At 40.9% G+C, this 243,793-nt stretch overlaps 2 protein-coding genes and 1 pseudogene across 13 annotated transcripts; 2 read left to right on the top strand and 1 right to left on the bottom strand.

Moving 5' to 3' along the window:
* Positions 1 to 740: 740 nt before the first annotated feature.
* Mllt10 (MLLT10 histone lysine methyltransferase DOT1L cofactor) lies at positions 741 to 173,623 on the bottom strand. Of its 12 annotated transcripts, none has more exons than XM_059263626.1 (23): positions 173,480 to 173,622; positions 172,767 to 172,926; positions 168,106 to 168,185; positions 138,384 to 138,438; positions 129,564 to 129,673; positions 116,545 to 116,648; positions 114,479 to 114,572; positions 112,095 to 112,190; positions 77,645 to 77,740; positions 64,652 to 64,907; positions 61,339 to 61,908; positions 54,446 to 54,490; positions 53,575 to 53,607; positions 32,242 to 32,420; positions 19,149 to 19,266; positions 18,357 to 18,429; positions 15,650 to 15,804; positions 13,275 to 13,463; positions 12,819 to 12,907; positions 12,313 to 12,683; positions 11,573 to 11,669; positions 4,615 to 4,812; positions 741 to 2,386 (listed from the first exon to the last, which is right to left on the bottom strand). In XM_059263626.1, exons 2-23 carry the CDS (start codon positions 172,924 to 172,926, stop codon positions 2,342 to 2,344), a joined length of 3,213 nt encoding a protein of 1,070 aa, XP_059119609.1. In that variant the 5' UTR covers positions 173,480 to 173,622; the 3' UTR covers positions 741 to 2,341. The 12 variants fall into 12 exon arrangements, with proteins under 12 accessions (XP_059119609.1, XP_059119611.1, XP_059119610.1 ...); XM_059263628.1 differs by lacking the exon at positions 173,480 to 173,622 and adding an exon at positions 173,233 to 173,341; XM_059263627.1 differs by lacking the exon at positions 173,480 to 173,622 and adding an exon at positions 173,089 to 173,178.
* LOC131910344 (elongin-C-like) lies at positions 81,055 to 90,830 on the top strand (annotated as a pseudogene).
* Positions 173,624 to 189,408: 15,785 nt separating the features above from the next.
* On the top strand, positions 189,409 to 192,709 carry Skida1 (SKI/DACH domain containing 1). The gene has a single exon (XM_059262454.1). It carries the CDS (start codon positions 189,818 to 189,820, stop codon positions 192,548 to 192,550), a length of 2,733 nt encoding a protein of 910 aa, XP_059118437.1. The 5' UTR covers positions 189,409 to 189,817; the 3' UTR covers positions 192,551 to 192,709.
* Positions 192,710 to 243,793: the final 51,084 nt, after the last annotated feature.

The raw sequence follows: 243,793 nt of genomic DNA, 5'->3' as shown, positions 1-243,793 counted from the left end.
GAGATGGAACTCACACAGGAGAGTACCTGCACCACATAAACCAGGTGGACTGTACATACCTGCAACCCCACCACCCAGGAAGCAAAAGCAAAAGGATCACAAGTTCAAGGCCACCCTTAGCTACATACTGAGTTGAGTTGACCAGGATACATGAGGCCCGTCTCAATTAAAATACAATAGTTAGGAACCTAGGAAAGGATTTTTCTGTTCATTCAACTCCAAATTACTGAGAAGAGATGACACACACCTCTATGTTCTGATGCATCCTTGACCCGAGAGTCATTAAACACACGTTGTGTTCTCTTTCAGAGAATGCCCTAGTTTACTCTGAACAAGAGAACTCGGTCTCCAGTCAAGTGTGCATGCTACTTTGTTTGTGTTAATGTACTATAATCAAACCTCTCCTCCGGAGCAGATTTCTCCTTCCTCTTACTATGGACACCCCTCCTGTCTCTCAGCGATCCCCTGCCATCTCTGGACACCCCTCCCCTCTCTCCTCAACGATCCCTGCCCATCTGGACACCCTCCCCTCTCTCAACGATCCCCTGCCATCTCTGGACACAGCTAATTTGCCCCATGATGTTCTGCACAGCCCACCCCCTGAGAAGTCAGACAACTCCAACACGGTACTGTACCGATGCTCCAACAAACACACCCACAGTACTGGAGCACTGCACACATAAGGAAGGGTCCATGGGTTTAGGACAGTCACCTCTCCAAAAAAAAGAAGGGCACGGAGCTATAAACATCGTTAAATTTTATTAACAAAAACTTTGTACATTTTAATACATATGGAATTTTACATCTAAGGAAAATAACAGCACATTCAAAATTTACCATTTATACAAATTGTTACAGAATAACCACCAGTGGGTTAAATAAGTAAAATAAACCACACTGATTCTTTTAAATTATCTACAAAAGGTTTGACTTTCTTTAAAATTCCCCTGAACATATAAAAATAAATTAATTTTACTTTTCAATTAAATCTACCAAGTAGAAATCTTACAAATCAAAATATCAATGTTATCTTATGAATTTTTCACATTACAAACAGATTCACAAACCTTATTTACAGAAGTGAGGTAAGAACTGTGCGGTGTCCCCAGGAGACATCCTGCAGAGCTAGCCTGTTCTTCCAGCTAAGCACAGTGGAGGTCGAACTGCAGCTGGGCCTTTTCCACAAGTCAGTCATGCATTTCAGAAACACATCAATGATTCTATCCCCCAACTGTTTACCAGTCTGCCATATTGTCACAATCAAGAGCATGACTACCCAAAGTCAAAAGGCTGTGGGACAGGTCTTAGGAACTGTGGTGGCCCGTTTGTTCCAACAGGCAGTTCTGAGAGGTTGAGTATATAGACTCTCCAAATCCACTTGTTTCCTTGTGAGTCATTAGGGGACAAATACCCAGGTAACAGTTTGCATGAGCTCCCGACAGTGGCAGAGAGTTTCAGCCAGGGCAGAGGGACGGGGAAGCTGCTGGCACAGGGGCCTACCCTGCAGTCTAGAGCCCTTCCTTCATCTGTGGAGGTCCCAACAGACACTTGATTAAGGCCAGACCCTACCAGCAGTTTCTACATCGGTGTCTCTTTCTGAACCAAATTATACACTGCCAGTTGATCTGGTTCTCCCAGCAGCCTAGAACTTGCTTAACTCAAGATCTCTTTTTAAGCAGGTTTTAACAATAAGAAAAAGCATTTTTTTTTGTTTTGTTTTTTGCAAGAGGAAATAACTGTCTGCAGAAGCTGGTGTTCCCATCCTAATTAGATCACCAAAGGGACAAATGTCATTAGAAAGGAATTTTTTTAAAACAACATTTGCAAAACCCCAGTTGAGGATCTGGATGGTCACAATATTTAATGACAGAACTCCAGGAGAAGAAATTGGACAGTTCTCAAAACTCTGCCCCAGAGAGCAAGCACACTCTATCCCAAACGAGATTCTTCATATTCTGACTTTTACAATAAAACCAAGTGGTTTGCAAAGGAAATAAGTCTTTAGTTTTACTATTTGTCTCCAATTTAAAACAAAACTAGCTGGGCACCCAGCATATTACATTTTTCTTGGGTTCATAAACTCTGCATGTGAATTATTTCATTGACAAAAAAGTTAGCTATTCATTTTTCTTCCAAAGTTCAAACACTCTGGTAGGGGATGGGGATATAGGAATTTCATTTCAGTGCAACAAAGCGACAAGAAAACTAACCAAAGCCTTACAAGAGCACACGTGGCATCCTTCCTGTGCACGCCCGCCACCTTCCTGCAGAGCTGGGCAGAGCGGGGCAGCAGCTGGTGGAGTGCGGGACAGCAGGAGAGGCAGGGGACGCTCTTCAAGTGTCAACTCTTCTCTTGAGCTCCAGGCCCCGTTTTATCACTAAGTCTCTGCGGTTCAAACAAAACAAATGGAAGCGTTCGATCAACTCTGGCCGAGCCTTGAGGTGATACCCTCTAACTGGGACTATGATGATAAAATGTGGCACATGTTCTCATTTACCCTGAAGTTGGCTACTTTTCAGCATAGTGAACTCGAATTTTCAGACTTTAAAAACACCACACCGGGCCTATGTAAAGGCATAAAGGTGGTGTGTCCGTCCTTCAACACAGTTCCCAAGGCTCCCATAGACACCTGTCCACAGGAGGAAAGAGGTGTGGCGTCTGTAAGGACTAAGAAAGCCATCGTTTTGACCCCACTGTGGCGTGTTTCCTAAGCGCTGACCTCTTCTACCTCTCGCCTGTAAGAAGTGGGGTCACGCCTACCACTTTAATGATGGGACAACAACTGTACTCCATGGACCCTGGGACCTGCAGGGACTCCATGACTTCCCTCAGAGCCCAGCTTTCCAGTTAACATTGTTGTTTGTTTTAAGATGGGGTCTCAGCCAGGAATGGTGGCTCACGTCTTTAATCTCAGTACTCAGAAGCCGAGGCAGGTGGATCTCTCTATGAGTTCGAGGCTAGCCTGGTCTACACAGTGAGTTCTAGAACATCCAGAACTGTATAGACACTGTATCTGAGATGGGGTGGGAAGAGGGAGAGACAGACCCAGACAGATGGACAGACAGACAGATGAGGACTCTCTATATGACTCAGGACTCAAACTGATGATCCTCCTGCTTCAGCCACCCAAGGAGCTTATAGGCATGTGCCAACACCCCCAGGAGGATGGTTATTCTCATCCCCCCACACACACACTGCCCGCGTGCGCACGCGCCCCCAAGATAGGGTTTCTCTGTGCAGCTTTTGGAGCCTGTCCTGGAACTCACTCTGTAGACCAGGCTGGCCTTGAACTCACAGAGATCTGCCTGCTTCTGCATCCCGACTGCTGGGATTAAAGGCGTGGGCCACCGCCGCCTGGCTATTCTGATTATTTACTGTGGCTCTTTCATTAAAAATATGTCCTATTGCATAACTTGGGAAAAACTAGCTTATAATTACTCTATTTTAAATATGGAAAATATCCATGAGCAAAAGCATAGAGAATGGTATCAAATGTCCATATAAACACAGTCACTGATGGGAAAGGAACAGGATCCATGGTGACAGTACCCACACTCAGGAAGCGGGCAGAGCAAGGGACAAACAGAAAGGACTCTCAACTAGCCCAGATTCTGAACCAGTAGTCATTACTAAATGAAAGGCAATGTTTCTAAAGGTGAAAATTAAACCCACGCCAACAGCAGTGCTCCTAGTTTCCAGTCCTGTGCCCGCCCACCCGACCCCCGGCCTCCAGGGTCTACTGCAGGGGCCTTCTGTCCTCAACTGGGGCTGGGGAGAATGAACGTCAGGCAACAGCCCTAACCCACAGCTCCTGTGTGCACGCTGTTCCTGAGCCACACCTACCTTCACTTTTACCCCAAAGGAGAGATGCTATGACTTATAAATTGTAAAAATCAATCCATTTAAATTTTACTTTCTATTAAAAGTGTGATGGCGACGAATTTTTTGAAGATTTAAACTTATGTGTCTGTGGGTTTATGTATGTGTGTGTGTGTGTGTGTGTGTGTGTGTGTGTGTGTGTGTGTGTGTATGTGTGTGTGTAGGTGCCCACAGAAGCCAGAAAAGGGCATGGAGCTCTGGGAGCTGGAGTTGAGTGGCTGTGGCTGTGGGTACTGGAGACTGAACGTGGGTGCTCTGGGTGCACTCTCAAGCACTCCGTCATCTCTCTGGCACAGCAATTTACTTTTTTAAGGAATCTTGTAGAAAGCTTGGAATATTGCCCTAATTTTATATATTTACCACATCAAATATGTAACTCCATTTTAAAAAGCATGTTGGAACAAAATAATAAAACATATATATAATTAAATGGAGAAAAATTCTATGATCAAATTATTTCTCTTTTTAAAAAGAAAGACTGTGTCTTGAACGGGCTGCCTCATCTTGCAGCTAAAACACCTCAGGAAACGCTGTATTACAAATGGCCTTCAACCTTATGTGCAAATCAAATTGGTATACTTAAGGGACATGTAAATTAAATTGGCTCAGACCCTCTGTTTACAATATCCAGCTGCTAAAACAACTGATTTCATGAAGGAAATACTGGCTAAAGAGCACCCATCTCTGCTCACTATGATCCTTGCCTCCCGAGGTGAATCACACAACATACTTACTGTGACTTTTTGACTTGTGTTGTCCCCGTGGATGGTGAGAAAGGGGTTGGTGGTGGCTGTGTGAAGTGGGGGAGCCTGAGTGCCTGCAAGGAGGTTGTTGATGGGGATCTGTGTGGGCCCCGGGAGCTGCAGCTGCTGGAGCTCCGGTGGGTGGTGCTGCTGCTGCATCAGCTGGTACAGGAAGGCCTGATGCTGTTCCTTCAGCAAACAGGGGAGAGAAGATGAGCTCTAGCTAGCAAACACAGCAGTCAGCAAAACATTCCTTTTCTATTTCTTTCTCTTACAGTATTAGTTAAAAGTAAATCACATTCACATTATTAAGAAAACAAGGGCTGGGTGTGATGGCACAGGCCTTTAATTCCAGCATTTCCCAAACCGAGGCAGGTGGATCTCTATTAATTTTCAGGCTAGCTTGGTCTACATAGTGCCATGCCAGCCAGAGCTATATGATGAGGCCTGTTTCGAATGGATAGACAGACAAGACAGACAGACAGACAGACAGACAGACCGACCACCCCATCTAGAAAAGCAACTGCACTAGGTAATAACCATCTATTGAAATCCCCGGGACCATCTGGGAATCGACCACTTTTAAAACACACCAAGCAAAGACAGAGGTGTGTTCAAATGAGGCTGTCCATCATGAACACAGAGAATGGGAAGAGCAGCAGTTTGGGCACTGGGCTGCTTCGGTTCTGGTTCATACACAAGCATGTTATCTGAAGAGAGACCCCCAACTCAGAAGATGCCTCCATCAGATTGGCCTGTAGGCAAGTCTATTGGGTATTTTCTTGTCTGGGGATTGATGTAGAAGGCTCCAGCCCACTGTAGACAATGCCACCTCCAGGCAGAGTGTATAAGAAAGTAGGCTGGACAAGCCATGAGTGTAGAAAGGAGGTTTCTCTGGTCCTGCCAGGCCCCCCGCATGGCCCACTTATAAAATAATCACTCAGAAGTGTATATTAATTATAACTCCTTGGCCATTAGCTCAAGATTATTACTGACTAGCTCTTACATTCAAATTAAGCCATAATTCTTATCTATGTTTAGCCACGTGGCTTGGTACCTTTTCTCAGTCTTGCCTTGACATCTTGCTTCCTCTGAGTCTGGCTGGCGACTCCTGACTCAGCCCTTCCTCTTCCCAGAATTCTCGTCTGTTCGCCCCACCTATACTTCCTGCCTGGCTACTGGCCAATCAGTGTTTTATAGTGTTTTATTTATCAACCAATCACAGCAACACATATTCACAGCATACAGAAAGACATCCCACAGCACTTCCACTATTCTGTCTAATCAAAATGGAAGGTTTTAACTTTAACATAGTAAAATTACATGTAACAAAACAGTTATCAAGAATTACAGTTATAATATGTAATCTATTTCTATTTGGCAAAATTAGTGAAAATATTCTATCTATCCTATATTTTTGAGTCTAAAGTTTCATATCTAATTTATCTTTTATCATAATCAAGGAAAATCTAGTCTTCAACTACATCAAAGACCCCAGAAGGATATAATATTACCTAAGTAAACAAGACATACATTGTAAGCAACTTCCAAAAATCTAGAATGACAGAGACAGCTGCCTGCCTGGACAGTCACTTAAAGTTCTTCTGCAACACTGGGGCATCCATCTTCAGCCCACAGGGCTAGAGTCTCTCAGTCATTTTCCTGTGTCCTGTAGAATGTCTGGCAGTCTCCTCTGCGAAGGAGGAACCTGAAGGACCATTTTGCCTTGTTTTGGCAAAATCAGTGGTCATTTTCCTAAGGGTCTTGTATGTCTAGTTTATATAACATTTTGTCAAGCAGTCCAGGCAAGAACAGTTTCTTGCCCAAATGGCCAGTTCTGCCAAGAAGAAGATAAACTCCACATGGAGTTTACTTTCACTGTGGCCAAAGTTAGCCACTGGGCAAGAAAGTACCCTCACGTCGACGGCTGACAGTGTGCTGTCCAAAATGGACAAGTAGGACATGGACACATGGACACACACACACACACACACAAAAAGGACTGCTGATCCTTGCCAAAAAAAGTGTGGTTGCAGCTTTGACAGGCGACCTCTGAGGCCAGGGCAATATGGAACTATCACTGAAGTGGCTTTACAATCCGGAAAAGGTACAGTGCCCCTTCCTTCGAAGGGAGCTTGGCAGCCAGTGGGCCAATGGCTTCTGGTGTGCAGTGGGACAATAGCTGGAGCTACTAGACTGACGGAGTCTGGCCTCTCAACGGTAGACTGGCATTTAATAAAGGAGATGGAAGCCGGGCGGTGGTGGCACACGCCTTTAATCCCAGCACTCGGGAGGCAGAGCCAGGCGGATCTCTGTGAGTTCAAGGCCAGCCTGGTCTCCAAAGCGAGTTCCAGGAAAGGCGCAAAGCTACACAGAGAAACCCTGTCTCGAAAAACCAAAAAAAATAAAAAAAATAAAAAAAATAAAAAATAAAAAAATAAAGGAGATGAAGCTACCCACAAGCTAAGAAGAATGGACAGTTGAATTAAAAAACCATCAGCAATTTCCAGAATTTAAAATCCTGAATCATGACAGGGCACTGGCGGAATTCAGATTTATCTGGTACATGGACTACTCTCACCGAATGTGAGGTCGAGCTGTAGGCCTTGTGTACATCCTGCTTCACAAATGAGTCTGTCAGATATGCTAAGTCTGTAGGCTGAAGATGATGCCCCAATGTTGCAGAGAAACCTCGGGTGACTGACTGTCCAGGCAGCTGGCTGTTTCTGTCATAACTCACATTTTTTTGTAAGTCACTTGTTTGCACTTCCTGTTTTACTAGGTAATATTTTTCCTTCTTGGGTCTCTGAGGGAGCTGAAGATTAAGACAGCTGTAGTTACAGTTTTCCATGTTAACAATTTCAGAAAAGAAACTCACTTAAAGAGGTGTAAAGTGTATAAACTTGAAAGACATCGTAAGATTGTTTTCTGTTGGTAATACAAGATAGGATAGAAAGTGTATTAGGTACATTTTGGACTCACCAAAATAGATAGATAATGGAATATTTTCGCTGAATTTGTCAAATGCAAATGGACTAGACATTGTTGATGTAGTTACTACTTGTATATATTGTATATAGTTATTGTACTTATTGTATATAGTTTTTCTTATATTAGTTATAATTTTTTTGCTGTGGAATGTTCTGTATGGCAAATGTGTTGCTAATTAGTCAATAAATAAAACACTGATTGGCCATTGGCTAGGCAGGAAGTATAGGCGGGGCAAGGAGGAGAATAAAGCTGGGAAGTGGAAGGCTGAGTCAGAGAGACACTGCCAGCCGCCGCGATGACAAACAGCATGTGAAGATGCCGGTAAGCCACTAGCCAAGTGGCAAGGTATAGATTTATAGAAATGGATTAATTTAAGCTGTAAGAACAGTTAGCAAGAAGCCTGCCATGGCCATACAGTTTGTAAGCAATATAAGTCTCTGTGTTTACTTGGTTGGGTCTGAGCGGCTGTGGGACTGGCGGGTGACAGAGATTTGTCCTGACTGTGGGCCAGGCAGGAAAACTCTACCTACACTTTTTTTTTACTTTTTTTATTAGACCAAAAAAAAAAAAAAAAAAAGGAAATGTGGTGAGGTATACTGTGTCTCCCAATAAAATTTACCTGAGGATCAGAGGAAAAACCCAGCCACTATATTAACATAGAAGTCAGGCAATGGTAGCACACGCCTTTAATCCTATCACTTGGAAGGCAGGGATCTGTCTGGATCTCTGTGAGTTCAAGGCCACACTGGGGAACAGAGCCAATCATGGTGACACATGCCTTTAATCCCAACACTAACCACAGAGGTCTGGAGGTCTGTACAGACAGACAGGAAGTGACAGAGCTGGGCAGGAAGAAAAAGTGATGTAGCTGGGCTGAGAGACTAAATGAGAAGAGAGAACAGAAAGACATATAGGCATGGAGATACAGGAAGCTCTCTTTGGAGACTGAGGTGTGGGTGAGGTGAGGTTAGCTTGTGACTTTTCCTATTTCCCTGATCTCTCAGGTTTTCACCCCTATATCTGGCTCCATGTTTTTTATTTAATAAGACCGTTGAGCAATTCGCCTACACATGAGGAGCAAGCCAGTAAGCAGAGTTCGTGCTGTGGTCTCCATAGATGATAGACCTGTCAGCTAAACTAAACCCTTTCCTCCTTAAGTGGCTTTGATCAGTCTTCTGTCACAGCATCAGAGGAACCAACAAAAACAGGTTAATCACACTATGATTAGCTACTTTAAAATTGCATCCATGAGTCAAACCCTGCCAGCAATTCTTCTCAAGCATTTCCAAAAGTTGCCATCCACTCCTAACAAGTATTTAGTTCTACAGTTCTGGATTTGTCTTTTCAAGAAGCATAAATTCCTTTCCATATAGATTTCCTGGGTGCTTACTGATAGGCACTGTATTAGCTGTCTGGGGCATATAGTGGTCAGAGTTCCTGCCTGCCTAGGGAATGAGAAACAATGCTACAGTGTGACTATTGCTAAGAGCAGACAAAGATTATGTGGATTCAGTAAGTAGTCAGGGCAGCTTTGTCAAGTTAACACAGGACATACTTGGAGCACACTGGCATTAGCCAAGTGGATGAGGAGGAAGGAGGGCATTTCTAGGATCTCAGTGAGAGCTTGTGCAGAGAGATTCTGGATCCACAAGAGTTCAAAGAGGCTGGCAGGCAGTGCTGGCTGGCGGTTAAGGAGGGGAAAAATGCAGGGCTCCCACCTAACCATGAGGGAAGCTGGGAAGTTAGGAGAAAGCTTTTGAGCAGAGGAAGGAGCTTTATTTTTTCCTTTCTTTTCTGGGGTGGGACAGATATGGTCTCATTATGCAGCCCTGTCCTGCCTGGAACTCATTATGTAGAGTGCCTACCTCCATCCCTGAATGCTGGGATTAAAGGTGTGTGCCACCACACCCAGTTAAATGAGAAGGGATTTCTTGATGAAGTCACTGTAATATGTTAAAAAAAAAATTACAACTTTTTACTTAAGCAACTTGCAAAAGGCTGGAGTTGGAGAAAGTGGGGTAGCTAAGCATGGCAGCAGCTCAGTCTGGGACATGTTTAAAACACCCTTCAGGCTGTGCAAGTGTGGCTATGGAGTAAGCAGGTGGACACAGAGTGAGATGCTCTGGACAGAGGTCTAAAGTACATGGACCAAACTGAAATATCTTAGAGTGAAGGACACTGCTGAACTCAACTTTTAGGTGAGAAGGTTCAAGAAAAGAGGAAGATCCAAAATGGAAAACAAAAAGGACAGCTAGGTAGGACCGTGATGTCACGCAGTTGGAGGGAATGACCACATGTCAGATGGGACTGAAGACACAGGAGAATGACCAGTGGACTGAGAAGACTGTCACTATCTGTGCAGAGACAATGGTGGTGGTGACAGTGGGCAGACAAGGGGGTGGTTTTCTGGCTTCAACTCCCAAGTGCTAGATTACAGACATGTACTACTCTACCCCATACACCAAACTATTAGAAGTATACTTCAGGCTACATTTTTAGGACATAGTTAAAGCTAAGTTTGCTGACACATGCCTGAAATCCCAGCACTTGAGGGGGCTAAGGCTGGAGGACCATGAATTCAAAGGCAGTCAGTGATACCTATCAACACTCTGTCTCCAAACAAAGGCAGAGTGTTTGCATGTAACTTGTGTACTCTCCCATATACTTTAAAATCATCGCTAGAACACCGAGAAAACAATGAAAATAATATATAAACAGTTACACAGTGCTGTTCAAGGAACTGTAGCAAAAAAAAGAATATGCAGGTGCAGTACAGATGCACATTTTTTAGTAGTTTTTATTTGCAGATAAAAGAATCAACAGATGGGAAACCCATGGGTCTGCAGGATGAACCGTATGTGATAAGGGAAGACTGTTTCCCTTCGGTTCCTCTACATGTCTGTAAAAGTCAACACTCAATTGTTCATTTCAGGGTTCCTCTTCTTCTTGTTATCCTCAAAAATCTATTACAGTTCTACAGTTATCTTACCAGAGATGGCACTCCATCAAGATACAACTGTCCTGCTAGTGATCCCTATTTCTACCACTGAGCCCATCTTTCTTCCCCCCGAAAACAAATTGTTTCCATACAGCAACTAATCTTTCTAAACAAACCCGTGATCACTATCATCATTGTTCAAGTTCAATATTCTCCAATGAATCCTTTAAGGAAAAAAAAAAAGAAAGAAAACGGGGGCTAGAGAGATGGCTCAGAGGTTAAGAGCACTGGCTGCTCTTCCAGGGGTCTGAGTTCAAGTCCCAGCACCCACATGGTGGCTCACAACCATCTGTAATGAGATCTGGTGCCCTCTTCTGGCCTGCAGGAATACACGCAGACAGAACATTGTATATGTAATAAATAAATGTTTTTTAAAAAAAAGAAAAAAAGAAAGAAAAGCAGGGCATGGACGAGGCAAGATCAGCACAACTGACTTGACTATCAGAGTTAGGTGACAGAATGGTCTTCCAAATGCCATCTCCCAAGAAGCTTGGACCAGCCCATCTAAAACTGGAACTGGTGATGGAAGCATCATGCTAATCCAGCAAGCCTATCATGTGTGAGGCTCTGGGTTCTACTCCCAATGCCACAAAAGAAGTAAACCACCCTCACCTTACTTCACCCCTGGGAACCTTTAATGCTCTCATCCTACTTCACCAGCCCTCTTGGAATTACCACCAATGAAAGAGTGAGTACTCACTACCTCCCCTCTCGGAGAAAACCAGCAGGAAAACACAGCTTGCATTCCAGTCCCCAGAGCCTAGTTACAAGGAGCCACAATACATGTTTTCACATTTGTAAGACAATCAGGAAAGGTGATGGTACAGGTATGTCAAAGGACAAGACAACATTATGGCTATGCATTCACAATGGAGGAGCCTACACCATAATCAACATCTATCATAGTCTCCAACAACAGACCCTGACCAAAAAAAAAAAAATACTGCGCAAAGAACTTACCGGTGTGAGCTGCTGGGAGTTTATCAGCTGCTGAAACTGCTGCTGCTGGATGAATATTTGTCTCTGCTGGTCTGACAGTAACCCTAGTCCCGAGGCACTGAAAAACATCGCAACCCTTACTTCTATGCCCCCTTCTCAGGTATGACGGGAAAGTGAGGATTTAACAAACGCAGTTTTACCTACAACACTTCATTATGTACAAACTATTCTCATGTATATTAACTATACAGGAACGCACTTTCAAGAAGTTATTTTAAATAGGCACAAACTGAAACACAATTTATGTGTTTATAGTAAAGTATATGTAATAATCATCTATCCCTTACTTTATCAAAATTTTTTTGATTAGAGAGTATCAAAATTGTGCTGCTAAATCTTGCAGAACCAGTATCAATCACATGACTGCCACAATAATATCTTTGCAGAGTAAGATACATGTGCACAGTAAGGACTCAAAAGTGACATTTAAAGACAGATATCACAGATCGGGACTGACATTTTCAACACGAATGTATTTAATATTATGTTACTGAAACTGATTTTTAGTTGAATTGTATCAACTTAATAAAAAAAATATGAGTAGCAAGCACTTACTCTAAATGAGTTTGGGTAGCCATTTTTCCTAGAGAACATCTACAAAATACATTAACAATCCTAATCGAGAACAAGGACAACACTGATGACATGTTGCATGAAAAAGAAAACGAATAATAAAAACTATACTGAAGTAAGCTTCTCACCTGTTAGTCAGTGCGGCAGCGGCGGCCGGCATCGGATGTGCTGCATTAGGCGGGACACTGGCGTGGGGAAGGGGGGCAGGGTTCTGGGATATTGTGACAGGGGTCTGAATTACACCATTTAAAGCGCCTACAATGCCATTAATTGCCAGTTGGTTACCTGGCAAAGCTCCAATTATTCCACCAACTGCAGACACGGCAGGAATGGTGGATGTTACAGTCTGCATCCCACTAGCTAGCGCCCCTACTGTCACACCATTGACCTGCTGAACCCCACTGACTCCAGAGCCTTGCTGAGCCGGACTCTGCCCAGCAGGTGGGGGGGTGGAAAGAGCAGAGGAACTGCTGGTGCTCTGTCCACTGGAAGTTAAGTCCTAAGGTAAGAAAGAATAACAACTTAGGTTGGAAGGAGCACAGCAAAACCGCTTCGAGTAATTTTAAATCATTGAATGTAATATGCTACTGTTCTCAAGTAGAATACACAAATGAACATAACCACAAAAAATTACCTGATTTAATACAGGAAGAGAATTGTCAGGTAAAAAGCTGTTTCCTATATGTGGGCTCTTACTGCTGTTCAATGAATCAGTAGTAGGAGCTAGAAATAGTAAAAGACAAAAAACATGCACCCTGTCAAATTAACTGTATTATATGTAAGATTAAAGGCTATTTTCAACGTTATGCTGAAGCCTACTCCTGTTATTCCTAAAACTGATTTAAATGGGAGGGGGGGGGTTTGTACTGAATATGAGACCATTACATTTAAATAAATTTTACCATTAAAGTATGAACTGAAGTGAAAACAGACTCAAGACAATTAACAAGGATTGTCTACGTCCCTCAGGAATAACCCACCGTTTGCTTCCTAGATCTTCACAGAAGCAGTAACCGGTTACTGTTTACTATGCAGATGGCATCAGGAGTCCAGTCTGCTTTCCTTCGAAACCAAGTACTTCCATACTCACCAGGGTGTGCAGAAAAGGTATGTGTGTGATGAGGTGGGCTAGGATTGGCTGCTATTGTTGGAAAAGGCACGGAAAGCTGTGCATTCAGTAACTGAAGACGTTCCTTTTTGGCAGTCAAGTTTTTAATTTGTTCTTCTAATCTTCGATTTTCAACTTGAAGTTGGTGCAATGACTTCAGCATTCCTAAAACTAGCAAATTATTTGTGTGAATTTTAGTAAAGACAACTCCACTCCCATGACTAAAACTTTTATGGTCATAGTGTCAACTGCTTTAGAAATAAAATAAAAATGTGGAAATTCTGTAAACTAATACTAAACGACTGAGATTTATTTCTAGATTTGAATGTAGATATATAAAAAACATCATGGTATATTTAGGAGTATATACACAAAGGAAGACTGTTCCTAGATGGACCCTATAAAGATTGGCTGCCAATGTTGTCCAAATAAACAAAACCCCAATCCAATCAGGTTCAAGTAGTTTTTATCCTCAGAGAGAAATGATGGCATTTTATTTTCCTCAAGAACCCAAAAACAGTAACAGAAGTAGCAGCAGCAACAACAAAAACCAAGCATGCCAGCAGACACCTGGCAGACAGCCTGCCGGCCCAGCTGCTCAGCCTGTCTCTCTGCAGGCTCCCCAGCAGGGAGCGCTGTATCTGCACCCTGCTACTCTCTTCAGGGAGAAATGCCTAGCCTCACCTGTTAACAAGCTTCCTGCCCTGCCCAATCACCTCAGATACTATCTACATTAATTCCTCCAAGACTGAAACTTCCAACTGACAGTCAAGAGCCAATGTTGCTGTTAGGCCACAGTGATGGACACTTTAAAAACTCCAGGGATGAAAAAGGTGTATTTGCTTAACATGACCTCAGGGCCTTGCAAAGAACTACAGCTCTAGCAGTACAAGACCTAATTTTATGCCCCTTCAGGCGCCCAGATGAGACAAAAGAACCTGCCCTCTAGCTAATGTGTAAAAGGTTCTCCCCCACATCAATTTCCTCACAATCAGCAGTTTTAGGTAGGGGCACCATTCATTAAAAATATCAATTTAAAGACTTGGTTCACCAGCAATTTTTTTTTTTTTTAAATTTTCCGGAGCTGAGGACCGAACCCAGGGCCTTGTGCTTGGTAGGCAAGCGCTCTACCACTGAGCTAAATCCCCAACCCCATCACCAGCAATTTTTTTAAAAGTCTTGTTTTCATAAAATAAAGCAGTGAAAGCTTCCATGCCAAAATGATAGAAACCAACCACCTCTCCCCTCACCTATTCCAACTTTGGGTTTGTTTGTTTGTTTGTTTTTTTGCATTTGCGCCCCCCCCCCCGTGGTTTTAATACATAGAACCAGAAGTACTAAATATGTACATACAACACATACCATATAATTTCATAAATATCAATAACATTCCAATTAAATATACAATTTACGAATTACTATTCCTTTTGGGTAGGGGCTCACTAAGTAGCCCTTGGCTGTCCTGGAACTCTCTCTGTAGACCAGAATGGCCTCAAACTCAGAGATCTGCCTGCTTCTGCCTCCCAAGTACTAGGATTAAAGGCGTGCGCCACCTGCTTCTACTTCCTGAGTGTCAGAATTAGAACCAGGTACCACCATGCCTGCCTACTTTCCATTCCTTTGAATTGTAAAATAGATACCTAGCTATACCTGACTAGATACATTTTTTCCTTTTTTATTTATTTGTATTTTATATACACCGGTGTTTTGCCTGAATGTATGTCTGTGTGATGGTGTCAGATCCCCTGGAACAGGAGTTACAGACAGCTGTGAGCTGCCATGTGAGTGCTGGGAATTGAACCTGGGTCCTCTGGAAGAGCGGCCATCACTCTTTAACTGCTGAGCCATCTCTCCAGCCCCTAGATACACTGTTTTAAAAGATCTCTGGGAGTAGGCATATTTTTTTTCAAATACTAGACTGAGAGGAGATACTGTGTATTTTCATAAGTTGACAAGAACAAAGTACAGTATGATAGAGTAGCAAAGCTGTATTTCAACCAATAACCAACTAACAAAAAGCATGTAAGGCATTTTTTTTCAATTTTTCATGTAATGCATCTTCATTAACAATTCTAGGATTACAGGTATAGTCTTACTCCCAATTCCAAAAATAAGAGATTAAAGAACTTAAAAATGAAACCAAACCAATCAAAACTTGCCTGAGATCCTATTGTTAGGAGTGAACACTATAGAGTCGGCTCCGTCAAAGCACAGTATCTCACTCTCTCTAATTATATAAAGTACATGCCATACTGGCATCATTATATTGGGTAAACAGTTTCTTCTGCATCCATTACTCTATCTGTTGTTCTACCCAATGCTGTTCCATTTTTAGACACAAGAAAATGAATACTTACTGTCACTAGGAGTGCCCTGTTCTAATAAAAATTGCTGTCCTTCACTCCACTGCCTCTCCAAAAGCTGTTCAATACTTGCTGCTACTGGAGGCAGATTCTCCAGACTGCTATTGCTTGGTTGATCATAGCGAATCTGCAAGTTGCTCACAGGTGATCTGTCAAAAATATTAATTTTCAAATTAAAAAAAAAAGAAGGGAATGCTTCTAAGTAGCTGTGCATCGGTCTCTTGCATCATCCTGTACAAATTGTTTGTTACCAAGTGGTCTATGGCAGAGGTATCAGGTCTCATAAAACCATAATTGAGTTATTATCATTCTTCCTCCCTAAATTATAAAATAACTGAACATAGCATATAATTTTTTTAAAAACCACTAGAAAATAAATTACTAATAATCTGTGAAATAGGCTGTAAACAAATAATATGGCCTTCTTTATAAGATACAGGGGAGACAGACATTAGGAGAACTTGTAAAATACTCAGAAAGAGGATGGGGCTGCAGAGACAAGCGCAGGGGTTGAGAGCACTTGCTGCTTTTGCAGAAGGCCCCAGGTTTAGTGCCCACAACATGTATGATGGCTCACAGTGTCTGCAACTCTAGTTCCTGAGGATCCGATGCACTTTTCTGGCCTCCTTGGGCACTAGGTTTTCATGTGGTACACATACATACATTACAAGCAGGCAAAGCATAAATACACATTAAAATAAAACAGCCAGAAAAGTTCTACCACTGTGTCTTAATATAAATGCTATCAGAAGTGTAACACTATGGGGGACATTTGAATTTACAACCAATAAAATCCTAAAGTTCAGTGAGTGAAAAGAAAAACATTCAGTCCAAACAATCATATATGTAAAATGCAGATTATACAAGTATTTTTAAAATGTCTTAGGTTAGTTCTTCAAAGAGATCTTAGTCCTTCCAAAATGTTTCTTGAATGAAAATGAACATATAATGTTCTCATGTCCAGTTTTGGTTTTACATTAATATATGGGGCCATCTTTGGTCTCTGGTCTCCATTCTACTTTAATGTGTCAGTAAAGAGTATTAGTTTCTTTCCTAAGTATTTTCTACAAAATGATCTTACAGGCTCCATGTCCAAATAAGGAGAAAGGCGGTCTGGGGATCTCGGAGGGGTGGGGGCAAATTCTGAATGCTTGCACTGTCAATTCCCAAGGGCTGCAGTGGCCTGTTCACAGACGCAATGCACTACTGTTCTTGTCTTGGCCATAAGCTTGTTAGACAGCAATTTCTTAAAATAAGGATTTTAAGCAGTGAGGTGTCCTATTCTACATATGAGCATCATAAGCTGGCCATCGCTTTCCAAATACGTTATGCAAAGGTTAAATTGGACCACTCCAGGCTGATGTTTAAAGAGTAATGTAGTATTTTAAATGCACACTAAAAATAATTTAGTGCCATTCATTGTGCTATGGCCTGTTTAAAAAAAAATAAAATAAAAATTTCACTAAGCAAAATTGCACTAACAGATTTTGAATACATTTTAGATAACTTGTGTGATGTTTTAAGTTTTAAAAGGGACAAGGACACCCTTCCTGTACTAAATAAGCAAAATTCCATTAACAGTCTCATTTGAAAAGAAAAATTTAAACAGTATAGAAATACAATATAAAATCACAGACCAGTGGTTTAACTTTCTCATTCTGTAGTTCAGATTCATAGTTTCCAAATGAGGAATATTTCCTCCAGAATTTAATACGGAAAAACAGCATGACTTTGACATAGTTGCACATTACAGGAATTATACGGGGAATATATACTTGATGGCCCATTAGGAAACACATGAGGTACCGGAGTAGTATCTACAAGGATGAAGGATGTTTTCCTCAACAAACACTCCCCAACTGGATACGCAACACAATTCTCCTACGTCGGGGTATGAAAGGGTCTCGTTTTCAGTGGAATCCATCACTCCCTTACATGAAAAGAACCCAGGACTGACTTTTCCTTCTGTGTTTATCCTCAACCAACTTAATGTGAGGCAGAGTTTATAAAAGTGGAGAACAGAGAAAAAAAAGAACTAGAGAAGGATGCAGAAGTCGAAAATGGAACAAGAAGATAGACATCACTAAATTCCACCCCCTTCTAAAAGCTGACAGCTACCCCACAACACGCCCCTCATTTAGAAGGGAAGTTCTACAGTTCTTCCATAATCCCACTCTGATAAATTACATAGTAGTGGATGGTTCTGGGATATCACCGAAAACCTAAGAAATTTTAATGCAGCACATAACAAACACATTGGCTTTACTCGGTTTCAACTATCTACAAGGAACCAGAGAGCTTGAAAAGCTTCATTTGTGGGGTATAACTGGAGACTTAGCCAAAGCTGAAACCCAACAGTGAGTCTTGAGTTTGTATCTTAAGGTATCAGTATTTTATGATAAAAAATAATCACCCAAGTCAATGCATTAATCATACCAGAAGCTAAATATACAAATGATAAATAGTTCAAACCGATTAGAAACATGAAAATGTGTTCCCTTTAGCTTAGAAATCTAACAATGTGTTTAAAATTAACATTTCAATTAATTTAGAATCATTTTTCTTGACTGTCTAGACAGGCTTCTTATCTACAGAATGCTTTTATAGCCTCAACAAATACACACTTCACTGCTCAAGATAACAAAGTTTCCAAATCTCAAAGTGTTCCTCTCCTAAGCTTTGCAGTATAAACAATGCGTACCTTGGTGAGAGGCTTCCTCGGGGTGAGCTTCCTTGACCAACTAGGCTTCGGCTATTGTCTCCGAGATCTTGATCTGCAATGTAAATATTTCAGAGCTGATAAAGTGGGTCTCTTACTAGATAAGAAGTTTCAAACTCTTGCTCTGAGTTTTCCTAAAATACACATCAAGCCCATGCCAGAATCTTTCCAGTTATGAAAGGGAAGACCTGGCATGTTGATGTTGAGAGCTGTTGAACTGTGGCATGTAAAATGTTGTCTGTACACGTTTTTGTGACGGCCATGCATTATGTTCTGTTCTTTCATTCCTTTCAATTTTACAGCACAGAAGCGTGGTTTGAATTTGTACTGCCCTCCCCTCAGCCACTTTTAATTTCTACGGTTAAAGTAATGAATCACAGCTGTAGACAGCTAATCTGTATGCTTATCACAGCAAATCCTTATGCTTTGTATTTTTTAACACCTAGTATCCCAGACAAGTCACAAAGTACATTTCTACAGCACCCTATACACCATGACTACAATTGTTAAGTGACTCTTCACATCAATAAAATATATGGAACATATAGCCAAACTGGGAAAACAAATATATATCTAGGTCTTTTTATTAAAATGAAAAAAAATTAACCTTGATAAATTGCGATTATTTTGGTTTTTAAAAACAGATAAATAAAACCACAATCCTCGATTAATCACATCCCTAGCTGGTTTCCTTCCTTCCTTCCTTCCTTCCTTTCTCTATTTTTGAAGAAAATGACCTAACACAGAGAAAGTTTCCACCAGGAGGGGCTTTACCTGTTTGGTTGCTGTCAGACTGAGCTATGAGAACTGCCATGGGTGGATTTGGATTTAATCTACTGCCATACATATGAGCTGGCGCCTGACTAAGAGAAGATCCAGAAAGGGTATTTGCCTAAATGAAAAGAAGCACAATAATTAATAAGTCAGATTGGAAATGCCTTAACGGTTTACCTCCTACAGTCGCAGCAGGATTCTCTATCTCAGAATGCAAGCAGAAATGCTGACCTTCTGCAAAGTAAATGCTTTAACATCTAATATGTCCATTTTTTAAAACAATGGTATTTTTAAGAGTAGATCTAGTCTACACTAAGCTTAGTAGTATGGGAACCATGTGGACTTAGAACTGATTCTTTAATCTCAAACCATTTAGAAAATCAGACAGGTATTCAACAGATGTTTAACCAATGCATCACAATCTGACTGCGGAGGTCAAAGACTCAACTTGTCCTTCCATGCTCAAAGCCATTACTGCTATTGCCTAACCCTGCCATGAGGACAACCTGCACAGTGTTTTGTTACTTCCTATTCGGATAGACTTGGAAGCCTGCTGCTTGTGGTGTTTTCTTTTGTTTTTATTTTAAAAGAAGGCAAACAGGCATCACAAGTATGTTTTCTATACAATGCAGAGCTCAACCAATCACAGCTTTGCCCTGACCCATCTAAGGCACTGCCTTTTTGGCAGGAAGCCAGTTTTACAAACTGAAGAACTCCTCCAGAGTCTGTGATTCATTCATGTTGCTAACCACAAGTATGAAGGCCTCTTACTGGGACCTGTGCCAAACAAGCCAGAATGAACCCTTAAACAGATGACGTTAAGGAGGCTGGCCAAAGTGTTGCATAATCCAATGTAATAAAAATGCCTTCTTTGATGTGTATAGGCTCCCACTTTCCAAGAATATCAGAACCTAAAAATGTGCCACTTTGGAAACAAATCTCTTGTACACAAAATACGGCAGCTAACAGAAACTTTTACTACCCTGAAATAATTTTCAGATTTAACAGAATCACAAAATTTAAAGTAAACTTACTCCTCTTTTTCTTGACTAAAATCAAAGCACAGCTATTTCAGAACAAACCTCTTGAAAATAATTTCAAAAAAGCTGGAGAATTTCTAACACAAGGAGAAAGGTGGCAGCAGAAAAAAGACACGGGGCCTTGTGACATGGCTACCACCTCAGTTATGACAAGAACATAGCTAGGAAAAAAAAAACAACAACTGTTTCTGGGCAACTCCTACCTCAAGCAACAGTATTATCACGGCACCTGACCAATTTATTAAGTACGAAGAATGTACTCTTATAATACATAGTAGTGGTGTTCATAATGTAGAACCCTTTGCTTTCCGTTGTTGCAAGGCTTTGTAGTTCACATTTAATGTGTAAATTCAATCTAACAACTTCTGTATTTATCCTCTCAAGAATATACATACAGATTAAGTTTATATATGAAGCCTTGTTTAATAATTGGGCAGACAAAATGGCTGACTGGGTAAAGACCTTTGCAATCAAGCTTGATGACTTGAGTCCCATTCCTGGTATTCACTCTTTGGAGAGAACTGCTTCCTCCTACAGGCTGCCCTCTACACACACACACACACACACACACAGACAGACACACACACACACACACACACACACACACACACACACACACACAAATAAATAATTTCAATTAATCCACAGTGAAAGATAAGCCAACTTCAACCTAAAGATCAACAATGGATACTTACTATGTATTTAGTAGTTTGGATACCTAAAACACAATTCATGACTTTTTTTGACAACTAAGAGATAGCTCAATGGATAAGGGGACAGGCCCCCAAGCCTGATGACCTGAGTGCCATTCCCATGACTCACATGGTAGAAGCAGAACTGACTATTCTAAGTTATCCTAACTTCTACATGTGTGCTATGGCATATGCACGGACAGGAATGGATAAATATTTTTTAGAAGTGACCTTTTGCCTCTATTTAGGAATCTTAGCTATTCATAAAATAATGAAGAACAAGAACAATGTAAACAAATCAACATTACTGGGCACCAGTAACAAGTCTCAGATACTGACACTTAAAAGTTCTTTTCACAGAACCTTTTTATTCTTGGGACACAAATTTTTAAATATCAACTAAGCATATAGAAAGTTAATTACAAAGAGGAAGAAAAAGTTTATTTTGAGGTTTGTTGACAGCAAGAGAGGAGAGACATCTGTGTGTAGCAGGGGACTGGGTGGGAGGACTGCTGGGTAAGGAGGACTGCTGGGTGGGAGGACTGCTGGGTGGGAGAACTGCTGGGTGAGGAGGACTGCTGGGTGAGGAGGACTGCTGGGTGAGGAGGACTGCTGGGTGGGAGGACTGCTGGGTGGGAGGACTGCTGGGTGAGGAGGACTGCTGGGTGAGGAGGACTGCTGGGTGAGGAGGACTGCTGGGTGAGGAGGACTGCTCGGTGGGAGGACTGCTGGGTGAGGAGGACTGCTGGGTGAGGAGGACTGCTGGGTGAGGAGGACTGCTGGGTGAGGAGGACTGCTGGGTGGGAGGACTGCTGGGTGGGAGGACTGCTGCCAGCAAGCGACACTCAGCCTGGGGGCTCTCTTTCCCTTTGCTGCCATCTGTTCTATAACTTACTAGCAGGAATACTTTCTCAGTTTTGAGTTTCCTCATAAATCAAGAGACCGAATTCTTTTACTAGCTCTCTTGAAAGGAAGGGCCCCTGCTGCCACAGGTTTCATACTTACTCTTGATAGCTTCAAATTTAAGAGGGTAGCATTTTCTTATCTCCCTCAGCCATCAAGCCCACCACACTGAAGATCACAGCAGAAAGCAGTTGAGTATAGTAACTGGTCCACCTGATAACCATGATCAATGAATAAATACAACTGTCTTTAGCTTGCTCTAAATCTAGTTTTTAAAGTTTTATTTAATTATTTGTATGAGTATGGGTATTTTGTCTGCATGTGTGTCTATGTACCACATGTGTGCTGTATCCACAGAGGCCAGAAGAGGGCATCATGTCCCCTGGAACTGGAAGCACAGACAGTTGTGAGCTGCCATGTGATTTCTGAGAATTGAGCCTGGGTCCTCTGGAAGAGAAACCAATACTCCTGACAGCTGAGGCACCTTGCCAGCTCCAGAAAAGCCTATTTAAAAGGTAAACTGGCAAAACTTAATAAAAATAAACTAGAGTTACTGTTCTACATGATCAATTTCTAAAATTATCTGAATGGTGGAAAAATAATTGATGGTGTTTTTCTTTTCTAAAAATTATTGTTGCATTTATGTAAACGAGAAATGGTCAGCCCAGGTATCATGCTCTACTCCTATACTTCCAACATTTAGGAAGCACAGGCAAGAGGACCACAAGCTTCAGGCTACCAAAAAGAAAGATCTTGTCTCAAAAAGGAAGAGAAATTGTAATTAATAATTTTGCATGACAGGAAGGTACTTTTGGTTCTGTACAGTAACACTTGTAAACCACTGCACACTGAGTTCTGCTAAGACACACATCAGCTTCAGGGAAAGAACGTGAGTCAAGACTATTTATTATTGAGCCCAAGGCCAGCCTGAGCAACAAACTGAGACCGTGTTCTCCCTCCAAAATTAGCTTTGTTGTCACCAACAAAAGTATCAAGATTCAATAGGACTAGAAAAAAGTCCATGTTAACCTACAAAAGTAACAGCAAAGGGCACTGAAAACTTTTGTACAAAAGAAATCTTGAACAAGGAGCAAAGGAGCTATTAACATACATACACTTCTCTAAAACATACTTCCAACACTGTTTTAAGAGAGCATGCTGAAAGCAAATTACATAACCAGACTACAACTCACAACTCCAGGGAGGCTACCTAGTAAAGAGGACCCTGAGAAAGACACAGGGATCGCCCAACGACAGAGAAATGGATGAGATCTACATGAGCAAACGGGGGGGGGGGGGGGGGGGGGGATGGGGGATGGGGGATGGGGGATGGGGGATGGGGGATGGGGGGGGATAATGGAGGGCAAGGATCAGGGGAAAGAGAGCTTAGGAGAGCAGGAGGTACCAGCTGGATCAGGAGCAGAGTGGGAGAACAGGGAGGGAGATACCATGATGAATGAAGACCCCAGGGGAATAGTAAGAAGCAGAGTGCTAGAGAGGTCCCCAGAAATCCACAAAGATACCTCCACTGCAGACTACTGGCAATGGTCGAGAGAGTGCCTGAGCTGACCTGCTCTGGTGATCAGATGGCCGAACACCCTGGCTGTCATGACAGAACTCTCATCCAATGACTGATGGGAGCAGATGCAGAGATCCACGGCCAAGCCCCAGGTGGAGCTCCAGGAGCCAAATCGGTGAGAGAGGAGGGATTGTATGAGCAAGAGATAGTGAGATCATGACTGGAAAAAGCACAGGGACAAATAGCCAAACTAGTGGAAATGCATGAACTGGGAACCAAAGGCTGAGGAGCCCCCATGGAACTGGACCAGGCCCCCTGGATAAGTGAGACAGTTGATTAGCCTGAACTGTTTGGGAGGCCCCCAGGCAGTGGAGCTGGGACCTGTCCTTGGTGCATGGGCTGGCTTTTTGGAGCCTGGGGCCTATGCTGGGACACTTTGCTCAGGCTTGGTGTAGGGAGGAGGGGACTGGACCTGCCTCAGCTGAGTCTACTAGGCTGGGCTGACTCCCCAGGGGAGACCTTGCCTTGAGGAGATAGGAATGGGGAGTGGATTGGGGGGGGAAGGCTGGGGGGTTGGAGGAGGGAGGATGGGGAAATCCATGGCTGATATGTAAAATTAAGTTAATTATAAAATAAATATACATATATACATACATATATATGTATGTGTATGTGTGTGTGTGTGTGTGTGTATGAGAGTATGCTGAAAGCAAATTACCAATGTACCACAGGTCTACTTCAGAAAGTATGGTATAAAGAAGAGGTTTTGTGGGGGTTTTTTTTGTTTTTGAAGTACCTATTGTATAGTACTATAGCACTTCATTTTCTGTCCAGAAAGTGACATCTTTTTTTTTTTTTTTTTTTTTTTTTGGAGACAGTGTTTCTCTGTGTAGCTTTGCACCTTTCCTGGAACTCACTCTGTAGCCCAGGCTGGCCTTGAACTCACAGAGATCTGCCTGCCTCTGCTCTCAAGTGCTGGGATTAGGAAAGTGACTTCTAAAGACTCTTGGAGCTGTTCACATAAGGAGAAGCTGAGTGAAGAGGACATTCACAATATATGTATGAACATTCTGCACTGCTCTTACAGTTTTTCTATGAATTTAGAAACAAAAAGGCCTCACCTTGAATATCAGACAGCTACGAACAGTGCAAGCATCAACCTCAGGCAGTGTGCGAACTCCAGACAATAACTCAGTAGTCCCTGAAGAGACTAGTCTATCCTATGAAAAATCTTCAGATTAAAGCTCTACCTCTGCTTTCATCTACCTATGAACAGACTTTTCCTATGGTAAGGTCTAGTTTATGACCACAGTCATGTCTATGACGAGCTCTTGCGAAGTGGGGACTAAACAATACCTACAGGCTTGGCTTGCTCTAAAGGAGTCACCTATATAGCAGGGGAAAGGTTAGGTCTAAGGCTGACCAGACAACTTAAACTTGCTGCCAAGCCTGGTGACCAGATGAGTTCAATCCTCAGGACTGACAGGGACGAAAGAGAACCAACAAGGAAGTTGGTTGTCCTTTAACCTCTATACATATGTTGTGGTGTGTGCACACAAGCACATGAGAACATGTGTGCACACTAATGTAATAAAAAGAAAGCTGGAAAGACATAGGTCTAATAAACTATGTAAGACTTAAAAGCTGCATTACTTTGAGGTATTATTTTCCTCTCAAAATGATAAATGAACAAGGAGAATTAGATCTAGAAAGGACATGGTGGTGTGAGCCTAAAATCCCAGGACTTGGGAGGTAGATGAGGGAGTACCAGTTCAGTCACCTTTGGCAGAAAAGTAAATACATAAGACTTTGCCTCAGAAAAATAAAAATTAGGGGGAAATGGAATAGTTTGAAATTTCCATTCCAAGAAAGTATGGTAGCAATGAATACATCACAGAGACGGAGGACTGAAACTTTATAGTTCGAGCATATAGGCCCACTTAGAACAGTGTTATAAAGCATACAATTAATCTGTTGTCAACATTGTAGTCAAAAATATTCAAACAAGCTCTGAAATATAATAGTAGCTATTTTCTCCAACATTCTAGCACTGAACATAACTTGAAAATGTATTCTTGTAGCCAGGTGGCGGCGGCACTTGCCTTTAATCCCAGCACTCTTGGGAGGCAGAGGTGGGCCGATCTCTGAGTTTGAAGACAACCTGATTACAGAACAGCCAGGGACACACAGAGAAACCTTGTCTGAAAAACCAAGCAAGCAACACCAAACAATAAAAATAAAAAAGAAAGAAAACCTTAACTTTCAATAGAACTGTCTTGGTGGACAATACCAGGAAAGAGCAAAAAGAAATGACTTTTAATAAGAAACATTGTAGATAAATTTACACTTTGGCTTCATTATAACGAACGTTCTTTAAAATTTTTAAATGTAAAAAAATTACACATAAGGAAGCAATTAATTTTACAAAAAACCAAGTAGTTTGGTTCTACATTGAAAAAGTCTTATTGGGCCATGGTGGCACACGCCTTCAATCCCAGCACTCGGGAGGCAGGGGCAGGCGGATCTCTGAGTTTGAAGCCAGCCTGGGCTACAGAGTGAGAGCCAGGATAGCCAGGGCAACACAGAGAAACCTGTCTCAAAAAACAAAATGAAACAAACAAAAATGTGTTCTTCCAAAAATTTTATCACGATTATTTACTTCGTTGGATGATGGGAGAGATTCCTCCATGGTTAAGAACACTAGCTGCTCTTCCTGAGGATCCAGGTACAATTCTCAACTCCCACATGGCAGGTCACTCACAACTCTCCGTAGCACCAGTCCCAAGGAATGCAACTCCCTCTTCTAGCAAGGACCAGGTACATATGTGGTGCAGACATACATTCAGGCAAAACACCAACACACATGAAAATAATTTAAAAAAACAAAAAACAAAAAAATCTACTTTTAAAAATTCCCAATTCATATAAACTTTTGTTTTTTAGTTTGTTTTGTGAGCTGGGAATGAAACATGGGGACTCACATATGCTAGGCAAGTAATCTACCACTAAGCTATACATCTCCAGACGCCTACTTCATATATACTTTTAAAGGAAAAACTTTTTTTTTTTTAAATCACCACTGTATCTGCTACTAGCTAAGTTGTAGGCAAGTCATTAAATTTCTCTATCCTCACTTTTCATTTATGAGAATGATGGTACAATGCCTCTCTTACAAAAATACCCTAAGAATGTAGCTAATATGCATAATGGGCTCATAAAAATGTCTGGAACTGGGTAGGTAAGCATCACATAGTTATTTGTTATTTTATTTTTGTGGAAGTCAAAATGATGTTTTCAGCATGTAAAGGTACCTGCTGCCAAGTGAGACAACCTGAAGGAAAAGAGAAAACACACTTCGGCGAGTTCTAGGCTGACCTACACATGTACACTGTCCATGTGTGTGGTGATTTTATGTTCCCCAATATATCGTGCACCCTAATAAATTTATCTGGAGTTAGAGAACAGAACAGCCACTAGACAGACATAGAGGCCAGAAAATGGTGGCACTCACACCTTTAATCCTAGCATTCTGGAGGGCAGAGATCCACCTGGATCTCTGTGAGTTCAAAGCCACACTGGAAAGAGCCAGGCATAGTGACTCACGCCTTTAATCCCAGGAAGTGATGGCAGGAAGCAGAAAGGTATTTAAGGCGTGAGGACCAGGAACTAGAGCCAGTTAAGCTTTTAGGCTTTTGAGCAGCACAGTTCAGCTGAGAGGCAGTCTGAGGAAACAGGATCAGCTGAGGAACTGACGAGTGAGGTGGCTGTGGCTTGTTCTGCTTCTCTGATCTTCCATCATTCACCCCAATAACTGGCCTCAGGTTTGATTTTATTAATAAGACCTTCTAACAATTCGTGTTACACATGTGCGCACCCCCCCACACACACAAAATAAACATACAATAAAAAACATTTAAGAACATACTGTTTGTAAACCATTACGGTTTTTGGTTTCCCATGAACTTGGATAGGACAAATTATCAATTATATACTGATACTAATTGTGGCAAATATCCACGAGTAAAAGCAGTTTTCAAAGAACCATTAGCTGGCATAAATGCTTCACTGTAAGTATTATTTCACCTGCAGATTCAAAAACAATATAGCCATACTTCTGAGCATAGTGGCCACACCTGTAATCTCAACCCTGGCAAGGCAGAGGAGTATCAAGACATGTTTCAGACCACTCTAGACTACATGGAAATTCTAAGCTAGCCAGGACTATATGGTAGGACTGTCTCAATAAACCAAAACACAACAAAACTACAAGATTACAAATACAATGTTAAGTATTAAAATGTTTTAATATATATAAAATTATAAGCACACGTTTGACCAGAAAGGTTTTCTGAAAGAAATAAGGATGAACATTAGACAAGGACAGAATCAAGTTTCATTTATTCTCCGCCATGATTCAAACTTTGTACTTTTCTGAGAACAAACTCCATTTCTGAGTCAGCTACCACCAGTGAGGCGCTAATGCCCAGCATGTGATGAGAAATGAAAACCCAGTGTGAACAACGTTCTGGTCCATGAGCAGGCAGACTGCCGAAGCTGTCAGGTTCAATTGCATCATTCCCCATTACTCAATGCCCCAAACTGCTCCCTAATTGTTAAGAGCTTAATGTATTCAAAAACCATTGCTTAGGCTGATGCTGAAATGTTCCACAACTGAGTCTCCAAAACGTAGTCGGGGGATTAAAGTGCAGTTAAACCATTACTGAACACTCTCAATGGGACAGAAAGACCTGGACGGAATAACCAATTCTAAATACATTTCTTAATTGGATAATATTTAATCAATGTTATCACTTATCTTTTAGGGAGAAAATAGTGGAATTTGAAAGGCAATATGAAAAGTTAATGGTACTCCTAAAATAACTAATTTATATCCTTTACTTACGATCCAATTAGAAAGAAACACATCACTAAGTATCACAACATTTTACCTTCCAATAACGGTCAGGATCTACAGTTACTACTGCTGATGTGTTCTAGACAGCCTACAGTGTAATGAGTTTTTATATCAATTACTTGTAAAAGAACAATTATGCAAAAAACAACTACAATTTCAAGGAGCTTAAAGAATATAAAATTAAGTTATGAAGCAGTTTTTTATGTTTTCTTTTTCCTCCACACAATTTTACAAATGTCCTTTTCTGATTAAAAGCCCAAATCAAACTATTCTTAGTCTTTAATTTCTATTAGCCTGCCCTGATTTTTTTTTTTGGGGGGGGGGGGATAACTTCCCTGAGTGATGCTTCATATAACATCAAAAATAACTCTGCTGATTTTACTTACACTGAGGGTCAGAAAGATTAAGAATGATCCCTGGACTTCTAGCTTCAACCTAGCCACTAAAAATTCTGATTTTATTAAATTATGTAGGGAAAAAATAAATGTAAATTACGTTGGCCAAACATTAATTAGATTCTATTCTGTACACACATTTTAAAATATCCGCCTGCTAAAGTGTGTGTATGTGTTGTGTGTTTTATCTCGTTTTCTTTTTGGTGATGCTAATGAGTGAACCCTGGCCTTTGCACATGCTAGGTTCTTAACAACCATGACAAGACATTTAGAATGACATTTTAAATACTGATAATTTCCACTACCCATCTTTTAACACTGCTTTGTTTTACACTGTGTGTAATTAAAATGCTAAGAAGTAAGCAACTACCTAAATACAATGGGTAGGATGTAAAAGATTAAGCTGAAATTAACATTGCCATGCAGAGAGAGGAAGAGATTCAGGAAACAATTTTAAAAGTTCTCTTAATTCCATCATAATATTTTTATATCTTTTCCTTACAGACTGCTTAGAAGCAGCTTTCACATTCAACACCATTACTTCATTGTCTCGGCAGCTAAACTGAGTAGATCTGCACTCAGTGCAACTGAGAGGTCAACGTGCCTCAGCTGCCTGGAGACTGATGGTTGCTACAGCAGCACCAGATAAACCAGACTAAATAAGCTTCAGCTTCAAGGCAGAATGCACTTACTGCTAGACAGAAACACACATGCAGCTGTCTCAGCATGCAGCATGTGAATCTCACTGGGACCATCATATAGGAGATCCATCTTATGGGAACATGGAAAGAGGATAAAAACTCAAGACAGTAATTGGCCTGAATCCCGGGTTATTTCCAACTATGATTTCTTTGTTCTGAGTCACGTGTCAAGTGAAATGTGTCCCTTGCACTACCAATTTCCCTTCCCTACCACTTCTCCCGTGGACCTCTCTCTAATGCCAAGTCCACTGACAGAATGAGTAAGAAATGAGATTTTGCTTATTTCAGTCTGGAATTAACCAGAATAATTAAAGCAGACTTCTATAACGACAGAAAAAAAATGCAAACTGGAAATGTTCAAGTGATACTTGATCCAAAAGTATAAAGCTATCAAGCACATGGTTATATTTAATTAAAAGAGATAAAACCATTTTATTAGAGTCATTCTTTCATCTACCCTCTCACCCTCTCTAATCAAGCCCTATCATTTCTATCACCTTACTTTTTCAGAGAAACAAGCTTAAAGACACTCCTTCTAAAGTAATCAAGTTACCCTTATTCACTAAATAATTAATTTTCATGTCCAAAGATGGCAAAACTAATCATATCACTGACTGAACTTGCTGTTCATTCTAATATTTGGCTTTATCAGAACCATGACTGCACAACACCAATCATGAACACATACATTACAATAATCCAATCTTGTATTCTAAAAAATACAGTGTACAGCTGGGAGGTGGTGGCGCACGCCTTTAATTCCAGCACTGGGAAGCAGAGGCAGGCAGATCTCTGTGAGTTCAAGGCCAGCCTGGTCTACACAGCGAGTTCCAGGATAGCAAGGACAACATAGAGAAACCCTGTCTTAAAAAAACCAAAGATAAATAAATAAATAAATAAATAAATAAATAAATAAATAAATAAATAAATAAAAATACGGTGTACAAAATACAAAAAAATGCATGTATATTTTAAAGTCTCATATAATATAAACTATGCACATATATAAAAGTTCAAATTTGTTGGGTTTTTTGTTTATTTTGTCCTTTTTTGTTTTTTTAAACTTGTGTGGAGAACCAAATCCAAGGCCTCCCGCAGGCTAGGCAAAGGCTCTACACACACAGTGATTAATAGATACCCACTAGACAAACTAGTTTAAAAATGACATCATAGCAAGTTTTCCTCAATTTTAAAAGATCTATTACTAGAGTTTTAGAAAAATGAAGTAAGATGATTACAGAATTCTAAATAAGCTGGATGTGGTGGCACAAACCTATAAAGCCTTGAAACTGTGCATATGGTCACAGCAGAATCAGTCTGAGAGTTTACAATCGTGGGGAGAGGGAGGAGAGGCCTGCACAGGACGGCTAGGCGGGGAAAGGCACTTTCCCTCCTATGATCCGAGCCCACCACCTAAGTTCGACCCCCAGAACCAACTCCACAAGTTGTCTCTGACCTAAACATGCACACTGGTCTGTACCTACATACATCAAACACAAATAAATAATTCAAATATATGTAGTTTAGGGCTTTCAAAATATTACCTTTAGAGGTGTCTGTTTATATAGCTCTTCAAAACATTTAATTATTTTTTTAATTAATAAGATTCAAGACTGGTTTTTCTTATCTGTCTCTTGTTTTTACAACATTCCTATTATCAGACCTAGTGGAGCTGACCAGTATCAGTAACTCAGCAATCTAGGGAAGGAAGACCACCAGGTTCAAGGCCTACTTAGCCCAAAGAATGAGTTCAAAGGCAACCTGAGCAACTCAATTGAGACTCCACCTCAAAATAATTTCTTTTTTTTTTTTTGAAAATCAAGGGCTTGGGCCAGGCAGTTGTGGTGATGGACACTTTATTCCCAGCACTCAGAGGCAAAGGCAGATGGATCTCTGTCTGAGGCCAGCCTGATCTACAGAGTGAGTTCCAGAGTAGCCAGGGCAACAAAGAGAAACTCCGTCTCAAAAAACAAAGGAAGGAAGGAAGGAAGGAAGGAAGGAAGGAAGGAAGGAAGGAAGGAAGGAAGGAAGGAAGAGAAAGAAAGAAAGAAGAAAGAAAGAAAAGGCAGAAAGGCAGAAGACTGGGTAAGACACAGCTCAGTGGGAGTGCAGGCAGTTGCCTGGTTTATGGAAGCCTCAGATTTAAAGACTGAAAAATTAAATAAAAATCCCACAGAGTAATAAGCTGCATATTAAGCTACAAATCTGAGTGTGGCAGAAAGGAGAGACAAATGGGAAAACACGTATTTGTGAACACTGATCTCCCAATAGAAAAAAAAAAAAAAAACAACCTTGATGTATATGAAGAGACCATATATATATTTTAAATAATGTACTGGGTGGGTTATTTTACATTTGAGGATTTTTGTTTTCTGAGACAGGGTTTCTCTGTGTAGTTTTGGTGCCTGTACTGGATCTCGCTCTGTAGACCAGGCTGGCCTCGAACTCACATCCACCTGGCTCTGCCTCCACATTTGAGGATTTTTTAAAGATTTTTTTTTTTAATTATATGTATGTTGATGGGTGTGTGCACATGAGTGTAGGTACCGATGGAGGCAAGAGGAGTTAGATCCCCTGGAGCTAGAGTTACAGGTGACACTGAGCCACCAGGTGTGGGTCCTGGCAATTGAACTCTGATTCCCTACAAGAGCAGCACACACTCTTAACCACTGAGCCATCTCTTGAGCCTGGATGCATTTATTCTTCAATATTCTCTGCAAGGTTAATTAAAATAATTTAAGCAAAAGGTTTTCAAATACTATTTGTGCAGCTTTAAATGTTCTTAAAAAAAAAAAAAAAAAAAAAAACAAAAAACAAAAATCCCACAAAAGCGCCAAATTGACTGATGTTTTTTTCTACATTTTCTGATTTTTGTTGGAGACAATGGCTCCCATTGCTGGCTAGGGCTGGCTCTGACCTATCACGTACCTGAGTTGTAGTGGCGGCAGGGGTTACAGATGACGTGGCTGAGGGGGAGAGGGCTCCCACCTGCTGCAAATGCCCAGATGACTGCTGAGGTATGTGAGAGCTAGAGACAGGGGTACTAGATCCGGAGCCAGACACCACGTTTGGAAAGGATACAGCTACATCACTGCTGTTATAAATACCTGCAACCAAAGAAATTTTATTGAAATATTTTACAATTTAGCAGTCAAATGGGTCAGACAAGATTTCGCCTTGATACCTCCTCTAATAATAAATTTAATTAGTTTTTAAAAACTGTACTAAAATAAGCTATCACTAACTTTTCATAAAATATTTACCTAAAAGAACCTAAGTCGCTTTTCACTTAGCAAGTATTTTTGTTAATTAAACAAACAACCAAAAAAGCTAAGCGTCGAAGGCATTTGTAAAAGCAACAGAAGGTTTCTAAACAGGAGAATGAAGCAGCTGAGAGCAGAGTTTTAAAAACCACTTGGTAAGTCTTTCAAAATGCTTAGGAACCCTAGAAATCATAACTGACAAGCTATGAATGGGAAGAAAGCTTGTGCTAGAAAGCTACGATGTACAAAATAAAGTAGAGCATGACTTGATTTGATTCCAATATTAAAATGCTGGTGGCTTTCACTCATCATAGCTGTGAGAACAGAGCTGACATCCGGAAATAACCAGGAATGGGCAAACAGGAGTTTCTGAGGGGCTGCACTAACTGAGTAAGACGAAGAAGAGAAGAGGGAGAATTCAAACAGCTTGAGATGGAAGATGAGGTAGGTAGTAGCCACCTTTCAATTCTGGAAACATGGGGGACAAGAAAATGACAGCACAATTGATGAAAACATTTCTTTCATTGTTCTATCTGGTAAAGCAACAAAGGAAGAAGGAAATCAGCAAGTAGATATTACTCATTTTAGAAGAGCTAGGAAGAGAAGCAGGAGAGAAGAAAACCTCAGCAGAAAATAGCAGTTGAAAACTGGGGAAAAACTGTGCCATCATCTGCCCCATTTACGCTGGGGAAAGGCTCAATGGGAAAAGCCCTTATGGTATGAGCAGAAGGTGAGTTCAGGTCACTAGTACCCATAGATATAAAGCTAGGTACGACAACATGTAACTCTAACTCCAGTGGGGCGGGGCGGGTAGGGTAGTGGGGTTGGAGGCTCACTGAAGCTTGCTAGCTAGCCAGCCTGAGCACAGCAGTGAGCTCTAGGTTCAATGGCAGACACTGTCTCAAGGGAGTAGGCTGAGAGTAATAGAGCAAATCGCACACCCAATGTCCTCCTCCAGCCGCTATGTATATGCACAGGAGAATTCATCTGCACACAGGAAAACAACACACACACACACACACACACACACACACACACACACACACACACGGGGGTATATATAGAGAAAAAGAAGCTAATACTCAACCATAAATGACTGCCCCACAGAAACACTTGACTAATTTCAGGAGACATTTTTGTCAATGTCCCAATTTGTCAAAACTTGGGAATGCTCCTGATACATACTGAGAGGTCAAGGATGCTGTTAACATCTATCTAATGCATGTGACGATCTTCTGAACAACAAATTACCTGGGTCCAGAGCATCAAGGAGAATGGAAGCAGAGAAACCTGCTACAAACCTGAGAGGAAAAAAGGTGGAAATGGAGGGAAAGAGAGAAGGGAGGACGGTAAGGATCGATCAAGAAAACCTGGCATTTACATTTAAAGAGAAGAGCGAGCAGGAAGGGAGGAAGGAAGCAAGCTGAGATGGCTCAGTTGGTAAAGAGCTCCTTATGCCAGCACCATGTCCTCAGCTTGATGGCTAGAATCTAGGTCAAAAAGAAGCCAGGCACCTGGAATCCCTGAGGTAGAGACAGGAGGATCAGCCAGTCTAGTCTTATTGGTGAGCATCAGGTTCAGCAAAATATAGTCTCAAAAATTAACGTTTGTGATAGAGGAAGACACTATGAGCTTCTGGCCTCTGCACGTATGTACACACATATGAATCTTACACCAAGACACACTTTCTCCTTCCCCATCCCCTCAGAAACTGTATCTCTAGAAGGCAATAATAATTAGTATATCAGCTTATCAACATGGTTTATGTGATTCTAAAAAACACATAAATTTCAATTTATGCTTATAGAAGCACCTATAACCTTCTTCAAACAAATAAAATAGGAGAAACAGAACACATTAAAAGGCTTTAAACCTAGAATTTAGGTCCCTATATAATTTTTGTCTCAACAGTCTCTACCGAAAAAATGATTTATTCATTCTGCAAATACATGACAACTCACTGTTTCCCAGACATTATTTTAAGACATAGGTAGAATTATTCAAGATACATGGTCTCTGCCTTCAAGAAACTTGGCAGAAAACAGAACTACAATAACCTATGAAAAATACTGGAGACCATCTTGAGATGGGGTGGAGTAAAGGCATCTAACCTTGTCCTCAATGACAAGAGTAAACTGAGCATCACTTCTAAGCTGGTTTCTAAAAGCACTAACAACAGAACGATGGTGTGTGAAATAAACATGTGCCAGAGAGCAAGGGGCAAGTGGGCACCATCTACAGATCTATGGAGTAAATAAAGCAAGAAAGCAGGGACCAAACCCACAACAATAAAAGTTCAATGTTCCAGCGCTGACACAGTGACAACTCACTAAAGGGTTTTAAGCAAACTGTTGTGGTCACTACCGGAGATCACTTAAAATATAAGTCACTGACAGCAGGCTGAGAAAAGCTGTCAAAGGATGTTACAATGTTACTGATGAACAAAAACAAGAACTCAATGAAGGCAACAGAAACACTACAAAGGCAAGATTGCATGGGGCTTGGTGACTAATTAGACCTGGAAAAAAAAAAATGAGCATAGTCCACAATAATTCTTAAGCACCAGCTAATGTGGTGGAAGAATTCATCACCTGCCTCTGACTCCTGAGTGCTGGGATTAAGCTGTACGCCACATCACCTGGCAACACAATGGAATTTTACACAGCCATAAAGAAAAGTGAAATCAAGAATATAGGGAAAATGATGTAAATCGTTATCATAATGTTAAAAGAAGTATGCTAGGGCTGGAGAGATAACTCAGCAGTTAAGAGCACTAGCTTCTCTTCCAGAGGTTCTGAGTTCAATTCCCAGCAACCACATGGTGGCTCACAATAATCTGTAATTAGATCTGGTGCCTTCTTCTGGCATGCAGACAGAACACTATAATATATAGTAAACAAATAAAATCTTTAAAAAAAATGAGATAGACTCTTAAATACTGCACATTTCTTCTTATGGGGAATTTAGATTTAAAGTTATGTGTGGAAAAAATAAAAATAAAGCAAGAAACATGCTTGATGATCCTAGTAGGTAGCAAAATCAAGATTAATAAAAACAATTTCCTAATACAAATCGGAGTATCAAGGTGATTATCATGCTTGGAGATTTCTGTGGCCATAAAATACCTGCATAATCTACAACATAATAGGATGATCATGAAGTCCCAGGGCTGCTCCCCCTCACTAGCAGAAAAGCCAGGTGCTTCTTATACAAGACTAACTTGATTAAAATCTTCAAAACCCATAAAAGTAGAATGAGAAAACTGACCCGACAAAGTTGTACTCTGACCTCCACATCTGTGCTGTTAATATATACATGTGTACATGTGTACGCACACAGCCCCTAAAGTACATTTTTAAAAACCATCATGGAGACAGATCTCAGGGCCATAAGCACAGTGACAGTATGTAATCTTGTGAATTTAAAAAACTTCTGTTGCTCCATGCTATGGTTCAAAGTTCTAAGTAGTGAATATTTAGAGGAGCACAAATTTCACTCAGAAAACTAAAATTTTAGGTTCTATTTAAAAACAGGTGCTGTAAGCCAGTTGGTGGTGGTGCATGCCTTTTGATTCTAGCACTCGGGAGGCAGAGGCAGAGGCAAAGGCAGAGGCAGGAGGATCTCAAAAATTCTCTCTCTCAGAAAAACAGTTTGGTCATGCTGGACAGAAAAGAAACAGCACTTGTGGGGCTGGAGAGTTGGCTCAACAGGTAAGTATTGTAGAATATTATTTTAAGATGTGTTACATTTGTTTATGCTGTGGAACATTTGTTTGATGATGCAAAGATGTGTTGCATTCTTTTATGTTGTGTTTGTTTAACTCTGAAGCTGTGTTGCTGTGCCTGTCTAAACACCTGATTGGTCTAATAAAGAGCTGAATGGCCAATAGCAAGGCAGGAAAAAGGCTAGGAGGGGCTGGCAGAGAGAACAAATAGGAGGAGAAATCTGGGAAGAAAAGATGTAGGAACAAGAGGGAAAAAAAGGAGGACATCAGGGGCCAGCAGCGCAACTACACAGCAAGCCACAGAGTAAGAAGAAAGGTATACAAAAATTGAGAAAGGTAAAAGCCCAGAGGCAAAAGCTAGATGAGATAATTTAAGTAAAGCTAGCTAGAAGTAAGGCAAGCTAAAGCCAGGCATTCCTAAGAAAGAATAAGCCTCCATGTGTGTTGATTTGAGAGCTGGGTGGAGGGCCCCCAAAAGAGCCAAAGAATAAAGAGTAAAACAACAACAACAACAACAACAACAACAACAGTTAAGAGCACTGGCTGCTCTCTCAGAGGTCCAGAGTTCAATTCCCAGAACCCACATGGTGGCTCACAGCTATCTATAATGTGATCTGGTGCTCTCTTCTGGCATGCAGGCAGAACACTGTAGACACAATAAATAAATAAATTTTTAAAATAATGAAAAGAAACAGCACTTCCAGTAAAATGAATATTTATATACAAAAGATAGACACATGACTGAGAAAGATGTGTATATGTGTGTGTGTTTGAGTGTACGCATGTGCACCACTCATGTGCAGAAGCCAATAGAGGTCAGAAGGGAGTGCCAGATTCCCTGGAACCTGAGTTATACATGGCTGTAAGCTATCATGTGAGTGCTAGGACCCAAACCTGGGTCCTCTGCAAAAGCAGTAAGTGCTTTTAACTGCAGAGACATTGCTCTAGCCCAAAAGGGACTTCTGAAAGTGGATTATTCCAATGGTTTACTCAACGAACATTAGCTTTCTATAACAGTATGTATAAAACATCAAAGAGAATTTTGCCTTAATATTCTCACAGTAAGCATTTAATCTAGCAGAGGTAGGCATGATAGTAGATGTCTATCGTCCCAGACTCAGGAAGCAGATAAAAGGATTGCAAATTCAAGGCCAGTCTGAACTGCAGAGTAAAATTATGCCGCCAAAAAAATGGATGGAGGTTGGGGATGAGAGGGGAAAAAAAGAAGGACTAGTATGCAGAAATGTCGGGGAATATTATTTTAAAGTGTGTTGCATTTTTTCCTACTGCTTTTGTTAATAATTCAAAGATGTGTTTCATTAAATAAAATTAACCTGGGAGCAGGAAGCTGAGTCAGTAAGTAGCTGACAGGAAGTGGTAGGGAAGAACCACGTACAACAAAGTTTTTTTTAAGTGGGGGCTGAGAAGGACACTGAGGTTTTTGGAAGACGCCAGCAAAGGGAGGAGGTTAGCTACTAGCCTTCAGCCTCTCTGAGCCAGCAGAATTCCACCTAAACCGTTGAATCTTGAGATTTAGATAAAGTTTCCCTTAGTAGCTCTGAAAGAGTTGGTGCCTGAGGGAACAAAAAGAACAGAATTTCTTGAGGCTGCGGCCTGTGAGGCAGGAAGTGCGCAGCCGAGTTGCAATCTCCAACTACGATAGCCGTTGCTTAAGAGGCAGTCACTGTAGATAATAAAAAACAGATGACAGGAATCTAAAGGAAGGTTTGGATGAAGAACTAATGAAATGCTTGGACTATTTTCTTCAAGGTATATTAAAAACATAAAATGCTGACCACCTAGACCTTTGTGTATATGGTATACCTATGTGTTTGTGAATGTTCATGATTTATAAATAGGTGTGGGGCGAACAAACGTTGATATTGGGTGTTTTCTTTTTCTTTTCTTTTGTTTTGAGACAGGGTTTCTTTGTGTAGCCCTGGCTATCCTGGAACTACCTCTGTAGACCAGGCTGGCCTCATACTCACAGAGATCTGCCTGCCTCTGCCTCCCTAATGCTGGGATTAAAAGTGTGTGCCACCACCGCCCTGCATATTGGGTGTTTTCTATACTGCTCCAACCCTCCCCCTTTTTTTGAGGCAAAGTCTCTCACTGAGCCTAGAGTTCACTGAATCAGCAAGACTAGCTGCAGCAATCTCCTCATATCCTAATCCTGTCTCAGCTTTCGGAGCACTGGGATTACAGGTGTCTGCCACCATGCCTTGCTCTTTAATCAGGTACCAGGGATCTGATTCAGGTCCAGCAAATACTTTACCAACAGCCCCAGCACTAATTGCTTAGAAGTTTTGAAAGTGAAAAGCATACCATACACAGAATATCCAACTTTTAAAACTAAAAGACAAAAGTTAGGAAGGAGCATGCTGAAATCAAAATAGTACAAGTTCTTTTTTAAGTACAGACTTTTGGTTGAGATAAAATTGAGTCCTGATGTTGCTGGCTATGTGATCATAATCAAAATTACTCAAGTTTTCTGGGTCACTATATTATTGTCCACAAAAAAGATAGCTACCTTAATTTGAAGGCTTTAGCAATGTCTACTCCATAGTTAGTAAGTTTCAATAATGGCTACAAAAGCTACAGCCATTTTAGTATTTTAAGTGCTAATTTAAATTTTCTAAGTTAAGTAGTATAATAATTTCCTCATTCACCAATGCCCCTAACAACAATATGAAAGCCAAAATGACTATCACCATATGCGGCAATCATCACTAAGTACAGTATAGAGAAGTAAAACTGTGGTGAATGAGGATCTTCAATCTTAAAAGTTCAACTGTTTTGATATTGCATTAGCATGTACTTACTTTATATAAATTATTCACTGAGTCTGCTTCAGGGCCCTTTGTGGCACTTAGGCTTTTCTTACAAAATACTGCAAATCAAATATTCCTTTCATGGCACAGAAGTTAAAGGAAGACCCCTGATTTCACTCACCACCCTGGCATGAACACTTAGGTAAGACTGCTTAAATTTTCTGTATCTACTTTCTTTAAAATAATAATAATAAAATAACTTAAAAATTAGAGGCTGGCTGGGCAGTGGTGGCACATGCCTTTAATCCCAGCATTCAGGAGGCAGAGGCAGGCAGATCTCTGTGAGTTCAAGGCCAGCCTGGGCTACAGAGTGAGTTCCAGGAAAGGCGCAAAGCTACACAGAGAAACCCTGTCTTGAAAAACAAACAAACAAAAAAAAAAAAAAAAAAAAAAAAAAGAGGCTGGAGAGATGGTTTCTTTAATTACGAAGCCACTCCTTAGCCCCACCACCACCATTTTCTATTTAACGTCATTCTATTTCCATCTTTTACAAGTTTTACAGTTTTTAATCCAAATCAATCGGACATTCCTTGAGTTCAATGGAAGTAAATCCTACAACATACAAGCTCTAGGGAACAGAAATGACAATGCAGAAAAATACAGTGGATGGCAGTGATGTATTGATTCACATTCTTTTATTCACCCATCCATTCCTCTGTCCCTTCATCCAGTTGACAAACAAGTACTTAGTAACTACTAAGAAACAGACAATGAGCTTGGAGCAGAAATAAAACTGAAAACAAGATAAAACTGTGCTCACCAGGAATATACAGTTCAATTACAAAGACAAGCTTACAAAAAGATATGAAAATGCATTCCAATATAAACTAGAATGGACAAGGAAAAGGAACTTTAATATGAGCAAAAGAATTAAGAGGCTGAAGATGTAACTCAGTGAGAGTGCTTGATTAGATGCATAAAGCCCTGGGTTTAATTCCCAGTACCACAAAGTACCAGGTGGCACATGCTTGTGATCTTAGGTCTCTGGAACTAGAGACAGGATGATCAGAAATTCAAGAACATTTTTAGAGTCAAGGACAGCCTAAGCAACATTAGACTTTGTCTTAAACAACAAAGAATAAAAAAAATTAAGACTCAATAAGATCTATCTGAAGAAACAGAATACAGTAAGCCAAGATGTAAAAAGTTTGATAGGCGTTACCCAGACAGAGACTGGAGAGGAACTCACAGGAGCCTGCAAACAGGAAAGAGGCACTTACAATGTGCAATTATCAGTGGAAGACACCAAGGCTCACATCATGATTCACCCTAACCCTATGTAACAAGTAGACTGAGAGGACAGACAGAAAAAGAAGAGTGGCAGTTACACAAATTCAATGAAAATTTATGCTTCTCTGGGCCAGTATGGAAAGGGGTAGATCTGAAGCACACCTATAGGTTAGAATCCACTAAAGTTGATGCTATATTAATTACATTTGCTAACTAGAGTAGAGAAAAATGTCAGAGGATTCTCACTTTTGATTAAAATTAAAAGTGCCATTTGTTAGGAGGTAAAAATTGGTACACAACAAATTGACATTCTGTTAAAAGCTGGCCTTTACTGCGTTGTGATGGCACTGTCTTTAGTCCCAGCACCCAGGAGGAAGAGGTAGGCCAATCTCTGTGAGTTCCAGGCCAGCCAGGTCTACAGAGATAGTTCCAGGACAACCAGGGCTACACTGAGAAACCCTGTCTTGAGAAAACAAAACAAACAAAAGCTGACCTTGTTGACAAAATACTTGTAGTTCCAGCTATTCAGGAGGCTGTAACAGGAAGGATCTGTTGAGTTCATGAGTTTAAGACCAGCCTGGGTGAAAGTGTGACTTCATCTCAGTCAGTCAATCAGTCACTCACTCACTCACTCACTCAAAGACAAACTAGAACAGCCAGCCTTGAGGATCATCAATATTTCAAGGATGATTTGTGAAAAGAAAATTAATAAAGGAAGCTGACACAAATGAGCTAAGAAAATCATGGCTGGGGCCACTGAGGCACCAAAACTACACAGAGAAATCCTATCTCAAAAAACAAACAAACAAACAAAACCCAAAAAGCAAACAAACAAGCAAAAAACCCTAAGATAGTACATACAAACAAACAAACAAACACCTCTTAATACCAAAGAAAAGCAATACTCCTAAGTGTTTGTTGCTTAAAGTCTATTCCCTTTGGCAACTAGTTTTCACTTTCTAGATTATGGAATATCCTCTACCACCACCACCACCCCAGCCCTCACTATGCAATTAAAGTATCCATTGTTCAGAAAAGTTACAGCTTATTTTCCTGAGTTTCTTTGGCCATTCTGATGAAAACCTAGCTATTTCACGGTCATTCCATTTTTACATGAAGATTTATTCTGGCTGGGGATATAGTTTAGTGGCAATATTTGCAAACCATGTAGAAGGCCTTGCATATGATTCCCAGCTTTTTTTTTTTTTTTTTTTTACATTACCTATAAAAGGCTGGTTATAAGAATGTGAAATACATTGAAAGGTTAAAAAAAAAATCACCCACAAACACTGGTATTTTGGTATATTTTCACACATTTTACTAAGTAGTTTACTGTTCAGTTTTGTTCTGCATATCAGCTTATAGGAGGAATATAGAATTCTTTGCATGTGTATTAGATTTGGGGAAGTGTATATATGTGTATGTGTGTGTGCTTGCTTGTGTCTGTGCATGTAGAAGTGAGAGGTCAACTTCTTCCATTGTTTGAGCTCACCCTTTCCTCTACACTGGCTGCCAAAAATATGTCGCTGTGACTGGTTTAATAAAGAAGCTGACTAGCCAATGGCTGGACCCAATAAGGTTGAGGGAGAGCCAAACAAAGAATGCTGGGAAGAACAAGGGCAGAGTTTGGAATCACAAGCAGACAGAGAGAGAAGCAAGATGGACATGCCAAACTGAGAAAAGGTACCAAGCCACGTGGCAAAATGTAGATAAAAATATGGGTTCATTGAAAATGAGTTAGCTAGCAAGTAGCCTGAGCTATTAGCCGAGCATTTATAATAAATATTAACCCTCTGTGTGGTTACTTGGGAGCAGCTTGCAGGACAGAAAGTCTGCCTACACACAGCTACTACACAAGCATAACATACACAGCATGGTTTTACTAGACACAGGGATAGTTCTCACCCAGGGTGGGATACAGTAAAAAGGCAGGACACTTCATTATGCCACACCCAAGATTATTTCTGGAATTATCTGTTGAATATTTTGAGACCATCGTTCATAGCAAACAACTAAAACTAGAGAAAACTTAAGATAGACACTATAGCTAAGAGAATATGACCACGTAAGCTTTACAATTTCATATAAAATCAGCTGGTTTGATAAAACAAATATACAAACAAGATGCTCAGAGATAAAACTAGGGAAAAACACCTCTTAATTTGAAGATATATACATACATACATATATATATATATATATATATATACATACACACACACACACATATATATTTCTTAAACCATGAGTAGCTTGATGAGACAATGTTTAAACAAAAACAAAAAACAAACCACTATAGCTATAGTGTGGACAAAGATCTAAAAGTAAAATTAAGGAGTACAATTAGATCATTAGGTAATATTTTATTCAGTGGCGACCATGGGAAAAACAAAGAGAGGTTCATGGAATTGAAGCACTGAACTAGGACAAAGAGAAGCCACAATAGTCAAGAGTGCAGCCAAGTTACGGTAAGCTGAGTGTCAAGGAAAGAAAAAGAAAAAGTAATAAATTATTTCCAACAATAATTCTTTACCAAAAACAAATTCGTTAAGAGACTCTAAGATGAAGAATAACAAATATTCACTGACTTGACAACATGAAAGTTATCCTAAGTGAAGTGGTAGCTGCAGAAGCCAGGATGATATGTTTAAAAAAGTAAAAATAAAAAAGAAGCAATGGAAGAATTTCTGTTTCTAGAAATAAGGTAAACTAGGTAACTAATAAACCATCCTAGTTAAAGTTAAAAATGAGTACCTGAGGGGATGAAAAGATGGCACAATTGTTAAGAGCACAAACTGCTTTTACAGAGGACCAGAATTTAATTGCCAGCATCCACATAAAGGAAGCTCATATTGCCTGAACTCTAGTTCCAGGGAATCTACTACTCTGGCTTGTCAGGTACCTGCACTCACATAAGCATACCCCTACACAAACTACACAAACAACCATACACATAATTTAAGGTAAAAATAAATATTAAATTTTTTAAAAAGAAAATCCATGCTCACAAGAAAGAAAATGACACCCATGGGGGTCAAGAATAAAAATAAACCTAAACAAAACAAAAACCCATAAAGCTTGCTGCCTGCCCTTGAGGACTTATCCTGTACCAGTAACTCATAAGCTTTGGTTTTAAAGCCAACAAGAAAAAGGTGAAACCTTGAGCCTCTAATGAATGGGAAATTGAAAAGGATGACAATGTTCATATGGCTGAGGCTTTCAAAGGGCCACACTATCAGTGGGAGGGCTATCACCCCTCAAAAACCAATGATCACAGCACAAAAATCCTGCCTTAACCAGACATGGTGGTGCACACCTTTTATCCCAGCACTCGAAGACATAGAGAGGTGGACCTCTGAGTTCAAGGCCAGCCTGGGCTACGGAGTGAATTCTAGGACAGCCAGGCCTATGAGAAAAACCTTGTCTTGGTGGTAGGATGTTGTGGGATATAATCTTTTGTACACTGTAAAGATGTGTCTCTGTCTAAGGCGCCTTCTGATTGGTTTAAAACTGAATGGCCAATAGCTATGCAGGACAGAATAGGTGGGACTTCTGGAGAAAGAGAGAAACTCAAGAGGAATCTAGGAGGGGGGATTTTGTCAGCAGACCCTGAGCAAGTCAGATGTGCCATACTGAGGAGAGGTAAAAATGCATCGTGGCAGAATGTAGATTAGTAGAAGTGAGTTAATCTGAGTTCTAAGAGCTAGCTGGGGCCAAGCCTAAGCTAAAGGCCAAGCTTTCATAATTAAGTCTCTGTCATTATTTGGGGCCTGGTGATCCGAAGATAGTTCAACAATGAATCTTGTGACAGTGGGGGAAGAAAATCCTGTCTAATTTGTTTTATAATGTAGAGTTGGTAAAAAGTCTTCCCTACAGCAAAACCTTACTGTCAAATAGCTTTGGGGCCTGAACTGACCAGGATGTGCACAAATCCCTTCTTAGGGATACAACCTTAACCCAACTACAATGAATTCACAATCCAAGATCACAAAATGTAAGGAAACAAAACCTAGGATGACACAGATAAGCAGACATAGAAATTCTGCGTGCCCTTCAAGAACCAGAGAAAACAAAAATAGCGAACAAAACTCATCTGATACGTATTGTGAATGACTAACAACCTATGAGGAGGTGGAGGCAGGATGATATAAAGTTCAAGGTCATCATCTTGAGCCACTCTATGCTGCATGAAACCCTATCTCAAAAACAAAATCAAACAGAAAAACCCTGAGGACCCTAGCCTGGTAATGTGGGACTGTTATTCCAGCTACTCAAGAGGCTAAGGCACCAGAAATTCAAAGTCAGCCTGGGCTATACAGTAAGTTCAAGGTCAGTCTGGGCAATTTAGTGACACCCTACAGTAGCAAAATAAAAGCAAAAAAAAAGAAAGATGGTAATAAACCAAGACACCAGACCAACTGCCTTCTATGCATATATAAAGCCCATGACTCAATTACTTCTACTGCAAAAAAGGGGAGGGAGATAAAGAAAAGACCAACTTTGGGGTTGAGAGAACACACTCCCAGAGAAAGAATTTTTTTTTTTTTTGAAAGAGAGAAAAATAAAGGAACAACACTTTCCATTAAAGTCAGGGTAGGGGTATAGGATGGGCATGAAATTACTGTAATGGGAAGAATTCTAAAGGATTCCTCTGTAACCCAGTTTTTTTATCTTCTGGTTATGTAAACTACTGTGAAGAAGCTTTGAAGACCGAACAAAATATACTGGTTAGTTGACCTTGAAATAGAATCTAATATAATTATATGAACCTTTAAGAAAACTAAAGAAAACAAGGATGTGCTGGCTAGTTTTATGTCAACTTGATATGAGTTATCTGAAAGGAAGGAACTTCAATTGAGAAAATGCCACCATACAATAGTGCTACAGGCAAGTGTTAGGGCATTTTCTTAATTAGTGACTGATGGGGGAAGGCCCAGCCTATTGGAGTGATTCCCTTCCCGGGTTGGTGGTCCTGGGTTATGTAAAAAAACACGCTGAGCAATAGATGGGGAGCAAACCAGTAAGCAGCACCCCTCCATGGCCTCTGCATCAGCTCTTGCCTCCAGGTTCCTGGTAGCACTGTTTGAGTTCCCATCCTGACTTCCTTCAGTAATGGACAATGATGTAGAAGTCTAAGCCAAATAAACTCTTTCCTCTTCATCTTGATTTTGTTCTTGATGTTTCATCACAACAACAATACAGAGATATTCTTCAGAAAGGAAAGTTAGAGAAAGTCTGAGAATTTAATTTACCTTTTCTCAGATCTCTGAAGCACTTGAGGATCATTATCTGTTAGGTATATCTACACTAGACAAATGTTTGTTTCCAGTTACTTGTTTTAGGTTTAACTTTGAGAACATATATATATATATATATATATATATATATATATATATATATATATATATATATATACACACACACACACACACACACACACACACACACACACACACACACACATATATATACATACATTCACACACACACACATCCTAAATCTGAACATATCAAAGAAGTTGATCCTTCATGAAGTGGCTGATGGTTAACTTGTATGTCTTATAAGATTAGGATTTTATAGCTTTATAGTTAAGGCCCTAGTTTTAAAACACGGAAAGATGCAAAACCAATTGGCCAAGGCTTGTGCTCTATTAACTTCAGTCCTATGACTGCAGGAAGAAACCAGAATGAGCCTAGATGTGGCTTTCTTTCTAGAATCTCCTGATGAACTAGTAAACAACTTGATTTCAGCCATGTGAAGGTCTAAACAGAAAACAAAAACAAAACAAAACAAAACAAAAATGAATTGAACCTGAACTTCTTTCAAATGAATAAGTAGAGGAAAAGAAAAGAAACAAAAGCTAATAAAGTGTGCTCTTTAAGCTGTTCAATGTGTACTGATCTGTAATGGCAGCAGGAATGAATGATACCTGCAGTACCATAAAGTAGGGGATGGATACATATTGGAGGGATGGACTCGAGAAAGAGAACATTCAAATCACAGGGACACAGAATGAGGTCAAAGGCAACACAGAAAATCTGTGAAATGACTCACAGCAAAACCCAACCATTGAAAAATTACAGTAAATCATGAATGCCAAGAGAAACTGAAAAAATAATAAGGAATGTTTTTTTACATCATCTCATGTCATATTCCAGAAATTACTCATCATAAAGAAAAAAAAGAAAAACTTTACATTAGCAAAATGCTGATTTTATACCATTTGATACTATGCAATGAAAGTATTGTCTCTATTATACTTCTCCTCAAAAAGAAAACAACTTGAATCTAACAAGGGGGGGGGAAGCCCTAAAATAAGGAGCCCACTTTGATGGCTATTCCTGGTTGTCAACTTGACTACATCTGGAATTAAATGACTCAAGCGACTGGGCACACCACACCTGTGAGGGATTTTTCTTAATTAAACCATTTGAGATAGGAGAACCACCCTAAACCCAGATCTTCTGAGGTAGGAAGATCCACTTTAAATCTGACACAATCTCCAGTGGCACCCATGTAAGGGACATGGAAGAAGGAAGCGCTTGCTCTCTGTCATTTATCCTCACTCTTCACTGGGATTAGAGCCTATTTCTCTGGGATTATGGTGTATACCGAGACATCTAGATTTGTGAATTGAACAATTACTGGATTCCCAGACTTCCCATTGGGAGATAGCCATTGCTGGCATAGTCAGACCATAACTAAACGATACTAATAAACCCCGGTTTTGTTAGATTCCTATCAGTTCTGTTTGTCTAGAGAACCCCAATTAATATATCTGTGTTCTTCCAAATTCCTAAGACAGACATCATAAAGACTGGATGGCAGTAAGAGCAGAGCTACAGCTTCCTGCTGCGGTAGCTAGGCTGTGCTTCCCTACAGAACACCCTTTGGGTAGGAATGCACATTCAGGGTAGATGGGGCACTATGCCTGCAATTTCTTCTAAAGAGCCTTATAAAAATAAAGTTCTCTTAATGCTTCCTCTAGGTTTGAGACTGTTTAGAAATTTAAAAAATACTTTTATATGTGGGAAAAGAACTACAGATTTAATAAAAAGAAAAAGAAAACCAAACTAGATCCATTTTAAAAAGATACTACAAAGAATGTCAAAAACTGAAAAATATGCCCATTGAAATTCTTTAATCCACCAGGTGAAACAATCCATTATACAAAGCTAAAGAGATGGTCACAGGAGGGGCATATAGAGTAAAAGGATACATGAAAAATGAGCGTACCTTAAATGTTAAAAAAAATCTATACGATAAAGTGGAAATTTTCAAGCAGCAGTATTAGAAATGTGATGGAAAGACTGTACCCAAGACTGAAGAAAGACGTGAATTCTCTCCTCCAGGAAGCAAAGCACAACTGATTCTCTATAATGGGACAACTACAGAAAACAGCCTGCCAGAAGACAATCTGTGACTTCAGCTTTAGCCAAATTGATTAGGGTATAGATTTCACAAATACAAAACTAGACGTTAATCTGAAAGTATGCAAAGAAATAAACGGCACTCACTACACAAGGAGAAAAAGGATGTTGTGAATATGATGACAATCCTCCAGTATGACTTACCTGCCTGTTATTAGACTAGCTAAGCAAGCATATTCCAAAATATTAACTTTGTTTTCCCAAGATGACCACCTCAGGGAAAAATAAGACAACACTTGGCATTCGTTATAGTTATGCTTTATCAAGTGACTAAATGGCGTTCTTCTCTACCTTTATTTCTGAGATACTGGCTCAAGTCACCCCTATATGAACTAACTACAATTCTTTTGTGCCCAAGTGTTATTTTTTTATGGGCTAACTACTGGTAAATTAATGCCTTCCTTCCCCTAGACACTGCTACTCAATTCACTAACAACTACAAATTTCTTCCCTTTTTGGGGAGTGGGGGTGGGAGTGGGAGAGTATGCTGACTTTCACATTCCTCTTTGGGTCCCTATAATATCTGACTATAACAAATTTCTGCTTGGTTTTTGCCTATTTTTTTCAATTCTTATATGCAATCATCAAGTCAACCCTAGTATATAACCAGTGTACTATGTTTTTCCTAACTCAAAAAAACAACAACTTTGGGCTTACTTACCTAAAAGCTAAGGCTATTATTTTTCTTAGGTTCTGAATCAAATATTACTTATCACTGTCACCTTGCACAGTCTAGGTGCTAGCTAGCTTGTCAACTTGACTACAGCTAGGGTCATCTGGGAAAAGAAAACTTTAACTAAGAAAATGCTCCTACAGGACTGGCCTTTGGGCAAGGCAATGGTGCATTCTCTTGATTGACGATTATAAGAAGGTCCAGCTCACTGCAGTGGTAGGACACTCTGGTGGGACAGACTACTTGTGCTAATCAGGCTCTAATGCATAGACCAAATACCTAACTCCTCTACACTCTTAAGTAACCAGGTCAAATACTACATTCTCAGCATATCTTTTTCCCTCAAAGGTAATTTTCCTTTACTCCTAACTCTTCTGTATTGCAGATCATAAAATTTTAATTGTATTTCTTGAAAATGTTAAGAAACATACTTACCTCTTGTTGAGTGTATTCCCCAAAGGCAGGGTCATTTATACTATGCATTTTCCCAAAGCAACTAACAATAATCTTCTATGTGGAAAGAACTTAATGTGTATTTATCAAATGAGGGAGGAAGAGCTAAGAGTCTTGAATAAGGTTCTGTATTTTTTAGATTCTTTAACTGACGATGTGTTGTCCATATGTGAAAACTAAATATTTTAGGTAGAGATTCCATTCTGTAAATCAGAACACTCACATTAATTCCCTACCAATCTAGAAAAATGTAAGCTAAAAATTTAATGGTTTAATACACCTTACAACACAAGAAATCCAGACCTTCCTTCTCTCAACACATATACAGAAGGCATCATAAAGAAGCAGCTAGGCAGTAGTGGCCTTTAATCTCAGCACTGGGGAGGCAGAAGCAGGTGGATCTCTGAGTTTGAGAGCAGCCTGGTCTATAAAGTGAGTTCCAGGACTTCCTGGGCTGCTACACAAAGAAACCCTGTCTTGAAATCCTCCTTCCCCCCAAGAAAGAAGGAAATAATAAATATTAGAGATACTGAAAACAGAAGCCAGATACATAGCCCCACAACTATGATTCCAGCATTTGGAGGGTAGAAGCTACAGACTACATGAGACCTTGTTGACCGACCAACAGACCGATAGACAGACAGACAGAAGTAGGTAGTTAGGTAAGTTAAAATGAGTAAGAGGGGGAGAAAAAATTCAAAGGGGGTTGTGTAGAAAGAAGAGTAATAGTATGTTTAGTGCTATCCTTATCAAAATAAAAGGCTATGAAAATACTATGAATAGTTATGTGCCAAATACTTAGTGTGGCTGAAATAAAATTGTCACAAAATACACAAGTAAAACTAACACAAGAAAGATGAATTCTGAGTGATCTAAAACAAAGAGATCAACTCAGTAACCACATTTCCTCAACCTGATAAAGGGTATCTTCTACAGAATATGGCTAACACTCATTCTAGCAATAAAAACTACAAGCTTCTCTGTAAAACACGCAATAGGACAAAGGTGCATGTGTGAGCCTGTCCATTCTATCTTACAGAGCTGGGAAGAGAAGGATTCTAGAGAGTGCCTAAATAACACTGACAAAATGTAACATTACTCAACTTAAAGATTAAAATATAGGTGAGCAAGAAAATGTATTCCTGGTACACACAACAGAGGAACTAGTGTATACTTATCAGAAGGCTGTAAGAAAGGAGTCTGCATAAGTGGATACTAGATATAATGCAAAGGATAACCAGACTACAACCCACAGCTGCAGAGAAGCTAGCTAACAAGGAGAAGCTGAAGAGGGGATGCATGGATCATCCTGGGAAAGGGAAATAGATGAGATCTCCATGAATAAACCCGGGGGGGCGGGGGGGGGGGGAGAGATGATGGATAGAGGGTAGGGGACAGAGGATGAGAACACAAGGGAACAGGATGGTCGAGCTGGAACAGGGACAGAGTGGGAGAGCAATGAAAGAGATATCTTGATAGAGGGAGACATCATGAGGATAGAGAGAAACCGGGTGCTAGGGAAGTTCTCAGGAATCCACAAGGATAACCCCACCTTAGACTACTAGCAATAGTGGAGAGGGTTCCTGAACTGGTCTACTCCAGTAATCAGATAGATGAATACCCTAACTGTCATCACAGAGCCTTCATCCAGTTACCGATGGAAGCAGATGCAGAGATCCACAGCCAAGCACCAGGCCGAGCTCTGGGAGTCCAATCAGAGAGAAGAGGGATTCTGTGAGTAAAGGGCATCAAGATCATGATGGAGAAACTTAAGAGACAACCAAACCAAACCAGTAAGAACTCATGAACTGTGGACCAACAGCTGTGGAGCCTCCATGGGACTGGACTAGGCCCTCTGCAGGGGTAACACAGTTGTGTAGCTTGGTCTGCTTAAGGGGCCCCCTGGCAGTGGGATCAGGATCCATCCCTGAAGCTTGAGTGGGCTTTTTGGAGCCCACTACCTTATGGTGGGACACCTAGCACAGCCTTGATGCTGGGGGAGGAGCTTAACTTGCCTCAACTGAGTATGTCAGGCTCTACTGACTCCCCATAGGAGGCCTTGCCTTGGAGGAGATGGGAATGGAGAGTGGGTTGGGAGGGGGGGAAGATCAGGGGATGGGAGGAGGGAGGGGAGGGAGATCTGTGGTTGATGTATGTAAAACAAATAGAAAATTTCTTAATAAAAACATTAAAATAAAAAAAGAGCCGGGCGGTGGTGGTGCACGCCTTTAATCCCAGCACTCGGGAGGCAGAGCCAGGCGGATCTCTGTGAGTTCGAGGCCAGCCTGGGCTACCAAGTGAGTTCCAGGAGAGGCGCAAAGCTACACAGAAAAACCCTGTCTCGAAAAACCAAAAAAAAAAAAAAAAAAAAAAACCAAAAAAAAAAAAAAAAGGAGTCTGAAAGTTTACATCGAAAACAAATACACACAGGTGCACATACCTACAATATATGTGTGCACACATTCACAAAAACACAAACAGAAACATACACACACACACACACACACACACAACCACCTTGGGAGCCAGGAAAGTGACTCAGTGGATAGAGGCATTTGGAGAACAAACCTAATAACCCAAATTTATCTCTAGAGCCTACATAAAGGTGGCTAGAAGGAAGCAACTCCACAAAGTTGACCTCTGATCTCTAATCCAGTGCCTCCCCATCATGTCTACACACACATACATACACACACACACACACACACACACACACACTTTAAAATAAAAAGAAAACAAAACTGGTATATGTCTGAGGGAGTATGTTTAACCTGACTTTCACATTAAACAATTAAAAAAAAAAAAAAAAAAAAAAAAAAAAAACCCAAAGCTTCAAGTTTCTCCATTGGTAGGCACGTTTTTGTTTTTTTTTTTTTTTTTTTTTTTTTTTTTTTTTTTTTTTTTTTTTTTTATCTGTAAGGTTTAAAGTATATTTTTAGGAGAGAGAAAAAAATCTATACTTGGAAAAAAGGAAAAACCATCGGAATAAATATCATTAGCAATCCTTCATTTGCCTTCACAACCAAGGGGGGGGGGTCCATTCACTTCTTTTCTGGGTAATACAGGATACAGAATTCTCTCTCAACCTCAATTTGCTAAAACCCAAAATTTTAAAGAAAGTTCACATTTATGATATTAACCTGATGACATTTATTTATCTGCAGAGGAACAAAACAGTTTTCCCATCAAATTAACACAGCTCAGTGTTTCCTCAGTGCACAGTGGCATGAAAGGTTTCTGTGACAGTTCATCAAAATTACTCCCTGTGATGTCTATTTTACTTAAGTATGCCTATGCTTAAAGTTTTCATATTCCAGCAATTAATGAACATATGTGAATAAAACTGTGTAAACTGAAAAAGCTGCTAAGGTTCTTCAGTTTTTATACACCCCAATCCCCCAAAAGACCTGTCAAATGTTTAACTGTTTAACTTATTCTCAAGAAAAGCTTCCCACTCTTTTTTCTATCATTACTATTTCTGTGTAAGTACAAGCTATGTAGGAAAGCTGAAGTTAACTAGAAGCTGGTGCAATTCCACAGCAGAACACTTCTCTGTCATACACAAGGCCTTGGGTTCAATCCCTAGCATTGTACAAACAAAAACAAAACCCTGTAAATAAATGCTTTTGTTCATAAGCAACACTTCTGGTCCCCACACAGACCACCTCTACCCTCAAAGCAATGAGGCTCGCTATGTTTGCTCATTAGGTTACTTGTCTCTTGTTTACTGTCTTCTGTGAACATCTGACATTATAACCTATACATCATGCCAATCAGTTACAGAAACAAATTCAAAGTTAAAGAAAATGTACTAGAAAATTGCTTGAAATCACAGTCTCAAGTAAATTAGCTCAATTAATAACTGAAAAAGAAAATCAATAAAGATGACATCATAGTGGAAAGAGACATTTTCAGGCCAACCAGATGGCTCAGCAGGTAAAAACCACTCACCACCAAACCTGACAAGCAGATTCAATCCAGGGAACTTGTGGTACAAGAAGAAAATGGACTCTTCAGAATATACACACATACACACACACAAATACATAAATATAATTTAAAAACTTTTGACAACAAAGGATTACAGAAAGTTCTTAGGGAAACTGAAGAAATCTCACACATTCTCTAATAATGACCATCATAATTATATTGTTAAAGTGAAAAGTGATAGCATTTGCCTTATATGCTGACTTAGAATCCAAAGCAGAAGATGCAACCCCATTGTGAAAATGGTACACAATTAGACACAATTTAAAATATTACCTTCTATTTATTCACTACATGAAATATAAGAGATTAAAGATCTGAAAAGAACAAAAATCACATTCCACATTGTAGTTAAAAGCAAAAACTTCCTGTTGCATATACTAACTACTAGTGCATTGGTAAGACAGATCTCAGAAGGTGACTATTTGCAAACATAGAAGACTTTGAGAAACTTAGAAGAGACAATGAAAGCCAGACTGATGAACTGCAATAACCTATCTACCCTCCTTCTGTGAGCAGTCTATGAAGCTTTTACTAATGTGCCCAACAATTAACTGACTCACCAGAACACTAGATTTCACAGACCATTCTAACTTTCAATTGAGCTTCTTGACAGAAAGCAACTTTTGTGATAAATGAACCTCCAGAGAAGATTCTAATAAAACTTACCATTGTGTATTGCATTCAGCAACTCTGAGAAAGCTTTTAAGTAAGGAAAAAAGGACGTCAGGTTAAGATCATTCTCAAACACACAAAAGAAATACATAGGCATAGACTCAATCAGTTTAACAAAATCTCAGTGTTTTTTTTTTTTTTTTGGCTGAATTATTAAAACTGAAAGCTTTATTCTTTTTTCCATAGCATAACTCCCTAAGTAGTATATTCCATTTACTATCATATTGCCTAGTAAACTGAGATAATATGTTAGGTGTACTGTCACAAGGGTGACACTTTCTTTAGTATATTTTTGAGAATTCCTTTAAAAAAGACATCTACATAGTATCTCCATTCATTTACATTGTATTTTGCCAAACATGAGGATTACAGGACGTAATAATCAGCCTTAAAGCACAATCAACAAATTATAAAACAAAATTTCATTACATCTTCTAACCCTACCAAATGTTTATTTTCACTTTTTAAACTTCAGTATAAGTTTCAACACATACAGAAGTCCAAACATAAAGCTACCTAATGCTAATATACAAATACTAAAAACATATTAACATTAAGGCTAATGGCACCCAAATACTGAAAATAACATGTCACCAAGGGCAGAGGTCACACTTCTGCAACCTAAGTACTATAGTAAAAGACCAATAATAATTAAAGTTTGCAATATTTGACTATAATACAGATCCTGAACACAAGACAAAGTACACAAAGGCATCTTCTTAAGAGAAAAAAAAATCTACACAATAAAAACCTAATGCATTTTGGAAAATGAAATTTAGACCTTCAAAGGTGGTATAATGTATTATAAAAGGCACCGAACTAAAAGTCAGAAAGCCCAGATTACTAACCCAGTTGGACAACTTACTAGTTGTTGGACAAGCTCCATCATGCCGATACTGCATGGAAATTTCTGTGGATAAGGGGAAAGGGGAATTAGCAAAGAAACTGCTAGTGACTTAAGGACAGAAAAAGAAACAGGCCAGAAAACTGGGGGAAATTCATGACAAAGTCCATCTGAGAAGACAAAACAGACCTGCAAGAACAAAATTATAAGGTAGTATTTGGTATATTAGGGGTAGGAAAATTAAACCTAATTCTCACAAATATCAACGGGCTAGTCCAAGAATACACATGTAATATGTACAAAGAGTAAGAAAAAGACATAAGGCTTACATACCAATGTTCATAACAAGTATCTAAGAAGGAATGGCTTTGTCATGCCCAGCTTGACATAAACGCCTGTCCGTGGAGTTGTCTTAAATAATGTGGGAAGACCCAGCTCCCTTTGAATAGCACAATTTCCTAGACAAGGAGTCCTGAAATGTGTGTGAGGTGGAGAAACCAACGAAACACAAGCACCAAGTATTCATTCAATTCTCTCTGCTCTGACTGGTGACCAAAAGTTCCATCTTAACTTCCCCACAGAGCCAAATCTGTAACATGGAACTGTAAGCTGAAATAAGTGCCTCTGCTTTTTGTTAGACATGATATAAAGAACTATTTAGCAAGAAATCTTTAATCACTGGGAATCTTTTATTTTGGTAGAAACTAAAAGTGAGGGGCGGACCTTCACTCCTGAGTGTCTGCTCATTTCAAGAACTTGACTCTATGACTTTATTACCCCAAAATGTCTTCCTACAATCTGCTTTTTAGCATTTATCACCACTACAGAATTCCAGTGCTGAAACAATTCCAAATCTGTTTTACAAATGCTATGTCAGTATTATAGTAATAATTTGATTTGAAGCTTCTGATTTTAAAGCCAGGGAGCTATACATTTAGAAAAGGACACAACATGCTCTAGCAAACAATGCTAAACTATCAACCTTTAGGTGTGGATGCACCATGCCATGCATATGTGAGGAGGTAGGACAATTTTGTGGAGTTCTCGTCACCCACCTTTACTTGAGTGCCAGGATCAAACATAGGTTACCAGGCATGCATGGCAAGTGTCTTTACCTGCTAAGTGATCTCGTCTGTCTTCTTTTTCTTTTTAATTCATGTGTGTGTATGATGTGTATAGGCACACATGTGAAGGTCAGGGAATAACCTTCCTTCATGTTTCAGGGTCTTCAATTTTCCACTACTTTGTACTCAACAGGCTATCTGGCCCGAGAATTTCTGGGGATTCCTAGTTTTCCTCTCACCCTGCCAAAGGTGGACTGGAATTAGAGATGCATGCGTCTTTACTTGGCATTATAGTTATCTGAACTCTGTTCCTTATGGTTGCCAAGTAAATACTTGATCCACTGAGCAGATCTTCTATACAGCATGATAAATACAAGTCCATATGTGGTGAAGATACAGAAGAAAAGTACAAGTTTTGAATGTTCTAAGTACTAATATTCAATGTTTCAAAAGATCAGGTACCAGAGCTGGAGAGATGGCTCAGTGTTCTTACAGAGAGCACCTGAATTCAGTTCCAAACACTAACATGGCAGCTCACAACTGTGTGTAACTGCAGTTCCAGGGCATCTAATGCTCTCTGTGGGCACAGGTATGCATGTGGTATACACATACATACATACATACATACACACACAAACATACAGAAAAAAACACTGACACATGTAAAATGCAAAAGCTGGGGGGTGGGGAACACAGCTACCTAAGTGCTCATAACCTAAAAGTTTATTTACAGAAAATAATGAATCGGAATCTTAGCATTCAGATGGACGTGGTAGCACATCCCAGCATTCAAGCAGCTGAGACAGGAGGATCTCAAATTCCAAGAGAGTCTTGGCTAAGACAAATAAAATAACAATACTAACAACAACAATTCTCCTGCCTGGATTGAACCAGAGTACCTGCAGTGTTCTTTAGAAACTCAAACATAAGGCAGTACTGTTACTATAGGCTGAATAAGGCAATTCTTTTCTCTAATCAAGAATGTCCTATTTCTTCACCCTGGCCCTTGCCCTCGCCCTCAATAAGCCCACCCACCCCCAATCTACTCAACCATTATTACCTCCAACTGGTACACAAACACAGGCTGCTTCTTTCTATTAGGGTTTATCCCTTAAATATGTATTTACTTCCTTTTCTACAAATATTATTGGGACTACTTTTTCTTCTTACTCCAAAGTAAAACTTCATCTCTCTCTAGTCTTTTCCAACTTGATACAAAACTTTACAATGAAATGGTTTGTATTACAGCCTAACTGTAAGCATTTTAAGGGCATATACATTTACACAGGATACTATCACCCCCATAAAATAAACTCAGTGCTTACTACTGTGTTAACTCCCCATTTAAAAGGTAATGTTTCATGTTAGGTTAAAAGCACTGTGCTGGGCAGTAAAGATATATGTGACAGGACATGGCAAACAGCCCCTAACCTTACTGAGCTAGTGCTGACAGTTGATCATGTCTAACCAGTGCTTCCACAGATCACATTCACCATTAGTAATTATCAACCTGTCATTTAAAACAAACAAAAACAACTTTTGACACTGAGTCTCAAATGTATAGCCTTTAGCTGACCTGGAACTTCTTGTGCAGACAAGGCTGGCCTTGAACACAGAGATCCTCCACCTGCCTCTACCTCCCTAGTCCTGGAATTTGGGTCATGTGCCACCATACCTGGATTCTTCTTACTTCATTACTTGTTGGAGGGGCAGAAGGATGACCATTTTTTGTTTTTGTTTTTTTCTTTGGGGGGCGGGGGGTTGAGACAGGGTTTCTCTTTGTAGCCCTGGCTGTCCTGGAACTCCCTCTGTAGACCAGGCTGGCCTCAAACTCAGAGATTCACCTGCCTCTGCCCCAAGTGCTGGGATTAAAGGTATTCATACTACCAAACAGCGATGACTTTTACAGTTAATAAATGATTTCTGAATTTAAAACTTAGCCCAGAGAAAACATTAATTTTTATAACAGAAGGATGGTATTATTATTGAAAGTTATATTATTTAAATCTGCTCATGCATTCCACTGTGTAAGAATGACTGACATTATACTATCTGCAGAATTTTATAACAACATTGTTCTCAAATCAGGAATTCAGTTTCAGCACTTAAAGCTATGATATCTGTATGTGTTGATTTCTTGTCCTAGACAATAAGCAATCATATTTAATGCATCTCAAGTGCCTAACACAATGTGAGATACACACACCAAGCACTCAGCAGCAGTTGTCAATTCCTAACAGTACTGTTAGAAAGGTGTAATCCTAATCGCACACAGCAGTTAGCCAAGCTTCATCAGTAAGAAAGCACTCTGATCTAGTTACAAAACTTTTATTAGAAATGCATAATAAAATGGCCAGGCGGTGGTGGTGGACACCTTTAGTCCCAGCATTTGGGAGGCAGGGGCAGGCAGATCCCTGTGAGTTCCAGGACAGGCTCCAAAGCTACATAGAGAAACCCTGTCTCAAAAACCAAAGAAATGTGTAACATTAATTAACTCAGCATTAAGTAAAATAGTTTTATTTTATAATTTAAGTTATTTTAATACTTATTTAGTTGTTTTAACACAACTTAAGATTTATTTGCATTATTAAAATTTATTTATTTATTTGAAATTATACTATCTTCTAACGGGAATTCCTTCTAGATAAATACATTTATATAATAGTGAGGAAGAAGAAATATAAATTAAGCTTTTTACTGCAACTAATGTATCACAAATTCTGCTCAATGAAAGGAACTGTACTTTTCATGACTAAAATCTCCCTAAATCTGTAAGAGATTTAAAAAAAAATCATTTGAGAGCAGTAAATTAGTTATTTTTTAATTCCATTAATCTAAAGACATTAATCTAATATTTCAAAGAACCATTCAAATGTAACTTTGAAATTCAAACATTTTCCGGCTATGTTTTAAAATTACAGGACTCAGTGAAGACCACCACAAAAACAAATTTAAGGTTTATGTTCTCAGTAAGATACTCATTTAATTATTATAAGTTTTGCTAAAAATAGTATGAACCAAATTTTTATGAATAAATTTATTTAAATTTGTTTTTTGTAGCAAAAGGTTAAGGCTGACTGTTAGGTCCTTATGGTCTCAAGGGAAAGATAGATTAAAAAATATTTATTCAAATGTGCAATATATTTAAATCTTTTTAATGAACTTTGTTCCCACTGTAACTTATTTTTTCCGACTTCCTGAAACAATGGTTCTGAACCAGAGGCAATTTTGGCCTCCTGGGACATTTAACAATGTCTGGAGACATTTTCATTATGAAGGGAGTGCTAACAACAACTACTGAGAAGGGGCTAGGGATTCCAGTCAACATCCTAGAAAAGAGTGAACACAAACAATATCCCACCCAACATGTCATTAACACCAAGACTGAGTCCACAACCTCCCAACAGTGTGAGCAAAGTATCATTTCTACAGATTCCACTAAATTGGGGGCTGTTTGCAAACCACAACAGGTACCAAAGTGGATCTATTAGAAACAAACAACCAACGCCAGGCTGGAGGGGGCAACGTTACCCTCAATACCTCAGTTTTACCAGCTCTGCAACAGGAACATCAATAGCCCTTTACAAAACTACTGCTAACTGAGATCTAAATAACAATGCACTTAGTGAGACCTAACAGAACAGATTACACAGTTAATGTTTTCATATAGGATTATGTACATATGCTTCTTTGTTGGAACAGTCAGTGCTTTTTCTGCTTATTGAAGTTAATACATAAACCATTCAAAAATTCTTCTATTTTGTATTTATAAAATATACAATATGAAAACATAATGAACTTTTTTTCACCTAATTGTCTTTATTTTATACACCATTTCTTCCTTCTCTCATTATGAGCTAATAAAACTGATATTATCCATAATAGTGTATCTTAGCTGAAATCTCCTTTCAATCATCAGAAATCCAAAGCTAGCAGAGGGGTGAAGTTTACAGTCAAGATTTATTGAAAGCCATTTATCTCATATTCAAGGGGGAAAAAATAGACAAATGAAACTTGAAACTGTTAAGGGTTGGTGCTGAAGAGATGGTTTGGTAGTTCAATAGCATTTGTTGTTTTTCCAGAGAACCTGGGTTCAATTCCCAACAACTATGCCAGACAGCTCATAATAGCCTGTTTAACCTCAACTCCAAGAGATACAGTGCCCTCATCTGTTCTGACCTCCATAGGTGCCCACACATGTGCCATCAAATAAATAGACATAAATGAAAATAGTAATAAATGTTAAAAAAAAAAAAAAAAAACCTGAGGCAGGATATAGTGGTGCACACCTTTAGTCCCAGCACAGATAGGGCAGAGGCAAGCAAATATCTGTGAGTTTCAACATTCTGAGTACTAAGACAGTCAGAGCTACATAGTTAGACCCTGCAAAAGACTCAGGTATAGTTTCCAGTACCCACACAGCAACTTGCAATCATCTGTAATTCCAGTTCCAGGGGATCCTACGCATACTTTTGGACTCAGAGAGCACCAGGCACTAACATGTTACCCAGACACACAAACACTCATAACAGAAATCATTAAAATGAATAAAGCATGCACTTCTAGTACTTTTTCAAGACTTAAAATTACTTGTAACACAAATTACAGGTTACACAGAAGTATACCAGTGACATGAGTACTACAAATAAATTCATTTGTACTGTCATAAAATGATGACAGAAGAGGCATGGTGGCACACGCACACTTGTACTCTCAGCACCAAGACGACACAGACAACTGACTCATGGCCAATTTCAGGCTTGTCTGTGCTAGACAGTCACTTCTAGACAAGACTGGGACAGTATTTCAAAGTTAAAAATAAAAGCAAACCCTGGGATCACTTTCAAATCTATGCAATCAACTCTAATTCCAGATAAAAATAATGGCAAAAATCACTATATGCATTTAAAACAAATTTTAAAACAATTCAGATATCATTTGACATGAAAAGCACCTGACAAATTCTAACTTTAAGTTATTTATCACTGATTTTTAAAAAGTCCCAGAGTAATTCACATTATTTGTGTGCAATTACAGAGAAAGTGAAAATTAAAAATGAAGTTTAGCAAAAGAGCTCAAAATAAGAAGACACCAAAAGCCAGTAGAGAAGTGTTCACATCTTAGGCGTGAACTCTGGTTTAGTGTTAAACATAATATGCAGGGGGAGCAAAATCACAACTGGGAAATAAATATAGATGACTAATAAGCTGTTTAATTTTCATTTAACTAAATAACACATGAAATTAATGACAAATACTTTTTCCAGGATTGTAAGATACTGTTCTCATTAGGAAATGAAGAAACTAGTGAGACGGCTCAGGAGGTTAAAAAAAAAAGTTTGCCACCCAAGACAGTTGACCTGAGACCCACACCGTGGAAGGAAGGAAGGAAGGAAGGAAGGAAGGAGGGAGGGAGGGAGGGAGGGAGGGAGGGAGGGAGGAAGGAAGGAAGGAAGGAAGGAAGGAAGGAAGGAAGGAAGGAAGGAAGGAGAGAATCAACTGCTGCAAGCTGTGCTCTGACCTCCATCCACATGCTGTGGTCATGTCATCGCCTCCTGAAAAAACTGGCCAGCCGTGCTAACAGACAACTGCCATTCTAGCACTTGGAAGGCTGATCCATGGTCAAAAGTCTGAGGCCAGCTTTTACAGAGTGATTCAGGACAGTTTATGCTATTTAAGCAGCCCCAGCCTTCAAAAAAATAAAATAAATTTTAAAAAAAATTAAGAAATGCCATTTTAATTAAATGTAGCCTGGCAATTCAAAGTATACCATAGCAACTGTTCATAACTTTTTGACTAGGGAAAGAAAGGGTAGTGGGGGGTGGAGGGAGAACAAGGCACAAATCCCTACCTGAACCCACTGGAGAGGAGCCAACACTAAGACTCTGCAAACTTCCATTCCTGAGCAGTGTAGGAGATTTCTGAAGACTAGAGCTTGTTACACTTCCTGCAGCTGATGCTACAGATGATGTTGGTGAAGCTGAAGAAACTGAGAGGTGAGAAACATTCTCTTGATTTTTGTTTCCTTTGGGTCGGCCAGGCCCATGTTTACTTTGTTTATTTCCTTTTCGTTTCTTTTCCTTTACAGCTTCTTCTTCTATACCAGAAGTCTGAGCCCGCTTATATCCTGCTGTAGGGAGGCTGGAACTCCCCAAATCTCCAGGTGAATTTTCAAAGCTTTTAGGCTGTGAAATGACAGTGGAGGTCACAGGGTGACCAACTAAAGAACTAAAACTATTTACTCCCCCTTCCTGGCTTCCCGACTCTCCTTTATGTACATCTTTGGTTGATGATGACTGCTGGGAGTGAGTATAACTGTCATTGCGCAGATCTGAGTCTGTAAAGCTTAAGAAGTCCTGGGGGGACTGCACTGAACTTCCAGAAGACGATTTTACACTGCCTGGAGTTCCTGAGAAACTGCCTGCAGCAAAACACAAACAAAAAAACCAAAGTGGAGGAGGAAGAAAACTTGGACACAAAATTCCTCTAAGCATCATGCAAAATACGATTATCAAAAAGTAAATTATAAAAATTAGGTCATCACTATGAAACTAAGCATGATACAATAAAGGTTACTATTGAAATCAACTTTATCTCTAAATTATCTTTCAAACACTTGTCAAGGTAGTAAGTATCACACACTCACTCTTGAATTGTACTGTATTACTAAGACACAAGCTATGCCTTATTTAATGTAACTTTTTTTTTCGGTTTTTAGTTTTTTCATGACAGGGTTTCTCTGTGAAACAGTCCTGGCTGTCCTGGAACTCATTCTGCAGACCAAGCTGACCTCAAACTCAAGAGCTCCACCTGTCTCTACCTCCCAAGTACTGGGATTAAAGGCATGCGCCACAACTGCCCATTAGGAACGGTCTTTTGTTCATAATGGAAAACCAGCCATGAATACTGTCTTACTGATTTTAAAAAAGAAATTATCATGTGGAGAGATTGCTCAGTGGTTAAGAGCACTTGTTCCTCTTGCACAGTACCCAAGTTTGGCTCCCAGCACCCACATGGTGGCTTACAACCACCTCTAACTCCAGTTTCAGGGGATCTTACGCCCCCTTGTGACTTCTTCAGGCACACACACGGTATACAGACACACACAGACAAAACATTCATACACATAAAGTAAATCAATCAAAAATAATGAAAAATCATGCAGGAAGAGGTAGCTCTTCTATGTCTCTTTTCCAACTGCTTATTCTCTCCTCACTCTAGTCAAAAACCACTTAGCAGCCCCTGTCATGATGCAGTGAAAGAACCTCAAAAGCCCTTGTTCGCCTGGTAAGGAAACTGCCCTAGGAGGAAAGTTTCCATCATCCCTATTCACAAAACTCTTTCCTTGTTTGCCAAATGACATAGGCAACTACACAGACTCAGCTCTGACCTCGACTGTTTCATAATGAAACTAAATTATAGGGTTGGACAGCACAGAGAATACCCTGGTCTCAACAACCTCCCCTCAATATTTAAAAAAAAATCAAATACTTTTAACTATTTGGTATATTTAAATTTTCTAAAATTTACAAGGTATAGTTAATTTTTTAAAAAAAAAGGCCATCTTAAGTACCTTATCTTCCTATTGTAACATTTTATTGATTACCTCAGTTACATAATTGTAATGTATTTTCTATCTTCAATATTACAAAGTTCCAAAAGTATAGGACCTACCTCTTCAAAATGGATTAGCACTTCATATAAATAAAAACTTAAGAAAAAAGCAGGCCTGGTGACCCACACCTATAATTCCTGCACTTGGAAGACTGAAGTAGAAAGATCAGAACCACATAGGTTATTAAAGGCCAGGCTGGGCTACATCTCAAAAACTCAGACTTAAATAAAAAAATTTTAACAAGATTAATTGAATTCTACTAATACAACATTCATTCAAATTGTGAATGAAGTTACATTTAAGGTTAATTAAGGTTTGGCTAATTTTCAAAGTGGTATAAAAGTAACAGTGTAGGGCTAGAGAGATGGCTCAATGGTTAAGAAGACTGACTGCTCTTCCAGAGGACTCGGGTTCAACTCCCAGCACCCACATGGCAGCTCACAACTGTAACTCCAGTTCCAGGGCACCCGACACCCATGGCAAAACACTAATGCACATAAAATAAAGATGAATAATTAAAAATAAATTAAAAAGTAACAGTGTAATTTTTATTTAAATAAAAGTGACTTTGGCATTTTGTTTTATCTATGCTTAATGAACTTTTTGTTCAAAAAGGGCCATATGCACGTACATATACTATATATCTGTAGCTCTAAATTATTACTAGTATGAAATATATTAATATGTTTTAAATGAAAAGTCAAAAGATTAGCAATCTACTATTTGAATATTACTGCAAGATTTTGGATTGAAGTGGAACCAATGCTTCAATAAAGGTAAGCAGCAGTCTTCACTCACTTCTGGGGACAACAGAAACAAGTCAACAGCTACTTAACTATTGTGTTTTTCAATGTATCTGTGTTCACATTTAAAATTACATAGAAAGCAATCACTTAAGTGTACACATTTTAAAATTTAGCAGTGTTCCTATTTTCCATAAACTGGGTTGTCATAAAACTACACATGCCCAGTTAATACTGAACTTCAGTCTAACACCAAACAGTATTTGGGAAACACACTAAAACACTACTTGCTGTTTATGGAATCCTGTTAATATAGCAGCCTGAGCATAGAACATAAGCTGTTGGGTAAAAGCCTACTTTTAACTTCAAGCTTTGTAATAAATGCACTGCTTATAATATCACTAAGACCTACTTGGATTCCATAAAACTTGCTTACTTCTCATTTATCTACTAAAACATAAAATGTTATTAGGGAAAGTAAATAAAAACAGATTATAGAAAGAGACTTCCTATCTTTGAAATCAAACTACATCTGTCTTTCTTCTCAATCTTAATCTCTGTTCTACAGCCATTTAAACATTAACATTACTGTTTTAAAAACATAAATGATTAGATATAAGAGAGCAAAAGTTCTAGAAGCATTTTAAAATGAAACGCTACTTTTAGAAGTAATCCTACACTACCAACTCATTACATAATATCTAGAATCATCCTTAGTTTTAAGTTAAAAAAAAAGGAATTCTTTCACAAAACATTAACAATCACTGACTACTATCAAATTAAGTATTTTAACGAAAATATAATACCTTGTGGAAAGGGGCTAGATGCTGACACAGTTGTTCCTGGATTTCTTCCACCACCAGGCTTCCTTCCCCTTTGACCTGAGCTGTGAGCTGAAGATTTCTTCCCTTTTCCCTCTGATGCTCTAGCCTCTGAAACATCTTTTCCACTAGAGGTATGTGCAGAGACTTCCTGGAAATTTGCATTTGTAAATCTTGCTGCAGTATCTTCCAAGCGCTTCAATGATCCAGATATAGAGTTGTTGCTAGTGCTTGTATAAGTCTAACATTTTGATTAAAAAAAAAAAAAGAAAGAAAGAAAGCAAAAGGAAAAAAGAACTAATTATATTTAGCTAAAAAATAAACAACCAGTATGAATAAGCACTTAACTCATGCAAACATTTCCACTCTAAAAAAGTCAGGCAATCTACCAAAGAAAATCATACAAAACCAATTAACATAAAATCTACTTTACCTTTTTTGCTGCTGTTTTACCATCTTCAGGATCAACCCCAGGGCCTTTCTTTCACCTGTTAGGCTTCCAGCACTGGCTTCCTATATACCCCACCCTATCACTACTTTAACAAAGTATCTATAATTGATAAGATGACTGACTGAAGGTCAGACTACAGCAAGTAACAATTGATCTTATTAATACACTCTAAAAAAAATACACAAAAATATCAAAGGTCTTCATTTCTCAAGCATTATTTTCACCAAGAACAAAGTATTGCTTAGCCATAAAAATTACAAGCTTTAGTGTTCAAAACAACAGTCAACAATTAAAGAGAACAAAAGTACATCATCAATCCAATAGAGGACTACACTCATTAGACTACGAGGCTCTCTCCTAGGATGTAGCAAGAATACTTCACAAGGAAAGCTCTTATTCAAAGAAAAAAGCTCCAGTCTTTGAAACACAAATCATTTCTCTGCAATTGAAAGAAACTTATCAGATGTGCATATGACTAGAAAAAAATAAAGATTGCTTAGACAACTAGTTTCTGGGTTTGGTAATCAGTTTAAACACAATGTATGGCCAAATAATGGCAAATTAAGTGAGTGTGGATGTATATTAAACCAGATGTACACTAATTAACAAGTTTCATGGCATCCCTCAGGAGCAAGAAACTTTATGTCACTATTATATTCTCAGGCGTTTAAATTCACTCACTACCTTGAACATAACTAGTAATAAGTTTTGAATAAATCTTTCTGATATACCGGATATCAAATTTAATGTGAAAATGAAAATATTTGAAGATACACAAGTATTCATTTCTATGTAACACTTAGCATGAGAATAAACTTGAAATTGAAAAATAATGAAAATCAATTTTCAAAAGGACTAAAAAAAATGTTTTTAAAAAAATCAAATCTTTTGTGTGGACTAAAGGGTAAATTGTGTAACTCACCACTGGGCCACCACTGCTTCCACGACAAGATTCTTCATCTTTTGTTACTGTTTTTGGTTTGTTTGTTTTTTTTGGGGGGGGGGGGTTCTTTGTTTCATTTTGGCTTTGGTTGTTCTTTTAAAATTGGTTTTGTTTATGGGGGAGACTGCAAGGGCAGTGGGCATATTCAAGGGAACAGGGAAATAAGTAGGATCAGAACCCATGATGTGAAATCCACAAACAATCAATAAAAAGAAAAAAAAAGTCAAATCTTCCCTGCTACACTTTTGCTAACACCCTCAAACCTTATCATCTCTCTGCCAATACAAATTTTCAACAATAAGTCCAGTATTATCTCATAAAAGCAAAACAGTCAATGTTCTAACCAACTACAATCCACAAACTACATCAAAGAAAGGCCTCAAAGTCTGGCAGCAAAAAACAAAAACAATAACAAAACCTTTTAATAAACTAATGAATCTTCATGGTTTACTTTAGAAACATGACCCTCTTCCATGCTGGGCAGTCAATTTGGAAACTACCCCACCTCACTTTTCAATATTTAGTGATCCTGAGGTTCTTCACTCCTCACATAATCCTTGTATGACCCAGTGAAGCTTAAAAGTCATCTAGGAAAACAGTGGTACTCTTCACTCATGTGCCTGTTCAAGCATTATATAAAGGATGAAGAGAAACTGTACTCTACGTGGAAATGGAGTACTCATTTCCACAGACAATTTAAAAACCGCTGGTCAATTTGCCCATTTATTTAACAGAATGTCCTTGTTTTTACTATAAAGTCTAAGCCTTTCCACAGAGCGGGAAGGGGGCAATTAGAGAGCAATGAGTAAACAAAATCCAGTGACAAAAATCACATTGAATAAGGTAATTGAATATTTTACTTTAAATTTTTTCTATACTTTCTAAGTTTTCAAAAGACATCAGACTTATGGGAAAAAATATTAGCTGATGACCTTACTTTTAAAATACTATACATAATGAACTGTCCCTACCTCAAAAGCTACACAGGTTTCATTCAAAGGGACCTTGACCTAACCCCCATATTTTAATGGTATCTCAAAAGTGTGTTCAATCATGTGCTGCTGAGGCAATACCTCCCTCTGAGAAGGATCCCAGGATATAAAAATATCTGCTTTTCATGCCAAAGTGATAGAAAGCTGGCTAGTATATACGTGACTAGAGGCAACATAGTCTTTTTTGTTTTTAAGTGTATATGAGTGCTTTGCCTGCATGTATGTATGTGGTACACCAAGTGCATGCTTGAGTTCAAACAAAGGGTCAGATACCCCTGGAAATGGATCTGAGCCATCATGTGAGTGGCTGAGAACTAACCCAGGGCCACCATGTGAGTGCTGAGAATTGAAGCCAGGTCCTCTACAAACACAACTTGTACTCTTTTACTCACTGAACCCTGTCTCCAGCACCCCCAATCTTTTTTTTTAATTAACATATATTAATGTATTTTTTAAAGCTTCATTTTTATACTATTTATATGGGTATTTCATCTATTTAACATGAACATGCAGTGCCTGCAGAGGTCAGTAGAGGGTGTCAGATCTTCTAGAACTAGAGTTACAGATGGCTATTAGCCACCGTATTTGGTACTAGGAACCAAACCTGCGTCCTCTGAAAGAGCTGCCAGTGCTCTTAACTACTGAGCCATCTCCCGGCCCCATAATACAATCTTTCTATCCTTTCCACTGGAAATAAAACTGGCTATTTGGTTGTAATGAAAATCCCTTAATTAATGCATACAAACATCGGGCTATTGCGATTTATAGGCAATTTAATGAGTAATTAATAATATGCATCCAGCTACAGTCACTAGGCTGCGATAAGATATAACACTAATATACCTACTAAGTTGCTATAACTAGGTACAAAAGCTATTTCCTACTTCAAACAAAAGTCTTAAATTTATAATGAAAGAATGTCTGTACTAGGGAATAAAAAATTACAGTTATGGCTTTATTTAAAACCTATATCTGTGTCCTACTGTTGTACAAGGCTCTATCGTTATACTGGTGAGAAGGCAAAGTAAGAACAATCAAGGGCTATTCCTTCAATCATGAGCAGGTGTAAAATATTGGACAAAAGTCTAACAAGAGTCACAGACTTTTCCCTAGATAAATTAGAGAACCCAGTATAGAGACTATCCTGATTCAGGACACAGGAATGGAGACTTGAGCTTGAACCTTGGAAGCCAGTGGAAAGACAAAGAACCTACTCCCAAAGTTTTCCTCTGACTTCAAGGCCAGACTGCTCTACATAGTGAGTTCCAGGACAGTCAGGGCTATGTAGAGAACATGTCTCACAATCCTACCCCCAAAAAAGTTGTTCTCTGACCTCTACAAACAGCATAATGCATGCACGCACACAAGCACACACACAAATTCTGAGAAAAGAAAATAGCAGAAAAGCTACAAAGTAGGAATGGACTCATATATGTTATGTAACTATTTCTGGCAAAGTGCCATTTTGTGCTATTGTTTTTATAAATATGGCCTTCACCAACCTGTCCATGTTTCTGGCCTGTACACCTTTGTGCCTACTTCTGTGCAGACTGTGCCTGCCTATGCCCACCTATGTCCAGCCCAGAGTCACCTGTCAAGAGTCTCACTTCCTGAAATTATGGGGGTTTTTTTTGTTTTTGTTTTTTTGTTGTTGTTGTTTTGTTTTGTTTTTATTGGTCACCTAAATTGAATTTATTTATATTTTTCAGAAAACAGAATTCTTTAGTGCCCTCTGGTAAGTGCTAATAAAAAACTGTTTTATAGTGTTTTCGTACAATGTTAAGTAGTATATCTAATTGTAAGACAATTCCTGTTTCTATATTTCCTAGGACTTTTAAAGAAAATCAAAGAACTTTCATGTTTTTTTAAGAGATTTTTCTATGTTTTACATATCAATCATGAATTCCCCTGTCCTCCCTCCTCCCAGCCCCCAGTTTTCGTGCCCCCAAACCACCCCCCATTCCTACCTCCTCCAAGGCAAGGTCTCCCTTGGGGAGTCAGCAGAGCCTAGTACATTCAGTTGAGGCAGGTCCAGTCCCCTCCCTGCACCAAGGCTGAGCAAAGTGTCTCAGCATAGGCCCTAGGTTCCAAAAAGCTGGCTCATGCACTAAGGACACCATGGGAATAGGAAGAAACAGAGTGCTAGAGAGGTCCCCAGGAATCCACAAAGATACCTCCACTATAGACTACTGGCAATGGTCAAGAGGGTGCCTGAGCTGACCTACTCTGGTGATCAGATGGCCAAACACTTTAACTGTCATGATAGAACCCTCATCCAGTGACTAATGGAAGCAGATACAGAGATCCATGGCCAAGTCCCAGGAATCCAATCGATGAGAGAAAGGAGGGATTATATGAGCAAGAGATATCAAGACCATGATTGGAAAAAGTACAGAGACAACTAGCCAAACTAGTGGAAACACATGAACTGAAATTATGTTTTACCTGCATGGGGTTCCTCCCACTACCTCCAAACCCTCAGCTATTCATAACTATCCCTCAACAATAACTAGATGAACAAACAAACAGTCAAAAAACCAAGTAAGGTTAAGGATATATACAAAACAATACAGAAGTATCAACAAATTAAAGGAAGTGACATAAAGATAGTAATTTAGAAACAAAAAAAACTAAGTGATACAATTCTAATTAATATATAGGGTAGAGAAGAAATCAAACGAAAAAACAAGGTTTTCCTTAACAATTCATAAAAGAGCAAAGGTAGCATCCAAGTTAGAAGAAAAGTTAACAGAGGTAAGTTTCTTTCAGTCACTGTCTATGACAGCAGGAATCCTAGTTTGTAGTCCAACAGAAGGAGCTTTAACGTCTTCACTCTGAATCAAATCACCAGAAAAGTGCAGTCACAAACAAGCTGTTCCCCAACATACTAGAGAAACAAATAGGACAGAGAAACACAACTTACCTTAACACGAACTTATGCCAGATTAAACAACCTAAACTACAACTGTGGAACTGCTAGCAGGTCAGTGTAGACCAGGCCAACGGAGAAACTCCAGGAGTACCCTCGCACTTGTGAACCTTACCTCTAGAAACTCTAGCAAGGGCTCACAGAGAATTTAGGAGAAAAGTCCCCAGTGCTTCACCAAAACAACAAAAAAAAAAAAAAAAAAAAAATGGAGAGTATATAGAACATCTGCTCTATTTTTGTGTGTTGCTTTGTTCAATGTCATTGATTTTGTGGGAGGAGGCGGTGTGCTGCAGTGCACATGCATGTGTAGAGGTAAATCTGTCAGACCTAGTTTTTTCCTTCCACCATGGGGAGCCTGGGAATCAACTCAGGTTGTCAGGCTTGGCAGCAATCCCAGAACCAGTCCAAAGCATTCTGTTTTCAACAAGTCCTATCCTTAGGAAGAACTAGCTAACCTATAGCCTAATGTGCTGGAGTTTTATCAGTGCTGGGTACACCCCATTTTCCCCCTCAAGGGAGGTGGAAAGATGGTTAAAACTGAGAAACATTTGTGAAATTCAGTTAAGGGTCAGAAAAACACTTAAGGGCTAAGACTTAATACAAATACAGAAAACCTTCTCTACCTATAAGTCACACTAGTATATTACTGGAGGTTTATCTATTTACTTTGGTTCCTTTAACTGGGACACTGTATTTACTGCAGCAAGTAAAGAATACTAAAAGATTTTTTTTTAAAAAATCCTTTAAGAAACAAAAAACCATCAAAAATAGCATCAGATACAACAAGAATATCAAAATTATTGGACCAGTAATTGAAAGTATCTGTATGTGTTTGATATATTTAATAAAAGGTATGGTAACCCATACCTGATTTCAGCATTCTGGAGACTGATGCAAGAGTATTAGTAACTGGATGGCCCAGCCTCCAGTCAGCACCAGGGTATGCAAAAAATCCACGAATTCCTCCAGGACTAGACTTTTTCTCTCTAAGGGGAAAATAAGGAAATACACACTTTCTGATGGCAACTTTCTCCTTTACTTCATCTTAAAAAAGTTCCTCTCTGAAAATCTCTCGCTCTCTCTCCTGCCTACCTACTCATCTTCTCTCATCTCCCTCTGCACATCCCCACACACTCACACACTCCCTCTGCTCCCCTTCTCTCTCCCATAGACAAACTCTACACAATTATATGTTACATTTCAGGGTCTGACCCATTCTCATAACACATGATAAGTCAAACCGTTTCTCTCAGGCTAGGAAGGTTTTGCTGACCAGCCACTGAGTACCCTACCGGTAGCTCTGAGTTGGTCAGGTTTCCCAGAAAGAAAAAGACACTGAAATTCAGGACTTAACAATAACAGTTAGTTGGCTGAACCCTGAGTCCTGTAACATAAACCGAGGCTGGGAGTATGTGCAAAATTCAATTACTACAGAGGTTTATGTCCACTAAAGTTGCTTCAGCAAAAAAAGCACCTGGGAACTTGTTCTTGTGTATTTGTCTCCAGAGGCAGCCAGTCTGTTTTGAATGTGTTCTGAAGTCTAGCAAAATGTGTAAAAGGCTGTCTTTGTGACTGAGAATACTGTTACTTTCCTGTGTCAGTTATGAAAAGTATTCTAGTATTTCTAGTCATCAGAATTATACAGCTTAAACAAAAATCATCTCTTTCACCATCCACAGCTGTAGGTGTGCCCAGAAGATGGAATATTATCTCAAGGAAAACACACAAGCAATGGGGAGACTATCCATAGCTGTTATTAGGGAAGAAATGTAGGAACAACTGGTCAGTGACTGCACAGCCTTGTCAAGTGGGGCTCCCCATCACAGACTTATTTATTCATTGGTGGGCCGACTTGTTAAATACTAGTTGTCACCTCCTATATACTCCCATGGCCCTAGGCACATGAGGATAGTGAACTGGAGTCCACCTAGAGCTGCAAAGCAGACAGTGTCTCAACAGTGCCTCCCTACACACAAACGAAAGAAGAGAAAGGGAGGGAGGGAGGGAGGGAGGGAGGGAGGGAGGGAGGGAGGGAGGGAGGGAAAAGGAAGGAAGGAAGGAAGGAAGGAAGGAAGGAAGGAAGGAAGGAAGGAAGGAAGGAAAGGGGTCAGGGAGACAGAATACACAAAAATCACAAAAGGCTGTAAACATAGATGAAAAAAACAAAATCAACAAATAGAAAATAACAACAATTATGGTCCCTACTAACCCAAGTATATAAATTAAGTATCCTAAACATGATTTAATCACAGAAGGATTGTCAAAGTAGATCAAAATTCAAAAACCAGTTATGTGGGGCCTACAAGAAACCTACTTTCCATGGTTACTCTCAACTGTCAAATTGATGAGATCTAGAATCACCTGGTATATTCGAGGGAGGTTATCTTGGTCAGGTTAATTGGGGTTGGAAGGCTTCATAATTGCAGGCAGCCACACTCCTTAGTATAGTATCCTAGACTCTAAAAATGGAAGCGCTTAGCACAGACATCCATTTCCCTCTGAGTGTTTACTGCAGGTGCCATGGGACAAGCTTCTGCCTCAGGCTCCTACAACTGCAGGGTGTACGGTACCCTGAACTATGAACCAGAATAAGCTATTTTTCTTGAGTTGCCTTTGTCAATATAGTTATCACAAAAGAAAAGTAACTAAAAGCCTGGAGATGGTGGCCCACACTTTTAATCCCAGCACTCGGGAGGCAGAGGCAGGCGGATCTCTGTGAGTTCAAGGCCAGCCTGGTCTATAGAGTGAGTTCCAGGACAGTCAGGACTGTTTCACAGAGAAACCCTGTCGAAAGGGGGGGTGGGGGGTGGGGAGGAAAGGAAAGGGGAAAAAGGAAAAAGGAAAAAGGAAAAAGGAAAAAGGAAAAAGGAAAGGAAAGGAAAAAGGAAAGGAAAGGAAAGGAAAGGAAAGGAAAGGAAAGGAAGAAAAGTAACTATGACATCAAGTACAGACACACATGGTTTAAGGAAATGGATAAATAAAGGTAAGCCAACACTAATCCCAAATAAAGCAGTAGTTAATATTAAGAATGAAAAGGACAAGCCAGGCAGTTGTGGCTCATACCTTTAATCCCAGCACTCGGGAGGCAAGAGGATTTCTTTCGGAGTTCAAGGCCAGCCTGGTCTACAGAGCAAATTCCAGGACAGCCAGGGCTACACAGTTAAGCCTTGTGATGGATGGATGGATGGATGGATGGATGGACGAACAGAAAAACAAGTCATATAACCTGTCACATTAATAAGCTGAAGAAAAATCACCTACTACTTGAAAAAAAAATTCATTCACAATTTAAAACAAAAGAAAAACCTCTTAAACTAGAAAGAGGAAAATTTCTCAATTTGATAGAGCTATGAGGATTCTGATAAACAACTTGCAACCAGAATAGAAAGTCTCATAAAACAATGAAAAGGGGCAAGTAGGGGTGAGATCTGAATGGGCATTTCACCATCAAAATCAATTGGCAAATTCTGAGCAGAAAAAAAGCAATGAACATAATTAGGCCTTTCTTACAATAAAAGTCATAGACCAAGACTTGAGTGCCTGACTCTGGAGGTGGAAGCAGAAGGATCAAAAGTTCAAGGTCATCCTCAGTACAAGGCCAGATTTGCCTAAATTGGTACTCAAAAAAATAGATTAAAAAAAAAAAAAAAAAAGGCAGGTGCTGTGGGATGGTCTGTATGTCAAGTGTGTTGCTGATTGGTCAATAAATAAATCACTGATTGGCCATTGGCTAGGCAGGAAGTATAGGCGGGACAAAGAGAAGAATTCTGGGAAATGGAAGGCTGAGAGAGAGAGACACTGCCAGCCGCCATCAGAACAAGAAACATGTAAAGTACCGGTAAGCCACAAGCCATGTGGCAAGATGTAAATTAATGGAAATGGATTAATTTAAGATATAAGAACAGTTAGCAAGAAGCCTGCCACGGCCATACAGTTTGTAACCAATATAAGTCTCTATGTTTACTTGGTCGGGTCTGAGAAGCTGTGGGACTGGCGGATGAAAGAGATTTGCCCTGACTGTGGGCCAGGCAGGAAAACTTAACCTACAGGCAGGCTAGGGTAGAAGACACAAATTAGTGGTAGAGTACTGCTTAGCATTTGTAAGATCCAGAGGTTCAACCCCCAATACAATTTTATATATATATATATATAGCAAACCAAAACCACGATGAAATACCACTATATGGTCACTAGAATAGTTAAAACTAGTAATACTAACCATACAGCAACCATATTGCAGAGAATATACAAGAATTACAAATTCTCGTACATTGCTGATGAAAATGTTAAAATGGTACAAACACTTTGTAAATAGTTTGGCAGTGCTAAAATAATTAATATATACACTTACCATAGTGAGTCACCAAACAACTACACACTAAACAACCCAACCTTCCTTCCACTCCTTGGAATTCATAAAGAGAAATGAAAGCATGTATCTATGTAAGACTTATAATATTCTCACAGCAGCTTTACTTGTAATAGCCCACAACCAGAAACTGAGATAGATATTACCAACTACTGAATCAGTAAGCAAGCTGTTATATCCACACAACAGGGAAACAGACAACTACAGGAATGACTCAACTGTTGACACACATCACATGGTTCAAATTTTATGCTGAATGAACTAACGGGGGGTGGGGGGGGTGTCATGCTGTATGTTTCTCCTTTTAAACTTCCTAAAGGATTCAAGCTAATTTAAAATTTCAAAAAGCAGATTGGAGGCCAGGAAATGGTGGTGCACACCTTTATTCTCAGCACTTGGGAGGCAGAGGCAGGCAGATCTCTATGAGTTCCAGACAGCCTGGTAAACAAAGTTTGTTCCAGAACAGCCAGGAACTGGCTGTTTCTCTATTTCACAGAGAAACCCTGTCTCGAAAGAGAAAGAGAAAAACAAAAACAAAAACAAAAACAAAAGCAGATTGGTACTTACCTGAGCAGGGGTGGGAAGACACAGAAGATAAGTATAAAAGACATTACAAAGAAATTTTGCCTAAAATTGTGGTGGTAGTTTTATTAATACATGCACATGAAAATTTATCAAAAATGCCACTTTTTCTGTGTGGCTGCACACGCCTTTAACCCTAGCACTCGGGAAGCAGAGGCAGGTGGCATTCTGTGCAATTCCAGCCAAGGCAGGCTAATAACTGACTGAGACCTGCTTGCTACTTAGCTTCATCTTTTTTATTTTAATATTGTTTTACTTTAAATATGTGTAATTTATTATATAATGATTATAACTAAACAGAGTAACAAAAAACCCAACGTAGCTGATATACTGAATTTTATGGTAAGATTAGCATTTATATTTCCTCCAAATTAAGATTAGTTTAAAAAGTAGCCTGGTATTGGTGGCACATGCCTTTAATCCCAGCACTGGGGGAAAGGCAGGCAGATCTCTGAGGTAGAGAGGCCAGCTTGATCTACAGAACACTGAGGGATACACAGAGAAACCTGGTCTCAAAACAAACAAACAAATAAAAAAAAAAAAAAGAAAGAAAGAAAAAGGAAAAACTTAATTTTCAAATATAACTGTCTTAGTGGATAGTACAGGGAAAGAACAAAAAGAAAATGGCTTTTATAAATTTATACTTTGACTTCACTGTAACAAAAGTTCATAAAATTTCTTACAATATTAATCATTAAATTTTAAAGTATAAAAATTACATATAGGAAAGAAATTCATTTTACAAAAATACTTTTGTTCTACATTCAAAAAGTCTTGACAGGTGGTGGTGGCACACACTTTTAACCCCAGCACATGGGAGGCAGAAGCAGGAGGATCTCTGTGAGTTCGAGGCCAGCCTGATCTACAGAGTGAGTTAAAGGATAGCCAGGGCTCCACAGAGAAACCTAGTCTTGGCAGGGAGGGGAGGTGGAAAAAAAAAAGAGTCTTAGAGGGCTGGGGCTGGAGCTAGGGCTGTAGCTCAGTTAAAAACCACTTGCCTAGCATGAGTGAAGCCTAGTATTCTAACTTTACAATACAAAAATGAAAGGAAGAAGGGAACAAGGAGGGGGGGGCGATCTTCTTTATCCCCTCCTATAAACATTCCAAGAAGGAAATCTCACTAACTACAGAAAAACTTCTGGGGTGTGGAGACCCTCTGCAAGCTTATGAGCACATGCACAGACACACACACACAATTTTAAGTTATGGGAAGGGGCTGCAAAACTAAAACCCTAAGTTATTTGCAATGATGGCAGAAAGAACTACTATGTCTTCTATTAATTATAAAAAGTAACAAATCTATTAAGATTACTTTTTTTTTAATTGTCAGGCGCAATCTGTCACAAATTTAAAAACAGAAATAAATGGATGATTACAAGCATCTAGGAACTTTTTAGAAAGACACTGACACAGAAACTAAATCTCCAGAGACCAAGAGTCAAGGCTTTTCTCCTTTCATCTTCCTTGGCAATGTCTTGTTCCACCACAAAAAGAAGACAATCTGGTTCAGAATGTACAAAAAGACTGTAAATTAATTAAAAGCAGAAGACACGGCAGAGGTAAAGTTAGAAAAATTTCAAATGTGATGTTACTAGCTCTGGGATGAAGAACCTGACCAGGGAGAGGCACTAGGAGAGAAGAGTAGGCTGTTGGGCGGAGGGGCTGACATAGAAATGGACCCTCAATTCTACAATCAAAAGGAACTAAATTCTTTGAAGAACTTGAATGAGTTTAGAAGATTCTTTCCAGTAAGAAACCAGGCGATCCCACACCTTGATTTTAGCCTTTACCTGTGATAAATAAACTAGTAGAATGTATCCAGACTATCTTGCAAACAGAACCAGGGACATGATAAATTTTTATTTTATTTTAAACTGCTGAACTATAGTAACAATCTCTGATACCAAAACCTACAAACATGAGGATTCTTAACTTATCTTTTAGAAAGTCACAAGGGTTCATGTTTGAATGTATTCAAAATGTGATCACCTCTTGCTATCTCAAGTTTTAGTGCCACCTTCAATGGGTTATTTTAATAACCTCTTCACAGCCTCCCTAGATTCTATTCTTCCCATCACCACCCCCTCTTCAGCAAAGCAACCCAAAGTCCTTATAAAACACTATGAGACAAGCTCTTTACGCTGGCGTATCTAGCTAGCCCTTTGTGATGAGGCGCTTCCACTGGCCTCATCTCCAACTACATACACCTCCTCACTTGCCACTATGTCCCAACCACATGGCCCCACTTCTGTTCTGTTTTCAAATTCATCATATGATAATCTAAATAATACCTAACACTATGAACCAGATGTGTGTTCTTTAAATGCTTTTAATTACATTTAAATAATATGAATATTAAATATTTTATCTTAATCAATTTCAATTATTATTTCCATACTTTACAGGTAAGTATTGAAATAGAGTTGCAGAGAGGTAAATTAACCTAAGGTTCAATTATTAAGTGGTGAAGCATGATTTCAAAGTCACAGGTAGCTGAAGTCTGAATTACACTCTATTTCTTAATTCACTTGAGACAAGGACAGAGCAAACAAAACAGCATAAAGGACTGAAAAGGCCATAGTTCTAAGTGCATGATACATGGCTGGAAAGGTGGGTAAAACTGTCATCAGAGCACTGGGAAGGAAGACTCCTTTGAAGAACCAGTATTTCATTAGTTATTATATAAAACAAAATTTGATACTTCAATCTTACTTTTTCTGTAGTAACAGTCAAAGAAGGAACCAAGGCAGGTGATGGTTCTGGTTGCTTCTTGTGTTTTTGTTTGTGTTTGTCCTTTTCTTTATATTTCTAAAAATAAACAGTAGTAACACATTTTAAAATTAAACAATGATTCATATATACATATATAATATTCTTTTACAACCTTTGTGAAAAAAAATTTAAAAATCACCCCTTTTATCAGTTGTTATGGATAAAAAATTATTTTAAAATGACCCTTATTTTTGTTCAATTAAAGCACTAACAATAAATAACTGAGCCTGTGACTATTTGCTGTATTTATATATACATAGCAAATACAGACATTTTTTCTTGTTAAAAACCTGTTTTATTTTGTTTTGTTTATAAATAGCACTTTAAGATTTACAGGGCACTTCACATATATTATCACACTCCATCACTACCACATGATTTAATTCTTTGTTTCGTTTTGTAAGAAAAAGTGGCTCCTGTCTAACTCCACCTCATCCACCTCAGTGTTGTGACTGTTTGTAGGCACCATCATACCCAGCCACCATGTACTGAATATTATAGTCCAGTTACTAGACAGTAGGATACAAAAACTCAAGCAAAAAATTGTTTCCTAGGTTGATTCCAGTTTCTACTAACAGCAACCAGAAACTCGAAAAGGGGGTAGGGGTGGGGGGAAATCAGGGCAAGGTGAAAGGAATGCAACTGTGAAGCACTTGAACTAATCTACATCTGAATACAAAAGAAAATTTGGTTAAACAAGAAATTACATATTAAAGTCGCAACTTTGTTTCATGTCAAAGATTTTCTACGAAAATTTTTTTAGAATTGGGTATGAATTTTCATTTAGTAGAATGTATATATTTCCCGTAGTGCATACATTTAACCCTTTAGACCACTTTACCTGTTCAAGGCATGAAAATGTTTCCTTTTCCCTGTCGTAAAAGGCATTATATTCCAGCAGAACAAAACATATAAAAATTAAGGACATGGTTCTTACTACAATATTATAAAAACATCTACTGCAACAGGAAATGTAAACACAATAAAACTTTTCGTTCAAATTTTAGTAGAAACTTAATTTTTATAGGTCTTTTCATTGATTACTCCAAAGTAATCATACTTCCATTTTTTGCAATAGAACATCATCGCTCCATCATTCTTTCCTCCAACCCCTTGAAACTGGGTTAACCTTGTGACTGTCTGTGATCAACAGGATATGGAACTTTAAGAAGCTTTTACAGCTTCCACCTCTACTATTGACCTAATCCTGGAATCATGATGAGAACAAAACAAATGAAAAATATTGCCCAGGGCTGGAGAAGGCTCCAATTAAGAACACTTGGTGTATGGTTAGAGAGATGGGTCAGCAGTTAAGAGCATTAGACGCTCTTCCAGAGGACCCAGGTTCAATTCCCAGCACCCACTTTGCAGCTCACAACTGTCTGTAACTCCAGTTCCAGGGAATCCAACATCCTCACACAGATGCAAATCCAGGGAAAACATCCATTTACAGAAAAACAAAAATGAATGAATGAATGAATGAATGGATGGATGGATGGATGGATGGATGAAAAAGAGCGCTTGGTGGTCTTGCAGAGAACAGAGAGAAAGGTCAAATGAACAGTAAGGCCATTATGTGAAGGAACTGAGGTACCTTTGCCAATGTGTAGCAATACCTAGCTCCAAGTATATGAGTAAGACCAATAACCACCACCAAATCAGGCCCAAGAATAAACTCAGCTGACATGATGAATACAGAACTATCCTGCTGAAACTCACATATACAAGCCACTAAAAGTCTGGAGTACTTTATCAATAAACAGTAAACAACTGGAAAAAAAAAAAAAAAGGCAAGAATATACAACCAAATCACAAGCCAAAGGAAGCACAAATCAAAAGTAACAGAATTAGGGGATTTTTATGTATGGATACTAAAATGTCTTAGACTACATTATCTAACCTATAAGGTACAAATGATTCTGGCCTAGATGTACTATACTGTAATTTTTTGTATAAAGAGGGTTTTTTGTATTATTTGGAAGGGGGGGGGGAGACCATAGTAAATAAACCATTTCAATATTTACTATATTCTTCCCATACTGGATATTATTAATGCAGGATGCAAAAGCTGACCTAATTAATAGAAAATGAGCCTGACAATGAAGAAATAAACACTAATACTTCAGAAAGCCTGACAGAAAATACAAAATATGCATATGTATGTATGTATGTATGTACACACACACACACACACACACACACACACACACACACACACGAGAAAAGGTGCTGTGTACAGAGACACAGGTAATACAAAGCAAACCAGGAAGTAATACAGAACTCTGAAACTGTGCAACACATCAAGAAATGTATCCTGAAGTAAAAATTTTAAAGCTCAGTGGAACAGGCTGTGCATAGATTACACTAGTTTTAATAAAATAGCCTATGCAATGTCAAACAAAATAGTCATTAAAAAAGACAAACTCGCAAGGCGGTGGTGGTGCACGTCTTTAATCACAGCACTTGGGAGGCAGAGACAGGCAGATCTCTGTGAGTTCAAGGCCAGCCTGGTCTACACAGCAAGATCTAGGACAGGCACCACAGATACACAGAGAAACCCTGTCTCGAAAAACCAAAAAAGATAAACTAACTTTACTGGGCTAATAGAACGAGAGGAATAGACTCAATTATATATGATCACGAAAGATATCTAAATGAGTAGATAAGTCTAAACGTATTTAATAATACTATCATTTCAACTAGCTGCCGGGCAGTAGTGGCACATGTCTTTAATCACTCAGGAGGCAAAGTCAGGTGGAACTCTGAGTTCGAACCCAGCCTGGTCTACAAAGTGAGTTCAAGGACAGCCAGGGCTACAGAGAAACCTTGCCTTGGAAAACAAAAAACAAAACAAAACTCAAGTGAACAGTACAGTACAATATATTTTCAATTTTTAATGTAATTAATTTGAGACAGTCTCATATATCCCAGAGTGTTTTCAAACTCAGTATGCACTAGAGAAGAACCATGAATTTTTGATACTCCTGCCTCTACCCACTTACCGTTAGGATTATAAATGTTGATCACTATGTGCAACCCAGGCCTCTGTGCATCCTAGGCAAGCACACTACACCTCAGTTACATCCCCAATTCTCATTTGTATATATTTTTCCTACATTTTAACTTTTTATAAATAGTGAAAAAACATATATATACCATGGAACAATTTATAAAAAGCATCAACTGGGCAAGTATTCATATAAACCCTTTGTGGTGGCTTGAATAGGAATGTCCGCACAGACTCATGTATGTCAATGCTTGGCCCATAGGGAGTGGCACTACTAGGGGGTGGGGCCTTGTTGGAGGAAGTCATTGTGTGGGTGGACTTTGAGGTCTCATATGCTCAAGCTATGGCCAATGTGGTACATAATCTGCTGCTGCTGCCTGCGAATAAAGATGTAGAGCACTCAGCTCCTTCTCAAGTACCATCTCACCATGATGATAACGGAGTAAACCTCTGAACTATGAACCATCCCAATTGTTTTCCTTTGTAAGAGTTGCCATTGTCATGATGTCTCTTCACAACAACAGAAACCCTAAGAAACTCTTTGAGGTTGTAATTTCATCCCATGAAGAACATATCATCTTAAATACCGTTCACTAAATTATAGGTTCAAATTTATCAATATAAACAGGTAAAAAGAAAACAACCTGAACGCCCAACAGAGGTGTTGGGCGATTATCATACAATTATTGAAGATCACTGAAACAAGTGTCATCTGAAGTCCTTAAGAAAATGGTGGCCGGGCGGTGATGACGCATGCCTTTAATCCCAGCACTGGAGAGGCAGAGCCAGGCGGATCTCTGTGAATTTGAGACCAGCCTGGTCTACAGCACGAGATCCAGGATAGGCAGAAACCCTGTCTTGAAAAAAAAACCAAAAAAAAAAAATCTGTAAATAAAAAGAAAATGGTCAAGGTGACTTTTGTTTTATGGAGGACTGGTGAGGTGGCTCAGTGGGTAAAGAAAGATGCTTGCTGTCAGGCTAATGCTAGAGACACACATCATGAAAGGAAATTTAACTCCCACACATTATGCTTTTACCTCCACATGTGTAAGATGGCACTCACAGGCACACACATGCATAAATAAACAAACAAACAAATAACAAATAAATAAATAAATGTTTAAAAAGTGAAAATTTATGCAAAAAGAAAAATCAGAAGAAATACAGGAAGATGAACACAGCCGTGGAATATTCCTTTACACTGTCTGAAAACATGTCACTGTGACTGGATTAATAAAGAAGCTGACTGGCCAATAGCTAGACAGGTAGAGGTTAGGGGGGACTGGCAGACAAAAAGAGAGCACAAAGAAGAGACATCTCAAGGAGATGTAGAGGAAGCAGGAGATAAACTTGCCATACTGAAAAAGGGTACTGAGCCACGTCACAGAGTGTAGATAAGAAATATAGACTAATTTGAAATTAAGACTTAGCTATTAACAAGGCTGAGCTATTAGCTGATCATTTATAATTACTAATAAGTCTCTATGTGGCTATTTGTGAACTGGCTGGCAGGAAAAAGTTTGTGTACATATTGCATCTACCACTGGGCAACATAGATCGACATAAAACCTGAAAAAGCTTTAAAAAAAATTTTACACACGCATGCACACACGCAAAGACAAAAGCGACTTCCTCATAACCGCCTATTCCCGGGTAGGCTCAATGCTAGCAGCAAACACTGGCAAGCCTCTTTTAAGAGACTCTGCTACCAAACACTTAAATGGGGTTTATGAGGAGCAGGCAGTGCACTACTTGATGGTAGAGTGGACCCAAAAACTTCCTAGAGCTGAAGCAGTAAACATGGCTCCCTCTGCCATGAAGTTAGGCTTTCAGTAAACCAAGGGGGGTAAGAGCCAGCGGCCAATGCCATGTGCCAACATATGTGCTAAGGTGAACCATGTCAGCAACTAATATAGCAGTTGAAGATTCATCTAATGCTATCAAAAAACAATACAGATGCTCAGTAAAGACAGATCCAGACAGAAAGAAACCTCTAAATAGGTTACAGTGTGCTTAAATATACACAGGCTTGGAAGAAAAAAGTAAAAGTAAAAGGGCATATACACAGTCACAGATTAAAAATAGTTTATAGGCCGGGCGGTGGTGGCGCATGCCTTTAATCCCATCACACGGGAGGCAGAGCCAGGTGGATCTCTGTGAGTTTGAGGCCAGCCTGGGCTACCAAGTGAGTTCCAGGAAAGGTGCAAAGCTACACAGAGAAACCCTGTCTCGGGAGGGAAAAAAAAAATAGTTTATAAAGAGTAAAGTCCTTAAAAAAGGAATAACATAAAATAAAAAATAATATAATAATAATAATAAGCCATGCAAAGATGGGAAATACACGGAGAATCTGGATCCTGTATGTTTTTGTGTTGTCTTTACGTTTTCTATTTGCTAACGAAGGAACGACAACTGCTAAAATATACTAGATTACGAAAACTGCTGAATTAAACCAAACTACGTATTTTTTTTAAAAGTTTTGACTTCAAAATGGAAGTCAAAAGATATTTTACTTTGGGGAAGAAGTTATGCTTTTATTTCCACAGAAAGTAAGAAACTATGGATTCATTATTCCAGGTTGATATGGATCAGGTTTGATCGGGGGAGACTCCCTAAAAATCCTGACTACAGACATAAATAAAACTAGAAAAACTACAAAACACAAAACATATATTTTACTTGCTCAAACATAAAACAAAAAAAAAAATCTAACTTGTGTACAGAAAGGTATGGTACCTTTAAAAGGTTACATATTTTCAGAACAAGGAGATCAGAAACACCAATGAAAACGGATAGTCCAGGTGATGCAGCATCTCAAAATGCCTCTGTTACAGTCTCTGAATTCTGCATCCAGAACATAAGGCTGCTGGCAGAGATGGTCCAACCTCACAAACTACTCCAGGCAAGACCTAAAAACTTTCCTAATTTTCTCAAGGTCCCCACGAAGACACCAGTGCCCAGACAACAGGAAGTCGTCTAGAGAGTGATGCAAGAGATGGGAAGTGGGTGAGTTTTGGTTATTCAATGAATTAGACGTGTTTGTCCTTATTCAGGGAGGTTGGATACAAGCCATTATTAGTCGTAATTTTTTTTAAAAAAGGCTAAATAAAAGAGTTAAATTCAAAGCTCTCTTTCTGAAGGAAAAAAGGGGACTATAATATAGGAATGATAAAAAAAAAGGATAGATTATTGAATCCACTTTAATCCAAAAAGCAACTACTACTCTTAAATATTTAACATTAGTATGGATTTGGGTTTTTTTTTTTATTGATACAATTTAAAATTAATTTTGTTACACTGTATGTATGTTTCTACTCTTTTGTTTTGTTTTGTTTTTCTAGAGAGGGTTTCTCTGTAGCTTTGGAGCCTGTCCTGGAACTCACTCTGCAAACCAGGCTGGCCTCGAAACTACAAAGATCCACCTGTTTCTGTCTCCCGAGTGCTGGGTAAAGGCATGTGCTACCACCACCCAGCCAGTATGTTTCTACTATTCCTTGGGGTATTTTATTTATACAGCTCATTTAAAAATGTAATGTATAATTAAGAAATACAGGTTAGTAGTCATCTGTAATAAAACCTGTAGTCATATTAGGTATGTTTTCAAGGTTAAATAGATATATTTAGATAGATAAGATGGTCTTCAATCACTTCACCAGACTTACAGAATATGGCATTTAATAACCTAAAGCTTTTTGTGACAGTCAGATACATCTGCTCCTGACAACCAATTTACTTCAAAAGAATATGATGGGCATAAAAGAACCTCTGTATAGTTTCTTTATGGCAAAAGCCAGCCATTTGTGCAAAAAATTGCCCTTGCCTCAATTCCTGACAGTATACTATTCAAACTGGACCAGCAGGACACAAAAGAAAGCAACTGCAAAACTTTCCCAAGACAAGGTAGGACAGTCATTTGAGATTATCTGCTTCTAAAAAATGTCTGTCAGATATATTAGTTATTATTTCTGACTCAATTAATAACTATAATAAAAAAATTCTCAGGTGCCTGTGTCTCCATGAAGCCAACAGTAGTGGATTGCACTCAGGGAGCTGACAGGGGCACTGCTGTCGGACTCCATGCCCTTCCTGGATGTGCAGAAAAGCCAGGGCACTAACCTAGATAAATCAGCACTTCACAATCCAAAGTGCGGAACAGCCCTACAAGATTCCCTCTCAATGGGCTGCTTTGAAAAAGAGTGGATGGAATGTACACATGGAATAGCTGCTACCCAGGATAAAAGAGTGCAAGACAGAATCATGAAGATTTCAAAGACTGTTTTCTTAGTGCCAAACAATGAAGTGCATGGGTCACATTAAACAACAGCGGGATAAGCTAATCAAAGAGGGGAAATACACCCTTCTGTCTCACTATGTGGGCAAGGGAGAGCCCAGGCCCTGAGCACAGAAGCTGGAAGCTGCTTTTCATGCTGTTTTCCACTGGAAAGAATGTTTAATGAAAACTTCTTCATTAAGTATATAAAAATAATTACTCAATCTTAAAAATTAATAAACCAACAATTATTCAAAAATTACGATTGTTGAGCAGGAGGTGGTAGAGCTCATGCCTTTAAACCCAGCATACAGGAGGCAGAGGCAGGAGGATCTCTGTGAGTTTTAGGCCAGCCTGGACTACAGAGCAAGTTCCAGGACAGTAAGGGCTACACAGAGAAACCCTGTCTAGAAAAAAAATTATAGTTTACAAATATCTTTGTTTTGTAACGTGTATAGGTGGAGTCTGGAGAGATGGTAAGTGGTTAAGAGCACAGGTTTATCTTCCAGAGGACCCAGGTTGGATTCCCAATATCCACATGGTAGCTTACAATCATCTTTAACTCCAGGCCTAGGAGATCCAATGCCCTCTTCAGGACTTTGCAGACATCAAGCATGCATGTGGTCAGTCCACTGACAGACAAGCAAGCAAAACACACATAAACATAAAAATTTTTAATCATTTTTTCTAATGTGCCACGGAGAAAACTGGCTAACCAGACTAGCCCTATCAACTCGTCTAGGTTTGATTAAAAAGACCCTGCCTCAAAGTGTAGAAAAACAATCATGGATGGTTTCCAGTAGCAGACTCTAGTTTCCATATACACACACATACATGCATAAAACATACGCAAACAATGAACACACAAAAATAAGAAAAATGAATTTCCAACTCTTTCAGCCACTATGATTTCAGTGTCCTCCTGGGGGATATCTGTCTGTGTGCTGTGAATATATGTTGTTCCCACTGGTTAATAAATAAGCTGCTTTGGCCTATGGCAAGGCAGCTTAGAGGCAGGTGGGAAAGGAGACAGGAAAGAGAAAGGAAGGAGTCTGGGGAGACGCCAGCCTGCTGACCAAGGAACAATATGCCAGCAGACTAGTAATGCACGAACACGTGGCAAAACACAGATGAATAGAAATGGGTTAATTTAAGACATAAGAGCTAGCTAACAAGAGGCCTGCCATAGACCATACAGTTTGTAAATAATATTAAGCCTCTGAGTGATTATTTTATAAGCAGCTGCAGGACCATGGGACCAGATGGGACTGGAGAAAACCTCCTGGCTACAGTGTCCCATTTCTTATAGAGAAAAGAATTCAAAAACTGGGAGTGGAGAGATGGCTCAGCAGTTAAGAACACTTGCCACTCTTACAGAGATCCTGAGTTCAATTACCAGCACCTAAGGGTAGTTCACAATAGTTTATAGACTCTAGTTCTAGGGGATCTGATCTGGTTTCTAAATTAGGCCCCCTTGCACACTCATGGTGTCTATACATATACTCAGACAAACACAGACACACAGACACACACACACACACACACACACATTTTTTTAAAGTCTCCAAACTAGAAAGACAATTTTACTTCTTTGGTAATTTTTTTTGTAATTTCTTTCATTAGCCTTAAAGGTGTCTTTAAAGAATACCTCGAGCCAGGAGGTGGTACACACACCATTGATCAAGCACTCAGGAGGCAGAAACAGGTGGATTTCTTAGTTGGAGGCCAGTCTGGGCTACAGAGCAAGTTCCAGGAAGGCCAGGACTGCACAGAGAAACCCTATCTCAAACAAACAAGCAAAACACTTGAATAAAAAAATTTTACTTGAAAATCAAAATCTAGTTTACATCCATTTAGCTCATCTTAACAAAACAATTTTCAATTATCCAATAATCCTTTTTATCTGCTTACACATAGGAGAAAATCTAGGATACTACTAGTAATGATGGCTATTTTGGATTGTTGGAATCAAAAGTGGCTTGCTTTATTTGTTTGTTTGTTTTTTGTTTTTTGGTTTTTAAGTGTTCTTGTGTAGTGCAAATTCTAATTAGTCTTAATAATAAAATCCTGGAGCCAGATATCAGGGTAAATGCTGAAAGATCAGAGAGACAAACGAGCATGCCACAGCCACTTCCACCTTGACAACTCCTCAGCCTCAAAAGGAAGTCTGAGCTCCTGTCTCTACCTGCCTTATAGTCCTCTCAACTGCCCAGCCATATCACTTCCTGTTTCCTCCTCCCCAGTGATCCGATTAAAGGTGTATACCTCCCAAGTACTGGGATCAAAGGCATGAGAGGCCAAGTGCTGGGATTAAAGGTGTATGCTACCACTGCCTGGCCTCTATGGTTAACTAGTGGCTAGCTCTGCGGCACTGATCCCCAAGTAAGCTTTATTTGTTAGAGCACAAACAAAGAATCACCACATTCTGCCTTATTTAATTTGCTCTAATTATTGATGGCTTCAAGAATAGGCTAGAGAAGTGTTGTAGTGCAAGCCTATAATCTCACACTTAGGAGGTAGAGTCAAAAGGATCAGGAGTTCAAGGTCATCCTCAACCACACACATTCTAAGGTCAGCTTGAGCTATATGAGAGCCTGTCTAAAAATAAACCCCCAAAATGGGCTATAGAAATAACCATTTATTCACCAAATTCATGTCTTTTCTGTACCATAGAAATTACCCAGCTTCACCAGGTGTGGTGGCACATGCCTTTAATCCCAGCACTCAGGAGACACTAGCAGAGGCAGGCAGATCTCTGTGAGTTCAAGACCAGCCTGATCTACAGAAGTTCCAGAAGAGCGAAGGCTGCTACACAGAGAGGAAGGAAAACACGAAAACACACATACACACACACAATTATCCAGCTTCCTGTGCAGTTCAAGCCATTTCACTAGGTTCAAGCCACTACAGTCTGTATATGCAACCTCTAGGTCCAACCTTCCCCAACTAGGTCTTCCACAATGCTCCCATTTACAGAGACTAACACAAAGGAGGATGGCAGCAAGAGGTGCAACACTCTTAAAAAGCAGGCGTTAGGGTCTCTTTCCACAACTCACTAGCCCACTTCCATTCTTGGGAGTGTATTTTCTTTTCTTAATATTGTATCTTTAGTTCTAATCCACAGTTAATTTAAAAGATATGGGTTTTTCTCCGTATCTCCTAGAGACTAACCTGTACTGTGTTTTTCTCTTAAGTTCTACTGGGCTTGTTTGTTTGTCACGTTGGCACGAAGTAGAGTAACCTAGGAGCCTCAGCTGAGGAAATGCCTCCCTCAGACTGGCCTGTAGGCATGTCTGTGTGGGATTCTCTTGACTGTTGATTCATGTGGAAGGGTTCAGCACATTAAGGGTGTTGCTACTTATGGGCAGGTGGCCCTTGGAGATGAAGAAAGTTTGATTGAACATAAGCCAAGAAGGAAGCCAGTGAGCAGCATTGCTCTGTGGTCTGATTCAGTTCCTTCCTCCAGGTGGCTACCTTGACTTTCCAACAGTGATGGACTGCAAGCCAAAGAAACCCTTTTCCTCTCCCACCTAGGCTTGGTTAAGGTTTACCACAGCAACAGAAAGCAAACTAGGTCACCCATTAAAATTGTCCTGGAAAAGAAGGGAGATGGGGAGGGGAAGGAAGAGAAGAGGCAGATGAATAGCTTTGAAAAAAATTATCAATCACAAAGTCCCATTTTGGCCAGACAGTAGTGGTGCACACCTTTAATCTCAGCGCTCGGGAGGCAGAGGCAGGTGGATCTCTGTGAGTTCAAAGTCAGCCTGGTCTACAGAGTGAGTTCCAGGACAGGCACCAAAACTACACAGAGAAACCCTGTCTCGAAAAACAAAAGGTCCCATTTTAAGATTTGGTTGTGGGGCTGGAGAGATGGCTCAGAGGTAAAAAGCACTGGCTGCTCTTTCAGAGGTCCTGAGTTGAATCCCCAGTAATCAAATGATGGCTCACAACCATCTCTAATGAGATCTGGTGCCGTCTTCTTGCATGCATGCAGACATACATGCAGACTTCTAGAACACTGTATACATAATAAATAAATCTCTTTTTAAAAATTGACCGTGAAGAGAATGTAAACAGCCACTCATAATTTGGTCATTATGATGTTTAGAAACTACTCTACCTCAAACTCCTATCTCTGAATAGCCAGTTATTAAATAAACTCATTTCCTAGCTTCCTAGTCAGATGTGGCCATTTCATTTGGTTTACTCTTTCAAGTAAAACAACTATTTTTCTACACTAACTTTCTGAGTTTGCCTCAATAGCCAGAATAGTATATAGGAGGAAAGGGCATCTATGCTTGTGTGTGTGAGAGAGTCTGTGTGTGTATATACATCATATATGTACACACATATGTATACACACACCGATTCAGATGCCTTAGCCCAGGGTCCTCTCTTTTAATGTAGGAGATGGCAGGAATAGATGTCATCTGATTCTCTGCATTATCTCATGGGAAATGGGACTTGGAGAAGGATACAGAAAATATTGATACTCTGGCTACTGCTTTGCTATAATAAAAATAGATCTGCTCTGATTCATAACTTTCCTGCTCTGATTCCTAAGTTTCTTGTGCCCTACCTGGACTTTACAAAGAGTGTAAATGACAGACTTCTAAGTCCTGGACAGTTTGGTGATAAAAATGTAGTATTAGTTCTCAGGCTTCTATCCTGGTCAGGTTTTTGTCAACTTGACACAAGCTGTACTTACACAGGAAGAAGAAACTCAATTGAGAAAATGCTCCATCCATTTTGGCCTGTGTGCAAGTCTGTGGGGCCATTTCTTCAATTAGTGATTGGTGTGGGTGTGCCCAGCCCACTGTGGGTGGTACCACCCCTGGGCAGGTGGTCCTAGGCATATAAAAAGAAAGCTAATTGAGCAAGCCAAGGCAATCAATCCATTAAGCAGTATTTCTCCATGGCTTCTGCTTCAGTTTCTGTCTCCAGGTTTCTACCTTGTAGTCCTGCCCTGGCTTCCCTTGGTGACCTGAGAGTTGTAAGATGAAATAAACTTTCACCTCCAAGTTGCTTTTAGTCATCATGTTTTGTCACAGAAATAGAAACCCTAGCTAAGACAGTTTCATAGGCTAATATGTGATTTTGAGGGCAATCTATTGAGTAGAAAACATAAATGAAAAATTGTACAATCTGTAAGGCAACAAATGCCTTTGATTACATAATGAAAAGGAATTGAGAAGATGATCACAGGCTGAGCACTGGGAAGCACATTTAAAAAGAGCTGTCCACACAGAGCTCCTGTGGTTGCCAGCCCTCACCAGACAAAGGGAAGGGAGGACTTCCTCAACAACCTGGTATTCAGTTTTAGTTCACGCGACAAGAAATAACAGTTATGTAACCTAGTTGCTTTAGAGAAAATTAAAGAGGAACTAATCTCCTGTGCATTGCAGAAAGTGCTGTGACCCAAGGAAAATAACTCCTTCCTGTGTCTTGGAACCTGCAGAGCAAACTATGTAAGTTCCTGTGGGATCAAAGAAGAATTTGTAAGAAAATAGTGGGTAGAGAAGAAAAAAGCCCTATGTGAAGGCCCTGACACCATGTTTATCAATCAAATTAACATCTTATGGTGGCCATGAATTTCTTATAAAAAAAGAGAGCAACGCTAACATCAGAAACAATAAAGGCCATGTTGAGTGCACCAGGTCAGTTTGCTGAGAATGAAAGCAATGAGGTCAATTTTAGAGAGATCCCTTCACATGTGCTATTCAAACTATGCAATGTATTTCACCTACAAGGTCCACTCCACTAACAGCTCCACTGAGATGCCCAAATTCCCAACTGCATCTGAAACTGCACCAGAACTACTGATGACTGCAAATGTCCTAGACTGTTAAAATACATAATGAGTACATTTAAGTTATAAAAAAAGGAAAAAAGAAAAAATGGGAGCTGTGGTTGTAGCTGAATGGCAAAGCACTTACTTAATATGCATGAGGCCCTGAGTTCAATCTCTACTAGTGGAGGTGGTGGGAAATGAGGTTTCACGTCCTAAAAGAAACCAACAGCCACATGCACACACCTATCCAAAGACAGAAAGGCTGTTTTATTGATAAGGGATGTTGGAGGGAGGAAGGGTCAGAGAAGAAATGAGGAAGAAAAGGGGATAGAAGAGGAAGGAGGATGGAGGAGAAACATGACCAGAAAGGGAGGCTATATATGGCCTGCAAATACTTAAACATTTATTATATGGTGCTTTACCAAGTCTTGGATAATTGCTTATCTTTACACATAAGTGTCAAAGGGTATTCTTCCTATTGAGAATGCAACAGCATGTAACATAACTTTTACCTATATAAACCCACAGTCCTCATTTTGCCTTTGGTTCCATGAACCATGACTTTAGCAAATACATCCTCTACCCAGGTGTCCACCTGAGGCTTTCAAACTTTTGCCTCCCCACATGACTATGGATTGCCTTTTTTGCTTTTTTTAAAGGACTTAAATGCTGCTGGCTTCTTGCTGAAGGTGTACTGGAGATAATAAAGACCTGTGATTCTAGCCAAGATACCTAACATTAAGTCACTTAAGCAAAGGGAGAAAGGTAAAACTGGGCTAAATGTTGGACTGCAGTTCAAATCAAAGAGCAAAATTAAGACTGAAGATAATTATCGTTTGACAAAAATAACAAAAATGGTGTATTTATATGTATGTGTGTATGAATTTTTTAGACTCCATAACCTGTTTGAAAACAATTGATAAAATATAATTCATGAGATACATTCAAACAAACTGTCTTTTCTTTTATGTTCAATGGGAAAGTAATTATTTTATTATCAAACAGGTAAACATCTAGCCTGAATTCAATACATGCCTTCCAAATGTTTACTGTCTCGCTACCTAATGTTACTGAAATCAGGCTCATCAGCTCTTTTTAAATAAAATGCATAATCTCACGTCTACATGATTATTATTAGCTTTTCTGGTGCCCCTATTTATATTTACACTATCACTTTTCTAACTAGAACACCCATAATCATCCATGACCTAGCATGTACCTTTTCCATTGCCCTGCAACTACCAAAAAGATCTAGACCACATAAATCTTACTCTGTAAGTATCTCAAATATTTCCCACACCTTTCAATTCACACAGCTAATAAATAAGCTCACTATAAACTCCATTACTTCTCTGGAGAATGGAGTATGGCTTAGCACTTAAAATCACTTGTTGCTCTAGTAGAGGACTCATTCAATTCCCAGCACCCAACTGGTAGCTCACAATCAACTAGAATTTCAGTTCCAGGGTATCTGACACCCTCTTGTGTCCTCTGCAGACAGTAGTATACATACATACATACATACATACATACATACATACATACATACATATATTCATACATGCATGCAGGCTAAAACACTCACAACATTAAATATTTTTTTTTTTTTGTTACTACTCTAACTCACACTGGCATACTTAAGGAGCATAATACAGTAGTTAAGAGCAGATTAAGGAGACCAACTATTTGGGTTCAAATTCAACTCTATCTTACTATCTGTAAATGTAATTGAACTCTATGGAATAGTTTTTGCCAAGTCTAAATTATCTCAAGGACTCCATCAGTAAACATATAAAGAACACAACACCAGTTCTAGGAGATCCAATGCTCTCTTTTGGTCTTCATGGACACAAAGTGCACAGACACACATACACACACACACACACACACACACCAACAATAAAGTAAAATACATATTTTTAAAGTGTTAACGGCTGACCTCAATCTCAGTGCCCATTTGATTCCCATATTTGAGATTAAAGCACTTGGTTCTCCACTTAATGGAAAAAGCACAACTAACATTGAGGGAAAAAAAAAAACATTTCTTGCTTTACCAGACAGGGTGACACATACCTGTAATCCCAGGTTTCAGGAGGCTCAAGCTTGATCATGAGAATGTGTCTCATACACACACACACACACACACACACACACACAAAACCAGTAGTTTCAAACGCATTTAAAGTAGTGTGAAAGAAGAGAACAACAACAAAAAAAAAAAACAAAAAAAAAAAAACATTGGCAGCAATCTCTATGAAATACCACATAAAAACAAACTGGAGAGCAAAATCAAAAATCACAGAACACTAAATAAATAAATCTTTAGCCGGGTAGTGGTGGCTCAGGCCTTTAATCCCAGCACTCGGGAGACAGAGGCAGGCGGATCTCTGTGAGTTTGAGGCCAGCCTGGACTACAGAGTAAGTTCCGGGAAAGGCGCAAAGCTACAGAGAAACCCTGTCTCGAAAAACAAAAACAAAACAAAACAAAAATCACAGAACACAACAAATTCAACTGTTCAAGTATTACAACGAACCCCTAAATGTAAGCATATAAGGGTAAAAGAACTACTAGATATACATAGTAACAACAAACATGAGGGGAAAGGAAGCAATTCCCCCGGAAATTCAGAAATTCCCCCATGGTCTATACTTATCAGAAAACACTGAGAGCAGCCAATATGAAACCTAGCTCTGCCTCTGCAAGCACGCTAATAAGGCACCCACTGCAGTACTGTGGATGCTGAGAGAGAACATAATGCTCCCAAACTAATAGAAAAAGAGTTTATTACTCACTACCCCAAGAACAGATAAGACTGCATCTCTACTGACAGTCCAAGCCTCAGTGATGACAAGATGACTTGAAGAGGTCCATATGACACTTGTAATCCCAGAGTGGGATATATTACAAGAACCTTGAACTTAGAGAGCCCAATTTTGTGCAGTAGGTATGACTGTCAATTACTACTGAAGGTGGTATTATCTCTTTATCTTCTATAGCTGTAAACAAATCTGCCCTTTGCTCTGAATGACTGAGCTTCCATTTTCTAAAACGGTTTGCTATACAAATAACCTAGATACAATAATCAGGAAGAAAGGAAGTCAGAGCCCCTTATGAGTCTACGATGTTTGTAAACATTAATTATCCCATGGAGAACAATGTCTCAACACCCTAGATACTGCCACTACACAAAATGAACCACAGAAATACTAAAGGACAATGATCTACTTTGTTTATAATCTATTTTTATGGGGAGGGAGCTGTTGAGACCAAATCTCTCTACACAGCACTGACTGTCCTGGAGGGGGCTGTTGAGACCAAATCTCTCTACACAGCACTGACTGTCCTGGAACTTGCTATGTATACCAAGCAGGCCTACCTCTGCTGTGATTAAAAGCATATTCCACCAACTATAATTTAAATCTATAACTTATTATGTTAATTCTTGGAGCTCATGAAATCTTTTAGGCCCATAGCTCCAGTATTTTCTCTAAACCTGTTTCCCCCTTCCCCACTTTCTATACACTTATTACCTACCTTCAACTTTCTGATTATAAATACTCTTCCTTAGAGCCACTCTACACAGCATTATCTCCCACAAGGTAACTTATTTACCTTCGTATTTCTTTACTTCTTTCTGAACCAAATTAGAGCAACAGTATGTTCTTTATACATGTACCTTTTTTCATATCTACGTTTTTAAAAATAAGATTTTTTCCCCCCCAAGACAGGGATTTGCTGTGTAGTATTGGCTGTCCTGGAACTATTGCTCTGTATTCCAGGCTGGCCTCCAACTTGAGAGATCTGCCTGCTTCTGCCTCAAGATTTAATTTTTTAATCCTAAAAAAAACCCATTTATATATAAAAGTGTGAGATATATATATGTTTTGCCTGTATATGTGTCTGTGTACCACATGAATGCTTCCCATGGAGGCCAGAAAACGGAGCCAGATTTCTTAAAACTGGAGTTATCTATCATATGGGTGCTGGGAGTTGAACTTTGGTCCTCTAGAACAATATCCTGTGCGCCTACCTGCTGAACTACCTCTCCAGCCCCATATCTAAGAATCTTAAAAGAATTAAGTACTCTCACTATACCCTGGTCTTCATTCTGCAACCTTCAATGGGCTTTTGCCCTAAATACTGTCTTAAAACGCCAACAGCTTCTATAGCACTAAATCTAAAGGATACTGATTTCTCCTTGCATTGCTTAATCTACTCCCTAGTTACCTCTATAGATTCCTCCCTTCTTTACTACTGAAGGAAAAGAAGATTGTACAGTAGAATGCCAAAAAAATAAATATGGACAGAATAAAATGACAAAAGTACTTTGTCAATCATAATTTCAAAAGTAGAAGTTTGAGAGAGATGAACACATTACATCCACAATCAGAAGAAAAGAGCAATAAGGACATCCATGAGAGTAAGCACTAGTTCACTTTCTCCCCTTTTTTAAAAATAATTTATTTGTATTTTATGAACAATGGTGTTTTGCCCACATGTACGTCTGTGTGAGGGTGTCAGATCCCCTGTAACAGGAATTACAGACAGTTGTGAGCTGCCATGTGGGTGCTGGGAATTGAACCCGGGTCCTCTGAAAGAGCAGTCAGTGCTCTTAACCACTGACCGATCTCTCCAGCCCACTTTCTCCATTCCTCTTATACAGTGCAGGATCCAGTGCCCAGGTAACTGTGCATCCAACAATGGGTAGTTTTTCCTAATCAATTAATGCAATCAAGACAATACTCTACACAAACACAGTAACCTGATCTAGACCCCCTCTTCCCAAAAAGAGTTTGACAATATGCCATTAATACAGTTCAAACAAAAAATATGACATCACATATTATTTTGACACAACCACCCCTGAAAAAAGGAGCAGTGTTCAGACAGGTTGCTCTTCTCGCTTAAATCATTCAGGCTGGAAAAGAGTAGGTGTCATCGTCATAGGATTCTCAGGCAGCCCTAAGAAGAGAATGATCCATTCTGCAAAAATTCCAATACCAGCTTGAAAACCAAATGAGTAAGGCATTTTGGAAAATGTTCCCACACTCAATCCTCCAAGAGTATTCAGCCTACTCCCTGATTTCTTCTACACTCCTCCAAACACTCTTTTTTTTTTTTTTTTTTTTTGGTTTTTCGAGACAGGGTTTCTCTGTGTAGCTTTGCGCCTTTCCTGGAACTCACTCGGTAGCCCAAGCTGGCCTCGAACTCACAGAGATCCGCCTGGCTCTGCCTCCCAAGTGCTGGGATTAAAGGTGTGCACCACCACCGCCCGGATAAACCCTGTTTTTAATAAATGTTTTTAAACTGTTTATTTATTTAATGTGCACTAATGTTTTGCCTGTGTGTATGTCTGTGTGAGGGTGTCAGTTCCCCTGAAACTGGAGTTACAGTTGTGAGCCGTCATGTGGATGCTGGGAATTGAACCCAGGTCCTCTGAAGAAGCAGTCAGTGCTCCCAACTGCTGAGCCATGTCTCCAGACGTCAACCCCCACCTTTTTTTAATCTTTGTTTGTTTGTTTACTATTTTTTGGTTTTTCCAGACAGGGTTTCTGTCCTGGATGTCACTCTGTAGACCAGGCTGGCCTTGAACTCACATAAATCTGTCTGCCTCTGCCTCCAGAGTGCTGAGATTAAAGGTGTGCACCACCACTGCCCAGCACAAACCTCATTTTTAAGCCAACATCTTGAAAGAAATTGGATAAGAGACCCTGAGCTAAAAATAGCTGCTAAACTCCAATTACTGACCAATAGGTAGGTACAAAACCATAAATTTTTATTACAGTTTTAAGCGAATAAATTTTAATGCATCATGCTATAAAGAGTAAATAACAGACTTACAGATACAGGACCACAGCCTATAAGCCACTCTTTATATATTATCACCTATAATATATAGCTACTCTCATATGTGTGTGTATATGTATATGTATAATATTATATTCCATTCTGTTCCTTTAGAAAACCCTGACTAATACAAAAGGGACTAGGACTATAACTCAATGATAAAGTGCCTGCCTCTCATGAATGAAATCATAAATTCAATCATTAATACTTGTTTTTAAGTCACTGAACAAAAATTAAAATATTACTCCCAGCTGAGCATAATGGTACAGACCTATAATCTTAGTACTCAAGAATACAAGTCAGGTGGATCATCTTGAGTTCGAGGCTGACCCAGGCTATGTAGCAAACCACAGCACAAAAAAACCCACCAACGGTATATGCCAAAACAATCCACTGTTAAGACGTCAGAAACAGGGTCACAGAAAATTTAAAGCAACAGGAGATTTTCTGATTAGTGTCAAGGTCATAAAAGATTTGGGGGGGAAGGGGTTTCAAATACTCCAAACACTGAATAGATCTGAGAATACTTTATACAACTGTACATCATGAAACTGAATTAGATCTGGGACCAAGGTTCAAATATTTTTTTTAAGTTTCCCTTGTTTCTATTAAAGACATTAGTGGTTAAAATTTGAACATTGTGGCTGGGCAGTGGTGGCACATGCCTTTAATCCCAGCACTAAGGAGGCAGAGACAGGTGGATCTCTGTGAGTTCGAGGCCAGCCTGGTCTACAGAGTGAGATCCAGGACAGGCAACAAAACTACACGGAGGAAACCTTTCTCAAAAAAACTAAACAAACAAACAAACAAGCATTATGCCAGGAGAACCCTGTCTTGAAAAACCTAAATAAATAGATGGATGGATGGATGGATGGATGGATGGATGGATAATTGAACATTATTATGCCAGGTGTGATGGTGCATATGTTCAAACTCAGCACTTGAGGGATAGAGACAGAAGCTGTGAGTTCCAGGCCAGACAGGGTTACATAGTGACATTCCGTCTTTAAAAAAAAAAAAAAAAAAAAATTAGGGCTGGAGAGATGGTTCAGAGGTTAAGAATACTGGCTGTTCTTCCAGAGGTCCTGAGTTCAATTCCCAGCAACCACATTGTGGCTCACAACCATCTGTAATGAGATCTGGCTCCCTCTTCTGGCCTGCAGGGACACATGCAGGCAGAACACTGTATACATAATAAATAAATAAATCTTTTTAAAAAAAAAAAAAAATTATGGCCAGCAAGTTAGTACAATCAAGCCTAAATACTGAAGTCTCCCTCCAGGACCACACAGTAGTAAGATAGAAGCAACTTAAGCAAGTGGGCCTCTGAGCTCCACATGGAGTGTATCCTGCCTCCCCCGACCCCCCAAAAGAACCTAATGTTTAAATTTTCAGAGAATTACTGATAGATCAGAATTTATAACAACAGTTATTTTGATAATAGTACTGTAATCATATTTAAAATGTCCTTTTATTGCAACTACATATGAAAGTACTAAGGTGTAGTTAATGGTTTTGAAAACAGTTTACATAGAATTTCAGAGTACATGAACCAGATGTGGACAAAAACCTTGTACTCCCAAGCACTTTCATTGCTGAAGCAGGCAGATCTCCTCAAGTTTGAGGATAGTTTGTCTCAAATGAAAGAGAGAGGAAGAGAAGCACACAGTCTGGGAAGAAAAAGACAGCAAAGAGCAGTAAAGTTAAAACGGCAACTGGGCCTGAATGGTACAATCTGTAATTAACTGCAGCACTCAAAATGAGGCAAGAGATCTCAAGTTTGAGATAAGACTAGGCTACATCACATGACCCAGTCTAAAAAAAACAACAGCACATACACACCAAACATTTCCTGCAACAGACCCCACACAGAAACAGTAGGTAATTTCAACACCTCATTCTCATCCTGATGGGGAGTGGGGGCTGCGGGGTGGGACAAGACAAGACAACCAGAAACACATCTTGGTTAATGACATCACAGATCAAATGGACCTCACAAATATCTACACAACACTCTACTCAAACACTGCCAAGTACACATTCTACTAAGCAGCCCATAGAACTTTCTTTAAAATATCATAATAGGACATAAAGTGACAATAAATATAGAAAACAAAAATCACTTCTTGTATCCTATTTGAATAAAATGAGGTAAAACTAGAAATGAACAGCAAGAGAAACCACAAAAAAATAGAAATTCATGGAGAATAAAAAACACACTACTGATTGAATCCTTGAAGAAATCAAGAAGAAAGAGTTTTTTTTTAATTCCAAGAAGCTGAAAACACAGCATATGAAAATCTACTGGATATAATGAAAACAGTCCTAAGAGAAAAGTTATTGCCCTAAATGCTTAAACAATTAAGATCTCAAATAAGTAACATCAGATGTACCTTAAGAAAAACCCAAGCCAAGAATCAACAGACAAAGAGAATCAACTAGAATCAAGGGTTGACTCCTTTCTCTGAAAGAATGAGAACCCAATTTAATCTCCAGTACCCATGTAAAAGGGCCTGAAATCCCAGCACTGGGGAGAGACAGAGAGGAAGGAAGATCCTTGGGATTTGGCAGCCTAGCCAAACCTGTGAACTCCAAGTTTACTAAGAGAGCCCATCACCAAAAGAGAGAGAGAGAGAGAGAGAGAGAGAGAGAGAGAGAGAGAGAGAGAGAGAAAAGAAGAAGAAGAAGAAGAAGAAGAAGAAGAAGAAGAAGAAGAAGAAGAAGAAGAAGAAGAAGAAGGTGGGAAGCAACTAAGGAAGATACTGCTTGACAATGACTTACAGTCTCTAAAGACACAGACACAGATACACATATATACACATATATACACAGAGAAAACTTATTCAGGGAGAAATTAATAAAATAAAAATAAAAAACACAATACAAAGACTCAATGACAGAGTTGACCTTTGAAAAGAGGACTCATAAACCCTTAGCCAAACTACCCAAAAGACAGAAACAGATAACCCAAATTTACAAAAGAGGGAATGAAACACATTACAGCAGATATCAATGAAATTCATAAAATCATTGCAATATACCTTAAAAACTTATATTCCAGGGCTGGGGAGATGCTCAGTCGGTAAAGTGCCTGCTGCATAAGCATGAGGACCTGAGTTTGGATCCCCAGCACCCACGTATGGGTGTACATGGCATGGAGGTGTACATCTGTAACCACAGCACTGGTGGATCGGAGATAGGCAGTCCCCTGGAGCTTATTGGCCAGCCAGACTAGCCGAATCGAAGAGCTCCAGGTTCAGTGAGAGATCCTGTCTCAAAAAATAAGGTGGAGAGCGATCAAGGAAGGCACCTCTACACACATAAGCACACATATGCATGTGAACCTATATGCGCAGGTGCACACACACACATGCAAACCTGTACATACAAATAAAACACTTATTCTCCACTAAATTGGAAAGCCAAAAAGAAGTGGATGTATTTTTAGATATATGACCTACCAAAATGTGACGATTTAAATAAACCTAAAATATGCAGTGAGATTAGTGCAGTAATTTAAATAATTCCCAAATAAAAAAAGGCCAGACCTGGGAAGATCCATTGCTAAATTCCACCAAACCATTAAGCAAGAACATCACTATTTCTCAAACTATTCCATAAAACAGAAAAGGAAGGCATCCTACAAAATTTTTTTTTACAAAGCCAGTACCACCCTGGTAGCAAACCAAATAGAAGCAAGGCGGTTTGGGGGGGGGGGGGAGATGGAGGGAGGGAGGGAGGGAGGGAGGGAGGGAGGGAGGGAGGGAGGGAGGGGAAGAGAGAGGGAGAAGGGAGGGAGGGGGGCAGGGGTGGTTGGGAGGTCATGCACAAGACAATTACTTGTAGAACAATGTCTGTCTTGAATACAGATACTAAACTTCTCAACAAAATATCTGCAAACTGAAACACACCAAAAGAGATCACTCCTCATGATCAAGTTGGCCTCATTCCAGAGATACAGGGATGGTTTAACATACACAAATGATTAAATGTAATGGATTATCTACAATGCTGCAAGGACAGAAATCACATGATCATCACACTAGATACAGAAAAGGTTTCTGACAAAATCCAACCATCCTTTCATGACAAAAGCCTAGAATGGGACATTATCTCAATGTAAAAGGTAATATACGACAAACCTATAGCCAAAGTCATATGAAATGGGGAAACTTCAAAGCATTTCCACAAAAATCAGGTAGACCTTAAAGGCTTAACTAGAGTAATAAAATGAAAAAGAAAAAGGCAGGGGAGAAATACAAATAGGAAAGAGAAAAAAGAAAAAAGTAAAAAATCCTTATTTGCTGATGGTATGATTCTATACATAAAACCCTAAAGACACTTGCTGAAAACTCTTAGATCTGATAAATACTTTCATCAATGTGGAAATAAACAAACAAAAATTAGTGGCCTTGCTATTACTAATAACATGGAAAAAATCAAGTAAACAACTGGGGAGGTAGCCTCGTTGGTAAAATGCTTTCCACACAAGCAAGAAGACCTAAGTCCCATTTCACACAGCCACCACACTAAAAAAGACGAGATGCTTTAGGAATAACACTCAAGGGTGATCTCTGGTACGTACACACACACACACACACACACACACACACACACACACACACACACACACACACACACGGAGAAGGGGGCACTCTAGGGAGAAATCCAGGAGATGGGGAGGAGGAAAGCTGGGGATATTGTATACATACATGAAACTGCCAACAAGGCTAAAAAAAAAAAAAGTTGTTTTTTTTTTTAAAGAAGAATACTAGAGTTATGACCGTGCCTGATCATAAGTTATATCACAGAACCACAGTAACAAAGCCAGCACAGTAGTAGCAAAACAAACATGTCAACACAGAAGAGTAAAAGACCCAGATAAAAACCCACCTAACTTCTGACAGAGATGCCAAAAATACACCTTTGAGAACAGATTAGTGTCTTCAACAAATGCTACTAGGAAAACTGATTATCCATAGGAAGACAAAACTGGACGGTTATCTCTTCTTACCCTACATAAAAATCAATTCCAAATGTATGGAAGGCCATTAATAGAACCTAAACTCTGAAACAGTTAGGAGAAAACAGACCAGTCACAGTGAATTCCAGCACTGAGAAGGTAGAGACAAGTCTAGATAGCCAACCTGGTCTAAATATCCAGTTCCAGGGTAGCCAGGGCTACCTAGAAAGACTAACTCAAAAGAAGGGAGAGAGGAGTAGAGCACACTTCAAGGAACAGGAATGGGTAAGAACTTTCTGCATAGGACTCCAGTAACTCAAGAAATAAGACCAACAACTGACAAGTGGGATCTCATGAAATTCAAGAGCTTCTGCACAGCAAATGACACAGTCAAATAAAGAAACAGTCTATAATATACATCTGACAGGATTAATACACAAAGAACTCAAAAACTAAATGGCTGGAAAGAAGTCTCTGCAGTTAAGAGCACTTGTGCTCTTGCAGAGGTTCAATTCCCAGCACCCACGTGGCAACTCTAACTCCAGTTTCAGAAAATTCGATGCCCTTTTCTGACTTCTGAGAGCACTGGGTACGCACATGGTGCACACATATACATGCAAGCAAAACACTCATATAGATAAAATAAGTAATCTTCTTTAAAAAGCAAAATAACAAGAAATCAAACAAACCAATCAATATATGGGCTAATGCAAAAGATGAGGTACAAAAGGCCAATAAACATGTCAAAATGTTCAACCTCACTAGCCATTAGAGGAATGCAAATTAAAATTAAATTGACAGACTATCTCACTCTAGTTAAAATGGCAGTCATTTAGAAAAGATATAGGCAAAACATCTATAAACATAAAAAGTATGGATCTCCCTTGTAGGGCAAAACAGAAGAGATTTTTAGGGCAGACTGGGGACAGGTAGGGACAGGAATGGGTAGGAATTAGATTGAGGGGAGAGAGATAGGGTGAAGTGAGTACGGGGAGACAGCTAGAATTGGGAGGCACTGGGGAATGGTATGCAAACCTAGTTCGGTGTAAACTTCCTGGAATATATGGTGATCCTAATGAAGACTCCTAGTAATGGGGCATAAGGAGTGTCAACTGGTCATCTCTTGTCGCCAGGCAAGGCTTTTCCAGTGGAGGGACTGGGTTGCATTCAATTGAGTTGTTGGCCAAGTTGTTCCCCGATGGAAATCCCCAAACAACCCAGTCTGTTGCTAAAACAAAGGGTTGCTGCTCTCCACAAACTGACAGCACTACCTAGGAAAACACCCACACAACTCATTCAACATGGAGCCTTACCCCCTACATTCGTCTCTTTGGTGCAGGAAGGTACTCTGCAGGCCACTGAAAGAGAAATGTGGACACCAACCCAGCCACAAAACCTCTGACCTACAATCTGTCCTGCCCGCAAAATATGCTAGGACAATGGTGGCCCAGAACTTGTGGGAGTAGTCAACCAATGTCTGACTTGACTTAAGGCTCACTCCACAAGAAGGAACCCATATCCGACACTGCTGGGGTAACCAAGAACCAGAGACCTATAGTGAAACTAAACACAACTGGTCACCAAAAAGAAAAGAAAAAGGGGGGGGGGATAAAATGACTCCTAATGATATACTCATAGATCAGTACCTTATCCATTCATCAGAGAGACTGCCTCCAGCAGCAGATGGGAACAGATGCAGAGACCCACAGCCAGACATTACACAGAAAGAGAGTCTAAATGGGAGTTCTCCCTCCATTCCAGCTCAGGGAATCCCACAGAAGAGGTGGGAAAGATTGTAAAAGCCAGAGGGGATAGAGGACACTAGGAGAACAAGGCCCTCTGAATCAAATAAGCAAGGCACATATGAATGACCTCACAGAGACTGAAGCAGCAAGCACAGGGCCTACAAGGGTCTGCCCCAGGCCCTTTGTGTATATATTATAGCTATTAGCTTATTCTATTTATGGGACTCCTGACTGTGAGAAAGAATGGGTCTCTGACTCTTGTGCCTGTTCTTGGGACTCTTCCTCCTATTGGGTTGCTGTGTTCAAATTCATTATGATTATTTGCGCTTCATCTTATATTTTGTCAGGTTTGGTGGTTATCTCTTAGAAGCCTGTTTTTTTTCTAATGAAAAACAGAAGGGGAGTGGATCCAGAGGGGAGGGGAGGTGGGGAGCAAATGGGAGGAGTGGAGGGAGGGGAAACTATAATCAGAATATATTGTATGAGAAAATAATCTATTTTCTATAAAAGGAATAAATAAAAAATAAAGAATAAACAAAAAAGAAAAGCCATAAGTTAAAAAGGATTTGTGCCTCATGCCTATAATTAACTGAGGCTTTTAGGAGACTGAAGTGAAGTAAGAGAACAGCCACAAATTCCAGGCTATAGAGTGTGACCTTGTATCAAAAAAGCAATTTTTTAGCCAGGCAGTAGTGGTGCATGCCTTTGATCCCAGCACTTGGGAAGCAGAGGCAGGAAGATCTGAGTTCCAGGGCATCCTTGTCTACAACTTGAGTTCCAGAATAGCTGTTGCGAGATATTTGATTACACTGTGTAAAGATATGTCACTCTGATTAGTTTAATAAAGAGCTGAATGGCCAGTAGATAGGCAGGATTTCCATGCACAGAGGATGCTGGGAAGAAGACAGGCAGAATCTTGAAGAGACGTAGAGGAAACATGGTATGTAGAAGATGAGGTAACATGAGCCATGAGCCATGTGACAGCAGGTAAATTAAAGGAAATGGGTTAATTTAAGATGTAAGAACTAGTTAGGAACAAGCCTAAGTTACCAGCTGAGCTTTTATAATCAATAATAAGTCTCCATGCCATGATCTGGAAGCTGGCTGGCAGGACAAAGATTCACTACAAGACAGCCAGGACTACACAGAGAAACCTTGTCTCAAAAAAAAAAAAAAAAAAAAATTAAAAAGTGGGCCTAGACTGAAGCTAGATGTACAGTCCACACCTACCTGGCAATCATGTGGGCTTAGTTCCTATCCTCAGCACTATGAGTAAAAGCAAAGAGTTGGATATAAAGCCCTTGGGTTGGTGCTCGCTGCCCGAGGATACAGTCTGAAACTAGAATCATTACAGCTCCTCTTAGTCTTAACTTTTCTCATACTTTAGTCTCTCCAAACACACTACAGCCACCCCATACCATTGCTCTTGACCACTCTCTCTTAGCTCTCTCATTATGAAAAAGCTTCAACATCTACACAAGATTCCAAAAAGAAAACACATTTTAAAAAAATGAAATGGGTGCCTGGTAATCCCAATACTGAAAGCTCTGCTGAGACACAGAAAACTAACAGCAACGCAAGGATTCGATTTTCTTCCTCTGAGCCACAGTACAAAGTACTCTAGTTCTCTTATGAGATGAGTAACCCTAAACAAAAGTTAAATCTAGTCAGTCCTAAGTCTGCCACCCAGAAACCTCCACCTTACTCTACAGTGTTTACATTGGCGGAAGCTCCTCTTTCTGCTGCCAACTATTAATAGCAGACTACAAGCAAGGACAAGGCATAATCCCTTCTCACTGTATTAAGAGACATAGACTCTGGCAGACCTACTTGGAACTGACCACATTTCAAGAAATATAGTTTTTTACTTAACAGGATTCAATTTAAGATGTTTAAAATGGAGCTGACATGGTGGCACATGCTTTTAATCCCAGCACTTGAGAAGCAGAGACATGTAGATCTCTGAGTTCAAAGCCAGCCTGGTCTACATAGTAAGTTCCAGGACAGCCAAAACTATGTAGAAAGACCCAGTCTCAAAAAATCAAGACAAAACAAAAACTAAAAAAAATTAAGCTGTTGCAAAAATTTGTATAAATGGCTCAGCATGTATTACACAGAAACTACACATCAAATTATGAATTTTCATCTTTTCTTCGGTTAAGCAATATACAGTACAATTCTCTCTAGAAACACTGGGCAGTGGCAGCAAGCAGCAGCTCCCAGTCAGCAATGAGGATACACTGTAAAACACAGTGTACTGCTACTGTGGTGTTCAACAGGCTGGACGTACACTTCCAACTTCCATTTCCATTTGTGAACCAATCTCAATGTATGCCTCCCTACTTTAAGCTGCAGTGTACCTATAGCACACTCACTAATGCTGGCAGGCTAAACACTAGAAAAAAAAACTGATCAAGGACTGTCTCAGTGTAATAAATAACCAGTGAATCCCAAATAATGACCTACAACTTAGCCTTTAGCAATAATTTTTTAAGACGGAGGCTTGCTATGCATCCTTAGATAGCCTGGAACTCAACTGTGTAGATAAGGCTGGCCTCCAATTCATTGAGATCTACCTGCCTCTGTACTGCTGGGATTAAAGGTGTGTACCACCACACTTAGCTAAGCAATAAATCTTTTCTGAACTTGGAACATTCTCAATATGTTGGCATGTTGCCACAGACGGTAATCTTCTAAATTTCTCAACTCCTCTCAATGGCTATGCTTCTTTTACTTAAGAACAACTAGACATAAATGCTGTGGGATATTCTGTTTGTGTTCTGACAAATAAAGCTTGCCTAGAGATTAGAGGGCAGAGCTAGCCACTAGTTAACCATAGAAGATGGATGGTTGGTGGCTCATGCCTTTAATCCCAGCACTTAGGAGGTGGAGACAGAAAGTGATAACGCAGGGTGGATTCTTTTGGTCAGAGGATCCGGAAAGGTAAGAAGTCAATGGTGGCTGCTCCTCTGGTTCTCTGATCTTTTATGTTATTACCCTGATATCTAAAACTCCTGGTTTTAAATGATAAGATTAGATTTATGCTTCACATAAAACTAAAACTAATTTTATTTTCCTCTAACTACTACTAATTATTGTAATCTATTGACTTTAGACATGTCATTTAGGCTCTCTAGAAAAAGATGGCTTCACAAGTCTTAAATGGTTACATAAACCTTCAAACTGACCAGACCTGGTAGTATACAATTGCAATTCTAGTTCTCAAGAGGCTGAGGCAGGATGGCAAGTTCTGGGCCAGTCTGGTCTGCATAATTAGTTCAAGACCAACCTCAGCTACACAATGAGAGCCTGTCTATAAATACACAAATTCCTACAAATTGGAGTAGGGTAGAAGAAAGGTTGGGTGCAAAAATAAATAAATATAACTTTAAAAATAAATTTTATTTCATGTGTATGCATGTCTTACCTGCATGCATGTCTTTGCACCAGGAGCATGCCTAGTACCTACAGAAACAGAAGGTGACACAGGATCCACTGAAATAGGAATTACAATTATGAACCACAGGGTGGGTGCTGAGAACCAAACCCAGGTCCTCTCCAAGAGTAACAAGTACTCTTAACTGCTAAGTCATATCCCCAGCCCCAAGGTTGGTGTTTTTAAACCTTCCTAACAGATATGACCAGATATTCTTTTTAAATGAAGGGTTTGTTAAATACACAGATGATTCTAATAATACTCCATTCCTACTGATTTCAACTACAATCAAATCTACTGTTCATTTTAAATATCACTTGGTTACTTTAGGAAAGCAAAATTCTATTTCATAACTATTTAACTGCTGTGATTAATTCATAATCCAAATTATTAACAGCTAAATTAAAACCTCACATGCACTATAATCAACTTAGCATGTCCTTTGGTTCCTTTTAAAATATGTCAGATTTTCATAATTTATAGAAATTGTCTTTTATCCAAGGTCCTGTCTCATTATGAGCTTTTCTTCTGCCTTACACTGTTAAGGGTTTAAGTGTCCTTATATATGAACAATATAAAGAACCCCTTCCTCTAATGAATGACGACTGGACAGATAGACAGATAGGGTGACAGCTGTTAAAATAAGTGTGTAAAGAAGGAGGGAAAGATCCGTCTGTATGTAACACTCCCATAAATTCAACTATGTAGACCAGGCTAGTCTGTCTGCCTCTGCCTCCTCTAGTACTATGATTAAAGGCATGTGCCACGACACCTGGGTCTCTTAACCCATTGTCATGAAGCTTTGGTCTTATAGAAGTTCCCTGAAAAAGAAAATCCTAGCCGGGCGGTGGTGGCGCACGCCTTTAATCCCAGCACTCGGGAGGCAGAGGCAGGCGGATCTCTGTGAGTTCGAGGCCAGCCTGGTCTCCAAAGCGAGTTCCAGGAAAGGCGCAAAGCTACACAGAGAAACCCTGTCTCGAAAAACCCAAAAAAAAAAAAAGAAAAAAAAAAAAAAGAAAATCCTGTGTGTTTTTAAATGTTCCTATTAAATTTTTATTGTATTTATTTATTTTTATGTGTATCTGCCTCCATGTATGTCTGTGAACCACATGTGTGCCCGGTGTCCTCCACGGCCATAAGAGAGCATCAGAGCCCTTGGACCTAGAGTTACCAACAGCTGTGAACCAAATGTTGAGTTTAAAACAAACAAAAAAAAAACCCTGGGTCCTCTGGAAAAGCAACCAGTGTTCTTAAACCATCTCTCCAACCCCTTAAATGTTCCTACAGATGTTTTAAAAATGTAGCCCCACCCCACCCCTGAGGATCTATAGGCAGTTAATGGCTGCTGGGGGAGAGAGACATTTTCTCCAGTTGTGCATATTCATGAGTAGCTTATGACCCTATACCTATAAATAACCCTTCATCTATACTCTTATAATCAATCTTAAACTCATCAGGTCATCCTCCCCATCATGCAAAACAAACAAAAAAAAAGACACAAAAGTAGAAGAGAGACCAGTTGGTAAAAGGAAGAGGGAGAGGGACAAGAAAGGATACTGGAGGGTGAAGATGACCAAAGTGTATTATATACATGTGTGGGAAAATATGGTAACATAACCTATTCTGCAAAAGTAATATATGTTAACAAAAATATAGCCAGGCATGGTAAAGCAGGCCTACAGTCCCAGCTTGTGGAAAGCTAAGGCAGGAGAATTATAATTTTGAAGCCAGCTGAACTATAGTGAGACACCATCTAAATTAATAAATAAATTCATTTATAAAAGTTACAAGCTTTCGCCGGGCATGGTGGTGTACCTGGAAGGCAGAGGCAGGCAGGATCTCTGAGCTAGAGGTATAGAGTGAGTTCCAGGATAGCCAGGACTGCACAGAGAAACCCTGTCTTAGAAAAAACAAAACAAAACAAAAAAACAAAGAAGCTTTGTTCTCTGTTTTTTGTTCTGTCTTTTAGTATTAGGGATCAAGCATACACCTAGCACTGACTTATATTGCCAGCTTTCAGATTTAAGTAACTTAGATAACTATTTATCATTAAATGCAACACATGACCAATATGTTTTTAATTTAATAAGAAACATTCTACAACCTACAAAGAATGTTCCATAACAGAGATAAACAAAGGTGGTCCATTTAATAACATTTAATAACATCATTATATCCAGCAGTGGTGGTGAATGCCTTTACTCTAGCACTCAGGAGGCAGAGGCAGGCAGATCACTGAATTCAAGGCCCATCTGGTCTACAGTGTGCGTTCTAGAACAGCCAGATCTACACAGAAAAATCTTGTCTTGAAAAACAACAACAACAACAACAACAATCAATAAAATTAAAAAAAAAAAAAAAAAAACAGTATTATCCAAATTTGCCAATGTCTGCTTGGTGTTGTGTCACATGCCTACATTTCCAGAATTTGGAGGTAGAGGCAAGATCAGAAATTCAAGGCTAGCCTTATCTCAATAACCAGAACAATAAATAAAATACCCAAGTACAGACAGATTGTGAATGTTACATTTCAATGAAATGCAGTCATCTGATTTATAATCCTAGGGGGATGGATATGGGGATGCTTCCAGGACACATTCCTGTGTCTGAAATACTCATTCATGGATACTCAAGTCTCTTACATACAATGTTGTAGCCTTACATATAATCTACTGATATCCTCCCATACAATGATTTCAAGATTATCTGTAATGGCTAATGCAATAAAGTCTATAAACGTTCAATGCAGGTACCATTTTTTCTGTCTAATATTTATCTGTGGTTGCTGTCAGTAGCCCAATCTGGCCTGGAACTACTCAACTGTAGCTAGAGTTTTTCTCTCCGGGTCCTGCCAAGCCCCGGCAGTCCCGTAGGCCACTTATAAAATAAATATACAGACGCTCGGCCATTAACTCAGGCCTACCATTGTCTAGCTCTTACTCTTATACTCGGCCCATTTTTGTTAATCTATATGTCACCACGTGTTCCATGGCTTTACCTGCTGCCTTTACATGATGCTCCCTGGACGGCAGGCTGGCGTCTCCTCCAGACTTCCACCTCCCAGCCTCTCCTCTGTTTGTCCCTCTTATCCTATACTTCCTGCCTGGCTACTGGTCAATCAGTGTTTTATTTATTCACAACATACAAGACATCCCACAGCATTCAACCTCCTAATTTACTCTCTGCATATGGGAATTAAAGGTGTGTATCACCATGCCATGTCTAGACATAAACATCTAAAAGAAAACAGCCAAGTACAGTCCGATGCGGGTCTGTTATTCCAACTACTGAGGAGGATGAGGCAAGATGACAACTTGAAAATAAGGGTTTAAGTGTCCTTATATATGAACAATATAAAGAACCCCTTCCTCTAATGAATGACGACTGGACAGATAGACAGATAGGGTGACAGCTGTTAAAATAAGTGTGTAAAGAAGGAGGGAAAGATCCGTCTGTATGTAACACTCCCATAAATTCAACTATGTTATTACTTAACATCATACTATATTTTAAAAGTCCTACTCCAAAGCAAGCTAGTAAGTTTAATGATAAAACTTACTTTTAACTCATGTATAATACATTCATAAAAAACCTCAACTAATAATAAAATACAGAAATTTGGACTGGGGGTGTAGTTCAATGTTAAGAGTGCTTATTTTGCATGCCGGAGGCCTTGGGTTCAACTACCAGCACTAAAGGAAAAAAAATAAATAAATAAGATTTTACATTGTATGACAAAAAAATTGTTTACCTTTAATATATGCTAAAAGTAAAATCCAAATATTGTTTATAACTCTAAATTCTGGAGCTAAACAAATTTAATTAAACACAATTTTTTAAAATCTAGAATTCCACAATTTATAAAAATTTGGTAAAATACAAAATCACATTCATTTGGGGGAGATAAATGACAAGCACAACCACAGAACTATACTTATTCAACACTGTACTGCATTAGTAACTGTCCTTCAATAACATGATAGAGCATACATTCAAATCAGTATGACCATGCAATGGTCATTTCTAAAACAAAACAATGCTCATGAAATACCACAACTAAAGACCAAAAATGGTAACACATTCCTTTTCACACTGTAATAAGGCCTAAATAAGGCCTACCTACAGAAACTTCACTTTGTGGTTCCAAAAACCTAAATAAAATCACGGTGTCACTTATTAAAACCATAATTAAACCAACTTGGCCATTGTTTTCATCAACAATCCAAGCAATAAACATAATCCTACTGTCGTTTATCACAAAACTACCTCATAAGATAAACACATGCAATTATTAGCTACCAGAGACCTCCAATATTTACATATATAACCCTAACTACGCTAAATTAATTGCACTTATTATTTTGCTCATAGTAAAGGAGCAATCTCAAAACTAAATTTTGAAATTTTTTTAGTATTTAACTTGAAAAAAGGTACAAATATAAAATGAAATCAACAAGTGCTAAAAATAACTATACATAAGTATTTTGTAAATCCTAAGCACTTATAGATATGTTTTATGACCTTATTTTCAAACACTAAATAAAATCTGCAAACATACTCTCAAAACTGGTTCGTATCAACTGTACAAGAACACTCTTTCTCCATTTAAGATACTCTCTTTTATCTTATTTCCATTAAGATAATTCAGAGGGGTTATCCCTTTACTATATATACTGCCAATATATTCTTAAAAGAACCACAAATGAAGTATGAATAGTTCTATAATATTTGCTTTTAATTAATTAAAAATTAATCAGCCTTTAAAGTAAGTAAAAATGTAAGCAGAAAACAGGTAAATCAGAATAAAGATTAGTATTTAGGCAAGATTTAGTATTTTGATTAAAAAGGCAAACAATTCACAAACAAATGATACACTATTTGGTCGCATGAAAAAAAAAAAACATTAGCATCACTGAAAAATAAAAATCAGCCAAGAATATTTGGAATTCAATGTTGTTCTATTACAAAAGAGAAAAGCCGATGAGAAAATTACTTACAAGTGACATAATCAGTTAGTGATACACAGCAACAAACTATCACTGCTCAAGTCACCTCAAGATTTTATAAGATGACCTGTTAACACATGCAAGAAATCATTCTCATGCTGCCAATCAAGTTGTATTTAAATTTTCAATTACAATGGTCAAAACCATATTTACAAATATGGCATTATTTTAAACCTAGTCTTTGATTTAATATTCTACTGGGCCAAAATTTTGCTGAATTTCAATGTTTCCATTTAGCTGTAAAAAAACAATTTTACCTAAAAATATTTTTTTTAATTTTATTAAGTGATGTGCTACATAATTAGCAACAACAAATCCACTTACTTTTTTCTCTTTCTCATGATGTTTATCCTGAGAGTGAGAGGAAGAATCACTTAAACTTTGATCATATGACCTATTAGATCCCCGTTTGCTCTTTTTCTAAAAAAGAAAATATATACATATGTGTATATGTATATAAAAAAATCCATTTTATTAGGCTTAAACTATTTTCAATGTGAAATGTTTAAATGTCAAGTTTTTTTAAAAAAAATCAGTATTTCAAGTTATATAATAGAGTTTAAACATCAATCCACTGCATTATAAAGAAAAAAAAAAACCTAACCTTAAATTTAACATCAATGCCATATTTTTTGTTATTTATTAAGTTGTGTGAAAACAAGCCAGGCAGAGAGGCATGTATCTTTAATCCCAGCATTCAGGGGGCAGAAGCAGGCAGATCCATGTGAGTTCAAGGTTAGCATGGCCTACATAGAGAGAAGACATCCAAGGCTATATATAGAAACCTTGCCCCAGCCCCCACAAAAAAGCTACTATATTTTCAAATAAGCTATTATATTTTTAAAGCTGACTTAAAAGAAAAGAAAAGAAAAGCATTAACCAAAAGGTATATTAAAGAAGAATGCCACTGGGGACAGTGGCACCCAGCTGAAATCCCAGCACTTGGGACACGGGGGGAAAAGTAGATGGCAAGACTGGAAGAATAGGGAAGTAAATATTTAAAAGAGTTGCTTTATGCAAGTAGTAAAGCAAGAAGCATTTACTTTCAATAAATACTGAGAAAAAGTTCTCTAACAGCTTATCTCTACAGATTATTTAGAACAAATTAAGACAAATATCAGTATCAGACCCATGCATTTTTATAAGCATTACTAAAAGCATTACATTTTTCTGTTTAAAATACAGCACTGTGTAATTGAGTATGAAGGTAATAAGAGTTGTTTGGGTACTTACAAGTTGTTCACACTGTAACTAGTTTTAAACAGACTTTAAAAGTGACTATAAAATAACTTCAAGTTCTACACAAGTTATTTTATTAATCAGATGAATTTTTATAACTAGCAATAACACTACAGCAATAATTAGTAATGAGGAAAACTATTTGTATGAATGTCAAAATTATTTTAGTTATTTGTTTGAGATAAGGTCTCATATAGCCCAGGTTGGCCCTCAACAATATATGGCAGGAAGATGACTTTCAGCTCTTTATTCTACTACCTCCCAAGTGCTGGGTGGGTGGGGTTACAAACATGCTACCACACCCAGCTTCAAACTTTCCAATTTTATAATGTCTCAACTTCTTATAAACAGTTCATTTCTACCAGCCATTAAGATATATCAGTCTTCAGCAATGAGTGATACAGATACACACTTTAGGTATAGTCATGTATCATTTGATGAGAAACACCATAACAATGTGCTGTAGTAGGTGATTTCATCAGTTAATAATATTATTTATAAGATGGAGGGAGGGGCAAGGAAGATCTATTCAACAGGGAAAGGTAATTAAAAATAAGACAGTTAAAAACAAAGAAAAAAAACATTGTATATGAATCTACATATTTAAGAACTGAGAAACAGATACTTGAAAGCATTAAAAACTTATTTTTCAAAGGAAAATGGATATAAGTTACATAGAATCCAAAGTTTCTAACCATGGACTAGAGACATGACTCAGCATTTAAGAGTTCTTGTGCTTATAGAGGACCCAAGTTCAGTTCCCAGCACCCATATGGGGCCCACAACCATCCATAACTCCAATTCCAGAATAGCTGACACCCTCTTCTTACCTCTGTGGGCACCAGGCACATTTTGTGGTGCATATACAAACATGCAAGCAAAACACTCACACACATAAAATTTTAAAAAACTTTAAAAACAAAAGAAAACAAAGGCTTCAAAAAGTTTCTAACTCAATCATCCATGTAAGTGTTTAACCACAAAGTCTGACAAAATCTCAAAACCTTCCAAGATGGGTCTAAATATATTTTATCAGGGTGTTTAACCAAGTTACAAAACAGCCTTATTCTGTTTTACTACTTCCTAGTAAATAAAAACAAGGTGTGCCTCTGACAAGTAAGATGGGTAACAGCGCTGCTGCGACAGGAAGATGAGACAAGTGACAACCACAAAATCCAAAGTGATTACTAACAGGAAGTCAAAGCAGCTCCAACATTCAAGAGTTCTCTAACAGTTAACTTTTCCACTATATGATATCCGCTATCCATTACTAGTATACTCTGCTTTAAGTCTTTTAAAATTACTAGTTCTTTCCATTTTCAATAAGAACATGCTAAATGAATTTAATCTTCAGTAAAAATCAAGCAAGAAACTGTGACCATGCTCTTATTTTATGTCCTTTATATGACGGTGTTACCATCCTGTCAAAACCAACCACTACTGAGTACTATGTTGGAAACTGCTCTTACCAGCTTACTAAAGTGGTATTTACAGTAGCCACAGTACTGGACGTTGTCTGCACCGTTCCCTTCTTCTTCGCAAAGCAGCCCAGCAAACTGAGCACTGCAAACAAAAGCCACAGACATCAATAAACCTCAAGCCACGGTACATTTAAGCAAAGAAAATTAACTTTTTGGTATTTTTAAGATAATACAAAGGAAAAAGAGGTACTATAGGGGGGCCAGAAGTCTAGCTCAGTTATGAAACCAGTTGCTTAGCATGAGCCAGGTCCTTGTCGTGCCCAAACTATAAGGGGACAGAAAAGCTCTATTGTAGTGATGACCAGTCACTTTACCTTCACTTGTAAATTTATCATTCTTTAAGACTACGGTATAGTTTATTTACGATACACTCAGCTCTATCATGAATGAAGATATATCAAGGTTTTATGTCACCAAACAGTGATTAAGTTGCTTTAAAAGTGCATTTGCCGGGCAGTGGTGGCGCACGCCTTTAATCCCAGCACTCGGGAGGCAGAGGCAGGTGGATCTTTGTGAGTTCGAGGCTAGCCTGGTCTACAGAGAGAGATCCAGGAAAGGTGCAAAGCTACACAGAGAAACCCTGTCTCAAAAAACCAAAAAAAAAAAAAAAAAAAAAAAAAAGTTGCATTTGATGACACATGCCTGTAATCCCAAGGGCTCAGATATGGGTTGAGCCCAGTTTGAAACAAGCCTGGATAACAATGAGAGCCCTCGAAAACACAGTAAGAATGTTTCATTGATATAACTATAATTTCAAAAAATAAAACAAATGTTAGAAAAATAAACACAAGTGATGAAAAAAGAGGGAGAGAGAGATAACTTCCTTTTCTCTTCCTAATTAGTAGTTCTTACTTTTAAATAAATCAGTGTGTTAGTACATATCAAGGTCTGAAACAGCAATGTGGTAGTGAGGAGAGAGATGCAAACAACGCCTTTTCTTTTTGTGGGATGGCACTGGGGTCTCCCATACTAAGCCAGCACACGACTGCTCCATTACATCCCTCTCCTTGTTTATCTGTCACTATCTTTATTCAGGTATTCTGCATGTATTTTTGAGGAGGGTACACCCTTGAACCACAGTGCATGTATAGAGGTCAGAGAACAATTTAGGAGAGTTGGCTCTTTCCTTCCACCATGTGGGATCCAGAGTTTAAACTCAGGTCATCAAGCTTGGCAGCAAGCACCTTTATTTGCTGAACTATCTTGCCAGCTCTCAATTTTGTATTTTAGAAACAGGATCTCTCTCATGAGGTTTTCCAAAATGGCTCTGAACTCACTAGGCCATGTAGGTCTTCAATTTGTAATTTTCCTACCTCCACCTGAGTAGCAGGAATTACATGCTTGTACCACCAGGCCTGGCTCATACATCAACTTAAAGGGAACAATTCTTTGCAATTCATACATGCTTCAAAATTATAGCAGAGAGAGCAAGATCAACAGAGTTTTTTTTTTTTTTTTTGGTTTAAAAAAATAAACAATAAAAGAGGGCTGGGGATGTAGCTGGATAGCCAAGTGCTTTTGTAACATTTACAATATGTTAAGTGTTACAGTTCTGAGGGGGAAAGACTTCCCCAATGCAAGGGTTACAGCTCTGAATACTACAAAGTCACAACACACAACAAACCTCACACAAGAGATTTATTGGGAGGGAAAAATCCAAGGGGTGGCTGCCTCTGCTGGGGTGAGAAGCAGCAGAAAACTAAGCAGAAGATAGGGTTTATATAGGGTTTCTTGTGGGGACAGAGCTTTCTAGGGTGGGGATGAGTAGGTTTTCAAATCCTGAACTTGGACTTTTTACTCTGTAGGGAGGAGCTTGGCCACCTGAGGCTGGAGGGGCAGGGTCCTGCCAGGAGGTGAAGCCTGGGGGCTGGAGGTCCTCAGGGATCCCTATGCCTCAGGAACTTATACAAGGTACAGAGTTTGATCTCCAGCACCAAACAAAACCCTATTCCAGTAGGAAGCGGTGTCACAATACATGGGCAGCATGTATCTGATGTCATGGTGCTATGTAACGCACTTCTAATTCTGTATGTACAATGATGGAAGCCACTTACCAGGTTACATGGAACGCCTGTCGACACCCGTGCTTGTTACACGTCATGCAAGCACCAGTGGCCGCTTTGCTTTCTCTTCCCTGTTCATCACATATATAGCAAGTCTTGGGGTAAAGGACAAAATCAAAAAGGAGACAAAAATCATAGACATGCTTGATACCAATCTGTACTTTATAGCTATCTTCAGAAATGAATATCAAATTTTTTATCTAATCTTCTTTACTAAAGAATCTTAAGTTCACAAAGGCACTACTTTCATTAGCCTTTTCACTGAACTCAAAAACCCTGCCAGACAAGAGGCCTCTTCTCTGGCACTGAGGTCATGGGCAGAACACAGTCTTCCATAACCTACAGGACAAAACATGGGAACCAAGTTTAGGTTACTTCAACTCTCCACATTAGTAATGAAGTCCCGACAACATATTATGTGCCGCAGGAAGGAATGTTACTAAGTATATTAGCTTAGTAAATCAGAAATTCTTCTTTAAACCAACACCAGCCACTTCAACTGACATTTTGTTCACTTCTCATGTAAAAATAGGCTTTGACAGCTCAAAATCATGGACAGCCAGCCATGTGACAGAAACTTAATCACAGAAATACTACCTTATGATGAGCAGTACATACGTGAATAAAACTTAACAGGCAACAAAACAAAGAACAATGTCTAATCACTGTAATGCCCATAAGGGGGCTTTAAGAAACAAGAGGCCAGGAACGACAAAACACATATCCATAATCCTAGCACTCAATAGGCTGGAGGTAAAAATAACAACTTCAAAGCCAGCCTGGATTACATTGCAAGGTCCAGGCTATGAGTTTGATAATAGAACCCTGCCTCAAAAAAATAAATAAATAAATAAATAAATAAATAAATAAATAAATAAATAAATAAATAAATAAAATAAAAAAAAATAAAACAAAACAAAACAAAAAAAAAAACAATGGTTGCCAGGCAGTGGTGGAGCACACCTTTAATCCCAGCACTAGGGAGGCAGAGGCAGAGGCAGAGGCAGAGGCCAGAGGGCAGAGGGCAGAGGCGCAGAGAGGCAGAGGGGCAGAGGCACAGAGAGGCAGAGAGGGAGGCAAAGAGGGGGGGGCACAGAGAGAAGCAGAGAGGAGAGAGGCAGAGAGGGGCAGAGAGGGGCAGAGAGGGGCAGAGAGGGGCAGAGAGGGGCAGAGAGGGGCAGAGAGGCAGAGGGGCAGAGAGGGGCAGAGAGGGGCAGAGAGGCAGAGGGGCAGAGAGGCAGAGAGGCAGAGAGGCAGAGGCAGGTGAATCTCTGTGAGTTCGAGACCAGCCTGGTCTACAGAGAGAATTCCAGGACAGCCAGGGATACACAGAGAAACCCTGTCTTGAAAAACAAACAAAAAAAGAGTAAATTTAGCAGTTCTTCTTGAAAGGATATATTTTTATTTGTAGCAGGGTTTGGAGTGCATGTATAAAGCCACTGTTAAACTAACAAGGAAAATGCTATATTGCATCAAAATATCACATAATACCTAATAAAGCCATCCAGCTGGTAATAAAAATTAAAAAGAAGGGCAGGAGCAATACAACAGCTCAATTGGAAAAGTAACTGCCACCCAAGCATGAGAACCTCAGTTCAACCCCCAAAACCCAGGCCACCAGCCTGACTAGCCTACTCAGCAAGCTCCAGGTTAGTAAAAGACCCTGTCTAAAAAACAAGATGGGCCAGGCGGTGGTGGCACATGCCTTTAATCCCAGCACTCAGGAGGCAGAGGCAGGAAGATCTCTGTGAGTTCGAGGCCAGTCTGGGCTACAAAGTAAGTTCCAGGAAAGGCGCCAAAGCTACAAAGAGAAACCCTGTCTTGGGGCGGGGAGGGGGGGGGGGAGGACCAAGATGGATGGGACCAGAGAAATAACACCTGAGGTTTGACAACAACTGGCCTCTATGCACATGTACACATCTTTTTGTTTTGTTTTCTGAGACACAGTTTCTCTGTGTAGCTCTGGCTGGGCCAGAACTCACTCTGTAGACCAGGGTAGCCTCAAACTCAGAGATTCACCTGCCTCTGCCTCCCAAGTGCTGGGATTAAAGGCATGTGCCACCACTGTCAGGCTTCACACATCTTTCTAAAAACCACAACTGCCTAATAGTACAGGCATTTCAAAACTATAATAGTAAGAGGACAGAGGAATAACTCAGCAGTTAAGAAGACTGGCTGCTCTTCTGAAGACCCAGGATCAGTTCCCAGAACCCGTCTGTTGGCTCACAAGCTGTCTATTAACTCCAGTCTCAAGAGATCCAAAACCCTCTCTGGCCTTGGTAGGCACTAGGCACACATGTGATACACAGACATACATGTATCCAAAACACCTTTATGCATAAAATAATAAAAATAACTTTTTAAAAAATTACAGTAGCAAGCCAGTTGTGGTCCATACCTGAAGATTAAGAGTTCAAGACCAACCTAGACTACATAAGACCTTGTCTTCCCAGGCAGTGAGGACACACGCCTTTAATCCCAGCACTCAGGAGGCAGGGGCAGGTGAATCTCCGAGTCTGAGGCCAGCCTGGTCTACAGAGTGAGTTCCAGCACAGCCAGAGATACACAGAGAAACTGTGTCTCAGAAAACAAAAAAACGAGAGTGAGAGCAAGACCTTGTCTCACAAAAACAAAAAAGCTGGGCATGACAGAACACACCTGGAGGTAGAAACAGGAGAAGAGTCCAGGGCCATCCTTGAGTCTATGCCCATACCATCCCAAATACTCTCGATCTCAAAGCCATTCTCAGTTACAACCAATCTGGACTTTAAAAAAGCAAAGCAAATTAAAAAAAAAAAAAAAAAAAAACCTGCCTCAAAAATCTTTCAAGGAGGAGAGGGACTATGGGGGGAAAGGCAGATGGCTCAGTGGTAAAGAGCGCTGGCTGCTCTTCCAGAGAACCTGGGTTTGATTCCCAGCACCCACAAGGCAGCTCACAACTTTCTGTAACTCCAATTCCAGAGAATCCAATGCCCTATTCTGGCCTCCACAGGAACTGCATACACTACACTAGTGCACTTACATGCAGACAAAACACATATAAATAAATTAAACACACATACACACCCCACCAACAGAGTTTCTCTGTGTAGCCCTGCCTGTCCTGGAACTAGCTCTGTAGACCAGGCTGGCCTCAAATTCAAGAGATCTGTCTGCCTCTGCCTTCCAAATGCTGGGATTAAAAGGGGTGTGCCACCAATGCCTGACTTAAATAAATCCTTTTTAGAAAGCAAAATTAGAATTTAAAATTGCCCAAAATTAATTACATATTAGCATACTTGTAATGAATGATACTCATATAGCATTCACATCTACTCAAAGGCTATTTTCCATAGCACTTCACAGGGAAGACTGGAACAAGGGAGACAAAAAAAGAATCTCCTTTGGTAATGCAAGCCTGAAAGGGGGGGGGGGGCACTCAGGTCAAGCATCACTCACTGAAGGAAAGGCACAGAATCCCATCATTTGAAAAAAGACACTATTTTCAAAAGCACTAGGCCCTTTGGGGACTTGGCAGCAAACTAGTACAACCAGGATATACATAAAACCCATCACTGGTTAAAAAAAGACAAAGGAACCTGACATAATCCTGCCAGACAATGAGCTGTCTCCAAGCTCTATAACCTTTCTTTAGACAAGCAACTCCCTTTACCCTTCCAATGTATCTATTTTGGAATACGAATATCTATACCACACCTGTTGCTTTCTGTTTCATAGGATCACAAATTGAGAAAAACATTGTACTAACTTCCCTGATTTAGAAAGAAACGATTTAGGACTTTTTGAGTTTATTGTATTTAGGTAAAATATGGGACTTAGACTTGATAACAAAATGGATTAAGATCTGAGTGATGCTGAGATAAAATGGCTGAGTGATCCTAGCTTGGGGGACAGAGGCAGGCAGATCTCTGAGTTCAAGGCCAGACTACATAGAAAATAACCAAAAGCAAACAAAACAAAAAATCAAGAACATGTAATTTGGAGAGGGTCAGAAAGCACACTGCTATAGGCAGAATTGTATGTATATTGTTGGCTAGTTTTATGTCAATTTGCCACAGGCTAGAGTCATGAGAAAGGAGGGAACCTTACTTTGAGAAATATCTCCATAAGAACTGGCTGTAGGGCATTTTCTTAATTAGTAATTGATGGAGGAGGGCCCAGACCATTATAGGTGGGGTAATCCCTGGGCTAGTTAGTGGTTCTGAGCTATGTGGTGATGTTGTGTCCCCCAAATATATTGTGCCCCTTAATAAACTTATCTAGGGTCAGAGAACAGAACAGCTGCTAGATGAACAGAGGCCAAAAAATTGGCGGCACACACACCTTTAATCCTAGCATTCTGGAGGCAGAGATCCATCCGGATCTCTGTGAGTTCAAAGCCACACTGGAAACATCCAGGCATGGTGACACACGCCTTTAATCCCAGGAAATGATGGCAAAAAGCAGAAAGGTATATAAGGCGTGAAAACCAGGAACTGGGATCTGTTAAGTTTTTAGGCTTTTGAGCAGCAGTTCAGCTGAGATCCATTTGGATGAGGACACAGAGGCTTCCAGTTTCAGGACACGAGGTCAGATGAGGAATTGGTGAGGTGAGGTTAGCTGTGGCTGGTTCTGTTTCTCTGATCTTTTCAGGTTTGTTTTTATTAATAAGACCTTTTAAGATTCCTGCTACAGAGCTCTATAAAGCAGGCTGAGCAAGCCCTGATGAGTAAGAAAATAAGCAGCATTCCTCCATGGCCTGTGCATCAGCTCAGGCCTCCAGGTTCCTGCCCTGGCTTCCTTCAAAAATGGACTATGATATGGAAGTATAAGCCAAATAAACCCTCTCCTCACCAACTTGTTTTGGTCTCGGTGTTTATCATAGCAATAGGAATCCTAACTTGCAATGGCTCAGATATTTTGGAAAGGAATATAAATGTGATGGTTTATTTACATGCTGTATAAAGAACCATTTTAGGGACTTCTTTACTACATTTCTTTTGTGTGTGGCACACCCAACATAAAACACACACATGTCAGAGACAACATGCAGGAGTCAGTTCTCTCCTTCTACCACATGGGACCTGAGGTTCAAACTCAGGTTGGCAGGCTTGGTACCTTTACCCACTGAGCCTCTTGACAGCCCTAATTTTAGAAAAGTGGAAGAAATTAGGAAGTTCCAGCAATTAGACAAAATTGAAATCAAATTTAAAGGAACTATTACATATACATTATTTTACAAATGCACACTTCTAGACTCATCATCAATCCTAGAACAAACATCAATCCAGTTAACTACTTCAATCCAGAGTTTTTATGCCTAGAATACATTCTTTTGTTTACTACTCATTACCACAGAGCTGGTAGATGTACAAGGTTCCCTGTGGTACCCTATCTAGAATGTGTAACAATGAGCAGGTAAATGGTTTGAACTTTACGCCATGCTTTGTTCACTCCCATGGGAGGCCTGTCCCTTTCGGGACAGAGGAGTGGATTGGAGGGATGTAGACGGGAGATGAGGAGAGGAAACGGGAAGAGAAGAGGTAGGAAAAACTGTGGTTAGTATGTAAAATAAATGACAAATTTTAATTTAAAAAAAGATTAAATTTAAAAACTTGTTTTGAAGTTTAAAATTAAATGGGACACACTTAATGGGGCAGGGAGGGTGTAAACTCTCATAATTTCATAGCTAAAGACTCATCAAAAGTAGCTGCAGCTGGTCACAATTATAACTTGCTGCCAGCCAGGAGTGGTGACAGATGCCTTTATCCCAGCACTTGAGAGGCAGAGGCAGACAGGAAAAACAAAAAACGAACTTGCTGCCAGGGGCCACAACTGAAAGCAAAGGCTGTGACCTGGCACCACCAGCACCTCACCAAACACACCAAGTTCATGCAGGACATGATCAGGAGGTATGTAGTGCTGTGTCCAAGGAGTAGTTTGCCATAGAGCTGCGCAGGGCCTCCAAGGACAAGAGAGTGCTCAAATTCCTCCAGGAGAAAGTAAACACCCACATTCATGCAAGAGGCAGCTAGAGGAACTGAGAAATATACTGCCAGCCTTAAGGAAAGCTCCACCCCAGGACTGAGCCTGCTCTACCCAATTCCCTCCCCTCAATAAGCCTTTATACCACCCCAAACAAATAAGTAAAATAAGCTCTCTATATTTTTCAGGAAGCTTATAAAATAAATAGTAGGTTTCTGTATGACTTTTTCAAATACCCTTACTTATCCCTTTCTGCATCTCCTTCTTTGGCGTGCACCCCCTACTCCCCTCCCCATTAAATCTACACCCTCCTTATTCTCATTTCCCCTTTATAATATTATCCCTTTCAAATGTTGGTCAGGGAGGTCCCAGACACCCCCAAAGAAATACAGGCTCTTGTTATTGGTCTTAGCTACCTACCAGAATTTAATAAGTAATAGTAAGACCCTACTGTTGAAGACACCACATAATTTGGTCACAGAACATGGAGAAAACAAGCTGGTGTCGTCTTGGAAGCTTACTCTCTACTGGCTAGTTTTCATAGTCCCAAAAGGTGCTATACAGGCTTCTGGGGGAGAAAAACCATCCACAGTCTTACCTAGCTGTGAACTCCGTGAACTGGAACAATCAACCTGACAAGCAGTGGTATGAATAGTGAGTGATACGAAAGCAACCAACTGCTTCCAGCATGGCTGTAAGGTCTGTTCCAACAGGAGAAAACTCATGCTTGGTACTGCAAATCTGGCCAAGAATCCAAGGCTCAAGAATGTATAGGCCCTCACGTACCACTATTTTATTTTGCTAAGTTGACATAGTATCTAACTGCCTTCTAAATAATTATTTCTATATCCATATATTAACTAGCTCTCAGTTCCCATTAGAGATGCTTCTTTCCACAGTGGATGGTGGTTAATATAGACAGACAATTTGCCAGAGTGCAAAGAACAAGTGTCTGTGGAATGCTCACTCCAAATGACATCTCATACCCCTTACCCCCAAGGATCAGGGAACAGGAGAGAAGGGTTGATAAGACTGTAAGACTCAGAAGTCTGCTATAAAAACAGTACTGCTGTAAAATAGTGTCTTCTGGGAATAAAAGGCTGTTGAACTCACAAACTCACAACTGTGGAAGCCTACATAAAGTCTGCATAAGATCAAACTAGTCATCACTCCAGTGGATCAACAAGGGACTCACAAGGTCCATCCCTAGCTGAGGAGCTATTGGCAGTTGATGTCTGCTAAGGGAGGGAGAGTTAAAGTCTTCTTCAGGGATGTAGCTCTGAGTTGCTTGACCATGCTCTAGGAGACGGCTTTACAGCCATGTGCATTTGAGTAACATTAATTTTGAATTTGGGTTATTTAAAGAAAGATGACATGAAGTTGGAAGGAAAACATGGGGGATTGGGAGAAGGAATGTGGGGGGATATATATATATAATCAAACCACTGACTACAGGTGAAATTTTCATACATCTGACTATATGTGAAATTCTCAAATTACAAACTATATTTTATACATACATACATTATATATATATATATATATAAATAAAATCTGGGTGTGGTGATGCACACCTTTAATCTCTCAGGAGGCAGAGGCAGGCAGATCTCTGAGTTCAGACTAGCCTGATCTACATACACATTGAGTTCCAGAATAGCCAGAGCTACATAGTGAGACCCTGTCTCAAAAAAAAAAAAAAGAAAAGAAAAGAAAAGAAAGAAAGAAGGAAGAAGAATCAATTAAATAAATAAGATCAGAGATCACTGCTAGGTGTACTCTGCTACTAATCTGACAATGGCTCTACTGTTTGTAGAAAACTTCACTATCTCAATTTTAAACCTAACTGTGCCCTTAACATTTGCTTTTAGATGCCTTGATTTCTATCTAGCATCTCAAACAACTATAACCCACTGGGATTAGAAATATATAGACATAACATTTTTTCTTACTTTTAAAATACAAACTATTTATATAAGCTAATCTATCTGTCTTCAAACTATTCTTCAATTTTCATACCCTTTCTGAAACTGCATATTCTACTGTATCTGCTATTTTCCTTGATACCAAATTAATAAATTGACTTATATAAATCATTATTTTGTCAAAGAAAAAATATGCTAATCTAGCAGCACTGGAACCAGCTGTGGATGAAACTCTATGCTTCAGGATGGATGGAAGAGCCCAAATCAACTGTTCTTTTCAGGAGTCTTCCAAGAGTTCCGAGAAACTGTCAACACACCAAAATAAGTGATATTTTCACTTATTTCTTCATGAAAAAAAAACAAAAAACAAAAAAAAACCACCATATTATGCATCTTATGGCATAAAAGACACTAACTTCTGGCAAGCTTTTTACATGTAACATATGGATCTGCGGTTTTCTTGCTACAAATGCTGGAGTGTCCTCTATAGAATGCTCAATTTCATCTCGAGTTCTAGCCTGTACAACACGTGTCTATAGTAAGTGCCTACAATGTCCTAAGTTTTGTCCTGGGAAGCTCCAGTACTACAAATAAATAAATAAATTCTCTGGAAGTCATCCTTTGACATTCATCTTGGACTGAAGTCTTCCAAAATTCAGTAATCCGTTTTCAAATTATTACTATGATTTAAGAATTGTATGCAGGGCTGGAGAGATGGCTCAGAGGTTAAGAGAACTGCCTGTTCTTCCAGAGGTCCTGAGTTCAATTCCCAGCAACCACATGGTGGCTCACAACCATCTATAATGAGATCTGGTGCCCTCTTCTGGCATGCAGGCATGCATGCAGATAGAACACTGTATACATAAATAAATAAATCTTAAAAAAAAAAAAAAAAAAAAGAATTGTATGCAGAGCCAGGCAGATCTCTGTGAGTTTGAGGCCAGCCTGGTCTACAGAACAAGATCCAGGAAAGGCACCAAAACCACACAGAGAAACCCTGTCTCAAAAACAAAACAAAGCAAAACAAAATAAAAAGAATTATATGCTGGGGCTGGAGAGTTGGCTCAGAAGTTAAGAGCACTCGCACCTTTAATTCCAGCACCTGGCTGGCAGAGGCAGGAGAATCTCTGAGCTCAAGGCCAGCCTGGTCTACAGAGCAAGTTCCAGGACAGCCTGAGGAGTTACGGAGAGAAACCCTGTCTCAAAACAAACAAACAAATTAAAAGTGGGGAAAAAAAATTAACTGAATTTTGTTAATATTCATCTAGAAAAATAGGTATTTGTTTAACCATGTATATTTTATGCAAAGTTGTAATGATTTAAAATAGTATATAGTACTATAATAAAAACAGTCATATCAATGGAATTATTTATATGCTTCTATACAAAACAGAAAACAAAAACAACAACAAAAAAAAACACCCACAGAAGCATACCAACGCAAACCCAAGATTTTAGCAATGACACAATTAGTATTTGAAATCACTGTAAAAACAGACCAAAAATGACTAACCAATGCCAGGAGATGGTGGCACGTACCTTTAATCCCAGAACTCAAGAGGCAGAGGCAGGAGGATCTCTGTCAGTTCAAGGCCACTCTGGTCTACAGAGTTTTAGGACAGACAGGGCTACACAGAGAAACCCTGTCTCCTGCCCTGCCCCCCAAAAAAACTGACTAACTAGGTCAGAGTGAAAGGACACGTATTTTGTCAGGTTGTAAAATTAATTTAGATGGATTGAAGATTTACATCTAGGTAATTCATTCTTCCTTTCACCCCCTCTCTCTTCCTCTTCAAATAACTTTATTCTTAAAACCATGAGGTGGGACCAAACAAGGAAAAGAAAAATCTCTACCCTGGGGAGTCAGGGGCAGTCCACACAAGGGTCACAATCTGACCGCAGGGTAGGAGTGAGTATGATATCAGAACACGTGAAGAATAAGCACAGGGGAAAACAGGCACTAGTGGAGTGAAGCCGCCAAACCCTGAGAATCGATCGGATAAGGAGGACTGTATACAGGGCAAGAAGCAAGTGGGCCCAAATAAAGCTATGAAGCAGTAAGCAACAAGGATCTGTTCATATAAGAAGATGAATCAAATGAGCACATTACTGAAGATAAAGGAAGTCATGTATCGGTTGGACTGAAACAAGTCATAACATGACAAGAAATAATGATAATAGGCCTAGATCTTCTAGTTTACATTTGGTAAAGTCATTAAGTTTATATACTTTCAATATATAAACACAGATACTAAACAGATACTGTACAGAGGTATATCTATCCAAATTTTGCATCAGAATTAAATAACTATGGCCTCATAGTTTTCAACATATAAATGATATAAATATTAACATATATAAATTTGCATTGCAGTGCTAATAAGCAGGTTATCTATTTTCTAACTATACCAACTTTGAGAACTTGAGACCCAAAATGCCCTAAGAACAGTAAGTACATTTAGTGTATTGGTTTCTAACTGTCATTCTCATGTAAAAGAAAATCTAGTTCTTTGGAGAAAATTAATTCTAGTAGTACTAGACTACCCATGTATCAAGATGAATGCCAAAATGAGTAAAAGACAGAAGGAATACAGAACAAGATGTTTACATACAAATTACTTTCCCACAAAATGGCAATTAATTAAAAAGGGAATAAAATCAACCTAATAGTAGAGAACCTTGACAGACATCCCCTTAACTAATGATGAAAGCAAGATTATAAGATATCAGAAAAACTGAAATCAGTGTGCCACCTGACAAAATGCAGTAAGAACACAAAATCAAACCCTGTCTTGAAAAGCCAAAAAAAAAAAAAAAAAGAAAAGAAAGAAAGAAAGAACACAAAATCATTTCTATGGCATTCCCTTCAAAAATACAATCCACTAAAGTGGAAGAAACAACAGACAAGTCCAAATAGAATGATATGCTACAAAATAACTAAAAACTACAATAATCTAAAGTATCAAACTGACAAAAGTCAAGGAAAGATTATGTTATTCTTTGAGATTAAAAGAGATGAAAAAAAGAAACAAAACTTCTGTTATTTTTGCATGAGACACATTTCTGGGGAAAATGAGAAAACATAAATGAGTCCTGATTTTGATAGCTATATTACAGATGTATGAGTACCATCCTTCCTTCCTTCTCTATTTTGTGGTGCTAGAGCACTGAACTCAGGACCTGGCACATACTAGGAGACACTCTAACCCTGAGCTATTCCAGCCCAAGAACGTCCATCTTTATAGGAATATATAGTACGGCATAAGAGAGGAGGAACGCTATGCTGTTGCCACAGCTTGTGTACAAACTTTCTTACTTGAAACTTTATAAGGAGAACAGGTTTTAAAATGAATTTTAAAGGTACTAAGAAATACAGGTTTGAGAGGCAAGTCAGTGCAATGCGATTATTAAGTTCAGATCCCTGACATACATGTACCAAGCAAGGTGCGGTCCTGCACACACCTTTAACCCCAGCACTATAGACAGAGGAAAGAGAGGATTGCTGGGAACTGTTAGCTACCAGCCTAGCCAAAAGAGGAAAAAAAAAGAAAGAAACACCTCCAGCTTCAAGTTCAGTAAGAGAGCTGTCTCAGTGAACAATGTGGAAAGCAATAGAGGTCAACATCTTCTTCTGACTTCCTTGACACACACCTACACACACATGTACACATACAACACACATACACATACCACACTCAAACATGAAAATTAAAAATTATTTAAAATACTGAAAGTATATACACTTCTATAAAGAAAGCTATTCTCTTGATAGCATCTGGCACACACCTATAATCCAACCCTCTGGAAGTAGAAACAGGAAGATCACAAACTCAAGGTTACCCTCCTGCTACTTAGCAAGTCTAAAGCCTGCTGGGATACCATAGAGCCTGCCTCCACCAAACAAAGCAAGCGAAACAAACCCCAAGAAGAAAACACAAAACACCTTGAAGAAAAAAAAAAGTGTTGTAATAAAACAAGGTCAATTAACCAACCTGAAAAACCTCTGAAAAAAGGAATTTAAAAACAACAGTACTTTTAATGGTAACATAATCGCACTTAACATGATAATTACTTAAGAACTGGTAATGACATTGTACAGAAAAGTTTCACACAATAATGAAACTTCCAAAACGCTCACACCCTTTCACATGGAACCCTAACAATATGAAACCAGACCCCACAGGAGGCCCGTCTATGAGGGGCCTCTCCACAGCTGACTGAATCCAGCAATACTCTGTCCTAAAGACTAAAAAGCCAGAAAAATTATGACAGAAATACCATTTATTGATGCAAAAATAGAGGAAACAGCAAGTAATATGATCTAAATATTTTATAAGCACATGTGAGAAACACAAAAATACACAGAAAAAGTCAAAAGATTTAAATAGGAAGATTTACTTTTTCAAATGTTTTAAATGAATATTAATCAAAAGATTACTGTTAAAATATCTGAAATCTCAAAACTGACTATCATGACATTCGTCCACAGAAGCAGCATGCACCTTTATTTACACACACAGTAATACTATCTAAAGGCAATGGACAGCAGAAAAGTCTTGACAATGCAGTAGCAGCATCAAACAACTGTGTGTGTGTGTGTGTGTGTGTGTGTATACACTAAATTAGGAAGAGATAAAGCAAATGGTGTTTTTATTTTAAAACACAGGGTCTCTAAACATGTTACCTAGGTAGGCCCTAAACTCTTGGGCTCAACTCATCCCCCTGCCTCAATGTCCCAAATACTTAGGACTAATGATGGGAAAATAATGACTAATTGAAATCTAATAAAAACCTTAACACTTGATAAGGCAAGAGGTCAGTAAATTTTCAAGGACAAATGTGCACTGAAGACTGAAATGTCCTGAAAATATTAATAAACACCTACATTAGAATAAAAGATGACACAGATTTATTACTTTTACACTCTTGTGAGCTTATTTTAATACTGTAACTTAAGGTGGTAACTATTTTTCTCCAAATCTCTATGAAGTTAGAGGGAAGTCTTTAGTTTTTTAAGAAAACAAAACAAAAAAAAAAAACCCTAAAAACTAAAACCCGCCTCCTTTCTATCTCCTAGCTTCCAAACTAAAAATGCAAACAACATTAAGATGACATCCACTGTACCTTATTATAACGATCATGTGGGACAGACTGTAAAACGATTGGCTCCATTGTAGAAACATTGGCAAATTGTACCTCTGGAATATAGAGGGCACAAACCACATGAGCCCAACCTAAAAATAAATAAATACATGTCATTCTTCAAGTTTTATCAAAAAATAAAATTACTATCTGTCTTAAAAGATCCCTTAAAAGACTATTTAAGCAAATTCATAACAAAACCATAATAAAAGTCTAGCTGCTGCATTATTTATGTCATAATTGTCACCCGCTCACTACTGGTGCAGAGGGTCCTAATCATGGCTGCATCTATTATGCACTGAACATAAACAAAGGGAGCACTTATGTATTCAGGTGCTGACACTGACACTTAAGGGCAGACTAAGTTCAGATTAACACTACTTCTGAAAACCACTTTAATTTGAGGAAACCAGGTATGATGGTACCCAGCACTCTAAACACTTTTTTGAGACTAAATCAAAAGGAATTTATCCATTTCCAGGTCAGTCAACGCTACACAGTGAGCAGAAGATCAGACTGTACTGCCAAGTTAAGACCATTTTAAAAAGCCAAAAACAAATAAATGCATAAATAATGTGAAGGTTGTATAATTCATTAGTTAGCACCCCTGATTACTCTGTGAAGCTCTAGGTTCCATTCTCAGTTCTCCAATAAATAATTTATAGCTTTAAATAGCTTAAAGCTTCAAGTCTTAAAAGGTTGGAGACAGTTCAATGGCAGAGCACTTGCCTTAGTCTACAAGGGTTATGGTTGGTTCCATTCTCACCATCATCAAGAAAATAAAAAGAGGAATGATTTTAATACTTCTAATCTTAATAATCTTACATCTGACAGTATTATTTATAATTTGTCAACATTTTGAATGTTCATATAATGGTTGTCATTTTTCTATTTTAAATCTTTATTTGAAATATTACCAATTGATATTAAAGTTTCTTTTAATTATAAAAATGTGACTGAGGCTAAAGAGCTGATGTTATGGTTAAGAGTTACTGGAAAACTGGAAAAAGAATTCCAGGAAGGTGGAGTAGAGCCACAGACAAAGGGAAGCAGTAATACTGAAAGACTAGAAGCTAGGATTAAAAATCAGATATACCATGGACCTCAGAAGGATCACACTTAGGCTTTAATCATCTTAAACGCTAAACTTTGAACAAAGCAATCCTAAACAAAGCAAGTGGCCGGCATCAAACAAATAAATATACTCTAAAGGAAAATGATAACTTTCCACAACTTAGTCACAAATAATGTCCATAATTTGTTAATTAGAATTTCTAGAATAAAAATCACTAAACACATGAAAGTAAGACAGCACAAGTGAAATCCAGTACAAACAAGAAAATCAAATCTACAATTTGGAGTTATCAGAATATTAGTATGTTTATTCTGTTCAAATACATACAAAGAATGCAAGTCAGCAAGAAAATCTCCTAAAAACCACCAAACAAACCCAAAAGTACTTTCAAACACCAAAGGAAGCACCATTTTCCTCAAAAAGGAAAAATTATTCAAAAAGGAAGCTTGAATTGGGGATGGGGGAGGATGAGAGATGTGTGGAGACTAACTATAAATATTAAGTGCTTCTATTAAAAAAAGAAAATGCAGGCCAGATGTGTTGGTACACGCCTTGAATCTTAACTCATGGAAGGCAGAGACAGGCAGGTCTCTATGAATTCAAGGCCAGCCTGGACTACAGAGAGTGTTCCAGGTCAGTCAGGGCTGTACAATAAGACTGCCTCCAAAAAAGAAAGGAAAGAAAAAAGGGGAAAGGAGAGCACAAAGGCTGGAGCAATGGCTCCGTGGTTAAGGGCCTTGCTGCTCTTACAGAGGACCCGGGTTCAGTCCCTAGCACTCACATGACAGCTCACAACTGTTAACTCCAGGGATTGGACACCTTCTTCTGGCCTGTGCAGGCACCAGGCATGCACATGGTTCATATACACACTTACAGGCAAAACACACATACACATAAAATAAAAGATAAATCTTAAAAAACAAAAAAACCACTGCCAGGTGAAGTGGCCCACACTTGTAAGGTGGAGGTGGAAGCAAGCCTACAAAAAAGCAGAAAGGAAAGAAAAGAGAGAGAAAGAAACTAAAACCAAAGAATTATTGCCTCAATGGTCAGGAATAAATCCCCTAGATCAACACTGATACAAACTAACCTAACAAATTTAAGATTTGTTTCCCAAAACCTTAACCATATCTTAGAACAGAGCTTAAAAATAGCTAAAGGGGGGGCTGGAGAGATGGCTCAGCAGTTAAGGGCTGCTCTTCCAGAGGTCTTGAGTTCAATTCCCAGCAACCACATGGTGGCTCACAACCATCTGTAAGGAGATCGGGTGCCCTCTTCTGGCCTGCAGACACACATGCAGGCAGAACACTGTATACATAATAAATAAATCTTTAAAAAAAGTTACAAGGGTTAAATCATGGTAGGGCATTCACAGTGGTAATCCCAGTACTAAAGAGGCTAAGGTAAAAAGAGTAGCCTAGATCATAAGACTGTATATATATAAATATATACACATAGGATGCAAAATATACAGATTTATACCAACAAAATATGGTGGAAGGAACAAAGGTAGGTACCACACCAGAAACAATAAAAATTACACAGAAATTGTTAAATTCTCTTATAGAACTCTGGAAAACAGTGAAAGGTTTGCAGCAACCAAGTACCTACTCAACTAAGTAAAAGACAAATAAATAAATAAATAAATAAATAAATAAATAAATAAATAAATAAGATAGGAGCTCTTTGACCTCCCCTTAGCATATAAATGCTTTAGGTTCGGAGTCTTAAATACAACAGCAGGAGTTCCCAGTGTAGAGATCCCTGGCTTCTGATGTGCAAAACACTGTGTATCTGTCACTGCTCCAAAGTGTCTGAAAGCTAACCAGGGACTGAGACATGCCTGTCCTTCTGCTCTCAGAGTTCACTCAGAAGAGAAAGTAGCCCTTAAATTCAATGAAAGACAAACAACCCACAGATGCCTGGAGGAAAAGATATTTGAAGCACACAATGAGCACCCAAAGCCTAGGAGGAAAAACTAAGAAAAGTCTCTGGCACTGACCTGCCGAGGGCTGAATTCATCTTCCAAAGCAGTGGTTCTCAACCTTCCTAATGCTGCAACCCTTTAATGCAGTTCCTCATGTTGAGGTGACTCCAAACCATAAAATTATTTTCACTGCTACTTCCTAACTGTAATTTTGCTGTTATGAATCATAATGCAAGTATTAAAGGGGATACAGAATTGCCAAAGGAGTTGTGGCCCATAGGTTGAGAGCCACTGTTCTAAAAAAAGATGAGACAGCCATCAATTTTTATCTCTAACTAGAATCAAAGTATGGTAAAAACAGGGGTAAAAAAAAGGAGGCGTAAACAGAATGAAAATATCATAGGAAGAACACAAAATACAGGTAGACTGTTTCTTTTTTAATTTCCCCCTTTTCTCACTATTTTATACTAATGTTCAAGGAAATCATCACCAAAACACTAACTGAAGTCTCCAGCAATTATATTACAAAAATATACACTTTAGAAGTCACTAAACACAAAAGGATAAGGACACAGCAACAAAAACTAAACCCTAAGGAAAGACGGAACTTTGCTCCAGAGTTAACCCATTATAACATTCAATTATAGTCAGTGTTTTTTGGGGGGAAAGGGGAAGGATTGTTTTGTTTTGGTTCTTTTGGTTTTTCAAAACAGGGCATCTATGTGTAGCCTTGGCTGTCCTAGAACTCGATCTGTAGACCAGGTTGTCCTCGAACTCAGAGATCCTCTTGGCTCTGCCTCCTGAGTGCTGGTATTAAAGGCGCGTGCCACCACCACTTGGCTTGGTTTTGCAATGCTTTAGAGGATATATCTCAAAGCATGTTAAGCAAGCACCATACAACTGAGTTATACCACACAATACAATAAATACATACATTCTAAAATAAGGAAAATGAGGGGGGGGTGGCCTGTGGAGATAGTTCAGCAGGTACAGCGCTTGCTGTGTAAACATAAGGTCTTCAATTCAGGATCCCCAGCACACATATAAAATCCAGGTATTCTGCCTGAAAGCACACGGGACAGAGGGTTGCTAGCCAGTCAGTTTAGAGTTCAAGGTTCCATGAGATACCCTGTATCAAAAATTAAGGTAGATGGAGGAAGACACTCAACATCAACCTCTAGGCTTCACATGCACACACAGATACACACACATGTACACACACACTCATGTGCACCCACACACACACACAAAAAAAAGCCCACTATTTTTTAAGTATGGTTCATTCACAGAAGATATTAATAGAAACTCTTCATGCAAAAGATTTTCTATCTTACACACTCCCAAGAATTAAATACTGAAGAAATAGAAGTAATTAAGAAGATAAATCAAAACCAAACAAAAATCTTTTAAGTTTTATAAAAATGAAAATAAAAATATTACAATGCCAACAGCAAATACAAATAAACAGGAAAAGAAAAAAGTAAAAGACAAGCCAACTGATAATATCATTTGAAGAACACTGGAGAAAACAAAGATGTGGGTAAAATGCCTGCAGGACACAATCCTATATACATGTATTGATAAAAGGATTCTCCTGAGTAGAGGAGCAAGAAAGATGGATGGGAGTATGTAGAAATAATGGTTCCAAATTTCCACAATTTCATAAAACACATGAATATGTAATTCAAGATTCTCAAAAAACTTCAACTAGTGTAAAAGGAGACAGAATGATCAATGCTACATGCCAAGAAACAGCTATAATCATCTTAAAGCACTGAGAAGTTATTCAACACATAATAAGATCAGTTCAGTAAGAATACACAACCTACAACTGCCTGACTTACAAGTTTTGAACTCTACACTGGTACAAAATCAAAGTGCATTCAGTCGAGACAATTTCAAGTTTGGCGTCTGGCAGTTCTTTTAGGCTAGTAACATGTGGTATCATATTCTCCCCATAACTCAATAGCAACATAACAATCAAACAGCCAGAACTCTACAGAACTGTGCTGACAAAGTATGATGTTTAGCAGTTTTAAGACTAACTGTATTTTCAGCTGACGGTACAGTCAGGCATACTATATCAACATTTTGATCAATGACAGGCACATTGATACATATATATACCATATATACAAATGTGTTCTCATAAGATTACTAAGAAGGCAAACTTTTCCAGTGTCTTCTGAAATTACACATCCATTACACATCCCTGTGCACTACATTATTAACATGTTTATACTGATGCTGGTCTGAATAAACTTACTACACTAAACATTCAATATGCTACCCATATATAACTATACATACGTACAATATTAAATAGTGGTAATAAGCAATTATGCTATCGGTTAATGGTTAATTTTTATGCCTTCTATTTGCTTTTAAAAACAAACTATGTCAACTATAAAGGCAGGTCCTTAAGGGTTTACTCTAAAATGCACTGTTACTACAGTTCTAATAGCTCTGTATGTTTCTTTGGTGGCAGTGGTTTTTGGTTTTCTGTAGTACTGGAGGTTGAATTCAGCTCCTCACACGTGCTAGGCAGCACTCTATCACTAAGCAACATACTCAGTCCATGAATATGACTTCCCCGAAGACTTTTCAAGGAGATGACAGGTGAAGGTGGGAAACAGTGATATTGATACCCCTGATGCTATGCAGAACAAGGATAATGTATGTTGTTTCTAATTTTCCAACAACAACAAAAAAAAACCTTAAAATATAGGATGGATGTAATAAATAGCACACATCTTCAATCCTGGCACTTGGAAGAAAGAGGCAGGAGGATCACTCTAAGTTTGAGGCAGGCCTAGTCTATAGAGAGTTCCAGGTAAACCAGGATACATGGTCCGTGTGTGTGTGTGTGTGTGTGTGTGTGTGTATGTGTAAGCAAGTATTTTTGGTGAACATAACAATGTCATTATAAAAAATATTTTATATAGTTCTATAACATTTTAAGCTCATGTTATTATATTACAAGAGTCAAAAAGTGAAAACAATGAAAAAATTATATTGTAAAAATGCTACAGTAGCTGGATATGGTGGCGCAGGACTTTAATCCCAGCACTCAGAGGCAGAGGTGGGTGGATCTCTGTGAGTTCCAAGGCCAGCCTGGTCTACAGAGCAAGTTTCAAGACAGCTATAGCTATATACCAGGGAAATTCTGTTTCAAAACAACAACAAAAATGCAAAAGGCAGACAATGGTAGTGCTTGATAACCCCAGCACTCAGGAGGCAAAGACAGAGGCAGGTAGAGGAAGACAGATCTACAGAGAAAGTTCTAAAAAAAAACCAAAAAAGAAAACCTGCCTGTCCTAGACTTTCACATTCTCATACCACTCACTCAGTTACTCGCCCAGGACAACTTCAGTTCTTACAAACTTCACAAGCTCACGTCTACATAGTACCCTATACAGGTAAACCGTTTTTATTTTTGATATTGAGATATTTATTATACCTTTTCCATACTTAGATTTATAACAACTTACCACTATGTTGTATCTGCATTATTCAGTAGTATAGCAGTATGATATGTTTGTAACCTAGAGACAATAGGCTATATCATATAATTTATGTGTAGTAAGCTGTATGTCTAGGTTTGTGTAAATACACTCTATAATGTTCACTCAGTAAGAAAGCAGCTATGACACATTTCTCAGAACTTAAGCAGTATATGACTGTGTCTGTCTAAAAAGTTAAGAAAATAATCAACTTTTGCCAATAAAGCTTTAAAACTAGAGAAATCAATAAATTGCCAACATTTACAAATGAAACAACCAACAAAATAGAAAATTTTAAATTCTTTAATCACTAAAAGCAATTGTGCAGATTTATAATCTTGAGACTATTCAGGATATATTTCTTAGTGATTTCTACCAAATACTTATAGATTATAAAGTTCCAATTTTACAAAAATACCTCCAGAAAGAGAGTGTTTCCCAACGTGTTATATAACCTTCATAATATTACTGATAAAACTTGAAAAATACTGTAAAAAACGGAAGTCACTGTGTAAGCCCCTTATGAAAAGATACCAACTTCTTTTTTTTGAACTCCCCAGAAACCATTAACTTTAACAAAATATTACCCAAATGAATCTCATATTATTTTAGGAAAATAGGCTGATTTTACTTTCAAAAATAAACCAGTTAAATAAACCTTATCAAAATAAGGAAGAACTATTATATGACCATCTCAACAGGAAAAAAAAGAAAAAGAAAAACTATCTTTTTTTATACTTCTATATCAGTCACTTAATTTTCATAGTTTAACAAGCCCCACAAAAAAACCACCATCCACATATGCCATCAACAAGAGCGTTTATTATTCCAGCATGCTGGGGCCTCCATCCTATACATAGCCAAAATGGCGCCGAGAGAGGAGCTCACAGACTCCTCTAAAGCACAGCTAATGGGAGTTCCTAGGGCAGTTAGGTCATCTCAGATACGATTGGCTTAAGTAAGTGGCAATCATATTAGTACATTCCAATTGGCTACGGCTGGTTAAGGTTACAGCTTTTCCAATTGGGAAAGGCCTGGACAAGTCCCAGGCTTTGACCTTATTTGGTTAATACCTTAAGCTATTGATTGTGGGACTGGTATGTGCTCTCTCCTTCCCTGCTGTCAGGGGTACTGAAGATTGACTGTCCTTTGTTCCTTCATGGCTTCCTCAGAAACTGCTTGCTCAGTCTCAGGAAACTGAAATTGAGGCCTGATCTCTGACAGAAGACAGAGCCTCCTATATAGTTAAGAATGGTACTGATACATGAAGGAGTAAGTAAGTACTTTAATCCGGGCATGTAGAACATTCCTGTAATCCTAGAACTCATGAGGCAGAGGCAGAAGAACTGTCACACATCTAGGCCAGGCTGGGCTACACAGAAAGTGCCAAGCCCTGACCTATACACACAGAAATGAAGAAAGGACAGAGAACACAGAAGAAAGGGAAAAGAAAAACCAGACAAATTTCTCAGGGAAGATGACTCAAAGAAGAGATGCAAAATAAATACAGGGTAATCCTCATCCAAAATGCTTGGAACTGGAAGATAGGGAAGATTTAGCTTTCTGAATATTTACAGAAAAAAAAATCCAAAATCTGAAACCGATGTTCAAAAGGTGTTGGATTTTAATACTATTTCAGATTCTGAATTTTCAGAAGAGATGCTCAGAATCCTTACAAAATAACTCCCTGCCAGATGTCGTTGTTACCTCACACTTAGGAGTGATACATTAGGGAGAATACGTGGCCAGGTATGATTGGTCCTGTAACCCCAGAACCTGGGAGAAACACAGCAGTGAGGCCATTTTAAAAGCAACAACAAAAACCAAGCCATGTGTGGTGGCACATACCTTCAATTGCAGCACTCAGGAGGCAGAGGCGGGCAGATCACAGTGAGTTCGAAGCCAGCCTGGTCTACATATTGAGTTCCAGGCCAGCCAGGAATACATAGTAAGACCTTGTCTCAAAAGATAAAATAAATTAAGGTTTCAAATAGAAGAATGCAGATCATTCTGCATAAACAGCCAATACACAATGAAGACAAACTGTATGAATACAGAAAATGAGTTCAACCACACATAACTGCCCGTCTACAATGCCAGAGCATAGAATAATAAAGCAAGAAGATGGGGTATTCAGGTTAACCTAGATCACACAATGAGACCTTGTCTCCAATTAATTACATCATTATTAATATTTTAATAACAATATTTAGTTTGATAAAGTAATATGAACTATCAAATTCTTTTAAGTACCATACCATATCAATTTTCAATATTTTTTGAAAGACTGTACTTACCCCCATTATCTGTTCTTTTTAAAGCTCCATCTTTATGGGGACACAGCTCACATCTCTATTTAGAGAAAATTAAAAATAAAAAAAAGGAAAAGGCAATGAAGTTTTTTTTTTTCAGATCACCAAAACCGTATCTTTCCTATAACTTCAAAACTAACAAAAAAAAGGGTAGCATTTCTATTCATTGCCACCAAGAAAATTCCAGCACACTTCTCACAAAATAACTATTCACTGCAAACACCTTGTTTTCTGAAGTTTCATTTTTATGTTATATTTGAGTGCTCTGCATGCATGTCATATGTATGCAGGTATCCATGGAGTCCAAAAGAGGGCACCAGATCCCCTGGTACTGGAACTATGGATGATTGTGACCTATCATGTGGTTGCTGGAAAACTAACCCAGGTCCTCTGCAAAAGGAGTAAATGCTTTTAAGAACTGCTAAAGCATCTCTCCATTCCTCAAAATAACCATAATTTTTCTTATAATACTAGATTAACAACTTCTTTAGAATTATACTTTAAAAATTCTGCCCCATAGCTGGTTGGTGGCGGCAGCACACGCCTTTAATCCCAGCACCTGGGAGGTAGAGACAGGCAATCTCTAGTGAGTTCGAGGCCAGCCTGGTCTACAAAGCGAATTCCAGGACAACCAGAACTGATGCAGAAAGAAACCCTGTCTTAAAAAAAACAAAGGGGGGGGGGAATCCTGGGACACCCCCCCCTTTTTTTTAACTTTTTCAGTTTTATATTGAGGTCAAACATAGTGGCCCTTGCCTGTCATCCCAATACTTGGGAAATCTAGGCAGCAGTACTGCCATGAATTGAAGTCATCATGGGCTACATAGAATTCCAGGACAGCCTAGTCTACATGAGATAGTTTCTCAAAACAAGCAAGCAAAATTCTGAATTTTATATTAGTAAAAACAAAGTTGGATGAGGCAGCAGATATTGAGAGTGCAACAACACTTGGGATGCTGTAGCAGGAAGGTAAATCTAGGAGTTTGAGGCCACCCCAGAAAACATGCCAAGATCTCCTTGGGGAAAACAAAAAAGAAAACTCTCGGCATGGAGGACATACCAGATAACCCCAACACTCAGGAGGCTAAAGCAGGACTACCAAGCTCAAGGCTAGTATGAGCTACAGTGAAAAAACATTTAAAAACAAAAAAGCAATTTTCAACATAGGTCAGAAACAAGGTTGTAACATTTACCTAGATCACTTTGGTTTCTAATGTAGGCAAGAACCAGCTTAAGGCTGGAGAGATGGTTCAGCAGTGCAGAGCACTGGCTGCTCTTCCACAGAATCCAAGTCAGGTTCCTAGCATCCACATCACGTGACTCACTAATGTCTCTAACTTCCATTCCAGGGGATCTGACATTCTCTTCTGGCCTCTTCAGGTACAAACATGCATACTCACACCCAAATAGCATACACATAAATAAAAATAAATCCTAAAATACATAAAAAAAAAAAAAAAAAAGAACCAGATTGCCAAGCATAGTGATGCACACTTGGGAGACAGAGGCAAACTGATTTCTTTCTTTTTGTGGAGGTGGCCTCAAACTCACAGATCTGCCTGCCTCTGCCTCTCCTCTGCCTCAGGAGTGCTGGGATTAAAGGTGTGAACCACCAACAACCTGCTGGGATTAAAGGCTAATGGCGTGAACCACCACCACCTGGCTGATTTCTTGAGTTCAAGGCCAGCCCAGTCAACATAGTGAGTTCCAGGCAAGCCATTACTAACTACATAGTGAGACCCTATCTAGGCTGAAGAGGAAAAGTTTCTTTAATGGTGACTGACTGCACTGGGCCAGGTATGGTGGACCTCAACCGTAATACCAGCACTTAAGGAGGCAAGAGGAATTCAAGATTATCCTTAGCTCCATAGTAAATCTGAAGCCCGCCTAGGCTACATAAAGACCTGTCTCAAAAATTTAACAAGAAAAATTAAAAAGAAAATTACAATCAACTGTATCATACATTTTAAAAATCTACAATAAATGACTTCTGAAAGTGGTAAGCCTGTGAGAGGACAAATCTGTAATACAGGTAACTGTAAATTCTGGAGAATACAAGTAACTGCTATCTGAATGAAATGGATGACAGTAAGAAAGAATCTAAAGCTGGGTGGTGGTGGTGGTGGCGGCGGCGGCGGCGGCGGCGCTCGCCTTTAACACCAGCACTCGGGAGGCAGAGGCAGGTGAATCTCTGTGAGTTTCGAAGCCAGCCTGGTCTATAGAGTGAGTTCCAAGACAGCCAGGACCACACAGAGAAACCCTGTCTCGATAAACCAAAGGAAAAAAATGAGCAAGCATCTAGAATGCATACTAAGTGAAAACTTGGAAAGAATGAGAGTACACCATTGTTTTAAAGCATTACCCTGATGAGAAGACAGAGTTAACTTTTAGAGGCTTCTGTAGTTATAATACCTAAGAACCACAACAGAAGGTTCAGAACAACTTTGGTGTCCATAAAGTAAGATCCCTGAATCCCAAACAGGGCAAACTGAGGAGAGAGAAGCTACTTTCATAGTTATAAAATCAACCCAATCTCTTGTTGACCTTACACCACACATACACAGGGCAAACCACTAGCCCAGCTAAGGGAAAAGAGAGAGAGACATAAAAACAAAATGAAATTTAAATAGGTATTCGAAATACATACAAAATGGGTTTAAAGGCAACCAATCATCCAACTCTAATTTTAAAATTTTCAATTTCAGGGTTGGTGAGACGGCTCAATGGGTAAAGCCGAACAAGTGAGATGAGCAAGAAAGAAAGAGTGCGGGGGACCTTCGGTGCTCTCCAGCTGGATGGGAGAGAAAGAAAGCCGCTCACTGGCCTGGCATACAGTCTGAAACAAGCAACAGGATCAATACTGAGGACCCACATCACATTCAAGGTTGTCCTCAACCTCCACACATGCATCATGGCATGTATATGCCTTCACTTCTACACACAAACACACAAACACACACACACACACACACACACACACACACACACAAAGATAGCAATATATCAATTTCTTTTATTTTTTAAGACAGAGTCTTGTACAAATTCCTGTGTGGGATATCTTAAAATTCTGATCTGTCTCTATCTTCTAGTGCTAAAACTCTAGGCATGCTCCACCATACTTGGTTTATGAGGTGCTAAGTAATGACTAGATAAAGACTCTACTGAACTAAAAATATCAATCCCTTCAAAGGAATATAATAGAACATGGCCTTTTCAACAAATAATACAATGTTTGTGAGATGATCTACATTACTTGACCTGTAAAGAACCAGAAAAAAGGTTAATCATTGTTAAAACAAAAGGAAGTCAACAAATATCAACTCCAAGATTACTTGCACTTTCGAGAGAGTAGAGAGTTTTAAAATATATATGAAACAGGCAGATCTCAAAATCTCCGTGCATCTGAGGCCAACCTGGGTCTACATGTCAAGTTCTATCTAGGCCAGCCAGGGATACATATAGTGAGACTCTAAATTAAATAAATAAAATACATATGAAATAGAATGAAAATGTACCTATAATAAATGAAATGAGAAATATCAACAAAAGAAAAGCTAAATAAATAACTGAATGGGTCTACAGATGTAGCTTGATGGTAGAAAGAATACCTAGCTTTTACAAGGCTCTGGGAAAGAAAAAAACAAACAAACAAACAATAAAGCCTGGCCTGGTAGCACAAGAAACACAGGAGGACTGAGCCAAGTTAAGGCCAGCCAGGGTTACAGTGATTTAAACACCAGCCTCTGCTATATCCTGTCTCAAAATTAAAACAAAGCTAGAGATGTAATTCAGTTGTGGAAAACTGGGTTTAATTGTTCAGCATTGTAAAAACCAGCATTGCAGAATAGCAAAAGGAGGAAGAGAGAGAGAACTATAATATATATTTTTTTTTAAAAAGGAATGCTCAGAGAACTCAGGAACAAAACAGGAGGCTCAACTGGAAGACCTAGTGATGCAGATCTCTAATCATAACATTGGAAAGGCAGAGACAAAAGGACTGCTACAAGTTCAAGGCCAGCCTATTCTACAAAGCACACTCTAGGCCAGCAAGGACTACACAAAAAACTCTGTCTCAAAAAAACAGTAAAACAGAGCCAGGTGGTGGTGGTTGCGGCGGCAGCACATACCTTTAATCCCAGCACTCGGGAGGCAGAGGCAGGTGGATCTCTGAGTTCGAAGCCAGCCTGGTCTACAAAGTGAGTTCCAGGACAGCCAAGGCTACATAGAGAAACCCTGTCTCGAAAAATCAAAAACAAACAAACAAAAAAAAAAAAAAAAAAAAGGAGAGAGACCCAAAATATAAATGTGATCAAGTACTGGAAGAAAAAGCATTCACTGTCAACACAGAACTCTATCTTTATATATGCAATTGATATGGGCAGAACTGTGTCGGCCAACCTCCCGGAAGACTCCAGCACAGTGATGGGAGTATCTGTGAGGTGAGGGTTCTCAAGCAGGAGAGCCACCCTAAACTGGGTTACTGAAGGCCCAGGTGAAATGGATTACGTATGTGAGGTAGTCAACATTCTGGGCCCTTCCTTCTTTCTGTCAGATTTTTTTTCCCCACTTTGGTTTTTCAAAACAGTGTTACAACCCTGACTGTCCTGGAACTTACTCTGTAGACCAGGCTAGCCTCAAATTCACTGAGATTCACCTGCCTCTGCCTCCTGAGTGCTGGGATTAAAGGTGTGCACCACCACTGCCCGGCTTTCTGTCAAGTATTTAGTCTCAGAAACAAATAACTAACATTATCAGAAAACATACTTTGTAAACATAAGGAGGAAAGGCTGGCAAGATGACTCAGCAAACCTGGAGAGCTGAGTTCTCTCTCTAGAAACTGTAAATATGAAAACACAAAACTCCACAAATGTATCCTCTGGCTTCCACATGCTTGCTATGGCAGCACCACAACATGTGTGCAACACACATTTACAAACATACAAATAACAATGACAACAACAATAAACAAATTGGGCCAACAAGATAACTCAGCAGTAAAAATCCTGTTGTTCAGTTGGAACCTCCAGCTAGCCCCCTGCATGATCAGGAAAGCCACATCCCTCTCCTCTCTCCCCTGCCCACCCTCCCCCGCTCCCTTTCTCTCTCTCCAAACCCCTCCCTCTCAGAGAATCTCCAACAAAGAAAAGGCGCCAAAAAGACCAGTTCCACGTTTAACTTCCTCCCCTGTAGCCACCAGCAGCCCAAGTCACTGTCTAAGCACTCCAGCTTTTGACCATACTCGGGCACAAACACAGCTTGTGGTGGACACATCATCACCCCTTGCCTACAGGCTATATAATCTCCCTGCTTTAAGTTCTAGCATGCAGCTTCTCCGGCCTGGATCTCTGGGACTGGAGAACCCTCCCAGGAGTTAATTTGTTCAAATAAACCTGTTGTTATACTTTTTCAGTTTAGCTTGATCTGATTTACTGAGTGGGTGGAGAGGTTACAGAAAACCTATTACTTGTCATCAAATCTGATGACCTGAACCAACCAAACCACGGGACCCACATTGTTGTGAGAACTGACTCCTACAAAGATGGAGAAAACTGACTCCTGCAAATTGTCTTCTGACCTCCACAAGCACATTATGGAAATGTGCGTACCCACACACATATGTACACTGGATGGATGGATGGGTGGATGGAATTAAAAGAAAATGAGTTTAGGAGATGGATTTGACAGCTGTACTTACGAGGATCTGAGTTCAGCTCTCCCAGAATCCATGTGAAACAAGCTGGGCATGGCAGCACAAGCCTAGAATCCCAGTCCTGGGGAAAGGGATTCTGGAGGATCACTAGCAGACACTAGAGATGTGTGTGTGTGTGTGTGTGTGTGTGTGTATGTGTGTATGTGTGTATGTGTGTGTATGTGTATGGTGGCTCACACCTTTAATACAAACACTCAAGACGCAGAGGCAGTCAGATCTCTGAATTCAAAGCCAGTATGGTCTACATAGTGAGTTCCAGGACATTCCAACTATAGAGTAAGACTCTGTGTCCAAAAAAAAAAAAAAAAAACCACCAAGGAAAATCTCCCCACCCCACCCCCACCAAGGCATGGTTTCTCTGTGTAGCCTTGGCTGTCCTGTAACTCACTCCATAGACCAGGACGGCCCCAAACTCACAGAGATCTGCCCAGTTAGGTGTGGGATTAAAGGTGTAAGTGCTAGGATTAAAGGCATGTGCCACCACCACCCAGCTAGGAAAATTCATAAGATCTTAACATTAAGTCTGCAGCTCAAGCACACATACACATATATAATGCACAAAAATTCAGAAATTACACACTTCAAATGTTTGAACTATATAGTATATTAATTGTATTTTATTAAAGTAATTCTAAAATAAATTTAAGTTACTTGTAAGTCTAAACTACATAAAAATAATGGCTAACACCTGTATGTAATTCCCAGCACTGAAAAGGCTGAGATAGAAGGGTCTCTGGGCTGTGCTAGCCAACCAAGCCGGCTAGCTAAAAAGGTAAACTCAAAGTTTAGTGAGCAACTCCATCTCATAAAGCACGGTGGAGAGGTACTGAGGAACACACAGAATGTTGATCTCTGGCCTCCATTCATACACAAATATACATATAACAAAAACATAGATAATTTGAGCCATAGTATAAATATAAAACATGTACTTTTAGATAAACATGATACATTCACCAAAGACCTTATAAATAAGTCTATAAAGTAAGATATAACTTTAAAACTGTTTTGAGACAGGGTCTCATTATGCAGCTCTGGTTAGCCTAGAACGTACTATCTAGACCAAGCTGGCCTGAAACTTAGAGCAATTTATCTGCCTCTGTCTTCAGAGTGCATTACAGGTATGTACCACCCACCTGCTCAAGACACAATGGAATTAAATCATTTAGTATGTTTACTGACTACATTAGAAATATATAAAATTAATGATGTAGGATCCCACCTATACGAACAAAGGCTGAACAAAGAGACTAGGGCTAGCAAGAGGGCTAGGAGGGTAAAAGTGTTTGCCATCAAACCTACCAGAGTTTGATCCTCAGATCCTACACAACGGAGAGAACCAACTACCAGAGTTGTTCTCTGACTTACACACACACAAATAAGCAAAGAAACAAATAAATAAATGGTCTTTTTTTTATATAAGTTGAAAAAATAATAACAAAGTGGATGAATGAAACAGAAAAAAATCGGTCAGGGAAGTCTAAAAGCAAAGTCCATCAATCATTTGTTAATAATAAAGCTGAAACTGCAAGCCCTTCTTTTTAAGGGGGTAACAAGAACATGATGTTACAAACCTATAATCACACCACTTGAGAGACATACAGGAAGATCATCTGAAGTTAAAGGCCAGTTTGGTCTACATAGCAAGAGGGCGGCCAGCTAGAACTTCACAGTGAAATCTTGTCTCAAAATTAATAATAAACAGCTGGGTGGCAGTGGCAACTGCCTTTGAGCCCAACACCAGGAGACAGATGGATCTCTGTGGGTTCAAGGCCAGCCTGGTCTACAGAGCTAGTTTCAGGACAGTCAGTATTACACAGAAAAACCCTATCTCAAACCCCCGCTTCCCCCCACAGAAAAAATCCCACCAATAATCAAAAACCGGGCTGGTGATAAATCCCTGTAATCCTAGAACTTGGGAGAACAGGAGCATTATTAACTGGGGGGAGGGGAGGTGGATGTGAAGAGATGGCCCTGCAGTTAATAGCACCACTGTTCTTCTAGAGGACCAGAGTTAAATTCCCTGCACCTGGAGATTAACAACAACCATCTGTAACTCTGCAGACACCCAGCACACAAGTGATACATAGACATACATGCAGATAAATATACACATACAAATTAAAACTTTTGTTTTTGTTTTTGTTTGTTTGTTTTTCGAGACAGGGTTTCTCTGTGTAGTTTTGGTGCCTGACCTGGATCTCGCTCTGTAGACCAGGCTGGCCTCAAACTCACAGAGATCCGCCTGGCTCTGCCTCCCGAGTGCTGGGATTAAAGGCGTGTGCCACTGCTACCCGGAATAAAACAAATCTTAAAAAATAAAAAGTGGATCCGGGTCAGCCTGAGCTACATGACACTCAAAAATTCAAACAATTAAAAAAATAAAAAATAAAAATAAAATCAATATCTAGCAAATAGCTAAAAAAAATTATAAAAATTTTGATGTACATAAATGTAAAAAGATCTAATATTAACAATCTGAATCCAACAATATATCATCTCAATATAAAAACAGCATTGAAGAAAACTCAGTACCCATTTACAATACAAATTCTCCGATAACTCATTACAATCCTCCAGTCTCAGCCTCCCAAGTGCTTGCTTTACACCCAGCTATGTTTTCATGTTGTTTTGGGGTTTTGTTTTTACAGTACTTGAGGTCAAATCCAAGGCTTTACATATGCTTAAGCACCAGCACCTGCTGTATTTTTAATGCATATTCTGCAGTGACTGTCCTTGCCAGAACTACAAATTCTTGAGACAGTGTGACAGCTTTCATGTGCAAACCCAGAGCCCATACCTGAACCTTAACCTTCTTAGCCTACTGAAGTCTAGACCATTGTATCCCCCAACCTGAGGCACCCCAGAAACAAGTACAGACCAACTCATTCATTCCTTCAGGTTTCCCTTTTCCCCCTCTGCCACATGACCAACCCCAGCACCACTGAAGGTTGACACTGTAGCATGGCCCACTGCTCCCTTCTTCTAGTGACTAGTGAATGTAAAGATATTTTTAATGACAGTTTATGTCCTGATTTGTTGATACATTTTAAATAATAAAACCTGTATTTGAAAACAGTATGATAAACATCATTAATAAAAAGCCAACAACATGCTGGGCTTGGTGTCACAAGCCTTTAACCCCAGCACTCAGGAGGCAGAGGCATACAGCTCTCTGGAGTTTGAGGCCAGGCTATTCTATTCCAGCCAGGAATACAAAGGAAGACTATGTCTCCAAAAATCAAAATTAAAATCAATTCTCAGAATAATTAGAAATTGCCATTTTAGCCAGGCAACAGTGGTATATAAACATACCTCAACACTCAAAAGGATTGCAAAAATGTAGCCAGTAATCCCAGCACTCAGGACTACAAGTTCAAGGCCAGCTTGGGTTACCTTTAAAACAACAAGCCAGGCGGTGGTGGCGCATACCTTTAATACCAACACTCAGGAGGCAGAGACAGGTGGATCTCTTGAGTTCCAGACCAGCCTGGTCTACAGAGTGAGATCCAGGACAGCCAGGACTATTATACAGAAAAACCCTGTCTCAAAAAAAACAAAAACACAAAACAATAAATAAATAAATAAATAAATAAATAAATAAATAAATAAATAAATAAATAAATGCCACATAAATAGGTTTTTAAAAATAGGCCAAGGCTGGTGAAATAACTCAGCAGATAAAGGTGCTTGCTGACAAACCTAATGACCCGAGTCTGATCCCCAAGACCTATAAAAGGGAAACAAGAGACTCCCACAAATAGAAAAGAAAAAGAAAAATAGGGCTGAGCCAGAAGCAAAGGCAAGGAGATCTCTTATGAGCTCAAGGATAGACTGGTCTACTGGTAAATTTGAGGTCATCCAAGGCTACATAGTGATACCTTGTCTTTTAAAAAAGGAAAAATAAAAAATGGGGCGACATATGATGCTGCACAACTGTTAATTCCAGGTGGACATGTCCAAGATACATACATACATATATACATAACATACATACATAGTAATATAGATACCAGGGTTCAAAACTTCACATGTCAATTCTAACACTTATCTATAGATTCAAAGCAAATGTCATCATCTCATTGATGTTTTGGAGGAAATACAGAATATGAATTCAGACTGTGCACTCTTGAAGAGAAAAAGGAAGATTAAAAGACTTGCAATTTTAACTTCAAGATTTATAATAAAACGCTGGGCAGTGGTAGCGAATGTCTTTAACCCCAGCGCTTGGGAGATAGAGGCAGGCAGATCTCTGTAAGCTCAAGGTCAGCCTGGTCTAGAGTAGTCAGGGTTATACAAAGAAAACCTATTATGGGAAAAAAAAAAAAGAATTATAATAAATTACAAATATTTGGAACAGCTAGGCGGTGGTGGCCGCACGCCTTTAATCCCAGCACTTGGGAGGCAGAGCCAGGCGGATCTCTGTGAGTTCGAGGCCAGCCTGGTCTACAGAGCGAGATCCAGGTCAGGCACCAAAACTACACAGAGAAACCCTGTCTCGAAGAAAAAAAAAAAAAAAATTTGGAACACGTGATAAAAATGAGGCTAGATGAACAGACTAATTGAAGAAGGTGAAGTTCTCCAAGAGGGCTCACTTTACATTACAGCATGCTCTACAACAGCAATGCAGTGAAGACAGGTTTCCTACAAAAGTAACTGCACAGCCATATATAAAAACTGAAACCTACAAAAAATAATGTGAAATGTGTCACAGACCTAAATATAAATTAGCAAAAATAAAAAATTTAAAGGAAATTACCTTCATGACTTCAGGGTTAGGCAAAGTGTCTTAGCTCACAGTAAGCAACAACTATAAAAGAAAACACTGACAAATTAGACTTCATCAGATTTAAATATTTCTGCTTACGGGTACAATTAAGAAAATAAATAGGTGAATTATATAGATTGAAGAAGTATATATAAAACATTTCTCTAACAAAGACTGGTATCTCCAACACATAAACACCTTATGCAAATTAAACTAGAGAGAGAAATTAAAGAAGCTAAAGCTCTGAGCAGACTGAGAACTCAGGTCAACACACAAACCACGACATGCTCACTATCAACTGCTCACAATGACACCCCAACTATCACAATGACATGATTTCCATCAAGATGCAGTGAACAAAAGGAACTCGACTCAGCTTTCTTATATGAAATAATAAAAACCTAACAAAATGAGTAAAACAATAGCACTGAAGATACTAGACAAGAAACAAGACAATGGTACCTAGGAGACAAGAACAAATGACACGAGCCACAGAGTGCCCAGCTTACTGCCTTGGGAGAGTTTTCAGGCCGAGGAACAGGGAGGAGGTACCCAGACAGGGCCTGTGGTCTCCCCAAGTTGAGGAAATGGAGCTGGGAGTCCAAGGAAGCCAAGGTGGCTAGAGTTCACAAAGGAGACCAGCAATGAGTAGACAGCTGGAGAGAGAGAGAGAAATGAAGAAATCTACAAAGGCTCATTCTAGAACTTTTAGTTGAATACCAAATCAGCACTTACATGTAAGGGCCTATCCGAAGCCAGGAAGAATCAGAGGGAACAAGGTCCAGCATTACACAAAGTGACTAATACATTCTCCCAAAAGCCAGAACATAACATCAGAGGGATAAGAAAAACAGGAGAGGGCTGGAAAGATGGCTTGGTGGGTAAGTGTTTGCAGGGCAATCCTGATAACCTGAGTTTAATACCTGGAACCCATGGGAGGAGAACAGAACTGACCCCCAAACATTGAAGTTGTTGCCCCTTTACCTCCACACACTCACCATAGCATGTACATCCTCACATTCTTAAACAGAGCCAAACACACACACATACACACACAATACATACATACATACACATAGACATGCACACGCAAGCACACAGGGAAAAATTTATAAGACCAATACAAAAGCAGGAAATTCTACCCTGTAATGAAATAAGAATTAATCAAACCAGTAATGAAATGCAGATAACTATTAGACAAGTCCTTTAAAACAGTTATAACGGCTAGATAAGCAGAAAGCTAGAGGAAGCAAGCAAGTAATAACAAAACACTTAAAAATTTGGTAGGCAGTGGTGGCACACTCCTTTAATCCCAGCACTCAAGAGGCAGAGGCAGGCAGATCTCTGTGAGTTCAAGACCAGTCTGGTCTAAAGAGTTCCAGGACAGCCAGAACTGTTACACAGAGAAATCTTGGGGGGGGGGGGGGATTTAAAATTTGAGCCATATTACTAACTGCCTATAACCCCAGCACTTGAAAGGAAAAGGCAGGAGGATCCGGAGCTTAGACTACCTGAGACCCTGATTCAAAAAAATAAATAAAATAAAAACTTGAAATTATAAACATAAAAATCACAAGGTTTAACAGGAAAAACTAGTTCACAGCACATAAAACCAAGTAATGTTTGTTTATTGTACATGGTGTGATATATGCATGTCTTTGCAAATGTGTGGAGCACAGGGGTGGACACACCTATGAATGTGAGCATACAAGCCAGAGGCTGACATCAGATGTTCTGCTCTATGACCCTCCACCTTATTTTTCTAGACAGGGTCTCTCACTGAACCTGGAGCTTACCAATTGGCTAGACTGACTTGATAGAAAATCACAAAGGGGGGCTGGAGAGATGGCTCAGAGGTTAAGAGCACTGACTGTTCTTCCAGAGGTCCTGAGTTCAATTCCCAGCAACCACATGGTGGCTCACAACCATCTGTAATGAGATCTGGTGCCCTCTTCTGGCCTGCAGTCATACATGCTGTATACGTAATAAATAAATAAATAAATCTTAAAAAAAAAAAAAAAAAAAAAAAAAGAAAATCACAAAGATCCCCTAACTCTGCCTTTCTGTGTTGGGACCACCCTTCCTGGCTTCTTATGTGAGTGCTGGGAATCCAAACCCAGATCCTCATGCTTATGCAACAAGCACTTCACTGCTGAGCCATCTCCCCAGACCCTCAAGTAACTTTCAATAACCTGAGTGAAACAAGGGGGAAAGAACTCTGAAAGGTGAACTTCAGTTAGCTTAACAATGTCAAAAAAACAAATGTATTTATAGTCAGAGTCACAAAGGATATAATACAGAAAACATAAAGAGAACCTAATAGTAAACCTTTTTTATCTGGTTAAAAATGTGGACATAGATCCTGTCTGGGGGTGGGGGTTGGGGGACCTCAGGTATACCTCAAGTATACCCCAAGCATGTTGGCTCACACCTGTAATCCTAATGCCTGGTAGGCAGAACCAGGACAGCCACTGCAAGTTTGAGCCAGTCTGGTTCAGGTGGCAGGTTCCAGGTGAGCTAGGCCTCCATGGCAAGAGCTTTGTTTAAACAACTAGAGAGAGGAGCTGGAGAGACTGTTTTCTCTTCTAGAGCACCCGGACTCCAGTCCTAGCACCCAAACAGCATAGTTCAGGCATCTGAACTCTAGCTCCAGGGAATCTAATGTCCTATAGCCACCTGCATACACGTGGCAAATACACAAACACACATATATACACATAATTAAAACTAAAAAAATTATAATTATACATAAGAAGGCACCCTAATAAATATCAACTACCAGAATCCAGAAAGGTAAAACAATCAAGTGGGGTGGCACATGCCTTTAATCCCAGGACTAAGGAAGCAGAGGCAGGCTTATCTCCCAAAGCCAGATCAAATTCCAGGACAGCCAGAATTACACAGAGAAATCCTGTCTCAAAAAAAAAACAAAAAGAACAACAAAAAAGGAAATGTAAAACATGATAAATCATACAAGATCAGAAACAAAAAGATCCTTCATGTAAAGAAAAATGTCATATTGTCACAAAATTAAAACTAAAACTCAACTGAGGACACAGGCACTACTCTCAAAGGACTTACACCATAGTTGAATGGGAAATGTACAGCATTTGATACATGTATTTTAAAGGTTTCAGCCTGACTAGGCATTGTGGAGCACACCTTTAATCCCAGAACTCTAGAGAGGCAGTGGCAGGACTGATCTACACAAAGAGTTCCTTCCAGAACAGCCAGGGCTACATTCAGAGACTGTCTCAAGAAAGGAAAAAAAAAAGCTCAGCATGGTGTTCATCCTAGCACCTAGTAGGTAGAGGCTCAGAAGCCAAGGGCTGGAGCTGGGGATAGTTCAGTGTTAGGATATTTGCCAAGAATGCACAAGGCTATGGTTTGAGCTCTAAAGTGTGAAGAGGGCACGGGTGGAAAAAAGGTAAGAGATGTTTCAAATGAGCAAGGCACCCAGGGCTTAAAATTTAACTTAAAATAGCCAGGCAAAGTGGCACATGTCTTTAATCCCATCACACAGGAGGTCTACAGAATTTCTGGACAGTCATGACTACACAGAGAAACCCTGTCTCAAAAAAACAAAAAAAATTAACATAAAATGGATCACAGATTTAAATGTAAACCACCATTTCTTAAAAAAAAAAGGGGGGGGAGAGGGGGATTTCTAGGGTCTAGCCTTACGTAAAAAGCTATAAAGCTATTAAATTTAACACCAAAAGGATACTCCATAAAGAAAATACTACATATTGGACTAAAATTTATCTCACACATAGAATCTAGATTATAACACAAAAACAAAAACCAGAGCTGGAGAGAGATGGCTCAGCAGCTAAAACAGTGCTGGCTACTCTTGCAGAGGACCCAGTTCCTGTTCCCAGCACCCACATAGCCGGTCACAATCATCTGCAACTCCAGTTCCAGGGATGCAGTGCCCTCTTATAGCCCATGGACACTGCACATGTGCAGTGCACATATACCCACAAGTAGTCAAAACACTCATACACACAATTAATAAAACTTATTTTTAATTTGTATTTTATGTGTATTGGTGTTTTGTTTACATGTATGTCTGTGTGAGGGTATTGGAGCCCATGGAGCTGGAGTTAGAGTTTTGAGCTGCCATGTGGATGCTGGAAAGTAAGCCCAGGTCCTAATGACTGAGCCATCTCTCCAGCACCCAAGAATAAATGAATCTTTAAAAAAAAAAAAAAAAAGAGAGAGAGAGAGAGATTTCCAACAGACAGAGACGATTACATAAAACTACTATCAATCAAAATACATAGTTGTGGAGCCCACCTGCAATGGTTACATCTACAAACATTTCAGCACCTAAGGCTTAGGGAACATTGTGGAAGAATGGCGGAGAGACTGATTACAAGACCAAGAGAATCAAGGAGTTCACTGTGAGACTGCGTCTGCTGGTAGTGTCAGAAGCTACTCCTGTAAAGCCTCACTACCATGACTGACTAACCCTGAGCTCAATAAGGACAACAGACATGCCAAATTAGAGAGTGAGGGGAAGCCTATAAGGCCTCAGCCTACACAAAGAATTACAGGCAACGGAGGAATGCTGAGAGTCAGAGGCCCATAATCCCAGCATTCTGAATACTGAATGGAAGGGTCATGAGTTCAAAGCCAGTCAAAACGACAAGTCAAGAAGCTGGCTCCAAACAAAAGACAGACCAAGGAGGATAAAGTATATTTGAAAGAGAGGGGAGAAAATTCAAAGTTAACAGGAGTAGAAAATCCATTCTTACAAATTTTCCCATCCTATTTTCAAGGCAAAGGGAGTAAAAATAGAGATTATGGGACATGAACAATGGCAAAAATTAGTAAAATAAATCTATGAGACGATCCAGCCATGAAATGATGGTACACCTCTAACCTTATCACATAGACCCTATTACACTTTACTTCTATCCTAAAATAATGTCAAGTTTACATTCATGAGACTGTCAGTTCAAGTCTATCTTATCTATCTGTCTCAGAAACACACACTGAACACATAAACTAAAGCATATAACAGCATATTTAAGATCACCAATTTTTGAAGTACCCAAGTCTCAAGCTATTTTTCACAGGACCCTGAACAAAATACTGTATATTTATCTATGTCTCACATTTCCTCTTTGATTAAGAAAAAAGTGCTACAGGAAAACTGGGAGTGATGGCACACACCTATAATCCCAGCATCTGGGAGGTCAATGAGCAGAGGCCAGCCTGGGTTACACAGTAAGAGAGATCCTCCCTATATTTCTTTAAAAAAAAAAAAAAAAAAAGAAAAGGAAGGAAGGAAGGAAGGAAGGAAGGAAGGAAGGAAGGAAGGAAGGAAGGGGGAAGAAAGAAGAAGACATGAGGCTTAAAATGCTCACTAGGAGAGTTGGCTTGGCAGGTAGGAGCACTTGTTACTCCTGTGTCTGTAGAGGACATGAGTTCCATCCCCAGCACCCACAATACCAATACTCTCCCCTGACCTCAGTGGGCATCAGGCACATATGTGGTGAAGACATACATGCAGGCAAAACACTTATACACAGAAAGCAATAATACAATTTTTTAAAGATGCTCAATAGTGTATGCCAAAATTGATAAATAAATAAACAGTGCCTGCATATCTCATGTCAGCATGGTCCTTGTTGAAAGACATGTGACAGAAAAGTTGGCTTAGTGGTTAAAGAACACTTATTCTTGCAAAGGCCTGGGTTGGATTCCCAGCAGCCATGGGGAGGCTCACCACTTCCTCAGACACCAGGCATTACATGAGATACACAGACATACATGCAGGTACAACACTCATACAAAATAAATCTTTAAAAAAAGTAAATTAAGGGGGCTGGAGAGATGGCTCAGAGGTTAAGAGCACTGGCTGCTCTTCCAGAGGTCCTGAGTTCAATTCCCAGCAACCACATGGTGGCTCACAACCATCTGTAATGAGATCTGGTGCCCTCTTCTGGCCTGTAGACATACATGCAGGCAGAACATTGTATACATAATAAATAAATAAATCTTTAAAAAAAAAAAAAAGTAAATTAAAATAAAATGTATAAAAAAGAAAGACTAAAATAATGCACTCCACTATATAAGCTCATAACGTATAAGCTCATGCTGTAGCATAAGAGTACTATGCTATTTCGCAGCTGAGAAAATGAGGCTTAGTCAACAATAAAAAACCTGACCAAGCTGGGCAGTGGTGGCGCATGACTTTAATTCCAGTGCTCTGAAAGCAGAAGCAGGCAGCTCTCTGGGAGTTTGAGGCCAACCTTGTCTACAGAGCAAGTTCAAGGATAGCCAGGGCTACATTGAGAAACCCTGTCTTGAAGGAAAAAGGGAAAAAAAAGATGAGAGAAAACCAGACATTTTTAGAGATTTCTTTTTTATGTGTGTAGATGTTTTACCTACATGCATGTATGTGTACCACTTGCATGCCTGGTACCCACAGAGGTCAGAAATGGGTGGCAGGGAACTGATTCCAGGGTCCTATGCAAGAGCAAAATGCTCTTAACTGCTGATCCATCTCCAGCCCCCAGAGACCACTTTTGTGAGTACCTTAAAGAAAGTAATTTTCAGTCAGGCAGTGGTGGAGAACACAGCTTTAACCCTAGCAGGCAGATTTCTGTGAATTCAAGGCCAGCCTGGTTTACAAAGTGAGTTCTTGGACAGCCAGAACTGTTAAAAACCCTGTCTCAAAAAAAAGACAGAAAGAAGGAAAGAAAAAAAGAAAAGGGCTGGAGAGATGGTTCAGAGGTTAAGAGCACTGACTGCTCTTCCAGAGGTCCTGAGTTCAATTCCCAGCAACCACATGGTGGCTCACAACCACCTGTAGTGAGATCTGGTGCCCTCTTCTGGCCTGTAGACACATATGCTGTATACATAATAAATAAATAAATCTTAAAAAAAAAAGAAAGAAAGAAAGAAAGAAAGAAAGAAAGAAAGAAAGAAAGAAAGAAAGAAAGAAAGAAAGAAAGAAAGAAAGAAAGAAAGAAAAGATTTTTTTTCCCTGGGGCGGCATTGCATTCTAGTCTCAGCCCTCAGGAGGCAGAGGCAGGCTGATCCATGAGTTTAAGACCAGCATGATCTACACAGCAAGTTGTAGTTCAGACAGGAGTACATAGAAAGGCCCTGTCTCAAAAATAAACACATAAATAATAAAAGAAAAAAAGAAATTTTATGGGGTTTTTGGGTCTGCTTTCTTTTTTCTTCTTTCTTTTCTTTGGGGAAGAAGGGGTGCTGGAATCAAAGCCAGCAGCTTGTACACACTATACTACATAAGCAATCTACAACTGAGCTACATCCCTAGCCTTCCTTTACTTTTAGTAAAATTACAAAACAGTAGAAAGAAAACGTTTTGCCCTGTACTAATACTTCAACTATGGGAACTAAGTGGTATTTTAACGATAGGAACAAGCAATCCCTATCCTCCTAGGAGATAAGATTGAGAGGACAAACAGGGGAGTTACTGGGAGAATGAGATGAATGAGGAAAAGGCAGACAATGTGTATTGCGTGTGCATACAGAGAGGAGCTGAGCCACAGTAACAGTACCGATGCAAGTCTGAAGCTAGTTTAGTCTACACAAGCAGGAAAGGAATTAACAACAAAAACTGTGCTTTACTTAGGGCCAGAAGCAACAGAACTGAAGGAGAAAGAAATATATGAACAAGTTTAAGTTTTTGGTGCTGAGAATTGAATCCAAGGATTCCCATCTGATGCTAAGTAAACACTACCACTGAACCATACCCCTAGGCCTTAGGAGGAGGAGAATTTTTTTGCCTTAATTTTTTTTGTTTTTGCTTTTAACGTTTTATTTTTTTATAATTTTGGTTGTAAGCCTAGCCTTTAACGGTTGAGCCATCTCTCCAGCCCTATTTTTTTATATTTTAACGTTTTCTTTTTTTTTTTTTTCCGGAGCTGAGGACCGAACCCAGGGCCTTGCACTTACTAGGCAAGCACTCTACCACTGAGCTAAATCCCCAACCCCAACACTTTATTTTTTATACAATGTCAATTGTATCACACTACAAAAATATGAAAACTTAAGGGGTGGGGCTAGTGAGATGGCTGTTCACTTGCAACAGACCTACATTCAGTTCTCAGCACTCACTCACTGCCTGTAATTTCAGCTACAGGAACTGACCTTGATGGGCACCTGCATTCACAGGCACATACCCACCCAACACACAAAATGTAAAAAAACATTAAATAACCAAATAAAGCTATTGCAATAATCTAGGGGGAAAAAAAAACAGGGCTTAGAGCCTCACAGCAATGACACCAGAAGGAGAAAAATTAACAATACTGTCCCCATGAATGAGATCATCAAATAAACAAGCGAGAAGAGCAATCGCATCACTTAAATTTTACAGTCAAGAGGAATCAAAACAGCACTGTTGCCGGGCGGTGGTGGCGCACGCCTTTAATCCCAGCACTCGGGAGGCAGAGGCAGGCGGATCTCTGTGAGTTCGAGGCCAGCCTGGTCTCCAAAGCGAGTTCCAGGAAAGGCGCAAAGCTACACAGAGAAACCCTGTCTCGAAAAACCAAAGGGGAAAAAAAAAAAAAAAAAAAAAACCAGCACTGTTCAAACACCTGGGGTAAAAACAAAGTAACAGCAGGGCAGTGCTGGCACACAACTCCAGCACTCGGGAAGCACAGGCAGGCGGATCTCTGTGAGTTTAAGGCCAGCCTGGTCTACAGAGCAAGTTCCAGGACAGCCAGGGCTACAATGAGAAACCCTGTCTCAAAAAACAAAAACCAACCAACCAACTAAACAAACAAACTAGTAGTGTTTAGAAAGTCATGAAGAAACTTGAACGATCTCTGGAGCTCTAATTTTGTTGTCTGGGGTTCTTGACCAGGTCTTATGTAGCATGGAGGCTGGGCTTCACACTTCTGATCTTCATGTTTCCACCTCCCAAGTGCTAGCATTATTAATCTATATCACCACACCTAGCTTGGCAAAATGGTTTAAATGTCAAAAATCAATCAAGTAGAATCAAATTAATGAAAAAAAATTAGATTTGGTCATTATAATAACAGCAAAATAACTCGTGGGAAGAATTAAAAGCCAAATATAGTAGTTTGAAGGGTAAACAAACATATTTATAATACTCTATGTACTTAGGCTTAAATTTTCAGAAAAGTACTTAAGGTATTAAAGGACCTATATAATAATAATAAAGTATTAAAAGCCAGAATTATAAGCCATCTAGTGTTCATCTGTTCATAATATTCCCTTTCTTCAAACAGCACCCACCCACCAGAATCAGGGAACTGCTCTTACCCCTGACTCCAACTATGTAGCTCTAGTGAGGGCTGCAATTCATAGAACCCTCCCCACTCCAGCCAGAGGGATGGTGGGTACATGATCCAAGACAGGTCAGAGTCCTCCTCAGGATTCTTCAAAAGAGCCCCTTTTTCCTGGTAGAAGGGGCTGGGAAGATGAAAGTCAAGAGCTGCCAGCAGTCATGGTTCCAGCCTCATGTAGTAGAGAGTCTGTAGTATAAGAGAATGAAATCAACATGCAGAGAAGCAGAGATAAGAAGTGAAGTCCTAACCCCAATGAAAGGAGGAAGAGAAAACAAATATACTAAGATTAATGTGACTGATGTAACTAAAGACCAGATTTGATTCTGGGCTGCCTAGTATCGAAGACAAAAGAAAAACACAAAGTATTTCACTTATCTAACAAAAAGAAGGAAATTTCCAAGGTTGATCAGTTTTTTTCTGATCCTAAGTAAAGATCTTCTTAGGCAGGGAACTTTATTTAATGGTCACCAAAAGGAAACAGGCAGTGCCCATGATGAAAGTGTGAACAGCAAAGGCAGATTGCAAATGCTCTCAGTTATAATGACAAGTAGTTATTTCTCAATCATTAAGCTAAGAGAATATGGCAGACAGCTGACAAAGTAAACTACTGTTTATTCTTCCACGAAGTTTGCCAATGAAGGGAAAAGATCAATTGTGAACATATAAAAGGAAAGCAGAACCAAAGGGAAGATTCCAATCTTTTGTGAGTAGGAAAAAATCAAGTAGAAACTGACAAATTGAAGATAGAAGCCGTTAGCTACTACCTTCTAAAGCAAGACCTCAAAAAAAGTCTGACATGGCAGCATATGCCTATAGTGTCAGTACTCAGAAGGCTGAGGCAGGAGAATTTCAAGTTGGAAAACAATTGGAAAAGTAGTGCAGGTAGTTCATTTCATTTAAAAGCTATCTTCTCTCTCCCTCAAGTATCTATTGGGTAACAATAGTGAGATACAAAGGCATGAAGCCACAAATATAAAAAGCAAAAAAAACAGCTCTAAAATTCTAGACAATAAAAAGGACAGACAAGAGGTAAAGAACTTCCAAGAATAGGGTGTAGCTCTGTAGCAGTGTGTGTTTAGCATGTAACAGGCACTGGACTCAACCAGCACCAAAACAAGAAAACCTACAGACTGCATAAACCATAAATAAGACAATTCCAAAATTAATTCACTATGTGTTACATAGTTTGGAAAACAGGAGAAACTAGATCCCAGCCAACGCAGGATGGAGGAATTCATGTGTACAGTGACAGGCCATGAATATACAAGTGTTTTCTAGTAAGGGTGAAATCAGGAAGAACTAGATGTAACCGGAAAAGCAATCAAATCAATTTCATCTCTTCACTACACACTACCAGGTAACTATCTTTCTCCTCTACAAAGAAGCTACAATGGTGAATTTTCTGGAGATAGTAAACCAAAAGAAATCGAGGCAGGTACCAGGGATGGTGGCATACACCTGCAACACCAGCACTCATGAAACAGAGGCAGTTCAAGACCAGTCTGATCTATGTAAGGAGCTGGAGGCCAGCAAGTACTATAGTAAAGACCCTGTCTTTTAAAAGAGAGAGGTAAGTAAATCTAGACCACAGGACAGGACAGCTGAGACAGAGCAGTGAGATCACACTAAAAATGAAGAACTAAATGGAAGCCTAGGAACAAAACAGTATTTCAGAAAATTAAAACAAAGTAAACCTCAAGAGAACTTCAAATGATTATATTAAAGAATTAAAAAAACAAAGTAAACTATCACATGAAAATAACAAAAAAACTGAAAGTTAAATACAAAATACTAAAAAATTAAGATCAATTAATAACAGAGGATCCAAGGCCCAAACTCAAAAGCATAACAAAAAAAACCCTCAAATTATGAATATAAAAAAATGAGGAAATTATCAAAGATATAATCCAATCTCTGACCTGAACTAATTTTTCCTAACATGAGTTAACAACTTAAAAGAATGTGTGCCAGGTCAGGCATGGTGGTGCACGCCTTTAATCCTAGCACTTGGGAGACAAAGGCAGGTGGATGGAGGCCAGCCTGGTCTACAGAGTGAGTTCCGAGACAACCAGAGCTACACAAAGAAACCCTGTCTCCAAAAAACCAAGGGAAAGAAGATTGTGTGTCCAGAATAATCACTAAAAAAAAAAAGTAAAACAGTATTACAGTATCAGAATTAACCTGGATAAGAAGAAAATATTAGCCAGGTGTGGTACACACACCCTTGGATCTCAACACTGGGAGGCAGATCTCTGCCAGTTTAAGACCAACCTGGTCTACAATGTGTTCCAGGACAGCCAGGGCTATTAAAACAGAGAAACTCTCTCTGGAGAAGAAAAAAAAGGAAAAAGAGAAAGAAAAAAATATTAAAATCCTGGTTGGAGATGTAGTTCAGTGACAGAGAACATGCCTTACATGGGAGAGAGTCTGAGTTCAATCCCTAGCATTTGGAGAAGAGAGTATTAAATTCTGAAAGAACATTCACAAATAATTAGAAACTGACAGTACATGGCTATAATCTCAGTACTTGGGAGACAGAGGAAGAAGATGGCCTTCAAGTTCAAGACTAGTCTAGATCATATAGTGAGTTCACATGAACATGGGCTATAGAGTGAGACAAGAAAGGCAGCATAGGCTAAATATGCATGAGGTCCTGGGTTCACTTTGCAGCAGCTCACACACATACAAAGGGAAGACCAAAGTGATGGAAAGGAGAGAAAAATGAAAAAGATGCTAAAAAGAAAGCTCAATCTGCCTGGCAGCGGTGGCGCATGCCTTTGATCCCAGCACTCTAGAGGCAAAGGCAGGTGGATCTCTGTGAGTTCGAGGCCAGCCTGGTCTACAGAGTGAGTTCCAGGACAGCCAGGACTGTTTCAGTCTTGGGGGGGAAAAAAAAAGGAAAAAGAAAACTCAATTTATAGACTACCTGAAGATTAACTATATAGAACTTTTTCTGGTTTGTTTTGTTTTGTTTTGTTTTTTTGAGACAGAGTCTATGTATTCCTGGCTTTCCTGGAGCTCATTATGTTGATCAGGCAGGCCTCAAACTGCCTCCTGAGAGCCAGGATTAAAGGTATGGGCCACCACACCCAACCTAACCATATAGAATTATTCGAGGAGCAATTACAAAATACACAAAGATTTAGCTTGGGTTTTAAGAGGAAATTTTTTTTTTTTTTTTTTTTTAATTTAGGGTCATAATAACGGCTCCAAGGGTAAATGTACTTGCTGCCAATCCTGACAACCTGAGGTACCAATATAGTGTAAGGAGAGAAGGAAGGAACTTCAAGCTGTCTTCCAACATCTACATATGCATAAGAGACAAGCACGCACACACATATACAAATAAAAACAAACTGGTTAAAGAAAAAATGGAGCAGAGCATGGTGGTGGACACCTTTAATCCCAGCATGTGGGAGGCAGAGGCAGGTGGATCTCTGAATTCGAGGCCAGCCTGGTCTACAAAGCAAGTTCTAGGGCAGCCAGGGCCACAAAGAGAAACCCTATTGGGGGGGGGGGGGGATGACCCAGGTACATTTCCCAGCACCCACATGCCAGCTCACAACAGTCTGAAACTCCAGTCCCAGAGGATACAATGCCATCATCATCTGGCCTCTGTGGGCACTGCATATACCTGATGCACAGACAACACATACACATTTCAGAACTTTCACACACAAACAATAAAAATACTATATCAGGTGTGATATCCCAGCACTTGGAAGGCAGAGGCAGGAGGATCTCTATGAATTCAAGGCCAGCCTGGTCTACAAAACAAGTTCTAGGAAAGCCAGGGCAGTTACACAGAGAAATCCTGTCTTGAAGTAGGGGGAGGAGGGGAGGAAATACCATGAAATAAAATACAAAGTGAAAACTAAAAATGAATCAGTGAACCCATCTTCTCAAAAGCATGAATGGAAATGGGTAGTGATCTACAGATGGTTTAGGGTGAAACCTTTTTGGTTTTTGTTTTGGGTTTTTTTTCCTCACAAGACAGGGTTTCTCTGTATAACAGTCCTGGCTGGACTTGCTCTGTAGACCAGGCTGGCCTTGAACTCGCAGAGATCCTCCTGCCTCTGCCTCCAGAGTGCTGGGATTAAAGGGGTGCACCAACACCGCTCAGTTTAGGCTGAAATTTTTTAACTCATTAGATAAACAATAAGCATAAATATGAAGACAGCTAGCTTCCATAATATAAGCACACACACAAAACAAATAGAAGACATGAAAAACAGAATGAAAGTCTCACACACCTAAATCATAGTTAAGAGAAGAAAACTGAATGAGTTGACAGTATTTGAAGACAAGGAAGATAGTACATTTTTTTCCTTTTTGAGTTCAGGGTCTCACTCTGTAACCCAAGGTACTCACTATGTAATGCTACCTGACCTCAATCCTCCTGCCTCAGCCTCCAAAGTGCTGAGGCTACAGATGTCAGGCATCATACTTTTCTTCTAGAAAAGAACACATTCTGAAGTAAAAGAACGTTCCTCTTTGGATGAAAAAAGAAGGCCAAGCCTGAAGAGAACAAGCTGCCAACTGTCTATTCAAACATACCAGAAAGCAGACTAGAATGAAATCTTACTTCCAGCTAAATAGCTATTATCCTAGAATTCAAACAAACACACAAAAGCACAATAATGAAAATGCTAAACACATGTATACCAAATAACTTCAAAATAAAGGCAAATGGGCTGGAGTGTAGCTTAAGGGTAAAACAGTGAGGACCTGGGTTCAATCCCAGAACAAGAGAAGAAGAATGAACAAAGTACAGCCTCACTGTGTCTACAGTCACAACTACTTAGGAGGACCAAGGGCCCATATAGTCCAGCATGGGCAGGGCTGCAGCTTTGGCTCACTGGCTAAGGGTTTGCTTAGTATGTCCAAGTCCTTGGGTTTAATCATCAGCATCTTTTAATCTAATACATAGGCTGCTATTCCTGTAAAATAATACAAATTATACATACTCATAGATGTGTACATATGATAATATGACTACTGAAACGTGGATGGTCTAAAAGAGAGTAAGTTAATAAAAATCTGAATTCAGACTGTGAAGAATAAAATATCAACTTAATCTTTTAATTTCTTTTTTTCTTTTGGGATAGTGATGAAAACAGTCTCAATAACTGAGTGCAGGAAATAAACTTGCCTATTAATAATCTGTTAGGGGCTGGAGAGATGGCTTAGTGATGTACTGGTCTTAGAGGAACAGTCTGGTTCTCAGCATCCACAACAGGCTCATGGGCTGTAACTTTTAGCTACAGGAAATCTAATTTCCAAATCCACAGAGGCCACAAACATAGATAATAAAAAATAAATTATAAAACTGGAATAAGTGAAGGCCTGTAATCCCAGCACTTGGGAGGCAGAGAAAGGATGATTAGAAGTTCAAGGTCATCCTCAGTTATACAATGAGTTTTCAGTTAGCTTGGGCTATGTGAGACCTTGTTTCAATAATAGAAATATTTTTTTACTTTAGGTAGCTGGAGAGATGGCTTAGTCATCAGTGGGAACAGTACTGGTTTAAGAATACACACTGTTCTTGCAGAGGAGCCTCATGTTCAGTTCCCATGCAGCTCAAACACCTTAACTCCAGCCCCAGGGCCTTTTCAGGGACAACACATACATTTCCCTTTTTTTTTTTTTTTTTTTTTTTAATTTAAAAAATTTTAAGAAATTTAAGGCCACCCTCAGCTATACAATCAGGGAGTTTTGCTTGTATGTTTTGGTTTTTGGTTGTTGTCTGACTGGGGGAAGTTTTGCTTGTATGTTTTGGTTTTTGGTTGTTGTCTGATTGGGGGACTTTTGCTTGTATGTTTTGGTTTTTGGTTGTTGTCTGATGGGGGGAGGTTTGCTTTTATGTTTTGGTTTTTGGTTGTTGTCTGATTGGGGGAGTTTTGCTTGTATGTTTTGGTTTTTGGTTGTTGTCTGATTGGGGGAGTTTTGCTTGTATATTTTGGTTTTTGGTTGTTGTCTGATTGGGGGAGTTTTGCTTGTATGTTTTGGTTTTTGGTTGTTGTCTGACGGGGGGGATTTGCTTATATGTTTCGGTTTTTGGTTGTTGTCTGATTGGGGGAGTTTTGATTGTATGTTTTGGTTTTTGGTTGTCTGACTGGGGTCTTTTGGTTTTTTGCGGGGGAGATTTTATTGTTGTTTTGTTGGTTTTGAAACAGGGTCTCACTCTACAGAGACCAGTCTGGCCTAGAAACCACTATGCAATTCAGACTGACCTCAAACTCATAGCAACCCTCCTGCCTCAGCCTCCCAAGTGCTGGCATAAGCCACCATGTTTGACGTTTCGATTTTTCTTTTCCTTTTTTTTTTTTGAAACAGCACCCCAAGCTACCCTCCAATTCAAAATTCTCTCCCTACCTCTAGAATGCTGGGATTACGCACATGTTTCACCATGATAAAAACTCCAGGTCTTTTTTTAAAGTTTACATTTATTTGGTTTTGTTTTTTGTTGTTTTATTTGGAGGTATGACTTGGAATGTGAGTGGAGGTCAGAGAACAACTTGTGGCATGTATGTTCCCAGGGTCAAACTTAGGTTGTTGGTCTTGGTGGCAAGTTCCCTTACCCACTGAGCCATCATCTCAGGACTTTCATTTGTTCTCTCTTCTATCACCTCTTCTTCAATCACTATTACTCTGAGAAACTTTTGCTTGTTCCTAGGGCCTTGGGCTTTGAAGTACACATTCTACCCACTGAGCCATACTTCCTACATAATTGTTATTAACGATGGTAAAGTCACTCTAGAGTAACTGATTGCAATGTCACTCAGTCACCCATCACTCTTCCTTTTAAGGTGTTCCTGGTAGATTTCAATGTCCTCTTTTTAAGGTCGTCCTTCATCTCTGAGAGTTTCATCCTGTACCTTTTTCTAATCTCACCTTTTAAATGCATTCTACATACTATCCAACAAAAACAGTTTCCTTGGCCAGGCAGTGGTAGCGAACGTCTTTAATCCCAGCACGTAGGAGGCAGTGGCAGGCAGATCTCTGTGAGTTCAAGGCCAGCCTGGTCTACAGAGCAAGTTCCAGGACAGGCTCCAAAGCTAAACAGAGAAACCTTGTCTTGAAAACAAAAAACCATTTTTCTGAAAATGCTGCTTTATCTTTCTGGATCATTACTATTCCATATCTGTCAAAGTACTTACAACCAACTCTAACTTTTTTCTGGCAAGTGAGCCATATCCGATCAAGAATTCCCTAACTGCATTTGAGCAACTTGATCTGATCTTAAAGAGGTCTAGAGGTAGGCACCATATCTAAGTCAAACCAGTCCAGGGCAATTTTAACCAAAAGAGTATCAGATTCAGATTGAGATTTTAGGCTCTTAGGACAGGAGGCACAGGTTGGAGAGAGAACCTGTGTATATAAGAACTTGTCACCAGTACCACACATCAGCCCTGACCACCTGAGTTCAGATGCCCAGAGACCATGGAAAAGGCAGACTCAGTAGTACAAGCACCTGTAAAGCCAGCAAGCCTCTACAGAGGTAAGCTGGGACATCTGCTCACAGGCCAGCTCACTTGTTTATGCAGAGTGAAAGAGGCTCTCTCTCTCTTTTTTATCTTTTATTTTTACATTTTTGAGACAAGATCAATGTAATCCTGACTATCCTGGAACTTGCTGTATTGACCAGGCTGCTTCTGCCTCCTGAATGCTGAGATTAAAGCCATTTGCCACCATGCTTCACCAAGACCATCTTAAAGAACTTGAAAGGTGGGGACTGATAAAACGGCTGTCCTCTAACTCACACTCTTTTTCAAGTGCACAGACACAGACACACAGACACAGACACACACACCTATTTTTTTTTGTTTTTGAATTCCAAAAGATTTTTTTTTTAAAGCCATAAGCTACCTAAATATGGCAGCCCTCACCAATCTTAGCATGCAAGAGGTTGAGACAAGAGGTTAATAGTTTGAGGCAAGCCAGCCTGGTCTCCATAGTAAGTTAAAGACCTGTCTCAAAAAGAGATTGGGAGAGACAGAAAGGTGAAAAGAGGAGCTGAGAAATAGTCATCCCTCTCCACAGGAGGCAATATAAGAAGGTAGAAAACAACTTAATGGCTGCCTAGATTGCAATTCTAGATATGTATTTCCCTTAAAACTATAGCTTTCTAATCCATAAAATGAGAACTACTTCAGGAATTTGACAATTAAGTGAAGTAATTGGTGTAAAACATTTAGTACCGCATCTGGAACATAGTTAAACCTTTGGAGAGGTTAACTCCTAGTCGATAATTTTCACAAAGATAAAGAAGGAAGGTACTGCAGAAGAGATAACAGGACTAGCTCAAGTTCTGTCCATATTAAGACTCTTGGTTCCTATATCCTTACAATAAAAGATACTCTGTTTTGTTCATACACGCTTAGAATCGGACTTGTCTCATTATTGTCACGACAGGAATTTAAAAGACTATACCTCTTTTTTAATGGTTTCCCACATCCCACCAATTTAAATAAATTGAAATAAAACATGCTCCCAATATAGCTACCATATTTACCTTGACATTCTGACCACTTCCATAAAACAAAGGGACAAAAATGACTAGTATTTGAGGCATCCCACCACATCCCAACCAGTACTTTTCCTCTTAGGTATTTAATGCTTCTACCTTGTCCTCCTCATCTCACTATTAGTGTTACTGAGAATCTGGTAATTCAAGCTAACTTCATTTGCTTAGAAACCACCCTAAACATAACATCCAACACAGAGAAAAAGTCAACATATTTCCAGTCTCTCCACATACACACACAACTTTTGAAGCCCAGATTAGTCTCAAACTAGAACTCACTATATAGCCAACTTTTTTTTTTAAGATTTATTTATTATGTATACAGAAGAGGGCGCCAGATCTCATTACAGATGGATGTGAGCCACCATGTGGTGCTGGGAATTGAACTCAGGACCTCTGGAAGAGCAGTCGGTGCTCTTAACCTCTGAGCCATCTCTCCAGCCCGACTATTAACTTTTGATCCCCTACCTTCACTTCCTGAGCATTAGGATTACAGATGTATATGACACCACACCCACTTTCATGTAGTGTTGGGGTGGAACTTAGGGCCCCTCATGCACACTAAGCAAGCTTTCTACCAACTGAACTACATTCCCTCAAAGTCTTGAAATGTGCATGATTGACTTCATCTTCCATTTGCTAAGTCCTATTATTTTAACACTACAATAATTAGCTATAATTCTGCTACACTGGATTTTCACATACAATCAACTGAGATTCACTGTCTTATATAAGCTACCGGGCCATAAGGGCTACTCACCTAGAACCACCCAAGGCAAAAATAAAACTTCTACTTTTGCTATATGCCTAAGAAAAGAGGTTGAAATATCTGTTTTCTAACTTCAGGCCGAACCTCTCTCATTTCCCAAAAAGTCACCAAAGTGCTCACAAAAACGGTGACAAGTTTAAAAAAACAAAAACAGAAACCCTCTGCTGCTTGTCAAAATTGTTACCATGTGAAAACAAAGAGTACTGAAAGTTAAACTACACACCACAAATATAGTAAAATGACAGTCACTAAAGCCCTAAGTTTTCCCCCATACTTATTAAATCTAACAGAAACACCAGCAAGCCAGCTCTAGTAAAGAGACCCTGGATAGAGTGCTGAAAACACCGTTCAGAGGTATAGTGTTTTCCTAATACATAAGAGGACCTGAATTTAATCCTCAGCTCCTGAGTATCATTTCTTACCTCTACTTTTCAAAGTACCCTGTGACACTTAGACACTTATACATACACACATAAACACACACACACACACACACACACACACATACACACACAACTTAATTTTTCAGATTTTATAAAATCAGTTTAAATCTTGAAGACAATATTTAATATCTGGCATCCTAAACTACTTAAGTTTTTTTTTAATATTTTTGATAAAAAGTCCTTACCACTCTGGCTGCTCTCTCCTGAGATTCACATTTCCTGCAAAACCATGGTCCAGTAGGTACTTGAACAATGCCATAGCAAGCTGTGGGGAAACAAAATTGTTTGAATTTGAAAACAAAGTATTTATATTTGAAAACTAAGAAAAAGATCTTTTTAAACCCTACCAACTACTTCTCACTATTCAACACCTTGCTTTATAAATTATTTTATATGATGTTGAGTGCATTTAATTAATAAGTAAAATTATAACAATAAAATTTAAAAATTCAACCTTCTGAGTTATTTCCATTAAAGTCCAAAAAGTGTTTGGTATGACAGTACATAAATGTAATCACAAAACTCTATAGAAGCTAAACCAAGATGATTCTAAATTTCAAGTCACTCTGAACTGCACAGAAACTCTATTTTCAAATAAGTCAAAATGCTACAAATGTTACTTTTTTAATTGCATGTTGGGATATTGTTTTTCAGTGATTATGTAAACTTAGCACAAGTTTCTGTACAGAATAAATCAGAAATTCATTGATTCATTCCTTGCCCTATAGTTTAAGTACCAAGTGTTTCCTGTTGCTTTGAGGTAGGATTTCACTGACCATAGCCTGACTCAGCCTCTTAAAAGTGCTGGGACTATAAGCACACAAATGAATGAAACAACAAAAACAGAGATTAAGAACAGAAAAATAAGACAAGCAACAGATACAAAAGAAAATACGCCACAGTGAAATACTTGTGGGCTGCTAGGGTTGTGACTTATGTCCAGCAAGCCTGTAATGTCAGCCCTCAGGAAATGGAGGCCAACCTTTACCACACAGCAAATTCAAAGCCAGCCCAGGTTATTCGATACTAAAGTGATAGTTTATGGTACAGCACTCTGCATAACATGTTCAAGGACCTGAGTCTAATCCCCAGCACTTAAAAAAAATTATGTGAAATATCCAAAAAAGGCAAATTAATAGACAAAGTTGTGGTAATCTAGGTATATGAGAATCAGGTAGAAACAGGAAGTGACTTCTAATGGATCCAAGCTTTTTATTAGGGTGATGAAAAAGATCTAAAACAAACTGTGGTAGTGTTTGCACAACTCTATGAATATATCAAAAACCACTGGATTATACACACTCCAAACAGGTGAACTGCACAGTATGTAATTGTATTTCAATACAACTGTTATTAAAAAAAAAAAAAAAAAAAACTTCACATAATTTGCATACCCCAAGTATTCTCATCCTCACATACCTAATTCACAGCCTCATTTTTTGAAAATATTTTTAGAATGTATTTTATTTATTGTATATACATGTGTTATGTCAACTTCCAGGAATTTGTTCTCTCCTTCCACTATATGGATCCAACAGTTGATTTCAAGGCTTAGCAAGAAGTTCCTTATAACTAGACCATGTCACTAGCCCAGCCTCCTTGTTTATAAGGGGACAGGGTTGTTTTGTTTTCAACTGGGCATGGTGTAATCCCAGCACTCAGGAAGTTGAAACAGAGGACCTCAAGTTCAGGCCAGACTGGGTTACACAGTGAGAATCTGTGTGTGTGTGGGGGGGGGGGGGGGGGGTGCCCTACTGGAGCAGCTCACTGATTAAAAAAAAAAAAAAAAAAAAAAACCTTTGTCTAGCACGAACAAAGTCCTGAATCTGACCCTCAGCATGAAAACACAAAAGGAAAAGGAGAAAAAAGTTTGATTTGTTGTTTGGTTTAGCAACTTACAAAATGTTTTTCCTATTTATTTATTCTTGTGTCTGTTGTGGGGGCCAGTGTGCCAGGGTGAGCAGTAGAGGTCGGAAGACTTTCAGCAGTTGGCTCTCTCCCTCCCACCGTGAGTCTCAACCATCACACTGGTCAGGCTGGTGGCATGTGCCTTTCACCCACTGAGCCATCTCACTAGCTGAAAAAGTTGGTTTTAATGTTCATACTTAATTTTGTTAAGATTTTAAACTTTTCTGAGAACTTATAAACACATTCAATTCCATCTTACTCAGCAGAAAATGTCTTAAAATATTGGGAAACAATAAAATAAAATCAACAGAACTTTCTAAATACCAAAAGCTAAACTTTTTGATTCAAGAGTGTCCCATAGCACAGGTTGACCTCAAACTTGCTCCGCAACCCCTAGAACGGACTTGAGGTTTTGACCCTACTGAGTGCTGAGATTACAGGCACATGCCTTTATGCTAGGTTTATTCCACACAGGTTTAAACCCAGGGCCTTGTGTATGATACCTACATACTTCAACTGAACTACATGCTGTCCTAATTGAGTCTAGGCTGTCCTCAAACTCAAAAAGATCCTCCTGCCTGACCCTCTCCAGAGTTGTGATTACAGGCATAAACCATCATGCCTCGGCTAATCTCTTTTAAACCTGTGTAAGTCTAAGTAAAGAAAATAATAGTATCAATGACTTGGTGGTAATCGTACACATCTGTAATCCCACCACTAGGGAGGCAAAAGTCAAAAAACTGGAGTTCAAGACCTGCATACCAATTCTGAGGCCAGCCTGGGCTACGTGAGACCCTGTATCAAAAAAGAAAAAAGAAACAGCATAGAGTCCAAACACACACTTTTATTTAAGCACCTCTAGAAGGGAAAAAATTTAGATGTACATTTTCTGTATTGACATGCAAAGATTACATAACAAAATAATTTTTGATCCAATTTATGAGATATGCCCTGCCCCCAGACAGAAAAGCAGAGGGGAAAAGGTATTGGAGAAATATATTTGAGCAAAGTATAACAAGATATATGTACGAGAATGCCATAACCATTAATTTTTATCCCAACTAAAGATTGTAACATACACAAATGCCAATGAAAACAGAAATTATGTATGTCTGACATAAATTTTCATTCCTTTTTTGCAAAAGACTCTCAAGTATCTAGGACAATGTGTAACTTTCTCCTTTAAAAGAAACCAGTTAAGTTTCTTTTAAAGTTTAAGTTACTGTCTCAATATCATTACTTGTCTAAATGTGCCCCTCCCAAACGGTAATACTTGATTCTTTAAAGAATGCACTTTGGGACCAGGAGTGGTGACGCATGCCTTTTAATCCCAGCATTTGGGAGGCAGAGGCAGGCAGATCTCTGAGAGTTTCAGGCCAGTCTGATCTAGCTCCAGTACAGCCAGTGCTGTTACAGAGGAAATGTCTGGGGAGGAAGGCGGCGAATGCACTTTGGGGTCAGATTTTGGCTCAACTGGCAGAGTGCTTGCCTATCCTACACAAAGCCCTGGGTTTCCTCCTCCTGAACATGCAACCCAAGAACAGTAGTGCATGCCTGAAATCCTAGCACAGGGAAGGCATGAAGATGAGGAACTCAAGGTCAGCCTGGGCTACAGGAGACTCAAAACAATCTGGGGGGTATAATGGCATAGGCCTTTAATCCCAGTACCCTGGAGGCAGAAGCAGGAAACCCTCTGGGTCTTGAGGCAAACCTGGACTACAAAATTAATTGAATTCCAGATGAGAAAGAGCTGATGAGACCCTGTGTCAAAATAATAAAAACTGAAATAAAAATTTCACTTTGGCATCTTATGCTCCAATTTCCCTCTCTCCCCTTTGGTAGGGCACTTCTCATTACATTACAACTTCCTTAGGCTCACACCTATAATTTCTGTACTTGAGAGCTAATGAAGGGGATTGCTGCATGTCTCGGTCCTACCTGGGCTACATAGAAAGACCCTATCGAGAAACACAAAAACTTCCACCACTCAGTGTTAGCCTCAGAGATAGAAAGGGTGGATAGGCTGATGACCACACAGTAAGCCACCAAAAATATTACCTAGTCTTTCGTCCTGGATCCCTTTACCACTTGAAATGGACGGTCAGAAACTTCAATAACCAGAAAGATCTCTTAGAGAGGTCCCCGGTATTTGGGGTGGGGTGGGGTGTGGGGGGTGTGATTCAAAGCATTCTAATGATAGTACCCAAAAATAAACTAAGACTCTTCTCTGGAGCCATGCAGGCTGTGCTGCAGCCACTGACCCGCTTTCCTCCAACAGCCCAAGTCAGCTCAAGCCCAGACACTCCCTCCCTCCCGGGCGCCTTCCACTGTCTTCACAGAAGCCCCCAGTGGCAGGCAGCAGCGGGGTCTCTGCCCAGGAGCATGGGGTGCAGCGGGGCCCACCTCCCCGCGCTCCCTCCACCTGGAGAGGCAGGTTGCCCCAGACCACAGGAAGTCTCCTGACACACTGCGGCAGAGGGAGCTGGCAGGGGAGGGGAGGGGAGGGGAGGGGAGGGGAGGGGAGGGGAGGGGAGGGAGGGGGGAGGGAGGAGAAAGCCTCCCGTGCCCAAAGCCACCACACCGTCCTGGGGACTCCAGCGCGGGTCGCACGCTCGCTCCTACCCTCCCCAGGCGCAGACCCGGCCCCGACGCAGGCAGCCGGCCGGCCGGCCACCAAATGACACTTGAGAGAGTGAGCGCGGAGTCACATGACAGCCGGGGCCACACGCACGCACTTTCTCCCGCAGGCCGAGAGGCACGGCCCGCGCCCGCGGCCACCACGCCGGGCTCCCGCGGCCCTGCGCACGGGGCGGGGCGGGGCCGGCGGGCGGGCGAGCCGGGGGAGGGGCGGCGGTGGCAGTTGCCGCCGAGGGAGGGGGGGGGGGCAGTGACGGTTGGGAGCAGGCCGGTTCGGCCCGGCGGGCGGTTGGGTGTTTACCTTGATGCACCGCGACGCTGCAGCCGTGCCCGTCGCAATAAACCAGCGGGTTCTCGGCCCAGCCTCTCTCGTCTGAGCAAACGCAACAGCCTCCAATCATTTCCTTCATACTATGGGAGACCTCGTCCTCCAGTGACACGGGCCGGTCGCTAGAGACCATCTAAGAGGGAGTTGGGGGGGACCATTAACAAACACGAGCAAGGCAGCCAGCGCTTCCCCACACGCAGCCCCGTCGCCCGCCCGCCCGCCCGCTCCGCTCCGCCCGGCCCCGGCCCCGCACGCCCGCCCGCCCGCCCACCCGCCCGCTCGGCCGCTCGCTCACTCGGGCTTTGCCGCTCAGTCACTCACGTTCCGCACAGGAGTCAGGAGCCATGTCCTTGCTGACTCCCCCCCCCCACCTCCCCGCCACCGCCTCCTCCTCCTCCTCCTCCTCCTCCTCCTCCTCCGCGGCGTCCTCCCTCCCCACCTCCACCCGGCCGCTAACGCCGCCGCCCGAGGAGGGCACACATAATCCAGCAGGCCTCCGCACAGGCGCACTGGGGGGCTCCCGCTGGGCCCGGGGCGGCGAGGGAGGGGAAGGGGCTGCGCTTCCTCCTCCGAGCGTCACCCGGCGTGCGCGCCGGGCCCGCCCTGCGGCCGGCGTCAGGGAGGCGGCCCCGGAGAGGCGAGGCCTGCGTGCGCGCCGCCGCGTCCCTGCCCCGGCCCCAGCCTACCTCCAGGTTTTCCCCTCCCCCGCACCGCTCGGCGGCGCCGAGGTGTGCGGAGGTGGGGGACCCGACGCCCGCAGCCGGCTGCTCGGCGCGGCCGGAGTGAGTCTACCGGAGGGCTCCGGGGCGCGCGCGGGGCCCGGGGACGTTGGGCCGCCCTCGCCTCGCGGGCCCCGGGGCGCGCGTGGGGCAGAGGCCGCGGCGGGCGGGCGGGCGGGGGCCGGAGTCGCTGAAGGGGGTGCCCCCCGGGGGGGCGTCCGTCTCGCGTGGCACTGGGAACCCACCTGAAGGCCGGTGCCTCGAGAACTGGCCCGCGGGTAACAATGGTTGGAAGAGGGTGCCAGCTTCCATGAAGGGTGTAATGAAGCATGGCTTCCTGCAGTTGGCCGCTCTAACTTCCCAGTACTGTCGCAGCTTCACCTCCCATTAAATTCACGTCCTGGATTCCTCCCAAAGTTCAGCCAGTGGAAGTGTTGCCATATCTACCGCCCACTTACGCACCACCTTGGCCCCCGTGACAAATGAAAGTGCACCAGACAGGTCAAAAGCTTGTGTTTGGGTTATGCTCTGAGCGGGAGCCCCAAGACTACATTATAGCTTGGTAGGTATACAAATGATAGCAGGCATTAGCAACCTAATGGAGTGATCTGGAAAATGCAGCTATAGGACGAAGGAACCCACGTTCTAGCCTGTCACCAAAGGATAACACCAGAGTGTGGTGCTCACTTTTGCTTGAGGATTCCTCTGATCTAGCTTGTTTCGCCAAATTTACCTTTGCAAATGTGATGTCATTTAAGTGGGAGAAATATGGGAGCTCTCATACACAAATAGAAAATAGATTAGACCACCGTGAGCAGATTAATCAGCTGGATGCTGAGTAGTTTTTAGCTAAAAAAAAAAAAAAAAAAAAAAAAAATACTATCTCCCTATTCCTTTCTCTATGTACATTCAACATTGATATTAAGCAAAAAGTGTTAAGCCATTAAAGTTTAGCATGAAATGGGAATTATGGATAGATTGTTTAAATGACAAACAGTTCCAAGACAACTTCATGGCTTTTGGTTAATTACTTGGGGGTACAAAGGGGTTTATTAGAAATTAACAATATTATATGGTCTGGAAAATGCACTTACTCAATGCTAGAATGCCTAAGTTCTAGGCACTCCCCAGATAATGTAATAATTTAAGTTTTAAAATATTGAAAAAAGGTAATGTGGCTGCTCTTTTTCTATTTCAAAATAAGTGCTAAAAGTCTAAGAATAGCAATAGACACAGCACAATGCAAGCATCTATTGGCAAATATATTCAGATGTTTCAAAAGCTATGAGAGGTATCTACATTAATGGGGAGTCTACCAAAGCTTGGGATAGGGAGAAAATGTACTCTAAAATACAAAATTGAGAGTTCTCTTTTAATCTTAATACATTTAGAAATGGTGACTACAGATTAGTAAAATGACATTTTTAAGAGGATATGCTAATAATAAATTTCTGGACCTCTAATGATGCTCTTAACTATGAAGCGTTGAATCTAAAGCAACCTTCAAACAGTATACTGTTTTGTTTATCTTAACTGTACAGAATATTTTATCTTTACCCTTATACAAAGGAGATCAGTTCAATGTCTAATTCATGCTCTGCTTCCTAATGTAGAGTAATTTTGAGTTCAAATCAATGTGGAACTTCCCAAACACTGCAGTCAAGCCTTAATGCACTAAATTATTTAAAAATACATTCATTTTATTTTTAATGCATTGGAGCTTAGTTCTTGTGATGGAATTAATTTGTATGTAAAGAAGGATAAGTACCTTACCTCATTCTGTAACACCTAATAAATATAGGTAAATACTTGCTCTTTTCAAAAAAAAAAAATCATTTATATGAAGTTTTGAAATACCAAAAAAAAAAAAAAAATGGGGAAGTGGATGATGTGTAAAAGAAAAAATAGGAAAGATGCACAATTTTTAACAGGTTTTTATGTAAATAATAGTATCTGAAGCAGAAATTTTGTGAAAGATACATAAATGCATACATGTTGACACACTAGAATTCAAATTACTTAAAATCAATTTTTAACGTTCTATAATGGAGTCATAAAAATAAGGAAAGTTATTGGGAATTCATAGGACACTTCATTTTAACTGATGTACAAGATACTGAACTTTTTGTTGTTTTGTGTCTAAAGTACATTATTTGGTATATTTCTATAATATATCAAGTACAAAAGAAGAACAGGCAGAATATGCTCAAATATGCAGTGAATTATTCACTCAGTAAATATTTACTGAACAGTCAGTGTGTGCCAGGAACTCTTGTATACAGGGAATATAGCAACGAGAAAACTATATTTGTCCTTTATGAGATACGTATAGTCACATACTGCGCGGACACATATAATAAAAACACTAAGCTAAATATGCTAATCCTCACGTCTCAGAATGGGCAAAACTTGTTCAAGAACATTTTTTTTTAAATTAGTGATACAAATTATATTGCCATGTGATTGATAGAATATCTTTCTAGAAAAGAACTTCAATATTAATGTTCCCATTTAAATCCAATTCCATATTCCCCAAATACTCACTTACATCTTTTACCTGTAGGAAAGAACGAAAAGCCTATTGTCTCGAATATTCTTCACATAATAATGTCTAACACGGTACAGGCTCATCTATTTCCTCTAAACTAATCATCTGAGGCAAACCACAAAAAACTCAAATAAAGTATTTTATGATGTAACCTCTAACCCTACTATAATGGGAAAATGTATTTTCACTCCATGGGCAATATATCTTCTTATAATTTTCTTTAGTCCCTAACCTAGACACCAACTTTTCAAATTTGCTTTTCCATAATCACTTACCTAAGTAGATTCTATGAAAAAAATATTTTAAAATGTATTTGGTTCATACGTTATCTGTGTTCGCATTTATCCCATTTTTAAACTACAGTTTTATTTGCCTTCTGTTTGTAGGTATTATATCTAGTTTAAGATTATTTTCTATAATACGGCATAGAAACTAAGGTATATTTCTGTATGATTGTGAATATTTCTGTAATAGTTAACACTATATACCATCCTTAACTAGATTCTTTACTTTGAGGAAGCATTTTAGATGTTATATTACCCTCACACTTACTTTCTAAACAATTGGAACTCATTTATTATAAAACTTTATTGAAAACTATAACGTTGTTTCCAAATAAATCAGCTGGAAACCTTAAAAAAAAAAAATCCAGTTTCTTATGATCCACATACACTTTCAGATAAAATTTGCGTAAAAAGTTGTTTTATTCATTTGATACCTAAGGTTTTACCTTTCGTGTGAAAAGTTTATCACAAGCTATATATATTTATATTATTTAAATTATTTTAATATGTATTTTGAAACTGGTTTGTTATTTACAATAAGTGGCTCTTGTGTCTTTATAGATGCAAACCCTACACGTGTCTCCCATATGTATTATGTATTCAAATTTCATGAAAGAGTATTCTTTTCAATTAAATTTTCAGTTGAAAATCTGTTAATGACTTTTGCAAGATTCCATTTAATGAGCCATGTTAGTCTTCTTGATGATTTTTTTTCTTACCATAGTGCTTACCAAGTGCCTAGCCAGGAGTAGTAAACCCCTAGAAGCATTGTTTAACATACAACATTGGTGTTGAAACAGATGAGTGCAGTCTGAAATTTATACTTCAGAATAAAGCAAGTCTACTTTGCATACACAATCAAACTAAAATTTCTAAGAATTTTTCTAATAAATCAAATCTTCAAAGATTTTCAATAGTTAAAATTAATATACTAGACATGAGAGAAGAGGGTTTTTAATTTTATTACCGTATAATAATTGTACAATATAATGGGTTTCATTATGGTATATTCATGAATGTATAGCATGTCCTTGCTTTCATCATATTTACTCCTCCATTACCTTCTCTAGTCCCCTCTGCCCCTCCCCCTCCCCTGGTCATCTTCCCCTTTCCAAACAGTCCCCTTCTGTTTTCCAGTCTTTTATGTTTCTTAATCTAGATTCAGCATATGAAGGAAAACATGCACTATTTCTCTTTCTGAGTTTGTTAGAGTTTGCATTTACCAGATTATTTACAATTGTCCACATTGTGACTTTTCACATAAAAGTCACAACTGTATTTGGAAAAGTCTCTTAGGATCAATTATAATTAATATTATTTGTAGATGCATTTAACTTTTGGAAAGTGGGGTGATTTGGAAAGTGATTCTCAAATTTAAATCTATGTTATCTAAATTTAAAATGTTTCTAAAGACCAAGATCTAGTATCTTCTCAAAGAGTTTGCTTTACTTAACCTTGCCTTTGGCTTCAGAGCTGTTTCTTTTGCTATAAAATTAATACTAATAAAAACGTAATACACTTACATTTTCACATTTTAGGAGATTAAACCAACACATAATTTCCAATAGAAAAACAGTATCTCTAGAACGCCTTTAAAACTTTTGGATGTTACATAACCCTAAACATTCAAAGTGGTGCTTTTTCCTGTGATCAACAACACTTAACGCTGACTTTTCAGGGTGTCATCAATATAATGTAGGGCCCATTTTCCATTTTTTTTACTGACATTGAAGATTTCCATCTCTGGTATAATTAAAGTGTAATTAAAGTGACATATTCTGCTGTCTGTTGATAGGACACAATAAGATTATGTTAAGTGAAAAATTCCCAACATGCAAAGAGGAAAATCAGTTTTGGAAATGGAAGAGTCCTTAGAAGAAATGAAACATATCTGGGACTGAAAAAAAAAGAAAGGAAAGAGAAGAAAAGAACAAATTAAGCTGAATTGCTAAATAGTATTTGGACTAAAGGAGGTCACTTTTTAAGATTTAAATGTTTTCCTCTGTGAAAGGGGCCACTGCTTCCCAAATCCAGAAACAAGCCTACGAATATGTTAATTAAGTGCATTGTGTCCCAGAAAGAATGAGTTTGACAAATTCATTTTTATTCTTTCAATTAATAAAGTGTTTGTCTAGCCATCTAAGATTTTTTAAATCTATAATGTGTGTATTTGCCATTGTACAGTAACAGTGCCAAGGACCCACATGACCCCATAGGGTGAATCTTATGAAGCTTAACATTCCTGGCGAATTAAACACACAAGCCTCAGATTTTTTGTCAGTCTTACCTTCCTGTGGAACTGAGAGCCAGAATGTAGGTAATTTTTATACGGTGGCACTTTAGCCCAATTAAAAAAGCAATCATCTTTGGCACAAGCAGAGGGAGCAAATATAATGGCATAATATTAAAGAAAGGTTTCACAAAGACTGACCAGGAATGCTACTCCCTCTCCATCCCCACCCCACTCTTACTTTTTTTCCCTGCCCATTTGTTGTTTTTCTCACAAGTGTATCCTGACTTTTCATTTTTTCTTTTACAAGACGTAAAGAAGATTCATCTTCTGCTATCAACTACATAACAGATAAACTTGCAGAGCTATTCTAAATATTCAAAGGCTTATAAATAAAAAATGTAAATTGAGCAGGGGATGAGTGTGAAACAGAATGAACAGATTGAAAATACTTAATTTTCAACCTCGATTTTTCTCCTATTCCAACCTTTCCATGGTTATGCTTTAAATGACTTCTCCCATAAAATTTTTCCCTGTGCTTCGAAATAAGTGAATGATTTCCAGGAGGAAATGGAGCTTTAGAAAGAAGACCTACAAAATGAAAGTGTTCAAATGCAAACTACTTCTCTAGCATTTCAAATGCAAAATCACAACCTTCACCACCTTTAACTGACTCTTAAGGGGTCTTTTCAAACATGCTATTTACGACATCATCTGTTAACTTCATTTTCTAATTCAAAACTCTTGCCAAATGATGTTTTCATGATGACGTGTAAATATAATATTCCATTAGAGATCAATTCTAATTGGTTTTTTAAAATCCACCTTGGGAAACAGTGCTGCATAATACGCAGACTCGTAATGAGTATTTTAGAAGGAATTTCCACAAAGTCTATTATAATTCCTAAATCCAAATTACTCTTTTTCCTAGTAAGCTTTGGGCCACAGGACTGAAATTATTTCTTCACGAGTTCTCACGCAGGAGGACTTTTGTCTTGTCTACAAGACCAGGATCACTTGTTGGAAATCTTCATTTTTTAAAAACTGACGTTTGCCAAAAATACTTTTCCCACATGACCCACAAAGGAAAACAGTTTCTTAGGATGGGTTGCAATTTATTTTGTTTCCAAACCGTGGTTTAAAGTCATAATGGACGTTTTTCCCCTTTGAAATTCCCTGTTATTTTGGAAACGCGTTTCACCTTAACAAACCAAGCCCCTTTTTGTTAGAGCCCTTCCTTTTAAAACCAGACTTCTTGTTCACAACAAAGAGCTGCGTGGTAACAAATGAGGACAAAAAAACGTGCTTTTCCGAACTGCTTTGAACCCTAACGCTCATTTTCGAATCCCTACATTTAAAGACATTTTAAATATTATATAAAATCTGCTCTAATTTCCCATGGGGGGGTGGCCCACGTTGTCGCTTATCTAGTGATGACTTTATAAACATCTATGCAGCTTTCTTTCCCTGGTAACGTGGGAGCTGGCCTAAAGTCTTGCCGTGCAGCTGCACGTTGTGAAAGCGCCTTTCTACGAGGTCTGCGGCTGGGAAAGCCCCTGCAGGCCACCGAGGGTCACAAAAGCGCCCGGTCCGAGCTGGGGGAGCCCTGTGGACTTCCGCGGGCCGCGGGCTGGAGAGGACGAGGCGCAAATCCCTCCCCCGGGAAAAAGGCGTCGCAGGGCTTCGGCGCTAGGGCGGAACAATGGGAGCAGCCTGGAGCCCCGCGGCTCCCGCTTCCTCCGCCTCAGCCCCCGGGTTTTCCCGCTCGCCAGCCCCGCTCTGGCCTCCCGACCCCGGCCACCTCCCTAGGCCGGCCCTTCCCCCATGCCACAGGAGGCGCTTCCTTTGGTGACCCCAGCTGTAGCCGTGGCCTCCTTCCTCCTGTTCTCTCAACGCATTTTTACTCTCTCCCTCGGTTTCCAGAAGTGGTCTTGAAGTCTCATTGCCCGAGTAATGCTGAGTTGCTGTTTCCTTCCGGGAAAGATTTCCTCCAGAAACCCCACTCTAGAAGGAAAGACAGGCAATCCAGCACACCCTTTATTTAACCCTAACTCCATCCTCCCGTGTTAAGGAAAAATAAAATTGGAAGCGCGGCGTCTTAAAAACCTGCAATGAACTAATTCCTCTTTAATTTCCTCCTTCCACTACAGTTGTTTGAAAACTCTCCAGCGAATGCCTCCTGAAGAGAGGATGTGCCCAGCAGCACGCAGCAAATCGGAGGTTTTAGCTCACGCCTCCTGGGACTGGGGAGAAAGTAACGAGGACGAGGGAGCTAGCGAGGCCGAGAGCAGCCGGCCCGGCGGGGACGCGGGACGCCCGGCGGGGGCGCAGGGCCCGCGGGCTCTCGGCCGCGAGTCGGGCCGCCAGGGGCGAAGGACTTAAATAGCGGGGGCCGGAGGGGGCGGCGGGCCCGCGCGTGACGATACTTTCCGAGGAAGGCTGGGGCCGCCGAGGAGTTTGCAGATCGGCCTCACCCTCCCGTCCCCCCCCCCCCCCAGAGGGGGAAAAAAAAAAAAAAAGTTGGAGGGAGGCGGGGAGAGGAGCCACCCCGTTTCCTCCCCTGGATTCTGCAGAAGGGCTGGGGCGGCGCGGGCAGAGAGAGGGCGCGGACCGAGCGGACCAATGGCAGTCAACAGGTCCAGGCCTCGGCAGGGCCGCGGGCCCGGCCTCCTCTCGCCGCCCGGGGGCCCTCCCCGCCCCCGCGGCCCCGCAGCGCCCAGCCGGCACCCCGCCCCCGGCGGCCCCGGGCTGCCGTCTCCGCCGCCAGGGCCCGGGTGGGGGCGGGGCGGGGGGTTCCCCGGCGGAGAATCCTCCCGCGGGGCGAGCGGCGCAGGGGGAGGGGCCGCGAGTCCCGGCAGGGCGGATTAGGAAGGGGCTCGGGCCCGACACGAGCGCGGCCCGCGCGTGGCATCCTGGGTAAAAAGTGGCCGAGCCACACCGGGAGAGAGCCGAGAGGAGCCGGGGTCAGAGGTCGGGGCCCAGGAGCCCGGCGCGCAGAGCTCCCCCACGTGAACGCAGCGAGCGGGAGGAACCTTTTTGTTTTCCGCCGCGCCAGCGTGCTCCCCTATTGACCGGGCTGCTGGAGAGAGAGGAGCTGCGTGGCGGCTCCCAGCCCACCCCCACCCACCCCCCCCTCCACTGCCAACACACAGCCCAGCTCGCCCCTTCCCCACCACTCATCCCAGCCCCCCGCATGGGGCTGGCAAGAACGCAGTAAATTTGCTTTAACAACAAGTGGGGGTGGTTGCATTTACTCCTCCCTCTCGTCTCTCCTCCTCCCCCCCCTCCTCCTCCTCCTCCTCGCCGCGGCTCTTGACACTACTACAAACCAGCACTATAAACATAAACATGTGTCACTGTAACAGGGCAGGTAATATACGCATTTTGAGGTGGGGTGGGGTGGATGGGGGCTTGGTCGCTGCTTGGGGGGCAGTAAAAAGAAATCATGTTTCACGTGCTCGACGTCTTGGAGGGCTCCCCCCACACGCGGATCCATTTATATAGAATGCAGAGAGCGCCCAGTCACTTAGTCACACAGACCCACAAAAGCAGACTTGCCAATAACCAGAGTACCCCCCAAAGCAAATATACTTAAATACCATCCCTCTCCTCCCTCAGCCATCGCTGCCGTTTCTTCCATTAGCAAGCAGTAGCGTCAATAATTGAATCCTCTTTCCTTTTAAAAATACTCTTTTTTTAGGATAGCGATAGAAATCAACTTTAGACCTAAATCGACCACCACTCTCTTCCCATAGAACAGTACCTACTACACAGTCTGCGCAGAGATTCCTTCAAACAACGAGAAAGGCTGTTTAAAAACTGAGTTCGAGACCTAGTATGCAAAGGTTATTTCCTGGGCTGTGCCTTCATGCGTTTTCCAACTTCTGCAAGTTGCCGCGCCGGGCGGAGTGCAGATTCGCCACCCGCAAGGCTTTATTATTATTTAGCATATTTACACTGCCTCTCAACTTTTCTCTCATTCTTAGTTCAACAACCGTAGCAATCTACTACTACTTAAGATAGAGTAAGGCGAATCCCTGTACAAGCTTGAGGCTTGAAACCCAGGAGGATCAGAAAATGTTCAGATGAGGAAGTGGTTCCCTTTGTTCTTTCATTGTTTCTCTACCAACTGGTGGATACAAGGACAAACACTTACCTTCTCTTCTTTTTCCTCCAAAAACCAGATGCTCCCATCGGCCTTAAAATACACAATCCACCTTGAAAGTAACTAGGAACGTCGGGAGAGTTTGTATTCCATTCTTTTTCGCTCTCTGCCCTCTTTTAACGTAGGATTAAGTTGCCGAGCACGTTGCTGCATGCTGTAGCCCCCCGCCTTAGTGAATCGGTCACGTTTAGGACCCTCTAAGTCCACCTAATTCTGCCAGTAGAATTGAGGGTATTGGATCTCTAAACTTTCAAAGGGGAAAGGGCCTGCAACTCTCCAGAAAACTTACAAATACCCTGAAGTTTTTTTTTTTTGTTTTTCGGTTTTTGGGTTTGGTTTTTTTTTGTGATTGATTTTTTTTTTAACCACCTCACCAATACTATTTACTTTGAAATTTAAAAAAAAATTTTTTCTTCAAGGAAAGTAGTTTTTTGTTGTTCAGCTTCTGCTCAGCAAAGCATTACTTAGATGGAGTAAAGGGCACTTTTGTATAGGCATTTAACAGAATGTGTGCATTTTCCATCATATGCCCCGTGCCACGTGTTTTTTAAAAACAAACAAAACACTACCACACAGAAAGGAAAGAGACAAAGATTTGAATTAAAATATTGTGGAACAACTTTAGAGGAAGCATTTATGTGAGATTTACTAGGGTAAATTTTTCTCAGATTTTGAAAAGTAAGCTTTGCTAAGTTAACAGACTTTATTTTTACTCTATAATCACAAAATAAAAAGCAAATTTTCTGCTTAGTAGTGTTTAGTGACCATCCTGATGGGTACGAGCGTTCAAACCATGTTTCAGTCTGATCATGATGTGATTTGCTGATGTCATGAATATGAAATGATACATATCCATAAAAATCAAACTTGTGATTTTTGGGTTTTTTTAATCTCCCGCTTTTTTGTGTGCTCCAGTAGCTGAAAATGGAAGTCAGTGATTGGCTCCAATGCTTCTCGGAGGATTTGGGCTAAAGCCAGGGGAAGAGAACCAGAGAATTCCCTTTGCAGACCATCACGCTGTTTCTGCCTTATCTTTCCCGCTTTCCTGGGTGCTCAAGATTTTAATGTGGCTACAGCAGCCCTTAGGTAGGCCTCAACACTTAGAATCATCACTTCAGTTTCTTCACATTTGGCCTTAGTGTAAAATAAACAAAAACTTGGGTAACCCCAATAAATGTTCATTCTTGAGATTTGTGTATTATTTAATAGAAGATTGAACTCTACTTTCTGTGAGTTTGTCCTCTATGTTCAGGATCAATTGTGAAAGGCCCTTGTGTCTCATAGGAAAATATTGCAACAAAACAGGATAATTGGGGGAAAGGCAGTTGTAGTAGGAAAAGTGGCTTTTCTTTGATAGCATTTAATTGGAATTAAAAGATTCTTGAGCTGTAAACATTCTTTATTTATTCAGCACACATAAGCAGGCATTGTTTTATCACCATCATAATTATGGTGTCCTTTAAACTGGCTGATAGCAGAAGAGATAAGGGATGTGCCTGCAGATTCAAGGCAGGTCTCACTCCTCCCCCACCTTTCTTCCCTCCTCTGTGTACCCCCCCCCCCCATTCTTTCCTTGGTCACTAGGGTCCCCCACAGCCCTTGAGATGAGAAAAGCAGGAAGATTGTGGCCTAACCATTTCTTACATCATGGAAGTGATTTGTACCACACTCTAATGCAATCTGTAACCCTCCTTGTCTCCTGTGCTTATAACTGTTTTGTTTAGCTTGCAATATTCGTATCTGAAGAGTCGCCTAGTGCTCACCTGCATAAAATCTCATCCACTAAGGTTTTCAGCTTTACCTTTGTCTAATTTAGAAAGCACACTCTTAGGGCTTTTTCAGAACAAAGCCTCACAAAAAAACCCTTTACCTCCAAGGATTTGCAAATTTATAAAGGCTGCATTGAATTCAAGATGGGTCAGGGGGCAAAAAGGGGGTAGAAGGTCACTGCATTTTGATTATGGGTCAATAGACAACATGGCATATACTCTGTGTCCCAAACTTCTGTTAAAGACAGGATTTTTAAATGTCCAAGAACAGAAGGATGGGCCCATTGGGAGACATGCCCTGATATATTTGAATGAGATTTTAAAAAAAAAGAAAAAAAGAAAGAAAGAAAGAAAAGGAAGAAAGAGTTTAAAGAAAATATCCTAAATTATAGTTTATCCCTCATTTTAGCTAATTATTCTTTTTCTCTTCCCATTTTCACCTCCCAAAGAGGAAAGAAGATGTGGTATCAGTTAAGTTTAGCTAAAGGACTATTTAGATTGTGTTGTCCTATATCTTCAACTAATTCAGTCATATGAGATTTTATTATTTTATACCTCATATTATTATTAGTTAATTTTAGTTAACAGTATAAGAGACTTCTTTTATTCTTCTAACCATGGTACTTACACTGTTGGGGCCTTTGTGCTGTCCCTTACTTTTTTCTGTTTGAATTCACTTTGAACAAAATGTATCCAGCAATCACTAAAACAAATATATATGGTGAAGAGTTTGGTGGTGGTGGTGGTGGTGGTGGTGGTGGTGGTGGTGGTTGTGGTGTGTGTGATCCTCATTTAAATTATGTATGTATGGGTGAGAGCATGGATGAAAACGGATTATTTTAATGCCCTTCAATACTTTAATTGTATAACAGTTGTAGGTTAGAAATGCAAAAGTACTCTTAGGTTTTCCTTCAGATTTTCCAAAGAACTTTCCCCATTAGCAAACTACTCCTGCAAATTGCTGCTGCATTTCCCAGCTAACCATTTAAAAGACTGTGAATGCCTTGTGCATTACTTCGCTCCAGAGGAAAGAGGTCAGACTGAATTGCTATGGTATTTAAACATAAAATACAGTGAAAATAAATCAAAATAGAGCATCTGAAGGTGAATTTACCACAGTCATATGGGATAAGTAAAGACAAATATGTTCAGATCTTCATAGCCCATCACTTTAAAAACTGAAAGTGCTGATTTTTTTTTTACAATAAATGCAGAAATAAGTGGACATTAAGAATACATTTGAAACTGTATTTGCTACAGAAGATTTTTCTTTTGCAAGCAACTTTGTTTTTCTTTGCAAGCTAAAATACTTTTTAGGATAGTGTAGACTTTGCATTCCTCCCTGAGTAAATGATCACATTTCATTAACAAAGTCAATGCATATCATATATATGTGTGTGTGTGTATGTATGTACATATATACATGTATATATATACACTTAAATTCTCAATTATTCCCTAGACTTACAGAGATGTGTATATGTGTGTGTATAAGTGTTCATTTAAGCATATCCCCCCACATATGTACATGTGTTTGAGAAGCATAGAAGCTGATATATCCTTTCTTAAAAAGAATTTGAATACAGTCCATCATCTGAATTGGGTTCATCTTTGATTGCAGAGGCGGCTGACATGGTCAACAAATTTATCAAAGAAACCCCCTGGCTTTTGAAGAATAGTACTTCATACATCTGGATCTGCACATCCAGGCAAACTAAGTAAATTATTGCATAACTTTAAGCATAATTGATAACAGATACCTTTAATTTTTCATCCCTATTCTTTTGGCCAGCTTTCACATTAATAATCTAAGCCATAAATGTTGGTAGCTATTGATCGAAATCCCCGGTGTGCATGCAAATCCATCTTAAGGTCCCCTGCCTTTCATGTGTGAGCGCTCAGGGGCCTCTGCTAGGTCTTTTTATCGGGATCGACCCCCAATGGGCCTGGAGAAGACCCCGGATGTGCAGCGTGTGCTGATGGCCAAAGAAAGCTGTCTGTCACATTCCGTGTGCGTGCGTGTGCATGTGCGTGCGTGTGTGTGTGTGTGTGTGTGTGTGTGTGTGCACAAGCCCCAGTCCTGGAGCCTTAACACACTCACCCTAGGATGGGGAAGTTACGGGAACAAAAGAATGTATTAGACAGAAAGAAAGATGTGTAATAGGAGTATTTAAAGTGTATAAACGTAAAGGTGTGTCTCTGTACATAGAGACACTTTCTAAGTATACATAGAGACACATCCCCCCAAATCCCTTGTCTTTTACCTTTTTTTTTGTAATTGATCCAACAGATTATACCTTTAGTTTAAAAATAATACTCAGTATTGTACTAATTTTCAAAATCACCCACATTCCAAATGTTTTAAAAGTAGAGAGGACAGGACGGTAAATTTGAAATGTTTAATAAAGTATGCTCCTATGTGCAAGGTAAATAGGAGCATGGGGGCGGAGGGGGAGAGAGAGAATCTAAACAAGAACCAAGAACAACTAAAACTACCTGCCCCCCTCCCCCATCAAAAAAGACGCCATAGCCAACCTTTTGTAATGTCTTCTTAAAGCCACCCCCCCCCTTTTTTTTTTTAGTTTACTGTTTCTTGGCTGTTTGACTCTTTGGTCTACATCTTAGAGCTGGAGGAGGGGAATGGGCGGGGGTGGGGTGGGAAGGAGAGGGCTGGCAGTATATAAGTGCATCAGGAGGAATTTTAAAACACTGTCTTTGGCAATAGAAAGGCTCTGGTCATCCTACTTTAAAACAACAAACACCAGCATTTGCTTTTCCTGGAAACTTCGATTTCTGCTTAAAGCTTGCACATTTTGCCTCCTGTGAAAGTGAAAGAGAAAAACTCGGTGTGCTAGAACCAGATGCAAAAGAAAGCCAAGTCGGTGGATGGTATTAGCTGTGACGAGGCATTGTTCATTGCTGCCTCTCGGTTACGTTTAAAGCCTGAAATATCACGAGATCCATTCAATGATCCTTCTCTCATTCAAGGGACAAAAATGTAATTTGCTGTAGCTCTGATTTCTTGGATGGAAATGCTAGCCTTAGATTTCAAAGGCAAGAACTAGACATCGCGGTTTGTACACACATTGATTAAGTTGAAGAGCGGCGATTACATCTGTGCTGAGTGCAACAGTAGTCCAGAGCTGACTTTTCAAATCCCAACCTCCTGAGTTACAGACGCTCTTAAATAGACTTCCTTAATTTCCGGATGTACTTCTTGAAATTCCCAATTCTCTTCAAAATTCCTGGGAAAATTACAAGGGAGATGAGGGTGGGGGCGGGGAACCATGGCTGAGATTTCATCTTGTCAAGCAAACTATCTTTTTATATGTCTGATTCCTGTTTTTTTGTGGTTTTTTTTTTTTTAAAGATTTTTTTCTTTTCTTTCTTTTTTGACTCATACCTGCTCCTGCTGGCCAGACCACAGCAGGAGAAACTGGAACTTTTGAATATGAAGAAAGAAATTATTGTGCATTTTTTTTTCCTTGCAGGTTCAGAAATATGTTCATTCTTTAACCTCAGGGATGTGTCTGTTTTGGGAGGAAGAAGGAAACATGTAGATGCCTGGGTTGCATATATACTGTAGTTGCAAACACGGATGAAGATTTTGCCTAATTTTGCCAAGCAGCCACCTCACCAGCCTGAGATCCCTGCAAATGCAAGTGGAAGGGCCTGGCTCTCCCTTGGCAATATTTTGGATATTCTTGAAAACGACAGTAAGCCATGCCAGTGACTAAGAAGAGGTTAAACCAGATGGATATTCATCCAAAGTGATTTTGTTAAAACAGATGCCTGGCTTTCTTGGGGGAAAATGGGAGCTGTGGAAGATTCATCTAAACTACCAGGCAAACCAACATCGCCCACTGAAATGGTGTGCATCATACATCAGCACTTTCTTTTCCTCGTTTTTATGTAAAACTTCTGGAAGCACCTTGGTGCTTTACATTTTGTTCCCTTTGCTGCAGAAGGAAGTAATCTGGTCCCTGGAATTCTGCTCTGTGGAAGACAAGACCCTGGCTAAAGCGTGTGCTGGACACTCTACAACGACCCCACCTCTAGTCCAGGCTGGTTAATCTGAAAAGTGTACACATTTCTGGCTTATCTATGCTTTGTTATGAGTCTGACGTGAAACTACCTCCCCCCTACCCCACTCCCCAGCAGAGAACAGAAACCTAGTTGAATTGTTACATGTTCCTGAGCTGGAGCCTTGAACTGCTTTCTTGGTCAAATAACTTTGTTTCTGGTTGTAAAAGGGCATTTGGGGTGGGGGTGGGGGATCGAGAGAAATTGCAAACGTAAGTCTGTACTGGGTTGGTTCACCTCTCGGTTTAACTTTGGAGCTCCCAGCCTGTCTCCTTCCTCACTCCCATAAGGGAAATACCAGGCTATTCTGGCACGTTTCCCCTTAAGCTTCATTTTCCAAAGAAAAGAGGGGTGGGGTATATCTATTTGGGTTTGATAATGTTTTTAAAATGCTTTCCTTTGAAACGATAATAGCTGTATCGGTAAAATGCAAATAAAGCAAAAAATAGGCAGTATTTCTTTAAAGGGGAATATACGGTGGCTTTTTTTTTTTTTTTTTTTTTTTTTTTTTTTTTTTTGCGTACACACACTGCTTCTGATGAAGTCTGTGAGTCAGGCTGTTTCTGAGCTCCGATAGTTTAATGGAAAGATTTATATACCGGCTGTATTATTTACTTTGGGAGGGGAGGTGGCAGTATAAGGGTATGCTAATTAGTAGGAGATTTTGGGGGGAAGGGGTGGAATATCAATTTTTATTGCATCACCTGTCAGGAGTGTCCAATCAGCGTTGGCTTTAGGGGAATTAATTGATGAAGGTGTCTCCGGACGAGCTCACTTCACTCTGTCATTTTATTTGTAGCTAAAGCAGCGGCGGGAATAGCAGCTGCATTTCTTTTCTCTTTCTCCCTTCACATTCCATTATCATAGTGCTCCAATGGAGAAGGAAGGAGTAGAGGGGCCCAGGTACTGATCCGCATCGAGGACTCAGACCAACACACTGGCAGATCTGAAACCGGATGGTTTTTTCCCTCTTTTTTAAAAAAACGAAAACCAAAAAAAAAGCAAGAATCAAGTCAGTGTAATTTCATGGGGTTTTTCTCCCCCCCCCCCAATAATTCGCCTAGAGTTTGGCACTCCCTTCGCCGGGAATAACAGTCTTTGTTATTTTATTAGCAGGATGCCTTGAGACACACGCAGCATCTGGCGGAGGATTAACATACATACATGTGTATGTATGCGTCACGTATATATTTACTGCAAATGGTGGGGATCATTTAGTGCCCGAGATGGGAGACCTGAAGTCAGGTTTCGAAGAGGTGGATGGCGTGAGGCTCGGCTACCTCATCATTAAAGGAAAGCAAATGTTTGCTCTCTCCCAAGTCTTCACAGATCTGCTGAAAAACATCCCGAGGACGACCGTGCACAAGCGCATGGATCATCTGAAAGTGAAAAAGCACCACTGCGATCTGGAGGAGTTGCGGAAACTCAAAGCAATCAACAGTATCGCCTTCCACGCGGCCAAATGCACGCTCATCTCCCGGGAAGACGTAGAAGCGCTCTATACCTCCTGCAAAACCGAGCGTGTGCTCAAGACCAAGCGCAGGAGGGTCGGACGGGCCCTGGCCACAAAGGCGCCGCCGCCAGAGCGCGCCGCCGCCGCCAGCCCCCGCCCGGCTTTTTGGAAGGACAAGCACCAACTTTGGCGGGGCCTGAGCGGAGCCGCGCGGCCCCTGCCAATCAGCGCGCAGTCCCAGCGTCCGGGCGCCGCAGCCGCGCGCCCCGCCGCCCATCTACCTCAGATTTTTAGCAAATACCCGGGCTCGCACTACCCGGAGATCGTTCGCTCGCCTTGCAAACCCCCTTTAAACTATGAAACTGCCCCGCTCCAGGGAAACTACGTCGCCTTCCACTCGGATCCCGCTTATTTTCGGAGCCTGCTGTGCAGCAAGCACCCGGCGGCCGCCGCCGCCGCCGCCGCCGCTGCCGCTGCCGCCGCCGCCGCCGCCGCCGCCGCCTACTACCAGGCGTCGGCGGCCGGGCCCCAGCCCAAGGCGGCGACCGGAGCCGGGGGCCCGGTGAGCCTGACCTACCGCTGCAAACGCAAGCGCGGGGGCGCCAAGAACTGCCTGCTCGCGCCTCACGCCGGCGCCCGGCGACTGCTGCTGCTGCCCAGGTCCTACAAAGCCAAGGCGGCGGCGGCGGCGGCAGCGGCGGCAGCGGCGGCGGCGGCGGCCGCCGGGGCCACTTGCTTGGAGAGGTTTCATCTGGTCAACAGCTTCTGCCCGCCTCCCCACCACCACCACCACCACCACCACCATCACCATCACCACCACCATCGGGCCCAGCAGCCAGCGCCGAGTCACCACCCCCCTCACCACCACCGACCGCAGCCCCATCTAGGAAGCTTTCCCGAGAGTTGTAGCAGCGACTCCGAGTCCAGCTCCTACTCCGACCATGCAGCCAACGACTCGGATTTTGGATCCAGTTTGTCCAGCTCCAGCAACTCGATGTCCTCAGAGGAAGAGGAGGAGGAAGGAGAGGAGGAGGAGGAAGAGGAGGAGGAGGAAGAGGGGGGCAGCGGGGCCTCGGATTCCAGTGAAATCAGCTCCGAGGAGGAGGACTCGTCCACCGAGTCAGACTCCAGCTCCGGTTCCAGCCAAGTGTCAGTGCAGAGCATCCGTTTCAGGCGCACCAGCTTCTGCAAGCCTCCCAGCGTGCAGGCGCAGGCCAACTTCTTGTACCATCTGGCCTCCGCCGCCGCTGCAACCAAACCCGCTGCTTTCGAGGATGCCGGCCGACTTCCCGACCTCAAGAGTAGTGTCAAAGCCGAGTCGCCAGAGGAGTGGAGTCTGCAGGGCTGGGCTCCCAAAGGGGCTCCGGTGTACTGCCCGGCCAGCATGGGGAGTTGTTTCCCAGAGATAAGGAACGATAGGGTATCTGAGATTACATTCCCACACTCTGAAATTTCCAGTACTGTAAAGAGAACTGACCTGACAATTAACTGCCTGGCAGAGGGGGCCTCTTCACCTAGCCCAAAGACAAACAATGTATTTCCACAACAAAGAATACTCCGAGAGGCTAGGAAATGCCTACAAGCAACTCCTACGACACACTGTTCAGATAATAATACAATAGCTGCTAGGTTCTTAAATAATGATTCTTGTGGAACAGCAACAAATTCAGGAAAAGATTCCAAAATCCCTCATTGTCTTGAATTTGCGACGGATTTGGCCTCTTCGCAGACTGATCCCGAAGTGGATGCAGCAGCAGCAGCAGCAGCAGCAGCTAAAGCTGAGAATCTCTGCACTAATACAGGCGACAAGACATTGCCATTTCTGCACAATATTAAAATCAAAGTAGAAGACAGTAGTGCTAATGAAGACTATGAACCCGATCTTATCACAGATAAGCTAAAGTGCGAGTGCAATGATACCAAGGGTGAGTTTTACAGTGTCACCGAGAAGAAAGAGGAGGACGCCTTTTTAACCACAGCCAAGGAAGGCTTTGCATGCCCTGAGAAAGAAACTCCTTCCTTAAACCCACTGGCTCAGAGTCAGGGCCTTTCATGCACTTTAGGATCTCCAAAACCTGAGGATGGGGAATATAAATTTGGTGCCAGGGTGAGAAAAAATTACCGGACACTAGTACTGGGTAAACGACCAGTCCTTCAGACACCTCCAGTCAAACCAAATTTGAAATCAGCTAGAAGCCCTCGTCCTACAGGTAAAACTGAGACACATGAAGGAACACTGGATGACTTTACGGTTTTAAACAGACGCAAAAAGGTAGCCAGCAATGTAGCATCAGCAGTGAAAAGGCCATTTAATTTCATGGCAAATTTTCCTTGTCCACCATCACTCATTATTGGGAAGGATGGGGATTTGTGGCCAGCGTATTCCTTAAACACCACCAAGGATTCCCAACCTCCTCACAAGGCCCATCCTATATGGAAATGGCAGCTGGGCGGTTCTGCAATACCTCTTCCACCTAGTCACAAATTCAGGAAATTTAATTCATAAAAATGTTTTGGAAGATATTTTCTTGAACCATATTACCTTCCTTTTGTTGTAAACTGCACAGGATGGCTTGTACAAGTCCATTAATGGTGTTACACCCCCCCTTTGGAGTCCTGGTTTATCGCATTTTGAAGACAGAAATCGGATTACTTTTTTTCCCATTGCGGGTTTTTTTTTTTTTTTAAGTAGGGTGGGGGTGGGGTGGGAGAAGGGTTGGTTTACATACCACAGACTACTTCAGGCTAAAGACTCAAGTAAAACTCAGTTATTATGGTAGAGCTGGAACACTTTACTGTTTCAATGCTAATAATGCACCGGTACCTCAGTTCAACTGCTACAAATAAATGTCAAAAGGTTGAATAATAAATATTACAATGAGCCATTAAGTTTATGCACTAGATTTCAGACCCGAAAGTGTAACTGGTATTCAGTGAAAGTTTGTTAGGTTACATGGTTACACAATAAGGTAGCAAGAAGTTTCTGTGAGCCCAAAATGTAATTTTCTGGAGCTCTTATTTGTGGGGTGTCTTTTTTTTTAACTACCCTCATTCTCTTTCCAAGAGTAGTTGCACTTAACTTTTTTTTTAATGGAAAGATTGGGGTATGAGTCCTGATTGGATGCTGGTTAAAAAGCTGTCCCTTGTGTAAGAAGTAAGAGAAATATGGGATTTTTTTTTTAAAGGATGTGCTTTTTTTTTTTTTTAAACCTAGCAGTCACTCCTTGCAATTGGAAAAGTCCTTTCTGTACTCTCACCCAAACATTTAAAAATAGGATGACTCTCACTGTGGTCCTGCTTATCTTGTGGTCTGAAGCTGACTCTTCAAGCTTTCAAAACAATTAAAACATTTCTCTTAATAGCAGGATATTTAATGGTCTAACTCTTCATAGTGACCAATCATTAAATACAACCAAGAAAAAGAAAAAGAGGAGTCAGAGTCGTAACACCCCAAGTGAAAAATAACAGTTATTTCAGGGCTTTTTGGTACCAGAACTCAGGCACTTGGATTTTATTACCTTATGCTTTTTTTTTTCTTCCTGCATCTCTCTAAACGTCTGTTTTCAGGCCATCCTGTGTATAGAACAGGAGTTTCTACTGCAAGTGACAATCAGAGGTGACTATCTATATTTGCACTTAAAATCAAAGGAGTTCCACATGCAAATGGTCTACCCCTTGGTAAGGGCCAGGCTGGTGTACTGTGTTGTAACGACGAGAGCAGTAAATCAAAATTATGGAAATTTGCACTGTTGAAAAGCATGCTTTAGCTTTATTTTCAATTAAAAACACTGTTTAAAATTCCTGGTTCCATACATTTCTACTTATTCCAGATTGAAGAAGGGTTAACAAGAATGAATGGTTTTGTTGACATTTTCACTTGTAATGTTTTGGCCTAGAAGAAATGCACTCATTGGGTGCAGTGTTTTGTGGTAATACTTTGTGATGAGACCAATCGGGTTCCGTGCATAACCCTGGCAGATTTCTTCTCAAATAACAGAAAAACTTTCCAAGCTTGTTACAGACCAACTACTACGAGTTTCATATTTAAGAAAGTAAAGCAATGATTAGGTGTTATTTTAATGAAAGTTGAATCCAGTAATTCTTGGGCCACCAAATTATGTATCTCAGATCCTTGTTATCTTTAGTCTAAGACATTGCATCTATAGACCATAAATCACAGAGCAAAACAAAACACCAATGAAATGTTTACTGTGTGGATTTAAATCATTATTTCTCATGGAAATTCAGCTATTTATTTTCCTTAACCTTTTAATTCCTACTCCTTTTGAAAATTTCTTTTTGTCTATAAATGTTTCAGATAGTTCTGGATGGTCTCAGGCCTAATTGCTGTGTATGATCTGTGGTTTTCCCCTGTTGTAAAGGACAGAGGCTGAGAGTACCTGCATCCAGATACATTTGGATGGAGTAAATTGATGCTTTGGACTGCCTCCCTTCCTTGCCTTCTTGAATGTTGCCAGATGTAGGCCCACTGGGTCATTTTTTATTGGAATCATAGATATGGGCAAAGCAAAAATTGGGGGATGTTATCCTTGAACTTGTGCTTGTATATAATTCCAAAGACTAGTCCATATTCTTAGTTAAAAGTCCTAGAAAACTGAACAACTGATTTCTGAGCCTGATTTCTTTCCCCTCTGGAAGGCAATGCAGAACTTAGGGACAGTGAGTTGTCCTAAAAAAAAAAAAAAAAAAATCAGTCTATAAAAGGTATGACACCCACACAAGGGAAGTCTGTAATTTCTACTCTTTAATTAGTGCCAAGACAAGAAAGTTCAAGTATAGTGACTACTGCATTTAGACTAGGACTTTCTATGTTGGCTACAGACTGTTACCAAATTATAAACTGAGAATATATTTGAAGTCTACGGATCTTGAGTGTGGGGACACTGTAAGACGGAATAAGCACAAATTAAAGCAAATAACCCATAGAATTTTGCACAGAATATCAGCCTCTGGTTTGGACACTTGGTCTCTAATCCTCAGAGAATCAGTAGTTTCAGCTCATAGGAGCTGGGGAAGGAGTAGTATGGAGGCCGAGGCATGCCAGAGTGATACCATCAAAAAGAAAGACCTTAAGTAGGCAACACAAATATTACCCCATAATGTTCCTATAGGCCATCCAACCAGAGCAAACGCTAGCTGGGGCATCTGTCAGCAAAGTGTACCAAAAAGTAAGTCTTAGTGTGCAAATAGAAGGTACCCTTTCAATTCCTAGTAGTCCTCAGCTGGTTTTCCATCCTGCTGTGGGAATTACTCCCAGCACAGTTTATTTTATTTGGGTCGTTTTATGATTAAAGACAATTTCTAGGTCTTTCTCAGCTGCTATAAATGTCACATTTGTTCAAAAGTTAAGCCTTACTGAGAGAAAAACAAAAGTTACCTCCATTGACAGGTTGCATTTTTACATTTAAATGTTTTCAGGGAATAGAATTGTTCTTTTAAGTGCTATCAGGCTCTAGGGTCACTGGTTCCTGTGTCTAAATTAGCTCCACAGACATGGGGAAAGTGTAGGAAAAGCTGCTTTTGCTGTCTTTTTGGTGAAGCAAACTTATTTCTGGTCTCCTATAAACATAATTTCCTGATAAGACTGTGAAGATTTAATTATTTTATAAAGAAATGAGTGTACCTTTTTCCCCCAGTCAGGTTATCTGCCTTTATAGAAAATGCAGCACCCCCCCCCCAAGTATTTACTCTTTAGAGTGGGTGTTCCTTTCTATGGCCTTACTTGATTACAGTGGAGTAATCTCAATAATGGTTGTTTATTTGAAAACCAACAAGGAACCACCACTAAACAGCAATAACACAAACTAGATGGGCTGGTGTGTGGATTTCTTTCTTTTTTTTTTTTTTTTTAATCTTATTTGTGTCTGCGTGACTTTCAGTGGTCCAGAGATTCCTCAAAGTTCTTAGCCAGCAAGAATTGGCCTGGGAATTTCTGAGAAAGGTAGTGTTATATGCATGCAGGAAGAAATGGAGATGAAACTAATTCCTGAAAAGCATTTTTTTTTCTTTCAAAGAAAACAAAAATACTCCACGGTGAAATTTTTCTAAAAAAAAACAATAAAACATCAGCATCTATAAAAGAAAGAAAATGTGAGTTTTGCTTCACCTTGAAAACATCTTCCTGCTGAAAAGGATATGTGGAGGGAGGGATTTCCCAGGGTCAAAATAGGAATAAAAAAAAAAAAAAAAAATCAAGGCTCCTATCAGTTAAACTCAGGAAATTGGCCAGGAGAAACAGGGCATCTACCTTGGCGAGCCCTCCCTGACACCCTAGTCCTGCCTAGGATTCTCCCTTGCCTTTCCCTCTGGCTTTGGTTATGGTTTGCTCCCTAGGCCAAAGGGCATTCTGCAAACTAGCCTGGGGGCTGGGTCCGCGGGGCAGACCCAGGAGGTGGGGGAGGGCCGCATTTTACCTGTTTGGCAGGCCCTCTTTTGCTTTAAAATACAGAGGAGAGGAAGGGGTGGGGGGTGGGGGGGGGGGAGAGGCAGCTATCAGTCTTTGCCCATGCCCTAGGCCCCCCGCTCCTCTCGCTCCTTTTCAAACTGTGGCGGCCTCACAAGCTCCCACTTTAAAAGGCCTGAGATGTTTTGCATGAAGCCCTCACAATAGGGGTTGAGGGAATTGACAGTTTCAAAAACAAGGCGTTCAGTCCTTTCCAGCTGCCGGGCCGGCTCTCTCGCACCAACTCCTGGTTCCTCTCTGCTGGTGGCGTCCCGGGCAGCGCGCCGCCTCCCCCCAGCCCTGCAGCCCGCGCTCTGGCTGGCCCCACCCCGCCCCCGGGCTGTGTTTGTAAACAGGGGTCAGTGGCCGGGGGCTGCTGGCGCGGGCTCCGGGCCTAGCGGCCTGGGAGGGGAGGCCAGGGACCGTGGAGCCGGCCAAGGACCGCAGGCGCAGGGGCTGAGGGGCTTCCAAGGGTTGCTTTCCCCAGCCACAGGGCTCTGGGGACTGCCCTGACCCGGGGCAGCTCTGGGTTCCCAGACCAGGGGCCACCGTCCCCAGCAGGAAGAGGTTTAAGTGCCGCCATTTTGCATGGTGGCAGACCAATTTCTTTGTGACTTTTCTATTTTCTCCCGCCCAGATCTTGCTCTCCTCTGAACGTGGGACGATTTCGCTCCTCTAGGCAGAAGAGCCTGCACCCCCAGCTCGTCCTGCGCAGCCTCCACTCCAAGCGGCCATCAGGCGAGAGCAGAGGGCAGCCAGGCGCCTCGGCCGCCTTGGGCCTGCTCCCCATCAGAGACTGGAATGCTTCCTCTCACTTTGCACTTCTTTTGTGTGCCCATTCCTGCACTGGCCGCCCAGTATTTCTCACCTCCTTGCCCAGGCCTCATCCCTACTCCCCAGGCAAAAGGAACCCAGCTCTTTTCATTGCTCAGCGGACTCCAAGGCCTCCAAAATGCGCTTGTGGGAGGCGAGTGGCAAAGGGCCTGGGCCAGCATGGCTGCGATCTCCTCCAGGGAAGGTAGCTCAGGAGCAGAGGCCTAGCGAGTGGGGAGGGAGCCGGCGCGTTAACCGGGCCCAGCGTAACTCCTTGAGTGAGAGTAACCTGGGGCAAGGCTTGCTTGCTTTGGCTCCGGGGTTCCTGTCCCTTGGAACTTCTTTCAGTGCTGTCTGGTGTGGAATGATGACCTGGAAACGGGAAACGTGAGACAGTGACCTGGAAAACCACCCTCGGCTGGGAGGTTGGAGTGCAGCAACGCAAACAAAGCTGCTACTGGGAAAGAGGGGAAACAGAGGTGCACTGCGCATAGGGTCACAGGAAAGTGCAACAAGCTTGTTTTCCCGGGTGTTTAAAATGCAGCCCCAGTTGTAAAGTGTGTGAAATTACGCACTGGTCTCTTAAAGAGTGCCTAATTTATAGTAAATAGCAAGGTCTTTGTAAATGGCTTTATTATGTTGTTTCTTGTTAATTGTTGAGAAAATCCCCATTGTTGAGTGTGAAAGGCTTTATGAGCTAACCTGGTCCTCGGCGCAATCAGAGGGCAGTAAATGGCCGCTCGACCTCCAAGGCCTCACGCGCAAGCAGGCGCGGGGCGAAGAGTGCTGCAGGGACTTCTAGAGGTGCTGCTCCGGCCTGGAAAGAAAGTGACAAGGCTGTCCAGCTTTTAATTAATGAGACAGCGTGGTTTGAACTCGCAAGCACCCAAGAGCAGCTGGCTGAGTGCCACAGGGGGAACCCGACTAGCCGGGGCTACCCAGGACCGCTGAGCCGGGCCTGGGCTTCGGTCTCCGGTCCCAGCCCGCAGGGGGTCGCGCCTCCACGGCAGGCTTGCGAGCTCGGGGCGCTGATTGGAGCCTCGCTGGGATGCACTGGATCCCGGCTTTATCTCCAGCTCTTCTTCGGCCGCGTGGAGCGCGAGCTCCGGACCTTCCGCCTCGGTGGCAGAACCTCTCCAGTCTGCCTGCCTGGCTGGGGAACTGGAGGGTCTGCAGGCCGAGCGGGCTCCAGGGACTGCTCCAGGCCCCTGCTTGGGCCTCCTTGTCTTTTGTTTAAAGCGCTCTCTCCTTCCCTCCCTCTTTTTCTCTCTTCCTCTCTCTTAGGCGCGGGGACACACACAAGTCTCTTCATTAGAAACCAGCCAAGGACTCAGAAGATGGGAGAAATAAGAGGAAGGGGTTTGGTTCTGTTGGTTTAACATGGGGAAATAATTTCTTTAGTCTAAGATGGAATGTTCCTATCTCCTCTTCCGGTCACCTCCGGGTCCCTGTCCAGCCAGTTAGGATCCGGGACGCGAATAGGCAAAACCAGGCAGGCGCTGGGTTCATTGCTAGAACTTTGAGGACAGAATCCCATGGGTCCTGCTGGTCCTGAAAGGGCTAGAGAGCAAGCAGACAGCGCCTCCAGGGCTAGGTCCCGCGGCCTTTCCTGGGCCTAAGGACCTGGTGGGTCCAAGGGAAAAGCAGCTGCTGCCTCTCTGCAGCCTCTTAGCTCTGGCACTACACTAGAAGAAAGCGAATTTCTTCCTAAGCTTACACTGGTGGCAGAAACCTGGCTTGGGTGGACTGTGAGGGTTTGGACATTAGTTGATGCAAATCACAAGGAAATGTTAATTCCAGCGAGGGAAAAACCTGTATTCAGCTGTCTCCCTTCCCCTTCTTAGATGGCCCTCCGCTAGCGCACTCTCGCTCTCACCAAATTAGCTATTACGTGAAATCCCCCTGGGTTTAGAGCACTTGTTTCGCGGATTGGCGTACAACCCATATTAACTATGCACTTTCTGCTATTCCTCTTGTGACTGTCCCTGCTTCTTCCTTCTTCGCGGAGAGTATGATGCATTTTATTTTAGTTCAATCGATGCACACAAATACTGGGATAACACAACCCACACATCTGCGGTGGAGGCTGTTTTCAAAATTGAGTTTAGGGATCAATACTAAGTCGGAATGCTCCAAATTGCATGAATTCACCAAATTCAAGCCTTGGGCTCCCAAGCCTCTTTCCTGAGTAATTAACACACTCACGGGTTATAGCTGTGCTTCTACACTTCCGGCCTCTCTCAAAACAGGATGTTTTCCTTCTGTGTATTTGGCTTTACCTAAAGATCATTTGGAAAAACACGACCCCAAAACTTTCGCTGAGGAACCCTCATCATCAGCTTTCATGTTGATATCCTCACTTTATTTTCCTAAGACCTAACAGTAGTATCTAGAAGTGACCTAGTGGGTGCCCTATGAACGTTTGCCCAATTTAAAATTTCGTTGGTGAGGGAGCAGCCACCACTGGACTCCCAGGACTTCTAGGTCTGGGGTGTTAGAGTTACAGTACGTGCTATACAATACTATTTTTCTTCTTTTTTTCTTTTTTTCTTTTTTCTTTTCTTTTTTTTTTCCGGCCCAGATCATAGCTACATGGACTGGTGCCTAAGGAGGGTGAGGGGTGGACAGCAGTTGTCCTCCTGTTGCAAGGGACAGTGAGTTTAAGACCAGAGACATGAGTGGCTTTTAAACAAGAATTAGGAGAGCTTGCTTCCCATAAGGAGGATGGTGTGTGTGTGTGTGTGTGTGTGTGTGTGTGTGTGTTTGTATGTGTGCACACACACATATATGCACACAGCACATGTGGTCTGAAAGGAATACCTAAGGAAAACAACCAAAGAGCCCAGGTTTTTAGTGCATTAGAGTATCCCAGTTTCTTAGCTCTTGTCTGAGTCTCCCTTCAGGTTAGGTGTCTGGAACAAGACAGAAAACTGTGGAGGGGTTGGGGGTGGAGAAAGGCTTTGAGGTTCTCCAGAAAGATCCAGTATTCTGATCGATGCTACCAATATGTTTGTGCTTGACCCTTTTTGGATAAAGACTTAGCACTCAGTAGACTTTGACCCTAAAATAGTAGCAGCTTAGGAAAGAGCTCAGTGGTCTGCAAAGGCCTTCCCAGCCTGGAAGCCCGGAAGGAAGGAAAAGGGAACCAGGAGGGAAACCATTTGGGTGGATGCCATCCTCTTCTCCAAGCCACCAAAACAACAAACAAGCCAACATTCTCCTGGACAGTAGGCTACTAAGGGAGCACTTGGAAGGTACTGGACGGCTAGAGTAGAGTTTCCATTGTTAGTGCTTGCCTTCTTTCAGAGCAGTTGAAGTTAACTCCAGGAAGAACACAATGCTCTTGATGAGTGATGAGCAGTGTCTGGGAACAACAGGAAGAGGGACTGGGCCAAACTTAGCAGCAGCCCTGCCCCTCTCCTGTGAAAATTAGATATGATACAGATGCAGGTACATGGGAGTTCCTACTGCTCCAACTTGCTCAGAGGGTAAGAGGGGAAACAGTTCAATCTTTGAAGCAACCTGAAAGGGCCTGGACTCCTGGGTCTTCCAGGAATCAAAGCACATTTTATATTCATTCCCCTTAAATTTCCCTGGTTTTCCCTTCTTGTAAATGAGTACCCTGATTGTCAGTAGGGCAAATGTCAAAGGTTAGTTTTCTTCCTCTACATGAGGTCCAAATATGCAGTCAAGAGGATGGTTAAGCTTTCGGAGTTTTTATTATCACATCTATTCACATTAAAAAACTGCATATTATTGTAGATATTGCCGTGGACAGGTCTATTCACTCTTTCCTCATCGATCTCCCCTTCTTTCTCTTTTCCCACGCTCTTAGCTTTCCCTACCCCTTCCCCTGCCTAACCTTCACACTCAGGTGAAGGCTGTGGGGGAAAGGCCAACATTTATGAAACCTTTCTCCTGGGGTGGAAAGTGCTAGACCTACACCGGAGCTGAGAAAGGCAGTGTGGAGAGCTGTAGCCACTGCTGAGCTCTCTTGCTGGGGTGAGGGGCCAGAGCGTCCCAGCCTCTTTTCCTGCAGATGCTGATATACCTGCTTCGAGTATCAAAACCAGCAGGTATACCAAAGGCAAAGAGCTCCATTCCCTAAACACATGGCTATAGGTCTAACACAGAGTGCATTGCCGGATGCAAATGCACAGAAGTGCTTTTAATTTTCTTCCAAGTGTTACATATCAAGTGGTAAATTGGCCTTCGGAAAGCCAATTTTATTTTATTTTTTTTTCTGTTAATAATAAAGACTTCTTAAACAAGCTTAAAGTGTGTGATTGAGAATTAAGAGTGTACATCTTTACCACTTTCTTACCTGATTTTTAAATGAGGACTAGTACACTTTTTTTTTTCTTTCCTAAGGAAGTTGTTTTTTTGTTTTGTTTTGTTTTTTTTTGTTTTTTTTTGTTTTTTTTTTTAGTAGAAGTTTGGGTAACATTAGAATTGTTCAGTGGTTCTGCTATTCACATGCTTTTTAAAAAATAAAAAAAATATTTAAATCCTCTAGAAAAATCCCTTTTCATTTTTAACGAACCATGAATTTTAAAAAGTAAACTGGGAAATTAGTCATATACTCACACCACCTTCTTGACAAGACCTATCCATGAAACATCCACTTTCCCTAAACGGTCACCATTTCGTATTATCTCAAACATCCCACCCTGTGTTTGCAGCTGTAATATGAGATTGCTGTGAAATACAAGGGGAACATAACTCATTTTGTGGGGAGGAAATATCACTTATTTTGCAGGTGGGATAGCAGGGATTCTAAAATCTCCTCATTTGCATCAGTGTCTTGTTGGTCTGACCTCACTGGGCTCTGACACAACAGAAGGATTTCCAGATGAATTGGAAGCATCCTGATTTCAGTGAACTTCCTATTTCTTCCTGATCTGAACTAATGATTTAGTGAATACTTCAATACTGATCTTAAATGTGATCTTCAAGGGGGAAAACGGTGCAAAAAAAAAAAAATCATTGTTAAAGAAAACCAAAGCAGGAACCTTTTTATAAATACTGTTAGGACCATTGATCCCAGTTACCTGCTATAATGTGAATGGAATCATTATGGCTGGCCGATCCATTGACATGGTTTCTTCATTCAGGATCCTGGCCAAAGGAAGAGCATGTTGATGTGTAAAATTCTAGCCAAAGATAAGCCATTACAATGGAAATCGCATTGTGCAAAGTCTCATTGAAGCCAATGAAATTGAGTGTAATATCCATACAGCATTCTCATCTGCTTGCTCCAGGATTTAGTATGCAGCTCTGCACTGAAATGAGATTATGCATATAAAATGCCAATATAGAATACACTGCCCAATAAAACATTAGAAGAGCAACTTACAGCCCATAGACATAGGCTTTACTTAAATTTGAACTTCATATACCAAATAAACCACAGCACCATCAGAACACTAAATCTACACCATGTCCTCACTCTGGTTTTTCATGCTTCTTTCTGCATGATTCCCCCACCCCCTCTCCTATCCAAACATAATTCTTTTAAGGGCACTCTTCAAATCATCTAGCAATTCCCAAAGGGAACCCAGGAGTCTCTTAAAGTGCCTTTCTAAATTAAAAGGCTCCAAACAATTTAAGTGCATTTTTTGACCAAATATATATGTGAATGGAATCATATATATATATATATGAAAGTATTTGGACCTGCAAATCTATGGTTTTATAAAAAAGAAAAGAACCAAAGAGAAAAGCGCCCCCACAGTGGATTACAAGGTTATGGGACAGGTCACTAGGAACAGGGAATAAACTCACTGTTAGGTTTGGTCTGTAAATTATGCACCTTTCAGGGAAGGGGGTTTAAGGTCTCTTCACTCAAGGGTTTTTTCCCATCCATTTTGCTATTAATTCTTAACTCTTGGTAGGCAGTTCTTTAATGAGGTTGTTTGTAGCAGGTTAATTTTCTCCAATCTACTGAGCTCCTCATTTTCCCTTTTAAGTGTACTGCAGCCTAGAGCTTTCAGAATTGTCCATATTAGAAGAAAACAGAATAAACATGGTGAAGTTCCCTGGGTGGGCTGGGAATTAAAGGCGTTATGTGGACAGATAAACAGAGGGCCTCGGACAGATGGGAGTGGGAGGGCAGGAGCCAGGCTGAGTTGAGGGCAAGAGGGAGAGAATTCGGTCTTAGGAGAGCAATGACCCTAGGAGTGTAATATATTAAATATTGCAGCGATCGATTTCAATACCCCAAGTGGACACGGGAATAAAAATTCACCAACAAGCTGAAGTGATTAGGAATGCTTTGTTGCGAGGGGAAAAATGTGATTTTCTTCAAATCCTTTTTGTTCAGGTTAGAAGAGGCCCAGACAATCCAAGTGTAAGCCCCAGACTCCCAGTTTGGGATATAACCCTAAAGGTTAGTCATATCTCAATGGCACTTCTGCATAGTGGAAAGATGAGCTGTGTACCAAGGAGGATTAAAGAGCAGCCACAATTATGGGCTGGTGACTCCAGGAGCTTTCCTCCCAAGTCAAAGCAGAGGACATTTTGGAGAGCTGAGCTTTTCCTGTGAGTTAGCCTTTGTTTCAGCGCGGGACAAAGCAGCAGCTTGTACAATTCTTCTTTCATTAAAATCCCTGTGAAAAAATGCACAATATGGTTTACAGAAGGTTAATCACCATAGTGGGATGTGGAAACAGCATTTTGTGTTATGAAGGAGAAAAATATTTTCCAAGTGTCATTTTGGGAGCAGAAGTATGTATTTGTCATACATATAGGCACAGATACCTGCTACCACATGTGGTTTTATTAGTGATTGCAGAACTGAGTGGGATTCTTGCTCTTAGATACTCATGCCATGAATGGTTTGTTCTCTCTCCAAGTCCAGGAATCTGCTTAGGGATTTGGGGTAGTCATTGTGGAGGCTGCTTGGAGCAGGGGGATTGTTTTCAGTCACAGACTAATGGGCAAAGCCTGGGCTCTACACACTGGGGACACCAAGTCTGCTGCTAGGGACACATTGCTGGATGCCTCCAGGTAGCCACAGCAGCTACTGCAGCTGCCTCCTCCTTCAGTGTGGCCTGGCTACAAATCTGGGAAAGAAATGCAGCACCATACAAAGGATTTCTTTAATGAGGAAGAGTTCCTCAGACTGATGATGGGCTCATGCTGTTGTTACTCTGGCGTCTTTCCTGTAAGATGCTTTCCCTTCACGTGTTTCCTTTAAGTGATAACTGGGCATTGGAAATGGTACACCCCACCCCCACCCACCCCCGCACAGCACAGCACTCCTTGGTAACCCAGACACAGACTTCTATTTTACCCTGGTGGGTAAGTAAGGATGGCATAGAAGGTCTGAGTCGAGCCGAATTTCTGAGTTGGGCAGAAGCAAGCCTCTCTGCATCCTCCCCCCCCACACACACACATAAACATTCTTCCTTCTTCATCATCAGTTGTCTAGGCTTCTAGTCGTCACCGTGATGAGTAGTTCTCACTTGCAATATGGCCCAAAGGACCAGCTGTATTTCTGTGTGAGCATCTCCCCATCATGGAGTGGCCCAGGCAAGAGAAGGAACCCTAAGCTTCCCCATTTCTTTAAATCTAATACGGGCTGAACATGGTGGGTTAAGGCTGAGATTGGTTGTGCAACAGAGCACTTAGGTTCCTGCAGCTTGAATCTTCCAGGCTTTCTGTGAAGCGCACAGTGACTACAGGGAAGCTATTATGTCCTATAAAGCTGTTTATCTCTCTTAAGCTACAGGGCTTCTTCCTCTCTTCAGGTTGTGTCCAACCAGGTTCAGGTGTGAAATATCACTCAAAGAAGTGACCTTGAGAAGGTACTTACTGAAACCAGTTATCTCTTCCTTAATGTGGGGAAGGCTGATTTGGGGGAATTTGAGTAAGGTAGTTCTTGTGCTCTGTTATGGACCCCGTTTTGCCGTCTTTTATTTTCTACCTCCTTGGTCCCTTTCTACTTCCTTTTTATCTTTCCTTCTTTCATCCCCTTCCTCTGTTTTTGAATCATATGAGAAGACTATGTATAAGGTGAGGGCCTGCTGAAGCAGAAGCCAGGCCTGACTGAGCCTGGGCAGGGAGGAGAGTATGGAGATTTCTGGTCTTACGTGACTCTTGAGTAATCTGGAGAGAAGGGATCTCCTGGGGGAAGACACGTGGTGGGGGCCTTCCCTCCCAGGTCACTGAATCCAGGGCCAAGCTCTGAACAGACCCCTGAAGGCCTCCTTGATGTGGGTACCTGTTGCTTGAAGTGTCTGAGGAGCCTTTGAGTCCCTAACATATTGTAAATCTTGGGGTTATGTTGGGCTCCCCATGGGGCTGCTGGATTCACCTGTCATTTATGATCGCTGCCCAGAGTTGTTGACAAACCTCCACAATGTATGTCTGCACAAGGGCACTTAAGGTTCACTGATCTGTATGTAGAACTTTGCAAAACTGCAAATAAGCGAGAAACTTTGCCTATTCTTGTGAAGGGAGATACAAGTCGGTACTCAACGTGGACGCAGGAGAAAGGGGGTGGCGCGCAGGGCTAAAAGCCCCACTGTAATCTCCAGAACAATTTCATTTCCTCTGTAGCACTCTGGCCCAGGCCTCAGAAAGGTCAGGGAGGAGATGGAACTGCAGGATGGGATGGGGTAGGGTGAGGGGCTAGGCCCTCAGCCAGGTCGCAGGTGAGAGCTGAGCAGGGCGGTGCCAAGGCAACTAGAAGCCAGGTCGAAGGACGGGGGAGGGGCGGGAGCCTTTGGCTTCTGCCAGAGGGGTTTTTCCTCTGGAATTCGTACAGCCGGCCTCCGGGGCAGCTTGCTAGGCTCTCCCCCGCCCCTTTTCGCGGGGCCGGTCGCAGGGAGCTCGGGTTTCCTCCAAGACCCTGGGGCCTCTAGGCCAGCAGCTTTCAGCTGGTCGGGAGAACAGGCCTTTCCCGCTTGCTGAGAAAGGGAAAAGCGCATGCGGCGCGGGCCCGGCGTGCTGCACGCGCGCGCGTCTGTGCCCGGGGAGCCCGATCCTCCCGGAGGAGCCCTTCGGCCGGCTGTGTAAAGCTCGGCCTGTGGAGTCGGCTGGAGCCTGGGCTCCCGGGTCCCACCACCAGGCTTCCGAGACCTCCACGCCGGGCGCCGCTGCTCGGAAGCCGCGGATAGCAGAAACGTGCAGGCCGCGGGAAGCTCTTGTCTTCCGAAGGGTAGCCTGGGATTTTTTTTTTTTTTTTTTTTTTTTTTTTTTTTTTTTTTTTTTTTTAACCATTTACTTTAAAGTGATCGATCACGTCCCACCCGATGGTGGCTCCACCTTCTGTCCCCACCTTTGCGGCCTTCACTTTTCACCTCGGCTCTAAGCGTGCGCGGAGGACGCGCGCGCCCTGTGCGTGTGGCGAAGGGTGCTGCAAGCGCCAAGAGCCCGAGCCTGCAAGACTGTCGCGTTTGCAGGAATTCCGATATAAGAACCCAGAGCTAGAGGATTGAGAGGGTTGATTCGTGCTTCCTTGCCCATAACCCTGTAGGTGAAAGTCGCCATCGATCGCTTTTCCCCTGACATCTGTCCCTGCACGCCTGCCCTGCCTCCCTGCAAGGAAGTCCTCGCAGGAGCCGGGCTCCGTACCCGGTGCCTTCAGGGAACTGAGGATAAAGGCTCGAGTCCTCCATGAATTAAGTTGATTATTAATTTGGGCTGTTTGGAGCTGGTAACACTCTTGATGCCTTCGGCTTTGGGAATTGTCGCGAGGCGGGGACGCAGGCATGAATGACCCAGGGTTGTGACTGGGAAAAGCGAGTGGCAGAGACGCTCTGACGCCTGAGTGGGCAGGGGAGAGAGCTTCCTAGTGAAGCTTAGCTCTTCCTCGCTCTCAAATAAATTCTTAGTTAACTAGTGTAAACACATTAGTATTATTAAATGAGTGAAACATAGGGGGTTGGATGTGGGGGCATGTCAACTGGACCCCGACCCCATGATACTTTCCCAGATGACAAATCAGTACGCTCCCAACACGAAAATAGAAATGTAACATTCGACTGGACGAATTAATTTTTGACGGATTTACGGTATGATTTTCTTTCAGGAGGTATTCATTGCTTCTTTCTATCCACAGTGCGGTCCAAAGACAGAAATATAAACAAGCACTCTGCCTTGCCCAAGCCCCTTAACAGTATCTCCCAAAGAAAGATCAAGACACTTTGTGAATTTTCCCCAGATAATGCCTCATATTCCGAATGACTGATCAGAGAACTCTGGTATTGTTCAATCAAATGAGAGGAAGGCGAGTGACGTGGGAGCCGAACAATGGCGTTTCTGAATCAGTTTGCTTGATTGACATTTGGGAGCTTCATGACCGCAGGGAATAGGACTCATTACGGTGAATGCACCAAAACATCAGCCGAGATTAGAACTCTAGATCCTGTTTTAATCCCATTTCAGCCTAAATTATAGTGGGAAAATATAAGATCCAAGAGAAGAGAATTGCGCCAGCATATACTGACCTAAAGTTTTAATTGTAGTAAAAGGGAAATTAAAGTGTGAAACTGAACTACTTTCCAACCATTTCAGGTCTAGTGCTGACAATTAAGTAAGATGCTTGGATATGGTAGGGTAGGTACTAAGAATATTAATGTGGTATGAAATACTTCATACTTACTTGGGGTGACACATGTTTGGAGGAAGGTGTAGGAGGACTTTTTTTTTCTTTGTAAGAGAAAAATATCATAGCCCTTCTATTGGTTAAAAATCAGGGCCATTAGCAAATTCATGGTGAGAAATAACCAGACACTTTAAAGCTAGAGTTTAAACATCCATTGTTATTTGGAAGACCTTATTACTTTGGAGAGGATTTTTATATTAATGCCAAAAGTTGTGTTAACACTAAATTTAGCCCAGGAAATTGCAATAGCTGTTTCTCAGTTCGTGTTGGAAAGGGGGAACGTGTTTTGCAGTCTGTTTTAATAACAGAAAAGTGTAAGCTAATGCAGGTTGTGGGTTTGATCAGAGTCTGGTGTGTGGCAACCACTCTGTACAAAACATTTGATTCTTCAGTGGAATTCATTTTCAAATCTTAGAAACTTAAAATACTGAAAGTCTTGGGATTCATGTATGAGGCTGAACTAATCGACTCCAGGAGGAAGACAAAGCAGTAGTAGAGGACGATAGTTACATTCTTGTCTTTTAGTAGGTAAATTACAGCAAAGGGAAAAATGTAATGGGATATGAAAATAGAGCAAATTTATTACAAATAATGGAGCAGAAAGGGTTGCTACATGATATAGCTTCACAATCACTTTGAGGGGTGGGTTTTAATGAGAAGCCTCTGTTGCATGGGAACTAGGAATTGTAAGAATTATTTTTGCATTAAGAAGGGACTAAAATTAATTATTAGAAGCTCAGTAATCACCAAATAAACTCCGAGCTTTGAGGTTAAAAACAGACGACTATCTCCATGTTCAATTATACAGTATCAATTACTAATACAACCGATGTTTCAGTGTCTCAGCGCTACCAGATACCATCTTCTATGGAGATACCTTGGTATTAATTAATGACTTCTTTATTCTCATTATTCACAAGGAAAAATAGGGGTCGTGTCACATTAAAATTAAGATTATCTTAGTTTATCTGGGCTCTTAAACAAAGATCATTCAAACTAATTATATTTTGAATTAACAGAGGTAGGCAATTTATCGCTTAACTTTTTTTTCCAAAGATGGGAAAATAAAGACCAGAAAATAAGCAGAGTTTCATTTTAAAGACAGAAAGAAGCAAACATGTCCTGACTTTTGCAGTATTTCCCTTGCTAAAGGGGGAATGAGGGAACTGTAAAAGACGTGACTTTGCAAAGTCAAGTCCTTCTTAAAAGACTTGGATCGAAATTCTTGCTATGCAACAAGGATTCAAGTTTGATTAATTTTCTGCAAGCGACGTGACAGCGGTGTTTTAAAAGATTAATTAAAATTGAAGTGATACGGAGCAGGAATTCAACCTGCAGAGGCGTCCCTGGCGCCTTGGGGTGGGGGGTGTGCTTTGCAAGCGAGTCCCAAGCCCGAACTGCGGGCTTTCCCGAGCCTGGGACGCAATTCCCCGTCTCCTAGAGAGGAACGCGGAATTTGGCAGGGCGCCCGTCTGGTCGCCTGGCATCCCGAGCTGGCCGCCAGTTCTCGGGGGTGGGGACGGGGTGTGTCCCCCGGAACCCGCTGCGGAGAGAACTGCTAGCGCGCCTTTAGACCAGCCAGTGAGGACCTGGGTCAAGCTAGGAGGCGGGAGGGGGCTCCAGGAAGCCTGGAGCTGACAGCCACAGGCCGAGCCGCTACTCCAGCAGCAGCACCTACTTGGTGACACCCTGCTCGTAAGGAGCCCTCCCCCACACCCGGCCTAGCGCAAACGTGCTGGAGTGCAGGGAGTGTGGATGGCTCTCTAAGGAGATTCGTGCACTGGGCCGAGGCTGGGGAGGGCTCGGCCGCGCTGCGGCTGCTGGGCCCAGATCCCGGGCCTGGAGAAGCAGTGCTACTTGGTCACCTTGGACCCGGGACCCGCAGCAGCTATTTACTGTGCAGTTGCCCTCCCATCCCCCGTAGTTTCCCGCTCTAGCTCCCCTCCCCCACATCCTGCTCCCCGCGCTTTACTCGGTGAGACGCCTCCATCCGAGTAAGAAATTAAGCTGAACACAATTGTAACTGTACTCAGGGAGACACAATCGCCCAAGCCCTTGGGGTCACGCGCGGCAGAGAGGCGACGCGGGTGGCGCCGCCGAGGGTGGCGTGGTGTGGTGAGAGCTTTCGTTTGCAATCAGACTCTCCTGGGCGCGAAATACACGGTCCCATTCTCCCCACTGAGGACCTGGGATCCTCACAACGAGAGGCCGCGCCGCGCCGCGCCTCGCTGCCGGGACCCTGCGCCCAAGGTCCGAGGATGTTGGACGCTGGAGGTTCGGGCCCAAAAGGGTCCCTGGGACTTCTCAGCGCCGGGAAGTAGACGTGGTTTCTCTAGCCCCCGGCGTCAGTCTTTACCCATCCTCTTCCTGGAGACCCGGGAGGCGGCGACGTGGAAAGAGGGGAGGAAAAGCCGGCCCGGAGCAGCCTAAGTCAAGGGGCGGTGGGGCGCAGGGGACTCTAAGGGCGAGGGCTGCGGGTCGGAAGCCAGGCGACAATCCCTTCCCCTCCGTGTGCAGCAGGGGCACCTCCTCCCTGGGGAACCCACCCAGCCGCTCCCAACCTGGAGAACAAAGGGTCTGGGAAGCACGGTCGGGGTCGGAGAACAGAGGTGGAGGGAGGCAGGAAGGCAGGCGGTGGGGGCAGGGGAGGGCGCCTGCCTGCACTTCCTTTCTGGGCCGAATGATGGAAAGCTCCACGCTGCAAGCGCCTCACTGAGGCTGCTTCTCAATCCAGAAGAGCTCGGGTTCCTTACCTAACGGCGGCACTCGCGCCCTTCCTCCCCTAGCGTCCCCACCCCCTCCGGGGACGAAGGCCAGGAAGCTGCCGAGCCTGCTGTGCCTTGGCGCGGGAGGAACCGCGAGGCAGCAGCGCCCCCTGCAGGTGTCAGGCATTCCCGGACTCTTAAAGTGGAACCCGACTGATTCTCCACCGCGCCAGCGGCCGTGGGTAGCGGCGGATAGTCCCCGCTCCACCCTCCGGCTTAAGTGTCCCCTAACCAAAACAGGCCTGACGGCCCAGGACCCCGGAGCCTATCGCTTACTGCTGCTATTTTCTGGACCCCTGGCCCCACCACGAGCAGGACCTCTTTTGTGGATGCCCCACTATGGATCTCGACAAGTCATCCTGATAATTCCCTGCAGTGTAAGAAGATGCCTAAATCCCGCGCCGAGGCGGTAAGACCAGAAGGGTGTTTCTGTATCTGGAAAGCAAACTTTTACTTTTGTTTATTAAACGTAGAAGGAAAGGGTCACCAAGGGTTGACATGAGCCTGGGATGAGACTGGCCAATCCCGGAATCTTCTCACTCTCTGCAAACTCATGGACAGGTGCACGTGGGGTGGAAACCACGTCTCGTGCATCTCAGCTTCAGCGAACTCAGCTTGGATAGTTTATGCTTTTATTTTTCTTCCTTGAACCGACTGGTAAGGATATGAGAACTCAACGCCTCTTGGAAGTGTCCTCCACGAACTCCAGATTCTTGGAGGAAAGCCTATATGAACAAGCAAGAAACAAGCAATCAGGTTTCCGAGTGGTCTCAGCAAATTCCCTCTGGACCCTTTCCTGGCGGCGCCTGGGAGCGTGCGGCCGCAGGCGGTCCCTAGACTCCGGTACACCCAGGACCCAGGAGTCACGGAGGAGAACGAGGACGCGAGCGCGCAACGGCTTGAAGGCCGGCTGCAGGCTTTGGGCGTGCGGATCATCTACACCGTGGGAACTCCCCTCCCCCTGGGCACTGGGCCTGGGCTCCGCCCCGCGGGGTGGGAGGCCGACGGTCCCCGGGGTGGGTGCTGGCGCCGGAGAAGCGGAGTCCACGCGCTAGGCAGCTGTGGGCAAAGCTCGCCTGGGCAGGTGCCGCGGGGTTAGACCCGCCCCGGGGGTTGTAAACCGCAAGCGAAAGTCGAGAAGGGCAGGAGCTTGCCCACTAATCCGTTTTACACTGTGAAAACCGCAGGCCTGTCGCCTAAGAAGCAACTTTTTAATTTGGAAGCACATGGAGGGAAGAAAAAAAAAAATTAACATGAGAGCACACTTCCTTTCCTCCTTTCCTTACGGTCGTGAGCACCCCCGTTCCCCCCCCCCCACCCCCCGCCCACACACTACACTTTTCAGCAAAAAGCTGTCTTTCTGGTAGAAAGGGAAATTGATCTGCACTTTGGATTGCTGGGGAGACTTGGGCACGTAGGGAGCCCGGCGGAGATCCAGGCACATGCTGCAGCCCTGACTGCCAGGTTCTTCCCGGGCTTCTCACCCGTGTGCCGCGGGTCACCGCAGGCCACGTGCTCCAGGCAAGCCCCATCCAGTACTTTCTCGCTGTGACTAGAGGGCAGTGGGTGGCATTTGAGTGTTGGCATTCCTTGAGAGCGCCTGCTCGGTCGGTGGATCTACCGGAAGGGTAGGGATTTGGGTTGGCTCGACTGTGTAGGGGCTCTGAGCATCTACGTACGTGAGGACCAGAAGAAACACTCACAGACGCCTCTCGCAGCTTTCCATGGGGAAACTACCAAAGTTGTTAGGTGCCTCACTCAGCAAAACTCGGTTTACCGCGTGCGGACCTGATGTGCTTAGGCCCTTGGAGGAACCGCCAGAGAAAGGAGGAGAGCAGCAAGGGGTCGAATGGGGAACGCTGAGGGTCAAGTGAGCAAGTCCCAGGATAGTGGGTCCCTTCTTCCCGCGTTCCTCTCCTAAGGGTCTCTTTTAGGAACTCTCTCTCACCACCCAAATGTGTGCTCATGGCGACAGAAAGGGGAGGAAGGCAAAAGAAAGCCTGGAGAATGATCTTTATTTAAAAAAAGTAAAACCGAGATAAATTACTTGGCGAAACTGTGGAAGTGGGGAGGGAAAGATGGATGGAGGCGGCGTTTCACTTCTTTTTTGTCCTTTGAAACCTAGAACATTTTTAAAATCCAAAATGTTAGAGGGGCAGGAAGTCTTCTAACATGTTTGTACAGTTGAGAGGTACTGCTCATTAATTCATTTCGAAAGCATCTGCTGTGTCTCTGTGTGAAGATCAACTAATTTTGATGTAAAGCAAAACTTGAATCACAATTTTATTAACAGAAAATGTGTATAGTACTTTATAGTACTCTGGTCTATTTCTGGGACAAGAGATAATAAATTTAAATGAGAAAACTCATGAATTTGTGACCCTCAACACACACTGGTGTGTTTGCTTACTCACATATGAGCGTGCACAGATCAGTACACATGCGCAGACTTATGTAGACCTAATGCTATTTGTCAGTCTAGGCCTGTGTTTCAGTTTTCACTGAAGTTGGGACCTACCTTGTTTCTGTCTGAGTATGCACTTTATTATAAAGATCATTTGTTAGCAAATAAAATGACCGTCTTTGCTCTGAATTTATTTCTTTGTAACTAAAAGGGAAATAACATTACTGAACTGTTCAAGCCATGTTTTTGTATCAAAATATCAAAAGATATTGAAAAGTACGCCACAGTCGTTCCAAATGTTCAGAAGGATGGCTTCCCATTTGTAGTCATATTTTGTAAAGTTACATCACGGTAATTGAAAATGACTACCCAGTGTGTGCATCCCATAAAGAGACAGGCTTATTCACTTTGCTGTGTGCCAACAACAACTCAGAACTCTCTGTTTTGAATTACTTAATGCCTACAGAAAAAAGGGTTGGAAACTTAGAAACTGTGCAGTTTTTGTGTTTTGGGCCTTTTATGAAGTTTTAATTAAGCTTAATTTGTGCATTGTGAGAGATGGACACAATTCAAGGATCCCTAAATGGTCTTGTAAAACAATGTATGGTTGTTTATAAAATTATATCCCCAACTGATATTTTAGTGAAACTGGATGAATACAGATACAACTATTAAGTGTTTTTGTTTGTTTGTTTTCGTTTTTGTTTATTTCTTCTTCTTCTCACAAGTACAAGGTATATAAGAACTCCAGCTCATGTATTTAATTTGTTTCATAATAGAAAAACTGATGCGGATTTTCTCAGGGCATCTTAGTTATCAGAAGGGACGATGCCAAAATCATGTGATAAGCATCGCTTTTCCTATCTCATCATCATTGTCTACACGAGATTCTATCACAGGAAATATGCAAGAATATTGTGTTTGCTTCGGATGCTTGAAAATACAATACACTATAAAGTACTGAAAATATGATTCCAGCTTGACAATATCTTAGAAGTGGCCCATGTATCTCTTTTTGAAATGACTTTAATAATGACTGACTTTAATAATGTCAGGGAGGAAGGATTTCAATGGCAGGCGAGCAGTGATGAATGAACAGGAGGAACAATGAAGCTATTGACAAAACATGCTAACTTTTAGAATTCTATCTAAATTATTACTTTTCTTTCCGGTGCAGAGGGAGACATGCAAGTGTATCAATGTTCATCAAACTCGGGGTAATAAAAATGTGAGTGACAGTCAATGGCCTGTGACTGTAATATGATTGTTAGTGTAGGTGAGCGAAGGCACTGGGGCGTTCCCTCTTCTTTAAGAAAGCTCAGTGGTCCACAGTTGAGATGGGGAGTTTGTAGAAAATGGAGGCCAGGAAGGAGATGAAAGAAAGAAAGCCTAAAAACAGAATAGAGAAAATTCCATAATTAAACAAGATTTGTTTTCTGTTTTAGACTTGACTCTTGTCGATGGTTCCTGCTAGCTATTTAGATGAAATAAATGGAATATCACTTAATAGACAGAGGCGTTGATACAATTTCCTCTCCAAAGATCTGATCCCTAGCATCCGAAGGCAACGAATTCAAGTTAGTATTGAACTTGAATTTGTTCTGCCGGAGTGAAAATTGGTTCCATTAGGCATCAGTCACAGAACTCTTGGAGACCTGGCTGGCGCTGTGGCTGTGATCTCTCCAACCAGCTGTAACAGTGAAGCCTTAAGTAATGCTGGGTGTGCTCTGGGAAACCATCCAGGACTGCTGGATTGTTTTTTAAATTAAAGTTTCCTAATTTTATAGTCTTCATAAATCTGGACCAAGTTTAATTAAGGTCATCTGGGTGGGTAAAGCTTTAAGGAGTGACCATTTAGAAGACACACAATATTTGGAATAACTTAAAACATGAAATATTCTGTCACATACTGTCTTTCACAGGGACTCTTTTCTTAGCATTTTTTTTTCTTACCCACTTACCCATACTTCTACCTCCTTCTTGTTGCAGATTTATAGTTCCCTGGGGGAAAACCCTGGAAGAAGTAGTATATCAGACAGATATACTATCCGAAAGCTTAAAAGTTAGTGTCTGACTAGATAAATAAAAATCTAAACAATAGCTGCAAGAAAGAAAGAGAAAAAAATTGGCTTTATCTTAGGTGAACAAATATGACCAACATGTTAAGAGGAATGAAAAAAAACATGCATGTCATCTAAAAGTTCATAATTTAGAGGCTGGAAGTAGAGCCCAGTTGGTGGAGCATTTGCCTGGCATACAGGGACTTTTGAGTTTTATTCCAGGACCACAGAAAATCAGTGTGTATTCCTGTAATCCCAACTCTCCCACCCAGAGGTGGAGGCAAAATCAGAAACTCAAGGTCATAGTGCATTTGAGGTCAGCCTAAGATACAAAAAGGGAGAAAATCTTCATATTTTTTCTGTAGACTTATGAACTGAACGTATTTTTTAGAAATAAAATACATTAATTAGAAACTGTGGTATAGCCCCACTATTAAAGTATTTGATAGCTTTTATGAAATAAATAAATATGAGAATTTCAAAATGAATAATGAGAAATGATATTCAACTCAATAGAAAAGTGACAGTTTTAAATTCTCTTTAATTTATCATTTAAATTTATTTTCTATTCTTTTGAGTGGAAAATTTGTAAATTTACTATTTTTACATCAATATCTCTTTTTATGTGCTTTTTACTTCCTTGTGAACAAATACTACTAACTGAGTTAATAGTACCAAACACAAGTCATAAAATCTCATAGGTAGGGGCTGGAGAGGTTATGAGCACTTTTTGCTGCTGTAGAAGGACCAGGTTCAGTTTCCAGCACCCACGTGGCAGCTCACAGCTATTTGTAACTCCAGCTCTAGGGACCCCATGCCCTCTTTTTTACCCCCTGAAGCACCAAGCACACAGGTGATATATGTATATATGTGCAGGTCAAAAATTCATTCATAAAATAAAACAAATAAAGGTTAAAACAATCCCATAAGTAATATTTGGCACTAGATAGACATATTTAAAAAACTTACGGGGTGTGTGTGTGTGTGTGTGTGTGTGTGTGTGTGTGTGTGTGTGTGTGTGTGTGGCCTTATGCGTACTAGGCAAGCACTCTACCAACTGAGTTACATTCCAAGTTTCTGCATTAGATTAGATTTTTAACTTCTTTTCTGCTGTGGGATGGTCTGTATGTCAAGTGTGTTGCTGATTGGTCAGTAAATAAATCACTGATTGGCCATTGGCTAGGCAGGAAGTATAGGCGGGACAAGGAGAAGAATTCTGGGAAGTGGAAGGCTGAGAGAGAGTCACTGCCAGCCGCCACCATGACAAGCCACGTGTAAAGATCCCGGTAAGCCACGAGCCATGTGGCAAGGTATAGATTTATGGAAATGGATTAATTTAAGCTGTAAGAACAGTTAGCAAGAAGCCTGCCACGGCCATACAGTTTGTAACCAATGTAAGTCTCTGTGTTTACTTGGTTGGGTCTGAGCAGCTGTGGGACTGGAGGGTGACAAAGATATGTCCTGACTGTGGGCAAGGCAGGAAAACTCTAGCTACACTTTTCTCTACAATGGCAGATACCAGTGTTTTCTCTCTCTCTCTCTCTCTCTTTCATGTTTTCCAAACAGGATTTCTCTGTGTAGCTTTGGCTGTCCTGGAACTCACTCTGTAGACCAGGTTTGCCTTAAACTCACAGAGATCCACCTGCTCCTGCCTCCCAAGTGCTGGGATCAAAGGTGTGCACCATCATTGCCCAGTCAGTGTTTTTTTTTTTTTTTTTTTTTAGATTTATTTATTTATCTATTTATTTGTTTATCTGCATGCACGCCTTTATTCCAGAAGAAGGCTTCAGATTCCACTATAGATGGCTTGTGTGACACCAGGTGGGTGCTGGGAATTGAACTCAGGACCTCTGGAAGAGCAACCAGTACTCTTAACCAGTGAACCATCTCTCCAGCCCCCTCCAGTGTTTTCTTTTTTGATTTTTTTGAGACAGGGTTTTTCTGTGTAACAGTCCTAGCTGTCCTGGAACTTGCTTTGTAGATCAGGCTAGCCTTGAACTCACAGTGATTCACCTGCCTCTGCCTCCCAAGTGCTGGGATTAAAAGTGTGCGCCACCACTGCCCGGCTAGTGTTTTCAATAAGTGGGAAAATTAATGCCATTTTCAACAAATTTGTACGTCAGGACCCAAACTGATCTTATTTTATGATAAGTGGTTAAAAGTAGGTGAAGGCAACAGTTTGCACTTCTTTTGTTGACTAAGTGGAAACTGAGAAATAGTCCTCAGAATCCACTGAAGTATCTTTTGTTTTTCTATGTATTTTCATTTTTTATTCTGTGTGTGCCTCTGTGTGTGTGTGTGTGTGTGTGTGTGTGTGTGTGTGTCTGTGTCTGAGTATATCTATGCACCATGTTTGAACAGTGCTCGTGGGGGACCAGAAGAGGGTTTTGGATTACCTGGAACTCTAGTTACCGATGGTTGTGAGCCACCATGTGGGTGTTGACAATTGAACCCAGGTCCTCTGGAAGAGCAGCCAGTGCTCTTAGCTGACATCCGTCTCTCCAGTGCCAAGTCTTTTTTTTTCTATTGTTCTTGTTTATATAAAAGATACAATGGCTCCCGAAAACAAATCATTGAGTAACAACAACAGTGGCAACATCTTTATTACAAGGCAAAGCCAGGCAAGACACCAGTCATGCAAGGCATACATGCAGACAAAACACTCCGGCATGCAAAATAAAAATAAAGGGGAAAAAAAAGTTCAGGCCTACACGACTCCTTAAAAGTGCTCTATAGGTGAGATGGTGTAGCGGTTAAGACCACTGGCTGCTCTTCCACAGGACTCGGGTTCAATTCCCAGCGCCCACATGGCAGCTCACAACTAACTAGAAATACATGCAGGCAAAGCACCAGCATACATAAAATAAAAATTTAAAAAAAAATTTTAAACAAAGTACTCTATAGATTGTTCCAGAAGTTGCCTGTCAGAATTCCGCTTTTCCCATTTTTCCCCCCTAGATCTATTGAAAGGCAGTTGCTTTGTCCTGTAGGAATCTTGTTCTTCCTAAGAAGGAGTGGAGGGAATACATCCGGCAGTTGTAAGAGCATTGTCTTTGACACCATATCTCAGGGGACTTGGGTGGCAAGTGGGCAACATAAGTAGAAAACTTAGGTCACTGCCAGACTACAGTACTGAGCAGGGACTGCCATGGCCCACAAGACTACAGTACTGAGCAGGGACTGCCATGGCCCACAAGAGCGGGAGAGGGAACAGCTGCATTAAAAAGAACGCGCTCGTGTGTGTGTGTGTGTGTGTGTGTGTGTGTGTGTGTGTGTGTGTGACTATTTGCATGGAGATGTTTGTGAGCCCTTTGTATCTCAATTCTTGTCCCTACTAGGCAACTGCTTTATCACTGAGCTGTAGCCCCAGCCCTCTCGTTTACAGGGTATCAGTTAATTGCGCAGGCTGGCCTTGAACTCACAGTGTATGTAACCCCGGCTGGCCTCCAGTTTGCAATCCTGATTACAGTCAAGAACCACCAGGTTCACTTTTTTTTTTTAATAATAAACTTAAAATTTTCAAAAAGCTTTGTTTGAGTATTTTTTTCTTCATGTTTTAGAAATGAGAACTACTACAATTATTATTACTGTTTGCTTGAGGATTTCACCCAGGGCATGCTAGGTAAGTGCTTTAGTACTGAGCCACATTTTCAGTCTGTCAGTCCCCGGTGATTTTTCTTTTTTTTTTTTTTAAGATTTATTCATTTTTATTTTATGTTTAGGAGTATTTTGCCTACAAATATGTATGTGTACTACATGTGTGCCTATCACCCTCAGAGAGTGTGGGAGCTCCTGTAACCAGAGTTAAGGACAGTTAAGGACCACTATGTGGTCTTGGGAACCAAACTTGGGTCCTTCGCACAAACAGCAAGTGCTCTCTAAGGGCTGACTCATCTTTCCAGGCCCTTGATTTTGAGTTAGGGTCTGGCTCTCTTGCCCAACCTGACTCTTGAACTTCTGGGCCTAAACCATATTACTGTCTCAGCCTTCCCAGTGACTGAGACCGTGGTTTGTGATTTTAAAATTGGAATTACAGAGTTGCTTATTATATCCCAGCATTTTGGAGGTAGAGGCAGGAGGATCAGAAGTTCAAGTCTATTTTCCCTAGTGTGGCCACCGTGTATTATTAGGGAGGCCCTCGAAAAACAGAACAACAACAAACAAAACAAAAACCATGAAGGGATTGGCTCTAGGACCCACATAGATACCAACATCTGCAGGTGTTCAAGTCCTTCATATACAGCGATGTATTTGCATGTAACATACATGTCCTTCCATGGATGTACTCTAGATTGCATGTTATAACTAATATAATGGAAATGCTACGTAAGTAGGTTGTTTTCTTTTTTAATTGTATTGATTAGAAAATAATGACATGAAAGAAAGATTATACATGTATGGTACCCAGCAATTTTTTTCTTTAAAAAACAATTATTTTATTATGTGTATGTGTATGTGCATGTGTCTGCATGAGTTTATGCGTACCATGTGCATGCAGGTACCCAAGAAAACCAGAAAAGGGCGTCAGATCCTCCGGAACTGGACTTATAGGTGTTTGTGAGTTGTTTAACATGTTATACCTTGTAAAACTGAGGAAGAGTGGATAGAGGGGAGGGTGGAGGGGAGCTAGGGGAGGGGATGGGAGGAGAGAAGGGAGAGGAAACTGCAGTTGGGGTGTAAAATAAATAAATAGATTTAATTAAGAAAAAAAAAAAAAGAAAAGAACAACCACCTGTAGCTAGAGTTTTCCTGCCTGGCCCATGGTCAGGACAAATCTCTCTCACCCGCCAGTCCCACAGCCACTCAGACCCAACCAAGTAAACACATAGAGACTTATATTGCTTACAGACTGTATGGCCGCAGCAGGCTTCTTGTTATCTAGTTCTTATATCTTAAATTAACCCATATCTATTAGTCTATAAGTTGCCATGGGGCTCGTGGCTTACCGGTACCTTACATCTCGCTTTTCATGGTGGTGGCTGGCAGCATCTCTCTGACTCAGCCTTCTACACCCAGAAATCTCCTCTCTCCTTGTCCCACCTGGCTACTGGCCAATCAGTGTTTTATTTATTAACCAATCAGAACAACACATTTAACATACAGAACATCCCACAGCAACCATCTCTATCAGACTGGCCTATAGGCAAGCCTGTGAGACGTTTTCTTGACTGATGATTAATCAATATGGAAGGGTCTAGTCCACTGCCATCAGTGCCATCCCTGGGCAGGTGGTCCTGGGGTATATAAGAAAGGAAACAGGGCAAGCCATGGGAGCAAGCCAGTAATCAGCATGCCCGCATAGCCTCTGCTTCAGTTCCTGCTTCCAGGTTTCTGCCTTGAGTTCCTGCCTTGACTTCCCTTCATGACTGACTATAAGCTGTAAGACCAAAGAACCCTTTCCTCCCCAAGTTGCTTTTGGTCATGGACTTCATCACAGCAACACAGAAGTAACTAATACACTGACCTTGAACTCCTTTATGTAGCCCACGTAGGTCTCTAATTCATCATCTTCTGCCTCAGTCTCCCAAATAGCTAAGATTTCAGACATTCACTATACCCATCTTGTTTCAGTATTTTACTTGGAAATCACTGTAGCACACTCCAAAAATTCACTAGGTGTATTTACTATTATCCACATTACTGACCATGACATTTCTTCACCCATTTCTGAGTTGTAGAATAGAAATAATCATTTTCAGATTACAGTAAGACTTTCACTTTCTGGATTGTGCTAATGATTTGTTATATATCTATATAGATAGATAAAGTTATATATATATACATATATACATATATATATATATATATGTATAACCTTTTACTAATAGTGTCCTTGCTACTTCTCCAGCCTCTCTCCAATCCCCAAACCACGCTCATATATTTTAGATTTTGTCCTGGTTGTACTTCACAACCAGTACCAACAGTAGGATCAGTAAGGGAAGCAGAGTCTTGAAAAGTGTTAAGGAAATGAGAAACTAGAGACATTGCACAAATGTAAGAGGAACCAGAGAAGTGAAGGTCTTCCAGAAAGATTCAAAAGAGATACACTGTCCATCCAGTCTGTGTGAGGTATGGAATGGGTAGACCAGTTGTTGCTGCAAAGAAATCCTTGATGTTATGTACTACTCAGAGCCTGCTGTGGAGAGACCACTGAAAGGTCTTTGGGCTGCTATTGCCTCTGTGGGGCTGCTCTATGGCTTCTGGTGGTTTGCCTGTTAGTTGGACGTCTGATGGTTGGGAAGAGTAGCTGGAGCATAGTGAAAGAGAATGTTGATCAGTTGGGGCCACCAAACACCTGAGATTGTCTTCCATGTCTGACTATAGACCCCCAAAGGTAATTGCTGTTGCTTCATGTCTACCTTTCAAGTTCCAGTTGATAATAAATTTTTTTGATCAATTCTAACATTAAAAATAGAGGGAAGGGCATTCTGGGACCTGTAGTTATCTGAGTTGACAATAGCACAATCCAGCACTCAATCTATCCACTCCATGGCGCCTATGGAAATGATACCACAGAAGAACAGAAACCATGCATTTATGTGTATATGGGGCGTACAGTGGAGGGGGAAAAGGGATGGTGGTATGCCAGTTTTGCAAATTGGTACAACTTGGGCCAATGGGATGCCTTAGTGGGTAAAGGTGCTTATTGCAAAACTTGATGACCCGAGTTCAATATCTGAACCACATGGTGTAAGGAGAGAATGGACCTCTCTTCAAGTTGTTTTCTGACCTCCACACATGCACCATGGTGCACGTAATAAATATATAGATAAAATAAAAAACAAAGACAGTTCATACCATTTGATTTTCTGTTGGGAAATAGAGTTCAGTTCTCCTACTCTACACCAGTGGCTTTCAACGTATGATTTCACATTTACATCTACACCCAATATCCTATGTCGTATATTCTTGCCACCCTATTTGAAATGGATCTTGTCAAGGATGTGAAATACTCTTAGATACTAAATCCAATGCACTTAAAACTTATCTTCAGAGGTAAAATGAAAATTTACCACTTCTTTCCTTATACACCTTTTTTTCTGTGTGTACATAGCATGTTTTATGTGGTGTGTGCACTTGTGTATGGGGTGCATGGGCCTGTGTGTATGCACACAGAGACAAGAAGATGATGTTGGGTGTTTTCCTCTGTTCTCTGTCTTTTTTGTTTTCTTTTTAAAAGATAGATAGATTCTCCTACTGAACCTAAAGTGCAGTGTTTCAGGCTGTCCAGGGCGCTCCTATGATATATGCATCTCTGTCCTGAATGCTGGGTTACAGACATGCACTGCCTTTATCTGGGTGCTGGAGATTTGAACTCAGATCCTCTTGCTTTCACAGTAACCATGTTTTACCCCCCCCCCCCCCAGGCATCTACTAACCCTCTCCTACCCTTTCTTCCTCCACTTCCTGGGATGGCATCTTCTTTCACTTCCTTTGTTCTGTCCACTCTTTAAGAACTCGTGGGTAAGACTGTGTTCGAGGCTTTCTTGTATTTGGTGGTGAGCTGGAGCCAGCTCACAGAAGCTCCCGAGGCCCAACTGGGCACACCCCTTCACAACTCCGTGTTCAGCGATGACAAGTTGGTGGCTTGAAACTGGTGAGGGTGTTTATACCACAGACACCAGCAAATGCTACAAACGAGGCCTCCCTTAGCTGCCGAGATGGAAGCTAAACCCCGAATATCACTGTGCTTGTTCTTCACACTCGCCCTGCATAATCCACAGTTACAGGCTCGAGAATCTTCTCTGTGCTGTCACGTCTTTTCCCTCCAGGGAAGAGTTGTCTGTAGGCCCAGTTTTTCAAACTCCTTCTGGCTTCACTTGGCTGTTCCACAGCCCATCATATTTCTCCTTAAAACTGCTCTTTCTTTTTTTAATTCTCTCTCCATGATTGGCACCATCATCAACCTCTCTCTCACCCTCATCTCTCCGTTCCTCATTCCATCCTGAGATATGCTATTACTCCTCCAACTGTGCTCTCTCTCTCTCTCTCTCTCTCTCTCTCTCTCTCTCTCTCTCTCTCTCTCTCTCTCTCTCCCCCCTCCTTTCTCATTCTGGGAATCAAACCCAGAGCCTCACAGATTCTAGGTAAACGCTCCACTACAGCTGAACTACACTCTCAGCTCTCTGCTGTTGGAAGTGGAGGTCTCTCACTGTTGCGCGGGCTGAACCTGCACTTCTGAATGACGAGATGACAGTTGAGTGTCACCACACCCGGCAATTCCAATTCTTTCTGAAGCCCCTCTGCTCCTTATACCCACTGCAACAGCCCTCAGACAACATTTCTTTTCTAGATTATTGCAAAAACTTCTTCCAAATTGGCTTTCCTCCTTTTGTTCTCCCCTCCTTCCAATCTGTTCTCTACAATGCCGCCAGGATGATCTTTCAGAGGCACAAATATGAACATCTCATCCCATTCCCTCGTCTGGAACCCTTGCATAATCCTTATAGCCACTGCTCTTAGTGATAAAAGTCTGGCTTGTTTTACATAGTGCACAGACTACTACACTAAGTCCTGTTGTTATGTCCCCTCCCACCTTGTGACGGGGTCTGCTGTAGCCCACATTGGCCTTGCACTTGATATGTAGCTGAAGATGACCTTGAATTGCAGATCCTCTTGTGTGTCCCTTCCCCGTTCTGGTATTACAGGCACGTGCTGTTCCGCTCCACTTAGATGGGGCTGGGAATCGAACCTAGAGCTTCAGGCATGCTGGGCAAGCACTCTGCTAACTGAGCTAAGTCTGACCTCTCTTTTCAGTCTCATGGGTTGCTGCAACTTCTCCTGGCCCCATCTCACCCATCCCTTCCCACTCAGAGTTTTCACCTCTTGGACTTCTGTGTGATGTGCTTTGGCCCAGATTGATGAGACACACCTTTAATTCCAGCACTTGTGAGGTAGAGACAGGTAGATGTCTATAAATTCAAGGCCAACCTAGTCTATATAGTGAGTTCTAGGCCAGCGAGGACTACATAGTGAGACCTTGTCACAAACAAACAAATAAACAACAACAGAAAAAAAATCAAAGGATTTTAGTGGTTAAAATATTTGCTTAGTGTGTACACAAAATCCTGGATTATGCCCCAGAACAAAAAAAAAAAAATACAACGGAGGCCCTCTGCCTCTCTTCTTTATTCATCCTTCTCACTAGAAGTCATTTCTTTAATGTGGCAGAGTAAATGCTGTATGTTTATCAAATTGTTCCATTTTCTTCTATAATCTAGAAAGCCTGTATCCTCTTGTCTGGGTTGGGGCCATGTGACAAGTCTTGGTGAATGAAACAGAAATGAAAGTTGCATATTTTACTTCCAGAACCAGTTTGTTAAGTATGCTGATAAACATCCTACCACCAACCACTTCCGGCCCCTGCCCTACAAGCCAGTTGGACGATTCCAGGGCAGCTCGATGCTGTAGGCAAGGAGGAAGCAGCCTGGATCCTAAGACACCTTTTTAGGACAGCACTGAGAAAGCTAGAAGAGCTAGGGAGAGAGAAAGAGAGAGAGAGAGAGAGAGAGAGAGAGAGAGAGAGAGAGAGAGAGAGAATTTATTGTGTTAACTCACTGACATGGGGATGGTTTAATCAGCCAGCCCCAAAAGTCCTGGTTAATATATTTTGAGAATCCATTTTCATACTTGCTTTAGACTTGATTGGTTCTCTCTCTCTCTCTTTCTCTGTCTCTCTCTGTCTCTCTGTCTCTGTCTCTGTCTCTGTCTCTCTCCCTTGTGTGTTTCCATAGCACTGTCTTTCTTTTTGGTATAGAATTACCATTATATTACACAAAAGTTCATTTGCTAGTTTCTTTATGGTAACTGTAAGTTCTCTGAGGCTGGGGATTGGCTCTTGTTCATTATTGCCTATCATAGTGTTGTGTACAATGGTTACTCATTGTCAGCTTGCCACACAAATGCAGACACGTCTTTTGTCTTGAGTAATTGCAGTCCTGGGGATCGAACCCAGAGCCTCATACAGGCTAGGCAAGTATCCTGACCTTGACTTACACAGCCAGCCTTCATCCTATTAATCAGCGAGTGCTAAGGAGGCACTCACACCCTCAGCCTTTAACCTGTTAATCAATGAGCTCTCTTGCTTGCCTGAAGCCCAGTGGGTGGTCTGGATGAGAAATGTCCCCATAGGCTCACAGTGTAGGTGAACATTTGTTTATCAAGTCGGTGGTGATGTTTTGGGAGGCCACGGAAACTTTAGGATGTGGAATCTTGCTGGAGGAAGGCTTTGTGGATTTGTAGCCTCATCCTGTCTTCTCTTTTCACTCTCTGTTTCCTCCGTGTGGACGAATATGTGATGAGGTAGTTTCCTGCTCCCGCAGTTATGCCATGTCTTCCTTGCCATTGTGGACTCTGTCCCTCTGGAGCCATAACCCCAAATAAATTCTTTTTTCTTTAAGTTGCTTTTGATCATAGTGTTTTGTCACAGCAACAGAAAAATAAGTATACACACAGAGCCTGTCTTTTGCAGCTGAATGCCTCTCCCCATGTTTTCCAATAATAATGGAAATATACTCAAATTATATAATATATACCCATAATAAACTCAAAAGGACAAGTTTTGCTTTTAAACCCTGGGCAGAGGGGTCTGGGGACATAGCTCAGTGGTTAAGAGCGCTTGCTGCTCTTCCAGAGGACGCAGGTGTGATTCTCAGCACACACATGGCAGCTCACAACTGGCTGTACCTCGAGTTCCTGGGGTCTGATGTCCTTTTCTGGCCTCTGTGGGCACCAGGCACACATGTGCATAGACATCCATGAAGACAAAACACACAGAAGCATAAAAAAACAATAGTATACAACTATTAGGAAATAAACACAGAGATAGAGCTGTGGAATGGAATGAGTTCTTAAGCGGGACTTTGGTTTTGGACTACAGTTCTTCCAGTCCGAGTCCTGTGATATCACCACTAAAGGGGGCCAGGAGTGAGCCCAGACATGGCTTCATGGATCTCGCAGATGCCCACAGAGGGCCTTCCAAAGAAAAGCCTTCGTTTCTGAGTTCTAAACACTGGGACCAAGTAGCTGGGTCTGGCCAGGTTAGCTACCCCAGCCTCCACACTCTACAGAAAGCTATTCTTTGTCATGCTCTACCAGGCTCTCAGTCACCTGTGCCACATCCTCCCCCATCTCTTGGTGAGTTTCCCACTTTGAAAATGTTGATGTCCTTTGTTTCCACCAGTTCTCCAGCCTTCAGAGAGGCTGCAAGACAGCAAGTCTCAAAGAAAGGAGCGGGGTGTGATTGCTTCTTGCAAGGATGCTTTTATCCTCAAGCTGTAGCTGAAAGTTTTCTCCAGTCCTGCCCGCCCCACCATCCCACAGCCACTTCTAAAATAATCACTTAGAGGCATAATGCTATTTACAGATTGTAGGCCTATGGCAGGCCTCTTGCTAGCTAGCTCTTATATCTTAAATTAACCCATTTCTATTAATCTATGTCTTGCCATGTGTTCTGTGGCTTTAACGGTCTGTTGCTTCTTGAGTGGCAGGCTGGCGTCTCTCCAGACTCCACCTTTCTCTTTCCTGTCTCTCTCCTTGGATTTCCCGCCTGCCTCTAAGCTGCCTTGCCATAGGCCAAAGCAGTTTATTTATTAACCAATGGGAACAACATATATTCACAGTGTACAGAAAGATATCCCCCAGCATCAAGCAGGTTTATTTCCATGACCAAGCTTTCAGACAGACTTTGTCAGGTCAGAAAATAGGACCCTGGACCTCCTGCCTCCACCTCATGATTGGATATATTTTTATTATTATCAATATTAATCTCATCAGATTTTTTTGTTTGTTTTTGAGACAGAGTCTTGTTATATAGCCCAAACTGGCCTTGAATTTTTAACCCACAGCCTCCTAAGTGCTGGGATTACAGGTGTGCCCACTGTGCTTGGCAGTATCATCAAGGTTGTTTATATTTTTGGTTCAGGGTTCTAACCTACCCTGTGTGCACACTAAGCAAAAATAATTTCTTTACCAATGGGCTACACTCCAAACCCTCATCAAACAATTTCTTAAATATTAGGAAAATATTGAGTTTACAGTAGCATTTTTACACTTTCAACAATTCTATTTACTTGAAAGATCATATTTTATCACCAGACAAAAACAATGTCAGCTCGTTTCTTGTCCTTGAAGTCATAGGTTGGTCTCAAACTTTTGATCTCCTATCTTTTTTTTTTTTTTTTTTTTTTGGTTTTTCGAGACAGGGTTTCTCTGTGTAGCTTTGTGCCTTTCCTGGATCTCACTCAGTAGCCCAGGCTGGCCTCGAACTCACAGAGATCCGCCTGGCTCTGCCTCCCAAGTGCTGGGATTAAAGGCGTGCACCACCACCGCCCGGCTCTCCCACCCATCTTGAAGGACATGAGATGACCAAAGAAGGTAGTGTGGGCAAACTGTTGAATTTTGGATTATATACACGAATAGCTTGTCGGGAGGGTCTGGGGACTTTTCATGTCCTTGGTTGCCCTTGTTGATCATAGCAGATATAGGAGGGAGTCTTAGGATATTCTTCATTCTTTTCTTCTGCTAGTTCTGTGTCTGTCTACCCCTGAGGCCTCCTCCTTTCCTTCTTTGTATATTTCCCTAGTGACTAGCTTTTTTCTAAAGCTCCATGCTTCCCAATTGGAGCTTCAGCAAAAGTCCAAAACCTCTTTGTCCCATTTATATTCTATTTCCTAGGCAGACATATGCCATTTCCCCACTGGAGAAAAGTTCTTCTATGATGGGAACAGGAGTGAATTCCCATGCACTTGAGGGAAAGCGAAAGGAATACTCTGTTCCCATGAAGATGGTGAAGGTGATGAAGGCCAGAGGAAGCCAATGCCTGGTCAGGATCAAGCAGAAGCTGTCCTTGGCAATATCTGATGTCTGGGTTTTTTGTACTAGAGGGTTAAACCCATAATTCCAGCCCAGTGGTGCTGGTGAACACCTTTAGTCCCAGCAGGCGGATCTCTGTGAGTTCGAGGCCAGCCTGGTCTACAAAGTAAGTTCTAGGACAGCTGGAGCTGTCACACAGAGAAACCCTGTCTCAAGTAAGCAAACAAACAAACAAAACAGACTCATAATACCAAGGGTCTGGGGAGATGGCTCAGATGGTAAATTGTCTGCTATAAAGGCATGAGGGCCCGAGTTTGGACCCCAGTACCCACATAAATCAACAAACAGACAAAATATTGGGTGCCATGTCTGCAACCTCAGTGTTGGGGTCTGGGACTTGGGTGAGGTGGAGGTAGGCTGATACTTGGAACCCTTGGCCGGCCGGCCAGCCAGGTCCAATCAGCCAGCTCTAGGTTCAGTCAGGGACTGTCTCAAAAAAATAAGGCGGAGAGCAATGGAGGAAAAAACATCTGATGTTGATGTCTGGCTTACACACACACACACACACACACACACACACACACACACACACACACACACACACAACCCTTGAAAACATGATAACCCCACCTCCCTCATAATTTTAAAAGTCTTAACTGGAAAAAACAAAACCGAAACCCCAAGAGCCGTGAGTGCTTCATTATCCGATCTGTGAAGGGCCTTCCAGGCTCCAGTTTCTCTTCATGATCCAGTCTTCAGCTGACTGCAAGAGTTATCTTTCTAAAACACAGATCCTATCCCCAGCTTGAATGTCACCTCCAGAATAAAATCTAAGTGATTTAGCACAAGGCCCGGAGGCCTCTGGAATTCTATCTTCCCCCAGGACTGTGTGTTTTTTCCATTCTTTCCCATGTCGTCCCCACCTGCCCCTCATCCTCCAGTGAGGCTATTCTGAATTGTTCCTATTCCACGTCTCTCCGAGTTCACCGGTTGAGTGAGGATCTTGTTAAGGACAATTTCTGAGGACTTTTCTACTCTTTCTCTTAAAGAACTCTTTACAAGGGAATGAGAGTTTCTGTTCTTCTTGTTCTTCTTCTCAGAGCTTTTGTTGAAACCCAGAACTAGAGCATACTGGGCAAACACTCTACAATTGCCCAGTAACATTTAGACAATTTTAATGTTTCTATCTTGAGTTTTAATGCTAAATAATTTTTTCTATTAAGTTTATTTAACTTATTTATTTTATGTGCATTGGTATGAAGGTGTCAGATCCCCTGGATCTGGAGCCTCAAACTGTTGTGAGTTGCCATGTGGGTGCTGGGAATTGAACCGGTGTCGTCTGGAAGAGCAGCCAGTGCTCTTAACCACTGAACCATCTCTCCAGCCCCAATGCTAAATAATTTAAGGATATCATTCTGATTTTCTCAGAAAGCCATAAACCACCAAGTGTGTGTGCATGTGTGTACACTTTGATGCTTGTTTCAAGTTATCTGGTGTTCTCCTCCATTGCTCTCCGTTTTACTGAGGCAGAGTCTCTGACTGAACTTAGCCTGACTAGCTAGCTTGCTCTGGGGCTCCCTGTCTCTGCCTACTGCGTGCTGGGACTACAGGCAGGTCGCCATTCCTACTCGGCTTTTCCGTGAGTGCTGAGATCCAAGCTCTGGTTCTTCAGTCTGTGCAGCACCTACTTCACCCACCGAGTGAGTCAATTCCCCAGCCCAGTTTTAAGGTTCTGAATCCTTATCTTCTCTTTTACCTACTATTACCCAAATCTCAGCAAAAAAAAATTAAAAAAAGTTTCCATACATTTTTATGAAAAATTGTGTTCTTAGGAATGGTAGCAGCTTTAATATATAGCAGTTGATCGACTCCAGGAAGCATTCCAACTCCAAAGTCTCCTTGCTCTCACTCTGAAGACCCGTCTGCCGTTTAAACCGGGTGAATTTCATAGTCAGTGTTTGTTACAGCACACCAGTTCAGCTGTTTTTCTATAGAAATTATTTTTTTAAAAATCTGGGTGACCTTTCTTTGCCCTCAAATAACTTTCAGAATAGTTAGACATAAAACCTTCAAACTCTACATATTCACAGCCCTCTGAGGAATACAATGGTCATTAGTTTGAGAAGAAGTTTAGTATTTTTTTGAGCTGAATAGCTCTAATGTTACGTGTTTGCACATGCTTGGTATGTGACTCTTCATCTGCTGATGAAAATTGATATGAGACTTTCATATCATATATGTAGACACTTTAAAAATTTTTACCTTATTTATCATGTCAGAGATGTTACAAAGACATAAGAAATTTATGCTATAACTTCGATATTGAAGTTAAAACTTAACATTTGTTAAGCAGTATAAAAACTGAAATCCTACTATGACATTTCAGAGGCCAGACAGAATGCCTTATGGTGTTGACACCCCCCAAAATGATCTCAGTTCTGTCCACATTCCATCACAGGAGGCTGGGTGTTCTTGTACTCTTTGGTAAGGGGGTCTTTGCGAAGCTCCATAAAAGATTTTTTTTTAAAAGACTTTCTTTTGTTCCATATGTATGAGTATTTTGCCTACACATATGTATGTGTACCATGTGTGTGCCTGGTGTTTGTGGAGGCCAGAAGAGGTTGTTGGATCCCTTGGAACTGTAGTTACTGATGCTTGTGAGCATCAACCCCTCTTTCAACTTACTAATTGAGGCAGAGCTCAGAGCTCACAGATGTAGCTTGTCTTGTTGGTGGCTTGTTCCAGGGATTCCCTGTCTCGACAGGTAGGCCACCAGGCCTACCTGGTGCTTATGTGGGTTCTGGGGATCTAACTCTGTCGTCCCGTCCCCCCACCGCTTGTGCAGCAAGCGCTTTAACCGGTGAGTCACTTCCCTGGCTCCCAAAGTCTCATTGTTGAATGGCCCTCAGCTTGTGGATCCAATCATTGTGTTAATCATTGGTAGAGTCACAGTTTGCCATCGCCATTGAGAAGAGATGGAAACTGGATGAAGAGCCTGGCTGGAAGAAGTAGGTGACTGGGAGAGGGCCTTTGGAGAGTGGTCCTTGTTCCTGGCCCCATCCTATCTTCCTCCTGCTTTATGGCTGCCAGGAGGTGAGCAGTTCTGCTCCACTGGGTCCTTTGTGCCACAGGGTTCTCACCACAGGCCCACTGGAATAGGGGCAAGTGACCATGGACCAAATCCCTGAAATCAGGCGTCAAAATCAACCTTCCTTTAAATAGTCTCTTTCAGATACTGTGTGGCAGTGATGATGGAAGGCTTTAACATATAATTAATTTGTATGTAATTCCTTAGTCCCTCCTACATTACCCCTGAATGTTTGACTCTTACTCAAAATGCAAGACACTTGAATCATTGTCTCTGATGGTTTGGTTCTATTTGGTTCTACATTTATCTTCCAGCCTAGAAAGGAAAGAGCTCTCTGCTGTGGTTAGCTCCAGGGTACTTACTGTACCCTCCATCACTGGCTTCTGTAAGGGGTTCAAATTCCAACTCTCAGTATCTCACAATGTGACTGTATTTCGGAAAGTATTATTATTATTATTTTATTATTTGATTTTTTGAGACAGGGTTTCTCCGTGTAGTTTTGGTGCCTCTCCAGAGGTGTAGACCAGGCTGGCCTTGAACTCATCTGCCTGCCTTTGCCTTCCGAGTGTTGGAATTAAAGGCGTGTGCCACCACCACCTGGTGGAAATATTATTTTTTAATTAATTGTTTTAATTATTATTATTAATTGATTCTTTTGTGTGCACAAGTATACTACATGCATGCCTGGTGCCCACAGATACCATAAGAGGCCTTCAATATCTTGGAACTAGACTTAAAAACAATTCTAAGCTGCCATGTGGATGCTCAGAATTGAACCAGGATCCTCTGCAAGAACAACAAATGCTCTTAACCATTGATGGCTCCCCAGCTCTGAGAGATGTTATTATTATTTGCAGTGCTGGAGATTGAAGTCAGGTGGAGAAAGTATCTTTACATCATGTTAAAATGAGAGCATGAAGGTAGACTCTAATTCATTATGACTGGTGTTATGATTTGGAAATGAAGTGTTCCTCCTAAAGGTTCATGCATTGAGATTTGGTCCCCCATGAGCTGTTGACATTAGTTTGGGAGGTTCTGGAAAGCTTATTAAGTAAGGGGGACCCAGCTAGAGAAAGTAGGTCACTGTGGTGGATACTTGAGGGTATGTTGTGGAATATTACTTTAACTAGGCAAAGATATGTTACATTTTTTAATGCTGAATTTGTTCAATGATGTAAAGATGTGTTGCTTTGCCTGCCTAAGGCACCTGATGGGTCTAATAAAAAGCTGAACAGCCAATAGCTAGACAATAGAGGGATAGACAGAGCTGGTGGACAGAGAGAATAAGTAGGAGGAGAAATCTAGGCTTGAGGGAGAAAAGGAAGAGAGAATGAGGGAGAAAGAAAGGGAGATGCCTGGGGCCAGCCAGCCAGACATGAAGTAGAACATACAGAATGAAGAAAAGGTAAAAAGCTCCGAGGCAAAACATAGATGAAGAGAAACAGGTTAAAATAAGTTATAAGAGCTAGTGGGACCAGCACAAGATGAGTCTGAGCATTCATAATTAATAATATGTCTTCATGTCATGATTTGGGAGCTGGTTGGTGGCCCAAGAAAAAGCCTGCTACAAGGGTATATTGTACCTGGTTTGATCTTATCTTTCTCTGTTTTTTGTCTGTCATGAGGTGAACAGCCCCCTCCTCTTGCTTCCACAAGCTCCAGCGCCATGATGTGTTCCCTCATAATGGGCCCAGAAACACAGAGCCACGTGACCATGGACTGACCCCTCTGAAATCATAAGCAATTCCTCTCATGTTGTTCCTCTTGGGTTGTTTTTGTCAGATGTGTTGGTCACAGCGAGGCGAGGGTACCTAACACAGTGAATGTCCTTACAAAAGGGGTAAGCCTGAACACAGAGACAGGTATACACACAAGGAAGACAATCAGACTCTGGGAGAAGACTGTGCCCACGAATCTCCAACAGTCCTCAAAAGGAATTGACTCTAGGGCTTGTGGGATGGCTCAGGGGATAAAGGAGCTTGCCACCAAGACTAATGACCTGAGTTTGATCTCTGAGAGCCACAGGATGGAGGGAAAGAGCAGACTCCTGCAAACCGTTGTCTAAACTTGATAACGTATGGTGCACTTGTCCACACACATATGTAGCAGTTTAAGCTCCTGTTAACTTCTTGTGGCCTGTCTAGTAAACTGCTGCAACACCTTTATAAATAATTCCTTCATGTAATGACACCGAATTATCCAGTTTGAGTGTCATTGGTTTCATATTGGAACTGACTAGGTTAGGACTACAGTTTATCTAGTTTTTAAAAAACTGTGTTTTTGTTTTATTTTGTTTGTTTGCTTTTCTTTTATGCTACTGTTTACTGAACCTAGGGCCCTATTCTCGTTAGGCAAGAATTCTACCATTGAATTATATCCCAAACCCTAGGATTATATCAGCTTATGCCTTATTCACTCCAAGAATGTCATGAGCCCCTTTTTCCCTTCCCCCTTTTCAATGCTGTCTCGCCTGTGTCCATGCCATTGCGATACACGCTAGCCCATATTTATGACAGTAACCATGTTGGCACAATATTCTGAATACACTCAGGATGCTTGGTTTAGAGCATTTTTCTGACACCAGCCCACACCTGCCTCTGTCCACCCTGGTGGGGGTGGGCTCTTCTGTAGTTATCTGGTCCTTATGATGCTATGATTTATTCATCACTTTGACCAAAGTCATTCATGAATTGCTTGGCAACGTTCATTCCCAGGCATGTGGATAAATGTAAACCAGTGGTTCTCAACCTTCCTAATGCTGTGACCTTTTAATACAGTTCCTCATGTTGTGGTGACCCCTAGCCATAAAATTATTTTTGTTGCTACTTCATAACTGTAATTTTGCTACTGTTATAAGACATAATGTGAATATCTAATATGCAAGAGATCTGATATGCGACCCCTGAGAAAAAGTTGTTCAGCCCTAAAGGGGTCACAGCCCACAGATTGAGAACCACTGATGTAGATGGTAACCAATAACTACATCATTGCCTATTGACAACACATTTGTTGGATGGAAATCTTTTTGTTGTATAGGGACAATGTATTTGTCATAGCATTATACTTCAGGCCTTTTGTCTTCAAATTGCTACTGATTTATTCTCAGAAATAACCTGAGTCCAATTCTTTTTCACTTGAGACAGATTCTTACTAGGTATTCCAGGCTGGCCTCAGATTGCCATCTTCCAACTTCAACCTCCTAAATGCTGGGATTACATATGTGTGCCGTTATATACCTGCCCCCACACCCCCATGAATGCATCCAGAAAACTTTTGATTTCCCTGGCTTTCAAAAAGGGAACGAAGAGGGGCCTGAAGATAGCTCAAGAGTACTCGCCTAGCATGTGAGACCCCAGATTCACATACATGTACACACCAAGAAAGAACAAGAATGCAAAAATGATTCCTTGGCAGGGCCTTATGCCAGAAACAAAACAAAACACAATCTTCTCTGCCAAGTTAAGATTTAACCATAGCCAGGCAGTGGTGGTGCACGTCTTTAATCCCAGCACTCGGGAGGCAGAGGCAGGCGGTTCTCTGTGAGCTCGAGGCCAGCCTGGTCTACAGAGCGAGATCCAGGACAGTCAGAGGCACACAGAGAAACCCTGTCTCAAAAATCAACAAACAAACAAACAAACAAACAGAAAGATTTAGCCGTGTCAAAAGTAGTGAAATCAAGTTTCGGGTTCATCTGCCCACCCTAGATAACTAGCAGGGCATGTTTCAAACAGAATTAACCTAAGACGAATGAACAGTTGGGGGCGGGGGCGAATAGAGTTTAACAGCCTTGAGGGAAAACGTAACTAGAGATTAAAAACTCAGTCTGTGTTACATTTGAGCCACTGGATGTGATTTGACTGTATAGCTCGACAGCCTGCTCCCCCAGCCACGGCCCATCTTAAAGCAGGGCATTGCCGACCGACCGTGCTTGTCATCCGGCTACCATTTCATGGTGGCTTTCAAGATAACGTGTCGTCCATTTTTAAATAACATTTAACATGTTCATCTCCCTTTGACTGAGCACTTACAGCCAAATTGTTAGTGCTTATAGCTTGCTGCAGACAGTATTTATCCTGCTTTCCAGAGTCACTTTTATCAGTTGGGGAAAAAAAAAAAACCCACTGTAGGATTCCTAGCCTTTTAGGCTAACATCTACTCTATTAGCTCCCAAAGAGAAGGACCATAAATAATCCTTCCATTTTGCAGCCTATGCTTTTAGCTGAGGCATTAATCATGGATGCTTTTCCTTTGCCTCCTGAGAGAAACCAGTCTTGGAGTTTTAAGAATTTTGGTTTACAAAATATGGTTTTTAAGGTAGGCAGCAGTAGAGGTTGGAGATGGAAAGAGGGGGGTGGGCTCTGCTGGACTTTTTGAGTGAAAACCCTTGGGAACAAATGGGTCTTTTCTTTCCGGGACTGAGTGATACTTCAGAGATCTCTCTAGCAGTGAACATGGGGGAGGGCTTCCTCCTAACTCCGGTGGGTCAGAAGGGTGCCGTTTATTTCTTCTGCACCAAGGCACGTGAGCCATCCCTTTGGCCCTCAAGCGACTGATGCGCACAGAAAGAGCTCAGTGTTTCAACCCGGTGCAGGGGGACATTCAGAACACAATTAAGGCTGATGAACTGCCTTTCTTTGTATGAGGGCTTTTTGTGAAATCCACAAGCATACAGTGGAGTTATTAATTGGGCACAGTGGTGAAACCTGTTAACCCAGCACTCAGGAACCTGAAGTGCAGGGACTAGGAGATGGTGAGTTCAAGGCCAGCCTGGGGTATATGGTGACCTTCTCTCAAAAAACCAAAGTGGGGTGGGTGTTTATTACTACTGCTATTTTTATTGACATTGAAGTGGGAGGTGTTCTTAGATACAATTTATTCAGTAAAAAATTAAGCATTTTCTTTTTCCTAAAAGGCAATCACTTCAAAAAAAAAAAAAAAAAAAAGGTAGCAGGGCGGTGGTGACACACACCTTTAATCCCAGCACTCCAGAGACAGAAGCAGGTGGATCTCTGTGAGTTTGAGGCCAGCCTGGTCTACAGAGTGAGTTCTAGGACAGGCAGGGCTACACAGAGAAACCTTGTCTTGAAAATAAATAAAAAAAAAAGTCGTCATGAGAGAGCAAGTTTAAAACCAATATTCCTTTTTCCTTTTTCCTTCTTCTTCACAAAAAGAGGGACATCATCCCAGGATTAGTAAGATGGGCTAGATGGTGCCAGGTCTGGTTCAAACGGTGACTACCTAAGTCATTGCTTTTTCCTTTCTTTCTTTTTTGTTTTTGTCTTTTTTTTTTTGGGGGACAGAGTTTCTCTGTGTAGCCCTGACTGTCCTGAACTCACTCTGTAGACCAGGCTGGCCTCGGACTCAGAGAGATCCGTCTACTTCTGCCTCCCAAGTGCTGAGATTAAAGGTGTGCGCCACCACCATTCAGCTCTTTTCTTTCTTAAAATGATTTTTAATTCATTTATCTGTCTCTGTCTTTGTCCCTCTCTCTCTTTCTCTCTCCTCTGTGTGTCTGCATGTGTTTATGTATGTCACAAGTTTTAGGGATCCAAAGAGGCCAGAAGAGAATATCTCCTGTCTAGTAAAATCATAAGCATCAAAAACTGTTTTAATTGGCATTGGAGAGATAGCTCAGTGGTTAAGAGCACATGATCTTATGTACACACACACACACACACACACACACACACACACACACACACACATTGTTGTGTGAGGTAGCACATGCATGTGCAAGTACTCCAGAGGCTGACATAGGAAGATCTTGACTCTGAGGTCAGTCTGGACAACATAGTGAGATTATGTCTCAAAAAACCCAAAACAAACAAAACAAAATAGAAAAACTCCAAATCACACAAACAACAACAATCAAGGCTGGGTATGGCAGCACAGGCCTTTAATCTCTGCACTCCATAGGCAGAGGCAGGTGGATCTGAATTTGAGGCCAGCTTGATCTACAGAGTGAGTTCCAGGACAGCCAGGGCTATACAGAGAAACCCTGTCTCAACAAAACAAAACAAAGCTATAACAAGTAACAACCTCCTCCCCCAAATAACAAATGAGAGAAAAGATGCCTTATTCAACTGTTAGTGGGAATGTAAATTAGTCTAGTCACTATGGAAATCAGTATGGAGGTTCTTCAATAAACTAAAAATAGATCTACCACATGATCTAGCTCTGCCCTTTCTGAGTATTTTCCTAAAGGAATCAGAGTCAGTGTACCACAGAATTACACGAACATCCAGTTTTTATTACAGCACTGTTCTCAACAGCTAAGATATAGAACCAGCCTTGGTGTCTGTCAACAGATGAATGGAAAAAGAAAATGCACTGTGTATACATAGTGGGGTATTCTACCCTAAAGAGGAGTGAAACCATATCCTTTCCAGGGAACAAAGAGAGATCCAGGAGCAGAGCCAGCCATGAGCCAGGATCAGGCTGGGGGAAGGGAAGTAGAAGCCTTATCCCTGAGAGAGAGAGAGAGAAGTTTGGGGTAGTATGTGGGGTAGGAAGTGCTGGAAGGAGCCACAGCTATTGAGTGAGAGCTAACATTCCAGCCTTTTTGTTGATAAAGAGTGACATAATCTCTCCTGTAACTACTTCCTGCCAAAATTGAGGTATTCGTGTGTGTGTGTGTGTGTGTGTGTGTGTGTGTGTGTGTGTGTGTGTGTGGCACAGGAAACCTGGAATGATGGTCAAAGGGTGGGAAGGGAAAGAGGAGTGCAGGCTGGGGACATCTGCCAGACCACCTGAGGCTGGGAAAGTGAGGGCTACTTTGGGGCAGTCAGAGGATCAGTCTGGTTGGGTAATTCAGCCAGAAGCATCTAGGGCTGACACATTTGGAGCAGTCTGCAGTTGACTGGAAACCTGCTGGGGCAGATAGAGACTAGGGACAGAAGGTCAAGTTAGGGAACTCAGGGAAAGTCTTTATCTTGGGTGTGTACTTGAAACTTCTAAGCTCATGGTCCCAGTAGTTGGTGTGAGAGTCTCAAGACCAGGGGAAAGAGATAGATCCAACCCTTAAAAATAGGCAAGAGGCAGAGAAGCTTAGGCTATTGACTGACAGCAGTACTTATCCAGAATCTGTCTGACCTGTGAAAGGTATATCTAAATCGACTCCCTGAAGCATACTTGAATTTTTTTTCCCCCCAAGACAGGGTTTCTCTGTATCCTGGCTGTTCTGGAACTCACTTGTAAAGGCCTAGACTTAACTTTACAGGATCAGGAATATGCCATGATAACTCGACCGGATACAGAGGAGTATCCTCCTGCACACATCCTGTCTGCAGTTTATACAGGAAAGCCTAACAGGATCCAGATACTCCTGCAGATATCCTGTCTGCTGTTTATACGGGAAAGGAAAGCTTAACAAGATCCTGTCTGTGGTTTATGGCCCTTGGAGATATCTAGATAATCCTGCTGAGCAGTCCAGATAATCCTGTTCAGCAGGTTGTGGTTCCTCGCCAAAAGCCTAGACCAATAGTTTCAAAAAATCACCTTGCCCCTTCTGCCCAATCCCAAGTTGCCAATTCCCGGCTTGTGGTTTTTCCCTATAAAAACCCTCTACACCTGGGTTCGTGGCCGTGGCCACATTTCCTTCCATCTGCCATGCGGTGGCCCAGGTTGAACCTGAATAAAAGGACCCTTATGTGCTTGCATTGGAAACTGGCTCCTTGGTGGTCTCTGGGGGTTTCATGAAACAGGTACAACACATTGTGTAGACCAGGCTGGCCTTAAACTCACAGAGATCCACCTGCCTCTTCCTCCCAAGTGCTGGGTTTAAAGGCATGTGCCACCATGGCTTGAAATCTTAATATAATAATAGCATAGAGAGGGAAAGAAATCTGAAATATTTCTCATTTTTATATGCCTTAAATCACTTTCTTAGACCTTTACAACTTGCATTTACACACTTTAAACACTTTCTTAGACCCTCAGAACTTATACAAACTTTAAACCTTACCTTTTCATCCAGTCATTTACCATGAGAACATGTGGTTGATTTTGAGAGCAGTCATTGCAAAGCAAGTTCCTTTAACTAAAGGAATAGTAGTGAGTTTACCTCTTTTAGCGTGGAGCCTGAAAGCTTAGTCTCCCAAATGGACTTAATGTTGGGGATCAGAACATTAACCCCACCCCACCCCTCCAAGCAGGGCTCTTTGGCATGTTAAATACTTTACATGAAGAAAAGGGTTCTGAAGCAAGATTCTTCTGAAGCTCCTTTTCTCTCCTTTTCATACTCCCTGTCTTTCCAAGGTAGAACACAGAAACTAGAGCCCTTCTTCCCAAAAGCATCCATCAAAGTCTAGAAATGTTCTCTCAGCACCCCTTATTTTTTGGGTGGGGGTGTGAGTGGGTGCAGATTTTCACTATGAAGCCCAGGCTAGGCTTGAACTCCAGATCATCTTGACTCACTTCAGCCTCCAGAAGGCTAGGAGTACAGGTGTATACAACCTTGCCAGGCCTCCCTTGTCTTCCTGCAGAAGAGCTCACTGCACAGGAATTCCCAGACACACCTTGTCTAACCCTGGAGGGGTCCCACTCTATCTCCAAGAAGAAGGAACCCTACAGAGAGAGGCCAATAGGAAACTGAATGGATGACCTTGCTTGAGTGTCCCTTTTCAACACCTCACCATTAGTCCACTCCCCTTTGTTTCTCAGTGGCTGATCATCCTACATTGAAATAAGCATAACAATGAACAGAATTTCCTGGAGCACTGAATCTTCACTAGGAAGGTTCCTGTGTATGTGAAACTCCAAGTTCAAAAATGAGCTATACTTTTCTCTTGTTAATCCATCTTTTGTATGGGAGTGTTGGCTGTGACCCTTACAGTGGTGGCAATGCCTTTGTGGCCAGGGCTGCAGTGTTATGATGCTAAGGTGCACCGACTGCTATGGATTTACAGATCTTACTTCTTCTGAAAACTGGAAACTGGTAGAAATGGTGGTCCAGTGTGTAATCCCAGCACTCTAGAGGTGAGGCAGAAAGATCATAAGTTTGAGGACATTCAAGGCTGAAGAACAGAACTATGTTTAAGGAAACAAACCAATCTCCTCAAATCCCGGGATACTTAGATTTCTGCTTTTCTGTCCTTGTATAATAATAGTAATTAATGACAACAACAGCAACAACAATAATAAAGGATTTATCTATTGTGAGACCAAAATGAGAACAAAATGCCTCCATCTTAGAAATAAGGCCTAAGCTTTCTCTATTTTAGGTATAGGCCTTGAGTTACTGGAACAGGCCTTGAGTTACTGGAACCAGTCAACCCAGATTCCAGAAATTAGAAAGTGCAAAGTACAGAGTCACAAGGTATTCATTCTGTGATGACTGTTTAACCAAGGAATGTTCCAGCCATGGTTTCCAGGGTAACTGACCACAGAAATGTCCCCACCTGAGGGCAGCCAATGAGAAATGGTGATGGGCAACCACCTCCTTAGAAGTAAGATTAAGCCATGATTTCTAGAAAGTCCCTAGAAATGAGCCAATCAAAATTGTACCCATACTAGCACCCCTAACTGATGTAACCTTGTGGTTTTTGCCTTTAAAAACTGAGCTTGCAGAGGGGTGGGCACTTCCTCCAGCCTCCACTGGGTTTGTATCTGTTGGAAGAAGTCCCTGCCTAGGCTTGTATTGTTTTTGGATATCCCGAATAAACCTTGCTTTTGCATTCCGGCATGCTCATCTCCAGTGGTCTCTCTGGGGGGTCTCAATCTGGGCACAACACTATGTATCTTTTAATTGATTACATCAACAAAAATGTCATGTCAGCTGGGCGGTGGTGGTGCATGCCTTTAGTCCCAGCACTCAGGAGGCAGAGGCAGGTGGATCTCTGTGAGTTCGAGGCCAGCCTGGTCTACAGAGCGAGATCCAGGACAGGGACCAAAACTACACAGAGAAACCCTGTCTTGAAAAACCAAAAAATAAAACAATGTCATGTCATCTCTGGGCAGTGGTGGTGCTTGCCTTGAATCCCAGCACTCAGGAGGCAGAGGCAAATAGATATCTGTGAGTTCGAGGCCAGCTTTGTTTAAAAAGCAAGTTCCAGGACAGCCAGAGCTATTACACAGAGAAACCTAGTGTTGAAAAACAAAACAAAACAAAACAAAACAAAACAAAACAAAACAAAAAGTCATGTCATACTTTAATATTTGATTTTAATTTGTGTAGAGAGACATTTTGCCTAGTGTTGCAGACCTTCACTCCTAGCTCTTTGGAAAGGTGAGGTAGGAGAATATCAAGTTCAAGTTCAGCCTGGTCAACTTAGCCAGACCTAGTATCAAAATAAGTTAAAAATCTAGGGGTATTCATTGGTGACAGAGTGCTTTGCAAATATTCCCTGATGCCCTTCTCCACACACAAAGGAGCAGAGAGGGTAGCAGCAGTGAAGCCGTGGAAAGCTCTTCTTGGTTCTGTTTGTTATGCCTAGATCACAAAAGACCACCACAGAGACTGAATCCCATACGTAAAAACAAAGAGCCTTTATTTCAAGCTCAGAGCTTAGACTGTCTGACACAGCTGTGAGAGCAGAGAGCCCTGAGCAGAGATTGAGGTGAGGGGATTTCCAGGGTTCAGGACGCTGATTGGCTAACATTTGTCTAGGGATATAGGGGATGTTTGGAATGTCAGATACTTCCCCTTAGATGTAGGCCCTCCTTGGGTGGGATCAGCTCATGGCTTCTCCTGGATCCTGGTGTTACCTGCCAGTAAGCCTGTCACAGAAGCTGTGTCTGGGTCTCTAAGCCTATTATGGCAGTTGTGTGGTCAAGCTGTTTTGCCCCGCCCACATTCCTCTCTTCACAAGTACCAATGACAGGACTCAATCATGAGTCTTATCTGCCCAGGGGTTTAAGGGTATTGGGACCTAAGAACCACTAGTTAACAAATTTTCTAGGTCAGTGACATCTGTATCTATTGCCATTCTTAAGGCCCTGTAATTCTAATTTTTGAGTACTACCAGATTATAATCTCAAATAATAATTTTTGGCCATATAATACTCTTTGGTTCTGCACAAAGAAGGTCAAGTGTCTTATCCTATTGTAGAACCATTTTAGTTAATAAATTTATCAATTTATTAATATCTGAACCTATTTTCTTGGTATATCAATGGGCATTATAATTAGCCATTTTTCCCCCATGCCAGGAAGTTTCCATTTCAACCTATTTTGGGCAGGGAACATGGGACAATGTATTCTCTTCTGGAACTGCTTCAAGCTGACATTGGGGTGCTGTTGTCAGGGCCCCCAAAAGGCTGAAAGGCTAGCCAAAGGCTTAAAGGCTAGTCAAAGGCTGGGCAATGGAGCATCTGTCAGAAGCATGTGGCTATCTGACCCAGCTGTAGAAATAGGGAACAATCACACTGGCTGGGCTGGTCCACATCAGCATTTAGCAAGTCCAGAACTCATAGTCATCCAGAGCAGTGTAGTCAGCAACTGAAGATTGGAGATGTCTGCCAGCCAAGTGGAAACCTGGTGAGACAAATTTAAACTAGGAACAGAAATTAAAATTTAGGAACTTATTTGGAACTTTTAGGCCATAGTCTTAGTAATTGAGAAGGGCAGGAGTCCCAAGACCAGGAGAGAGAAAAATACCATCCTTAGGAGTAGAAAAGTAGGGAAAATTTAAGCTGTACTTACCTGGAGTCCTTCCAACCTCTGTGAAGTGGATCCACGTATTATGACTCTCTTAATGCTCTGAGGCCTATATGAATACAAAATGACATAAAAGTTTTAGATACATTAGTATTACCAAATCTGTACTGAGATCTGTATTGTAGACAAAGCAGGTGATGGGCATTTGTAAAACACCAGAAGTGGACTCATACCTTTGAGTCCTAGCAAGAACTACAGATTTGGGTTAAAAGCTTGTGCATTTTTCTTCTGTCCAGAAAGCCAGGTATAAATTGGACAGAGATTTTTTTTTTTGCCTGATGATAAGTATTTTTAAGTTTATATTTAGATGACAACCAAAATAAATCTAAAATGTTGAACTTGTTACTGAACAGTAAGTAGTCATTGCTCTACCAGCTTATCAGGACTCTATTAAATGTTAAGCTCTGAATTTTTATATCATAGAAGGGGAAAGCAATCTAAAACATTTTTTATAATTTAAATCATTTATTTATATCTTTATAACTTACATTTATATTTTAAATCTTTTTTTGTTTTGTTTTGTTTTGTTTTGTTTTGTTTGAGACAGGGTTTCTCTGTATAGTTTTGGTGCCTGTCCTGGATCTCACTCTGTAGATCAGGCTGGCCTTGAACTCACAGAGATCCACCTGGCTCTGCCTCCCGAGTACTGGGATTAAAGGCATGTGCTACCACTGCCCAGCTAAACACTTTTTAAAAAATTTTTTTTTCATTATATATAGTGTTGTATCTGCCTGTATGCCTGCACACCAGAAGAAGGCACCAGATCTCATTACCGATGGTTGGGAGCTACCATGTGGTTGCTGAGAATTGAACTCAGGACCTCTGGAAGTGCTCTTAACCACTGAGCCATCTCTTGGACCCTATATTTTAAATCATTTTTTGAGATTCTCAAAGTTTCTAAGCTTTCATAACCTCAGACCTTTATATATCTTAAAAAATTCTTAGACCCTCAAAACTTGCATAGACTTTTGTATCCTCAGGTCTTTTTTTTTTTCAGGCCCATATTTAAACCTTTATGATTTATTTAAACTTTCATATCTTAGAACATTTTCTTAAAAATGGGCTGGCAAGCTGG

This window comes from Peromyscus eremicus, chromosome 5 (genome assembly GCF_949786415.1).
Source record: "Peromyscus eremicus chromosome 5, PerEre_H2_v1, whole genome shotgun sequence".
NCBI classification, from domain to species: domain Eukaryota; kingdom Metazoa; phylum Chordata; class Mammalia; order Rodentia; family Cricetidae; genus Peromyscus; species Peromyscus eremicus.
This window is presented reverse-complemented; position numbering and strand designations above follow the sequence as displayed.

Excerpts from the sequence above, each read along its gene's own strand:
- Mllt10 (XM_059263626.1), bottom strand. The coding sequence starts at position 172,926 with ATGGTCTCTAGCGACCGGCCCGTGTCACTGGAGGACGAGGTCTCCCAT. Across the intron at positions 138,439-168,105 it reads AGGAGAGAGCAGCCAGAGTG|AGATGTGAGCTGTGTCCCCA; the intron begins GTAAGGACTTTT and ends TTCTCTAAATAG. Across the intron at positions 13,464-15,649 it reads ACAGGGCACTCCTAGTGACA|TTTTAGGAATGCTGAAGTCA; the intron begins GTAAGTATTCAT and ends ATAATTTGCTAG.
- Skida1 (XM_059262454.1), top strand. The coding sequence starts at position 189,818 with ATGGGAGACCTGAAGTCAGGTTTCGAAGAGGTGGATGGCGTGAGGCTC.